This window comes from Pyrus communis, chromosome 9 (assembly GCF_041283825.1).
Source record: "Pyrus communis isolate YQ-2024b chromosome 9, ASM4128382v1, whole genome shotgun sequence".
NCBI classification, from domain to species: domain Eukaryota; kingdom Viridiplantae; phylum Streptophyta; class Magnoliopsida; order Rosales; family Rosaceae; genus Pyrus; species Pyrus communis.
In genome coordinates this window covers 27007592-27243060 of record NC_142573.1, presented here as the reverse complement: position 1 = coordinate 27243060, position 235469 = coordinate 27007592, and the positions used below count along the sequence as shown (strand labels likewise).

The following is a 235469-nucleotide window of genomic DNA, read 5'->3' as shown; positions in this document are numbered from 1 at the left end:
TCAATGCCAAGATTTTGTAAACTTTACACTCTGAAGAAATATCCACCTAACAAGTACAGATCTGTTGAGTTTTGGTTTCAAATCTTATGTTGTATTTCACATTGTATCCTTTGCAAGAGTAAAAGGCAATTCTTATAGAGAGTCGAAAAGGAGACTACGAGAGGAAGAGTAACAGCCATACATCACTACCAAATCAGTCCTAACAAGTGGACAAGACAAATATTAATAACAAGTAAAGTGGTTCCTGGAAACAAGGAAGAAAGATTGACAAAGGACCTAAGTGGGTGACAAGGTATGGAAGACAAGAGTGGTTGAGAAAATCACTTTAATCCATGACATAGCTAGAGTGATGTTTACAACTATACTTGTGACATATACAAGCAACTAGTAATCAGTTTCAATAACATCAAACGGTGCTAACTTAAGGCAGCTGAGTAGGCCAACTCCTCAAGATTATCTCATTAATCAATCACCTAATTTGTCCAAACTTTGGGATTTAGACATTATCAAAATTTCATGATCAATTTACTATAAATTTTTGTCTCACTAACTGCTACTTTATTATTTCATAGTGAGAGAGATTCAAAGACGGAAGTGACAATGTGGATGGCTTTAGCTACCACCATTTTCACAACCATGGTAGCCGTCGCTTCATCGGCAGCGTCTACCGTGACCTTCGTCTTCGGTGACTCCTTGACAGAAGTAGGGAACAACAACTATCTGTCGTATTCTCTTGCAAGGTCAAATTATCCTTGGTATGGTGTCGATTATGACGGTGGTCGAGCTACTGGGAGGTTCACTAATGGAAGAACCATTGGCGACATAATATGTAGTGTCCTTACTTCTTATACTACTCATCCGACGTCGATATTTTTGTTTTCCTTTGCATCTTCAGGAACTTACTGAATTTTTTTTATCTTTTGTAGCCAAAAAGCTTGGGATTCCATCACCACCACCTTATCTATCCTTGGCACAGAATGATGATGCACTGCTTAAAGGGGTTAATTATGCATCTGGCGGAGCAGGAATACTCAATGACACTGGACTCTATTTTGTAATCACAATAATATTAATCCCTCTTATGTTTATGATCATGTCGTTGAACCTACGACTTCGGGCGCAGGAGTAAATGCTTTATAATCTTAGATTATTTTGTTATTTTTCTTCGTGACAGATTCAGAGAATGTCGTTTGATGATCAAATACAAAATTTCAACAAGACAAGGGAAGCCATCAAGGCTAAGATTGGGGCAGAGGCTGCAGCCAAGCCTTGCAGTGAAGCCATCTACTTCATTGGACTTGGTACTTTTTTTATTAGACAAATGAAATTTTATTTTAGATGAAAAAACTCATCATTTTTCGTAAACGTAGGTTAAGTCAATGACTAACTTCCTTGCGCCCATGTCTAAATTCTCATTTCCCGTAATTAAAGTAATTTAGACAATTGCTTGTATAAATATCCTATTTATTCATTTTCTTTGCACTTTTTCAGGCAGCAATGATTATGTCAACAATTACCTGCAACCCTTTTTAGCTGATAGTCAGCAGTACACTTATGATGAATTTGTGGAATTATTGATCGGTGCCTTAGAGGGACAACTTAAGGTTAGTAATTACTACTAGTTAAATGAAAAAAACGAAAACAATAATAGAGGATTCAATCTTAAAACCTCTCACGACTTTTCTAGTATTAAGAAGAGAAGTACCATTAAACTAATGGGAATTGAAGCTGGAACATGATCTTTCATTCCAAATAACTTGAATCTAAACTGGTTCGAGTAGACTCGTGAAAAAATACAAGCTTTACAACCCAAACATAACAATCTTCAAGTATGGCTTGTTTCTCATCAAGCCAAGGGTAGGTTTTGCTTGTTTCTTTCACGAACTTCATCGAGTCAAACACAATCCGAAACCGGTGCAAACTCAAGCTCTTTCTAGCCAATTTACGGCCATAAACCCTAGTTAATTAACAGTGCATGTTTGAATTGTTTGTGCTAGAGGCTCTACCAGCTGGGTGCCCGAAAGATGGTGTTCCATGGTCTCGGACCACTTGGCTGCATTCCTTCTCAGAGGGTGAAATCAAAGACAGGCCAGTGCTTGAAAAGAGTGAACGAGTGGGTGCTAGAATTCAACTCCAAAGTACAAAAGCTCATTGCCTCTCTTAACAGGCAGCTCCCACAGGCAAAGCTCTCATTTGCAGACACGTATGGAGACGTCTACGACTTAATCCAAAACCCTACCGCTTATGGTAACCAAACTCGATTATTCAACTGTAGATTCAAATTCGATTGAGACAGGTTTTATTTACAATGTATGTACCAATTTTTCAGGGTTCAAGGTTTCGAACACTTCGTGTTGCAATGTGGACACAGACATTGGAGGGCTATGCTTGCCTAATTCAAAGCTATGCCCCAACCGGAAAGACTACGTATTCTGGGATGCATTCCACCCATCCGACGCAGCCAATGCGGTTCTCGCCGACAAACTCTTCTCGAGGCTATTTTCCCCGATTCCTTCTAGTGCACCAACACCAGCACCTTCACCCTAGTTGGCATCTCTGGCCATGATAATTGAAGCATATATAGTAGAGAACCATTGAGGCAATAATGCAAGCAAGGTTCTATAAGACGTGAGCGGCAAGTACGAGCCTGGTGACTATGTATCCAAACGGGGCCTAGGTGTTTTTTTTTAATTTAAATTAAATTTATTACATAACATATAAATAAATATTTACTTATAATTAAAACAAATATATAAATTGTAAAATAAAATGACCTATAAATTATAAAGTAATATAACATATTAATGAGTGTTTATCCAAGTACACAACAAATTTTAGCATTTTTTTTTTCTTTGTTCGAGTCGAGACCTAAGCAGTCTAGGTGGCCACATAGGCATATGTATGCATTATTAATTATTTTTTAAATACCTAGGAATTAATCATGACGGTCCCAAAGGCCTAGCACCTAGGCGGGGCATTTTAGAACACTGAATGCAAGGGATTAGTAATCAAGATTCAAGATATTAAACCTTCATAGAATGACGACGGCTTCTGTCTGTAGAAACCAGATAAATGTATTTTTTCATCGCACCTTCTTACAAAGTATTTGCACTTCATCTTAATTTGTTAAATTGACAGCATCAAATTTGGATTGTAATCAAACGTAAACAGCGTTTTTAGTCTTGCTAAAGAACAAATTACCCGAGTTGAATATCTTATTATCAATTTCCTTTCAAATGAAAGAATTTGCAAACATATTTATACAACCTATGCAAATTCAATAAATTTTCCCGCCAACCAATTCATCAAAGATACGGATCCTCACTCACCATTAAATTTGATATAAGGATGAAGAATTCATTCTCCAACCCTTGATATCAAATTTAATGTGAGTGACATTGAGACATCCAAGGGACGAGACTCTCGAATTTAGATAATTAACAAATTACATAAAAATACAAATAATCGTTTTTCCATTGAAGTGGGATTTCGGATCGTGCAAACATAATTCAGATGCAGAAGCCTATGTCACAGTTTAATCATCATTCCCAATAATCAACCACCATATAAGATACGCAAAAAATATATGTAATCCTTGAGAATTTACGGAATCTTGAAATTCTCCGTGTACTCTCTGCTGTTTGGAAAGACTTATTTGTCCACGACCACCAAGGAAGTAGTAGCGGGCAAATACATGAAGTTGAGGCTCTCCCACATGTAAGGGTTCTGGGGCTCATCGATATGCCGGAGCTGATACATCTAGGAATGGAAAACTCCCAACCAGGGGTCACTGTTTTTCCAGACTTGGGAGCTCTATCCCTGAACCCTTGTGATAGATTAGAGAATCTAACTTCAGCTTTAATATCCTCCAGGAATCTAACCACTTTGGAGATATGGGGTTGTCACGAACTGCAATAGGCTGGTTTGGTATTGTTGTGCTTTGAAAAAAAACTATTTCTGCTGTGCTGTGAGAATAAGCAGCTGTGAAATAAAGCAGCAGAGTGTTTGGTAAACTTTTTTGTCAAAATGCTTTTGAAAAAAAAAAGCAGTATTAGAGTGTTTGGTAAACTTTTATGTAAAACAGATGTGAAAAAAAACCGGTTTTTCGAAGCTAGGTTTTGCAGCTTCTTGTTTTTGGCTTTTTTTCATCCAACACTGTGAAAAAAAGCTAAAGCTGAGTGTTTACCAAACACAAAAACAGCTCCCAGCTTTTTTTGATAGCAGCTTTTTTCAGAATCACCTCAGTACCAAACCAACCAGGTCTTAATACCCTATCCCGTGGCTAAGCATTTGCTGCAACTCAATAAGTTGGAAGTGAAGTCCTGTGAAAGAATGGTAGAAATAGTAGTCAGCAACAGAGATGATCCAGAAAATGAGATTACTTTCAGTTGCTTGCAACAGTTGAAGCTTTCTGGTCTACCAAGTCTGCAAGGATTTTGCACGGGAAATTTCATTTTCAAAGTCCCATCCTTAGAAACTTTGATTGTTGAAAATTTCATTTTCAAATCATACGGTTCATTATATTCAGCAATTTTAAACCAACATACGCATATAGCACATTCACAGATCACGCTGGTTCCTGCTCGAATGTGAAAAAAAAGAGAGGTATATATATATACCTTATAATCTCGGATCCGCAGGTCTTGATATCTCCGCTCTCAATTTTGACCGTTGGATCTATGATTTTCCTTCATTTTTCACGTTCTCTTCATTTACCAAACGAGGTTCCTACCACATGACACAAACATGCAAGAGAGATTATTATCGATTTTACTCTGATTCTAAGTCACAAGAAGAAATTGAGAGGAAATGGAGAAAAGGATGGCTGCATCCTACCTCCGTGGCGTCGGAATGGTACAGGAAATCTGCTGAGGAGATGAACGAAGATGAGAGAACAGGGGCTGGGGAGGAGTCGAGTTTAAGTTTGGGGGCTGTGGCTCGGATCTGAGAGTTTTAGAGATGAAGCTTTGGTTTTGAATCTGATTGCAGCAACCAAGGTTTTTATGAAAGGAAGCGCAATTTGGCGCTAGGCTCGAGGTGTAATGTTTGGAGAGGAAATGCGAGAGCCAAAAACGGCCGAGGGTGAGCAGCTTCTACTAGATGAGGTTTATATTGCGAATTTGTAGGTTACTTGACACGTGAAGGCAGCATGTGCGGCTCGGTTTGTGCGCGCAAAGAGCACCTCTTGTTCTTCCTAGTCCTGAGTTCGAACCCCCAGGCCCAGGTTATCTCTTTCCTTATTATTATTTTTTTTCTCAATTATTTTGTTTTTCTGTTAATTCTTTTTCTTTTAGTTATTTTCTCTTTAGTTTTCTTTTCATGTTTTTACGTAGTTTAGTTTATTTATCTTCGTTCAGGTTGTTTTTATCTTATAGTTTATGCTTTTGGTCGTTTCTTTATCTTTGATTTATTCTCCACACCTTGAGGACAATGTGTGATTTAAATTTGGGGATGGGAAATAAGAAATTTAAGATTTTTTTTTTTTTTTTTTTTGTTAGTTAAATTTTTTTGTTTTTAAGTTAATATTTATAGATTATTTTAAACGTTAGAACAAATAGACATAGTGAAGGTTAATCCCATATTAGAGTCTTTTCTATTTCTCGTTACTTAGACATTAATTCATGAGTTATACTTTGAAAATTTGCACATTCACACCAACATGGTTTGTGGGAAGTGAGATTGAAACACTCACTTTTGGTCCAAATTTTTTTTTTTTTATTTTTTGTTCTAAATAAAGTATAGTTTTTGTTATAAATAAAGTAATAATTGTTCCACCCGAGGCTTTACTTAGTAACCGGTCCACACTTGCCTAATTAGTAGTGATTCTCGTGTCAAACGGTAGAGTTTTGGCATGGGGTAGGGTGGTTAGTTGGTTTCGTAGTCTTTGCATTGAGTTAGTAAGTCCTTAGGGGTATTCTAGACCTAGTGCCCTAAAGCCTTAGTGGTTTGAGAGTCATTGACTTAAAGCTCGTTACATAGGTTGGATCAAAAGCTTAAGTGAACTGACATTGCACGACCACTACTATTACTTAAAAAAATATGAAAAAAGAAGGAAAAAAAAAGAGAAGAAGAAAAAAATCTAAACAAAAATAATAGTTACGTTTCAAGTTAGTATGTGTGAAGTATTGAATAAAAAGGACGAGAGGTAAGGGGTTTAGTAGAGTTTCCTTAACTATGTTCGATTCACTTTACACCCAAGGAAGTTCATGAATTCTTTTCTAATTGATTCTAAATGGCTAAGACTTTATAGTGGGATTGGCTGAAATTTTTGGAAATGTTTTAATTTTTAACGTTTCCTATGGATTGCAACTTGAAAGTTTTGTATTAGTTAGGTTTTGTTTTAAGTCTTTAGTTTGTTAGTTTTTGTTTTTGTTTTTGAGTTTTGTTTTGCTTGAGGACAAGCAAAAAACTAAGTTTGAGGGTATTTGATGAGTCGTTATAATACTATATATTTCTGTTGGCTCAGTTAGTCATATTATGTTTGTGTATGATTGCTTGGACCTTTTTGGCTTTGGGGTTAATGTGGAGGCTAGATCATGGGCGTTTTTCTTTCACAAATATTCATTGGAGACCCTAGTGGATGCAGGCCATCTCGGTGCAAAACCAAAATGTCATTTCCTATGGAACAAAACTTGTCCCTTTGCAAAAATGATGAAAGTTGCACTGATGATCCATCATCATATCGGAGACTTAGTTGGACAAGTATTGAAAATGTGTCCTGCAAATTCAATGTTTGAATCAAAATTTTTATAATCAACTTATAAGCTCATACAAGAAGATTTTTATTTGTCATTTCATTTGTGTTGTTCATGTATTAGGCTTGAGAATTTGTCACACGTAAGGGGGTGTGTTGAGAATGAATTTCACAATGATAGGAGGAAGAGGAATGCCTTGTACGGACTTATAAGTTAATAAATAAAAATCAGTGAACAAATGTTTGAATCAAGTGCAAGAAAGATCAAAACATGAATTTCAAAGTTTTAATCGCTTTAGCAACTCGGTGCAATTTCAAGACGTTTGAATCAAAATTCCTAGTTAAAGGAGAGTTGCAAAGAGAGATTAAACAAGAATTTAAAAATTGTCGGATTCTAAAAACTAGAACTCAAAAGTTATAAAGTTTGATGAGAGGTTTTATTTTTGCACGCCACCTTAATGCAGGTCCCTCTTACAAGCCACAACATTTCAAAATTTCAGCAAATGTCCTTCAAGAATATGACATTCCATAAAAATTTACTGAAACCAATGGGGTCAATGGCACCATATGAATTGAATTATTAACAACCGACACTAATTTACAAGGCTGTAGATAATAAAGGTGTGGTTCTCCGCTAATTGAGTTAGACAGCACAAGTGCACTTAACAGTCAACTTTCTTCTTCTACGCCATATTAGAGAAAAGCTTCTGTTAGTGGATCAAACACTCATATTAGCAGAGAAACCTCCAACACATCTTTAATTTCTATCGAAGAACCAGTGCATATATTTCCAGTCTGGATTTAGACAAATATTGGTTAAAACTAGCAACAATGGTCTTTGAATTGTACTCGAGTTTTATTTTCATTAGGGTATTGAGATTTTAGTATTGTGGAAAATTAGGATAATTTGAGCTCCTTTGACAAGGATTTCGTAGATTGACTTGTTTGGTTGCTGGGAAAATTTAGAAACTCATATTGGAAGAAAATATGACCTTAATCTCTAAGTCTGGACTACCTTGCTATGTTTTCTCTGCTAATTTCTTGGCTAAACTAGCGACTTTGATGCATTTATGTTCAACTTTGTATTTTCCAATGACGTGAAAGACTTGAGTAGCTTTTGATAAATAATTTTGGGTTAAAAGTGATTTGGGAAAGTTTGTTCAAAAAACCAAAAAAAAAAAGAAAAAAGTGAATTGGGGTGTATTTAGAATTTTGTTTTATTTTTAAAACCTATGAGGTCAAAATTGTCATTGCATTTTAAGGTATATAAGTAATTTAATATTAAATTTTAATGCGTAGAATATTCAACATTTTGTGGGTGTTGGATATAAAAGGCTACTGCAAAGAAAGATAACAGCTCCTCCTGCCTGCATGTGTTCATCTGATTTGTTTTCAACTGCATGTTATTCCAAGAACATGAAAGGTTACTTACGCCTTCATATGTCCTACTCTATAATTCTTTTCACACTTTCGTTTTTATGTTTTCTCTGATTTTAATTGAGCTTGTTAGAAGAAAATAAGAATTACGTAACGTCCTCTGTTCTTACTTGTTTAAGCTTAGTCCTATTCCAAGGAATTCGATTAGGTATGTCCTTCGGTTTCCTTCCTTGATTTCATTCTGTGTTTTACTTCTCAAACTGTTATTTCAAGGATTGATGCGTCTTTATATTTTCTGTATAATATTCATGGAAAATGTTCTATTAGTCACAAATCGAATCTAAGATCTCTCACTTACAAGTGAAGAAGAATATCATTAGACCGTAGTACTAAGTGATGGTAGTAAGATTTAAGAGAATGAGTTTCTCTCTAATCAATTTTATTTAATGTAAAATAAAACTTATATTCATATGTTAAATTACTATAAAGGAATTACTATACTCTTTAATATAATCTTAATTTCTTGTACACCCAAATTGAACACCAAGGTTTTTATACAAAGAAATGTGTTCATCAAGCACAACGTTGATTTCAACGTCACACACCCCTTTGTCCATCTTTCCAACGTTGATTTCAACTTTTAGTATTTAAAACCAATTGAAGCTAACTAAAATATAAAGAATTTAAACAATAGAAAGAGAGATGTTTATACATGTTGCGAGGTGGAAGCGAACTAGGTGCAAACAATTATAGCTAATCATTGTTGGGATTTAAATGAATGTCACAGATTTAGGGTCTACACAGAACAAGTAGGTTTCTGAAGGGCTATGCGCATCCATAAGCAAAAGTTAGATGTAAACAAAATTTTCCTTTTTTAAATTCTTCCTAAATTTTTGTTACGAGCTTATTTAGAGAGGTCATTTATGCTCTTTTGAAATGACGTCCTTGCACGTCTTTAAAAAAAAAGGAAAGAAACATTCACATTTCAAAAGTTTTTATACACTTTTCGTGACAGTGGACTAATTTTTCAGAACTCGCCTGTCAAATATTCGTAAAGGGGTGAGCTTCCGGCTCAGTAGGCAAAATCACAATGCATTTAATACAACGGAAGCAAATAATAAAGTTTGAATATAATGTTTCCTCTTCACTCTACTCTGTTAACCCAGTTAACAGATAACCTCATTTAATACGTCCTTCCATTTCGTATAATATTCACAGGAAGTGTTCTGTTGGTCACTTGGTAATTTTAATTAGAAATATTCCTTTGCTCTCCTTCTCATGCTGCTCTCTCCTCTGCGAAATCTGATCGAAAATTTCTGGAAATATTGCTCATCATTTTTTAAAAGATATAGCTGGATCTGTGCGATTGAAGGTTTGGTTGGCTCATTCATCTAACATTCTTGTATGGAAAAAGGAAAGCCCTACTCCGCCTGTATGAAAAAGGGACATAAGGGTGTGGATTTAGCCTCACAATATGTTATTAATAATGTGGTTTAAATTCTTCTTTGGCCAAAATCGAACCTAAGACCTCTCATTTCCAAATAAATATAAATACCACTAAACCGTAGTACTAAGTGACTTAACTCTAATATCGTTAGACTATTAATACTACTAGTATATCTACACACAAAGTGTGTGAAATTTTTTTATTTTTGTTTTTAAATTTGAAGGAGAGAAGAAGAGAATGAGAGTGAATGTGGAAGTGGGGAGGGAGGGAGAGAGGTTTATTTTTAATTTAGAAATGTTAAAATCACATGTAAGTGAGGCTTAAATTTAAAAAAAAAAAAAAAAAAAAAGCAAAAATTTTATTTTGTAAAATTACGAAAACTTCAAAACGCATACAAATTTCGTTTGAAAAAGATTCACTATGATTCCCATATTACACCATCAACTCATATTTTTCGTAATCCAATTTAAGGTTGCCAAAACCTATTCAACCAATTTAAGGTTGCCAATAGAAGGCTTTTGTCTTTTCAATACATTTCGTAATCCAATATAAGGTTGCCAAATCCTATTCAACCAATTTAAGGTTGTCAATAAAAGGTTTTCATCTTTTCAATTACTCTTTTCATGCGCGCTCAAAATGTATTTTTACATTGTGAAGTTTTTTTTTCTTTATTACATTTGGTCACGCATAAAGACATTCTTATAATTATTTTTAATTTGTGACCTACATTATGAAAGGTATCAAATTAATAAACCAAAAAATCAAGAATGTCTTTATGAGTGAAGTTAAACATTAACTGGAGATATTCATTATGTAAAACTCATATCATCTGTGTCCATTCTTGATTTGTTGAAATCCACTTTAATTTTTTTCGTATTCCTACATAAACCCAAAAAAGAAAAAGAACGTAATAATTTGTTTGACAAAAGAAAAGATAACATGAGGAAAAATTGTATGCAATAACAGTAACTTGCATATTAATATCAGTGCAGAGAAGAGCTATATAGTCTTCTCTACCATTCAGTGCAGAGAAGAGTTATTTAAAAGACAAAAATTCTCTAAACCCAAGTCATGGAGGCGAAGCATCCACATGAGAACCGAAAGACCATCATCAAATTATCAAAATCCAGTCAAACATAAATGAAAAAAGACATGAGTAAATAAAAAAAACAAACGAACTCCATCGTCAAAATTAAATCGTGCCCTTGCATCACCTCCTCATCCACATGAATAACACATAGAACCCTTGCCCTGGAATTTCCTGAAGGCATCCTCATCCACGGGAACAACACATAGAACTGTCGCACTGGAATTTCCAAAAGGCATATGAATTATTAAAGATGCCTTTGCATCGCTTCCTCATCCACGTGAACAGCACAGAACTGGAATTTCCAGAAGACATCCTCCATGAAAATTAACACGTCACATATAAAAATGTCGTAGAATCTCATCATGCAGATAAGACTCCATTTGAAGGAGTTGCTGAGTTTTTGGCCTGAAAAACAGAGAAAATCGAAGAACAAATGAGCCCAACTCTACAAATTCCATGCAATGCAGCACATGATAAGATCAAATCCTCTACCTATTCTCTTCACATGAACTACTCCCATTAGTCACAGCACCATCAATGGACTGAATGTTTTGATGCGGCTCTGGCGCTTTCTTTCTACCAACTTGGCATCCTAAAAATACAAATAATTTTATCAGTAGAGAAAACAGAAGCAAGCAAAACAAACAAAAGCAAACAGTACTCTATAACGCAAGGCAAAACCTAAAATTTAAAAGAAAAAAACCCAAAACCACTGCTCCCTTTTTATATTGAAAAATCATTTGCTCCTCTCTTGAAAGCTTCTAGTCGAGTTTATGAGGCCACGTCGTTGAAATTTTGTACCCATTTTTTGCTGGCGGTTTATTTCCTCTCTATAACCGTTTTGCTCTGTTTGCAAAGCCAAAGACGTAGAGGAAATACTGATGTGGGAGTGGGAAGTTATAGGGAAAAAGCAATGCTACGCGTGCGAAGGAAACGTGGAGGTTTGAATCACACGTTCAATTTTTTTATTATTTTTTTCTCTTTTATTTATTTTATTTTACTTTTTAGTTTGACAAAAATATCCATCATGAAATATTCATAAATTCTAGGTAGCTTTATATATGAGGTAGTTGTTTTTTTTTGTTTGAGGGGTTTTTTAGTCCAATTATTTTTGATGAAGCCTTGAAACATCAAATTTGACTTCTGACTTTCTAATATTAGATCAGATTAGATATTAGAGAATAGAGATTAGAGATTTATAGTACCCTTTTGACATGATAGTTTATATAATTTAATTACTATTTCTCTTAAAATCAATCAAAAGTTCATCTTTACTCAAAAACTATTACTAAAATTGCGATGGACTTGTAAATCGTACGTACATTGATGATCTCGAAATAATATAACATTCCTTTTGCTTCTGCTATGCAGTTGTCTCCAAAAGAAAACTTATTAGAAAGCTTAAAGAAAACGAAAAGAGTTGCAAACTTCTTGATCAGGAGCTACGGTAGGTACTTTATTTCGTTGTATAATTTCATTTGAAACTTTTTTTTTGCACTCCAAAAATCAAATTGTCCTAAAATTTCATTTTATTTGAAAAATTTTATTTTATCTGAGAATTGTTATTTCCACTTCAAGCTCTTGCTACAACCACCATGTCCACCAACACTGTCATTATCTTATACATTACAAAAATGCAAAATTGTATATGTCTTTTTCGTTTGCAAAACCGTTTTCAAAATATCGTTTATAAAAGGGTAATTCTCACTTTATTATTTTGAAGTACCATGATTTCAAACTTTTATCCGTTTTTTTAATTCTAGTTTCGTACCTAAAGTTTGAATTTTGTGACATTTTCGATAACAATTGAAATCTAGGGTTTGAGCTTGAAGAAATATGATCACAATTGAGAGAGAGAGAGGGAGAGAGAGAGAGAGAGAGAGAGAGAGAGAGAGAGAGAGAGAGAGAGAGAGAGAGATCGAAGAAAGAATTGCAATGTTTCTGTATTTTCTCATCTACCGCCTTATTACAACTTAGACTATTTATAGTTTTACAACCTTAGCTTATGAAGTAAGCTATTACATAACCAATACTTATCTAACAGATGGACCAATACAACAATGACACCTACACATTTATGCTATTACCCCCCTTCAATCTTAACCAGGGACACCAAGGTTAAAATTGTAACAATGATGCACAAAAACAGGACTGTGAAGTCCTTTGGTAAAGACATCAGCCACTTGATCAGTAGTAGGAACATACTGCACCAAGAGATCACCTTTTTGAACTTTTTCCGGCATAAAATGATAATGAATATCAAGATGTTTGATACGAGAATGGAAGACATGATTGGTGCTAAGAGAAAGAGCAAACAAATTATCACACTACAGCAAAGGAGGGTCAGAAAGAAACATATGTAGATCCTTTAAAATAGATCGCAACCAACACACATCCGCAACATAGTGAGCAAGTGCTTTATATTCAACTTCAGTAGAGCTGCGAGATACAGATGCTTGCCGCTTGGACAACCATGAGACTGGATTAACGCCCAAAAATACAACATACCCAGTAATGGCCAACCGTGTATTAATATCGGCTGGCTAATCGGAATCAGAATAAGCAGAGAATGTAGCAGACGAGGCAGCTTTGTAAGTAAGCCCACAGGTTAAGGTGCCTTTAATATAACGAAGAATTCATTTGACCAAGAAGAAATGAGCATCAGTAGGTTGATGCATAAATTGACAAACAACACCAACGGAATGAACAATATCGGGCTGCGTGAAAGTGAGATACTGTAGAGCACCGACGAGACTATGATAGAGGGTTGCATTAGGAAGTGGAGTACCTTCTGTGACAAGTAATTGAGAGTGAGGCTTGGAAGGAGTAAGAGTAGGTTTACAATTCTCCATCCCTGCCCTTTTTAGTAAGCCATAGCATACATGGTTTGATTTACAAACAAATCCCCATTATCTTGAGATTGAATGTGAAGACCAAGAAAGTATGTCAGTTCGCCCATGTCCTTCAATTCAAATAGTTCACCAAGAGTGTTGATCACAGATTGAACCTGTGTATCACTGGATCCTGTGATGATTATATCGTCCACGTATAATAATAAAATCACAATATGAGTGCCATCATGTTTGACAAATAAACTGGTGTCAGACTGAGAAACAACAAAACCCAATGCAGGTAAAACTCCAGTGAACTTAGAATGCCAAGCCCAAGGGGCTTGTTTGAGATCATACAAGGATTTGACTAATCTGCATACATGAGAATGATGTTAAGAATCCACAAAACCTGGGGGCTGTTGCATATAAACTTCATCCTACAAGTCACCATGTAAGAACGCATTCTTTATATCCAATTGGCGTATACGCCAACGATGAGTCGTAGCAAGAGCCAAAATAAGCCGAATGGTGGAATGCCATACAACGGGACTAAAAGTCTCGGAAAAATCAACACCTTGTTCTTGTGTAAAACCCTGAGCAACCAAACGAGCTTTATAGCGAGAAACATTGCCATCAGAGTTTCTTTTAATTTTATAAATCCATTTGCAACCCATGATAGACCTATCTGGAGGAGAAGGAACTAGAACCCATATGCCTTGTGATTGCAAGGCATCATATTCTTCTTACATAGCCTTCTGCCCCAAAGGATTGGTACAAGCACTTCAAAAAGTTCTTGGTTCGTCCACATCAACAACATCAGCAAGAAAAGTAAAACCAGAGAAACTAAATCCAGCATCATTAATTTGCAGAGACATAGACTCGGTGGAAGTAGCCAAGTAAGCTGAATAATCTTGCCGAGAGATAACATCTGTCTTGAGTCTAGTCTTGATGGGGGAATGATGAACTGTAGTATCACTAGTGTCATTAGAGGCAATGGAAGAATGTAATACCTGTAATTGTGCAGGATGAAGGACAGGTAACAAGGTTGAAGTAAAGGAAGGAGTAGCATTAGAATGAGTTGTTGGTGTAAAAGTTTCAGATTCATGTTCAAACAATCCTGCACTAGAAGTACTTGAATTCGGTTGTTAAGAAACCATGGAAGGCAATGAAACTACCAAAGGATGAGACAATCGAGAGTCTGGTACCACACAATTAACAAGCTTAGATGAATACCTTTGTTTAGCAGGAAAGAAACTCTCATCATAAACCACATGTCGGGATAATAACAATTTCTGGTTCTGAAGATCACAACAAATAATACCTTTGTAACCAATTGCATAGCCCAGAAAGATACATAACACAGATTGAAATTGAAGTTTATGAGAATTATATGGCCTGATATAAGGATAAACAGCAAACCCAAAGACTTGTATATGTTGTAATTGAGGAGGTTTATGATACAACACCGAGAAAGAGGATTCCATATGTAAAGCTTTACAAGGCATATGATTAATAAGATATACAGAGTGTGCACATGCATGATACCAAAAATCCAAGGACAAGCCAGCAACAGATAACAAAGAAATAACAGTCTCGATGATATGTCTATTCCTTCTCTCCGCAAAACCATTCTATTGTGGAGTGTAAGGGCATGAGATCCTATGTAAAATTCCTTTAGAAACAAGAAAATTATCAAACTGCTTGCTAATATATTCACCATCTCCATCAGTTTGGAAAAACTTGATTGCAGAACCAAAATGCACAAAAACAAAGGTATAGAATCTCACAAATAATGGGAAAACATAAGATTTATTGCATAACGGAAAGATCCATACAAATCTGGTACAATCATCCACAAAGGTTACATAATACCTATATCCTTCAATGGATTTAATTGGAGAGGGACCCCAAATATCTGAATGAATTCTCTCAAAAGGTACTAGACATCTAGAAGAATCTTGAGGAAAATGTAATCTAGACATTTTTCCCTTAATACAATCTGAGCACAGTTTACAATTGTCATCTACTTGGTGACTTATTTGAGACTTATGTAACATAACAGAGAATACCTCATTAGTTGGATGACCCATCCGTTGATGCCAGAGAGTAGACTTGATAGCTTGGCCCAAAAACGCAGATGTATGTATTGGAAAATGCTAAGACTGTACATTCTTGAACATAGGAATCTTAGGAACATGAAGAACTTGTTTAAGTTGAAGAGATGAAGAAAGAGTTGTAAACATTGTAGATCCAACATGCTTGTTAGGCAAACCTTGACCATTGCCTATTTTGATCCTCTCAGAGCCTTCAAATGGTTGAACTTGAGTGAGATTGTTAACATCCGAAGTCATGTGATACGAGGCACCTGTATTCATGATCCAAGCATGTTCAGTGGGATAGGGTGCAATGGTATGAGCTGACATAGCATTCAGATTAGGAATGGATGAAGTGGATACTGAAAAGGTTGGTGAAGTGGGAGTCTGAAACTATGAAGCTGAATATGTAGGACCAAGCATTGACTGAAGAGAGGAAAAAGGACCAGAACCTTGATAAGCATAGTTACCCCTATGGTAACACTCCAAAGCGATGCGACCCATCTTGCCACAAATTTGGCACTTTTGGAAATTGTTTCCAGAATTAGAACTCCTATAAAAGCAGTTTGGTGCTGTATGGCCCATTCTTTGGCAGATTTGACATTCAGGTTGCATTGGAAATCTGGAATCAGTGTTGCCATTCCAGCCACCTTGCCGAGAACCAGAGCCATTACCTCGACCTCTGTTGTAATTGAATTTAAAACCTCCATTGTTTCGTTATGAATTACCCTGGTATGGTCTCTAATGAAATGAGGAAGATGGTGGAGGATGACGCAAAGACATCTGAGATTGTGAACCATTGCCAACTAAACCATATCCATAACCTGGTGGAAATTGAACAGATGGACCGCCATGAAATGGTTGTGATGTAGGAGGAACATAGGGACCTGGAGAAATAGTACCCACTTTGGCACAAGAAAGACCATCATGTTGAGTAGAGTTAGATGATGACCCTTGAGAAAAAGCCTGAGAAGAGGAAGAACCTTGCACATACATAGCAGACATAGAATGGGACAAACTAGTCTCCATTATGTTAATGTCCCTTTCAGTGTTTAAAAGTTGAGCTCGAAACTTCTTCAATGAAATTGTGGTCTCTCTAGCTAGAATCATTGTTCAAATGATAACATATTCTCTTGGAAGACCCGCAAGAGCTGCTATTATGAAATCATTTTCAGAAATGCATTCTCCTGCAACAATGAGTTGATCCCGAATAGATTTAAGTCTAGACAGATACTTATCAATACAATCAGTGCCTTTTTGCATTTTTGAAATTCAGTTTTAAGCATGTTAATTCTAGACTTGGACACTGTAGCATATCTATCTACAAGAATGAACCATGCTTCTGAAACAGTTCAACATCCAATCACATGCTCAATAGCATCATCTGACAATGTTGCAATTAACAAACTTAGAAGAGCCATATCAACTGTTTCCCATTCTTGAAAGGCAAACGAAATTTCCTTAGTAACACCAGTCTTAGAGCTAATAACAAACCTTGGTGGAGGAACAGCGGTCCCATCAAAGTGATCAAACAACTTATATCCCCGAAGCACAGACTGGAATTGAAAAACCCACTTAGAGTAATTTGTATCATTCAACTTAATTGTCAACATCCCCAAAACACTTTCAATTTTCACCGTAGAAGTAGTCATTATGAAAAAAAAACCAATTAACAAAAACAATCAATAGCTTTAGGCCTTGAGAATGAGATGTAATCAACACCGAGGACTTCACCGACTCAAATAGAAGCAAATCACAAATGGCTGAGCTTAACAAACAGTATATATGGCATCGGCCTTGAAGAAAGCATCCACAGTAACTACTAACAAGTATGGCATTTGGCCTTCAAGATATATGGCCTCAACCTTACTACTAACAAATATGGCATTGGCCTTCAAGATATCAATCACATCAACAACAAACTACGTAATAAGATGGCATCGGCCTTCATATCTCAATCAAAATCAAGCTATCAAATAGTAGAGGAAATGCAGATAACGAATCGAAGCAACTGAAAGAACAACAATGCAGTGAAGAATTGACGAACTCACAACACCGCCAAGAATCGCAACACCGCCATTAATCATATGACTGACTCAAACAATATGGAATTGCAGCTAAAAAACCGAAATAATGGAAAGCACACGAATTCTGTAGAATGAAAGAACTCACAGCACCGACTTCAATGTAGCACCGCCATTAATCACAGCGCCGACATCGATTGCGGCACCCCCCTCCCCAAAAAAAAAAAATAGTCTTCTAGAACCGCAAAGAACCGTGATTGCTTAGTGACCAGCAGATCCACAACGGAAGAACTTGCTCTAGATACCATGATAACAATTGAAATCTAGGGTTTGAGCTTGAAGAAATATGATCACAGTTTAGAGAGAGAGAGAGAGAGAGAGAGAGAGCTCGAAGAAAGAATTGCAATGTTTTTGTATTTTCTCATCTACCGCCTTATTAGAACTTAGACTATTTATAGGTTTACAACCTTAGCTTATGAAGTAAGCTATTACATAACCAATACTCATCTAACAGATTGACCAATACAACAATGACACCTACACATTTATGCTATTAACTTTCACACCTTCATTAGTCTGACCAAACCTTCTTTAAAACATAACGTGGTGCCCACATGGACGATGACTTTGCAGTGACTTGTCACTGTGGCCTACGTGGATGATGACTCTGCAGATTTTTTTTTTTTTGGCAAATTCAAAATAAAAATAAAAATTTAAAACATTGGGATATGGGATCGATAGAGCCTCAAAGTCTCATCCTTTTCCTTCGTCAGAAATTGGATTGTGAATTCTGATTTGAGACCAAAAGAGACTGAAATTTTAACACTTCTCTTTGATGAAAGTGTGATATAGAGGAGGCGAAATTTAAAACCAAAGTTTGTGGAATTTGGAGGGTTTGTTAGGATTTTGAGTCCAAATTGGATTATGGAAACTGAAAACCAGAAGGTTATTGGGGATTTGAAATGGAGTTTTTAGAGTTTTGATAGGCTTTGAGACTCTGTCAAGAGGGATAAAAGTGCTATTTTAACAGTTTATTTATACCATTTTTTGTATCATCTCTAATTAAAATGGAATCTCCATACATTAACAGTCCTATCTCTAAACTCTAATAGATGATAAATGTAACATTACTAAAAAAATAAAAAAAAAATAAAAAAAAAAAACAGAGAAATCAGCCAAAACTCAAAAGAAGACAAAAAGGTGGGATATTTTCTCAGATCTAGATATGAGCTTTCATTGAAAACATCCTATAAATTACAAAATCTTTGAAATTTCATGCTCTGGGGAGAAGATAGTGCGAAAAACTATACTAAAAACAAAGTAGAAAACTCTGTAAAACCAGATTAAACGATTGGATTTTTGAAATTCGTACATAGAATCTAGAAAAAGCTCAAAATTTCAGTCAGGAAATGTTTTCATGGGTTGTAATTGGTCTTCCTCACCTCCGTCACCTTCGACATAAACCTCTACAGCGGCACCGACAAGGCCGCCGACGTTTTATCGATCCCCGTTAACGACGATGATGACAACGCCCAACTCTCAGTGGAATAAGAGGCTGAGAGGCGGTGAGGATGATGGGGATTCGGGGCATCCCAGAGCTCACCTTCGAGCCAATCGTTCTTCATTTCAGCAACAGGAGGCGTGTCCTCATTGAACTTGGATTGTTCTTCAGCAACATGAGGAGATGTGGAAGACACAGGTGGTTTGTCATGCTCGAGCTTATGGCTGCCTTGATTTCGCGGGTGATGGCCTCAGATTTCTTTAGCTCGTCATGAGCCTTCGGAACTCGTCTAGCCTTAGCAGACTTAACTCGGTCAGCTCGCGAAAATCGAGGGTTGGCTCCATCGTACCATCCAGCTCAGTAATTCTGTGATACAGTGTTCAACGAGCCTTGGTGGTCTTCAACGAGCAAATCGTTCTACATTTCGTGAAATTCAAATATGGTGGGCGTCAAGTGTGAAGATATGGTGTTTGTTACAATAGTTGACTACACAATTAGATCACTTGGACGCCAAGGGCGTTATGTCATTTTCTACAAAAGCAACCTTAAAGATTTAAGGAGTACATTGAAGAATTTTGATGCTGTCAAAGTTAGGATGAAGCATACAGTTGAGGAAGTCGAAAGAAGAGTTAATCAAAGGGTGGAAGATGATGTCCGAAACTGGCAGACAGAAGCGGATGAGATTTCCCGAGAAGCAGAAACATTATTGGATGATGAAGGCCGTGCAAAGACAGTGTCTCTATATATGTCCTAACCTGATATCCTATCATCAGCTCAGCAGAAAATCAACTAAATTGGTGAGAAAGATTGAAGAACATGAAAATAAAAAAGAGTGTGCCAGTATTTATTACAATGTTGCCGTGGAAGACGTATCTGCTATAGCCTGCAACGAGTACATGGCCTTTGAATCAAGGACTTCAATGGTGAAGGATATCTTATGGAACTAAAAAAACCTGATATCAACAAGATTGGTGTGTATGGATTAGGGGGCGTTGGGAAGACAACTTTTGCCAAAGAGGTTTACAGAGAAGATATGGAAGAGAAGTTATTTGATGATGTGGTTATAATTCTTTTGTAAATTACGTGGCGTATCAAATTTGTGTTGTTTTGTTTTGTTTTATCGTGTTTACATGATCTCTTACTGTGATAAAGTTACATGGTCTTCAATTTAAAGTCTTGGATGTGAAATTGAAGTTGAATCCATTGAATCTGTAATACGGGATGAGATGAAACTATGTTTATTTCTGTTGTGAGCACTAATCATCGGTCATATTGAGGGGGCTGGAATAACATTAACACTTTCTTTGAGTGTTCTGCATACCACATTATATATCGACAGCAAAATCAAGAATTTTCATGAATGCAGTTTTTCTTACTCATAGGACAATGAAAACTCTTAAGTTAAGTAGCTTATTCCACTCATAACTTTTTCCTCTCTTTCTTTCTTGTTTTGCAAATCGTCTGTTACTGATTTTCTGTTTTCATTGTCCTTTTGTTCTTTGTTGTTTTGGAGCACTGTTGCGTATGAGTTCTTTTGTTCTGTTTTCATTGATTTTCTGTGTTGTTGTTCTCTAGTCAGTAGTCCGGTGTAGTTCTAGGTTGTAGTAAAAAACCGATGCATTAAAGTCATTTTATGCAAGAGGCTTGAAAGTCTTCTTTCAATTATGGTTAAATTCCACATGCCAATTTGACAAAACAAGCTCATTAATATTATGGCATTGAAATTCAAAGTTAGGATATTACTTTAGCAAGTATTAATATTAATCAAAGTTAGGACATTACTTTATTAATTAGTATTAATATTAGGGTACCAAGTTGACATGTTGAAGTTGAACTGAACTGCCCCAACTTGGGTTGAAATAAAATGGCATAATTACATATGGTCAGAGAGGCTTTCTTTAATGCTTGTGTTGTGTGTTGTAGATTCTGTGCATTCCATTCATTTAAGATAATGAGCATTTCGTATTTTATTTCAGTCAAGATATGAAGAATCTAGCTAGCATAGTGGGATTGGTCACTCTTCTATAGGGGACTTACCTGAGAAGCCGGCGGACGAGGCAAATGTTTGAAACTTGAACGATGCAAAGTAAGTTGAAAACCAAGACTTTATTAAATTCCATGAACCATTTATTTTTTTGGTTGTACTAATTCCATAATGCATTTTGACATTGAACTTTGTTTGAAACTTTGAAGTTTGAACTTTAGTTGTATTATGGCAAACTTAACTTTTCAATTGGGTTGTAGTAAAGTATTGTGATTGGTAATCAAGTTGAATTTTAGTAGATGTGATACGTAAGGATTTAAAGTTTAAACTCATTGATGCATTGGATGTTGTCTCAATTTTAGTAGTTATCATTTACTACAGTTTTGGTACATGTTAGCTGCTATTTTTTGCTGTAGTTTTGGTGCAGTTTTTGTTGCTGTTTTGCTGTGTTTTTTATGTAGTTTTGCTGCTTTTTTTTTGCAGTTTTGCTGCTATTCATTAATTAGTATACGGGGAAACTAAGACCATCTTATGCATAAATAGGTGTATATTTTAAATTGTAATTTTTTTTCTTAAAAACCAAACTGAAACCGTTTGAAACTGCACCTAACCGAACCAAACGATTTGGTTTCATTTCCGTTTTGGCTTGAAAATCGCACCAAACCGCACCGCAAAAAGTTTCGGTTTCGGTTGCGGTTTCATTCGAAACCGCACCGCGCCCACTCCTACTAACTACGAAAATGTTGACTTTCATTGACCTTCGTTTGTAGACATATTAGAAATTTTCTCATATTTTATCCTTGTAGCACTCGTTGATATGAACGCGTAGGCACGATTGGAATCAAATTCAAAGCTAAAATGAAGCTTCTACGATTTTTGAACAACAAGAGTATTTCGGTAATTTCACAAGTGGAATTATTTCTCCACTTTGGTCCTTTACATGGCTGACACGTGGCGTTCCTTATCCTCTTTTTTGTCTGATACCCTTTTACCCTCCCCCTTTTTCCTCCCCCTTCCGTTCACTCTCTCTCACTCTAGAATACTCCTCTCTCTCTCTCTCTCTCGTCTCTACTCTCTACTCTCCTCTCCGGCGAACTCACACACACCTACATACATCCACACGGACTACCACCATCACAACCACACCATTCTCACCACCTGGACTCTCCCCTTTCTCCCTCTCCACCCCGATTTCACTCTCTCTCCTTCTCGGAACTGTGCACAATCACTGTGCACATGATTTTCCTACGAGGTAAGTTGATCTCACCCCTAAATATTCCTAGATCGGGTTTAGTAGGGTGATTAGGTAGTTTTTGAGACGTTTGGGGTTGGTTTTGGACGCAGGAATAGTCTGAGGAAACCTTTCCTAGTTTTTCCGGCGAGTACAACGGGTTTGCAGAGGATTTCCGGCCAACGCCGATGATAGCTCGGCCCCATTTTGGTACGAACTCATTCCCCATGTTTCTAGCTTCATTTTGGCTTTTAAATCATTGTTTTTGGTTGAGTTCTGACCTCAAAACGGAGTCGGGAAAATTCTCGCCCGAATGCCAGCCTTCTTCTTCGCTGGGGTCCGGTGACCCGCGAGTTTAACGGGTCAGACCCGGCCCGAAACAGCCCAGACCAAATCAGATCCAACCCACTTAGCCCAGGCCCAACCCACTAAACTCTAAACCCAGCCCAAAACCTTGGGCCTTTATAACCAAGCCCAAAAACAGAACCAGATCCAAACCCATCCTAAAACCGGCCCAATCCTTTGGGCCTAAACCAAAGCCCAAAACCCAAATTGAGAACCAGCCCAACCCAGAAACCCAGTTCCACGGTCGGCGCGTTAACGACGCCGATGACAACGCCAGATTGTTCTTCAGCGGAACGAGAGGCCGAGAGGCGGCGAGGAGGATGGGGATTCGGGGCATCCCAGAGCTCACCTTCGAGCCAACCACCCCTTCAGGCATCCCCACTCGCCCTTCTCCTCTGCCCTGACCCATTTGAATAAAATGAAGATTTAATTAGAGAAGACATCACCCCTGACTTGTTTTAAATAATGGATAAATTCAAGCTAGTGAACGAAGTTGGGCCGTCCAGTTTTTAGAGTGCTTTATTTCTGACACACGCTCGACCTTTCAGAGCGAGGTTGTCTCTGTTCTTGACCTCACCTTTGCTCTAAAAGATAGTAGAATAATATTTGTAATCTCAACTTGATGGATGAGCGAGCCAATCATCATTAAATTTATAGTAGTACAAGAGGAATTCGTGTAGAATAATACACAAGCATGATTATCTATGATGCACGGATACTTTTGTTTGGTCCTGTATTCCGTATCTGATACTTGATCGGATACGATACTTGCCCGATACAAAGAGCTTCTCTCTAATCAAAACCGTGAATACGACTTTCACACTCCTTCTACTGTATAAAGAGGATTAAATTTCGAATTTTTCTTCTCTAACAACTCAAATGTACTTGAATTTGAATGATGAATTATGTTTTAAAATGTGTAGTTTTGTTGCTATATACATTTTTATTGTATCCATAGAGTATCATATCTTAGTTTTTAGAGATTTTTCGTATTGCTGTGTTGTATCGCTGGATCCGTATCCGTATCCGTATCCGTGCGCCATAGATGATTATAGTCAGAACAAGAATAGAACTGTCGAGAGGACTTGGACTTGGATTATGTTTCAGCAACGGGAGGCGTGTCCTCATTGAACTTGGATTATTCTTCAGCAACACGAGGAGACGTGGAAGACACAGGTGGTTTATCATGCTCGAGCTCATGGCTACCTTGATTTTGCGGTTGATGGCCTCAGATTTCTTTAGCTCGTCATGAGCCTTTGGAACTCGTCGAGCCTTGGCAGACTTAACTTGGTCAGCTTGCGAGAATCGGGTGTCAACTTCAACGAGCCTTGGTGGTCCTCAACGAGCAAATCGTTCTACATTTGGTTATCTGCCTCATGCACCGGCTTTAAGCGTGCAGATATATTGTTTATTAAAATGTCTCAGTGAAATTCAAAGCATATTATATATGTTTTCATTGTTTATAAGATTTGAAAACAGTTGCTTAAGTTCCATAGCAAGCAAGTTGTTTTAGTATAATAATTGTATATGAAAACTTGTCCATCATCTCGACTTCTTGCAAGTGTGGTATAACCTTCTTTGTGCTTTTACTATGCAGATTTGCGTACTGCTCTGTTTTTCTTCAAGCCTAGTCTTGATCATGAGTTAAGGTATGACCTTTTGCTTCATTTTTTAAATTTCATCTGCTTTGATAAAAAAATAAAAAAAATAAAAAAAAAAAATCCTTTCTTGCATCCTAAAATTTTGTTTGGATTCGTATATATTCAACAGATAGAAGAAGCAGACGAATTGGTAAGCTGAAGGTGCCATTGTGATGGAGATAATCGCTACAATTATTCCTAAAATAATGGACTACACAATTAGACCACTTGGACGCCAAGTGAGTTATGTCATTTTCTACAAAAGCAACCTTAAAGATCTAAGGAGTACATTGAAGAATTTTAATGCTGTCAAAGTTAGGATGAAGCATACAGTTGAGGAAGTTGAAAGAAGAGTTAATCAAAGGGTGGAAGAGGATGTCCGAAACTGGCAGACAGAAGCGGATAAGATCTCTCAAGCGGCAGAAGCATTATTGGATGAGGAAGGCCGCCGCCGTGCAAAGACAAAGTGTCTCTATATATGTCCTAACCTGATATCCTATCATCGGCTCAGCAGAAAATCAGCTAAATTGGTGAGAAAGATTGAAGAGCATGAAAATAAAAAAGAGTTTGCCAGTATTTCTTACAATGTTGCCGTGGAAGACATATCTGCCGTAGCCTGCAATGAGTACATGGCCTTTGAATCAAGGACTTCAATGGTGAAGGATATCATTACGGAACTGAAAAAACCTGATATCAACAAGATTGGTGTGTACGGATTAAGGGGCGTTGGGAAGACAACACTTGCCAAAGAGGTTTACAAAGAAGCTATGGAAGAGAAGTTATTTGATGATGTGGTTATAATTCTAAATGTAAAAGAAAAAAAAGACAACGAAACAATTCAAAAGGAAATTACCAAAAAGTTGAGGATGGACGTTGATGAATCTGTGGATATGGGAACAAGGGCGAATCTCCTACGGGCCAGGATAAAAGAGGGGAAGCCTCTTGTCATTTTAGACGATGTTTTGGAAAAAATTGACTTTGAGGCCGTGGGACTGGTCGGTGTGCCGAACTGTAAGTTATTGTTGACATCTAGAGAAAGACAAGTTTTATTCCATGATATGCGTACACAAAAAGATTTTCAACTTGGATTTTTAAAAGAAAACGAAAGTTGGAGTTTGTTTGAGAAGATGGCAGGTGATGTTGTTAAAGACAATCGTATACTGAAAGAAGCAACCCAACTAGCAAAGAAATGTGGAGGTTTGCCAGTTTTGGTTGTTGCAGTTGCAAGTGCTTTAAGGGATGGTACTTTGGGGGAATGGAAAGATGCGTTGAGAAGTTTCAAAAGATTTGACAAGAAAGAATTGAATGAAAAAGCATTCTTGGCTCTAAAGTGGAGTTACGAACAATTGGAGGATCAAGAGCTTAAGCAATTGTTCTTGCTTTGCGGGAGTTGTTGCAATTTTCTCAGTGACTTGTTAAAGTATAGTATGGGTATGGGTTTGATAAAAAATGTTGATACAGTGGAAGATGCACGGAATTCATTGAATAGAATGGTTAAAAAACTAAAAAATTCTTGCTTATTGCTGGACAGTTATGGTGATGAGACTGTTAGAATGCATGAGCTTGTACGAGATGTTGCTGTTCGGATTGCATCTGATGATCAAAAGGCTTTTTCTAGAGCAGATGGAGATGAGGTGAAAGAATGGCCAACTGAGGATTTCCTTAAAAAATGCACAATGATGTCCTTAAAACGTTGCAAGATCCCCAGGCTTCCTGAAGTACCTTGGGAATGCCCAGAATTAAAATTGTTGATCTTGGAGAATGATGATATTGGCGACTCCCAGGAAATCCCAAGCAAATGTTTTGAAGGGATGAAAGAACTCAAAGTGTTGGATGTCACCGGAATCCGTATTCCATCACTACCTCTGTCTCTTCTCTCCCTAAAGCATCTCCACACATTGTGTTTAGATTATTGCGAGTTGGCAGACATAACTCTTGTTGGACAGCTAACAAACTTGAAAATTCTTAGCCTCCTACAGTCCAAGATTAAAGAGTTGCCCAAAGAAATAGGGCAATTGACTAGCCTACAATTATTGGATTTGACCGGTTGCTCTGAACTTCTTGTGATCTCACCTGGTGTTATATCAAGCTTGACAAGACTAGAAGACTTGAGGGTGGGAATAGACAGCTTCAAGCAATGGGAGGGTGAAGGTTTGGTCGATGGCAGAAGAAGTAATGCTAGCGTTTCAGAGCTGAAGCACTTGTCTCAACTGTCTGCATTAGACATACATGTTCCAGATGCTAACCTTCTTCCAACTAACTTGTTCTCCGATACGTTAGAAAGATACACCATACTTATCGGTGATTGTTGGGAATGTCCTGACATCTATGGAACCTCCTCGAACATGCTAAAACTCAAGCTTACAAGGAGAAATCAATTCGACCGAGGTATAAAGTTGCTAGTAAAGAAATGTGAGCAGTTGTACTTGGATGGGATGGAGAGTGTGAATATTGTTTCCTATCTATTTGACAGTGAAGCTATTAAACAACTGAAGCATCTCCATGTCCAAAACAATGACGAAGTTAAATATGTCATTAACTTCGTCAATTGGAGTTATTCTGATAATGCCTTCTCCAACCTGGAATCTCTAGCTTTTGAAGATCTTGTGAGTTTGGAAAGTGTATGTTATGGGCAACTTATAGGCGAGCCTTTCCGAAAGTTAAAATCTTTGACACTCCGGAATCTACCAAAGCTTATTGGTTTCTCTTCTAAAGGCAAGCAATTAATGATTGCTACAGAAGCCGATGAAATCTTTACAGAGGATGAAGTTGGTGGACCACCAAGACTGTTCCATAATTGGGAGGTACTTTCTTAGTTATTTTTCTAGCAAAATGGTTGCATGATTCCTTCTCCAAATAGGTTTCTTCTTCGAATTTCGACATATAATTCTTCTTTTTTCTTTGAGTAAATTGTAGCTATGATCGCTTAACTTTAATTCAAGTGGAGTAATGATCCATCAACTAAAAATCCATCACAATTGGTCTTTCAATTTTAATTCAACTGGAGAAATAATCTCTTAACTTGAACCCAATTGTAGCAATGATTATCCCAACATAATTCGTTTTGACAAAAAATTTGATGTAGTTGACGAAAATAACCATAATTACACACTTTGATCAGTTGAGGGATCCTTATTATATAAATGGATATTCCAACATAACCTATTTTGACAAAATTTTGACGAAATTGATAAAAATGACTATAGCTACACATTTTGATAAATTGAGGGACTAATGGTAATAGATTTTTAGTTGAGAGACTATTGTTACAATTTACTCTTTTTCTTTCAATTAGAAAAAAGATACAAATGGTTAAGATTTATTCTTCTTTCAATAAGCAAAAACCATTTAAATGATATATTATGTTATTAGATTTTGATATTAAGATTTTTTTTTCCTATCAAGTTCAATCTTCTGCACCCATTTATGCATATGGTCGCTCTGTTTTAAAATTTTTGAGGCTTTTTAGCCAAAATGGTCATTGAGATTTGCTTAACATATCACTTTGGTCTCTGAGATTGAAAATCAATAGAAATGGTCCATAAGATTGTCCACCATCCATCATTTTGGTCATTCCGTTAAAAACTCTTCGGGCAATTTTTAAAGTTTCGTAATTCAATCATTTCTTAACCAAATTCAACCCATAATATATTAAAATGAAGATAGGAAAGTCTAGAATAAGATTATACCTATTTGGAAGCCCAATGGTTGCCGGAGGTGGCGGGAAAATAGTATCAAAGGTGATTGGTTCGCGGGAAAACTGGAAAACTCTTCGGAAACTAGTTAAACTTTAAACATTCATTATTCTTCAATACTCAATGAAATCATGTGATTTAAAAACAAAAATCATACTTCACGACGAGACGAAGAGAATGATACCCTTCTCGATGGCTAGCTTGCTATGGTTTGGCCGGAAAACGGCTCAAAAGTGACTGTCTTGGTCTCGAGTTAGCCACTTTTGAGCCGCTTTCCAGGCAAACTACCGCGAATTAGCCGTCGAGGAAGGTATCATTCTTTTCGTCTCATCGAGAAGTATGATTTTCGTTTTTGAATCACTCGATTTCGTTGAGTATTGAAGAAGTTATGAATGTTTAAAGTTTACTCAGTTTTCGACAAGTTTTCCAGTTTTCCCTTGGACCAGACACCGTTGAGGCTATTTTCCGGCCATCTTCGGCAACCATTGGGCTTCCAAATAGGTATAATCTTGTTCTACACTTTCCTATCTTCATTTAGATATATTATAGGTCGAATTTGGTTAAGAAACGATTGAATTACGAAGCTTTGAAAATTGCCCAAGGAGTTTTTAACAGAATGACCAAAATGATGGATGATGGACAATCTCAAGACCATTTCTATTGATTTTCAATCTCAGGGACCAAATTGATGTGTTATGCAAATCTCAGGGATCATTTTGACTAAAAAGCCAAATTTGATATCTGTCCATTCACTCATCCAAACATAACAGAGTTAACTACAAATAAAATAAAATAAAAACAAATACAAAAATCAGAGCGTAGCCCAGCTTAATGGGTACCTCTCTGGCTCTCCAATTCCCCTTCCTTAATAAGGAATCTTATTATTTTTGGTTTAACACATGGCAAGTAATGAATGACGGTGTAGTACCATTCAATTAATGAGTTCAAATCTTCTGCACCTATTTATGCATGTAGATGTTCTGTGACCTTTTTTGAATTTGAAAATCTGTCCATTCACTCAACAAAACCTAACGGCGTTAACGCCAAATAAAATAAAAATCAGATCGTAGCCCAGCGTAGTGGAGAGGCTTGTATTCACAAATCTGACAGCCCAAAAGGGATTTATTCTTCAACATTCCCAGATTTGGTCGTCCCCTATTGTTTGAAGGAGCAATTAAATTGAAGGGCGAGGCTTTCGGGTTTGATTAATGGATTTAAAGTGAGAAGGAGTGCAATTGATATTGCTGCTGTTTAGTTTGGGGAAGTGAGAGAGAGAGAGAGGAGGATGAGCGGCTTCTTTTTTCTTACTTTTGTTTTTATTTTTATTTAATTTTACTGGGAGGACAGGGTTATGTTAGGGCTTAGTTTGTCGACATGTGTCAACTAATGAAACATGTCATAGAGAAGTCCACTTATTTTGAGTGCAAAAAATTTGAACTTGATCACCATGATAATTCATTATTTATCATTAAAAATATTCACAATAATATTTTTTTGGTATCAATTTAAATAAAATAGTTTTTTATTTGATCGAAAATAAATAGTTTAAATTTGGAATAAAATTGACATAACTTTGGCCCTACAAAATTGACATAGTTTATTCACTCCAATCTGTTCTTTGCTAGTTAACGAAAGTACAAAGATATACAGCTGTCTAATAGCCTAGTAGGTTACATTTTTAATGTATGACCCTTAATTTATATTCACACATTTGGAACATATACGACTAACAACAATGTAAACTATAATTTCCTAAAATAAACATGAATTTTGCTCTGTGCTATGCAGGTTTTGATACCCAACTTAACAACCTTAACTGTGCATCAATGTGATAGTTTAAGATTCTTGTTTTCGAGTTCCATGGCTAAATGTTTTGGGCAACTCAAACATCTCAAGATATCCAAATGTCAAGCACTACAATTGGTATATGACACATCATCTACCACTCAGGTGAATGGTTTTGAGTGCCCAAATCTAAACTCAGTTGACATAGACTCGTGTGATAGTTTGAAAAATGTTTTTCCCGCCTTAGTGGCCAAAAATCTTAAGCAGCTAAGCATGTTGAAGATTAAGAATTGTGATTTACTAGAGGAAATTGTCGCGAAGAAAGAACGACCAGAAACGGCATATGAGGAGTTTGAGTTCCCTAAAGTAACATGTATGGAATTTCATAACCTGACCCAACTTGGGAGTTTCTATCCAGGACTGCATGTTTCTAATTGGCCATCACTCAACACCTTAAAGTTCACGAAATGTGGTGGTGTGGAGATTTTGCCTGCCGAATTTTCAACATATCAAGACAAGCTTGAGTTGGGTCACCCAAGGCCAACGAAACAACCTTTCTTTTTAATGGAAAAGGTATCCATACTTGTACACAATTCTTTTGATATTTAAAATTTTATGTGATTTTTACATACTAGTTAAACATACACCATCAAGTAAATACAGTTATTATGTTTTTAATATTAAAGTTATTATGTGGTGTCCAGTTTTTCCAAAATATTTTAAAGCATGCTCTTACCGTTGATTATATTCCAGGATAAGTCATTCCTCAACTTGGAATACTTGGTTTTGGACGAGAACACAGAGATTTTGTATGGTCCACTCCCGGCAGAGTTGTTGAGAAAACTAAAAGGAATTGGTTTTGCTACTTCACATCCCAAGTCGGATGATTTCTTTGAGAATTTACAGAAAATTGAAGAGCTCCGTGTGTTCTCTGCTCCTTGGAAAGAATTAATTGTCCACGACCACCAAGGAAGTAGTAGCGGGGAAATACATGAAGTTAAGACCCTCCCACGTGTAAAGGGTTTGTGGCTCGGCAATATGCCGGAGCTGATACATCTAGGAAAGGAGAACTCCCAACCAGGGGGCCCTGTTTTTCCAAACTTGGAATTTCTATGCCTAGAAAAATGTGGCAGATTAGAGAATCTAGCTTCAACTTTGATATCCTTTCGGAATCTAACCGCTTTGACCATATGGAGCTGTCACGGAATGCAATACTTAATACCTTATTCTGTGGCTAAGGATTTGCAGCAACTCCGGGAGTTGGATGTTCGGTATTGTGAAAGAATGGTAGAAATAGTGGCAAGCAACGAAAATGATTCAGAAAATGAGATTACTTTCAATTGCTTGAAAGATTTGCAACTTTCTGGTCTACCAAGTCTGCAAGGATTTTGCACGGGAAATTGCATTTTCAAAGTCCCATCCTTACCCACTTTGATTGTCGAGGACTGCCAGCTGATCAAGTTAAAGATTTCTCCTGATGGGTTACTCCAAAGTGATCCAAGACCAGAAAGACTACAAATAGCAGAGGAAACTGATGATGCACTAAAGCTAAGTGATTCAAAGAAGAATGATTGTGATCAAACCGTAAGTTCTTCATTCACTAATTAAGCATCTATTAATTTCACTCTCCAATTTTTCATCTTTTTCTGAACCTTGAACCGTTAAAATTAAAAGTCCGATTTATTCATCTTATTCATAGTTCTTCAGTCAGATTTCTTATTGAACAGTTTGCGTGTTTATTTGTAATCGTCAACTAAATATATATTTTTACAGGACCAGCTGATGATTGCAGATACAAATTTAGATGTTACAATTGTAACACCCTCTACCAAAGAAGAATCCTCATTTTTTGGCTGGCATGTTAAGTTTTTCCAGGTGTGTGTGATTGCTTGTTTGTGTGTTGTATTCTTCTTTCTTTTGTTTTTCCTTTTAAAGGAAGAAATATCATCCTGGGGAGCAGACTGGAAGGCTCTCTGATCTATTGGACCACACAGCACATTCCCCAGAAATCACATGGGTATGTCCAAATTTTTTGGATAGAGATAACTATGCTACTTGATGTCGTGCTATGACTGTTAGTCGTAGTTCCAAGAACAAGATGGGCACTACTCTTATCGTCAGTGACCGCCATATTGGATTTAAGCTGGCAAAGCTTCCTCCTCAAGGAAAAAGCCTTGGTTATGTGATTTCTGTGGGCTAGAGGCCAGTTCTAGCCTTGGTTATATGATTGCTTGGACCTTTTTGGCTTTGGCGTTACTGTGGTGGTTGAATCAGGGACATTGGAGATCCTGAAGATGCAGGCTATGTTGCCCTTGGCGTTATTGTGGTTGCTACTTTCAGTATACTTCTTTCTAATTTCTCTTGTTGCTGTGACTATTCTCTGTTCACCCCTCAACGGTCTGTGCCCAGCTTCGTATCCGAGGCCGATCTCATCTTGTTTGATATAAGCCTGCAAGCTACGGCATCAACTGAAAAGGTATCCCAGAAACTTGTGTGATTTGGGTAGGCACTGATACATATTCCAAGTCATGTTATGCTTGTGTTGACTTGTTAGTGTTTCGTGGTAAAAGTGTGATTTGTATTTGGAGCTTTGTTCACTACATTTTCGGTATTTGTTGTTTGGGAAATAATGCTAGTGTGATTTCTGTAAACATTGAAGCATTTGAAGTGGTGCTTGTATGCACTTGTCTACCGAAACTACTTTGTACTAGAGAGTGCTTATTCTTTACTAAAATCGGATCAATAGAATCGCATCTTTTAACTGGATGTGTGTACGTGTGTATATTTTTCTTTTTCGTTCGGAAAGAAAGCTAGATTTCATTGGTTGGAGTACAATTTTTTCAGAGAGCTCCTAAAATGATTTTTTTGTATAGTTTTAGCTAAAACTTCGCTACAAAATAGAGAGCACTGGTAAATATGCCCGCGCGTTGTTGCGGGACTTTAATGCACCAACCTTAACTACATTAGTACTATATAAATGAAAACACAATTGAAACCCATCAAACAAAACAATCCCACATTTTAAATGATTCAATCCTACTACAATTGAAATTCAGGGAAAGAATGAAAAACCAAAACAAAACTGCAGCACCTAAAAAGTTGTCATACAAAAAGACATGTCAAGAAATCTAGTTCGTTAATTTCCAACTGCTAAGTGGCATTATGTAACTCTAGTAGTATATAACTAATTAACTACTTATCTGGTGGGTTGCACTTTTATTCCAATGGTAAGGAAATGAAAACAAAAATCAACCCCTTGGTCTTAGTTGTGGCTGCAAAGTACTCCTTTCCCAAAACCTTTGAACTGTTCAGAGTCCATATTCCAGAAAACAAATGCTAATCAATAACCAATTAATACTGGGTAATCATTGAAATTAAAGTCCAGAATTCACTAATGTCAAATTTACAGCCAAATGAACAATCAATTGACTTAACTGTAAGGAAAAATGTGCACAGAAAAGTATCTAATTTCACAAAATAAATGAAACCATATCAAATGTCATGATATAAACTCAGAACTCGAAAGTTTAAGCAAAACCCACTCTCAACAATGTTGTAAAAAATAAAAAAATAAAAAATAAAAAAACGCCTTTTCATTCATAATTTGAAGTAATCCAAAATTGCAAGCAATAAAACGCTCCAATCAAAAAAGCTCTGCAAGGTCATGAAATTGCCCATGAATATCGCCACAAATTGTCACTGGCATTTTCACAGGCATGCAAATAAATAATAATAAGTGTCTACCCATACAATTTGAAAGATCTACACCAGCGTCACCAATTCAAAATGAAAGACAATAATGACGCTTTTTTCCCATACCAAATGCGATAACAGTGAAATATGTAATGTAACACATATAATAAGACACTAAAGAAACCAAAATTTTCACCTGAGCATTGCTTTCACCCATTAGAATTTCCTTTACTTTCTCGCATAACGTTCTCACCTACAATGAAGCAATGAAGAAACAATCATGTACAGATAGACGGTAAAAGTCCCAGATTATACTTTAGTTCAGATAGTTTTGTATGTGTATCAGATAATTCATTTTGAAAAAAACAACTGCCTTATCTTAGAGTGGCAATACAACCGCCTTATCTATAGTCAATGGCTAAAATATTTATAGGATCCAATCCATTTTTAAAATAAATGAGAAGCATGTTATAAGACAATTTGGTTCTTCACCTAATCAGCTCAAAGTTCCCTCACCAAAATAAATTCTTCGAATGAAGTAACCCCTCTTTTTATGCCATCTATAACTAATTTCATGTCATTCAGAGAACGACATATTTACCATTTCCCGAGAGAGAGAGAGAGAGAGAGAGAGAGAGAGAGAGAGAGAGAGAGAGAGAGAGGGAGGGAGGGAGAGTTGCACATTAAAATCTTGAAAACAACAGAAAAAAGCTACAAAACTAGATGCATAAATACATAAAGTAATTCAAAAAACCAAAAAGTCACAAATTAGTCAAATGTGAGAAACCCAGAAGGATCTTCTTGGCAGAAAATAAATAAAAAAAATAAATTGTAGTAAAGATTTTTCAACTTTAATCAAATTGGAGCAATGGTTTAAAAATCCATTACTATTGGTCCCTCAATTGATCAAAATGTATAGTCATGGTTCTTTTCTTCAACTTCGTTAGAATTTTGTCAAAATAAGTTATGTTGAAAATACCATAATTGGGGTCCATCAACTAATAAAAAGGTGTAGCTATGGTCTTTTTCGTCAACTTTATTAAAATTTGTCAAAATGAGTTATGTTGAAATGATCATTGCTACGATTGGGTTAAAGTTTGAGGGACCATTGCTCCAATTGAGTTAAAGTTGAGGGACCGTTTCTCCAGTTAGAACAAAGTTGAGGGACCATAGCTGCACGTTTTGATAAGTTCAGAAACCAAAGATAATGAATTTTTAGTTAAGAGATCATTGCTCCAATTAAGTGAAAGTTAAAGAACTATTATTATAATTTACTCTAAATAAAAATCGTGAGAAGAATGGGCAAACATGGATCCTAGAAGGTCGTGAAATTGCCCATGAATATTGGTTGGAAGAATATGCAAATAAATAATAATAGCTGTATGCCCATATAATTTGAAAGATCCACACTGCGTTACCAATTCAAATGAAGGACAGTAATAACGCTTTTTCCCCATACAAAATGAAATAACAGTGAAATATGTGCTGTAATACAAACATAATAAGAGACTAAAGAAACCAAAATCTTCACCTGAACATTTCTTTCTCCCATTAGAATTTCCTTTGCTTTCTCGCATAACATTCTCACCTACAGTAAAGCAATGACGAACTGATCATGTACAGATAGACGGTTCACTTGTGCATAACTGTTTTGTATTACAAGTATGCTTTTTATTCGAGCTCTCTATGACAATTTATTGTACTGCTAGCTTGATTCAGGAACTAATTAAGATTGCTTTCAGCTGGTTTGGAACTTTCATCTGCCAAGTCTGCAAGGCTTTTGGTCAAACCATCTTCAATAGTTGGGCTAAAAGTTAAATTTTTTAGCCCATAAAATTTAGTTTTTAGCCCAGAAATAGTTTTTCTGCTCCAACCGTTCTAGCCTAAAATTTTAGCCCGGGATTATTAAAGAATGAACTTAGGCTATTTTTTTTTGTTAAATTAAATTCTTTTAAAAAAATAAACATGGAGACTATCGTAAATTAATTTTATGAACATTTTAATCTAAAAAAATTTAAATTCTGATAAATATTGAGTGGAGTCCACTTTGATTTATGGACTAAATTTTGGGGGGAATTTGGCATTGGTTTAACATTTAGCCCAAAATTTCCCCTTGGGTTGAAGTGGGTTTGGGGGAGGAATTTTGAGGGGTAATTTAGCTTTTAGCCCACAATTAGAGTTGGTTTCAGTGGTTTATACGTTCCTATGAGATTGACTCATCAGTGGTTTATACGTTCCTATGTGATTGACTCAATGGAGAAATTTGAGAATCTTGTACCATACTATATTTTTTATGAAAAGCTGATTTATACCTTCCTTTATCTTTCTGTATGCTTTCATTTGCAACTAATGCGTCCCACTTCTATGAAATAAGGTTTGTTGACAAGTTCTTTAAAAAATATATATGCAGGTAGGATTTCCTAGCTTGGACAAATTTTTTATGCATCTATTACACGAACTCCATAGACGGAGGTTATGGACACGGGAGAAAGTCACCGTATCCCGTATCTGACACGTTGAGGATACGGATACAGGGAAGATACGCATGGATACGCGCCCGATACGTATCAGAGTGAAGGGATACGTTTAGGACTGATGAGATACGCGTATCGTATTGTCCAGATACGAGTATCCTACTTTTCGGATACGTTTGAAACTAAAATAGGAGGATAATCAGAAGAAAAAAAAAAAATAATAATAATCACAATAAATCCGCACAGAATCATGATTCATCGAACTTAGTTAACTGAAATCACTCTAAAATCGAAGGATAATCAAAAGTAAAAAAAAAAATTCGGATTTACATCTCGAACCTCATAAATCACTCTGCTTGGGAGACTTTCACGAATCACCATTGACCGTCATCTGCAACTGTTTCGTCGTCTCCGTCTGCAACTGCTCCGTTGTCTCCATCTTCTTCGTCTACAACTGCTCCATCATCTCCTTCGTCCTTGTCTGCAACTCCTGGTGAGTGATGAGCTTTCGTTTTCACTTTGTTAATAGTTTCAAATCCGATGTTTTCCTGATCTTACTCCTCTGATTCAATCCATTCGAAGCCTTAATCTGATTCCCCGAGGACAAGTCACAAAACACATCTTTGAAACTGAAACTAAAAGCTTAGGCCTGGTTTGGTACTGAGGTGATTTTGAAAAAAAACTAGTATAAAAAAAAGCTGGGAGCTGTTTTTGTGTTTGGTAAACATTCGGCTTCAGTTTTTTTTCACAGTTTTGAGTGAAAAAAAGCCAAAAACAAGAAGCTGCAAAACCCAGCTTTGAAAAACCGGTTTTTTCTCACATCTGTTTTACATAAAAGTTTACCAAACACTATAATACTGTTTTTTTTTCAAAAGCACTTTTACAAAAATTTTTACCAAAAACTCTGTTGCTTTATTTCACAGCTGTTTATTCTCACAACACAGCAGAAGCAGCTTTTTTTAAAAGTATAGCAATACTAAACCAGCCCTTAATCTGATTAAAAAGCCTTTTGCTTTTCTGAAAGTTGAAACTAATATTATTATATCCATACCACTACCCACAATAATATATTATAAGACCCATTCCACTACCCCCATAGTCCATTCGAATCTGATGAAGCCTTTTGCTTTTCTGTTTTTAACTTTTTGTATTATTATAATATTATTGTGTTTTGTAAATTATAATATATTATTGTGTAGTGGTATGGATATATTTATTTATTTTTATTGATACATATTTTTAATTGCCGTATCCTTGAAGTATCGTGTTCTCGTTTTTAGAAATTTGACGTATCTCCGCATCGTGTCTTGTCGTATCCCCGTATCCATGTCCATATCCATGCATCATTGTGATTTGCTAACATATACTTAGAAGACTAAGCAATAAAAAGCAATAAAACAAAGATTGACTTCAAAATTTTGAAAATGTTCCGTTAGAGCATATCTAATCCCGCTCTCTGTTTTTATGTCAATTTTAACTAAAAAAATCGTTTTAGAAGCTCTTTATAAAAATTGTACTTCAACCATGCTTCTGTTAAAATCCCACATCGGTGGTGGGAAAAAAAACCAAGGGGTTTAAATTGATTACCCCACTCTAACTAATACCGAAGTTTTTTGTGGTAAAGTCTCACACCTTACAAATTTGATATGTGGTAAAGTTGGAGACAATATCAATATCGTTAGAATGGGGCAGGCTCGGCAATCTAATAATCCAACAGCTTCTGATGTAGGGATTCATAATGATAAGGAGCCAATACGAATAGAACTTCTACACCAACCATGCCTTCTAGGAGCAAGATAGGTAGCACGGTTGGAGTTCGATTTTTCTCTTTTCCGCCAATTGTAATGAGCTGATCACCTAAGGAGTCCATTGGAGGTGCAGTATCTTTAAATAAGTGAGTGCTAATATTTCAGGGTTCATTTCACAAATTTGAAAACTTAAGATGAGAATGTCGGAGGAAACAGAGATCTGGGATGAAAAGTATGGTCCACTGCCGGCAGATTTATTTGGTTCTATCAGTTGTTTTCCTTCAGAAATTATAGTCTTGTAAAGGTCTATGTACTTTCTACTCCTTGGAAAGAAGTATTTGTCTACGAAGGAAACGAGGAACTACTTGTAAAGAGTAAGATAGATGTAAAAAGAGGTTATATGAGTTCAAATAAAATTTTCCTAAAATTAAACAGTAGCAATCCATCTAGCAAAATGTAGTGAATAAGCCGAATTTGAACTTCCCTAACTATCTTTGGATCATCGCCTATTGTCTTTTTCTTCCAATTTCATTGCCCATTGAGCCCCATGCCTTACAGCACGCCATTTACAAGTCCTTCCATTTACCGTTCACTAGTAAAAGGATTAACTAGTTTATAAAAAGCTAAATTGTAGTAAAGATCCTTGAATTATACTGAGTTTAGTTTTGGTCTCTAAACTCATAAAAAAAAAAAAAAGAATTTTTTAAATCTATGAAAAAGCATATAAACAATTTATAATAGTAGAGATAAAGTCTATATATGTCACAACCACTTAGTATTACGGTCTAGTAGTGTTCCTCTTCACTTGTAAGTGAGAGGTCTTAGGTTCAATTCTCGCCAAATGCGAGTTTGAACCACATTATTACTAGCCCATTGTGAGGCTAAGCACACCATCTCCCTTTTAATGTAGATAACATCGTTTTAAAAAAAAAGTCTATATATGTCATCATAATGGTTAATGAGAAAGGGATCCTCTATGGATCCATTCCTTCTAATTCACCAAGTCCGGAGGATCTGGACCATTGAAATTTGATCCGACGACTACAAACAGGGGCCCAAGAAACGGGACAATTTGAGGATGAAAGCAACAATAACTAGAGTTTAGAGATCAAAACTAAATGTATGGTATAGTTCAAAAAACTTTGTTACACTCAACTCTTATAAAAATAACAACTAGCATTCCCTTAATGACTGTCGAAATTTAAAATTTAATCGCTTGTGCTGTCAACTTTAAATAGAAAGATAAAGAAATGACGAATCTTCAAATTAATAAGTGGTTGTTCAATAGTAGTGGGTATTAGAAGAGATTATTTTTTAAAGAGAGATATTAAATCCACCCCATTGTTTAATTTTCTCACTACTTTAAATTAAATAGAATATTTTGTTGATAAATTTACCTCATATAAAATGACTTTAAAGGACCTAATCAAAATATTATTTTAACAAATGAAGACTTCTACATAAAATTGAAAATGAAACAAATGCTCGTCAACCCCACAGTCAACCGTGGCAGCCAACCCATCACCCAACTTCCAGGGACAAAGCTAGAATTTACTTTTAGTGGGAGCATCCAAAAAATCAACTAAGAAAACTTTATTAAAGTATGATTTATATTCAATATGATAATAGGAATGATTTTAAATGATGATGTATCGCAATTCTATGTTACAAAAATTTCTATATATAGTAGTGGAAAATGGAAAAGTGATGAGAAAAATATTAATATATGATGGGCGGAAGAGGAGTTCTTCAATTTGAATGACAAAATAAGAGTACTTTTGTTCATATAATATTTATATAGAGTATAAGTAGTATGTTAGATATTATATACATATATACTTTTTAAAGATAACGCGTGTATAGTATATAACTGTAGTCTGTAACTTAACAAACAAATTACTTGAATGGAAGCACCTGCCCCCAATGAGCCTTCATTGGCTCCGTTCATGCTCCCAGCCAACCCATCATTGGCTTGATGCCTTGGCTGAGGACGTCTGAGGCTAATTTAAGCATGGGACTGCCATGTTCTTGTGCTGGATATGATGGAGTTGGAGTTCTTTGTGCACTTCATGTTTCCTATCTCTCTCACACAATAGCTTGTTATATTGATTCGAATTCGACGACTAAAAATTATGTACAGAGAAGGCCTAGATGGGTGGAGGTAGGAGACTTGGAGAGTCGTGATGGTTAGACTTGGCATTTTAAACCTAGTCCATTAACTCGACCCAACCCACCTATTAAAATTATTATTTGGATGCTCAACCGGTCGGGTTTTTAACGGAGAAAACTCGATAATCACTAGTTAAATAACGGGGCATTTTGTGTCTACCGCAAGATCCGTTAACGCTGGTGTGCGTAAATTTAATAAAGCATAAGACAATCGAATACAAACACACAATCGAATACCCAACAATCAAAGGAGATTGCTTTTTGCAGAAGCAGCTTATTTCAAAAAGCAATAATGAAGCAGAAGAACAAGGAGATAGCCGATAAACCCTCCTCGAAAGCAATATCCACAGCGAGGCACTGGTGGTCCACCTGCTTTCTGGCTTCGGGTTGGCTATACCTTTCTGGGTGGCCCACAATGTCCATTCCATCCTTCTCATACTTCTCATACTCTCCGTTTGATCTTGTGGGTACCTTATTCATTTCTAAATTTTAAATTTTTGAATTTTTTTTTTTAAAAAAAAAGAGATAACCGGTGGTAAACCACGATTATCGATCCCTTCCGGAGGCCGAGAAGACTTGCAGAGGTATTTCAGCCTCTCCCTGACCACAAGTCTAGCTTCCACACCAACAGCGAGTTTCGAACCCTACACTAGCAACGAGTTTCGAACCTGAGACCTCTAATTTTTAATTTGAAGGAAGCCTCGAAATCTGTCATTTACCACCAACTCGTGGTTGTTTTTTCAATTCTTTATGATTATATTGTTTTTTTTCATATATTTGTTTTGGGTTTTTGTTTGGAAACTATTATTAGCATTCCAAAAATCTTATTCTACACTCCTCATAAGTGTATTTTTCATTTGAATTATAAAAAGTTTTGAATTGCAAATAAGATTTTTAGAGTGTTAATAACAATTCATTTTTGTTTTTCTCTTGAAGGTTTTTGAACGCCTATATGTGATTCCTCTTTACAGCTAGCATAGGAAGGACCATGAACGATGGTCAATAAGTTATGCTTTTATTAGGAAACGGATCCGAGGTATCCTCTCGGGATCCTCCTAACCAGTGTTAGTGGGCTATTGGATTTTTATCCAACGGCTACAAACAGGAGGCCCTCTAAAATTTATAATAATTGTAGCCATTGGATAAAAATCCAACGGCCTACTAACACTGGTCAGAAGGATCCCGAGGGGTTGCCTTGGAGAGGATCCATTTCCCTATTATTATTCTGTTTGGTAGTTGAAAAACGGATGTAAAATGTGGGCTAGTGTGGGAAAATGAGATTGTCATTTGCTTTTTTTTAGCAACCCAGTACAAAATACATGTAATTAGTATTAGAATGTAAAATAAAAAATTTGTTAACGAGTGAAATGGGTTAAAAGGATGAGTCATTAGCTTAGCGAGTTAGGTTTTGGTGACCTATTAACTTAACAGGTTAAATTTAAATGACTCATTAACTTAACAGATTGGGTTAAAACTAACCTGAACCCAATAAAACTGACCGTTTACAAGTCTAGTGGTGGTCCTCTAAGATTTGGGACTGGGGTTGGTTCTGTCTGCTGGTGGGAAGGCACAGCTATGTTGTTGGGGGTGGTTGCGTGGGTGGATTTGGGGAAATCGTTATGTGGCTGATTTCTGCACACTCCAACATGTGGTTAGGATGAAATGTCGATTTAGTTCTTGAATTATCATTTCAGTGAAATTTAGGTCTCTGAATTATTTTTTGGTAAAATAAATCTCTAGATTCATTAAAAATTGTTAATTTCATCCCTACTATTATATTCAAAGCTAGTTTATTCAATTTTTCATCAATTTAAGTCACTTGACACACTTTAGAGTGTAATACTGTCATTTTTTCGCCTATAAGCCCTTAACATTTCATATAGATTGCGAATCTAACGTAATTTACCCTTTAAAGTTAACTTCATACACTATTTCTTTATGAAAAATACCAATCTAGCTTCCAATGTGTATTACATGCAAGTAATGTGACTTAAATTGATGGAAAATTGATTATAGTAACTTCGAATATGATATTAAGAATGTAATTGGCAGATTTTTATAATTCAAAGACATATTTTTTTGAAAAAAAAAAAAGTTTAGGGACCTAATAATCACTTAGGTGATAATTCAGGGACTAAATTGGTAATTCACGCTTTAATATATAATCTTATTTTAGCAAGGTTCTAAAAGACGCTAGACGCTAGTTAGACGGCAGGCTGGGACCTAGCACCTAGGCGGCTAGGCGGCTAGGCGGGTGCCCGGGCTGACTAGGCGGATGTAAGTAGATCTATTATATTTTGAGTAAATAAATGTCTGTTTATATTTAAAATATATATAATTTCATCATAAACTACAAAATAGTATGACATATATATAGTATGAAGTATTGGAATAGAAGAAAAAATATGGGGAATAAGCATATAATGTGTGTTCATTTAAGTATTCAATAAGTCTCTTACAATTTATTGAAAAATTAAAATACAAAATAAAAGTTATCTATTTTATGTTTAAGTGAGTTGCAACCTAGAAGGGTCTGGGCAAACTAGGTGGACACCTAGGCGACCTATGAGGGTGCCTCAACAAGTCTAGGTGCCATTTCTTAATTTTCAAACGTCTGAGCATTAATCGGAGCGGGGGCCAACAACCTAGCACCTAGACCTGGCCTAGACGACGCTAGGTGGGGATTTTTAGAACAATGTATTTCAGGAACAATGGTGGGTGTAAAAATAGTATTCTATTTTTCTTGAGTAATACTACATACCATTTATTTGTACCATTTTTGTATTATCTCTCTAATAGAGGTAAGGCCGGCTAATCCAAGTAGGTTTTATCTCTATTAGAGAGATGATACAAATAGGTGGTAAAAATATGATTTCTTATTTTTCTTACTGTTAATGGTGAATGGCAAAAATATCATGTGTCTAGAATGGTGGGTGACAAAATAAGTGGGGTGAGGAAATAAGAAAGAGGAGTGGACATAGTAACACTTTGTTTTTTGTTTTGTTTTTTTTTTTTTTTTTGTAATTTGCACTTGAGTATTAAATTTTCAACAACTACAATTTTCAATTAATTTCCTATATAACGACATAAGAGTAGGGGTGGGCACGGGCTAGGCTGGGTCGGGGATAGTAGATTCTAATATAGAAACCGGATCTAACCTGACCCAGTTGAAATGGGTTAGGTCCACGGGTCCTTGGTTTTTTTTTTTTTTTTTTGTTATATATATATTAAAAAAAAAACTAACATTTGCACAAATATATCATGTTATTTAACACTTCTTTTTACCACCATAACGATACATACATATATAGTTCTATTTATAATTCAGTGCCATACTTTACCTGCGGATATTTCAAAAAATAGGAAGAGCACATGAAGGTTTTGTTCCCACTTTAATTTCAACACCCCATATTTCAAAAAATAGGAAGAGCACATGAAGGTTTTGTTCCCACTTTAATTTCAACACCCCATATTTCAAAAAATAGAGAGAGCACATGAAGGTTATGTTTCTATAAGGAATCAGGATTCCAATAAATGAATATGGAAAAATTAGTCTCTGTTGAAACTTGTCCACAATAAAAGGAAAAAAAAAAAGTTTCTTGGTTGCAAATTATTTAACAAACCAGTGAAGCTCTTTCCACTAATATTAAGTTCTACATCAAAACAAGACTATACTCCAATCAACAGAAAAAGAACAGAAAAAAAAAGACGAAAACATCTGTAACTCACAACCAGATGCTACAGAACACCAATCGAAACTAAATGACTTCTAGAGTTTTTGTGACATCCCACATCACCCAGGGGAGTGATCCTTATATGTATATTCCCATCTCTACCTAGCACGAGGCCTTTTGGGAGCTCACTGGCTTCGGGTTCAGTAGGAACTCCGAAGTTAAGCTAGAAGGGGGCTAGAGCAATCCCATGATGGGTGACCCACTGGGAAGTTACTCGTGAGTTCCCAAAAAACAAAACCGTGAGGGAATGGTAAGCCCAAAGCGGACAATATCGTGCTACGGTGGTGGAGTGGGCCCAGGAAGTGATCCGTCCCGGGCCGGGATGTGACAATTGGTATCAAAGCCTAACCCTGGCCGCGTGTGTGCCAATGAGGACGTTGGGCCCCTAAGGGGGGTGGATTGTGACATCCCACATCGCCCAGGGGAGTGATCCTTATATGTATATTCTCATCCCTACCTAGCACGAGACCTTTTGGGAGCTCACTGGCTTCGGGTTCCGTAGGAACTCCGATGTTAAGCGAGAAGAGGGCTAGAGCAATCCCATGATGGGTGACCCACTGGGAAGTTGCTCGTGAGTTCCCAAAAAACAAAACCGTGAAGGAATGGTAAGCCCAAAGCGGACAATATCGTACCATGGTGTTGGAGTGGGCTCGGGAAGTGATCCGCCCCGGGCCAGGATGTGACAACACAATATTGTCCGCTTTGGGCTTACCATTCCCTCACGGTTTTGTTTTTTGGGAACTCACGAGCAACTTCCCAGTGGGTCACCCATCATGGGATTGCTCTAGCCCCCTTCTCGCTTAACTTCGGAGTTCCTATGAAACCCGAAACCAGTGAGCTCCCAAAAGGTCTCGTGCTAGGTAGGGATGAGAATATACATATAAGGATCACTCCCCTGGGCGATGTGGGATGTCACAATTTTACTGTAGATAGACCACAAAGAATTGCATCACTCCTGCTCCATATTTTTTTAATATTTTACTCTAAAACTAATCTCATAAGAAATGGCAATGCTAATAACATTTAGGAGTTTGTCTTACATGCCTGGTATCACTCTAAAGCAAGTCCACCAAGGACTTTTCCGCTGAGAGAATAAGACGCTTGCAAGTAAGACTGTCTTTAACAAGAGAAGCCAATTCCTCAACCTGCATTTCGGTAGCATTCTAGTATGAAATATCGAGATTCAAACATGAACTCCCGCACTCAAAGCATATCATACGTATACAAATGACAAAGATTGGTCTAATCTGATGCTTTGACATTATTTTCTAAAATTCTCTCAGAGGTGTCAATGTGCAGATTTAGCAGAAGAAATGATTTATGCAACAGCTCTCTTAAAATTACATAACCTTATATGGGGTTTGATATAAAGCTTACTGTTCGGGGTTTGAACCCTCCCTAGTCCCTACTCCCTAGCCCCTGCTTCCTAGTTTAGAGTAGTAATTTGGCTTTGTAATCAAAAGGCTTAAAGCATTAACATTTTAAATAAATTGACAGATACATTGAACTTTAAAGCATTAACCAACACAAATCGCCTTAGGTTGTCTAGACCGGTTGCCAGGAGGATTTCGTAGCGTCCAAATCGGAACCAAAAACAAACAATATGACCTGATTTATTCATCAAACAAGGTTGTTGCAGTCAAACCCCAACATAATGCAGTCAGTACAATTTCGTCGATGAATCAAATGTGCTAAATAATTGGTGTAGATACCCACGCTAAAGTGCCAAATAATTGCCAGGAAAATGAAGTTATAATTTAAGATTGACGTCAACTAATACAGCTATTTCTTGCCTACCAAGGACCACTAAGTCCTCGCTTTTAGTCTTTTTCAATTGCATTTCTTTGTCGTACCACGTTATCTCTCTCATGCATTATTTATCTCATCTTCTTCTGCTAAGAGAGTCGTTCTTCCCATTGCCCTTCTCATTATCTGCTAAGAGAGTTGTTCTTCCCATTGCCCTTCTCTTGTCTGGTTTTGGTTTCTTTATCACAGCAACCTTCTTTTTCTTAATCTACTTTCCTTTACTTTTAAAAGTGAAAAGTCGAATCCGAAAACCAAAAGAAAAAAGAAAAATTACGTTCGGTCAATTTCGTTCTTTTCCGTGCCTCTTGATTTCATTTTTTGACAATTTCAATTTCCCATCACTCGGTTTTACTTAGAAAGGGAAAAAAAGGCATATATACGCAGTTGGCTTTATAAACAAACAATTTGTGCTCCAGTGTTCTATAGGCAAAGGAATCTGGAGAGACAAGGTACAAGGTGCGTCTTTTGATTTTTCCTTGTTTTTTGTTTCATTCCTCTGCTCTTTATGAGGTTTTTAGTTGTTTGTGCGAATTTGTTCGTTTTGTTTAACCCATATTATTGCTTTACCAGTCAACTTGAGATCAAGTGAAACAACAATCAAATCAGAATCGTATATGTTGGCTATGAGATGCTAGGATGCTATGGGGAACGCTGATAGATTGTTAGCCATTTGGTTAATGTGGCGCCCCCAGGGTCCTAAACCCTAAAATCTTTGATCTAAAGTCTACGAACTTCAAGTTTACATACGTAAGTTTCTGCAAGTCCCACACAGTACCAACAATAACATGTTAAAATACAAAACTGCATTCTAATCCTTCAAAAATATAACTTTTAAACTAAAACATTGTGTAAGATTAAAATCAAATTTAGTCCCTTGATGCATTTAGTAACCTCATAATTATATTATTTTTCTTTTTCCTCATTTAATTGTATTATGATATTTTTTTTTTTTTTGTTATCATTATTTAGGTAAACTATATTTAAGAATGGCAACGGTTCGGTTTGAGGACGAAAATACTATATTCATCCCCATAACCACGAAAATTAACCATATCCAGAACCGCAAATTAACTATCGGGGATTATCCATAACCATATCCACCGGATAACAGATTTTCAATCGGTTATAGGTTATATCCATCTTCGTCAAAAAACAAAAAAAAAAAAAAAAATATATATATATATATATATATATATATATTTATCTAATTGACGCATTATAAATTTTAGTAGATACTAATTCCGTCATTAATTAGCAACATCCAATTACAAAAAACTAACAATATATTTGAAGTTGTTTATGATAACATGCACCAATTTCTTGACAGTGAGACTCTTGAAGAGAGATGAATCTGATAAACTTGTAATATTTGATAATTGATATATAAAATGATTCGATGAATTAATTTGGTTGAGTATAACAATAAGAGTATTGAATTGATGAGGTTGTTGGTATGCCCCATGCATGATGTTTGGTGCATAATAAAGATAGTATAGGGAGGGTTCGGTAAATTGAATAAAATTATATATATATATATATATATATATATATTCAGGTTGGATTCGGGGACGGATACGGATTGGGGACCCCTATAACCATATCCAAAACCATAACCAAATAAAGTTCACGATTTTTCCCCAAATCCATACCATACCCGAATTTTCATATACAAATCCAATCCATTCAGGCAGTTATCCACGGTTATCGGGTTTAGCGGTTAAAATTGTCATCCCTAACTATATTTCAATACACTTTCTATTCTTCATTTATGTCACATCCCAGACAGGTTGATCCATAACACAATATTGTCCGCTTTGGACCACGCCTTCATAGTTTTGTTTTTGGATTTCAGCACGAGAACTTCCCAGGGGGGTCACCCATCCTAGGATTGCTCTCACCCAAACTCGCTTACCTTCAAAGTTCTTATGGGATCCAAAGCTAGTGAGTTCCCAAAAGGCCTCGTGCTACAGGGAGGGGAGCATGTACATATAAGGCACATCACCCCCTCTCCGTTGATCGATGTGGGATCTTACAATCCACCCCATTTAAGGGGAACCCGACGCCCTCACCGGAACATCCGTACCGAATGGCAGAGTGGCTCTGATGGCAGAGTGGCTCTGATACCATTATGCCACATCCCAAACCAGCTTCGTCATAGCACGATATTGTCTGGTTTGGGCCACACCTTCACGATTTTGTCTTTGGGTTTCGGCACGAGAACGTCTTTGGGGGGACACCCATCCTAGGATTGCTCTCGCCCGAACTCACTTAACTTCGGAGTTCTGATGGAATCCGAAGCCAGTGAGTTCCCAAAAAGCCTCGTACTATAGGGAGATGAACATGTACATATAAGGCACATCATCTCGTCTCCGTTGGTCGATGTGAGATCTTACAATTTATGTAGATTAATTCATTTAATATATTTTAGTATAGTCATTTCGGTACAGATATTTAGGTATATTAATTTAATATAATACATTTCGGTACAGACATTTAGTACATCTTATATTTCAATACATACATTTGGGTACATCAATTCATTTTAATATATTTTTGGTATTCGACGTTTCCTAACTGGATCCTATCAAATATTTCACATTTTCTATGATCATCTTTATTTTAGGTATTTGAATGTAGGAGGAGGTGGATGCCCTTATTGGAGCCTGGCCCTGCAGCTCAACCTGGGAAGTGCGGGAATCAAGGTAGATTAATTCATTTAATATATTTTAGTATGGTCATTTCAATACTGATATTTAAGTACGTTAATTTAATATAATACATTTCAGTATAGACATTTAGGTATGTCATAAACATTTAAATACATCAATTCCTTTTAATATATTTCGGTACACTTATATATTTACATGTTTCTTATTTGTCATTATTTTTATTTTTTGAATATTTTCTCATTTAGGTACATTTATAAGGATATAATTGGAGGAAGTTAAACAAAATTAATAAATTAAAATGTGTAAATTAACAAATTCAAATATTTAATGGGAGACATTAATTGAATATTATACACATTAAACACTAAAACAAAAACAGAATATGAATTAAAGTACATATCTAAGAACTAAATAAATATGTAACCTAACACCAGCTTTTAATTAAATATTAATTTTTCGATTTATTAAAGTTCAGAAACCTCTATTAAAATTTATGACAATCCAACGATTGTATTGCCATGTTAAAAAAATGGAACCACGGTCAATTACGATTTTTTCAACCAAACATTTGAATCTGGAAAAACAATCGTAGAAATAAGTTCATAAGATAGAGGGCCACTCATTGATACTGGAACATGCTACAATTATTAGTCCACGCCTTGCGACTTGCAGTGGTTTGACGATCGGGGCGAATCTCTGCCATTTTAAAATTAGGATTGTTTGAGTTTTCACGGAATGTTGAACCCCCTTTCCCAAGTCCCAAATTCTAGCTCTCGTTCCCATATCTGTGCTTCATAAGGTTTTTATTTTGGGATAGCATGCTTCACTTTGGCGGTGGTGACGCTAGTCGGCTTCGCCGAGAAAAGGCAGGTTGATGGCTAAGCTCGCGGGTTAAAGACAAAAGATAGAGATTTGGATTCAATCTCTTGAAGCACTACTTTTTTTTTTGGGAATCATCCTTGAGGAAGGGCTTGACCTTCTCCTTGAATGGCACCTCGAAAACTCCTTCCTAATGTGGATGGAACGAATCTGGTGACGATATTTCCTTCCATAATCTAATCTCGAACAAAATGACAATCAATCTCAATGTGTCTAGTTCGTTGGCAGCAATATGGAGGGCTGCTTGGTTATCACAAAATAGGGTAGCTGGCCCTTGATTTTTAATCCTCAAATCATGAAACAAGTATTGCAGCCATGCTAGTTCACAACACGCTGCTGCCATAGAACGCTACTCTGCTTCCGCTGACGACAGAGACACCGTTTTCTAACTTTTGCTCTTCCATGAGATAAGGCAATTTCTTATTTGCCCCTACGCGCTCGTGGGTTCAAACCCTACATAAACAACTAAAGAGTTGATAGGAAGGGTTGAGGAAATTCGACATGACCAAAAACACTTTCTTGAAACCTGAGAAGTTAACAAAATAATTCCAATTAAATCTCCAAAATACTTCTAAAAATGAAATAAAATACTAAAATTCAAGACGGGATATCACAAGCCTAGTGGCCAGGAAGGCTCAATCACTATCGTTGTTGTCACGCCCTGATCCCGACATACTTCCAGGATCGACACGTGACGTCACCAAGTACCCTTATATCTAACATACCCTGCCTCCAGGATATGGACAAAGCACTACTCAAGATTCGGATTGCGTAGTAAATTTTGTATACTTTATGGTTGCATCTAACCTCCTCGTTAAACTGCCTATGTACCCCAAATAGGGATCAAGCCATTCGTAGTTCACCTTTGTCAAACTCTGAACTTTTCATAAAACATAAAGTACCACACTACACATCAACCATAATCCAAACAACAATTGTCATATTGCCACACACACAGGTATGCCATTCACCCATATATGTTTTCCAACACCATTCCACAGTCACATCAATCAATAACACATATAATGCATCAAAATCCAACACTATCAAGTTCTAGACCACTCAACGAAACCAAAATACCAAGCAACTTCTTGTAATCTTTTCAGACCTACCACCTGTACAATCAGTGCCTACACCATGAGAATGGTGCACCAGGCAAACAAGAACCCAGATAAGCTGCGAAACTCGTGTGAGTGACAATAATACAACCTATGTGATAATCAATAAAAAAAAAAAAAAAACCATCGATGATAGTTTATAAACCTCAAATATAAATTTATACTTATGAAATCATAGTCAAGTCATTAAAAACTACGAATGAGTCACCCAAACATCCAACGGCTTTTCTAATTCAAACCACAAAGATTCTCAAAAGTTATCGTTCATAAATACATTAAAAACTAGGGTTAGAGGGATGCAGTTCGACCGAAGCCTACATAAGTAGCCAAATAGGAAGTGGCCCCCCATAGCAGATTAACTGAGCGGAGCCACCCCTGAGAAGGTAACCAAGTAGGTAGTGACCCCCATCATGGATTAACCAAGCAGAGTCACACCTACGGAACCATTAGGCAGTGATCACCCATTGCTAATTAACCAAGCATGATCACCCTTAAGTATGTATGGCCATAAGGATCGCCCATCACGGATTAACCAAGCATAATTGTATGGTTCCCTATCACAGATTAACCAAGCATGACCACCTTTGAGAAGATAACCAAGTAGGTAGTGACCCCCATCATGGATTAACGAAGTAGAGTCATAACTACGAAATTGTTAAGCAGTGATCACCCATTACGAATTAATCAAGCATGATCACCCCTAAGTACGTATAACCATAAGGATCGTCCATCACGGATTAACCAAGCACAATTGTACGGTCCCCTATCACAGATTAACCAAGCATGACCACCTTTGAGAAGATGACCTAGTAGGTAGTGACCCTCCATCTCAGATTAAGCAAACATAGTCACACCTATAAAACTGTTAGGCAGTAATCACCCATCGCAGATTAACCAAACATGATCACCCCTAAGTATGTATGGCCATAAGGATCGCCCATCGCATATTAACTAAGCATGATCCATAAATAGTATGGTCCCGTATCGCGGATTAACCAAGCAAAACCATCCATGTACCACTGCTACATGGTATGGACTCGGTGTCACCTAACCCCTTGACACTAAGGTAATGGTCCTCTACTAGCCCTCATGTTTAACAAACATTTCAAATAGGCAAGTCACATAACATTTCATAAAGTAGATCGATGGCAAACTTTATAAAAATAATTATTTAACATAAAACATAATTTAAAAATCCATGTTGTATCCACAAAGTATACTAGCATGAGAGGTTTTCAGGGTAATAAATATATCACATATATATTAAAGTCACTCACTGAGATAAGCCCACAAAGCCTCACTAAGTCTCTAGTAATATAATTTTAGTGTTTCAAACGGTTCAAGACATGTTGACCAAAAGTCAACTCTCAATCAGCGGTGGGGTCTACAACCCTACGTAATTCGATCCGGAATATCCACCCATGAATCATCGATCCATAACTTCCAAGAGTCTCATTAATCTTTTAGAACAATATCCTAAATTTTCAGAACGATCCAACGGTCGGATCTTTGCCAATCACTAAAATTAGGTGGCGTCACTAATTAGTTTTACAAATTTAGAAGTTCAATTCCAGAAAATCCGTACGTCATATGCCCGATCCGTAAGTTCCAACAGTCCTCAAATATTACGTACTATAACACATTAAAGTTTGGTGACAATCCAACGATCGGATCATCGATTCATATAATGATCAAGTGGTGTACCATAATGAAAATGGGTTCAAACAATCAAATCACATCAAGGGGATATCAAATATGAAATCAGGACATCTAATTTAGCTTAAAAAAATCATCGGTCCATGGGCCATGCGCCACCGCAGGTGGCGGTTTCCAGCAAACGGAAACCCAATTTTCCGACTAACTCTAAAAGTTACCAAATTTTACAGAAATGTAGAACTCATCAAGGGGAAGAACTTTCATACTTGGGCCAAATTCCAATTCGGTCCGGAAACACCTGAAATCGCCTCGATCCGCCGGAAACCCTTGAAATGTGTACACTTTGATTCATCTTCTTCGGTGCTCCACCGCCCCCAAACTTGTTTGGGGTTTGTTCCTAGGCCTAAGAGGAGTTGATTGTTGGTGGTTTTCTATGGTGATTCATGTAGGAAAAGTAGATCGCCGTCGTGCACCCACAGAGCTAGTCGGCGTGTTCTAGAGGAAACCGAGGCCCAATTCTTTCAATTTCTAGGTGAAAATGGAAGCGAAGAGATCAATGATGCATTCTCAAGTGTTGCCCCGTCACAATTCACCTGAAAATGATATGAGAAGGCATCGGATTGCATGTCGGAAGTTGGGTCGGGTCGCCGGTCGGATAGAGGGGTCGAGGTTCCATTCTTCTCTCTTCCTTCCTTTCCCTCATTTTTTCTCATCCTGATTGCCCTGTTTCCCTCTCATTTCTCTCCTTTCTCTGATTTTCTTCCCATCATCGCCACACATATGACACCAAAAATTAGTGCAACAAATATGGAGCCTTCCAAATTTATGATCAAATGACCATTTTGCCCTTAACTTTGTTCGTTTATAACTCTTTTGTTATAACTCCAAATTACATTTCGTTTGCGCCCACGCGTTCGTATCAACGAGTATTATCCAAATATGAATAAATTGACAAAACATATAGGAATTAAATACGTCCTCAAAAAATCCATTTAATTCATTAAGGGCGTTTTCATCCTTTTACTTATTAAAAAAAATTATACGCCACAAATATAAAGGCGTCAAAACTAAGAATACAAAATACGTAATTTTAAATAGTGAAATTCGAGGCCGGGATTTCACAGTTGATGTCATTATCACTACTACCACCATTGCCACCACAACCTCTACCATCTTTGTCATCATCACCATCGCAACCTCTCAATCAATGTTGTTGATACTGTTCCTCTCTAGCATTGTTACCACAACAACCTTCTGCCGCGACTACCATCACCATCATTCCTACTACCAGTCTACCATTACCCTTTTCCCACTCAACTATTGTCACCATCCAATGAGTGTGTCCCCATCACTACTACAACCAACCTAACCACCATTGCTTCTAGCACAACTTTTGCCATAACCACCATCTCACCAACACTGCCATTATTCTTATACATTACAAAGATATTACCATCAAACACAAAATTATTGGCTTTTGACATTATCTATAGCGTAATGCTTGGGAGACCAAATTTAAAAAAAAAAAAATTGTAAACCAAATGATGTGGATGTGATAATTGGAATATAACTCAAGCGTTGATTAACGTGCTAATTTTCTATTTGTGACACATCATTCGATTTGCAAATTTGATCTCCCTAACATTACCCTTATCTATATGTATCTGAATACTATACACGTTTCAATATTTTTTTTCAAAAAAAGATCATTATAAAATTCAACTAACATATACATTATCTAAACATAAAAATGCAAAAGGGAATTGTTATTAGTACTCCAAAAATCTCATTCTACACCCCAAATTTTCTATATTGGGAAAAAAAATATACTTGTGAGGAATGTAGAATAAGATTTTTAGAGTGCCAATAACACTTCCTGTATTACAAAAATTCTTTTAAACACACAAACTTAGACGCCAATAACTCCTCTTTTCTTCCTCCTCGCAACTTTTTCACCTTGTTTTTCCTCCATCTTCCTTCGTCTAGGACCAATCATCATGGCTGCCATTATCATACTTTTAAGTAAAAAAATTGAATTCTCTTCAAGATGAACAAACTCAAACGCTTGGCAGCCTCCTTGCTCTGCTCGACCTTTCCATCTCTGATCCTGATTTCGCGGTTGATGGCCTCAGATTTATTTCGTAAACTAGAGGTCGTCATGAGCCTCTGGAACTTGTCGAGCCTTAGCAGAGTTGACTCAGTCAGCTCGCGAGAATCGGGGGTCAACTTCATCGTACCATCTAGCTCAGTAGCTATGTGGTACAGTGTTCAACGAGCCTTGGTGGTCTTCAACGAGCCTTAGCAGAGTGCATTGACTCAGTCAGCTCGCGAGAATCGGGGGTCAACTCCATCGTACCATCTAGCTCAGTAGCTATGTGGTACAGTGTTCAACGAGCCTTAGCAGAGTGCTCATGCACCGGCTTTAAGCGTGCAGATATGTTGTTTGTTAAAATGTCTCAGTGAAATTCAAAGCAAATTATATATGTTCTCTTTGTTTTTAAGATTTGAAAACAGTTGCTTAAGTTCCGTACCAAGCAAGTTTATTTTAGTATAATAATTGTATATGAAAACTTGTCCATCATCTCGACTTCTTGCAAGTGTGGTGTAACCTTCTTTTTGCTTTTATTTTTGTTTCATTTGTATACTGCTATGTTTTTCTTCGATCACGAGCTAAGGTATGACCCATTGTTTGATTTGTTTCATTTTTTTAATTTCATCTGCTTTGAAAGAAAAAAAATGATTCCTTTCTCGTATCCTTAAATTTTTGTTTGGATTCATATATATTCAACAGATAGAAGAAGCAGACGAATTGGTAAGCTGAAGGTGCCATGGCGATAAAGATAATCGCCGCAATTATTCCTACAATAATTAACTACACAATTAGACCACTTGGACGCCAAGTGAGTTATGTCATTTTCTACAAAAGCAACCTTAAAGATCTAAGGAGTACATTGAAGAATTTTGATGCTGTCAAACAAAGGATGAACCATGCGGTTGAAGAAGTCGAAGGAAAAGTTAATCAAAAAGTGGAAGCTGATGTCCGGAACTGGCAGACAGAAGCGGATGTGATCTCTCGAGAGGCAGAAGCATTATTGGATGATGAAGGTTGTGCAAAGACAAAGTGTCTCTATGTATGTCCTAACCTGATATCCTATCATCAGCTCAGCAGAAAATCAACTAAATTGGTCAGAAAGATTGAAGAACATGAAAATAAAAAAGAGTTTGCCAGTATCTCTTACAATGCTGATGTGGAAGACATATCTGCCATAGCCTCCGACGAGTACATGGCCTTTGAATCAAGGACTTCAATGGTGAAGGATATCATTACGCAATTGAAAAAACCTGATATCAACAAGATTGGTGTGTACGGATTAGGGGGCGTTGGGAAGACAACACTTGCCAAAGAGGTTTACAGAGAAGCTATGGAAGAGAAGTTATTTGATGATGTGGTTATAATTCTAAACGTAAAAGAAAAAAAAAGACAATGAAACAATTCAAAAAGCAATTACCAAAAAGTTGAGGATGGATGTTGATGAATCTGTGGATATGGGAACAAGGGCGAATCTCCTACGGGCCAGGATAAAAGAGGGGAAGGCTCTTGTCATTTTAGACGATGTTTTGGAAAGAATTGACTTTGAGGCCGTGGGACTCGTCGGTGTGCCGAACTGTAAGTTATTGTTGACATCTAGAGATAGACAAGTTTTATTCCATGATATGCGTACACAAAAAAATTTTGAAATTGGATTTTTAAAAGAAAACGAAAGTTGGAGTTTGTTTGAGAAGATGGCGGGTAATGTCGTTAAAGACAACCGTATACTGAAAGAAGCAACCCAGCTAGCAAAGAAATGTGGAGGTTTGCCGGTTTTGGTTGTTGCAGTTGCAAGTGCTTTAAGGGAAAGTAGTTTGGAGGAATGGAAAGATGCGTTGAGAAGTTTCAAAAGATTTGACAGGAAAGAAATGAATGAAAAAGCATTCTTGACTCTAAAGTGGAGTTACGAACAATTGGAGGATCAAGAGCTTAAGCAGTTGTTCTTGCTTTGCGGGAGTTGCAGCAATTATCTCAGTGACTTGCTAAAGTATAGTAAGGGTTTGGGTTTGATAAAAAATGTTGAGACAGTGGAAGAGGCACGGAATTCATTGAATAGAATGGTTAAAAAACTAAAAAATTATTGCCTATTGCTGGACAGTTATGACGATGACTCTGTTAGAATGCATGAGCTTGTACGAGATGTTGCTGTCCGGATTGCATCTGATGATCAAAAGGCCTTTTCAAGAGCATGTGGAGATGAGGTGAAAGAATGGCCAGCTGAGGATTTCCTTAAAAAATGCACATGGATGTCCTTAGATGGTTGCAAGATCCCCAGGCTTCCTGAAGTACCTTGGGAATGCCCAGAATTAAAATTGTTGGTCTTTGTGAACGATGATATTGGCAACTCCCAGGAAATCCCAAGCAAATTTTTTGAAGGGATGAAAGAACTCAAAGGGTTGGATGTAACTGCATTCAATATTGAGTCATTACCTCCATCTCTTCAATCCCTAAAGCATCTCCACACATTGTGTTTAGATCAATGCGAGTTGGAAGACATAACTCTTGTTGGACGGCTAACAAACTTGAAAATTCTTAGCCTGATATACTCCAAGGTTAAAGAGTTGCCCAAAGAAATAGGGCAATTGACTAAGCTACAATTATTGGATTTGACATGTTGCTCTGAACTTGTTCTGATCTCACCTGATGTTATATCACGCTTGACAAGACTAGAAGAATTGAGGATGGGAATAAAAAGCTTTAAGCAATGGGAGGGTGATGGTCCCACTAGTGGAGGAAGTAATGCTACTGTTTCAGAGCTGAAGCACTTGGTTGAACTAACCGCATTAGAGATACATGTTCCAGATGCTAACCTTCTTCCAGCCAACTTGTTCTCCGACAAGTTAGAAAGATACAGCATACTTATCGGTGATTGTTGGGCATATCCTGACATCCATCCAACCTCCTCGAACATGCTAAAACTCAAGATTACAAGGAGAAATCAGTTCGACCGAGGTATGCAGTTGTTGGTAAAGAAATGTGAGCAATTGTACTTGGATGGGATGGAGATTGTGAATATTATTTCCTATCTATTTGACAGTGAAGCTGTTAATCAACTGAAGCATTTCCATGTCCAAAACAACAACAAAGTTAAATATGTCATTAACTTCGTCAGCTGGAGTTATTCTCATAATGCCTTCTCCAACCTGGAATCTCTAGCTCTTGAAGACCTTGTGAGTTTGGAAAGTGTATGTTATGGGCAACTCATAGGCGAGCCTTTCCCAAAGTTAAAATCTTTGAGACTCCGGAATCTACCAAAGCTTATTGGTTTCTCTTCCAAAGGCAAGCAATTAACGATTGCTACAGAAGCCGACGAAATCGTTACGGTGGATGAAGTTGGTGGACCATCGAGACTGTTCAATAATGGGGAGGTACTTTCTTAGTTATTTTTTCTAGCAAAATGGTTGCATGATTCTTTCTCCAAATAGCTTTCCTCTTCGAATTTCGACATATAATTCTTTTTTTTTTCTTTCAATAAGATAAAAGATATAAATGCTTTTTTTCCAATAAGCAAAAACCATTTAAATGATATATTATGTTATTAGGTTATGATAGTAAAAAAAATTCCAAAATTGGTCGTCCCCTATTGTTTGAAGGACCAATTAAATTGAAGGGCGAGGCTTTTGGGTTTGATTTATGGATTTAAAGTGTGAAGGAGATGCAATTGATATTGCTGCTGTTGTGTTTGGGGAAGAGAGAGAGAGAGAGGAGGAGGATGAGCGGCTTCTTTTTCTTACTTGAGTTTGTGGATGGGTGTTAAGTAATGAGACGTGCTATAAAAAGGTCATACTTATTTTGTGTGCATAAAATTTGAACTTGCTTTCACAACAATATGTTTTGGTATCAATTAAAATAATTTAAATTTTGATTAAATTGACATAATTTTGGCCCTATATTTCTTCTTGTTCTTTGCTAGTTAATGAAATGACAAAGACATACAGCTGTCTAGTAGCCTAGTAGCTTACTTTTTTAATATATGACCTTTAATTTCTATCTAAATATTTTGAGCATGTATGGCTAACAGCAATGTAAACTGTAATTTCCTAAAATAACATAAATTTTGTTCTGTACTATGCAGGCTACGATGCCCAACTTAACAACCCTGATTGTGCATCAATGTGATACAGTGATAGTTTAAGATTCTTGTTTTCGAGTTCCATGGCTAAATCTCTCAGGCAACTAAAACATCTCGAGATATCCAAATGTCAGGCACTACAAGCAGTATATGACACATCATCTACCACTCAATTGAATGGTTTTGAGTGCCCAAATCTACATTCAGTTGAGATAGACTTGTGTGACAGTTTGAAAAATGTCTTTCCCTCTTCAATGGCCAAAGAGCTTAAGCAGCTACGCAAGTTGAAAGTTGAGAATTGTGGTTTAATGGAGGAAATTGTCGCGAATGACGAAGGACCACAAGCGATGTACAAGGAGTTTAGGTTCCCTCAAGTAACCTATATGATGTTTAATAATCTACCCCAACTTCGGAGTTTTTATCCAGCATTACATGTTTCTAATTGGCCAGCACTCAACGTATTAAATTTCAAGAAATGTGGTGGTGTGGAAATTTTTGCTGCCAAATTTTCAACATATCAAGACAAACTTGAGTTGGGCCACTCGACACCAATGAAACAGCCTTTCTTTTTAATTGAGAAGGTAACCATACTTGTACACAATTCTTTTGATATTCAAAATTTTATGTGATTTTACGTACTAGTTAAAGTGTTAAACATACACCATCAACTAAATACATTTATTAACTTTTTAATATTAAAATTATTATGTGGTGTCCAGTTTTTCAAAATATTTTAAAGCATGCCGTTACCGTTGGTAATATTTCAGGGCAAGTCATTTCTCGACTTGGAATACTTGACGTTGGACGCGAACACGGAGATTTGGTATGAACTGTATGGTCCACTCCTGGGGGAGTGGTTGAGGAAACTCAAATCAATTGAGTTTGCTACGTCACATCCCAAGTCAGATGTTTTCTTTGAAAATTTACAGAACATTGGAGAACTTCGTGTGCTCTCTGCTCCTTGGAAAGAATTAATTGTCCACGACCACCAAGGAAGTAGTAGAGGGGAAATACATGAAGTTGAGACCCTCCCATATGTAAAGCTTTTGTGGCTCATCGATATGCCAGAGTTGGTACATCTAGGAAAGGAAAACTTCCAACCAGGGGACCCTGTTTTTCCAAACTTGGAAGTTCTATGCGTGCACAAATGTGGCAGATTAGAGAATCTAGCTTCAACTTTGATATCCTTTCAGAATCTAACCATTTTGAATATATGGAGTTGTCACGGACTGCGATACTTAATACCTTATTCTGTCGCTAAGAATTTGCAGCAACTCAAGAAGTTGGAAGTTGAGTCCTGCCAAAGAATGGTAGAAATAGTAGCGAGCAACGGAGATGATCCAGAAAATGAGATTACTTTCAGTTGCTTGCAACATCTTGAACTTTCTGATCTACCAAGTCTGCAAGGCTTTTGCACGGGAAATTGCATTTTCAAAGTCCCACATTTAGAAACTTTTATTGTCAAGGACTGCCACCTGACCAAGTTAACGATTTCTCCTGATGGGTTACTCCAAAGTGATCCAAGACTAGAAATAGCAAAAGAAACTGATGATGAGGAGAATGATCGTGATCAAACCGTAAGTTCTTCATTCACTAATTAAGCATCTGTTAATTTCACTCTCCAATTTTCAGCTTTTTCTGAACCTTGAACCGTCAAATTTAATAGTCTGATTTATTCATCTTATTCATAGTTGTTCAGTCAGATTTCATATTGAACAGTTTGTGTTTATATGTAATCGTCAATGAAATACATATTTCTACAGGAGCAGCGGATGATTGTGGATTCAAATGTAGATGTTACATTTACATGACTCTCTGCCAAAAAGGAATCCTCATTTTTTTCGTGGTGTGTTAAGGTTTTCCAATTGTGTGCGATAGCGTGTTTGTGTGTTATTTTCCTCTTCCTTTTAAAGGAAGAAATTTCAGCTTGGAGAGCAGACTGGAAGGCACTCTGATCTGTTGGACCACACTACGCATTCCCCACAAATCACATTGGTGTGTTCATATTTTTAGATGGAGACCACTATTTGTCATATTCCAAGAACAGGATGAGCACCACTCTAATCATCAGCGACCGCTTATCGGATTTAAGCTTTCAAGCTTCCGCCTTGTGTGATTTCTGTTGGCCATATTATGTTTGTGTATGATTGCTTGGACCCTTTTGGCTTTGGGGTTATTGAGGATGCACGCTATCTTGGCTTCGGCGTTATTGTGGTTGCTACTTTCAGTATACTTATTTCCAATATTTCTTGTTTACTTGCTCTAACTATTCTCTATTCGCCCCTCAATGGTCTGTGCCCAGCCTTGCTTCCGTGGCCGATCGCATCTTGTTTGATATAAGCCCGCAAGCTGCGGCCTTAATGGAGAGCTATCCTTGAAACTTGTGCAATTTGGGAAGTCATGTATGCCTGTATTGACTTGTGTGTTCCGTCATAAGGGTGTGTTTTGTATTTGGAGCTTTGTTCGCTACATTTTCGGTTTTGGTGTTTGGGAAATAATGCTTGTGTGATTTCTGAATTGGTTTTTGGGATGCACCTCAATTTCCATATTTTCTTCACACTCTCTACTAAACTTAATGAAATACTCATTTTATTTCTTCCCATGTTTTGCCTCTTTTTTTTCTTTTTTTCTTTCTTGTATTTTGCTTCTCTGATACGCAAAAAATATCATTTCCAACCATCTTCTTAAGAGCATCTCATATACATTGAGCTTCTAACTAGAATTTAAAGAGGACTAGTAGTTACTGTGGCTTTAGCCTGTGCATTGCCGCAAGAATGTCAAATGAATTCTAGATATTGTTTGTGTTAAAATAATGGACTAAACCAGAAATGTGCATAAAAGCTCACTGAATATTCAATTCGATGCAAATAGATTCATTTCAAATAAGAACCGACCCAAAAATGCACTTAAAAGCTCATTTAATTACCAAATTTGAATAATTTGGGCAATTAGAAAAATCAATTATTTTGGTTATAAATATTCAATTTTATTCATTTTAAATAAGAACCAAACCAAAAATGCTACAAAAAAAGTCACTAAATAACAAAATTTTAACAATTTGAGCAATTGGTTGGATCCTCAAAATAAATCAAAGAGCAATAATTCAGAGAAAGACTAAATGTGGAGGAAAATACCATCAGCAGCCATGCCAAAAACAGAGAGATTTCTTCGGCTCTACGATAACAATCAACATCAATAATCAAACCTCATCGTAGACCATTTTAAATGAAACGAGGAGAGTTGTCTTACACAGTTACATGCATGGAGCCCATGCCAAATCTATATCTATGAATTCTGCAAAACATCACACAACCATCCTCTCAGAAGACAACAAACAAAACAATACGGAGACAGACTTGAACCAAGAACATAAAGATGAGACCTTTTAAAGTCTACCAAGGACAAATACACATTTGTGGCTAAATCCCTTAAGATTTGGTGCAACATATTGACCTCGCTCAAAATTCCCTTTAAGGGAAAATTCCATCGAAATAGGCGAACTCAGGAAGCTTCATTACCTGGATCTTGGTGAGAATTCCTTAAACTCTTCAATCGCTTTTGAGCTTGGTTTTGTAACCATCACCGGAGTTGTGCAGCAGATTCGATTTGCAAGTTTCAATGTGAACAATAACAATCTAACAGGGTATTTGCCAAAGTGCTTGAGGAATTGTTCGGCATTGTCTAGAGTCCGGTTTGATGGGAACCAATTTACTGGGAACATTATAAATGCATTTGCTGTTCATCCCAGTCTTGAATTCATTGCTTTTAATGACAACCGGTTTGTTGGTACACTCTCACCACAGTGGGAAAATGCATAAGCATTATATATATATGTGTATGGGTTGAATAAAATTTCGGGTCCAATCCCACCTGAGCTCGGACAAATGACAGAACAGTAGCTTCTAAACTTGAGCCAGAACCACTTGACTGGAGAAATACCGGCACACATTGGTAACTTACTCCTGGGTTACAACTTGGACCTTAGCAGCAATTCTCTCTCCAGAGTGATACCTTCAGACTTGGAACAGCTCACAATTTTATAGGTTCTCAATGTCTCACACAACCATCTCTCAGGGGAAATCCCTACAACAGTTATAAAAATGGTGAGTATATCCACCTATGACTTTTCTTATAACAACTTGACATGTCCAATCCCAAATTGTGTCATTTTCCTAGAGAATATTCCAATTGCTCACAATCTTAAATCCAACTACATTTCTCAACGCCCAAATGTCCACATATGAGAAACCAAAACAGAGCCTTAAAGGGGGGGAGAAGAAAGAAAAAAAATGGAAGAAAGGTACTGTTCGACTCCTACAGTGTCAGTAATGGTTTACCCTTTGTTTTGGCAAAAGTTTCCCATTTTGTTGGAGCACTGGTGGCCGTAGAAAACAAAAGAATATGTCATTGGCAGTCAGACGTTTATGCTAAGAATACAATAGCAACTCTTAAATCGGTTACAGAAAAAATAAAAATATAAAAAAATAAAAAAAACAGCATCATCAACGGCCTTTTTGCATACACTAACATTTTAGTCAACCAATTTACATGATAGGAACCGTAAATTGGCAGCACAACAAAAGGGGATCAACAAAAACCTCGACAGTTACCTGAAACTACCATTCCACTTGTTTTCAATTGTGAAGCACTATACATGTATTCACTAGCAAATGCTCATATACATGATCTAACCTATCAAAAAACATTGTTTGAGAATCATAAACTAAGAGGAATGACGTACATGCTTCTATCCTGGCAGTTTAGTTTCAGGAAGCGAACAACTGCACAATGGGACCATCTATGTCTTCAGTTGAATGTGAGTTGAAAAGACTATTCGCAATAGCTTAAACCAACTCGGTCCCTTTCGTTTGACATTCCTTCACTAATTCCTCCCTAAATACCATAAAAATAAAAAACAAAAAATAAAAAAAATCAGAATTTCCCCTACTGAACAAAAACCCATCAGCATAGCGTGAAAAATTCACTATTTCACTTAAAGACTGCCATTTCACTGATGGGATTAATCCAAATAAAATCCCAATTTCCAAAAGTAAATTTTCAATTAATCTCTCAAAAGCAATCATTTCAAAAAGCCCAGAAGTACACAAAAATATTACCAAAAAATAGAGATATATTGAATAAGTAAATAAAAAATCATTTCACGGTCGGATTATCAAATCATGCTGTGACAGGACCGACATACACGCAAATAAAAAATTCATCAATTTGTTTTTTCTGAATCCATAATTCAGATTCGAGTTCGAATCCAACGGAAAAAAAAAAAAAAAAAAAACATAAATCCATTAAAATTTTTGCCCAGATGAAAAAAGAAATAAAGGATGAGTTAGAAGCTTTTAGCGGAGAGTTCACCTCAACAGGGAAAAATTTAAATGGAAATTGAAACTTTACTTGCTTAACGGCAGCAGAACTTGAACGATCTAGAGGTTTTTCGGTTTTGGTATTCCGGGGATTTCACGACCGACTTCACTGGAATCCAAATTTCATCACTGACTTCACATAAAATCCCTAAAATCCCAAATTCCAATCCCTAAAACAAACCATAATTTCAACAACCACAAACACGCAAAATCCAAATTAAATCTGCATGTCATTTCAGATTTTAACGATAACCCACCAACCCAATACACACAAAAGAGTAAATTACCTGAAATCACGGCTGCTCTAGAAGTTTCGAACGAGATGCAGATTGTGCGACGGTGCGAAGGCAAACGGCGACGGAGAGAGAGAGAAGTGGGTTCCGCTGTTTGAGGATTAATGACGAACAGGTGGTGAGCGCTCTGACGCCGGCAGATTGGGAGGCGTGGAGGTCCCTCAGAGCTCGCAGCGAGTTGAGGGAATTGAGTTTGAACATGATCTTCTTTGCTCTAAGGCGGACTTTTGTGAGATGAAGCAGTAGTGGAGTCCTGACAATGGAAGGAATGGATGAGATTTTGTAGAATCACATCACCGCGTGGACAGCATGGGCAATTTCGTAATTTCAACGTACCGGGTACGAATTAGAAGGGTTGATTACACTTATTGAGTTATTTCCTGATGTTTATTAAGTTTTCACAAAATTTATCACATTTGAGACATTATACTAATATCTCTTCAGATTTTAATTTTCTTTCATACAACCCCTCAGTCGGAATTTTGTTTATAAATTTACTAATTGACTCTTATTAATTAGAACTGATAAAAAAATATTTTATAATTATATAAAAAAGTTATAAGCATTAACACTATATTTAGATGAGGAAAATAAACTTTAAATTGGGATAAAAGTCAGAATTTATAAATTGACATGCACCAATTCCTTTGTTTGGATTCATATGCATAGAAATTTAGAATTTTTGGTGAAAAAAAAAAAACTTGGAATTTGGGACCTCAAATTCCCAAGTTTAAATTTCATGTAAATAAGTGTCATTTTCCAATTTCTATGATTGAGAGTCTAAAAATAATAAATTCCGTATTTAATTTCATTGTTCTTTTAAGTTAACCAAACAAGAAAATTCACAAATTCTAGAAAATAAAATCTCGTCATTTCAGTTTTCGTCATTTTAAAATTTCTTAGTAATCTTAAATTTTTTCATCCAAATATAGTGTAACTACTTAAAAAACAAAACCATGTGGACAAGTCGCCCCCAACCCCTCTCAATCCCCAAAATCTCCCCTCCCATTTCCAATCCCCCTCAAAAGTCATCCAGTCCCTCAACTTCACTCGCTTCCACAAATCCATCTCCACCGTTTCTACAAATCCGTCTCCGCCATTTCTATGATTTGTTCTTGAATCAAATAGTAGGGATTTGATCTTGATTACCAAATTATTATTTTATTAGACAATGATCGTTTTTTGGTTTGTTGAAAGTTTGAATTGGTGGTGGTGATGGAGGAAGAATGAGGACATGAAGATGGAGGTGGTTGCTCGATCAAGTGAGAGGGAATGAAGAAGATGAACAACCTCTTTTTTTTAATAAAATATTATTTTCAAAGTAATAATTAATTTTGTTCTCTTAATTTGTTTTGTCCACATGGTCTTCTTCTTGTTTTTTAAGTGTTTAATGTTGTATAATTTATTTTATATAATTATAAAGTTGTTTTATTAGTTTCAAGTAATTAATAAGGGTAAATTAGTAGATTCATAAGTCAAATTTTGACTCGAGGGATTATATGAAAGAGCATTAAAACGTGAGGAGGTGTTTGTGTAATGTCTCAAACAAGAGAAGGTTTTGTGAAAATTCGATAAACCTCAGGAAATGTTTGTGTAATTAATCTGGAAAAAAAAAATAAAAAAGAAAAAAAAAAGAAATGGAGAGCAACTTAGGGGCCTTTTTGTCCATTCTGTGTCTTTTAACTCAGTTTTTCGTCTTTTTACTGTTGGTGAATGGTGTTTTTGAACTCGGTTTTAGTATAGGTATAATTTCCAAAAAAATACACCACTCATGTTTCAATTTTGATAGCCACTTTCTTGCCTCCTCATCAAATCCTCGTCATCCATACCTTAATGAGTTTGTTTGACCGTACAATCTCTATCACCTCCCTCAAAAAAAATTATTTCAGAAAAGAACCAAAATTCACAGGCACAACTTCTCTTGTTTAGTCTTGACCATCACCATCTTTCTACAATGGAGGGGAGGAGTAATTTTGAGAGCTTGACAAAGGTTTCTTATGCAAGTTATCTCACATTGGACTCGGGGTGCAGAAATGAGATGAATATTGAGCATCACGAGTTACATTCTCACTTCTCCTTTGCTGTTCGTCTCACTCTCACGAGCTAAGGTATGTCTTTTGTTTCATTATTCAATTTCAATCACATTTTATTCTTGTCTTTCCATTTTTCATTTTATTTTGTTGCATAAATTTCTGGATCTTTTCCATGTTTTTGGCTTCGCTTATGTTCAACAAATATATTACTAACTGAAAGTGGCATCGAGATTCTTACCTTCAATTATTCCCAAGGTCATCGGAAAATAATTGAGTACACAGTTGTTCCAGTTGGACATCAAGTGGGATACCTAATTCACTACAAAAGCAACCTTCAAACCTAAGGAGTCACGTGAAGAACTCATGCTTCATTTGTCCTCTACTTTGATGCCAAACAAGTTTTCAAACAAGCTGCACGAGATAAGTTATATGATGATGTGGTTGTAATACTGAATGTCAAGGAAAAAGAAGACCTGGAAAAAATTCAGAAACAAATTGCCGAAAAGTTCGGTATGCACATTGATGAATCTCAGAGTATGGCCGTAAGGGCAAATTGTTTAAGGGACAGGATAAAAGACAAGAACACTTGTTATTTTAGATGATGCTTTGGGAAGAATTCATTTGGAACTTGTGGGACTTTGCCGGGCACCGACTTGTAATTTACTTTTGACATCTAGAGAGCAAAAAGTTTTACGCTCTGAGATGCATACCCAAAAAGATTTTCAGCTTGACTTTGCAAAGAAGAATCGCGGAGAGATGAAAGAGCTCAAAGAGTTGCATGATGAAACAGGGCAACTGACTCGTCTACGGTTAGATTTGAGTGGTTGCTCTGAGATTGTACTGATTCCACCTAATGTTTCATCAAGCTTGAGAAGACTAGAAGACTTGAGATTGGGAATAAACAGCATTGACCAATGGGAGGGTGGAAGGTCTGATAGAGGGAAGAAATAATGATCCTGATGTTGAAGCACTTGTCTCAGCTAACTGCATTAAACATACATGTTCCAGATGTTAACCTTCTTCCGAACAACTTGTTCTCGGATAAGTTGGAAAGATACACCATCTATGTTGGTGATTGTTGGCTATATCTTTCCAAATTTGGAGTCACTGTCTCTTTATAACCTTGTTAGTTTTGAAAATTACGATGTCTGACGTTGTGGAATCTACCAAAGTTTATTGGTTTCTCCTCCAACAGCAACACCTCTGTTGTAACTGCAAGGACTCAAAAGCAACTAACAACATATACAAAAGCCGAAGAAATCGTTATGGAGAATGAAACTGGGGGGCTTACGAAACTTTTCATGAAGGGGGTATGTTTGTTCTATTCATGGAAACGAATTTCTTCCAACAAAATGGACTTCTTCTAAAACATTGATGTTTTTGATTCGATACACAGAAATATTGGGATCATTTTTTTTTTTTTTTTCCAGACAGTTTTTCTCTGTTAACCAAAGAACGAAAAACATACTAGCAATGGGTTACTAGTTGTTTCATATTACACCTTTACTTTATGTCTACTTATCTTTTTTTGTCTATATATTTGGAATATATACAATTAATTAATAACCATGAAAATTGTCATTCTTCCTATTTACACATACATGGTGCATTATATACAGGTTCTGATGCCCAACTTAACAACCTTGATGGTTTTAGATTCTTGTTCCATGGCTAGATGTCTTGACAACTCAAACATCTTGAGGTATCCAAATGTCAGAAAATGGAAGAGATTGTAGCAAACAAAGAAGATGGTGACGTAAATACGGATAATAGGTTTTGCAAGCTAAAACATCTACAACTGCAATATCTCCTGCTAGATTCTGCTCAGGAAGTTATATTTATTGAACTTCCGTCTTTGAAGCTGTTGCATCTAGAAGATTGTCTTAAACTGAGGGCATTCATATTTGATGGTAAGAGTGAAAGTATTACAATACACAAGGAAACCGAAGAGAAGGGGTGGAAGGAGAATCTTGAGACTGCTGTAAAGTATTAGGAAAACTAATGAAAAGAGCTTGAAAACTTTGAGTTTTAACGATAAGGACAAAATAAAGGGTAAAGTGAATAATGCCAGGATTGACTTTTTAGTGTAAAAATGTGGTTTTTCGTTAAAGTGAACAGTACTGCGGGCTTTTCGTTAAAACTCCCTAAAGTATTTTCTTTTCAATGAAAAGGTATTCATGCATTTCTTTTTCTTTACGGGAAGATTGAATAATCTACGACACCATGGAGATATGGAAATGCCAGTCACCACTATCTCCCACCACCCACGCCACCATCACCACTATCTCTATCGCCGTCACCCTGCTATCATAGCCACCACAAGCTCCACCTCCTGCGCTAGCATCACCATCGTCACCTACCATTATTTTCCCCTCACCACCCTACTCTTGCCGCCACCCAATGTGCAGATCTCACCAATAATGGTACTAACAACCCTCTACCACCACCTCAACCACCTTGCTACCAACACCATTCTAGCCGCAAACACCATATTACTATCTTAAAATTTATATTACAAAACTTTACTACCAAACACAAATTTACTACTTTTTTACATTTTAGATATGGGCACTAGACACGTTTTCAATGAGCCTTGGCAGTCTTCAACAAGCGAATTGTTCTTTATTTCGTTTTCTTCAGGGCTCAAAGTGTGCAGATAAGGTGTTTGTTAAAATGTCTCAGTGAAATTCAAAGCGAATTATACATGTTTGCATGTTTCTAAGCTCAATACCAAGCAAGTTTTTTTATTATAAAAATTGTTTTCCAAAAGTCATTCATCATCTATTTAGTTTTTGTTGTTTGATGATCAAAAACATCTGTTTCGTAGAAGGACAGCCAATGTGAGCCTCACACCTAATCCCCATTTTTTTCAAAAAATGGGGATTGCTTTGCATAAAAGGTCTGTCTATATATAGGATAGGATCAAGAAACAAATATTTTGACAAATACTTTTACACTCTTTTTAAGCCTTTAGATTATATGACATCCAAGAGTCCTTATTTATTCATTAAATGACATGGATGCTTATGTAGATTTTAACTAATATTAAAAATAAAATAAAACTAAAAAAACATAAAATCTATAAGGAAATTTATAAATATAAAATTTAAAGGGAAGAAACCCTATAAGCGTGAACTCCATTAAATCGTAGCCTCCATCTTCCTCTTTGCCGATGAGGTATGCAACTCCATGCCTTGGATTGATACGGAATTCTAATGCCCTTTACAACAAATCAAGTTATTACTTATTAGTCTCTTAAATCTTCATTAGGTAAGCAAAATAAAATCCTATATAGTAATATGCAGGATGATTAAATTTAGTTCTTCAAAACCTTGTTAGTTTTTCCTTGGGAGAGCAACTAGTGTTCCAGAAACATCCCCCCACCAGTCGGGATTCTTCACGTACCAGTCCAATGTCTTTTTCAATCCATCCTCCCGACGTCTGTTGGGACCATCCCAAGGCTTTCAGCTTCTCGTAATCTATGAAATATCTCTTATCATGTAAAGCCTATCTTGCACAAACTTAATATGTGCATCTGGGTTCAAAGAGAAGTGTTGGCAATTTTCCTAGCCACATCAATCAATCTCCTCTCTTTGTTCGTCCCGATGTTGTAGACCTAGCCTACCTCACCCCTATGGAGAATGATCTGCTTTTATATTGGAATTTTGTATCGATCAATTGAACGATACTAACTTTGACAGCGTGAGTGATAGGAATTCGAGGTGTTGGGGTTGGACGAAGCAATTCGGATGGTCGTGCGTCTGCATTTTCATCCAAGACAGCCATTTTCGCTTCTTCCTTATGTTTACAGGATTATTTTTATTCTTTTCTTAGTTTTAACTTTTATTAATTTCTTAATTATAAATTTATACCTCATTTAATGTTTAAAATTCTCTACATAACTCTTAATCAAGACCGTTGAATGTTACAAGGTCTAAAGGTTGTAAAGAAGTGTAAAAATATTTGTCAAAATCTTTATCCCTTATATATAGGAAAAATTAGGTTCTCATCCATCTTTTTTCAACTTCATTGATTGAAACCTTATTTCTTTTCAATTTTTAATCAAGGTCCCTTGGTTTTAATAAACATCATTAATTATTTCAATAATAAAATATTTTACATATCAAGGTAATTAAATTTTATTTCTAAATTACTCATTTAGTGTTTGTGACATCCCACATCGCCCAGGGGAGTGATCATTAAATGTATATTCTCATCCTTACCTAGCACGAGGCCTTTTGGGAGCTCACTGGCTTCGGGTTCCGTAGGAACTCCGAAGTTAAGCGAGAAGGGGGCTAGAGCAATCCCATAATGGGTGACCCACTGGAAAGTTGCTCGTGAGTTCCCAAAAACAAAACCGTGAGGGAATGGTAAGCCCAAAGCGGACAATATTGTGCTACGGTGGTGGAGCTGGCCCGGGAAGTAGTCCCGCCCGGGCCGGGATGTGACACTTTGGTATCAGAGCCTAACCCTGGTCGTGGTGTGCCGACGAGGACGTCGACCCCTAAGGGGGGTGGATTGTGACATCCCATATCGCCCAGGGGAGTGATCCTTAAATGTATATTCTCATCCTTACCTAGCACGAGGTCTTTTGGGAGCTCACTGGCTTCGGGTTCCGTAGGAACTCCGAAGTTAAGCGAGAAGGGGGCTAGAGCAATCCCATGATGGGTGACCCACTGGGAAGTTGCTCGTGAGTTCCCAAAAACAAAACCGTGAGGGAATGGTAAGCCCAAAGCGGACAATATCGTGCTACGGTGGTGGAGCGGGCTCGGGAAGTGATCCGCCCCGGGCCGGGATGTGACAGTGTTAGAAACATTACATTTGATATATTTATATTTATGGCTAAATTTTGTATCATATATTTTTATTTTTAGTTTGTACCCATTTAAATTTGCAACCCTTTTTTTTAAATTGTGCCAATTTTTTTATTCAATTTTAGTTTGTACCCATATATTAATTTCTTTTTGTGTCCATATTTTTCAAACTTTCATTTTCACTCATATTTTTTTGACCTTTTATTTGTACCCATAATTTATTAACCCATTTGTCTTTAAAAATGTACCACTTTGTTATATGTAAAATGTACCTTTTTTTGTTTTTTTTTGTTTTTTTTTGTTTTTTGTAAGTACCATCTCTTTTGTGTAAAACGTACGCATTGTTATTTTTTTATATGAAATGTACCCATTATATAAAATGTATCACTTTTTTTTGTATAAAACGTACCAAGTTTTTCTATGTAAAATGTATCATATAAAAATTACCAATTTTTTGTATGTAAAATGTCATTAATATAAGTAATGACAAATCATGTGTTTTATTTAAGTATATTTTTTTTTAATATTTTCAACAAATTATGGATTTTATTTAAAATCTCATTAATATATATAACTACAAATATCAAATTTTAATTTAATAATTATAATAACCTGCATAGAAATGCATTATTTGCATTAATTTCAGGGACTTCAATAAAAAATCGAAAACCAACAAGATTTCAATCAAATAACGTTAATAAATAGGAACAGCATCCAAAGTTTATATATATATATATATATATATATATATATATATATGTGCGCGCGCGTGTGTATGAACCGCTGCTTCCAAGCGGCATCCCTTCGCTGCTCGACCCATGTCAAAAAGGCACTGTCCAACAGGCAGAAGATGTTTACACAGAGGAGTTGGTACCTCACATAAACATATCGGAAATTCGTAATCTGAACAATTGGCCACACACCACCCTCCAACGCAAAGGCTGCTAGGATATCTCTCTTCAAATCTTCCTTCACTCTGAACAAAATTCTTGCCCATGGAAAATCCCAGGTAAGTGAAAAACTTGAACAAAATTCATAGCCATTGAATCATTCCATTATCTACACTCTATAGGCCATAGTATCCTTATTTTGGATGATAAATAATACAATCGAAAATTGTCGAAAGTATCAAGTTCTACAAGGCATCGAAACAGACCCACAATCAATGTTGTACAAATTCTGAAGAACAGATTCATGAGTTCAAACAAACAAGGAATCTACTTCAGGGGAAGATAAAAAAAAAAAAGGAAACTTCACTTCCATGGAAGCTAAAACGAGTAAATAACAATTAAACAAAGGAATGCAAATTATCCAACTTTTTCGAAAAACCCAATTCACAAGGAGAAACTTACAGCTACCCAGTTTCCGAAAACAAGAAATTGAATCGAAGAAAGGAAATTACAGGTTCCGGATACGAAATTAGAAAAACCCAACTCGCAGAAAGTTGAAGGCACTTTCTTGCGTTGGAGTGAAGGACAAAGATGAGGGGTAAATCCAGGATGGATGAGGATGAAGAAGGTTGAAATTGAAGAGGACACTGAGATATGTTCTGAATATGAGGAAGGTATAGAGGAAGTTGAAGGGGTTGGCAGGTTCTATTTCTATGGTTGGCGTGAACACGAATTAGAGGGGAAAGGTTAGATTGTTTATGACATTTGGTATTTATACCACTCATTCTTAAATCCTTCAAAATCCCTCGTACAGTAAAATCCTAGTAAATCCTTAACATTCTCACTACATTTAGATTTGGATGTATTTTTTAAAATCATATTGGATTACCCGTGAATTTGGATGTGTTTTCTAAAATCCTATTAAATCCTAATTTGACTACAACATGATTTCAAAATCTTTTAAAATTCTAAATGACTACACCATGATTTCAAAATCTATTAAAATCCTATCAAATCCTCATTTGACTACACCCCCTTAGATTCTTCAGTATTTGGTATTATGTCAGGATTTTAAGATTTTTTTTTTTTTTTTAAATTCTTAAAGATATGGATATATTTAATTAAGATTTTAAAGAAGTTTATAGCTATCAAGGTGTATGAAATTAGGTATTGATTTTAAAGAGTTTTAAAAGATTGAGGAATTCAAAGGGATTTGAGACATTTCGTAGTGTATGTTTTTAAAAATAAGTTTATAGTATTCAAACTGTGTCTGGGCATGTGTTTGGGCATATCTTCCGAACCTCACTAGATTCAGCTTAGGAAGTAACATTGAATTTATGTGGCTAAGAATCATCATTTTGGTCCCTCAGATTTGCATAACTCATCATTTTGGTCCCTGAGATTTCAAATCAATAGAAGTGGTCCCTGAGATTGTCCACCATCCATCATTTTGGTTCTTCCGTTAAAAACTCCGTTAAGTGTTTCGGAGCTCTTGGCCGGAAGTTTGGGCAATTTTCAAAGCTTCGTAACTCAATCGTTTCTTAACCAAATTCGACCCATAATATATCAAAATGAAGATAGGAAAGTGTAGAATAAGATTATACATATTTGGAAGCCCAATGGTTGCCGGAGATGGCCGGAAAATAGCCTCAAATTTGACTGGTCCGAGGGAAAACTGGAAAACTCGCTGGAAATTGGATAAAGTTTAAACGTTCATAACTTCTTCAATACTCAACGAAATCAAGTGATTCAAAAACAAAAATCATACTTCTCGTCGAGAAGAAGAGAATGGTACCTTTTTAGATGGCTAACCCACCTTGGTTTGGCCGAAAACCATCTCGAAAGTGGCTGTCTTGGTCCCGAGTTAGCCACTTTCGAGCCATTTTTCGGCCAAACCACGGCGATTTATCCATTGAAAAATATACCGTTCTCTTCGTTTCATTGACAAGTATGATTTTAGTTTTCAAATCACTTGATTTCATTGAGTATTGAAGAAGTTATAAATGTTTAAAGTTTACACAGTCTCGGCGAGTTTTCCAGTTTTCCCTCGGACCAGTCAACTTTGAGGCTCTTTTCCGGCCATCTCTGGAAACCATCGGGCTTCCAAATAGATATAATCTTATTCTACACTTTTCTATCTTCATTTTGATATATTATGGGTCGAATTTGGTTAAGAAACGATTGAGTTATGAAGCTTTGAAAATTGCCCAAACTTCCGGCCAAAAGCTCCAGGACATTAACGGAAGGACCAAAATGATGGATGGTGGACAATCTCAAGGACCACTTCTATTGATTTGAAATCTCAAGGACCAAAATGATGAGTTATGCAAATTTCAGGGACCATTTTCGCTATTTAGCCTTAAACAAGTAATTGTGAAGCTAAGTAGCCTTTTTGCCATCATTACTACTTAAAACACAAACTTAATTAAATTCCATTAACAGCCAAATGTTAGTTATTTTGTTTACATTTTAATTTTTTTATAGATGAAGTTTGGATTTTAATATTGTTGATCCCTTGTCAAAGCATAATGGAGTTTTACTTCATTGGTCAGTGGGAATTTTGATATCAGTTCATTAATGACCAACGCAAGTTGGGGGGGGGGGGGGGTGGTACACGTGCCCAGCGCAAGTGGTGTTTTTTATATTTTATTTATTTATTTATTATTTTGTCCTTATTATTAAATAAAGTTAGTATATAGTTTTTTATTAAAATGTAAATATTTGAAGTCATTTTCATTAGTTTTCCACATAATATTAGGATGTAATTAGCAAATTTTAATTAGTTTAAGGACTAATTTTTCTAAAAACATAGTTTAAGGACCTAATATTTACTTTGATAATAATTCAGTTACTAAATCAGTACATTCCTCTATTCGTATCAAATTCCAAAAATAGTCTTTGTCTTTTACAAAATTGAACGCGCGTTGCGCCACTAGTATTTTCCTTCAATTATTCAGAGCATTGCTTTCTAATTTGCTTGACTTAAACAAATGGACTATTTAGACCATTGCTTGACTTGACATTTCCAAGCCAAGCTTGAAGCTACCGCAAAGAAAGATAACAGCTCCTTCTGCCTGCATGTGTTTGTCTGATGTTTTCAACTGTTATTCCAAGACCATGAAAGGTTACTTACGCCTTCAGATTTCCTGTATTCCTGCTCCATAATTCTTTTCACACTTGCGTTTTTATGTTCTCTGATTTTAATTGCAGCTTGTTAGAAGAAAATAAAGAGTTACGCACCCGCCTCCGTTCTTACTTGTTTACTTGCAGCATGTTCTTACTTGCTCAAGCTAAACAAAAAAATAAGGTATGTCCTTCCGTTTCCGTCTTTGATTTCATTCTATGTTAACTGTTAATTCAAGGGTTGGTGCGTCATTAGATTTTCCATATAATATTCATGGGAAGTGTTCTATTGGTCACTTGATAATTTTAATTAGAAATATTCCTTTGCTCTCCTTCTCATGCTGCTCTCTCCTCTCTGCAAAATCTGAATGAAAATTTCTGGAAATATTCCTCCTCACTTTTTGAAAGATATTGCTGGATTTGTGCGATTGAAGATTTGGTTGGCTCAATCATCTAATATTCCGGTATTGAAAAATGAAATCCCTACTCCTGTATGAAAAAGGCAATCAGTTTCTTTGCAATTTGGGTTTTTTTTTTTCCTTCTTTGGTTCCAATCTCTTTTCTTCTTTTTTTTTATTTTTTTTTATTTTTTATTTTTTATTTTATTGTTTTGGCCTGTTCTGTACAGAAAGTGTAGCTGGAAGAAGAGTACGATAATTGGAGCTCCAGATGTACATAATTATTATGTGGAACTGTGAAAGGAGAAATAACACTTCAAACAGAGCAGAAATTTTTATTGTGATCGGAACACGAGTAGTACATCACGTGTTTTTATATAAGTGATGGGAAATTATATTTTTTAAGTTATTAATTAGCACATATATCCCATAATTTGTATAGTAACACGTGGTGTACCATTCTATATACTGGTTACACTAAAAAATCTCTCTGAAAGAAAGAAGAAAAATAATTTCCACGTCTAATTATTTCGGATAGGATTTTTAATCGGTCTCGTTGTACCACGTATCATTAAATAAGAAATTACAACCCAAAGTATTTAAAAAAATATAAAATTATGGTGTAAGTTGGAAGATAATGATAACATATTTATAGAAAAAATTAAATCATTTTTTTTAAATTTAATTTCTTTTCGGATTTTTTATTCAAATTATTTCCAGTGTTAGTCGATTCCCACATCTCTCTAGCTCTCTCTCTACCGACGCAACCCTTCCCCCTCATTTTTGAAACCTCTCTCTCTCTCTAATCTCTCAACACTCTCATTCTCTTTCTACAGCTCCGAGAGCTCTCATCCTTCCTCTTCTTCGAAACCGAAGCAAATTAAACTAACAAACTCTGAAATCTCAATCCCGTGGATAAGAGGAACTTGAATATATCTTTGCATGCATCATCAGAGAACCATTTGGGTGATCCACCATTGAAGCCGAGAGCTTCAAGTTTCCATTGCTCAAACCCAGGTGAGGTTATTGCCCTACTTCAATTGCTTAAGTTATTCTCTGGTTTTTTTATGTGTTTTGAGTTGAAACCCTTAGGTTTAGTCTCTGCCATTTGTATGTGGGTGTATCATCAGCCTCGGCGACGAACTTCGACGAGAGCCGTTGAGTTCGAAGCTTGCTGGGTTTTACATTTTTTTTTAATTTTTTTACAATTTTTAATTAATTTTTTACATTTTTTATTAATATTTTATATTGTGGCTAACGTCGCCCTGACGTCAACCTAGCGTCACCTGGCCCTCGGGCTCTCGAGCCACCGATTCGAGCTGGACCTCTCACTCGGGCCCCCCCTCATCCACACGGCCTCATGGCCTGGATCTTGTAGCTCTGGCTATGAGGTTGCAAAAGTCGCCGGTCCATCGAACTAGAAGTCCCGATGGAGTTGCTCTAAAGGAATGAGGATTGAGGGATCGGTGTTTAGCTTTAGGGTTTCAAACTGAAGAACATCATCGACCAATACGAATACAAACCTTCAGAACGACATGCCGTTTCTAGTATTACATATAAAACGACGTCATTTTTTACAACATTTCGGTTCGATTCGATTTTTTTGTTTGGTTCGATTTTTTCAATTTCGGTTCGGTTTGGTTCTCGATTTTTTTCGATTTTTTGAACCCATCCGTATTAATCATACCCTTTTCACGTGGCGCTCCATATAATTTAATTATTATTTCTCTTAAAATCAATCAAAAGTTCATCTGCACTGTTAGGAAAATTGCGATGGACTTGTAAATCGTACTTACATTGATGATCTTGAAATAATTTGACATTCCTTTTGCTTTTTCTATGCAGTCTCCAAAAGAAAGCTTATTAGAAAGCATAAACAAAACGAAAAGAGTTGCAGTCGATCCGGAGCTCCGGTATGTACTTTATTTCCTTGTATAATTTCATTTAGAAAATTATCATTTGCACTCTAAAAATTAAATTGTCCAAAATTTTAATTTCATTTGGGAAATGTTATTTTCTTTTGAAAATTTTGTTTGCACTTCAAACTCTTGTTGCAACCACCATGTCCACTGATACCGCCGCTATCTTATACATTACAAAAACATTACTACCAAAGACAAAATCATTACTTTTCATTATATATGTCTCTACGCTGCATATTAATATAATTTTATTTGTCAACCAAAAATTAATAAAATTACTAATATACCCTAGTGTACATAATTGATATTAGATTAGAAAAAATATATATAGGCATTAAAGTAATTCACACAAACAAGTTTTTTTTTTTCTTCACCACAAATAATCATAGTTTTTTCTTTTTTTGTCAAACGATAGATTTTGTTAGATTAGCCACCAACGAAATTTGAACTCACGCCATCATGCAAGGACTCAACAGTCAATGCCTTTCCACCACTGTGGTAAAGAGCCACTTGCAAATAACCATAGTTTTACTCCTACACTTTTTCTCTTCCATTCCCTACTTTTCCCCTTTTCAATTTTAATTTCAATTCGTTTTTCTTATCAAAATTCCAATTCTTTTTTAAACTGTACTTTTATCTAGTATATATGAATACTAGACACACTTTCAATATTTTATTAAAAATTTACTAGTATATGGGCACACACAAAGTGTGTGAGAATTTTTTTTTAATTTTGTTTTTGAAATAGAAGGAGAGAGGAAGAGAGTGCTAGAGAATGTGGGAGTGAGAGTTTTTTTTTTTTTTTTTTGATTCGAGATATGTTAGGATTACATGTAGGTGAAGCTTTGAAAAAAAAGGGCAAAATTTGGTTGTGTCCAATTCTTGCTGCATCATTTTCTTCTCCTTAACTCACCCACTAATAGCCATTTAGGGATGACAATAAGTGAGAGGAAATGATAAAACAATTGTAACTCATTGGGTAGCCTTTATGCCAATTACTCCCTCTTAATCCTCATCTTTGATTCCATTTCCTCTGATATTTGAATAGGTGTCAGCTGGTTTGTTTTTGGCTGCATCAGTTTTGGCTGCTAGATTTATTGGATTTATTACCTTCTATGCTTTCTTGTTAGTTACAAACTGCTCAGCCTTTTGGGAACCTTTTAGTGTTAAAACAACCATAACTTCTTCTAGAAAAATGATATTAGCAATCCGTGAAATGCTCCAGAAAATAGACATCCGTAGCTTTCCAAGCATATAAGGCTCATTCTCCAATTGATTCTAAGCTGTTCGCAACTTGCTTCCAAAGTCAGCTGATCTGCACAGGCAGTTCTGACGAATTTGTTACTTAAAATCCCACTTGTGCTATTTTTCTTTTCTTTGCTTAATTGACAAATCCTACAAAACACAAAAACAAAATAAATAGCTCAAAAATATAAGTAACTAACTAAGAAAAACAAGTGAATTTGATGTAAAATATATATAAATATGAGCTTATCAGGACTATGTGAAGTTCGAAAAGAATAATGTTGATCAATTGACCAAAGGTCTATCTAGGAATGGAGTCCTAGATTTGTTGAGGGGAATGGGCTTAAACCCATAAGGAAGTCACCTAGGGAAGAAACCAACCTTTATGATTGGAGATCCCATGAAGAAGGTTCAATGGGTAGAAACAATCCTATTGTGTGACCAATATTCCAGCACTCTAAAATAGGAGATTTGAAATAAAATCCCCTGCTTATCCCTATGACATTTGTGCTGATGATATGTGATGTTAAGGAAGGACATTGTCCTGAATGAGTTCCAAGGCAGGCAATCTCCCTCTGAGTACATGTCACATGTACTCTTGGAGGACTCACCTAAGTGAAAGTAGTCGTGAGGCCGCGACTGTGAGAATTGGGTTGTTCTGTAAAAATACTCATGAGAATCAAGATTAACCGCATGGCCATAAATAGCGCTAACCCACGCCAAGTCTTTGATCAATACTATGTGTGTCAAATGTTGTAATCTGAAGTAGAGGAATCTAGTTCAAGACTTAGTTCACTACGATTCCTTCAGATGACAACTATGAACACTAAGTGTAGGTTCAAGTCCAAAAGACACCTACACCCATTGCATGGTATACAAAATTGCCGAAACTTCCGTTTCTTCAATTGTGCCTATTTTATTCTTCATAGAGTTTTTAATCTTGTGGGGGATTGTTGGTTATTTTAATTATATTTTATTTTTAAGATTCAAAACTTATTATTATTTTATTTTATTTATTTCTAATATTTAAGAGTTGTGTTTTATTTGAAGAGTCATAATCCTTTTCTAAAAGGGTATGAGAAGTTCTTTAAAAAAGAAACCGTAGACAGAAAACATAATATGCCAAAAACTTTTCTGTCTCCCTCAATTCTCACATTTCTGTCAATCAATTGACATTCCTACTTTTTAATTCTTGGGCAATTGATCACTACTTGGCAATCTCGTTTGCCGTTGGCGTGCATATCAAATCAGACTTCCTGTGAGGCTTTGGGTTGTATCTTGGAGTTGTAGGCATCGCCATAACCTGGACGTAGGGAGGTTTCTACGGCTTTAAGGCAGTGACATCGCGCCTCTCTTTGGTTCACAGGCCAGATATTCTTATTCATTTTTCCTAATTTAATTTTCATAAGTTTGATAGTGATTATACATTTGATTTGTTATATTTGATCATATAAATAGTTGGTATATTTCTGCAATATATTTCACATCCACATGTAAAGACTTTGTGGCTCTGTGAAATGCCGGAGCTGATGCATCTAGGGAATGAGAACTCCCCTCTAGCTGATGATCCAGTTTTTCCGTACTTGAATGAGTTAAGCGTGTACTATTGTGGCCAATTAAAGAATCTAAGTCCATCGACAATATCCTTTTAAGAGTCTAATTTGTTTGAGCCTATGTCGGACATCATTTTTCTTTTTGGTAAACAATTTTATAGGACGGTAATAAGGCCAACAATGTTTTATGGCATGGAATGTTGGGCAATGAAGCATCAACATGTACATAAAATGGATGTAACCGATATGAGAATGCTTTGTACAATGTGTGGGCACACAAGAAATGATAAGATTAGGAATGAGGATATCTGAGGTAAAATAGGAGTAGCCAAAATTGAAGGAAAGACGAGAGAAAATCGGTGACGGTGGTTTGGACATGTGTAATGAAAGCCTATTGACGCTCCATTTAGAAGGTGCGATTACAGGACAGAAGTTTAGGGCCAAAGGGTTAGAGGAAGACTTTGAAAGAGACTCTAAGAAAAGACTTAAGAGTATTTGGATCTAACGGAAGACGTGTTACATAACCAAGCAGAATGACGTTTTAGGATTCATACAGCCGACCCTACTTAATGGGAAACTGCTAACCAAGCGGAATGACGTTTTAGGATTCATACAGCTGACTCTACTTAATGGGAAACTGCTTTGTTGTTGTTATTGGTAAACAATTTTTGGAGATATAGTAAAACTGAGGTGCTAAATTTTAGTACTGCAAAGTTGGGAAAAAGAACCATTTAGGAAGCTTCGGTCTTATTGTGAGGTTTTCTTCATGAAGAACACTCACCTTGTGTTAAGGTACCATATCGTTAGGGAAACTATCTATTAAAATCATATTTTATAAACTATATTATATGATTGTTGATGATTGAATTATTACCTAAGTATTGATTAACGTAACTTATACCTTATTACTTCAGTTTGTGAAGTTGAAGTCCGTAGACTTTAGGTCAAGGAGAATGCTAACCGGACTTGCCCCAAATGGGAGTCCAGCCGGACTTGCCCAGCACGTGTATCTGACCGTAATTGATAGTGCTCCTTGAGTCCCACTGTTAATATAAATTAAGAAGATAGTAATTTAAAATTATATTTCTCTCCACTTGCTGTTCTTCACCCTTCCATATTCCCGATGAAACCAGAAGCATTGTAAAAGCCTCACTCTCTTCTCTTCAAAATTTTCAGCTCTCCTCTCTCACACTAAGAATTGGTAACCGTGGTTGTCGATTTTCAAATATCCATCGAACTATACTGGGCAAACCCAGGATTTGAATCTTTAAACCAAAGAAACAACCCAAGATCTGAATTTTGAAACTGAAAAAAGTCCGAGGTAAATCTACAATTTGAATTTGTCTCTCTCTCTTTTCCAAAATTATTAATTTTTCTGTGGGTTTCTCCCTACACCTTTTTTTTCCTCAAAAATTTTCCATCGGAAATTTGTGAATAATTGTATATTTTGTGGATTATGAGTTAGTGAGTTTGGTTCATGAGTTTTTACTGGAGTTTTTGTAACTTAGGAGCCATGACCCTTTCATGATTTGAGAGATGGAATCAGAATTTTTATACAGATTTCCGGGTTTCATGGTTTGAAAATTCCCTCCCCACGTTGGGCGTCTCTATGATACCACGTTCTCTCTCACATTTCTCAATACGCCTACTAATACAGCCATTTTCTTACCTAGGAAGTAGGAAATGCCTGCCAGAATAAGTCCTCATTTAGTCTTTTTCAATTGCATACTACATTGGGCTTCTCTATCGTACCACGTTCTTTGTCACATTTCTCAATACGTCAACTAATACAGCCATTTTCTTACCTTACTCTTTTTTAATTGCATACAAACGTTGGGCTTCTCCATCCTACCACGTTCTCTCTCATGCATTCATTATCTCATCTTCTTCTGCTACGAGCGCTTTTCTTCCCATCCCTTTTTCTTTATTTGCTTCATCTTCTAATTACACACACCTGTCTCGTTTTAATTTCTTCATCACAGCAACCTTCTTTAGCTTAATCTACTTTGCTTTACTTCTAAAAGTGAAAAGTCCATTTCGTTGCTTTCCTGTGTTTCCTGATTTCATTTTCTGCCAATTTCAACTTCTTGTCGCTCGGTTTTACTTGAAAAGAAAAAAAAAAAAGGTATACATATTATGTTCAGCTTCATTTACCAGCCGATTGTGCTTCGGGGTTATGTAAGCAACGGAATATAGAGAGATAAGGTATATGGTACGTCTTTTGATTTTTCCTCATTTTTATTCCATTCCTCTGCTCTTTATGGGTTTTTTAGCTGTCTGTGCGGATTTGCCCGTTTTGTTTAACCCAAACTGTTGCTTTGCCAGTCATGTTGAGATTCCTTTACCAAAAAAAAAAAAAATGTCAGGTTGAGATTCAAGTCGAACAACTGTCAAGTCTAAGTCGTATACATTGGATATGATATTGATAGGGTGCTACGATGAACGCTGATGGGAAAGTCAACCCCTTGGAACCCTAAAATCTTTCAGCTAAAGCCGACGAACTTCAGGTTCACAAATGTAAGTTTATGCAAGTCACACAAAGCACCAACAATAACATATTTAAAACAGAATACTGCGTTATAGTTCTTGAAAAATTTGACTTTTAAACTAAATTCTAGCTTAAGATTAAAATCTAATTTAGTCCCTTAATACATTTAATAACCTCATAATTACATTTTCATGTTTTGTTTTCCTAATGTTAATATTAACTACATTTAATTATATTCTTTTTTTAATAGAATACGATAGCTTTTATTCATAAACTCAAGGGAGTAACATATCTTGGTTGAGAACTTCCCAAACAACATATGGGGGTTCCTCAAACCAAACTACATCAGAACAATTACGTAAACTTAACTTGGCAAGGCCGAGTGCCACTCCATTATAAGAACAAGGAATAATATCCCAATAACATCTTGGGGTTCCACAAATAATATTATGATATTTTATTTTGTTACAGACATAGGTAAACTAATTTCATTTATATAATATCCCAATACACTTCATGCTATTCATTTAGGTATATTAATACATTTTGGTATGTGCATTTCGATGGAGGCATTTAAGTACATTAATTCAATATAATATCATTTAGCACAAACATTTTCGTACAAACATTTAGGTACATTAATTCATTATAATATATTTCGGTACATACATTTTGGTCAGGGGCGAAACTAGATTTCTTCTAGTGGGGGCAACTTGAAAAACAACTAAGAAGACCTTATTATAGTATGACTTATACCAAATATGATATTGGAGATGATTTCATATGACGATGTATCACAATTGCAATGTTATAAAAAATTTAGTACTAGTTGAAAGTGGCAAATTGATGAGAAAAATATTAATACATGACAGGCGGATGAGGGGTTTTTTGGTTTGAATGACAGAACAAGAGCACTTTTGCTCATATTATATTTGATATAGAGTAGAAATAGTATGGTATGCTTGATATTAGGCACATATATTTTCTTCAAAAATAACATATGGATATATATAATTGCAGTATGCAGCTTAACCAACGAATTACTTGAGTACGAGCATCTACCCCTAGTGAGCCTTCATTGGCTCCATCCATGATTTAGGTACATCAATTCATTAATTTTAAAAATATTTTTGGTACACTTATGTATTTACATGTTTCTTATGTCCTTTTTTTTTTTTTAATGTTTTCTCATTTGGGTAGGTTATAAGGATATAATTGGAGCAAGTTAAACAAAATTAATAAATTCAAATATGTATATTAATAAATTCAAATATTTGATAGGAGACAATGAATATTATACACATTGAATATTAAAACAAAACAAAATATGAATTGGAAATTGAATTAAGGGAGACTTGGATCCAATTCCTAGACACTGACACTCTTTGTCTAAAACCTTATTTGTATTCAAATTTTTATCAAAGTCCCTTAACTTGGTACGCCTCATGAAATTACTATTAATCTGTAATATTTCTATATGTTTGACATTAATTATTTGACACTTTATGATATTTATAATCGCATAATTCATGTGTATGTATGTGTGAGTGTATATATATATATGGCATATAAATCTCAGATTTAAAATCCTTCATTTATTACTATTACAAACGGCTGCAATACAAAAATTTCAATAAAATTGATTGAATAAATGGATAAAAACAATGTAAAAATACAAAATAACAAATGGCAAAAGAATGTATCCATAGTGTTAAAACTTGGTACATTTTAAATATAAAATTTCACAAAAAAATTTGGCACATTTTACATATAACAAAGTGGTAAGTTTATAAAGAAGAATGGGTACATTATACATAAATTATGGGTACAAATATAAGATTAAAAAAAAATGAGTACAAATGAAGTTTTAAAAAATATGGGCACAAAAATAAATTAATATATGGGTCCAATTAAAACTAAAAAGAAAATTATTAAAAAAAAAAAGAGTTGCAAATTAAAATTGGGCACAAATTAAAAATATAAATATTTGATATAAAGTTTAGCCATGAATATAAATTTATCGAATGCAACGTTTTTAACACTAAATGAATATATTTTAGAAATAAAATTTAATTATGCTAATATGTAAACATTTTATTATTGAAATAATGACGTTTAGAAACCAAGCGGTAGTCTCAACCCACCTTTCAGCAGGAAGATTACCTTGACTCTGCATAACTCGAAAAGTTTTCTCTACATGCTCAAGCCAACGCTCGGACCCTTCATGTACTTCATCACCCCTAAAAGTAGGTAATTTCAAGTTGTACACTGACTCTAAAGGAGTTTTCGGAGGAGGGCGAAGTAAAGCTTGAATGGCATCGGCTATCGCTTCCCCTAATTGAGAGATATCGGAAAAACCAGGCTCAGAAGAATTTCGTGGATTTCTACGAGGCGGCATAGTTCTGACAGAAAACACCAGAAAGAATTAGGGAATTTCACAAAATATGCAGGACTGCAACCTAGAGCTCTGATACCAAACTGACACACCCCGACCGAAGTCAAGGCATGCTGGCCGTCACGTGAGCGTGACGTAGCCATGTGCGCTGTGCGGAAGCGATATTTTATAAGAAAAGTACGACTAATTAAAACCAAATACGATAGGTTCTAAAGAAAGTTTAAGTGTGATTACACAACCAGAGCACAAAGTCTAAGTGCAGTCAAACATAAGATGTACATATTTAACAACACTCGACGATGATCCTACATGAGTGGTGGTTTGTCAGAACTTTCAGCTGGACACCTCGAGACTCACCGATATACGCTACCTAGAACCTGGAGGGGCGCAAAACAAAGTTGAGTGGGTCAGCAAAACGAACGTATTCAAAACCTTCTTTTCTCTTTTGAATATACTAACCCCTCGCCGTAAAACAAGTATAGTTTTCCAGAAGTAAAGTATATAATCATATACGTAATATATATCAAATCATGCTGAACAATATGAATGTATGTCATGCCAAATATCATAACTGAATGCTCAACATTCCTATGTGAATCTGAGGGAATAACATATAATCAATTCAACGCTCGGCTATAAACATAATTCATACTCTATCATCATAATCAACTCAGCCCTTGGCTGCATATATAGCTCATAATCATCTCATCTCAATCAACTCAGTCATCGACTGCATATATAGCTCATAATTAACTCATCATAATCAACTCAGTCATCGACTGCATATATAGCTCATAATCAACTCATCATAATCAACTCAGCCCTCGGCTGCATATATAGCTCATAATCATCTCATCACATCATGTATATATATGTATAACCTGCACACAATCAATACCACCTCGCGTGGTCTACAATTCATCATCGTATATAACATAGTATGCTCTAGTGCTACAATCACGTGAAGCTGTGCGATAAATCGCGGGTCACCTACAAGTCGAACCCACATAAGTGGTCTATACGACAGGCTGTGCACCTAACTTGGATCCAAGGCGAGCATGCGGTGCGGGAGGTGAACATACACGTGAAGGCTGTGCCTCTATCTCTAGGCGGGAGCACTAATATACGTGTGCAAATAAATGAGCTTTCAATCACATCTCTATCATATCATTCTTCATATCTCAATCATATCTCATGATCGTTATCAGTATAATATCTCAATCGTATCTCAATTATATCTCAATCATATCACAAACATATCTCGATCATGTCACAATCGCATCTCAATTATATCTCAATCATATTTCAATCATAACACAATCGTATAATTCATCATATTTCAATCATAACTCAATCATATTCCAATCATATCTCAATCATATTTCATTTGTATTTCCATAGTATTTCAATCGTATTCCAAACGTATTTCATACGTATATCAAATGTATTTCGTACGTATATCAAATGTATTTCAAATGTATTTCATACGTATATCAAATGTATTTCATACGTATATCAAATGTATTTCAAAGGTATTTCATACGTATATCAAAGGTATTTCATACGTATATCAAATGTATTTCAATAGTATTTCGTACGTATTTCAAATGTATGTCGTACATATATCAAATGTAGCTTACCTGGGCCTCCTCAGCACCATGCAACAGTATGCATAATTATGGTAATGCACATATTAAAATATGATGCACATATGATAAGTTACTTAAATCGTATTTCTTTTAAAATACGTTTTCTGGGAAATACGTCAAGTATACGTATATATATACTGAAAAATAACTGCCCACTCACTGATAAGTAGCCGGTTCGTAACCTCCTCGCCTAGATTGGTTACGTTCTTCGTCTGTATAATTTTCACCACGGTGATCTACACGACGTCACGAACACGTGACAATTTTCAGAACTCAATTTGGAGCTCTCACGCGCCCCCACGCTCCCTGTTCACGCGCTGCCCACGCGCGCGTCTTCTTCCTCGCGTCGCCGGACTGGTTTCGCCGGAGGTGGGTGTTTTGCCGGAATTTCTGGGTAAACTTCAAAGTGTCATAACTTCTTCATTTCTTAACCATTTTCGACGTACTATATATCAAAATGAAGGTATTGACGAGACGAACACATCCATACCTGCCTCGACCCGTAACTCGCCGTGGATTCACCAGAAAAAGCCCCGAAAGCTCCGGCCAAACTTTGAACTTGTCGTTCTCCGTGTTCTTTCGTCCAAACACTTCCAACGAACTACTCTAAGCCTCCTTAGGACCTCAAGAAGCTTCCTATAAGTTTGAAAAGTCCTAAAAATCAACCAATAAAAAGTTGATGAATAGTACCTAAACCGGAGTTCGTATTTTCGACGTGAAAACGTTATAGTTCTTACCTGAAATTGGTATGGTTGGACTCGTATTGTCGAAACGAAGAAGATGGTGATTTTATTTTCGTCGATCCGTGAAGTTTTGAAGAATTGGTGTTGTTGCCGTGTGTTTGAGAGTGAGGGAGAGAGAGAGAGCTTGACGGGAGAGATGCGAGTTGAGTGAGTTTGAGGGAGCTGAGGGAAAAAGAGAGAGTGAGGGACAGATGAGAGGAAATCACGGAAAAGAAAAAAAGGAAAAGGTAAGGTTTCCTGTGCAATCCGTGTGTGCACAGTGAAACTTAATCATTCTTAATCATCATAAACGGCCGAAAACGTCTCTTCCATCCAACTTTAATAAGGATTTAGGGTAATTAAACACACTTCACACATATGAAAATGTTATTTCGGGACGGGTCGTCACAATAAGAATAAAGTGGGGTGGACTTAGGTAAGTCTGGAAAGGGATGCATTTGGGGATCTTTGAGGAGTTGGGTTTCTGTGGATGCAGTCGGCTCCGTCTGGGGAAGGGAATGCAGCTCCAGAGAATGAACAAAATGCAGCTCCATTTGATTAGATTTATAACTTAAGCACATTTATCATCATTTGATCTATGTGACGTCAAGATTTAATGTTGCATAAGTGACACACTCCGACCTCAATAACACAAGTTACGAGGTTGTAATGTGCTGGCCGACACTAAATTGACCGTATGGCCCCATCCGAAGATGACGTTCCAAGCCAACTCAATGATGAAGCCATAGCAAGATATTTATGATGTACAAGAATTTGAACCAAAGATGTTTATTTAATATAATCCAAAGCTGCTACAAGAAAATACTTATCATCTTGTGTTTTATACAATTTGCACCTTGCATTCAAAATTCACATCCAGCCATCCACAACAAAATAATTCTATAGAGCTTGCATTGATGCATTCTACTAATGTCATCAATGGGTTTTGGATCATAAACTTACACATCACAATTAATAAAATGCAATCTCCAAAATACGAAATGCTCGTTATCAGCAATCAACAACATTATAAAGTTGAAATGATCAATTGCCAAAACAGATGAATCAGATGAATTTTGAGAGAGAGAGAGAGAGAGAGAGAGAGATTGATGAGTGATAAGAATTGAAACCGAGAGGCGAGAGCTGCCTCTGAGCAGACTGTCGAAGACTAAAGAAAGATGATATTCTAGTGTGGTTGAGTCCATACTAAATGTATGGACTTTACCAAACAACCAATTAAAAATGACATTTAATTTGAAGTGTGGTCTGAGCTTCGGTGCGGTTTTCAAAAGTCAAAACCAAAACCAAAACGTTTTCCTACATTGCGGTGCAATTTCAAAAATGCAATCGTTTCAAAACTGTTTGGTGTGGTCCGATTTAGTTCATGTTTCGGTTTTGATTTTTGGTTCCAACGTCCACCCCTACCTTTATAAGAGAATCTCCACCAGTGGTGGGATTGTCCTGTGAATTGGGTGAAACTGCCTATGGGTTTTGAAATCAATTCCAGCGGTTTGAAAATCATGGGGCAATTAGCAGAAAAGTAGCTGCCCCGCCAATTATTGCAGGGGCTTGGGCCAGGAAATGTAGTAGACAAAGGGGGGCCAACGGAGCCGAACGACTCGAATTTGAGGCAACAACAGCCGTTGGATTCGGGCTGCACCACGTGGCGCTTTGTTGCGCGTCAAATTTTAAAAATTGAAAATTTCAAAGGCTAGTACTAATCCAACCCTAAAAAATAGAAAAAAAATTACCAACTAGAAAAATTATTAGAAAATTTAAAAAACTTACAAAGTTAACACTACAAAAATCTTACAAAGTTCATAACACTTGCAAATTAAACAAAAATCTACGGCGATAATGACATATGGGAATAAGATGAACAAACATTAAAATATATATATTTGTGAATAGTAACGCCCTTGTTCTTGCTCTTCCTTCTTCCAAATAGGTGGACTTGCACAAAGGAAATTACTTTTTAGAGTTAATAATTAATTGCACTTGCCCTCCACATTGATGAAATATGATTAAGCTTAATTTTACGCAAATAATCTCTAAGATCATGTTGATAATCATTTCAATTTTACTTCAATTTTCACATTTTGTGTTTGAAATATGAACATATATGGGGCAATGGAGAGATTAGCATGCGTTAGGTGTTTGGTAAAATGTATTTGTAAAAGCGATTTTAGCATAAAGCAAGTGTCAACCTTATAACCTTGCAAGTTACAGATGATACTAATGGTGCCCCTAAAAGTGTCATGTTTTTACCTTTTCTTTCAATTAATCGACCATTGTCATCATGAACATGTAAGCTCAGGACGTCCAACAATATCGAGACTGAGTCCTCAATAATTGCCATGAAAATTAAGTTATAATTTAATTGACGTCAACTAATATAGCCAGTTCTAACCTACCAAATACCAGAATAAGTCCTCAAGTTTAGTCTTTTTTAATTGCATTTCTCTATCACACCACGTTATCTCTCTCATGCATTATTTGTCTCATCTTCTTCTGCTAAGAAAGTTGTTGCCATTGCCCATCTCATTATTTGCTCCATCTTCTAATTACAGACACTTGTCTGGTTTTGGTTTCTTCATCACATCAACCTTCTTTTGCTTAATTTACTTTTCTTTACCTATAAAATTGAAAAGTTGAATCCGAAAATCAAAAGCCCAAAAAAAAAAAAAAAAAATTACGTTCTATCAATTTCGTTGTTTCCTGTGCCTCTTGATTTTATTTTCTGACAATTTCAATTTCCCATGACTCGGTGTTACTTAGAAAGGGGAAAAAGGCATACATATTCAATTCAGCTTTATAAACAAACAGCTTGTGCTCCAGTGTTCTGTAGGCAAAGGAATCTGGAGAGACAAGATATAAGGAGGTACGTCTTTTGATTTTTCCCTGTCTTTTGTTTCACTCCTTTGCTCTTTATGAGTTTTTTTTAGTTGTTTGTGCGAATTTGTTTGTTTTGTTTAACCTATATTATTGCTTTACCAGTCAAGTTGAGATCAAGTCGAACAACTGTCAAATCTGAATTGTATATGTTGGCTATGACATGCTAGGATGCTATGGGGAAAGCTGATAGATAGTCAACCCTTTGGTTAAAGCGGTATCCCTAGGGTCCACAACCTTACTATCTTTGATCAAAGTCTACGAACTTCAGGTTCACATACATAAGTTTCTGCAAGTCACATATAGTATCAACAATAACATATTTAAAATACAAAATTGCATTCTAATCCTTAAAAAATATAACTTTTAAACTAAAATCTTGTGTAAAATTAAAATCAAATTTAGTCCGTTGATACATTTAGTAATCTCATAATTATATTCTTTTTCTTTTTCTTCTACATTTAATTATATTCTGATATTTTATTTTGTTATAGTTATTTAGTAAACTATATTTCAATACCCTTTTAGTTCTGCATTTATGTAGATTAATTCATTTAATATATTTTAGTATAGTCATTTCGGTATAGACATTCAGGTACATTAATTTATTATAATACATTTCGATACAAATATTTAGGTACATCTTATATTTCAATATAGACATTTAGATACATCAATTCATTTTAATATATCTTCAGTATTCTACGTTTCCAAAATGGATCCCATCAAATATTCCACATTTTATATGATCATCTTTATTTTATGTATTTGAATGTAGGAGGAGGTGGAGGCACTTTATTGGAGCCTGGCCTGCAGCTTAACCTAGACAGTGCGATAACCAAGGTAGATTAATTCATTTAATATATCTTAGTATAGTCATTTCGGTACAGACATTTAAGTACCTTAATTTAATATAATACATTTCAGTACAGACATTTAGGTACATCTTATATTTCTGTACAGACATTTAGGTACATCAATTCCTTTTAGTATATTGTCAGTACACTTATATATTTACAAGTTTCTTATGTGTCATTATTATATTTTTTCAATGTTTTCTCATTTAGGTACATTTATAAGGATATAATTGGAGGATGTTAAACAAAATTAATAAATTCAAATATGCATTTGTTAAAATGTATTTGTAAAAGTGATTTTAGCATAAAGCATGTGTCAACCTTATATATAAGTTAGGTGTTTGGTAAAATGTATTTGTAAAAGCGATTTTAGCATAAAGTGTCAACCTTATAACCTTGCAAGTTGCACATGGTACTAATGGTGCCCCTAAAAGTGTCAAGTTCTTACCTTTTCTTTCAATTAGTTGACCACTATCATCCATGAACATGTAAGCTCATGACATCCAACAATATCGAGACTGAGTGCCACTTCGACTGAATGATATTAGTGTATAATGTGCTCACTTATGTTAAGTATGTGAGAAGGTATTTTGTAGTATGGTAGCCTTTGAGTTTTTAATTCAAGAGTTATTTGTTGACTCAGTTATGATCCTAAACATACATTACTAGTATTAAATCATCTGACTCGATTAAATAAACGAATCTAGTAAGGATTTCATAACATTCCACAAAAACAAATTGATGACACAACTAAATCACTCCTAGTAATCATATGGCTTGGTAGATGCACAAGCGTACATAAACATCCAAGTTTTGATATAAACACAATTGTTACAACTTAATTAAAAGCATAACTGAAAAACTAAACCAATAAACTACAGCATTAGGCTGATTATTCACCAGTACCAAGAATCAAACTCAGGACGTGCTGTGTGGATTACAAATGTGGAATTCGTCTCGAATTATTGAGTCACCCTGTGGTCATTAAATTTATAATTAATTATGTATACACCAACTTTTTTCTCTAAACACCCTTCAGTTTTCAAGGGGGGAATATTGTTATGAACCCAAAATGTAATTGAGGTTTATGCTTTAATTGAATTGTTAAGAATTGATGCCAGCTAGCGTTTTAAGAAGTAGAGTCTGTATAAAAGGAACCCAGCTCCCTCAAATGGGTAGATCAGAATTTACAAACAGAAATACATAACCAAAAAACATCTCAAGAGCTCTGCTCTCTCTCTCTCTCTTTTCCCTCTCCATCTCTATCCTCTGTGACTTGCAGGTTGATTAAGGGGTTAGAGATTTGGATCTTATCATAGATCCCTAATAACCTTCTGGTTTTCAGTTCCCCCAATCCAATTTGGACTCAAAATCTCAACCTAAACCTCCAAATTCCACAAACTTTGGTTTTATGTATCGCCTCCTCTATTTCACACTTTCATCAAAGAAAAGTGTTAAAATTTCGGAGTAGGATTCTCTCCCCTCTTATTATCATCCTCTTTCATCCCTTCTTCTCATACTTTTCTTTTTGTCTTATTCTTTATATAAAAACTTCAAAACAAGATGTAAACGTGACATAATCGCAACCGTTTAAATAGGAGGTGATAGAAGGGAAGAGAGATTAGGAGGGAAGAAAATCCTACTCCAAAAATTTCAGTCTCTTTTGGTCTTAAATCAGACTCCACAATCCGATTTCTGAAGAGGGAAAAGGATGAGACTTTGAGGCTCCGTCGATCCCATATCCCAACGTTTTAATTTTTAATTTTTATTTTGAATTTGCCAAAAAAAAAAAAATTATGCACATTCATCATCCACGTAGGCCACAACAACAAGTCACTGCACAGTCATCGATCATGTAGGCACCGCATTGTTGTTGACCTTAAAAACTACTTAGCCTATGTAGCACGCATGCCGAATAGCGAATAAGTTAACAACGTCATTCGGTTGAATGCATGGCGTACCAACTTGTTGACTGAGCTCAACCGGGGAGTAAATGAATGTTGTTGTGGCATTAGGGGCGATGATGACTTCTTAATCTTGCGACTACGGCCAAGGAAAGAACACGTTTCAACCTTTGGGTTTTAGAACCTGAAGGTTGCTAGTTACTATGAAGTTCAAGATAGATTCAGATTTCAATGTGCTGAATATTAAGCAATCTGGTAACACTTTACTTGCCGAAAACCTAATGAAGTGACTAGTTCCAACAAGGATTCAAAGATTCCTTATTGACCGAGACTTGGATAGATAACCAATCTGTATCGAAGCAGTGTTATTTATCCAAACTAAAGGTGCTTCTCAATTGCCTAATTCTACAACTCTAATGATGTTTATCCAAACTGAAGATATCGCCGGTTGTCTTCACGGTACTGTTTTTCCAAACTGAAGATTTGTTGGTGGGAAAAACAAATGTTTGAGAGGTTTCACATAAGTGAGAGTTTGCGCAAGACATATTTGTGTGTTGATTTGAAGAATTTTGAATGTTGCACTTGTTCTTTGTTGGAATTGTGAAAGTCCTCCCAGTTAGCTGTTGTCCTCTAAGCAACAAGAAGTTGAATTTGTAGAAGGCACTCATTGGCATATTCCTTCCAAGCCTTCTTCGAGTCAAGCTCCTGAACTTCCTTAATCAACTTAAGGCATGAATTCCAATAGATAAGGAGAAGATTGATGAATTCTCTTTTTGAAAAACTAGCATCTTCACTATACAAACAGAGAGACCTACAAGCTGCCAACCTTATAGATAGGTCTTTGTCCTATAGCAATTCGATCAAAGCACAATAAACTGGCATTTTTGTGTCTTTTTTAATATCAGAAACCCATTGTCCCAATATCAGTGCAACTTCCCAAGGGGTGATACGCATATTTGGATGATCAATACGAACCAACAATTCTAAGCATGGTAGTGAACCAACCAAAACAGATGACTGCAAAGGTGTAATATTATCATTATTTTCAGCAACAAGATTAGCATTGTTTTGTAACAGAACTCCCACTGCATCTTGGTGACCATGACCAATATCCCAAATTAAGGGACTTCCAGCGTCTCTTGGTGAATTAACATAAGCGCCCTGAGGTTCAAACACCTCAGTCCTTTTGTCAACCAACTCTGCCAATTCTATGTTCCTATAAAACCTACATGTAAACAGCAGAGATCCCTATATAACCACATCAAGTTGAGTAGGCATATCTCTGATGAAATTTTTAGCCACATTTAACAGATTAGCACGGTTAAGAAGATCCAGAATGCATCCATAATGTTCAATACGATGATTGAGCTTATGATTTTCAAGATCCATGCTATGTATCCATTTATCAATGAATCGGAGCAACCATGACAAACCTTGAAGAAATGATTCAGTAATGCATTCCCTCTGTAACAAGCTATGAATGTGTCCTGCATAAAGCGCACCTGAAATAGCTCCATGTAGTAATAATCGAACCGATTGTGCTTGAGAAATTTGAGCCGTTGCTTTTATCGCCTCTGTCTCCCTTAATTGTTTTTTTGAAAGCATGTCAACAAAACTTTGACAGCAAGATTTTAACCATATTTTTCTGACCTCATCACCAGTATTGCATAGCAATCTTATGCAGAGGACCATTCCGGCAAAAGAATCATTGTCAATTGGATGTGGAATAATTGGAGATTGTCCTAATTGCAACATAGAAACAACAATCAACAGTGCTTGCGAAAATGCTTTATTCATTTCAACTTTTGACGGTTGGACCCCTTCCAATCTCAGGGCAAGCTTGGTCATAGGGTATGCAACAACTGTCCCAAGGAAAAAGTCACCAGTGAAAAGCAGGGATCTCAAGTTCCTAGATGCCACAGATCCTTGAAAAAAGGGTAGGAGGAGAGAAAGCAATTCCAGATGCCGTATGATGTGTGGCATAAGTTCCATCAGCAAGAATAGTAGGTCTTTTAAAAGACACGGTCATGGAGTTTACTTGCTGAACCTTTTGTAAAGAATCATTAGTTTGTTCTTCTGAAACCGAGAGAAAAGGCAATTTGCTTAGGCACTGTTTAATTGATGCAGTTCCACCCTTAAATTCAGGAAGTGATGTGCAACATGTTGCAAAAATCCAAGGGCCGGAAGAACAAACCCATGATCCTTGGATTTGGTAGAAAGTGTCTACTAGCTTTGTTATTATAGATACCTTTACTCTAGGGTTGGTTTCTATTATTTCTCGGATAAAAACAATCATATCAACAACAGAAGCAACATTGTTGCCTCCTTAGAAATCCATCAACAGATGTACCACTATGCTCCCTACTTCTGGGAACTTTATTGCACAAGAGTGAATAGCCCGAATAAGCATCTGCCTATTCACCATTCTTTTCTAGCTCTCCAGCATGAGTCTTGACAACTTCCCTTTCCAAAATAAGAACAAGCTCATTGATGTTTGTGCAAGTAACCAAGCTAAGAACAATGTCTAGGGTCTTCCTCCTGATGTTAAGATTCAGCACGTCTATGAACATATCAGCTACAACTTCTCTATGAGAAGACTTTAGCTCAGTCAGCCAATCAAGAACAATAAGCTTCACATTGTTGTCAATTTGAAAAAGAAGCAGATGACAATAGGTGTTGGCAGCAGCTCTCCTCTACTCTCCACGGTTTGTTCAACATAATTTTCGCAATAACAAAATGGTTTGTGGGATTGAATGGTTGTTGGAAAGATCAGATGGGAAGTATTTATTGGAAAACCTTTCCTTCATCAACTCAATTATTGCCATATTGTTTTCTCTCCATCTCTTAGGCAATTCATCAAACAAATGCAATGCAAACAAATTCTTCTTCACAAATTTACCCACAAGATACCAATTTATCCAACCATATTTATCATTCCGAAATGCACTATAGTTATCAGTCAAAAAAGAAGGAAATATAGCTTTTGAAGTTGTTATAATGAAATGCAAATAGAGAACTACCTCAGCTCCAGTTTTCGTAGTATCAAATAAGAAGTGCTTGCGGAGTAGCTGCGTAGCAGAGGTCATCGTTGAAGCATGAATCACTCTCTTCGATTTCGACAGAGAAACTAAGGTTGCAGCATAATTGTTCGACTGTGGCTTGACGACCGAAGTTGCCAGTGTGCGCAACATCAATGAAGATGAGAGCAATGGCGAAATGGAATGGTCGTGGATTGTCTACGAAATTCATAGTGGGTTGCCGTCTCCGTTGTGAGGTTTTTGGTGACCGACCTCGATCAATTTAGCTTCCTAGGAACACATCGAGGCTGGATCAGAATCTCCCTCGACGCCGAGAACCGAGTTACGGCGTAACTGAGCAAGGTCATTGCGGATTTCTACGAGTATATGATTCACAGCCTTGTGAATGTCGGTGAGAGTAGAATCCATAGCTTCGCGGATTGCATCACGGATCGCAGCATGTATCGAAGCTTTAAATGAGTCGATTGCAGTAGAGAGGCGTGCATCCATGACAGGAAGACGGGCCGGGTGGGCGTACACATAAGGGAAACCAGGATTCGAGAAGGATGATACCAATGATAAGATCCAAATCTCTAACCCCTTAATCAACCTACAAGTCACAAAGGATAGAGAGGGAGAGGGAAGGGAGAGAGAGATAGCAAAGCTCTTGGGTTGTTTTTTGGTTTTGTATTTCTGTTTGTAAATTCTGATCTACCCATTTGAGGGAGTTGGGCTCCTTTTATACAGACTCTACTTCTTAAAACGCTAGCTGGCATATTTAACAATTCTTAACAATTCAATTAAAGCACAAACCTCAATTACATTTTGGATTCATAACAATATAAAATGGAGTTTACAGAGCTTTTAGCCTCTTGAGACTGTCAAGAGTCAAAAAATAAAATAAAATAAAATAAAAATAAATAAAAATAAAAATAAAAAGACGGAGAAATCTGCAGAAATGTAAAAGAAAAAGGTGGGATATTTTCTCAGATCTAGACATGAGCTTTCATTGAAAACATCCCAAAAATTATAAAATCTTTGAACTTTCATGCTCTGTAGAGAAGAGAAAGCGAAAAACGACACTAAAAACAAAGCATAAAACCCAGTAAAACCAAATTAAACGATTGGATTTTTGAAATTCTTACACAGAATCTAGAAAAAGTTCAAATTTTCTGCTGGGAAATGTTTTCATGGGCTGCAATTGGTCCCTCACCTCCGTCACCTTCGACAGACCTCTACCGCGGCACCGACAGGGCGCCTACGTTTTGTCGATCCCCGTTAACGACGACGATGACAACGCCCAACTCTCAGTGGAACGAGAGGCCGAGAGGCGGCCAGGAGGATAGGGATTCGGGGCATCCTAGAGCTCACCTTCGAGCCAATCGTTGTACATTTCAGCAACAGGAGGCGTGTCCTCATGGGACTTGGATTGTTCTTCAGGAACATGAGGAGACGTGGAAAACACAAGTGGTTTACCATGCTCGAGCTCATGGCTGCCAGGATTTCGCAGTTGATGGCCTCAGATTTCTTTCGTAAACTAGAGCTCGTCATAAGCCTTTGGAACTCGTCGAGCCTTGGCAGAGTTAACTCGGTCAGCTTGCGAGAATCGGGGGTCAACTCCATCGTACCATCCAGCTCAGTAACTCTGTGGTACAATGTTCAACGAGCAAATCGTTTGCACCAGCTTAAAGTGTGCAGATATGGTGTTTGTTAAAATGTCTCAGTGACAGTCATAGCAGATTATACATGATTTCATAGTTTTTAAATTTGAAAACAGTTGCTTAAGTTCTGTACCAAGCAAGTTTTATTAGTATAATAATTGTATATGAAAACTTGTTCATAATCTCGACTTCTACTTTGCAAGTGTGGTATAACCTTCTTTTTGCGTTTACTATGCAGATTTCTCTAAAAGCAAAAGAAAACAAAAAGATTTGCATACTGCACTGTTTTTCTTCATGCGTAGTCTTGATCATGAGTTAAGGTTTGACCTATTGTTGAATTTTTTTTTTTTTTTTTAATTTCATCTGCTTTGAAAAAAAAAAAAAAAAAAAAAAAGGGATTCCTTTCTCGTATCCTAAATTTTTTGTTTGGATTCATATATATTTAACAGATAGAAGAAGCAGACGAATTGGTAAGCTGAAGGTGCCATGGCGATGGAGATAATCACTGCCATTATTCCTACAATAATTGACTACACAGTTAGACCACTTGGACGGCAAGTGAGTTATGTCATTTTCTACAAAAGCAACCTTAAAGATCTAAGGAGTAGATTGAAGAATTTTGATGCTGCCAAACAAAGGATGAACCATGCGGTTGAAGAAGTCAAAAGAAAAGTTAATCAAAAAGTGGAAGCTGATGTCTGGAACTGGCAGACAGAAGCGGATCAGATCTCTCGAGAGGCAGAAGCATTATTGGATGATGAAGGCCGTGCAGAGACAAGGTGTCTCTATATATGTCCTAACCTGATATCCTATCATCAGCTCAGCAGAAAATCAACTAAATTGGTGAGAAAGATTGAAGAACATGAAAATAAAAAAGAGTTTGCCAGTATTTCTTACAATGCTGCCGTGGAAGACATATCTGCCATAGCCTCTGACGAGTACATGGCCTTTGAATCAAGGACTTCAATGGTGAAGGATATCATTACGGAACTGGAAAAACCTGATATCAACAAGATTGGTGTGTACGGATTAGGGGGCGTTGGGAAGACAACACTTGCCAAAGAGGTTTACAGAAAAGCTGTGGAAGAGAATTTATTTGATGATGTGGTTATAATTCTAAATGTAAAAGAAAAAAAAGACGATGAAACAATTCAAAAGGAAATTACCAAAAAGTTGAGGATGGACGTTGATGAATCTGAGGATATGGGAACAAGGGCGAATCTCCTACGGGCCAGGATAAAAGATGGGAAGACTCTTGTCATTTTAGATGATGTATTGAAAAGAACTGACTTTGAGGTTGTGGGACTTGTCGGTGTATCGAACTTGAAGTTATTGTTGACATCTAGAGAAAGAAAAGTTTTATTCTCTGATATGCGTACGCAAAAAGAATTTCGACTTGGGTTTTTAACAGAAAAAGAAAGTTGGATTTTGTTTGAGAAGATGGCAGGTAATGTCGTTAAAGACAACCGTATACTGAAAGAAGCAACCCAACTAGCAAAGAAATGTGGAGGTTTGCCGGTTTTGGTTGTTGCAGTTGCAAGTGCTTTAAGGGATAGTAGTTTGGAGGAATGGAAAGATGCATTGAGAAGTTTCAAAAGATTTGACAAGAAGGAATTGAATGAAAAAGCATTCTTGGCTCTAGAGTGGAGTTACAAACAATTGGAGGATCAAGAGCTTCAACAGTTGTTCTTGATTTGCGGAATTCTTGCCGGGCGTCGGATGTCTACAAGTCGTTGCAGTGACTTGTTGAAGTATAGTGTGGGTTTGGGCTTGATAAAAAATGTTGAGACAGTGGAACACTCACGGGTTTCATTGAATTTAATGATTAAAAAACTAAAAAATTCTTGCCTATTGCTGGACAGTTATGAAGATGGGACTGTTAGGATGCACGAGCTTGTTCGAGATGCTGCTATCTGGATTGCATCTGATGATCAAAAGGCGTTTTTAAAAGTATATGGAGATGAGGTCAAAGAATGGCCCACTGAGGATTTATGTAAGAAGTACACCGCCATCTCCTTGAGGTTTTGCAAAATCCCCAGATTTCCTGAAGTACCTTGGGTATGCCCAGAATTAAAATTGTTGGTCTTGGAGAATGATAATATTGGCGACTCCCAGGAAATCCCAAGCAAATTTTTTGAAGGGATGAAAGAACTCAAAGTGTTGGATGTAACCAGATTCCATATTCAGTCGCTACCTCATTCTCTTCAATCCCTAAAGCATCTCCACACATTGGGTTTATATTACTGCGACTTGGTAGATATAACTCTTGTTGGACAGCTAACAAACTTGAGAATCCTTAGCGTGATAAAGTCCAGGATTAAAGAGTTGCCTGAAAAAATAGGACAATTGACTCGTCTACAATTATTGGATTTGACCGGTTGCTCTGAACTTGTTCTGATCTCACCTGGTGTTATATCAAGCTTGACAAGATTAGAAGACTTAAGGATGGGAATAAGAAGCTTCAAGCTGTGGGAAGGTGAAGGTTTGGTCGATGGCAGAAAAATTAATGCTAGCGTTTCAGAGGTGAAGCACTTATCTCATCTATCTGCATTGGACATACACATTCCAGATGCTAACCTTCTTCCAACCAACTTGTTCTCCGATAAGTTAGAAAGATACACCATACTTGTCGGTGATTGTTGGGAATATCCTATCATCTATGAAACCTCCTCTAACATGCTAAAACTCAAGCTCACCAGGAGTAATCAATTCGATCGGGGTATAAAGTTGCTGGTAAAGAAATGTGAGCAGTTATACTTGGATGGAATGGAGAGTGTGAATATTATTTCCTATCTATTTGACAGTGAAGCTGTTAATCAACTGAAGCATCTCCACGTCCAAAACAACGACGAAGTCACATATGTCATTAACTTTGTTAGTTGGAGTTATTCTCATAATGCCTTCTCTTGCTTGGAATTTCTATCTCTTGAAAACCTTCCGAGTTTGGAAAGTGTATGTTATGGGCAACTCATAAGTGACCATTTCCAAAAGTTAAAATCTTTGACACTACGAAATTTACCAAAGCTTATTGGTTTCTCTTCCAATGGCAAGCAATTAACGAATGATACAAATGCAGACAAAATCGTGTTGGAGGATGAAGTTGGTGGACCACCGAAACTGTTCAGTAATGGGAAGGTACTTTCTCTATCATTTTTATAGCAAAATGGTTGCATGATTCTTTCTCACTATACTTTTCTTCTTCGAATTTCGATCATATAATTCTTTCATGTTTTAAATTAGAAGAATATTAAAGTGGTATATTAAATCAGGTTTCTTTCGTGTTTTAATTTTCATATGTTTTCCTCAGACAAAACCATTTAAATGGTATATTAAATCAGGTTTTGATCAATAGCAGAGCCAGAAATTATTTGGTGGGTGAGCTAAACTAAAATTATTACTAGGAAATCAAATGGTTAAATTTTTTTGTTACTTACGTAAAATTACATAATGACAAACCTGAAAGCAATAATTTAAAGTAAGAAATTTAACTATAAATAAAGTCAGTTTCAACTAGATTTAACAAAGAAAACATTTGAAGTTGCAACTTATAATAGAAAGAAACATACATCATCAATCTTGTCATAACAACTTAACAAATAAAAGAAAAAGTACCTATTCAAGTTGTGTCCTTCGATCCTTAATGGAATTGAAATTTTTTGTTATTTCTTCTAAATCAATCTTTTCAGCAATCTCTTTTTCAATGTACACAACCATTGAATAAACAAATAAACAAATAAAATCATCAATACATAAGAATAAAGTAATAAACAAATAAACAAATAAAATCATCAATCTTTCCTGGATCAATCTTTTGTTGTTTCTCTCATAAAATTAAAGCAATAAACAAATAAAATAATCAAGATAAGAATAAAGTGGTTAAAAACTTACCTATTGATGAGAAAAATCAACAAGTTTTCTCACTTGTATTGTATGCTTGGTTTCTGTGAACTGCAGTGCAGAGACAAGAGGTCGAGACGGGACAAAGGTTTTTTTGAAAGTCAGAAAATGAAAGAGGGTCATTGTCTTGTACACCAAAAGTCGAAATAAAATAATAAACTAGTCTACTCCTAGGAAACCTAAATTAATAAAATATTAAATTTATTTTTTAAAACCGGATAAGATGACTACTCTACTTAATAAAATATTGAACTAATCACTATACTACTCCTTAGAAACTAATCAAATAAAAAGACTTAATAAGACGTGACTGTCAGTGTGTGTGTACGATTTAAAATATAATAATAATAAATTTTGACATTGATTAAAGTAAATAATTTATTTAATATTTATTAGCTCTTAATTTTTCTAAAAGTAATTCTATTGTTCAGAACTTTTACTTATTAGGTGAGCTATAACAATTAAAATTAATAAAATAATCTAAATTATCAGTATTGTTAATCTTAAACAACTAAAACTCTTCCTATATTATAGCTCACACTAACCTTGTTACTAGCTCCGCCGTTGGTTTTGATAACCCACAATATTCAATTATTGATATTGAGATTTATTTTCCCATGTTGTATGTCATTTCATGTCCATTCACTCGGCCAAAAAAAATAAAAAAACAAAAATCAGAGCGTAGCCCAACAAATTGTGCACCTCTCTCAGGAAAGGGATCCTCGGATCCCTTCCTTTTAATCTACAAAATTAGAGAATTCGTATAGTTAAAATTTGATCCAACGATTGAAGTTATTTTAATTTTTAAAAAGAATTCCTGTTTGTAACCGTTTAATTAAATTTCAATGGTAAGGATTTCTAATTTGGTGGATTAGAAGAAAGAGTTCCGGAGAAATTTCCTTTACCCTCTCCCATTCTCCTTACTTCCCAACGCCACCAGTCACCGCCCCCTCCCTCACGGACCACCACCTCTTCAAGCACAGCAGCAGCAGCATCTCCCTTGATGACGTCATTGAGATCTCCAAGGTTATGAGGAACAGATCCATGGCCGAAGGCGCTCGCGGGAACGGTGATGTAGATTCTCGAAATCTGCGTCTCGGCAAGGACCCCAAGGATTTGCAATAGGAGATCGTCGTGGTGACGTCGAGATCCCTCTCGATCGACAAGGGTGTAAATTCAACGAATTTTGCACGTAAAAGAAATTTCGGGGGAGACACTCATTATTCACAAATCTGACAGCCCAAAAGGGATTTATTCTTCAATCTTTCCAAATTTGGTGGACCCCTATTCTTTGCAGGAGCAATTAAATTGACGGGCGAGGCTTTTGGGTTTGATTTATGGATTTAAAGTGTGAAGGAGATGCAATTGATATTGCTGCTGTTGTGTTTGGGGAAGTGAGTGGGAGAGAGAGAGAGAGAGAGAGAGAGAGAGAGAGAGGAGGATGAGCGGCCCTGTAAAATTGACATAGGTTTTTTTAGAGGTGAAAAAATATTCCGAAAATCTCGAACCGAATCAAACAAAATCCCAATTCCAAACCAAAAATTTCCCAAATCGAAATTTCGGTACGAGATTCGGGATTGACTTTTCAATATTTCGGAAATTCCATACGAACCGAAAATATATATTATTAATTATTATATATATTTATACATATATATTATATATATTATTCTTTTATAATTGATCCTAGTAGTTTCTAATTCATACTCTGCAACTGGAATGCCTTATACCTTACATATTTTTCATGTTCTGTTTAATATTCATTTGGATTTTACTATTGCTGCTGTCATAGCTGATGATTTCAGAAGGCTTGACTCTTTTGTCTCTCAATAGATTGTCGAAATTTGGGATTCCTGAAATTTTGGTTTGGAATTGGTCTTCAAATTCCCGTCTCGAAAAATTTTAGTTTGGGATTTGAGATACTATTTTCGATTTGGAATCCCATACCGAACCATCCGTAGTTTTTTTTTTACTCCAATTCGTTCCTTGCTAGTTAATGAAAGTAGAAAGATATACGGCTGTTTAGTGGCCTAATAGCTTACTTTTTTAATATATGACCTTTACTTTATATCTATACATTTGGAACATATATGGTTAACAACAATGTAAAATATAATTTTCTAAAATAAACATGAATTTTGTTATGTGCTATGCAGGTTTTGATATCCAATTTAACAACCTTGACGGTGCATCAATGTGATAGTTTAAGATTCATCTTTTCGAGCTCCATGGTTAAATGTCTCGGGCAACTCAAACATCTCACGATATCCGAATGTCAAGCACTACAAATGATATATGACACATCATCTACCACTCAGGTGAATGGTTTTCAGTGCCCAAATCTAAACTCAGTTGACATAGACTCATGTGATAGTTTGAAAAATGTTTTTCCTGCCTCAGTGGCCAAAAATCTTAAGCAGCTAAGCAAGTTGAAGGTTAGTAATTGTGATTTACTGGAGGAAATTGTCGCGAAGAAAGAAGGACCAGAAACAGCATACGAGGAGTTCGGGTTCCCTAAAGTAACGTCTATGGAATTTAGTAATCTACCCCAACTTCAGAGTTTCTATCCAGGACTACATATTTCTAATTGGCCATCACTCAACATATTAAAGTTCACGAAATGTGGTCGTGTGGAGATTTTTGTTGCTGAATTTTCAACATATCAAGACAAGTTTGAGTTGGGCCGGCCAAGACCAGCGAAACAACCCTTTTTTTTAATTGAGAAGGTAACCATATTTTACACAGCTCTTTTGATATTCAAAATTTGATGTGAATTTTACATATTAGTTAAACATACAATATCCAGTAAATACATTTATTATGTGTTGTCCAGTTTTTCAAAATATTTTAAAGCATGTTCTTATCGTTGATTATATTTCAGGGTAAGTCATTCCTCAACTTGGAATACTTAGTGTTGGATAAGAATATAGAGATTTGGTATGAACCGTATGGTCCACTCCCGGCAGAGTTGTTGAGCAAAGTAAAATCAATTTATTTTGCTACTTCACATCCCAAGTCGGATGTTTTCCTTGAGAATTTACAGAATATTGAAAGGCTCCGTGTGCTCTCTGCTCCTTGGAAAGAATTATTTGTCCACGACCACCGAGGAAGTAGTAGAGAGGAAAGACATGAAGTTGAGACCCTCCCACGTGTAAAGGTTTTGTGGCTCATCGATATGCCGGAGCTAATACATCTCGGAATGGAAAACTCCCAACCAGGGGGCCCTGTTTTTCCAAACTTGAAAACTCTAAGCGTTCACAAATGTGGCAGATTAGAGAATCTAGCTTCAACTTTAATATCCTTTCGGAATCTAACCGTTTTCACCATAGGGGATTGTCACGGACTGCAATACTTACTTCATCATTCTGTGGCTAAGAATTTGCAGCAACTCAAGGAGTTGGAGGTTATGTCCTGTGAAAGAATGGTAGAAATAGTAGCGAGCAACATAGATGATCCAGAAAATGAGATTACTTTCAGTTGCTTGCAAAGTTTATATCTTTCTGATCTACCAAGACTGCAAGGATTTTGCACGGGAAATTGCATTTTCAAAGTCCCATCCTTACTGCCCAGGGATTTGATTGTCAACAAGTGCCAGCTGATCATGTTAAAGATTTCTCCTGATGGATTACTGCTAAGTGATTCAAGGGAGAATGATCGTGATCAAACTGTAAGTACTTCATTCACTAATTAAGCATCTATTAATTTCACTCTCCAATTTTTCACTTTCTGAAGCTTGATCTGTCAAATTAAAAAGCCTGATTTATTCATCTTATTCACAGTTGTTCAGTCAGACTTCATATTGAACGGTTTGTGTGTTTATTTGTAATTGTTAACTAAATGTATATTTATACAGGATCAGTTGATGATTGCGGATTCAAATGTAGCTGTTACAATTGCAAGACTTTTTGCCAAAAAGGAATCCTCCTTTTTTGTTTGGCGTGTTAAGGTTTTCCAATTGTGTGCGATTGTTTGTTTGTGTATTATTTTCCTCATCCTTTTGTTTTTTTCCTTTTAAAGGAAGAAATATCAACCTCGAGAGTAGACTGGAAGGCACTCTGATCCGTTGGACCACACTACACATTCCACGGAAATCACATTGGTGTGTTCAAGTTTTTAGATGGAGAAAAACTATGCTACTTGGAGTCGATGGAAGTACGCATTGGAGATCCTAGAAACATGTTTCCCTGTTCTCCCCTCAATGGTCTGTGCCCAGCTTTGATTCCCTGGCCGATCTCATCTTGTTTGATATAAGCCTGCAAGCTACAGCCTCAATGGAAAGCTATCCCAGAAACTTGTGCAATTTGGGAAGGCACTAAGGCATATTCCATGTCATGTTATGCTTGCATTGACTTGTGTGTTTCGTCGTAAAAGTGTGATTTGTAGTTGGAGCTTTGTTAGGTGATTTGTATTTTGGAGCTTTGTTCGTTTTTGTGTTTGGGAAATAATGCTTGTGCGATTTCTGTAAACATTGATGCATTTGAAACTGCTTGCGTGCATATGTCAACTGAAACTTCTTTATACTAGAGTGTGCTGCCTATTTGAGCTTCTTTTAACTGGATTGTTAATTTTCTTGATGTGTGTTTGTTTCATTCATAAATTGCAGGTTTAAATATTCGTGAGTTGGTTCAATGAAATACTCATTTTATTTCTTCCCTATTTTCTTCCCACTCTACTAAACTTAATGAAATACTCATTTTATTTCTTCCCATGTTTTGCCTCCTTTTTTGCTTTCTTTCTTGTATCTCCACTTAAGCTCCTAACTATAATTTAGAGAGGACTAGTAGTTTTAGCATGCGCATTACCGCAGGAATGTCAAATGGATTATAAATATTGTATGTGTTAAAATAATGGACTAAACTAGAAATGTGCATAAAAGCTCACTGAATATTCAATTTGATTCGATTCATTTCAAATAAGAACCAAGCTAGAATGCACATAAAAGCACACTAAATTACCAAATTTGAACAATTTGGGCAATTAGAAAAATCAATTATTTTGGTTACAAATATTCCATTCAATTTGTTTCAAATAAGAACCAAACCAAAAATGAACACAAAAGGTCACTGAATTACAAAATTTGAACAATTTGAGCAATTGATTATCCTCAAAACAATTCAAAGAGCAATAATTCAGCATGAAAGCCGCAGATAAACAAAAGAAAGACAGAGAATATGTGCAGAAAAATACCCTCAGCAGCCCTGGCAAAAACAGAGAGATTTCTTCAACCCTACGACAACAAGCAACCTAAATAATGGATGTCGTTGTAGACCGTTTTAAATGAAACGACAGTTACACGCATGGCAGCCCATACCAAATCTATTATCTATGAATCCTGCAAAACATCACACAAACAATAAAAAACCATCCTCACAGATGAGAACAAACGAAACAATAAGGAGACAGACTTGAACCAAACGTACAAACAGGACAGATTAAAGGGAATGTAACCAAGAACAAAAAGATGAGACTTTTCAAAGTCTACCAAGGACAAATACACATCAGTGGCCGAACCCCTTAAGATATTGGTTTAATGTGTGGACTGCAAAAATATTGACCTATCTCAAAATTCCCTTAAAGGGAAAATTCCATCGAAAAAGGCGACCTCAGGTCCTCAGGAAGCTTCATTACCTTGACCTTGGTGAGAATTCCTTAAACCCTTCAATCGCTTTGAACTTGGTTTTTGTAACTGTCACCAGAGTTGTGGATCGGATTCACTTTGCAAGTTTTAAAGTGAACAATAACAATCTAACAGGGTATTTGCCCGAGTGCTTGAGGAATTGTTCGACATTGTCTAAAGTCCGATTTGATGGGAACTGATTTACCGGGAACATTATAAATGCATTTGGTGTTTCCACTCTTGAATTCATTGCTTTTAATGAGAACCAGTTTGTTGGTACACTCTCACCACAGTGGGGAAAATGCATAAGCTTCACACTTGCGCGTATGGGTTGAAATAAAATTTCAGGTCCAATCCCACGTGAGCTCAGTCAAATGACAAAACAGCTGCTTCTAAACTTGAGCCAGAACCACTTGACTAGGGAAATACCGGCACATATTGGTGACTTACTCCTGAGTTACAACTTGGACCTTAGGAGCAATTCTCTCTCCAGAGTGATACCTTCAGACTAGGAACAACTTTCAAATTTATAGGTTCTCTGTTCCTGGATTTCACTGTTATAATATAATTATTGGTATTATTAAGATTTTATATTATTTTTGTAAAATTATATTAATTTATTTGAATTTAGATTTTAATTAAACTAGTTACTAAGAGTGAAGTTTGGAAATTGGTTATTTAAAATCCGTATGCCTTTTGAGGTCACAATTTATATTTTTGAATAGAACTCGATCTCACGAACGCATAGGTGCAAACCGTTAGTGAAACAAAGCTATAACGAAGGAATTATTAACATTTAAAGTTAAAGATATTTTGGTAAGTTTCTTCAATTTCGAAAGCTCTAGATTTCTGGAGCAAAGATCTATGAAGCCACGTGTGTGGCTGGGATGGAAGGAAAGAAAAGAAAGAGTAAAAAATGAGAGAGGGGATGGGAGAAGGATCGACAAGAAAGGAAAGAAGGAGGAAAAAGTAGAAAAGCTCAACTTCACAGGGAATCCTCCTCCTCGTCAAGGTGCTTTCTTTGTCCATTTGATTATTCAATTCATGAATCCCTCACTTACCCGTCTTTGATTCAAAATTTTCCGAACTTTTTTTCAGAAATATTTCTTGTTACTCTATCGATTTGGGTAATTGGGTGTTTGCGGAGGTGGTGAGTTTAGTTTAATTCTGGTGAATAAATGGTGGTTGCACGCCAGCTAGTGGATCTCTTAGTTTGTACTCTATGCCCTCTAGTGATAGTTTGCAATTTGAATGTTTGACACATTTTGACTTCGAATTAGTTTAATGGGTGTTTATTGAAGTCTTAGTTTGGTTTTGTACTGGCATTGGTCACCAGGATTAATCTGCATTTCAAGTTCGTAGTATACTTCGGTTAGATTTGGCAGATTGTGTTTATTTAGGATTGAAAGGCTGGTACTGTGTGTGCACAGGCTTACGGTATTCTGCTATACGCGTGCATAATGCTTGTTGGATCTCTTAACATGTGGTACAATGTAGCTAGACGATATTAGTTCTATTGATTAGCCTTAAGGTTATTGCTTTAGCGCAATGGTTATTTTCTCCCTGGTATGAACACACATATGGGCAGTGAATTGTTTACAATGTGTTTACATACATATGGGAAAAAGAATGGCAACCAAATGTGTCTGATTGTCTACATTGGCATTTGTTTCTTTTATTGATAGCATAAAGGGGGTTGTAAAATGTTATTCCGCATATCTCAGCTGTTAGTTGAACTCTTTCATACGCATCCTTCATATAAAAAATTCTCAAGGTGCAGAGAGGGGAGAGAGAGAGAAGGTATGAGATTGAATCGTTACAGGAACAAGTTATAGCAGAGCTCCTCCGTTTCTTTTCTTTTTTCCTGTTAATCTCCCTCTATGACTTCGAGTAATAGAGAGAGGAAATCCGCTTCATGCCTCCTTGTCTGCAACTGGATTAGAAGAAAGGGATTGAGGTTGATCCAAACCATCGGGCAAACGTGTGATTTCATTTGCCAAACCTATGGCATGCCAATTATCGGTAAAGATTCTCATATTTTCTTTAGTCTTTCCATAGCTACTCTATATTACGTTTGTAGAACTCATCAGGTCCTCTTCTGGTGGTTTATATACATAGTATATCCGCAAGGATGCATGACTTTTAGACTTTAAATTGGAGATCAGTTTGACTGCACATGTGATAAGAGTGAAGCTCTACGACTGTTTATACTAAATATTGCTTATGATCTTTGATAGAGCTTTCTATAGTTGTGCACTCGAGCAGGTTGTTAACATATATTTTGTTTCTTGCTACTTTTATGCAGTATTAGATTATATGCCCTGGACAAACCAATGCTCTCCCAACTTTACAGATGCCTATTTTAACATTGAAACAATATGACCTTTAGGGTATGAATGTTGAAAATGCATATATGGTAATTGTCCTGTGTATGAAATATCTATTTAAGGCCTCCATTTGTTTAACATTATCAGACCCGTTGCACGTCTGAAGTTGGAACGAATATGTATGTATAAAACCTGGAACGGATGGAATTGCTTCTTATTAAGGATACTGTATGCATATTTATTTATTTTCTTTTGAACTTACTTGTATCACCGGAATTCATATCATGCATTGCCATAACAGAAGGCATGATTCGACGAACTACGAATGGCTTGATCCCTATTTAGGGTACGTAAGTAATCTAACGAGGAGGTCAGATGCAGCCATAAAGTGTACGAAAAATTACCATGCAATTCAATTCTCGAGTTGTGATTTGCCATATTCTGGAGGCGGGGTATATTTTAGATACAAGTATTTGGCAACGTCACGTGTCAATCCTAGACGTATGTCGGGATCGGGGCGTGACATTCTCAATGTCTCACGCAACCATCTCTTGGGGGAAATCCCTACAACAATTCTATAAATGGTGAGTGTGGATACCTATGGCTTATCTTATCACAACTTGACAAGTCCAATGCCAAATCGTGTCATTTTCCTAAAGGATTTTCTAATGTCTCAAAATCTTAAATCCAACTACATTTCTCAACGACCAAATGGCCACATATGAGAAACCAAAACAGAGCCTTAAAGGGGGGAAGAAGAAAGAAAAAAGAAACACAAGAAAGGTACTGTTCGACTCCTACAGTAATGATTTACCTTTCGTTTTGGCAAAAGTTTCCCATTTTGTTGGAGGTTTAGGCACAGGCAGCTGTAGAAAACAAAAGAAAATGTCATTGGCAGTCAGACGTTTATGCTAAGAATACAATAGCAACTCTTAAATCGGTTATAGAATAAAACCAGCAGCATCAACAACCCTTTTGCATACACTAACATTTTAGTCAACCAATTTACATGATAGGAACCGTAAATTGGCAGCACAACAAAAGGGATCAACAAAAATCTTGACAATTAACCTGAAACTACCATTCCACTGCTTTTCAATTGTGAAGCATTATACATGCATTCACTATCAAATGCTCATATACATGATCAAACCTATCAAAAAACATCGTTGGAGAATCATAAACTAAGAGGAATGACTTACATTCTTCTATGTCAGCAGTTTAGCTTCGGGAAGCGACAACCGCACAATGGGACCGTCTATGTCTTCAGTTGAATGTAAGTTGAAAAGACTATTCGTAATAGCTTAAACCAACTCGGTCCCTTTTTCGTTATACATTCCTTCACTAATTCCTCCCTAAATACCATGAAAAAACAAAATCAGAATTTGACCCACTGAACAAAAACCTATCAGCATAGTGTGAAAAATTCACTATTTCGCTTAAATTCAGCAACTTTACTTCTGGGATTAATGCAAATAAAATCCCAATTTCCAAATTAAATTTTAATTAATTTCTCAAAAGCAATAATTTTAAAAAACTCAGAAGTACACAAAAATATTACCAAAAATAGAGATTTATTGAATAAGTAAAGAAAAATAACTTGGAGCAGGGGATAGTGGGGAAGCTGTGATGAGGCTCGAAGGCCATGAGATTACCCAGATCGACTTGAATATGCTACTGCCGGGTCTCCATTGCTGCTTTTCTGCAGTTGCTTTTCATCCTCTCCTTTCAACGGTCCAGGTCTGCAACCCTAAAAGCATACAGAAACGATTAGCTTCTGGGCCACGTTATCAAATCATGCGGTGACAGGACCAACATACACGCAAATTAAAAAAAATCATCAATTTGTTTCTTCTGAATCCGTAATTCAGATTCAAGTTTGAATTCAAAGGAAAAAAATACATAAATCCATCAAAAAAATTGCCCAGATGAAAAAAGAAATAAAGGATGAATTAGAAGCGTTTAGCAGAGAGCTTACCTCAACATGGCAAAATTTAAATGGAAACTGAAGCTTTAACTGCATAACGGCAGCAAAACTTGAACGATCTCGAGGTTTTTCGGCTTTGGTATTCCAGGGATTTCACGACCGACTTCACTGGAATCCAAATTTGATCACTGACTTCACATAAAGTCTCTAAAATCCCAAATTCCAATCCCAAAAACAAACCATAATTTCAAAAACCACAAACAAGCAAAATCCAAATCAAATCTGCAAGTTATTTAAGATTTTACCGATAACACACCAACCCATTACACACAAAAGAGTAAATTACCCGAGGTTGCGGCTGCTCTGGTAGTTTCGAAAGACATATATGTTGTGCGAAGGTGTGAAGGCAGACGGCGACGGAGAGGGAAAGAGAAGTGGGTTTGACTGTTTGAGGAGTAAAGACTAACAGGTTGTGAGTGTTTTGACGCTGGCGGATTGGAAGGGGTGGAGGTGCCTCAGAGCTCGCAGCGAGTTGAGGGAACAGGATCTTCTTCGCTCTTAGGCGGACTTCTGTGAGGAAGGGAAAAATATGAAAAAATAACCAAAATTTAATCAGCGTATAGAATTATAGCAACCTTTAATTTATAATAATTATAACTAAAAGTAAATATAAATGTATGAATATATTTTTAAAAGTGAAATGTCGATTTAGTTTCTATATTATCACTTCATTCCAGTAAAAATTAGATCTTGAATTATTTTTTCGATAAAATAAGTCTCTAAAATTATTAAAAATTGCTAATTTCATCTCTACTACTATATTTAAAGTTATTTTATCTAATTTTTTTTATTGAGATTGGGGAGAAAATCTCGTTGTAGTCAACTCATTCTCTCTACGTAAAGCCTTTTGCCACCGGTCTTGCTTTGTATTTGTCAACTTTGCCCTCTGAATCTCTCTTTGTCTTGAAGACCCACTTGCGTCCTACAAGTTTATGAATCCCTGTTGGTTTTGGCACTAAGCTCCACACTTTATTCTTCTCTATAGACATGGCTTCGTTCCATAACTTTGACCTTGCACTTGAAATTGCTTGGTGGTAGGATATAGGATCGTCATCATCACCCACGTTGTATTCTGCCTCATTAAGATACACGAAGTCTGGTAACGTAACTGCCTTGCGAACTCGCTGTGATTATCTAACAGGTGCCTCAATTGGTGTAGCAGCAGGGATAACTATGGAATCAATCACATTGTCATGTGCCATGTCTGCAGTGTCAAGAACTTGTGCTCCTTCATGGAGAGTTTGGTGTTCATTCACCACTCCTACTTGCTACTCATGAAGGTTATCATGTGGGAGATATGTTTGCAACTTGAAAGGAATACTCACTGTAGTTTCTCGCCGCTCAAGAAATTCACTTTGAGGTGGTAATTCTTCAAAATCTGATGATATGCTATGTGGGGAGCAATCATCATTCTCACCCAAATTTTTGAGGAATTTAGCATTGTGTGTCTCCATGATTCTCGAATGGCTATTAAGGCAATAAAACTTAAACCCTTTTTATTTTTCTAAGTATCCAATAAACCTACAACTTGTAGTTCTTGGATCAAGCTTCTTCTCGGTTGGATTGTAGAATCTTGCCTTGGCTTTGCATCCCCAAACATGGAAGTGGTTAAAGCTCGGTTTTCTTCCAATCCATGTTTCGAATGGTACCAAATTAACAAACTTACTTGGCACTCATTTCAAGATATATGTTGCTGTTTTTAACGCCTATCCCCAAAGGAAAATAGGAAGTTGTGAGTGTGCAAACATAGACCTTATCATATCTTTGAGGGTGTGATTTCTTCTTTTGGCCACCCCGTTCTGTTGAGGGGTCTCAAGGGTGGTATATTGTGCTATGATGCTGTTTTGTTCAAGATAAGTTGCAAAAGGCCCTTTGTGTTGTCCAACCTCAATGTACCTGCCAAAATACTCACCACCTCTATCCACCTCTATCGGATCTCACAATTTTAATTTGTCTTTTTGTTGTTTTTCAACTTCTAAATGAAAAGATTTAAAACAGTCCAAAGCTTCAAATTTTTCCAAGATGAGATAAACATATGCATAACGTGAAAAATCATCGATAAAAGATATGAAATAAGATTTTCCACAAATGGTTTTGTTTGGAAAAGGTCCACATATATCAGTGTGTATGATTTCTAGCAGGGATTGACTACGGTTTGAACCTAATATTCTAGTGTTGGTGAGTTTTCCTTTGAAACAATCAACACATTCTTTGAAGTCACTAAAATCAAGTTGTGGCAACATATTTTGTTTTGTCAAGGTGATGATTCTTTCTTTAGATATATGTCCCAACCTTTTATGCCAAAGCATGGAGGATTTTTCAGAAGTGGACATTGTTTTTAGACCAACCGTTTGAACATTAAAGCATTCATTTTTGTATGAACAATCTAGTTGCCACATATCAATTTCAAGATAAGCATTGCCAAGCAATTTATTAATATCATTTGAATGGTAAAACTTTACATAATGATTGTCACCAATAAAGGTAAAGCCCGACTTAACTAACTTAGATGCAGAAATCAAATTCCTTCTTATGGAAGGTACATAAAGTATTGGACTCAATTCTAAAACAAAACCAGATGATAAAACTAATTTGACACTTCTTATGGACTTAACAGCTACTTTGCTCCCATTTCCTACATATACATTGTAGACTTCATTGTTTATCTCCCTTGTTTTTTAGAATCCTGCAAGGAATTAGTTATATGAATGGAACACCCAGTGTCAAACCACCAACTTTGAAGAGGAATAAAAACTAAATTTGACTCAACACACACAAAAACATTTATTATATTACCTTTTGTAACAAGCCAATTTTTGAATCCACTGCAATTCTTTCTTAAATGACTTGTCTCTTTACAAAAGTAACACTTTTTTTTCTTTCTCAATCTCAGCATTAACAGGTTTAATTTTATGAAATCCCTTAGAGGTATTAGCATTTTTAAATGAAGAAAAAATTTATTTCTTCTTCTTCTTCTTACCAGCAGACGCGGTTGAACCAAAAGTAGAGTCATTTTTGCGTTTTTCAGCTTGCACAAAACTCACATCCACAACCTTGTCCTTTTTTAGCCAATCCTCCTCTTGAGCACATATTGAAATCAGTTCATCGATACCCCATTTCTCCTTTTGAGTGTTGTATGAGACTTTGAGCTGCCCATATTTAGCATGTAAAGAATTCAAAGCCATGTGGACTAAAAATTGATCAGTCATAGGTACCTCAAGATCCTTGTTTCTGGGCAAGACCAACCATCTTCAAGATGTGCTCTCTAACACTTCCCACACATTGTACTTCATTGCTGTGATTTGTGTAAGGAAGGTCCTAGTTTCTGCCTTTTCTGACTCCTTAAATTTCTCTCCTACTGCAGCCAAGATATCCTTTGCATTGTCATTCTTAGGAATGCCCCCTTTAACCAACTAAACCATTGCCTTCTTCATGATCATCATGGACATTCAATTTGCCCTTTCCCATTTTTCAAACTTCAACTTTTGGTCTGCAGTACTCTCAACAGTGATGGCTGTAGGTTTTTCCTCCCTTGATGCCAAACTAAGATCCATAAGTCCAAGCACAATCTCAATGTCCTCCTTCCACTTCTTAAAGTTGGAGCCAATCAAGGTCTCTATATTAGTGAAGTTAAGATACGTCATGTGGGGTGCTGGATGCAAGACATGAAAACAATATTATTCAATAGTTAGTTAATCAAACAAGGAAAACTATTGTTTCAATATTTTCCCAATCATAATCATATAAACATGGTATCATCTTCGGACAGAAACCATTTATACTAGGTTTGCATACCTAATTCATTAAGAAAAAGGGCAATTTGCACCACTCCAACACTTTCGAGCAGATGAAGGGTGCAATCTTGTCAATTTAATGACTCATTATACATTGATTTACTTGTTTGACTTGAATAAATAAACACTTTTGAGCAGATTATTATTCACTTAATACAAATAAACCACATATCCAATCAGTTGAACAAGAAGCCAAAAACAACAATCCAAACACTTTTGAGTAGATTAGATGTTGTAATTCTTGTTTATAATTCACACTATGTTTGTCAGTTCAGTATTGACAAGCATATTATTAACCCAAAAGGTCTTCTGATATCGCTAGTTGTTCCAGCGTTGTCGTCATCTCCATTAAAATAGATTACTTGCAAAATATAGTAAACATAGCTCGAGGAATACCAGGTAGCCTATTACCATGTTTTGATTGATGTAAGTAGCAGATTGATAAGGTAAGAACATACAACAGAAGCAATATTTTGTCTAGGATTGTATATGGCTTTGTATTTGTCAAAACTCTATCAGTCTTCAATAAAAGTGATCCCTAATACCACATGTTGGAATTAACATTTATTGATGAGCCAACAATAGATCAACGTAGTAATAGGATTACAACCATAAGCAACTTGATATATCAATCTCAAAACACAACACCATGTAGTCTGCATAAATGACTTACTTGGTGAAGCTGCCATTGAATGATCAAGAAAATCCATCTTCTACTTCCAGCACACATTGATTATCTCTACTAGTGAATAAGGTTTAGTTCTTGAGAGTCTTGTTGTGTGGAAGTGTGTGTGTGTGTGTGTATACATATATTATCATCTTAGAGTTTCAGTCATACCAGCCTATTATCAGTAGTAGTGATAAACTCTATTTCCTTAATAAGTTTAAGTCCCATCGTGACTCTCATATTTTAGTATATACTTGATAAGAGCCTCAGTTAATTGGCTACACAATTATTAAACTCCACGACTCCTATTATATAAGGGATCTCAAATTCCTTTAACCACACAACTCGTACAATGAGTTACGTGTACTTCAAGAAACCTAGTTGTTATCACATTGTCATTCAAATGTAGTCTAACATATAGTTCTAGTTGGAGAGCTAAGAAACTTGAAAATTCTTAGCCTTGCACACTCCCAAGTTAAAGACTTGCCCGATGAAATAGGGGAATTGACTCGCCTACAGTTGTTAGATTTGAGTGGTTGCTCTGAACTTATACTGATTTCACCTAATGTTTCATCAATCTTGAAAAGACTAGAAGACTTGAGAATGGGAATAAACAGCTTTGAACAATGGAAGACATAATATTAGTGTTTCAGAACGGAAGCACTTGTCTCAGCTAACTGCATTAGACATATATGTTTCGGATGCTAGCCTTATCCTGAATAACTTGTTCTTGGATAAGTTGGAATGTTGGTGTATGCTTTAGGTATCTCAGAGCTGAGCCTTTTGAAAATTATGATGTTTGACGTTGTGGAATGTACCGATGCTTATTGGTTTCTCCTCCAACCGCAACTCCTTTGTTGTAACTGCAAAGACTCAAAAGCAAGTAACGACATATATAGAAGCCGAAGAAATCATTATGGAGAATGAAATTGGTGAGCCTACGAAACCTTTCATGAAAGGGGAGGTATGTTCTGTTCCTTTCATGAATATGGATTTATTCTAACAAAATTGTAGATCTGTTTGGAGAGAATTAATCTACTTAAAAAGATGCATGTTTCTTGCTCACTACATTTTTCTTCATTATGTATAAGGAGATATGGCAAGTCAGTCACTACAATTGGTAATTCAACTGATCTTTTGAGAAAACATCTATCAATTAGTTGAAAACTTTTGAGTCTCCAAATCTAGATTTTGTATAGATCGATTCGTGTGAGAGTTTGAAAAATATCTTTCCAGCCTCGGTGGGCAAAGGTCTACAGCTACTGACAAAGTTGAGTGTTGAGAATTGTGGGTTGGAGGAAGTGGTTGCCAAGGAGGATAGACTTGAAACAATAGTAACTAAGTTTGTATTCCCTAAAGTAACTGGATTGAATGTCCGAAAAGTGCCTCAACTGAGAAGTTTCTATTTAGGGCTCCATGTTTCCAAGTGGTTGTTACTCAACGAATTGAATTCCACTACATATGGTAATGTGGAGATTTTTTGCTTCCGAAGTTTCAAGATTCCAAGAAAAACTCGAGTTGGGACACAATACACCAATCAAACAATGTTTCTTTTTAACTGAGAAGGTAGTAACTTATACTCAATTGTTATTAAATGAGCATCTTTGGCCTCCATTTATTTTTTGTTTTCAAATTTTCAAGGCATCTCCTGTTAGTAATATATGAACTTGCAAAATATATTTATTACTCAAGCTAGGATTATATACAGCGGAATACCTCAAGCCAAACAACCGCCTTGAGCAAAGAACCATGAGCACACACTAGTTGGCTACATTGAATTGCTTCTAAGAGTTGCCCCTCGTGTCTCCACCTCCACCTTGGCTACTAGATTCATAAATGAATAATGAATAATCTTTGGAGCACGCACTAGATGGCTCATTTTAGCCCTCTGGTCCTCCAAGATATTAATATTTTAATGGACAGTACGGGCCATATTTGCCTCCGTCTCCAACCGAGGGTCAAAGGGCCATAGGGCTCGTTTTAGCCCTGTCACAAAAAATCATCTCCAACCGAGGGCCAAAGGGTCATAGGGCCAAACATAATTTATTATTTCAAAACTACAACTTAAATTCAAATCCAATGGCTAAGTGACGTCAGCTAGCCGTTGGTAGCTGACATCATGCCGACGTCAATTAGCCATTGGATTTGAATTTTTTTCTTTTTTGCTATAAATAAGGTGGATATTAGGCTATAATTCACACAACTTTGAATTCAATCTATTTCAATTCAATTTTTTCAATTCAAGTTTGCAATGAATTCCAACTTTGGATCTTCTTCGGATTCCAACTGGGGGTCCTTATTCAATTCCAAATTGGAAGCAAAATGGGTGCAAATGAGACGAGAAGATGAGGAGTCTGATGATCAAGAAAAAGTAAGGTGCAACAAACAAAACAGAGCAGCAGCCATGGTGTGACAGCCAACTGAGGAACAACCTCAATAGGGTGGCTCTATTGCTGGTTGCTCTTACAAACCACGAAACAGAGCGATGACGCATGCTAATCTGATGAACATCTACTTCAACCACAACTCGGAGTACATAGAAGGGGATTTCAAACGTCGCTTCCGGATGAGGTGTCATGTCTTCGAGCGTTTACTTCGTGATTTCCAACAGGTAATCCATACTTTTGACAGAAGTAGGACAGAGCAGGCCATCTTGGTTTCTCACCTCATCAGAAGGTTACTGTTGCACTTCGAATGATGGCCATAGCTCCCCAGCTGATTCGATGGATGAAACCTATGGTATGTTTGAGTCTACATGCCTTCATACTCTTGAACAATTATGTGACATAATTGTTCAGGTTTACAAAGACGCATACCTCTGCGAGCCAAATCAAAAAGATCTGAATCGGCTCTTTCACAAAGCTAAAGATCGTGGGTTTCCGAGCATGATAGGGTCATTAGACTACATGCATTGGGATTGGAAGAAATGTCCCACCGGATTGCAATGAGGCTTTAGCGGAAGGTCGAGAAAGCCAACTGTTGTGTTAGAGGCGGTTGCCTCATATGACACATGGATTTGGCATGCTTTCTTTGGAGTCCTTGGATCCCAAAATGACATTACAGTTCTTGGGCGTTCACCCCTCTTCAATAACTTGACGGAAGGTAAAGCACCTCAACTTGACTACTACATTAACAACCATCAATACAATATGGGGTATTACTTGGCAGATGACATCTACCCAAAGTGGGTGACACTTCTCCAAGCAATTCCAAACCCTAGGAATGACGTAGAAAAGTTGTTTACCTTACACCAAGAGGCATACCAGAAAGATGTTGAGAGAGCTTTCGGTATTCTACAAGCACGGTGGAAGATCATTAGTGAACCGGCAAGAGGATGGAGTCGAGAAAATTTGGACTCCATCATGATGTCTTGCATCATATTACACAATATGATAGTGGAGGATGAGCGAGATAGGTATATTGATGGAGAGCCTGATGACAACCAAGAAGATCCAAATAGGTCAAGAGGGGCTCATGAAAAAATATGTGATGGGCCTAATTTTCCTTTCAATCTAAGAACTGGTAGTATCTCTGTAAATGAGTACATGAGGCGCTATAAAATGATACGTTCTCGTGCCACAAATAAGTACTTACAACAGGATCTTGTTGCACATCTTTGGGCCAGAAGAAGCATGGAGTAGGCGTATAAGTTTTATGTTGGTAAATGTTTTTAAAAATGTTGTTTAAGTTTCATGTTGTTAAATGTTTTTTTTATGTTGTATAATTTGTATGTTGGTTAATGTTATTTAATGTTGGTACATAATATTTAATTTAATGTTGTATAATGGCTTAATTTAATTTAATTTAATTTCATGCACCATAAATTGATTTTGCTTCACCCTATCTTGATCAAGAGTGTGTGAGGCTTTTGACATTTGTTGTTGCCCTTCACTTGTTGAAGCTTTTGTTGGCACCATAAGTTGGTTTTGCTTCACACTATCTTGATCAAGAGTGTGAGGCTTTTGACATTTGTTGTTTTTTGTTTTTTTTTTTTTTTTTGTGAGAATGGGGGGAACAAAAAATTTGAAGTTTGAAATTCCCTAGCTTGTGGAAGTTTGAAGACTTTCCATGTGGGACTTTCTCATGGTTTGAATTTGAATTTTGAATTTGTTTGGTCTTGTTGAACTTATATAAGAATGATAAGTCTTCACTCTTGAACTTGCCTTCATTTGCTTATTTTGTAGTAATTTTGGAAGATAGAGTGTTTTCTAGTTGAGAGGGATTCTGACATTGCTTTGCATCATCGTCAGGTTGGTAACCTTTTCCACTCGATCGCATGCTTTCATTCTAGTTGAATTGTTTAAGTGTTCATGTATTTGTTTAAGAACATGATGAACTGGTTGAGCTTTTTCTTCATGCCCTAGGAACTTCCTTATGTTTTGATCTTTCATGTAGTGATAGAGTTTGTTTCTGTTTGTTGTAGATGTCAGAGTCTGGAAGTCCTAGTGATGAGGGCTCCCCTAGCTCTAGCTCTAGGTTTGAGCTTGCAATGTTGGAGTCTTCAGGGCCTTTGTTGGAGTCTTGTACCAAAGAAACGTTGGATGATTTTCGCAATTGTCAAACTTTAGCCAATATTGCTTCTTCCTCAATGTCAGTGGGTGAGGGGGTTGTTCTTGACGCCATACCCATATTTCGCTCTGAGTTCATAGCGGACCTTTTAGAGAAAAACTTGTTAAATAGCGAAAAGCAGCTTGAAGCTCTAAGACAGTCATGTAGTAGCCCCCGCAGTGTAGGAATGCGTTTGGTACATCATGAAGAATTGCCCTCTGAACTGCCCAAGGGTCATGTCATGTTCTATACTCAAATATTATTGACCTTAGGGATGAAGTTGCCTTTGCACCCTTAGTTGCAACGGATGTTATCAGTGGCGCTACTGCTATAAGATGCGCCCAATGAAAGCATGCCCAGGATATGCCGAGTGTGCATGTCGGAATGAGAGAGAGCGTATTGTCTTTGGTAAGAAAAAGACGTGCTGCACTTGGAAAAATCGTTGGTCCTTTCTTTATGATGATTGAAAGTATGTTAAAGGTGTCACGCCTGAGCGACGTGTTCTTACTCACTTCTAGACTGTAGGTTGTAATGTATCCATTGTTCGCATTGTTTGCTATTTGTTGTAGTATCTTCTTGCGTCTAACATTTTCCTTCATGCAGTAACTTGAGGCAACATCAAATTATCTGGACGGGAATTGGCTGATGTAAAGAAGGTGTTAAGGGTGCCTAAGGAGGATAGACATTTGGGCAAGCTACGACCTTTGTTTCGAAAGTACGGTTTCCAACCCCTAGTGTCAGAGTGCCAGAGACGAGCAAGTAAGTTGTATCCTCCGTTTCGCCCTCTCCTTCTTTTACAAAGTTGCATTATTTACTTTGATTTTTCTTGTTCAGTGGAGAAAGTGAGCAAGAAAGGGGGGATTAGCACCAAGAAAGGGAAAACACCCATGTTAGTTCCCGTAGATGACATTTTGTTTTAAGAGGGAGCTCATAAACACTGGGTGAGGCTAGCCCCTAGACCTAAGTCGCAAGAGGAGGTCCTTAAGATCACTGCTTTAAAAAGAGCTGAAGCTGAGGCTATCGGGTGTGCTGCTGCCATAGTTGCAAAGGAGGAGAGACGACTGTTGCCTCCTCTTCCTACCATCGAGCCCATCTTTCCTCCAACCATGAAGTCCATTGACCAAGAAGGTGACCCTAGCTCCAGCTGTAAGAGGAAGTATAAGGAAGAGGTTGGCAGCATCCATTGGAAAGATTTGAAGGTTGCCATGCAACCAAGTAGTTTATGGTACGTCAATAATTGCTTGGCAGGACGTCGATCCACTGTTGACGAGCTTGGCGAGCCGCTAGATGAGAATGAATCAGATCATGACCGGATGATGAGGATATCTTCTTATGTAAGTGTTATTCTGTCATTTCTTTATTTTCTTCCCTCTTTTTCTTGGTAGTGACGATCATCTTGTCATGTAGGTCATGACTGAGTATGACGACAGATTACGAAAGGTCGAGCGGTACAAGGCAAAGTTTAAAGAGAATAACCAGCTTGTGAATGATGCTAGAAAAACGAGCAAAGTTTGGCTGAGGCCATCCGCCTCAAAGATCAACACTTTGAGAGTTTGAAGAGGCGAAATGGTGAGAACGTGAGGCTCAAGAAACAACTGGAGGGGACTAAGAAACAGTTGGAGACTAATATCCTTGAAGTTTCCAAGGTGAAAGGGGAGTTAGATAGTGCCTTGGTTGAAGTTTCTAAGCTAAAGAGGAGTATCCCAACTGAGAGGGACGCTACCGTGCAGGAGTTCTTAGGTTCCCATGCCTTTCAAGATGCTTTTAGACCTCACTGCATTCGGGCGGCTAATTTTGAGAAAAGGAAATAGATGGCCGTCCTTGAGCGTTACGATAATGGAAGCATTATCCAAAAGTACCGTGATGAGATGGATGAGTATCGACAAAGAGGTGAAGCCTTCGTCCTCGCAGTGGATCCTAGTAGTGAGGATGACTCTGATAATGAGGCTAGTGTCGGTGAGCAGTCTTAGGAGAGTAAGGATGGTTCTGGAGATACTGAGGATGATGGCGATGGTGATGCTGTTGAAATGCAGAGTTATATTGTCAGGGGTTCGGCCTCAGATGAGGATGACTCATAGTGCCTTTTTTTTTTTTTTTAATGTAATAGTTTGTTGTTTGTGTGGCATGTGCCATGTACTCTGGATGTACTAATTTATTGTTTGTCTGGTATGTGCCATGTTATAAGGCTGAAGGTTTTTTGTTTGTGTATGTTTGTAACCTTGTACTGTGCGCTTTCATGTTATTTGCCAAGTATTTGTACTATCATTGATGAATGTTTGGTTATGTTTGAATAGATCCTTGTTTGGATATAAGTCATGTTGACATATATATGGACTTTATTTCATGTTGTAAGTATTCGTGTTGAAGCTTCAAACCTAAGCGTTTCAGTGGTAGGGATGTAAGGGAGTTAAGACCAAGTTGCCTAAATCACCTCTTTATTGAATTGATGCCAAATGGCCTTCATTAAATAGGATGTCGAATGGCCGTAGCTCAACGCTTGTACAGTGTGAGTCTACTTGTAATAATACTTCAAGTGAGCAGCGTTCCATGGATGGCCAATGGTCTTGCCATCGGAGCTCCTCAACTTGTAGGAATTAGGGCGACTGATGCCAATAACTTCAAACGGGTCCATCCTAATTTGGGCTAAGCGTGCCTTCACTCGGGACTCTGTTGCAGAGTAGTCTTTTCTTCAATACCCAGTCCCTTACTTTGAAAGAGCGAGGTTTGACTCTTAAGTCATAGTAGTTGGAGATGCGCTACTTGTAGGCGACATTCCTCAAGTGAGCATGGTTTCTGTGTTCCTCGACTAGATCCAAGTTGAGGGTGAGTTGTTTGTCATTTTCACTTTGCATGTAGTTCTGTACTCGGGACGTTGCTTGCTCAAGCCCAACTGGGACAACAACCATTATACCAAAGGCAAGTGAGAATGAAGTTTCTCTTGTTGAAGTCCGATATGAAGTGCGGTATGACCAAAGAACTTGAGGTACAAATTCTGGCCAACAACCTTTAGCCTTGTCCAAGTTGGTTTTCAAAGTGCGCTTGATTATTTTGTTGATGGCCTCAACTTGTTCGTTAGACTGGGGATGAGCTAGGGAGGCAAGACATAAGTTGATGTTGAACTTAAAACAGAACATCCTGAACTTCTTGTTGTTGAACTGTCACCCATTGTCCGTGATTATCGCATTAGGAATGCCAAATCTGCAAAGGATGTTCTTCCATTTGAAGTCTTCTATTTTTGCCTCAGCAATGGTTGCCAAGGGTTATACTTCGGCCCACTTTGTGAAGTAGTCAACTGCAATGATTGCATAGCGGACCTTACCCTTTCCTGCAGGCATTGGGCCAATCAAATCAAGTCCCTATTAGGCGAAGGGCCAAGGGCTGATCATAGGAGTAAGAGGCTCGGGAGGGGAGTGATGAATAGTTACGTAGCGTTGACGCTTATCATATGAGCGGGATATTCTGATGGCATCTTCGTGGAGTGTTGGCCAATAATATCCTTGGTGAAAAGCCTTGTGTGCTAGGGATCGAGATCCAGCATGATCTCCGCAGACTCCTTCATGTATTTCTCGAAGGACAATTTCTGCTTCTGCAGGTGTGAGGCACCGTAAATATGATAGGTTGAAACCTCGCTTGTAGAGTTGGTCATTAATGATCAGGTAGCGGGTAGACTTGTATCAAATCTGTTTAGCTTGGACTTTATCATTTGGGAGAGTGCCATGAACAAGGAATTTGTAAATTAGGGTGATCCAGCTATCCCCCTGTTGCAAGTTGCACATTTTTGTGACCATGGTGCTTGGTGTTGCCAACAATTCGACATGAATTTTTCTCCCAATCTTGTCTTCCACTGCTGAGGCGAGGCGAGCCAAAGCGTTTGCATAACTGTTTGCCGTTCGAGGGACTTGGGTGATCTGGTAGTGGAAGTGCTTGAGCAAAAGCTGCGTTTGCGCAAGATACGCTGCCATGGAGTTATCCTTAGCATCAAAGTTGTTTGTGACTTGGTTAACCACTAATTGGGAGTCACTGAAGATATTAATTTGTTTAACTCCAAGGTGTTTGGCCAAATGTAAGCCTGCTAAAAGGGCCTCATACTCGGCTTCATTGTTTGACGCCTTGAATTTGAAGCGGAGAGGATACTCCATTGCCACTTTGTCGGGGGTAGTCAGGACTAGTCCTGCTCCATAACCCTGTTGGTTGGATGAGCCATCAACATATAGAGTCCATACTGGGAGTGTTGGTTCTACCTTCCGGGTTTCCAAGGGTGATGAAGTCGCTGCCTCAGGTGTAGGAGAAATGTTAACGGGATAAGTGAATTCGGCAATGAAATCTGCAACTGCTTGGCCCTTTTCAGCTAGCTTTGGGTGGCAGGAGATGTCAAACTCTCCCAGTGCTATGGCCCATTTGATCATTTGCCCCGAAGTGTCAGGACTCTGAAGTATTTGTAGAAGAGGGTGATTGGTAAGCACGATGATGGAGTGTGCTTGGAAGTAGGGGCGAAGTTTCCGAGTAGACATAACTAATGCTAGAGCTAATTTCTCAATGTTGAAGTATCGTGTCTCCGCATCTTGTAGAGCTTTGCTAGCGTAGTAGACAGTTCGTTTGATACTACCATCCCTACGAATGAGGACTGAACTAACTGCTAAAGCTGAGACAGATGGATAGACAATTAGGGTGTCGCCAACTTCAGGTTTGGAAAGCAGAAGGGCTTTACTCATGTACTCCTTGAGGTTCTTAAATGTTTTGGCACATTCATCAGTCCACGTAATGTACTTCTTACTTCCCTTAAGTGCTTTGAAAAAAGGAGCGCATTTGTCTGTGGCCTTAGAGATGAACCTGGTCAAGGCTGCCACCTTGCCAGTAATGCTCTGGATGTCTTTTGAGGTTATTGGTTCTTTCATGTCCATGATTGTTTTGATCTTCTCGGGGTTAGCTTCAATGCCTCGTTGGCTAATCATGAAGCCCAAGAATTTTCCAGAGCCCACACCGAAAGCGCATTTATTGGGGTTCAACCTCATTCAATACTTCTTCAGGGTGGAGAAGGTTTCAGACAAGTTGGCAATGTGTTGGTCAGCATGTTTGCTTTTGACTAACATATCATCAACATAAACTTCCATGCTTTTTCCAATCTATTCAGCGAACATTGAATTGACTCATCTTTGATAAGTCGCCCCTGCATTCTTTAGGCCGAATGGCATGACTTTATAGCAATATAATCCTCTATCAGTAGTGAAGGTCGTGTGTTCTTGGTCCGAAGGGTTCATGAGGATTTGATTGTACCCTGAGTAAGCATCCATGAAGCTTAATAGTTCACACCCTGCTGTAGAGTCTACAAGTCTATCAATGAGAGGAAGGGAAAAGCTATCATTCGGGCATCCTTTGTTTAAGTCGGTGTAGTCGACACACATTCTCCACAAGATCTTTTGAAGCAAGAAACTTTCCTTGGTCGGATTTTTCTTAACAAGGACCACATTTGCTACCCACGTTGGATAATTGACTTCAAGGATGAAGCCTATGCTTTTAAGTTTTTCAACTTCTGCCTTCATTGCTTCATATCGTTCAACATCATAAGATCTTCGCTTCTGTCTCACCGGCTTGGTCTTGGGATCAATACTCAAGCGATGACAGATGATATCGGGAGAGATGCCTTGCATGTCCTCGTATGACCAGGCGAAGACTTCAGTGTTCTCTTGCAAAAAAGAGATCAATGCCAACCGAATAGGTGGTGACAAAGTGGTGCCAATCTTTACTATGCGATCTAGATAATCTTTTGAAATAGAGACCTTCTCCAACTCTTCAACAAATTGTGCTTGCTGGGTGAAAGAGTCATCTCGAGGATCGTTGGGTTGATTGTTACCACCGTTAATATTCAAGTTAGCTTTGTCCGAGCTGGTCTTGATGACTTGGTCATGTATAGAAAGTGTTTCTTTGGGTACATGCAAGTGTTGTTGCTTGACTGAAGTGTTGTAACATGATCGTGGACTAAGTTGATCTCCTCTGATGTAACCATTGCCATAGGGGGTTGGAAATTTCATCAACAACATATGCGTGGATACCATGGCCTTGAGATCATTAATGCCTGTGCGCCCAAAGATGACATCGTATGCCGTTGGGCAGTCGACCACCAAGAAGTTAGTGGTGATGGTGGCTGTGTATGAGCTTGTACCGATGGTGAAGGGTAAATGTACGCTCCCTAAAGGTTGCATGACATCACCAGAGAAGCTTATCAGAGGAGAAACTGAGTGATTAAGCAAGTGTTGAGCTACATTAAGTGTTTTGAAAGCTTCAGCAAACATGATATTGACCGACGCCCCCGTGTCTACCAGGATTCGTCGTACATCAAAGTTGGCTATGTGAGCCTCCACAATCAGTGGGTCATTGTGAAGATAGATGATACCTCTTTCTTCTTCAGGGTAGAAACATATTGGATCCCAGTTAGGCTTTTGATACTTGCCTCCTCTGATGTCTTCCACGTGAAACACTTGGTGACTAGGCTTCAACATTCGTTCATTGTTTTTCATGCCTCTGTTGGAAGATTCAGATATGGGTGTGCCACCGCTAATGGAATATATCACATTCACTTGGCGTTGGTTGCGGTTATCCCTTGGAGGGTGAATGAGGAACTGGTCAATTTTTCCTTCACGTGCCAAAGCTTCAATATGATCACGGAGAGTGATATATTTCTCGCCATCATGGCCATTATACTCGTGGTAATCACAAAACATGCATGTGTTCTTCGTGGACTTGAAATCTGGCTCCCTCGACCTTGGCTTTGGTATCAAGTGAGCTATACTGGGGTAAATGGTCGTGCATGTGGCGTTCAAAGGTGTGTATGTCTCATACCTCGGGGTATGACCATTCTTGACAAGTGTTTAGCCCATCGCATTGACTGCCTGGGGGCGGGTATTATCATGGTGATACCTTTGGTTATCGCGATAATGCCCCTTACTCTTTTTATTAAAGTGAGACTGGTGAGGATGGAAGTCTTTCCTCTTGCCCTGAGAATGATACGCCTGTTGACTTGGCAAGGTATTAAGTAGGGCAGGGGGAAGCGTCGCTGCTGTTTGGAAGGTTGAGGTCTTCTCATTCGATTGGATTTGGCTTCCACTCCCCATTTGTTGATAAGGGATGGCTGTAGGGGGTTTCCCTTGATATGTCTTTACCTCGGCGGAGGCATGGTTATAAGCATGTGCCATTACCTCATAGTAAGTCTTCCAAGTGTTAGCATTGATCATGTACTTGAAGAAACAGTCGCGTAGGCCTACCGTGAAGGCTTTAAGGGCAGTCTTGTCATCTGCCTCAATGCAGCGAGAATGCTCATGGCTGAAGCAGCCGGCATGCTTTCATAGTGACTCATCCGGCTTCTGGCGAATAGTGTACAAGTCATCTGCGGAATACAATCGATCTGTCTGGAAGATGTGCTGAGAGACAAATAATTTCCTCAGTTCCTCAAATGAGTCTACTGTCTTAGGTGGAAGACGACAATACCAATTCAGAGCTCCGCCAGAGAGGGTAGAGGGGAAGAGAAGACATCGTTCTTCGTCAGTGTGCATCTGGTATGCCATGGTGGACTCAAAGAGGTTAAGGTGCTCAATTGGGTCCTCCATTCCAGTGTAAAGTTGTAAGCCAAGCTTCTACTTTGTCTTTGCCTAGAGGGGGGTGTCGAGGATCCTCCTTCTAAGAGGGCCAGGCCTAGGTTGGTTCCAGTCAAGTATTTCAGCCTGACGTTCGGCCTTCAACTTGTTTACTTCCTCAAGGAATTGTAAGACAAGGGGTTCCTGAGTAGAGTCAGGTACTGCTGGATCCTTCTTCCGTAAGTCTCTATCTCCTATTGGAAGTAGGAAAGCTTGGTCAAGGGCATGAGATTTTTCTTTGGACTCATCGTAGTGACTTCCAGGGCGAGCCTGTCGAAACGCCCCCAAGTCCCCCGTACCTTCATATTCCTCTAGGACATGTCGCTCATTCCCTAGATTGGCAATTGGCTTGGGGCATGGAAGAGGACCGAACCTTTCAGAAACCCTTGGATCATTGACCTTCAAGCTTATGTGCATAGGGTTCTCTCGATGTTGCCTTAGGAAGTCCCGACAGTCGCGATAAACGACTTTTGATCCTTCTACTCCTTCTGCAAGAAAGTGCCTTCCTCCACTTCTCCTGCTTCTGGTTGAAGCAACTGGGTCGAGAGAAGTCTCATGTTGATAAACACCTTGATGAGTAACTCGTTCCATATTATGGATTTCCATGTTGAAGGCAGGTGATCCCCCGTGTTGGGGGGCACTCAGGTGGTGGTTGACTTCCCCGAGGACGATGAGTTCGTGTGTTTGAGTATGCCTAGCTTCATGGAGCATTTCGAAGAGCTTCTCATACTGCTCCTGGAGGATCTCATTCTTTATCACTATCTTGTTGTTCTGAGCCTCTAGCTCATCAACTTTAGCCTGAAGAGCAAACCTTTTTCGTTCCTTCTTTCGTTGCTTTGCACTAAGTGCAATGGGGGTGTCGTTCTGTGTGCTGTGGCTCCCTTCACTCCCCATGTTGGAGAGGGGTGCCTGGTTGAAGGAAAGTGTGCGAATGGTGGAAACCAGCTTGACAAAGCTGGAGAGGGTAGGAATAAGTGCGATTCCCACAGACCGCGCCAAAAGTTGATGCACAAAATCGGCGAGGACTTTGGTACAATAGAAAGTGTCAAGTTTGTGACCTTTGTTAGGTTACTCTGGTCATTAGTGTGGATAAGTATGTAAATGAATAGAGACAGGGAAGCAAACAACACAAGATGTACGTGGTTCACCCAGATTGGCTACGTCCACGGAGTAGAGGAGTTCTCATTAGTTGTGAAGGGTTTACACAAATACATAGGTTCAAGCTCTCTTTTAGTGAGTTCTAGTGAATAGTTTAGTACAAATGACATTAGGGATTATTGTGGGAGAATGATCCCCTTTTATAGAAGAGAGTTTCTAGCTTTGTTTTGACATTGACACGTGTCGTGTTATAATTGGCCTCTGATATCGACACGTGTCACGCTATGATTGGCCTCTGATACCGACATGTGTCGTGTTGTGATTGGCCTCCTGGTTGGAGGAAAAGTCTCTTGGATCCTTGACGGTATGCTGTTGACCGGTGCTTAATAGTTTCGGGATTGGTCAAGTATGGTATAAACAAACACAATGACCAAAAATTGGCCAATTTAAAAATACATGAACTCAATTGACTATACCATAAATTTGAAGTCTTTTAAAATCCTAGTTAACCACACCTGATTTAAGAGTCTATTAAAATCCTTTCAAATGCGAATTTGACACCTCTCAACAAAAAGTTGAGGAATAAACGGTGAATTCAATTTAGAGGATAAAGCTAAGGACAAAGGTTACTTTTCTTAAGAAGCAATGCACATCAGGTACTTTACTTGGGAGGGTTTCCAATACATCTAAAGTTCGAACTCCATAGCAGCAATCCAGGCAAAGAATCCCTCAAGCCCACCGCAGATTCTTTCCCCGATGAGTTAATACTTAACAGTTAGATAATGGCTAACATGGATTAAGTTTCTCATGTATGCGTTCATATATAATTTATCATACTGATAATATTTGTCTTTGCTCAGCAATCTAAATTCTAATTAGCCAAACCAACAACAGCTACATACTTTCTTTGATTGTCTTCGCATACTTCCAGCTCTTTTCATTTGATTCTTCATTGCACCACCACTTTCACTTTCTTCATTGCACCTCCTTCTTTTGCTCTAATTTTCTTGCCTGTACTAAAATCAGGAAAGTCGATTAAAAAAATTAGATACTTTCACTCTCTTCATTGCACCACCTTGTTTTGGTTTAACTTTCTGGTTTTAGTTCTCCATCGATTTCCTTGTGCCATCTTCGCCTTGGTATTGCCTTTACTTGGCAAAGAAACACAAAAATTAGATACTTTGGCCTCTGGTCAGCTTTGCTTCATTAACAGATGGCCGATTATCCTTTTTGCAGTGTTCAGTGTCGTATTCTGTAAGCAAAGAACTAGCCTACTCATTCATAAGTGCGCATAAGGTATAAGGTACGTCTTTTAATTTCCTCTACTTTTTTCAATTTGTCCGATCACACATGATTCATCTGGCTATATGTGCTTATAGGTTATAACTCTTTATATAATCTAAAACATAAAAATCTCAATTTCATATGCTCCAAGAGTTTCACCGATGTTCTCCTTCTCCCTTTTGAATTGCCTTCTCTTTCCTTCTACTTTCCCATGCAACTTAACCATCATTTGCATGCATGCCGTCTCTAGCTATTACTGGATCTCTCATCTATATAGTTTTCCTCTTTTTTGTTGTACCTAATATGCACTACAAAGGTTCCTATTTATACTAGGAGAAGACGGCAGCATACTAGAATATCATTGGGTGGTGTGGGCGGCAAACAAGATAATAAAGGATTGCATATGCAATACACCTCCTGCTTCTAAGTTGGTAAGTCTTTCATGTAGCTTTAGTTTGTCAGCAGCCATAGAGTGATGATAAAGCACCTAGGATCATCATACAATGCCACCTTAACCTAAAACTAGATAGGAACCTATGAAGATATCTAATAACATAAAACTATGTTTGATCCTAGAAGACAGAATATTTCCACGTCATCACCTCCGCCGCCATGGCCACCGTAATGTTTACCATCTTCGCCATCATCACCTCTCAATCAATGTCGCCGATAACACCCCTCCCCAGCATTTTTACCACAACAACACCTTTTGCCACTTCCCCACTCCACTATTGTTAGCACCCGATGGGCATGTCCTATCACTCCTACCACCAACATATATAACCACTATTGCTTCCAGCACAACTCTTGCCATAACCACCATCTCCACCAATACTGCCATTATCTTTTACGTTACAAAGATATTATTTACTATCAAACAGAACGTTATTAGTTTTTGACATCATATATAAATCTGAATACAAGACATGTTATTAATATTTTCTTTATTAAAAAAATCATTCTTGAACCAAACTAATATATACATTATCTAATTTTAAAAATGTAAAATTGTATACGCCTGGTATTCTAAGAATTCTTTTAAACACACGACCAAACACCTTTTAAACACACAACAAAACACCTCATTTGTTCCTCCCTGCAACTTTTCACTCTTTTTCCTTCATGTTCCTTCGCCTACACCAATCACCATGACTGCCATTCATCATATTTGCTATAAAAAATAAAAAAATAAATAAAATATAAATAAAATAAAATAACTGAATTCTTTTAAAGATGAACAAAATCAGACCCATCTAGAGATGGGAGTCGCCATCTTTGTTGTCCTTTGCACCTTTGGTTAGTGTTTCTGATCTATGTGTGGTAATAGAGGTATTAGAGCAAATTATTCAAGCAGAAGATCAATGAGATGATGATCTCTGCTCGAAAAGCATGAAGGAATGGTGATGCTAGAAACTCGGATGGATTCGATTTAGGTGTAACTGAATTGATGCTTACATAAATGAAAAATGGAGGTGAGTTATAGTTGTTGGAGGCGCACTCACTCATCCAACTCACACTGCTCACGTGCACAACACATGCTCACCTATAAGTGAGTTGTTATGACATGGGGTAGACATCTAGCCTATTAGCTTTGTTTTACTCTCGACCCTATATTACAAACTAAGAACAAACACATTGAAATGACACATAAAACTTGGATCAAATATAGTTGCAGAAGCTTAAGCACCAATACTTCCTTCTAAGCTGGCAGCTGATTTGACTCCCAACATTTCTCTGAAGTAGTTGAACTTCTCCTTTGGAAATTCCTTGGTCAAGATATCAGCCATTTGTTCTTCGGATTTGCAGTAAACAAGCTCAATTTCCTTTTCTTGGATTGCCTCCGTGATGAAGTGAAAGTTCATACTGATGTGCCTTGTTTTCTAGTGAAACATTGGATTCCTGGCCATTGCTATTACTGAAGTATTGTCAAACATTGGATTCCTGGCCATTGCTATTACTGAAGTATTGTCACACATTAGAAATGTAAGCTTAACTTGTTCTTCCCCAAAGTCTTCTAGAACAAATCTCAGCCACTTGGCTTGTGAAGTTGCTTCAGCTACACTCACATATTCAACCTCTGTAGTGGAATGCCACTGTGTTTTGCTTGATTGAAGCCCAAGAAAACACTATTGAACCTAGATTGAAAGTATACCTTGATGTGCTTCTTATGTCATCCTCACTGCAGCCCAACCACAATCATAATATCCGATTAGAAAAGCTGATTTTCCCTGCACATACTCAATGCCAAAATCCAAAGTACCTTGAATGTATCTCAATACCCTTTTTGTAGTTCCCATGTGTTTCTTATTGGATCATGCATGAATTTTACCAAGAGACTAACACCAAACATAATGTCTGATCTAGTGGCAGTATAGTACAACAAACTTCCAACCAACTTCCTGTATTCAGACTCATCTGCAGCCTTACTTCCATCGTTTCTACATAGCCTGTTGTTTGCTGCAAGTGGTGTTCCCACAGATTTACAGTCCTTTAGGCCAAGTTTCTCCAACAACTTCATTGCATACTTTTTTTGATGAATAAAGATGCTCTTCTTTGTTTGTATAACTCACATACCAAGAAAATGGTGTAGCAACCCCAAATCTGTCATCTCATAATGTTGCATCATGTCGTTTTTGAACTCCTCAAGCATTATGACACTATTTCCAGTGTACACAATATCATCAACATGCATATAGAGAGACAATGAGAATTCTTGAGTTTTCAATCTTGGTGTATAAGTTGGCTTCACTTGGACTTTTTTTTGAAAACTAGCCTTTGTAATGTAGGAATAAATTTCATCATACCAAGCTCTTGGAGCTTGCTTAAGATGATATATTGCCTTATTCAGCTTGTACACTTTATCCTCTTTGCCTTGAATGATAAATCACTGAGGTTGTTCAACATAAATACCATTAAGAAAAGTAGACTTTACATCCAACTGAAATAGTTTTCATTCCTTTTGAGCTACAATAGTTATCGTGTTCTTATGGTTTCTAGCCTACCAACTGGTGCAAAGGTTTCATAAAGTCAATATCTGGCTTCCGCGAATAACCTATTGCAACCAATTTGGCTTCGTTCTTTTGTATTGTCCCATCTAGGTTCAACTTAGTCTTGTACACTAATTTCACACCTATGACAGGTTTGCTAGAAGGCCTATCAATCAGCTTCCATGTATGGTTCTTTTCAATCATATCTAGCTCAGCATGCATAGCCTTCTTCTAAGAATCATCCTAAGCTGCCTCTTCATAATTCTCAAGTTCTATAATGCATACATTGCACTAAGCCAAAACTTCATCCAGTGCTCTCAGCTTATTTGGAGTGAAGTCATAGCTCCATGATAAACTTAAGACCTTCTGTGAAATTGGACAATCAATATTTAAACTTACGTCTTCCTGTGGAATAGCAGGAGGAATCTCATAACTTAAGTCTTCTTGTTCTTCTGGAGTTTAAACTGGTTCAATTTATGCAATATCAGTAGTGGTTGGCACACTGAAATACATCTCAAAGTTTGCTTCCCAATTCCGGCTACCATTCTCATCAAATACCAGATCTCTGGATAAGATAATCTTCTTAGTGATATGATTAAATACCCTATATCCTTTTTCATTGGTGCCATATCCTGCTAAAATGCACTTATGACAATCACACTCAAACTTGTGTCTCAAATTTAATGGAATATAAGCGTAGCATATTAAACCAAAGACCTTCAAGTGTGCAATTCCTGGTTTTTTTTTTTTTTTTTTTTTTTCCACTGTAGGCTTCAAAGAAAGTCATCTTATCTAGATGACTTAGTAGAACACCTGTTAAGTAGGTACATTGCAGAAATCACTGAATTCAGTACACATGACCTCACCGCCTCTATCACTTCTTAGATACTTTATTTTGTGCCCACACTGCAATTCTGCCATTGCTTTGAACCTTTAGAAGTACTCAAATGCCTCATACTTGTATCTCAGAAAGTAGACCCATGTCATTCTAGTGCAGTCATTTGTGAATAGAATGAAGTATATGTTTCTAGCATTTGAAGCTATTTCCATGGGACCATAGATATCTGTGTGTACCAGTTCTAGGGGGAATTTAGCTATCCAAGTTGATTCTCTTGGAAATTCATCTCTATGCTACTTCTTAAGCATGCACCCTTCACAGACATTCTCATAATCTTCCAAGAATGGTAGTTCATGGACCACTTCTTGCTTTCTAAGCAACTTCATGCTCCTTGTGTTTAGGTGACCTAGCCTTTTGTGCCAAGTCTGAGTGCAATGAGATAAGTTAGCTTCAATGCCAATGATGTAGATGGCATCATAGTCAGTGGAAAACACATGTTGCTTGTCATTGGAACCTTAGCTACCAAGCCATTCAAATTCCAGCTATCATAAATACAAATCACCACCACCAAATAACAAATAGTAGCCATCTTTCAACATTTATCCTACACTTAGGAGATCTTCCTCTAAACCAGGTACCAACATCATCTCATGTATGTGTTTTCTACCTAGCTTGGATTCAATGACAAGTGTGCCTTTTCCTGCTACACTTACAATTTCTATAGTTCTCATTTTTACCCTTGCATTCAGATTTATGTTCATATTCACAAGCAAATTCTTATTCCCTGCCATGTGGTTAGTGCAACCACTATCAATATACCAAGTATTATCAACCTTTACCTGAGTTATGGAGTTGCAAGCATAGAATAACGTTCCCATTTAATCAACCTGATTAACATAATTAGCTTTCTGCACCATTTTGTTTCCATTGTAGCTTTTGGCTTCATGACCAAACCTACTGCAATTTATGCATTTAGGTTTTCCCTCAACCTGGCACTTCCTATAATGTAGTTTATCACAATTTTTTATTACCAGAGAACCTGCTAGGCTTTGGAAAATTTGAACCAACATTTTGACTAGCAAATGCCTTCTTAGCTGAACTTTCAGCATACATAACTAGTCTTTGTTCATAGCCCTTCATAGAAGCTACAACTCCTTGGATTTCAAGAGTTTTAATATCTTTTGAATGCTCAAGCACAACACAAATTGAATCATAACTTCTAGGCAAACTTATAAGCAATTTCTGAACAACGCTCTCCTTAGATAATTCTTCATCGATGATCTAGCCATATTGGACTCCAAGGTTCTAAAAGACGCTAGGCGCTAGTCGGGTGGCGGACTAGAGTCTAGAGCCTAGGCATCTAGGCGGACTAGAAGGATTTAAATAAATTTATTATATATTATATAACTTAATTAAATAATTTTAAAAATAATATATATATTTATTGTTAGAGTTTTAAATACATGAAAATACAATATAGTGTAGTCTTAAAAAGGAAAAGAATAATAAGACAATATAAAAATTAGATAAAAATATGAAAAGTTATGGTTGATTAAGAGACAAAAGATATAAGGGAATATAAAAATTAGTAAAAGAAAAGATAGTGGCTCCCTTAAAAGAAACCGTGCAAAAGCTAAAATAAAGGTCGTGGGACCACCTTAAGAGGACTAAAGAAGTCATCCGATTAAAAATTAAAATGAAAAAGAAGTTGGTGGGACCATGTCTGTCCATCTTCTTCCTTGCGCAAGCGCGACTCCTTTGCAACAAAAAAGTTTCCAGATTCCGGGGTCTTTATGCACACCCACCCAGCCTCCGCCCAACCACGCCCAGTCCCACCTAATCCCGCCTAATACAGCCCAGAGTTTGCCTAATCTGTTTTTCGATTTCGTGATCGATCATGAGTAAATCGCGGCGGCCAGTTACCGCCCAACGCCTAGGCGGCCGCTAGGCCCATTTTTCAAACACTAAGACTCGGATCTTCGATCTTCACAAGTTTTCAAAGCACGATTCTACAACGATGAAGCTCGATAAAAGTGATTCACAGAAGAACACAAATCACAGGTTCACGCCCAAATTAAAGTGATGAATCTGGCTCTGAGGCTATATTAGTATTTATCATCTGTGTGTGGTAATAGAGGTATCAGAGTAAATTATTCAAGCAGAAAATCAATGAGATGATGATCTCTGCTTGAACAGTATGAAGGAATGTTAATGCTAGAAACTCAGAACCGTGTCTCCTTGGATTCGATTTAGGTGTAATTCAATAGATGCTACAGATATGAAAAATGGAGGTTAGTTATAACTGTTGGAGGCGCATTCACTCATCCAACTCACACTGCTCACGTGTATAACACATGCTTACACATAAGTGAGTTGTTATGACATGTGCCACACATCTAGCATATTAGCTTACTTGTAAACTTAGCCCTACATTACAAACTAAGAACAAACACTCGAAAATTGAAAGGAAACATGAAACTCTGTCCTGGATCAAATGCAACTGCAGAAGTTTAAGATCCAACACCTTCGGCAAACGTCCTCGCCCACCACCACCAGCCACTGTCCTTTATATCTTTCCTAACCGATGATTATTGTGTCTTGTGAAAATATATGGTTTGACTAATGATTAATCGAATTCATGGCACCTATAAAAATTGTTTTGGTCGGTGTACTGGTTTGGTCGAATTTGCTGAAGAAGGGCGATAGTTTGGTCAGATTTGCAGAGGAATGGCGATAGTCTGGTCGGATTTGCAGAGAACGGGTGATGACGGAGGAGAGATGTTGGAGGTGACGGGGATGGGATTGACGGAGCGGCTGACATAGAGAAAGGGAGGAAGAAAATGGGAGTTCCGTTATCAAAATTGTGAGTATTTGGATGTGAATTTTAAAGACAGGTGTTAAATAATTATTGGGGTCACTTAAGAAGCCAGTGTATAACCTTTTCGAAAAGGTAACAGAGATTAAATTTGTCGATAAAATTTTAGAAATTAAGGGCATAGAAATTATTGATTAGTTTATTACTTAAGTGTTGTTAAACGTGTTCAATCATATTAGTGATACATAGTTTGGTTTTCAAATTTAGTTCCCAAATTTATTTTCCTTGGCATTTTGAAATATTGTTTGTGGAATTTTACGAGGCAGACCCTTTGTTTTTTGAGTGTTTTTTCTTCTCACACCTGGCAGCCTCCTTGCTTTGCTGGACCTTACAGAGCGAGGTTTTCTTTGTACCTGACCTCGCGTTGCTCGAGGTCATGACTGCATGGATTTTACGATTGATGGCCTCAAAGTTCTTTTCTAAGCTAGAGCTCGTTGAGCCTTCGCAGAGTTAACTACGTCTGCTCGTCAGTGTCGGGGGTCGACCAACCCCATCGTACCATCTAGCTCAGTAGCTCTGTGGTACAGTGTTCAACAAGCCTTGATGGTCTCCAACGAGCAAATCGTTCTACATTTCATTCTCTGCCTCATGCACCGGCTTACAGTGCGCATATATGGTGTTTGTTAGTGTAACATCCCACATCGCCCAGGGGAGTGATCTTTATATGTATATTCCCATCCCTACCTAGCACGAGGCCTTTTGGGAGCTCACTGGCTTCGGGTTTCGTAGGAACTCCGAAGTTAAGTGAGAAGTGCTCGAGAGCAATCCCAGGATGGGTGACCCATCGGGAAGTTCTCGTGTGAGTTCCCAGAAACAAAACCGTGAGGGCGTAGTCGGGGCCCAAAGCGGACAATATCGTGCTACGGTGGTGGAGCGGGCCCGGGAAATGGTTTCCCCCGGGCGGGGATGTGACAATTTGGTATCAGAGCCTAACCTTGGTCGCGTGTGTGCCGACGAGGACGTCGGGCCCCTAAGAGGGGTGGATTGTGACATCCCACATCGCCCAGGGGAATGATTCTTAAATGTATATTCCCATCCCTACCTAGCACGAGGCCTTTTAGGAGCTCACTGGCTTCGGGTTCCGTAGGAACTCCGAAGTTAAGTGAGAAGGGGGCTAGAGCACTCCCAGGATGGGTGACCCACTGGGAAGTTGCTCGTGAGTTCCCAAAAACAAAACCATGAGGGAATGGTAAGCCCAAAGCGGACAATATCGTGCTATGGTGGTGGAGTGGGCCAGGGAAGTGATCTTCCCCGGGCCGGGATGTGACAATTTGGTATCAGAGCCTAACCCTGGCCGTGGTGTGTCGACGAGGACGTCGGACCCCTAAGGGGGGTGGATTGCAACATCCCACATCGCCCAGGGGAGTGATCCTTATATGTATATTCCCATCCCTACCTAGCACGAGGCCTTTTGGGAGCTCACTGGCTTCGGGTTTCATAGGAACTCCGAAGTTAAGTGAGAAGTGCTCGAGAGCAATCCTAGGATGGATGACCCATCGGGAAGTTCTCGTGTGAGTTCCCAGAAACAAAATCGTGAGGGCGTAGTCGGGGCCCAAAGCGGACAATATCGTGCTACGGTGGTGGAGTGGGCCCAGGAAGTGGTTTCCCCCGGGCGGGGATGTGACAATTTCCTTCTCGCTTAACTTCGGAGTTCCTACGAAACCCGAAGCCAGTGAGCTCCCAAAAGGCCTCGTGCTAGGTAGGGATGGGAATATACATATAAGGATCACTCCCCTGGGCGATGTGGGATGTTACAATCCACCCCCCTTAGGGGTCCGACGTCCTCGTCGGCACACCACGGCCAGGGTTAGGCTCTGATACCAAATTGTCACATCCCGGCCCGGGGAAGATCACTTCCCTGGCCCACTCCACCACCGTAGCACGATATTGTCCGCTTTGGGCTTACCATTCCCTCACGGTTTTGTTTTTGGGAACTCACGAGCAACTTCCCAGTGGGTCACCCATCCTGGGAGTGCTCTAGCCCCCTTCTCACTTAACTTCGGAGTTCCTACGGAACCCGAAGCCAGTGAGCTCCCAAAAGGCCTCATGCTAGGTAGGGATGAGAATATACATTTAAGGATCACTCCCCTGGGCGATGTGGGATGTCACAGTTAGAATGTCTCAGTGAATCAAAGCAGATTATATATGTTTTCATAGTTGTTTAATATTTAAAAGCAGTTGCCTAAGTTCCCCACCAAGCAATTATTTTGGTGTAAAAATTTTATATGAAATATTTTCATCATCTCGACTTCTACTTTGCAAGTGTGATATAACCTTCTTTTTGCTTTTACTATGCAGTTTTCTCCAAAAGAAGCAAAAGAAAACGGAAAAATTTGCCTGCTGCTCTGTTTTTCTTCAAGTGTAATCTCGATCACGGGCTAAGGTATGACCTATTGTTTCTTTTCTCTTTTTTTTTTTTAATTTCATCTGCTTTAAAAATAAAGGATTCCTTTCTCGTATCTTGAATTTTATTTTTTGGATTCATATATATTCATTAGATCGAAAAAGCAAACGAATTGGTAAGCTGAAGGTGCCATGGCGATGGATATACTCACTGCAATTATTCCTACAATAATTGACTACACAATTACACTAGTTGCACGCCAAGTGGGTTACATCATTTTCTACAAAAGCAACCTTGAAGACCTAAGGAATAAATTGGAGAATTTTGATCCTGTCAAACAAAGGATGAAGCATGAAGTTGATGAAGTCGGAAGAAAAGTTAATCAAAAAGTGGAAGCTGATGCCCAGAAATGGCAGTCAGATGCGGAGAAGACCACTCGGGAGGCAGAAGCACTCTTGCATGATGAAGGCCGTGCAAAGACAAAGTGTCTCATTATATGTCCTAATCTGATATACTATCATCAGCATAGCAGGAAGTCAACAAAACTGATGGAAAAGATTGAAGCACATGAAAAAAAAAAAAAAAGAGTTTTCCAGTGTTTCTTACAAAGTTCCTGTAGAAGACGTGTCTGCCCTAGCCTCGGACGAGTACATGGCCTTTGAATCAAGGATTTCAATGGTGAAGGATATCATTACGGAACTGAAAAAACCTGATATCAACAGGATTGGGGTGTACGGATTAGGGGGCGTTGGGAAGACAACACTTGCCAAAGAGGTTTACAGAGAAGCTGTGAAAGAGAAGTTATTTGATGATGTGGTTATAATACTAAAAATAGACAACGAAAAAATTCAAAAAGAAATTACGAAAAAGTTGGGGATGGTCGTTGATGAATCTGAGGATATGGGAACAAGGGCGAATCTCCTATGGGCCAGGATTAAAGAGGGGATGATTCTTGTCATTTTAGACGATGTTTTGGAAAGAATTGACTTTGAGGCTGTGGGACTCGTCGGTGTGCCGAACTGTAAGTTATTGTTGACTTCTAGAGAAAGAAAAGTTTTATTCTCTGATATGCATACGCAAAAAGAATTTCCACTTGGATTTTTAACAGAAAAAGAAAGTTGGAGTTCGTTTGAGAAGGTGGCAGGTAATGTCGTTAAAGACACTCGTATACTGAAAGAAACAACCCAACTAGCAAAGAAATGTGGAGGTTTGCCGGTTTTGGTTGTTGCAGTTGCGAGTGCATTAAGGGATAGTACATTGGAGGAATGGAAATATACATTGAGAAATTTCAAAAGATTTGAAAAGAAGGAAATGAATGAAAAAGCATTCTTGGCTCTAGAGTGGAGTTACAGACGATTGGAAGATCAAGAGCTTAAGCAATTGTTCTTGCTGTGCGGAATTCTTGCCGGACGTTTGAGTTGTATAATTTTTCTCAATGACTTGTTGGTTTATAGTGTGGGTTTGGGTTTGATGAAAAATGTTGATACAGTGGAAGATGCAAGGAATTCATTGCATGCACTGGCTGCAAAACTAAAAAATTCTTGCCTATTGCTGGACAGTTATAACGATGGGACTCTTAGAATGCATGAGCTTGTTCGAGCTATCTGGATTGCATCTGATGATCAAAAGGCGTTTTTAAAAGTATATGGAGATGAGGTGAAAGAATGGCCCACTGAGGATTTATTTAAGAAGTACACCGCCATCTCCTTGAGGTACTGCAAAATCCCCAGATTTCCTGAAGTACCTTGGGAATGCCCAGAATTAAAATTGTTGATCTTCGAGAATGATAATATTGGCGACTCCCAGGAAATCCCAAGCAAATTTTTTGAAGGGATGAAAGAACTCAAGGTGTTGGATGTAACCAGATTCCGTATTCAGTCACTACCTCCATCTATTCAAATCCTAAAGCATCTCCATACATTGGGCTTATATAACTGCGACTTAGTAGATCTAACTCTTGTTGGACAGCTAACAAACTTGAAAATGCTTATCTTCCTAGAGTCCAAGATTAAAGAGTTGCCCAAAGAAATAGGGCAATTGACTCGTCTGCAATTATTGGATTTGACCGGTTGCTCTGAACTTGTTGTGATCTCACTTGGTGTTATATCAAGCTTGACAAGACTAGAAGATTTGAGGATGGGAATAAAAAGCTTCAAGGCAATGGGAGGGTGAAGGTTTGGTCGATGGCAGAGGAAGTAATGCTAGAGTTTCAGAGCTGAAGCACTTATCTAATCTGTCCGCATTAGACATACATATTCCAGATGCTAACCTTCTTCCAACCAACTTGTTTTCCGATAAGTTAGAAAGATACACCACACTTATCGGTGATTGTTGGGAGTATCTTGACTTCGATGAAACCTGCTCTAACATGCTAAAACTCAAACTCACCAGGAGAAATCAATTCGACCGAGGTATAAAGTTGCTGGTAAAGAGATGCGAGCATTTGTACTTGGATGGGATGGAGAGTGTGAATATTATTTCCTATCTATTTGACAGTGGAGCTGTTGAACAACTGAAGAATCTCCATGTCCAAAACAACGACAAAGTTACATATGTCATTAACTCCATCAGTTGGAGTTATTCTCATAATGCCTTCCCCAAGCTGGAATCTCTCTCTCTTGAAAACCTTGTGAGGTTGGAAAGTGTATGTTATGGGCAACTCATAGGTGAGCCTTTCGAAAAGTTAATATTTTTGACACTGCGGAATCTACCAAAACTTCTTGGTTTCTATTCCAAAGGCAAGCAATCAGTGATTGATACAGAAGCCGACGTAATGGGTTTGGAGAATGAATTTGGTGCACTCCCGAAACTGTTTAGTAATGAGAAGGTACCTTCTCTGTTATTCTTCTAACAAAATGGTTGCATGATTCTTTGTCACTATTGTTTTCTTCTTTGAATTTCGACCATATAGTTCCTCTTTTTTTCAATAAAAAAAATATGCATATGTTTTCCTAAGGCAACCATTAAATGGTATGCTAAGTTATCAAATGGCCTTAATTTATATTAATAATGAATGTACAAAAGGATTATCACATGGCTGATTTCGAAGTGGATTATTTTGTACTTGCTAGTATCTAATTTTGTTTTCCACCAATGATCATAAAAGTTTTACTATGTTAATTTACACTAAGAGGAGAAGGAAGGGTTTGAACAGTACTATCCACCACTTGGCACCAGAGATCTTTCACAATAATGTGTTTTTGTTATCAATTTAATTAAAATAGTTTAAATTTGTAATTATATTGACATAAATTTTGGCCCTATATTTCTTTTTCAGATAGTTTTTTATACCAATTTGTTCTCTGCTAATTAATGAACGTAAAAAGACAGCAGCTGTCTAGTAGCCTAGTAGCTTACTGTTTTAATATATTTCCTTTACTTTATATCTAAATATTTGGAACATATATGGCTAACAACAATGTAAATTGTAGTTTCCTGAAATAGACATGATTATTGTTCTGCTATGCAGGTTTTGATGCCCAACTTAACAACCTTGAATGTGCATCAATGTGATAGTTTAAGATTTTTGTTTTCGAGTTCCATGGCTAAATGTCTCAGACAACTCAAAAATCTCAAGATATACAATTGTCAAATCATGGAAGAGATAGTGAGAAATGAGGAGAATATAGATGACATGTTTGATAAGCTAAACCGTTTAGAGCTACATCTTCTTCCAAACCTTGCTAGATTCAGCTCTGGAAGTTACATTAAATTTCCGTCCTTGGCGTATTTGGTTCTAGTCGGTTGTACTAAACTGGAGACATTCATCTTTGGTGCTAAGAGTGGAAATATTACAACCAACAAAGAAGAAAGTGATATTGAGGTAGGATGTTATTTCCAGCTTATGCATGCGTCCCACTCTTGTGAAAATAAGGTTTGTTCACAAGTTCTAAAATTAATATGTGACAGGTAGGATTTCCTAGCTTGGAGATGTTGTACATATGGGACTTACCTATGTTGAAGACAATATTCCACAACCAACTTCATTCAGATTCTTTTGGCAGGCTCAGAATTATGGATGTTCGTAGATGCTACAGTGTAATTAATATCTTTGGGCCAAGTATCATGGGAAGATTGAATGCTTTAGAGTCCTTAGAAATAGAGCAGTGTCAGTCACTACAAGTGGTATATGACATATCATCTACTACTCAGTTGAATGGTTTTGAGTGCCCAAATTTAAACTCAATTGAGATAGACTCATGTGATAGTTTGAAAAATGTCTTTCCCGCCTCAGTGGCCAAAGATCTTAAGCAGCTAAGCAAGTTGAAGGTTAAGAATTGTGGTTTAATGGAGGAAATTGTCACAAAGGTAAAAGGACGAGAAAGGACACATGAGTTCGGCTTCCCTAAAGTAGAAACTGTGATATTTGAAAATCTGCCCCAACTTCAGAGTTTCTATCCAGGGCTGCATGTTTCTAATTGGCCATTACTCAACGAATTAAATTTCGAAAAATGTGGTAGTGTGGAGATTTTTGCTTTCGAATTTTCAACATATCATGAAAAATTTGAGTTGGGTCATCCAACACCAACGAGACAACCTTTCTTTTTGATTGAGAAGGTAAGCATGCAGGTACACAATTTTTTTTATAATCGAAATTTTATGTGCTTTTGACGCACTAGTTTTTATTATTTTTGGTCGAAAATAAAATAGTTTAAACTTGGAATTAAATTTACATAATTTTGGCCCTATGTTTCTTTTTTCAGATAATTTTCTACACCTCTGTTAATTAATGAACGTAAAAAGACAACAGCTGTCTAGTAGCGTAGTAGCTTACTGTTTTAATGTATTACCTTGACTTCATATCTACATATTTGGCTAACGACAATGTAAATTGTAATTTACTGAAACAAACATGATTATTGTTCTGCTATGCAGGTTTTGATGCCCAACTTAACAACCTTGAATGTGCATCAATGTGATAGTTTAAGATTCTTGTTTTCGAGTTCCATGGCTAAATGTCTCGGACAACTCAAAACACTCAAGATATCCAATTGTCAAATCTTGGAAGAGATAGTGAGAAATGAGGAGAATATAGATGACATGTTTGATAAGCTAAACCGTTTAGAACTACTACATCTTCCAAACCTCGCTAGATTCAACTTTGGAAGTTACATTAAATTTCCGTCCTTGGCGTATTTGGTTCTAGACGGTTGTGCTAAACTGGAGACATTCATCTTTGGTGCTAAGAGTGGAAATATTACAACCAACAAAGAAGAAAGAGATATTGAGCTCTTTGACAAAAAGGTGAATTATACCTTCACTTCTTTTCTTTATCCCTTTATTTCCAACTTATGCATGCGTCCCAAGAAGTTTGTTCACAAGTTCTAAATTGAATATGTGACAGGTAGGATTTCCTAGCTTGGAGATGTTGTCCATATGGGGCTTACCTAAGTTGAAGACAATATTCCACAACCAACTTCATTCAGATTCTTTTGGCAGGCTCAGAATTATGGATGTTCGTAGATGCCACAGCGTAATTAATATCTTTGGGCCAAGTATCATGGGAAGATTGAATGCTTTAGAGTCCTTAGAAATATAGCAGTGTCAGTCACTACAAGTGGTATATGACACATTATCTACTACTCAATTGAATGGTTTTGAGTGCCCAAATCTAAACTCAGTTGAGATACACTCATGTGATAGTTTGAAAAATGTCTTTCCTGTCTCAGTGGCCAAAGATCTTAAGCAGCTAAGCAAGTTGAAGGTTAAGAATTGTGGTTTAATGGAGGAAATTGTCACCAAGGTAAAAAGACCAGAAAGGACACATGAGTTCGGTTTCCCTAAAGTAGAAACTGTGATATTTGAAAATCTGCCCCAACTTCGGAGTTTCTATCCAGGGCTGCATGTTTCTAATTGGCCATTACTCGACGAATTAAATTTCGAAAAATGTGGTAGTGTGGAGATTTTTGCTTCCGAATTTTCAACATATCACGAAAAAATTGAGTTGGGTCACCCAACACCAACGAGACAACCTTTCTTTTTGATTGAGAAGGTAAGCATGCTGGTACACATATTTTTTTTTTATAATCAAAATTTTATGTGCTTTTGACGCACTAGTTTTTATTATTTTTGGTCGAAAATAAAATAATTTAAACTTGGAATTAAATTTACATAAGTTTGGGCCTATGTTTCTTTTTTCAGATAGTTTTCTACACCAATTTGTTCTCTGTTAATTAATGAATGTAAAAAGACAGCAGCTGTCTAGTAGCCTGGTAGCTTACTGTTTTAATGTATTACCTTTACTTCATATCTACATATTTGGAACATATATGGCTAACGACAATGTAAATTGTAATTTCCTGAAACAAACATGATTATTGTTCTGCTATGCAGGTTTTGATGCCTAACTTAACAACCTTGAATGTGCATCAATGTGATAATTTAAGATTCTTGTTTTCGAGTTCCATGGCTAAATGTCTTGGACAACTCAAAAATCTCAAGATATCCAATTGTCAAATCATGGAAGAGATGGTTAGAAATGAAGAGAATACAGATGACATGTTTGATAAGCTAAACCGTTTAGAGCTACAACATCTTCCAAACCTCGCTAGATTCAGCTCTGGAAGTTACATTAAATTGCCGTCTTTGACGTATTTGGATCTAGACGATTGTACTAAACTGGAGACATTCATCTTTGGTGCTAAGAGTGGAAATATTACAACCAACAAAGAAGAAAGAGATATTGAGCTCTTTGACGAAAAGGTGAATTATACCTTCACTTCTTTTCTTTATGCTCTTATTTCCAACTTATGCATGCGTCCCACTTTTGTGAAAAAAAGGTTGTTTACAAGTTCTAAAATGAATATGTGACAGGTAGGATTTCCTAGCTTGGAGACGTTGTACATATGGGACTTACCTAAGTTGAAGACAATATTCCACAACCAACTTCATTCAGATTCTTTTGGCAGGCTCATAATTATGGATGTTTGTAGATGCCACAGTGTAATTAATATCTTTGGGCCAAGTATCATGGGAAGATTGAATGCTCTAGAGTCCTTAGTAATAGAGCAGTGCCAGTCACTACAAGTGGTATATGACACATCATCTACTACTCAGTTGAATGGTTTTGAGTGCCCAAATCTAAACTCGGTTGAGATAGACTCATGTGATAGTTTGAAAAATGTCTTTCCCGCCTCAGTGGCCAAAGATCTGAAGCAGCTAAGTGAGTTGAAGGTTAAGAATTGTGGTTTAATGGAGGAAATTGTTGTGAAGGAAAAAGGACCACAAACGACATACGAGGAGTTCGGTTCCCTAAAGTAACATCTATGGAATTTGATAATCTGCCCCAACTTCGAAGTTTCTATCCAGGGCTAAATGTTTCTAATTGGCCATCACTCAACATATTAAAGTTCACGAAATATGGTGGTGTGGTGGTGTGGAGATTTTTGCTTCTGAATTTTCAAAGTATCAAGACAAGTTTGAGTTGGGCCACCCAAGACCAACGGAACAACCTTTCTTTTTAATTGAGAAGGTAACCATACTTGTACACAACTCTTTTGATATTCAAAATTTATGTGATTTTTAGATACTAGTTAAACATACACCATCGAGTTAATACATTTATTATGTTTTTAATATTGAAGTTATTATGTGTTATCCAGTTTTTCAAAATATTTTAAAGCATGCTCTTATTGTTGATTATATTACAGGGTAAGTCATTCCTCAACTTAGAATATTTAATATTGGACAAGAACACGGAGATTTGGTATGAACCTTATGGTCCCCTCCCAACTGTGTTGAGCAAACTAAAAGTGATCCAACACCAGTAAGACTTCAAATAGCAGAGTTATTGGGGAAAGAGGAAGAAGAAGAATAAGAAGACGACGACGATGCATGATTAAGATGGCAATGATGATGAAACGGTAAGTTTCCATATATGCTAAATATCAAGTAAATATAAACTTTATAATCGTAATTTCTGTGACTACTTGTTAATGTTCACTTACCGACACAATTTGCAATAGTCCGTACATATATAGTGAGTACCATCAAATAAATAGTACTGGTTTCTAATTTCTCTTGTTACTTGCTCTGACTATTCTCTGTTCTCCCCTAAACAGTCTGCCCAGCCTTGCTTCCGTGGCCGACCTCATCATGTTTGATATAAGCCTGCAAGCTGCGGTCTCAATGGAAAAGCTATCCTAGAAACTTATGTGATTTGTAATTGGGGCTTTGTTCACTACATTTCGATTTTGGGTGTTTGGAAAATAATGCATTTGAAGTGGTGCTTGTGTGCACGTCTACTGAAACTGCTTTGTACTAGAGTGTGCTTATTTGAGCTCTCTACTAAAATCGAATCGATCGAATCCGCATCTTTTAATTGGATTGTTAATTTTCTTGATGTGTGTATATTTTTCTTTTTCGTTTGGAAGGAAAGCTAGATTCAATTCATAAAATACAAGTTGAAATTGAATTGGTTTAAATGATTTTGGGCCTCTTTATCTGTGAATTGATTTTGGGATGAACCTCAACTTCCATAAGTTTCTTCAAACTATAATATTTCTTCCCATGTTGTTTTGCCTCTTTTCATTCTTGTATTTTGCTTCCTGTGATACATGAAAAATATCATTTTCCAATAGTCATTTTAGTAGCATCTCCAATAGATTCCCTAAATGAGCTCCTAATTATAATTTAGAGAGGATTTCTAAGATATATATATACATACATATATATATATATATATATATTTATATATATATGTAGACACACAAACACTCATGTTTCAATTTTGTATGCCAATTTCTTGCATCCTCATATAAAAAATAAATAAATAAATACAGCACTCATGTTTCAACTTTGAAAGCCAATTTCTTGCATCCTCATATCAAATACTGGTCATCCATACCTTAAATCAATTCGTTAGATCGATCTCCATTACCTCCTAAAAAAAATTCGAATGATAACCAAAAACAACTGCCGCAAATTCTCCTTGCCAAATCTCGACCATGGCCATCTTTTTGCAATGGAGGGAGGGAGTAATTTTGAGAGCTTGAAGAAAAAGATTGGTATGCAAGTTACCAAAGTGTGAAAGGAATGTAGTTCTCGAATAAAAAAAAGTGTGATAGGAATTTCGATGGAACTTAAGTAAATAAGTAAATAAACAAATACAATGTGAGAAAGGAATTTCACACGTGTAAAAAAAATTTGGCAAGTGACCTTACTATAGTGATGGAAAGATGTTGAATCCTTACATGATGAAGTGGATTCAAATTTTTTCGGTGACTAATCTAACAAAATCTATCGTTTGACATTAAAAAAAAAAAAAAAAAAATTGATGTTTGGAATATACATGTTAAACCTTATCATACTAATGGTGGTGGATTGAGAATTTTGTCTATGTGTGTTAACACATGATCCTTTCCTACCCCATTAAAATAATAAAGAACCTCGCCCATTAGCAGGGGAGGGGCCTTCCAAGAAGTATGCAAGGGCCCAAAAGAGGTAATGGGGTAATGACAAATATCAGTACACAGATTAGAGGAACGCTCGCGATAGCAATCTTTCGATCCGTCACCCAATGAAGTAGAGGACCCAAGAAGAGGCCTATATATTATTTGTAGGCTAGTAATAACTGTTACGGGCCCCCATGCCCTCTCCATCGGATACTCTATAATCCATTACATATATAATAGCTTCTCAGTGGACGTAGCTTTTTTTTTTTTTTTTTTTTTTTATTATTTGGATAAAGCACTTAATCTTCTAGTGTTAAATGTGCCATTTACAGCCACTCACGGTCACCATACTTGGCGCTAGAATCTTTTGTTAACCATACCAGTTTTTAGTGTTAACAATGTGGGGGGTGGGGGGCATGAAAAAATTGTACCTCTATATGATTTACCCTGAGTGTGTAACTTGCTAATCTAGAAGACGTTGAAGATTTCACCCCTTCATCATCTCAAAGGCTTGTCAGATGAGGCAACCAGAATGAAGGGGAACATACAAAGTCCCAATGTTGCTCAATTTGTTTGCTACGTTGAACAATTAGTTCAATATAGGGATGAGAACATGGCAGAATATATAAGAAGAAAGTTGAGATTCGTTTTGAAGCAAATGGAACTAGAGGAGCGACAAAAGATTGAAGCTGAAACAATTGTTGGACATCTTTTTTGTTTTTGGTAAACAATTTTTGGACATGTAGTATAAGTTAAAACTGAGGTGCTAAATTTTAGTACTAGAGTTGGGAAAATAACTGTTTAGGAGGCTAAATATTGTACTTAGTGTCACAAAATCTAGTTTAGCACCTTCATAGTCTATTGTGAGGTTTTCTTCCTGCAGAACATTCACCCTATTAATGTTATCATACGAGAAGGGTTGTTTTGTTGACACCGACAATTTGTTGACTACGGGTACTTAAATTTTTAATATTAATAGACTTTTTGTCCTAATGAAATGGCTTTAGACCTTGAATTATTTTTAGATTAAGTTTCATTTTCTAAACACACCACAAGTCCAGTGTTTACACAGTTAAAAAAGAATCTGATATGTTGAAATAGTTGTGATATTCAACAATATACGTGAACTAGTATGTAGAACATTCATATACTTAGAAACTATTTTACTATCTATTTTTTTTTACAAACCTTAGAATTATCCTCTCTTGCTTTTTAGTTCTCTGATTGTTCAAAATTCACAAAAATCTAAAACCCATAATTTACAAAACCTAGATGTGCATATATAAGAGAATAAACAAATAAAAGTTTTCTGAACATTTTCTTTTTAGAATTATTTTTTTCACATTCGGCACAAAATTGTACTTGAAAGTCTAACGTATATCATAAGACATAAATCCAAGCAGTCTCTTCTGCAGCACGTGAATTCTTCGGTGCTAATAAACTCACCCTTTGCCGTAGCCTCGGCCTTCAGCTGATCATTCTTAATCTTCCTTATACGGAATTCTTCGGTGCACCTTGATGGATGCACATGATCCACACGCACGCACATGAATCATCTTCCTGATGATTCTGTTTCCGACCTGCTTGTTGATCTCGACACCGACCGTACGCTTGGTGACGTTCCAGACGCGACCGGTACGGCCGTGGTAGAACTTGTGGGGCATACCCTTGTGGACGGCGCCGTTAACCTTGATGTCGACATGGTCGCCGATCTTGTAGGTCTCGAGGTAGGTCGAGAGCCGGATGTACCCCTTCTTCCCGAAGGCCATTGAGAACAGATCATGAGTCCGTGAACGGAATGTTGATGTATAAGTGTATTTGCACAATTAGATTAATGGTTGTGAGTTGGTTTTCATCTCAGATTCACTTGTAATGGGTAATAGCTCTTGCCAGTTGTAATCATCTCATAGGATAGATTACTTGGATGGTTAGATTTTGTGCTGATGTATGAGAGAGACTGCTCTCTCCCACTATGTTGCAACGGTAATATTCCCTCACATGTAGTGTCTGAGCTGAATGAATGAATCAGAATCACCATCGTTTTTGCTTCTCTGATTGTTCCTCTCTGAAAGTTCTTCCATTCCCAGAAATCCAAAACCTCTAGATTCACTCTCTCACTGAATCAACTCACCCAAAACTCAACCACTAACATGGAGACCGTGTCCAGCCGGCATTTTTCAGAGGCTTCTGTGGCTCTCTAGCGTTTGGGTGGTTTCTTCTCCGAGAGTGGCTGCCACGCCAAAGTGCTAACTAATTGCCATGAAAATTAAGTTATAATTTAAAATTGCCGTCAACTAATACAGCCATTTTCTTACCTAGCTAATGCAGCCAGTACAATTCGGTTTAGGAATCAAATGCCAGAATAAGTCCTCACATTATTCTTTTTCACAATTGCGTGGAGGAATCAAATGCCAGAATAAGTCCTCACTTTAGTCTTTTGGCTAAATTCGATTAATGGTCCTGTGATAGGATAATTGGAAGATAGCCCATGTGGTGAAAAAATTCAGACTTAGACCTTCATGGTGAAGTCTGTTAGGATTCGAGCCCAAAATTAACATTTCCGTCAACTCTTCATTAACCAATTATGCCTTCATAACTAAAAGAGAGAAAATGAAACCCATTCAGTCAAGGATATGAATTCTTTACTCCATGCTTCGATTTCATTCAAAACTCTTTTGTTCGTCAGCAACTAGATTTTTTTAAAGCAGCACTAGCCAATCCAAATAAAATTGAAAGCTTTAGTTATCCTTTCTTATGTGGGAACTTTAATTGAATTGCTTGTTTGTTAATTTTATAGGAATCTGGATTACATCAAGTAACAAAACACGGTATGCTCATAGGAATCTTGACAGTGCTGCATAGCTACCGGATGTGGAAGGTACTGCTTAAAAGTGCCTCAAACATCTAACAAATGACAGTAATTTATCATCCAAAACAGGACCAACCAAAACCCAGTAATCCTTTTCATTGGAATCACCCATGTCAAGTTGTTCCGGCTCAGGCTCAGAACCTGGAGTTGTTTCAACTTTCAACTGCCCAATCTCAGGAGGGATTTGACCAGAAATCTTTTTGCCGCTCATTCTCATATGAAGATTTGTTCATCAACAATGGCATGAACAACAAAGGGAAGCTGAAGAGCTAGAGAGAGAGGAGGCAGGTCGAAAGTCTGGAGAGACAATGAAAGAGAAAAAGAGAGCTGGGATGCAGAGAAGCAGGTAAAGGCAAAACCCAAGTGGGTGATGAGCTATTTGGAAAAAAGACGGGGGAATGTTAACGAAGAGTTGACAGAAATGTTAAGTTTGGGTTGAATCCTAACAGACTTTACCACAAGGTTTAAATCTGAATCTTTTTACCACGGGACTATCTTCTAATTATCCTATCACCCCGAAGAATAATCCAATTTAGTCTATTCTTTTCAACAATTGCGTTGAGGAACCAAATGCCAGAATAAGTCCTCTCTTTAATCTTTTTTACAATTGCATCGAGGAACCATATGCCAGAATAAGTCCTCACATTAGTCTTTTTCACAATTCCACCGATGAACCAAATGCTAGAATAAGTCCTCACTTCAGTCTTTTTTAATTGCATACTACGTTGGGCATTCTCTATCGTACTACATTGTCTCTCTCATGCATTCATTATCTCATCTTCTTCTGCTAACGGAGTTCTTCTTCCCATAGCCCTTTTCATTGTTTGCTCCATCTTCTAGTAAACACAGTTGTGTGGTTTAGTTTCTTTATTGCAGCAACCTCTTTTGCTTTACTTCTAAAAGTGAAAAATCAAATTCGAAAACCAAAAGAACAAAAAAATATTACGTCGTGTCAATTTCTTTGTTTTCCTGTGTCTCTTGATTTCATTTTCTGCCAATTTCAACTCCCTATAAATCCGTTTTGCTTGCAAAGGAAAAAATAAATCCCAATAAAAAAAAAAAAAAAAAGCCATTACATACTCTATGTTCAACTTCATTTACTAGACCGATTGTGCTCCGATGCTCTGTAGGCAAAGGAATCTGGAAAGATAAGGTAAAAGGTACGTGTTTCGATTTTTTCTTGTTTTTATTACATTCCTCTACTCTTTATGGGTTTTTAGTTGTTTGAGCAGATTTGTCAGTTTTGTTTAATCCGAATTATTGCTTTACTAGTTAAGTTGAGATTCAAGTCCAACAACTGTCAAATCTGAGTTGTACACATTGTCTATGAAATATTAGGATGGTATAGGGAACGCTAATAAAAAAAGTCAATCCTCGGTCAAAGTGCCGCCCCTACAGTTCTAAACCCTAAAATCTTTAATCTAAAGTCTACGAACTTCAGGTTCACAAACGTAAGTTTCTACAAGTTACATATAACATCAACAATAATCTTTTATATATAAAGATAATGGAAAAGGTGAATAGTATTTTGGTGTCACCAAGCTTCAACAAAAAGAATTTGGACAAAAATGCCCCCAAGACAAAAAACTACAAAGGCATCCCAAAATAATACATCAAATAAGGCAGGGGCATTTTCATCATTTTAATAGTATTTTTTTAATAATTATATTTTTTTTGTGCCTTTTTTTTTTAAATTAGTGCCTCATAATAGGCTAGTAATAATGTGTTTCAATTTCTCTATTTTTAAACACGTTCAAAACATTTTAAGATGCGTGTAATGCTGGTTATAAAAAAAAAGGTCTTTCATGAATAATATAATGTGATTAAATTAGTTGTCAAATGATTTTTTTTAACAAACAATATTATGTACACTAAAGAGGAGGGGTTGGCCTTAGCCTCATAATGGGCTAGCAATAATATGATTCAATCAGTTGTTTATTAAATATTATTTTCTCTATTTTAAACACGTTCAAAACACCTTAGAGAGGCGTGTAATGATGGTTATAAAAAGGGTCTTTCGCATGTGGATAATAATATGATTAAATTAGTTGTCAAATGCTTGTTTTTTTTTTTTTTTAACAAACAATATTATCTAATCTAAGGGAGAAGGGGGTGAGCTTAGCCTCACAATGGGTTAGCAATAATGTGATTCAATCAATTGTTTATTAAATATTATTTTCTCTATTCTTAATGTAAATTATATAGAGATTGATTTTATTATGTGAATTATGCTGCTTTCATTGGTTTATGAGAGCTTTCTTTTAACATAATCTAAGATTATTCATTTACTTCAAATATTTGACTTTCTTTTTGTCAATTTACCCTAAATACATTTAAAACGTGTAAGTCGCGCGTAACACGCCGTGATTCAATTTACGCTAAATACATTTAATTGGTTTATGAGGGCTTTCTTTTAACATAATATAAGATTATTCATTTACTTCAAATATTTGACTTTCTTTTTGTCAATTTACGCTAAATTTATTTAAAACGTGTAAGTCGCGCGTAATACGCTGTGATTCAAAAAATGTCTTATGCACGAACGTGAACGCGTGCATGAAGGCTAGTATATTTAAAATTTATGACAATCCAATGATCGGATTGGCACCTTTCACAAAATGGAACGACGGTCAATATCCAAGTGGACACCAATAGAGACCAAACAGAGAATCCAAGGTGTGCTTTGTGATCGTGGTAGGGAGGGGGTTCATTTCCAAGTGGTGACCGCGGCCGAAACTGTCGGAAAATGCCAGAAATGGCGTTGGAAAATTCTCCAGGAAACCTGGTCAATTCGCCCTGCAGACCAGGTAAATGGGTCAACTCATGCAACCGGTTTCGAAATGGGGAAAGGGCTCCAGCTTTCTAGGGTCTTCCCCAAATAGAACCTGTCAAAAGCTAAAAATTCCCCCAACTTTGTTTATTAATTTTTTCTTCGTTATAACTCTGATTCGCAAACGGTTTTTGCCTACGCACTCGTGGGATCAAACTCTATCATAAAATCCTAGAAGTGACCCCAAAAGGTCTTGAATTTTGACTGACTAATTACGAAAAATCAAACTTTGTAACTAGTCAACTAAAATTAAAAAATTAGCAAAAAAAATTTACAAGTTTTCAAATATGGAACTTGAATAGTGAAATTCGGGGGCATGACTTACCAGTGCCATTGGTACGCAAATAAACGTGAACAGAAAAAATATCTTAGAGTGGTAAATTACCACATGACTATAACGTTTCGTGAAATCTTCATTTTAACTCCATATTCCGTTCAGCTTACGTTTACACATTCGTATTGATACTTTACAAATATGGCAAGAAATGAGACAAAATATGAAACGAGCTCAAATTTCCATGTAGAAATTCCACTAAGCACTTCTAGGGGCATTTTCATAATTTTACAACTTCAGAGAAATAAAATACAATAAAATGAGCGAATCCTTGCCGTTTCAAATCAGAGTTCTTTGAGTTCTCACAAATTGCCGAACTCCCCTCTCCTGAATCCTTGCTCAAGTTCCCACATCATTGCTTCATAAGGTTTTTTCTTTTGGGGTAGCATGCTTTACATTGGTGGTAGTCATGCTTGTCGGATTCGCCAATAAAAGGCAGGTTGATGGCCAAGCTCGCAAGTTAACCTTAAAGAGAAGAGATAGAGATTTGGATTCAATCTCTTGAAGCACTACTTTTGTTTTGATAAAATGTATCACCCTTGAGGAAGGGCCTTTATCTTCTCCTTGAATGGCACCTTGAAAACTCCTTCCCTTGATCTCCTTTGGATGGTTGAACAAGTTCTTCATATGTTACAAAAATATAGGTTTGAGCTAATTCACTTGATGTGAAGAGTAGGATTATCTTACAAGTGATTTGGTTGCTAGCTAATTAAGTTGTAAGTCCGGCCATGGTAGTAAGATTTAAGAGAATGAGGTTCTCTCTAATCAATTTTATTTAATGTACAATAAAACTTACACTCATATGTTAAATTACTATACAGGAATTACTATACTCGTTAATATAATCTTAATTTCTTGTACACCCAAATTGAACACCAAGGTTTTTATACAAAGAAATGTGTTCGTCAAGCACAACGTTGATTTCAACGTCATTCACCCCTTTATCTCTCCAACGCTGATTGCAACTTTTAGTATTTAAAACCAATTGAAGCTAAATAAAATATAAAGAATTAAAACAATAGAAAGAGAGATGTTTATACATGTTGCGAGGTGGAAGCGAACTAGGTGAAAACAATTATAGCTAATCATTGTTGGGATTTAAATTTCATGAATGTCACAGATTTAGGGTCTACACAGAAACAAGTAGGTTTCTGAAGAGATATGCATGTCCATATACAAAAGTTAAATGAAAACAAATTTTCCTTTTTAAAATTCTTCTTAAATTTTAGTTAGGAGATTATTTAGAGAGCTCATTTGCGCTCTTTTGAGATGCTTTAGCAACACACTTGACAATCTCTCCTCCTCTATAACCGGCTAAGAGACTCTTTTGGACTTCATGGATTTAAGTTGTCTCACAACTTCAATTCATGGAGAGATTTTTCAGTGTGACCGTCACACGAGGTGTTACACCATGTGTCCTTATATAAATGGTGGGTTATGTGTGTTAAAAGGCTAATAACTTAAAATTAAAATTTTCCACCATCTGCATAGAAACACGTGGTGTATCATCCGCATTTCCGTCACAACTAAAAATTTCTCTAATCCATGGGCTCCATTAGGGTCTGGGCCCAATGAACCTTGAAATCCGTGACTAATTTCAAACCCAAATGAATTTTCAATGTCCATAACATTATTAAATGTGGTGCTTTAAAATAAAAAATAAAAAAAGCTTATTAAAAAAGATGGAATATTAAATGTGTTTGATTAAACAAAAAAAAAGTGCTTTTTAAAAATAAATACTGTCAATAAAAGTAGAAAAGCATTGAAAAGCAGAAGCAGAGTCTACCATGTTTCTAAAAAAAGTGTTTTTTTTTCTTTTTCAAAACATAATAATTAATGCTCATTTAATGAACTTTTCAAATGGCAAATATATCCCACATGTTTTACAAAATTACCTGTAGTTGTCATGAAATAACTTGTCTTGAAAGAAGTATTAGGCCATAATCATTATTGGCACTACAAAGTTACATCTCTGTGGTTTATGGCACCACGTTCTAATGCCTTCTCATTCAAATGATGCCAAGTGGTGCATCCTTTTAACAACCTCGAACACCATCTGGTGATAGAGGAAATACATTAAAAACCTCCAAGCCATCATGCCCATTTGTTTACACTGCCTTTATCATGATCATCAACCTTGACAAATGCAAGCACCATGTTCTTCTCAAATACTCCTGCACAAACTCTAAGTATTTATGTGAATGCAATGCTCATGCTTATCTAAAACATGTTGCATATGCAAATGGAGAACCACATATGGTTTCGGTCCACTACCAAACCTCACCAATCATACCTGATTGTGTTGGTTAAAAGCATCGAATGCCTTTTCATGAAATTGTGTTCCGTAAAAGTTAAACACCAAACTCGCATCCGTAGGCAAATCCTATCAAATAAGCGCCTTAAAGGCAAACCTACCCAGAAAGGGGACATGCATACTTATATGTGTAGTGCCCACAAGCATACTTATCTGTTCCTTTCTGTAATTTCTTCACATATCAAAGACCAAACTTGCCTTATCCTTTCTGTATATTTATAATTCAAGTAAACATGAAGATGGAAGCAGCCACATATTTTCAAAGAAATACATATATCTCAAAATCACACTTCAATAGTCTAGATTCATGCAAGATATAATCCAAGTGCATACTTAGATCAATCAAACAAGATTTGGATTTGCCACCACAAATGGAGAAATCCATTTAGACGGTACCCACATTTGGTTTTAGCCTATATATACATGTATCTGCTTATACTTACACAATCAAATTTAAAATCGTGGTGGTGCCAGATCGAAACAGTATACCCTTTCATTGTCAAACACAGACATCAGCAGGGTTAATAAGTTAGCCAAGGTAAAGTCAAGAACCACTAAACAATTTCCATGGACATTCTCCTCATGCATTATATATTATCACTTCTATCAAAACATACAAGTACTTTCGTCTACAAGTATATATCTCATTATAGAATAGAATGCTTTGAACGTGTGTTTTTATTCTTCTCATTCAGAGATATATATAATCATATACAATCCTACTGTAAACAAGAAAGAATAATTACAAGACAATATCTCCTAAACTAGGAAACCCATGATTAAAGGGATCCCGGAATAATAGGAAATCTATACAAAGTCAACACTCCCCCTCAAGTTGATGCATATATGTCATACATGCCCAACTTGTCCAAAAACTTTGAGAATTTCTCACTAGAGCTTAGTGAGTATGTCTGCCACTTGGTCCTCGGTCCTGATTGGAGGAACTTCAATTACTTTACCTTCTAGCTTTTCTTTAATGAAGAATCAGTCAACTTCCACATGCTTAGTCCTATCATGTTGTACCAGATTATGAGCAATATCTCGTGCAGCTTTGTTGTCACAGAATAGCTTCATTGGCTGATTATGTCTAACCCCTAAATCTTGTAATAGGAACTTAAGCCACAAAAGTTCACAAATGCCAAGAGCCATACTTCTATATTCAGCCTTTGCACTAGACCGTGCTACAACATTTTGTTTCTTACTTCTCCACGTCACTAGATTACCACCCACAAAGGTAAAATATCCAGATGTTAAACGTCGATCATCTATTGAACCTACCCAATCAGCATCAGTATATCCTGCAATTCTAAAATGCGCGTTCTTTCTAAACAAAAGTCCCTTTGTTGGACTTCCTTTAAAGTAGCACAATATCCTCATAACCGCTTGCATATGTTGTTCACCGGGATCATGCATAAACTGACTAACCACGCTCAAAGTATGGGCAATATCCGGTCTTGTATGGGCCAAGTACATTAATCTTCCCACCAACCTCTGATATCTTCCTTTGTCTACCGGTACTTGATTCGGATCTAAACTCAACTTCATCCCTTCAGCCAACGGAGTAGTGACCGGCTTGCATGCTGACATCCCGATCTCTTTCAACAAATCAATAATATATTTTCTTTGGGACAAACATATCCCAGACTTGCTTCTCGATACCTCAATCCCGAGGAAATATTTCAGAGACCCAAGGTCCTTCATTTTGAACTCTGTGACAAATACTTCCTTAGTTCCGATTGCTCAACCAGATGATTTCTAGTAACCATCATGTCGTCCACATATACAATGAGTGTCGTAATCTTCTCATTCTTGCGCTTTAAGATTAAAGTATGATCCCAATTGCTTTGTCTATACCCAAACACCTTCATTGATTTAGTGAACCTACTGAACCACGCCCTTGGTGACTGCTTCAACCCATATAATGATTTTTTAAGCCTACATACCTTTCCCTTTCACATGTCTGTTTCGGTACATCTTGGTGGAAGGTCCATATAAAATTCTTTGGTTAGGTCTCCATGTAAGAACCCATTTTTTACATCAAACTGTTGCAGCGGTCAATCTAGGTTTGATGCCAGAGATAATAGAAATCGAACGGTATTGATCTTAGCTACTGGCGCGAAGGTGTTCGTGTAGTCTATGCCATATTTATGAGTGTATCCCTTTGCCACTAATCTCGCTTTAAACCAATCAACTGTTCCCTCTGCCTTGTACTTCACTGTATATACCCATTTACATCCCACAAGTTTCTTGCCTTTTGGCAAGTCCGACAGTTCCCATGTAGTATCCTTCTTCAGCGACCTTAGTTCCTCATTCATTACTTCTTTCCATCTAGGATCCGCTAGGGCATCCTGCACACTGTTAGGAATATATACAGTAAACAATTGATTCACAAATGACTTATTTGATTCAGACAGGTAATAGGTAGACACATAGTTGTTTAATGGGTACCTCACTCTCGGGTTCTGGGTTGATTCATTCACTGAATATTTAGTTTTACACTTAAGGTTTGCCTCGTAAGTGGGTTTAGGAATACCTTGGTTACTCCGTTCCAGGAGACTATAGAGTCATGGTCCATCTAGCGTAGCAGACAATTGGTTATGAGAATCACTGAGAGGTGAGTCTGCATGTATTATTTCGTCCAAAATCGTGGGTTCCAACTGCCATTGATTACCATCATCAATCACCTCGGACTGTGCTCCGATTTTCTCTAAGGGAAGACTGTGCTCCGATTTGCTCTAAGGGAATCGTGTCTTCCTCCCTCTCAGGCTCGGTAGTAAGTTATCGCACCGTGGCCTGCAACTCGTTGACAGGCGGCTGTGCAGTGGCCTGCTGTTCGACAATGGGCTGCTGTGCAGTTGTCTCTTCCTCGACAATGAGCTACTATGCAATAGCTTGCTGCTCAGCAGTGGGTTTTTGTGTAGTGGCTTCTTCCTCGGTTCCATAATTAAACGTCCGAACTTCATCGCCTTGAAACTACCCTTGAAGTAAGGACTTAGAGGAACCAAAATACATCTCATTCTCATGGAAAGTGACATCGGAAGTGATAAACAATTTCTTGGTTGGAGGGTGATAGCAACAATAACCCTTTTGAGTAGTAGCATACCCCATAAAAATACAATGAAGAGCTTGAGGTCTTAGTTTGTTTTGCCGTTGGGAAGAGTGCACGTGGACAAAGGCCACGCATCCAAGGACTCGTAGGGGAAGGTTAGGAACTGAGGGACAATTTGTCAGAGACAGAAGGGTTTGAAACGATGTCTGAAAGTTCAGGGTACGGAAACCTAAGATTAAAGGGATCCCGGAATAATAGGAAATCTATATAAAGTCAACAGTTATAAGGCAGAGTAAAATCAGAGAACTCACAGAGATGAAAATAAGAAAATGACAACATAGTTTTCTCCAGAGTTGCAACCATGATTGTGCATATGAAACAAAAGTATTAAACAGACATGCCATTTTTGTTTGTCTCTCAGTTTTCCTTTACCAGAAGGTACTGACTTGTTGCTTAATAATTGCCAAACTTTATATATCATACTATGCAAAAGGCACAAATCAAGTAAAGACTAATGCTTACCTTACCTTTTGCTTCCCGTAAACTGCATATACATCTTGCAGCCACATTTTCACATTTTCTAATAATTCTATAGATAAACTTCTGTCTTTAGATTGTTGGAGCAATATTAGAAAATATGAAAAAATAACAATATAATTCCAATGATAATAATCAAATTCCCAACATCAATTATACATGAGATTAACTTAAACAACTAGAGAGAAAGTTTGAAAAACTGATAAACTTGGAGATTGAGGCTTGCATAAATGCAATGTCCTAAAGATAGAATTCCCGCCCTTACTCTTGTGCTTGTAGTTCAGTAGGCGTTCATTTCCCAGTATTCAACAATCTATAATCCGAAGTCGAAGCACTTCAATCTTCGAACTCTAGCGAACTTTATATATTTCATATTCTCAAGACACGACTCGGAAGACAAACAAAGAATGAGAGAAACAAAGTGGGGAAACCCTATTTCTCTAGAGTAAAAATTAACTCTAATTTTCTATTGTGCAATACCAATGGTTCCATGGGTTTATATAAAATCCAATTTCTATTTATTAAAGTGATGTAACTTTTCATCTATAAGTATACATCACTTATCAAGGGAATGCACCTAAACAACATAGCATGTCTAAGAAATATGATTAACACTATTTTTCATTCAATTATTAAAATTATATATTAAAATTTCATATTATAATATATAATTCCCAACAATGTTTTCAACTTTTATTCCAACAACATGAAAGGTTACTGACACCTTCAGATTTTCTGTATTCCTACTCTATAATTCTTTTCACACCTTCGTTTTTATGTTTTCTCTGATTTTAATTGCAGCTTGTTAGAAGAAAATAAAGAGTTACGCATGCCTCCTCCGTTCTTAATTGTATAATTGCAGCCTGTTCTTACTTGTTTGAGCTTAAGAAGAAAATAAGGTATGTCCTTCCGTTTCCTTCTTTGACTTCATTCTGTGTATTACTTCTCAAACTGTTAATTCAAGGGTTGGCGCGTCTTTAGATTTTCTGTATAATATTCATGGGAAGTGTTCTGTTGGATACTTGGTAATTTGATTAGAAATATTCCTCTGCTCTCCTTCCTTCTCATGCTGCTCTCTTCTCTCTGCGAAATCTGATTGAAAGTTCTTGAAAATATTCATCATCATTTTCTAAAAGATATTGCTGGGTCTGTGCAATATTCCTGTAAGGAAAAAGGAAAACCCTACTCCTGTATGAAGAAGGCAATCAATTTTTTTGCAATTTGGCTTTTTTTCTTTCCCTTCTTCGGTCCCTCTACCCTTTTTCCATTCTCTTTTCTTCTATTTTTCTTTTCCTGTGTTCTGTTGTTCGGTATAGCTGAAAGAAGAGTACAACAATATGTGCTCCAGATGTACACCACTCGTCCGTGTAGTGTCAACAAATTACAGAATCAAACTCCTATATATATATATATATATATTTTTTTTTTTAACAAACGATATTATCTATAATGGAGGGCGCGAGCTAGTCTTTTAATAGGCCAGCAATAATGGAGTTCAAATTTGTCTTCGAGAATTAAACCACCTCTCACTTCCAAGTGAAGAAGAATATCAATAGATCGTAGTACTAAGGGCTAGTTTAGTATTGTTGTGCTTTTTAAAAAGAAAAAACTGATTTTGATGTGCTGTGAGAATGAACCATTATAAAATAAAGTTGTTGAGTGTTTAATAAATTTTTTTTTTTTGTAAAAGTGCTTTTAACAAAAAATTAGTGTTTGAGTGTTTGGTAAACTTTTATATAAATTACTGTGAATATGTTAAATGACTACAATGGATATGGGATTTAACGTAATATAATAATTGTCACATAGAATAACTAGGGCAATGATTGTAATTTTGTAAAATATGTAGGGATATACATGCCATTTGAAAATTTCATCAAATGAGCATCTATGATTTGAAAAAAAAAAAACACTTGTTTTTTAAAAGCATGGTAGACCCTGCTTGTATTTTTCTATGTTTTTCTACTGCCATTGACAACATTTTTTAAAAACTTTTTTTTTTTTTTTTTAATTTAACGGAACACATTTGATGTTCCAGATTTTTTAGTAAGCTACTTTTTTTTTAAAGTACCACAATCCTAAACCAGCCCTAAGTGGCCAAACTCTAATATCATTAGACTAAATAATCTTGTGAAATTACGTTACTACCCTTATCTTTTTTCTTGTGATAGATGATTAAATAATCTTTTCACCCTCTTTTGGTTGACAAAGAGGGTTCTATTTATTTGTAGTTTAGATGTGATAATGTCAAAGAAGAAATAGCACTTCAAAGGGAGGAAGAGAAATAGATTTCACGTTGAACTGTTTGTCCAGAAGAATGAATTCTCCTTTTATAGACATTTATTGTACCCTTTTCACATGACTCTCTATATAATTTAATTAATATTTCTCTGCACTCCAAGAACTATTTGGAAAGGGGGTGTGTGGCTTTTCACACACCATTTGTTAATTTATGTCCGTTGATCTTCTTCAATTTATCCGATCTCACGGTCAAAAATTAGAAAAATATGTGAGAAGTAAAATGAGGTGTGTGAATATCACACCCCTTGGAAAATTGCGATGGACTTGTAAATCGTACGTACATTGATGATCTCGAAATAATATAACATTCCTTTTGCTTTTGCTATGGAGTTGCCTCGAAAAGAAAGCATAAACAAAACGAAAAGAGTTATAAACTTTTCGATTAGGAGCTCTGGTATGTACTTTTTTTCGTTGTATAATATTGTTTGAAAATTATTATTTGTATTCTAAAAATTAAATTGTTCAAAAATTTAATTTCATTTGGAAAATGTTATTTTGATTTAAGAATTGTTATTTGCACTTCAAATTCTTGCTACAACCACCATGTCCACCAACACTGCCGCTATCTTATACATTGCAAAATCATTACTACCAAACACAAAATCATTACTTTTCATTATATATGTCTCTAAACTGCATATTAATATAACCTTGTTTGTCAACCAAAAATTAATAAAATTACTATTATACCCTTTTATACATAATTGAGATTAGATTAGAAAAAAAATATAGGCATTAAAGTAATTCACACAAACAAGTTTTTTTTCCCTCACTACAAGTCACCATAGTTTTACTCCTACACTTCTTCTCTCCCACTCCCTACTTTTCCCCTTTTTAATTCCAATTCTTTTTTAAATTGTACTTTGATCACATATACAATGTATTTTTAATTTGAAAACAAGATCTACATAATTCATCTAGAAAGCAAGATACTTACCTCAAATAAACTAGTATTGCTTCATAATTTTGTAATTTATCCATCACCAAGGTATTACAAAAGACAATCTCACAATCAACACATTTAATAAAATGTGTAGAGTTTTCCTACTAAAATAAAACTATAAGTTCACTTAATTTAAAATTTCACAAACTAGCTAGAAACTATAAGTTCACTTAATTTAAAATTTCACAAACTAGCTAGTCTAGTGTTTTATCTATTGGGTTGATGACACACCCCGACCGAGATCAGGACATGCTGGCCGTCACGAGGAAGTGACGTAACCATGTGCACAGTGCGGAAGCTACTAAATAATAATAAAAGTACGAATAAATAAAAACCAGCTATACACAAGGTAAGAACATACATGTGCAAGCGTAAGTGTGGAAACAAAGTTCAGAGCACGAAGACCTAATGCAGTCCAGGAGAAACGATACTATATACACACACCCAAAGGTGGTCCTACACTGGTGATAATCTGTCAGATATGCCGGGAAAACCCTTTGGGGAGCCACCAAAAGTGCTAGCCAACTAGAACCTGGAGGGGCGCAAAACAGAAAGTGTGAGTGGGCAAAAACAAAGCTTTTCAAAAACCATTTCATAAACAAGGTTCTAACCCCTCGCCGTAAAACCTGTATACTTCCCAGAAAGTATAATAAATATATACATATAAGTCATGCTCAGAAATATGTCATGCCAAATGTCTCGAGATAAAATGCAAGTACTCAGGTAACGCCAAAACAATGTCATGTAATCTGGCAGTCGGAGTCACCTAACGTGACCTGTACGGCTGAATATAGAGCTAAAATCTCCATCTCACTAACTATACCTGCACACGAGTCGGAACCACCTAAAGTGGTCTGTACGACAGGACTGGGTGTATAATGAGTACGCTCAAGTGCACGATCACGTGAAGGCTGGGCGAATAATCGCGGGTCACCTACGAGTCGGAACCACCTAAAGTGGTCTGTACGACAGGACTGTGCACCTAACTTGGATCCAAGATGAGCGTGCGGTGCGAGAGGTGAACATCACGTGAAGGACTGTGCCCAACTCTGGGCGGGAACACTAACACCGGGGGTGCAGGTTATGAGCTCTCTATGCATCTCAAATCACTACTAAACATGAATATAACCATAACTTACCTAGCACTTACCTGTGCGTCCGCAGCACTAACATACAATAGATATATGTATACTAATAATGCATAAACAAACGGCAACAATATGCATGGCATATAAACGTATAAACGTTTCAATTCATTTTCTGGGAAAAACATAAGTATATAGGTATATACGGAAAACCAAAAGCCCACTCACTGGTATGTAGAAGGGTCGTAACCCCCTTGCCTCGAGTGACTGCGCTCGTCCTCGGGATAGGTCTCACCTACATGCGAAACAACTATAAAAACGTTAATTTTAAAGCACATAACCAACCTCACGAAATAACTTCTCATACAATGCTCAAATGGGGTGTATGAATACACCAACGTGATCTACTCAACCTCAGGAACATCCCCATATTTTTAGAAAATTTTTCTGACGTCGCACGCGCCGGCCCACGCGCAGGCACGTGCCTGGCACACTGACGGCGTCAGTTAACGCCGTCAGGAATATTCCGTTAAATCTAACTGATGTCGTTAACGCCATTAGGAATATTCTGTCCAAACTGACGGAATATTCTGTCATCTTCTCCGGCCAAACTCCGGCGCCGGAAAACTGGGAAAATTTTAAAACCTTGTATCTTCTTCGTTTTTCAACCAAATTTCACAAAATTGGTACCAAAATGAAGCTTACAACAAGAGGAACAAATCCATACCACTTTCAAGCACTAAAACCCACGGAATCTCACCAGGAAAACACCACCAACTCCGGCCAAACTTGTAACTCACGATCCCGATGTCCAAAACCTTCAAACGAACCACCCCGAGCCTCCTAAGGACCTCACCAAGCTTCTTACAAGCTTGAAATTCCCAAAAACACAAGAATTAACGTGTGCATGAACAATGACCAAATTGGGGTATCCCGAGTTCGACGTGAAAACGAAGGTATCCTTACCTGAAATGGGTGTGGTTGAACTTCTAAGGACCTCACGAGCACGAATATGTAATTTGTTTCCTCGATCTGTGAAGGTTTCAAAGGTTTTTGGGTGTGTCCGTACAAGAAGAATAGGAATAGGAGAGAGAGAGGGCTCGGGACAGGGCAAGGAGAGAGGGTGAGTGAGTGTGGTGTGTGTGTGGTCCAAAACCAGCCAAGCAACACCCAAAAACAACCACATAACGAAACAACCATAATAGGGGCAAAACCGTCATTTCACCCCAACGGTATGAAAAATTCGGGACGGGCTGTCACAGTTGAAGTCATCAACATACTCAACCCACTCTATTCTCGATGCATCAATTTCCTGTTGAGTGTATGTAGCTTTTTCTTTGAACTACAACAAATCACAATCAAAGAGAATGTGTGACGACAAAAAAAAAATACAAATTTCAATCATACATAATTCAATATTAATTTTCAAAGTTTATATTTGCTAATGATGACTTTATTGCAGAAGCAGGTATCCTTTATCAGCATCCCCAATTGCTGGTAGTGCATGTCCAAGTTCTTGAACTCATTGAAATATAACCCCTACCATTTTATACACATATATTAATTGAAAATAATTAGCGATTAAGACAATATTCTGAAAACGTAGTTTTCAATAATGTTAGGAACATAAACCATGTTGTATAAATTATCAACATTGACCCATAAAAATGTCAAAGTCGAAAAAAACTTATAGTTGAATGATATATAGAGTTAAATACAATCAAATAGGCTACTCATTAGGTCAGAAAGAAGTTGGAACAAAAAAGGATGCTCAGTCAAAAGTATAGTTATTTAAGAAGAATGTTTAATCCACAATTAAATGGAACAAAGAAGCTATGACATAAATTACTTACCACGGTCATAGTTATTTGCTTGGTACCCAAATTGTCTTCAAGGTCCTTTCAAAGCGATCAGCGTAACATGTTCTCTGTCCATTGGCTGGTCCGATCATTAACTCTTTTATAAATTAATTTCTACTAAACACTCGTTAACTCTCTCTCTCTCTCCACTTCACACTATACTGCCCTCTCCCCCACACACTATACTGCCCCAACCCGCATCTTTTTTTTACCACCTTTTCTTTCTCTACTAGTCTTTTATATGAGGATCATTAACTAACTTTTAGCTACTCAGGACATCTAAATCGATAAGAACATTTCGGGGATTGCATTGGGTGGAAAATTAATTAGTAAATAAGGGTTAACCGGGCTGAGCCGGTAAACTAAGACCAATTTTTACCTGATTTCTGGCCGAGGCAGTTCATAATCATGTCAAGAAAAAAGAATCTATTAGTGTCCCTCTGTGCAGCCAAATTGCAACCCTGTTTCAAAAATCTTTTAAATATATTTGACAAATGTGTAAACGAAATGAAATCAAAACTGAAATTTACAATCTAACTAAAGTTAATATAGCACACAAATAGCACATTAAAATAAACAAAGTTGAAATTTACATTTGACAAATTTTAAAAGACGCACAAATCAAATCAAATAAAAAAATTTCAAAGAAATATAAAAAATATGAAAGAAATATAACAACCTACAGAAGTGGAGATACCAATAAATGCAAATTCCAAGCACTGCAGCAAAACCTATCTAATAATAATCTAATAATCCAACCACAAAAATGCATATACGTTGATATATATATATATATATATATATATATATATATATATCTGTGTGTGTGTACACATAGGGTTTGCAAAAGTTCAAGCGCATACCTTTAAAGGGCGAAAACTGCTGGCAGATAAACGCAAAGTAAAAAAATCAAATAAACTATAAAAAAATAAAAATAAAAAAAAAAGAATTGATGGTTGTTGGTTTGACAATAATGGGATGGAATAATTTCACAATATGCTAATTTAGTTTTTTATCATTTCACGAAGATTGTCAAATTGATGAATAGGATTGAAAGGAAGACAAGATACTGGGTGAAAATGAGATTTGAAAAAAGTAGAAGAGCACTGAGCTTTTAGGGTTTGAGGGAGTGAAAAAGAGATTTGAAAGAACAACCAAACCGGGTAGTTGGGGGAGATCATTGAGAAAGTGGGGAATTCACATTGGGTGAAAACGATAAACATCACGTTTGTTTTTTCACTCACGTCTTTTTTTCTTTTTTCTTTTTTTTTAAATTGCGTCATGTTATTATTTTAATAACATTTTTAATAAAAGAATGTCATTAAAAACTTTATCAAGTGTCATGAAAGCCCTATTTTGTAGTAGTGGAAGCACTAAGGATTAGGCTACCTCATAACTCTAGGGAAAAAAGAAAAATTAATTTCGAAACACAACTGAAGTTGTCACTAAATGCTTAATAAAATGAAGAAAACCAAGTTGAGAAAAGCTTGAGCATTTCTTGCTCTTCCGCACCTCTGTTCGTCGAACTTGTCGTCTCCTGAATAATGATCAGTTGTCCTCTTCTTTTCCTTCTTATGTTTTCATTTTCTTCTCCCTAACCGACAATTGCTTAAAGTTCATTTCTTGACAACATTTGAAGAGAAAAACATAAAAACTTTTCGATTATCTGCGCGCCACTTTATACATTAAAGACACCTCGATTAATTTTTTCATTTGGCAATGTCTTCTCTTGTACCTTTGGTCTACTTGAGGCTGATTACTGCAATGTTCCCTTCTTTAATTATCCGCTGCTCTCATTCTGGGACAATAGTTGGGTACTAAATAGTCAGTATCCAAAATATTAACAACATGAAGTGGCCCAATGAGAACAAAACATCTGTTACAATTTTTAATTTATAAACGTGTAACCAAACACAATATTAACATCACATCCAAACATCTCCTTTCTTCCTCAACGCCTCCCTCTTCCAGCCTCACTCCTCGCTTTCTGCCATGGTTTCAGCGCCAGAAACCTTGTCCTCTCCAACGCTTCCGGTAACCTCGTCTCCTCCATCGGTGCCACCCACTTCTCCTCCAACCTTTCTCTGTTGACGACCCTGCCCCAAAATCCTCATATTCTTTATCGTGGAAGCCATGGCAGCACTCCGTCGTCGTCGTCGGACTTCTCCGTCATGGAATTCACGGCAATATAGAAGCCCAAATTTCCCCAAATAATTTCAACCTCCTTCGTGATTTTTCTTCTGGGTGAAATTTCCTTCGTAAGTCTCTGGAACTTTTAAACACCCTTTCTTCCTCCCTGCAACTTTTTCACCCTTTTTCCTCCATCTCCCTTCGTCTAGGATCAATCACCATGGCTGCCATTATCAGACACTCGGCAGCATCCTAGCTCTGCTCGACCTTTCAGAGCGAGGTTGTCTCTGTTCTTAACCTCGCGTTGCTCGAGCTCATGACTGCCTGGATTTCGCAGTTGATGGCCTCAGATTTCTTTCGTAAACTAGAGCTCGTCATGAGCCTCTGGAACTCGTGGAGCCTTGGCAGAGTTAACTCGCTCAGCTCCTGAGAATCGGGGGTCAACTCCATCGTACCATCTAGATCAGTAGCTCTGTGGTACAAACTTCAATTGGTGGTCTTCAACGAGCAACTCGTTCTACATTTCGTTCTCTGCCTCATGCACCGGCTTTAAGCGTGCAGATATGGTGTTTGTTAAAATGCCTCAGTGAAATTCAAAGCAGATTATATATGTTTTTCATAGTTTTTAAAAATTTGAAAACAGTTACCTAAATTCCGTACCAAGCAAGTTTTTTTAGTATAATAATTGTATGTGAAAACTTGTTCATGGTCTCGACTTCTACTTTGCAAGTGTGGTATAATCTTCTTTTTGCTTTTACTATGCAGATTTCTCCAAAAGCAAAAGAAAACCAAAAGATTTGCATACTGCTCTGTTTTTCTTCAAGCGTAGCCTTGATCATGAGCTAAGGTATGACCTATTGTTTGATTTTTTTTTTTTTTTTTAATTTCATCTGCTTTGAAAATAAAGGATTCCTTTCTCGTATCTTGAATTTTTTATTTATTTTGGATTCGTATATATTCAACAGATCGGAGAAGCAGACGAATTGGTAAGTTGAAGGTGCCATGGCGATGAAGATACTCACTGCAATTATTCCTACAATAATTGACTACACAGTTAGACCACTTGGACGGCAAGTGAGTTATGTCATTTTCTACAAAAGCAACCTTGAAGATCTAAAGAGTAAATTGGAGAATTTTGATCTTGTCAAACAAAGGATGAAGCATGAAGTTGATGAAGTCGGAAGAAAAGTTGATCAAAAAGTGCACGATGATGTCCTGAAATGGCAGACAGATGCGGACAATATCACTCGGAAGGCAGAAGCATTATTGGATGATGAAGGCCGTGCAAAGACAAAGTGTCTCTATATATGTCCTAACCTGATATCCTATCATCAGCTCAGCAGAAAATCAACTAAATTGGTGAGAAAGATTGAAGAACATGAAAATAAAAACAAGTTTCCCACTATTTTTTACAATGCTGCCTTAGAAGACATATCTGCCATAGCCTCCGACGAGTACGTGGCCTTTGAATCAAGGACTTCAATGGTGAAGGATATCATTACGGAACTGAAAAAACCTGATATCAACAAGATTGGTGTGTACGGATTAGGGGGCGTTGGGAAGACAACACTTGCCAAAGAGGTTTACAGAGAAGCTGTGAAAGAGAAGTTATTTGATGATGTGGTTATAATACTAAATGTCAAAGAAAAAAAAGACAACGAAGAAATTCAAAAAGAAATTGCTGAAAAGTTTGATAGGGACGTTGATGAATCTCTGAAAATGGGAACAAGGGCGAATCTCCTATGGGCCACGATAAAAGATAGGAAGACTCTTATAATTTTAGATGATGTTTTGGGAATAATTGACTTGGAGGCTGTGGGACTTGTTGGCGTGCCGACTTGTAATTTATTGTTAACCTCTAGAGATCAAACAGTTCTCTCTGGGATGGGCATGCAAAAGTGTTTCCAACTTGGCCTTTTAAGTGAAGAAGAAACTTGGAGGTTGTTTGAGAAGATGGCAGGTGACGTGGTTAAAGACGACCGTATACGGAAAGTAGCAACCCAACTAGCAAGAAGATGTGGAGGTTTGCCGGTTTCAGTTGTTACAGTTGCAAGGGCTTCAAGAGAAGATAGTCGTTTAGAGGTATGGAAAGATGCCTTGAGGCGCTTCAAAAGCTTTGACAAGGACGGACCAGCAGAAAAAGCAAAATTTGCTATAGAGTGGAGTTACAATCGGTTGAAGGGTGATGAGCTTAGGCCATTATTCTTGCTATGTGGAGTTATTGCAGGGGGGAGCTGTAGTATTTCTCTCAGTGACTTGTTCAAGTATAGTATGGGTTTGGGTTTGATAAAAAATGTTGATACAGTGGAAGATGCACGGAATTCATTGCATGCACTGGCTGCAAAACTAAAAAATTCTTGCCTATTGCTGGATAGTTACTACCATAGTACTGTTAGAATGCATGAGCTTGTACGAGATGTTGCTGTCTGGATTGCATCTGATGATCAAAAGGCCTTTTCAATAGCATATCGAGAGGAGGTGAAAGAATGGCCAACTGAGGATTTCCTTAAAAAATGCACAAGGATGTCCTTAAAATGTTGCAAGATCCCCAGACTTCCTGAAGTACCTTGGGAATGCCCAGAATTAAAATTGTTGGTCTTGGAGAATGATATTGGTGACTCCAAGGAAATCCCAAGCAAATTTTTCGAAGGGATGAAAGAACTCAAAGTGTTGGATGTAACCGAATTCCATATTCCGTCACTACCTCCATCTCTTCAATCCCTAAAGCATCTCCACACATTGTGTTTAGATCGGTGTGAGTTGGTAGACATAACTCTTGTTGGACAGCTAACACACTTGAAAATTCTTAGCCTCCTAAAGTCCAAGATTAAAGAGTTGCCCAAAGAAATAAGGCAATTGACTCGGCTACAATTATTGGATTTGACCGGTTGCTCTGAACTTGTTCTGATCTCACCTGGTGTTATATCAAGCTTGACAAGACTAGAAGACTTGAGGATGGGTATAAAAAGCTTCAAGCAATGGGAGGGTGAAGGTTTGGTCGATGGCAGAAGAAGTAATGCTAGCGTTTCAGAGCTGAAGCACTTATCTCATCTATCCGCATTGGACGTACACATTCCAGATGCTAACCTTCTTCCAACCAACTTGTTCTCTGATAAGTTAGAAAGATACACTATACTTATCGGTGATTGTTGGGAATGTCCTGACATCTATGGAACCTCCTCGAACATGCTAAAACTCAAGCTTACAAGTGGAAATCAGTTCGACCGAGGTATAAAGTCGTTGGTAAAGAAATGTGAGCAATTGTACTTGGATGGGATGGAGATTGAGAATATCATTTCCTATCTATTTGACAGTGAAGCTATTAATCAGCTGAAGCAGCTCCATGTCCAAAACAACGACGAAGTTAAGTATGTGTTTAACTACGTCAAATTGAGTTATTCTCATAATGCCTTCTCCAACCTGGAATCTCTAGCTCTTGAAGACCTTGTGAGTTTGGAAAGTGTATGTTATGGGCAACTCATAGGCGAGCCTTTCCCAAAGTTAAAATCTTTGACACTTCGGAATCTACCAAAGCTTATTGGTTTCTCTTCCAAAAACAAGCAACTAACGATTGCTACAGAAGCCGACGAAATCGTTACGGAGGATGAAATTGGTGGACCACCGAGACTCTTCAATAATGGGGAGGTACTTTCTTAGTTACTTTTCTAGCAAAATGGTTGCATGATTCTTTCTCCAAATTGCCTTCTTCTTCGAATTTCGACATATAATTCTTTTTTTTTTTCTTTCAATAAGAAAAAAGATACAAATGCTTAACATTTTTTTTTTTCCATAAGCAAAAACCATTTAAATAATATATTATGTTATTAGGTTTTGATATTAAGATTTTTTTTTTTAGGTATTTTCTGACAAGTTCAAAACTTCTGCACCCATTTATGCATATGGCCGCTCTGTGATTTTTTTAAAATTTTGATATCTGTCCATTCACTCATCCAAACTTAAGGGAGTAAACTCCAAATAAAGTAAAGAAAAAAATACAAAAAATCAGAGCGTAGCCCAGCGTAGTGGGTACCTCTCTCATTCACTCATCCAAACTCTCCGGCTCTCCCGTTCCCCTTCCTTAATGAGAGTCTTTTATTATTTTGGTTTAACACATGGCAAGTAAGGAATGCCGGTGTAATATCATTCAGCATGGTCAAATCAAGCTTTACACAAGTTTTTCTCTAGGTTTTGATATTAAGATGTTTTATTCCCAGAGCATTCAACTAATGAGTTCAAATATTCTGCACTTATTTATGTATGTAGACGCTCTGTGACCTTTTTAAAATTTGAAAATCTGTCCATTCACTCAACAAACCTAACGGCGATAACTCCAAATAAAATAAAAACATAACAATCAGATCGTAGCCCAGCCAGCGTAGTGGGTACCTCTCCCATTCCCCTTCATTCCTAACGCCACCAATCACCGCACCCTCCTTCCTCACGGACCCCCACCTCTTCAAGCACAGCGGCAGCATCTCCCTTGATGACATCATCGAGATAGCCAAGGTTATGAGGAACAGATCCATGGCCGAAGGAGCTCGCGGGAACGGTGAAGTAGATTCTCGGAACCTGATTCTCGGTGGGCTGCACGGTGAACGGCAAGGACCCAAGGATTTGCAATAGGAGATGGTCGATGGTGCGTCAGGGGAGACGCTTATATTCACAAATCTGACAGCCAATATTCCCAGATTTGGTCGTCCCCTATTGTTTGTAGGAGCAATTAAATTGAAGTGCGAGGCTTTTGGGTTTGATTTATGGATTTAAAGTGTGAAGGAGAGGCAATTGATATTGCTGCTGTTTAGTTTGGGGAAGTGAGACAGAGAGGAGGATGGGCGGCTTCTTTTTTCTTACTTTTGTTTTTATTTTTATTTAATTTTACTGGGAGGACAGGGTTATTTTAGGGTTTAGATTATGGACCGGTGTCAACTAATGAAACATGTCAAAGATGAGTCGCACTTATTTTGAGTGCAAAAAATTTGAACTCGATCATCGGAATAATTCATCATTTACCATTAAAAATATTCACAATAATATGTTTTTGGCATCAATTTAAATAAAATAGTTTTTTATTTGATCAAAAAATAACTAGTTTAAATTTGGAATAAAATTGACATAACTTTGGCCCTATAAAATTGATATAGTTTTTTTGCTAGTTAATGAATGTACAAAGATATACAGCTGTCTAATAGCCTGGTAGGTTACATTTTTTATATATGACCTTTTACTTTATATTCACACATTTGGAACATATATGACTAACAACAATGTAAACTACAATTTCCTATAATAAACATGAATTTTGCTCTGTGCTATGCAGGTTTTGATACCCAACTTAACAGACTTAGCTGTGCATCAATGTGATAGTTTAAGATTTTTGTTTTCGAGTTCCATGGCTAAATGTCTCGAACAACTCAAACATCTCACAATATCCAAATGTCAGGCACTACAAATGGTATATGACACATCATCTACCACTCGGGTGAATGGTTTTGAGTGCCCAAATCTACACTTCGTTGACATAGACTCATGTGATAGTTTGAAAAATGTTTTTCCCGCCTCGGTGGCCAAAGATCTTAAGCAGCTAAAGATGTTGAAGGTTAAGAATTGTGATTTACTGGAGGAAATTGTCGCGAGGAAAGAAGGACCAGAAACGACACATGAGGAGTTCGAGTTCCCTAAAGTAACATTTATGGAATTTCATAACCTGCCCCAACTTGGGAGTTTCTATCCAGGACTGCATGTTTCTAATTGGCCATCACTCAACATCTTAAAGTTCACGAAATGTGGTGGTGTGGAGAATTTGTTTGCCGAATTTTCAACATATCAAGACAAACTTGAGTTGGGCCACCCAAGGCCAACGAAACAACCTTTCTTTTTAATGGAGAAGGTATCCATACTTGTACACAATTCTCTTGCTATTTAAAATTTTATGTGATTTTTACATACTAGTTAAACATACACCATCAAGTAAATACAGTTATTATGTTTTTAATATTAAAGTTATTATGTGGTGTCCAGTTTTTCCAAAATATTTTAAAGCATGCTCTTACCGTTGATTATATTCCAGGATAAGTCATTCCTCAACTTGGAACACTTGGTTTTGGACGAGAACACAAAGATTTTGTATGGTCGACTCCCGGCAGAGTTGTTGAGAAAACTAAAAGGAATTGGTTTTGCTACTTCACATCCCAAGTCGGATGATTTCTTTGAGAATTTACAGAATATTGAAGACCTCCATGTGTTCTCTGCTCCTTGGAAAGAATTAATTGTCCACAACCACCAAGGAAGTAGTAGCGGGGAAATACATGAAGTTAAGACCCTCCCACGTGTAAAGGGTTTGTGGCTCGGCAATATGCCGGAGCTGATACATCTAGGAAAGGAGAACTCCCAACCAGGGGGCCCTGTTTTTCCAAACGTGGAATTTCTATGCCTAGAAAAATGTGGCAGATTAGAGAATCTAGCTTCAACTTTGATATCCTTTCGGAATCTAACCACTTTGACCATATTTGATTGTCACGGACTACAATACTTAATACCTTATTCTGTGGCTAAGAATCTGCAGCACCTCAAGAATTTGGTAGTTAAGTCCTGTGAAAGAATGGTAGAAATAGTGGCGAGCAACGAAAATGATTCAGAAAATGAGATTACTTTCAATTGCTTGATATATTTGCAACTTTCTGGTCTACCAAGTCTGCAAGGATTTTGCACGGGAAATTGCATTTTCAAAGTCCCATCCTTACCCACTTTGATTGTCGAGGACTGCCAGCTGATCAAGTTAAAGATTTCTCCTGATGGGTTACTCCAAAGTGATCCAAGACCAGAAAGACAACAAATAGCAGAGGAAACTGATGATGTACTGAAGCTAAGTGATTCAAAGGAGAATGATCGTGATCAAACCGTAAGTTCTTCATTCACTAATTAAGCATCTATTAATTTCACTCTCCAATTTTTCTTCTTTTTCTGAACCTTGAACCGTTAAAATTAAAAGTCAGATTTATTCATCTTATTCGTAGTTCTTCAGTCAGATTTCTTATTGAACAGTTTGTGTGGTTGTTTGTAATCGTCAACTAAATATATATTTTTACAGGACCAGCTGATGATTGCAGATACAAATTGAGATGTTACAATTGCAACACTCTCTACCAAAGAGGAATCCTCATTTTTTGGCTGGCATGTTAAGTTTTTCCGGGTGTGTGTGATTGCTTGTTTGTGTGTTATATTCTTCTTTCTTTTGTTTTTCCTTTTAAAGGAAGAAATATCATCCTGGGGAGCAGACTAGAAGGCTCTCTGATCTATTGGACCACACAACACATTCCCCAGAAATCACATTGGTATGTCCAAATTTTTTGGATAGAGACAACTATGCTACTTGATGTCGTGCTATGACTGTTAGTCATAATTCCAAGAACAAGATGGGCACCACTCTTATTGTCAGTGACCGCCATATTGGATTTAAGCTGGCAAAGCTTCCTCCTCAAGGAAGAAGCCTTGGTTATGTGATTTCTGTGGGCTAGAGGCCAGTTCTAGCCTTGGTTATATGATTGCTTGGACCTTTTTGGCTTTGGCGTTACTGTGGTGGTTGAATCAGGGGCATTGGAGATCCTGAAGATGCAGGCTATATTGGCTTTAGCGTTATTGTGGTTGCTAGTTGGGTGTTACTTGCTGTGACTATTCTCTGTTCACCCCTCAACGGTCTGTGCCCAGCTTCGTATCCGAGGCCGATTTCATCTTGTTTGATATAAGCCTGCAAGCTATGGCATCAACGGAAAAACTATCCCAGAAACTTGTGTGATTTGGGTAGGCACTGATACATATTCCGAGTCATGTTACACTTGTGTTGACTTGTTAATGTTTCGTGGTAAAAGTGTGATTTATATTTGGAGCTCTGTTCACTACATTTTCGGTATTGGTGTTTGGGAAATAATGCTAGTGTGATTTCTGTAAACATTAATGCATTTGAACTGGTGCTTTTATGCACTTGTCTACTGAAACTGCTTTGTACTAGAGAGTGCTTCTTATTCTTTACTAAAATTGAATCAATCGAATCGCATCTTCTGACTGGATGTGTGTCATGTGTATATTTTTCTTTTTCATTTGGAAAGAAGGCTAGATTCCATTGGTTGGAGTACAATTTTTTAAGAGAACTCCTAAAATGATTTTTTTTTTTTTTTTAAATAGTTTTAGCTAAAACTTTGCTATAAAATAGAGAGCATGAGATAATAAGTGTTTGTTGTGGTTGTGTTGATTAATCCAAGTTTCTCTGTGATCCCACAAAAATACACCCCACTCATGTTTCAATGTTGATAGCCGCTTTCTTGCCTGCTCATCCTTGTCATCCATACCTTGATCAATTTGTCTGACCGTACAATCTCCATTACCTCCTTCAAAAAAAAAAAAAAAAAAAAAAGAGAGGAAAAAAAAAAAAATCTGTTTCGATAAAGAACCAAAATTCACAGGTGCAACTTCTCCTTGTCAAAACTCGACCACGTCCATCTTTCTACAATGGAGGGGAGTAATTTTGAGAGCTTGAAGAAAAAGATTCTTATGCAAGTTATCTCACATTGGACTTGGGGTACAGAAATGAGGTGGATATTGAGCATAAAAAAACAATAAGATCATTGAGCAGACAAGAACACTTGTTACCGTAGGTGATGTTTTGGGAAGAAATGATTTGGACCTTGTGGGACTTCTCCAGGCACCGACTTGTAATTTACTTTGAGCAGACAAGAACACTTGTTACCGTAGGTGCTGCTTTATATTTCTTCCTCGAAGAGGTCAATTGGAAGCTTGCTGGCCCAAAACAATGAAGGAAGGAAGGAAAAAGCCATATACTACCTCAGTAGAATCCTTACTAAGCCCGAAGACTTGCGCCATATCTAGGATAGTCGGGGACATGGGGCCCATCCTGAAGTCAAAAGTGTTGGTGCCCAAGTTCCAGAAAAGGAGAGCGGTGGTCAATAATTCGGGCTTAGCAACCACGGTGGTCTTTGAAAGCATTATCATTTCATAGATACCATTGTTCATCCATTTCCTTTTAAAGATAGGCTCGAGCTCGTTTATCCACTTAACCTAGAATTTATCGTTCATTAGAAGGAAGCCGCGATGGTGGTTTAACCACTTGGATTAAGAAATACCTGACTCAGCCAGGAATGGGTTTGGAGTGAACCAATTGGCCATGGGCATGTTGGCCTCTACTGAGATTGGGACCTGAGAAATCCATGCGGGTCCCAATAAGTGCACCCCACCTTCTTCAAAGAAAAGTTCAAAATGTAGGCCTGCCCGAGGACGATGAAGGGCATTGAGCAAACGGCGTAAAGTGGCAATACCCTAACCAAATTCATAAGAAGATCGGGTTTGAGTAGCTTTTGGGGCCATTGATTAAACTTGGAGGGAAATGAGAAGATTTAAAAAGGGAGCCGAGAACAAGAAAGGTCTTTGAGGACTCTGGGAATTCTGGGAAGTTATGAGGATTTCAGGGTTTAAAGCTGCTTAAGGGATTAAGAAAATTATGTAAGGAGTGGTTGATTAAGGACAGAGATCGTGGGTTAGTGTAAAAGACTCTAATAAGCACCAACTGCATTAAATGGCGCACGTACTGAGTAAAGACGTGCGGCAGTTGTTCAATCATTATTAGCGCTTCGGTTTGCAGGCTTAACAACTATTGAAGGGGGCACTGTTTGGGTTAATATTTAACTTTGGGCTTCAAAGGAAGGAAGCCCAAAAGAGCTCAATAGAGGAGATTTTGCCCGAGGCCCAGAGTCAAGCCCGGATACCTGTCTCAAAACAATACGACGACTCGGCTCCCCATTAAATGCAAAGGTTAGGTGCTTACAAGAGAAGTGGCAACCAATGGAAATCCACCTACTCTTGGCCCAAAAGCACTTTTCCAAATGGCAGAACATGTAAAAATGCTGATGACTCACTACCCTCTAGTTGTTTTCGGGCAAGAGCAGATGCACCATAGTCGGGCTAATTCGCCTATAAATAGGGGAAGAGGGCCCAGAGACAAGGAAACTCAACCAATCAAACAAACAAACATACAACTTGCCTCTCAGTCAAGCAAATACCCAGAAAGCTACGCTTTGTCCAGATTCTGCACCCTTTAGCCTTAGACTCCCCTTAGAAAGACATTTTTCATCTATGTAAAAGCTTTGCTAACTTTTTCAAATGTTGTAGTATCAATTCTCTTATGTAAACTTGTTTGTCATTCATCCTTCTTCAGTACTCAACCTTTTGTAATTGCAAAAAGAAGAGATCGCAAGATATTTAACCTCGACCGATAAGGTGAAATCTTGTCCAACTCTCTTTGTATCGTCTTTCAATTCATAGATCTAGTGTTGTAATGTATTCCCTAGTATATATTCAAGTCATTTCCAGTCTCTTAATGATTCAAAGCTCCATCAGTTCTCAGATCTGGTTTCCTTAGTGGTTTTTACTGTCATCAGAAGATTAAAAGTGAACTAAACTGATGACTTAATCAGCTCTAGACTTCCACCCTCTAAGCATACAAGGTAAATGAAAGTTCTTGATCTCAAGGCATAGAAAAGAACTTAATGTTGACTTAACCCATCTACGACAATCCTTTAATAATAAGAAGTTAGAATAACTTAGGGTGCAAGTAATCAACTTAAACACACTTGTTTTATATCTGCCATATTGAGATGGCAGTGGCACGCCTTTGCACCAGTTAGTTTTGATTGTGAGCCTCAAGGCCTACACCTAAGGCCCCACAAAGGCACCTTTCAGAACTAACTGTGTCCTCCTCTTGCAGCATCCCGACAAGCAGGAGCCCGACAATCAGGAGCCCGACAACTAACCAAAGTGCCAACTCCTCGGGGAGCTGTGTGCTTGAGCCAGGAACGCCCACCATCGAGATTTCCTGCCCGAACAAACTTGTTAGTGTTTTGTGGTAAAATTGTGACTTGTATTTGGAGCTTTGTTCACTACATTTTCGGTATTGGTGTTTTGGAAATAATGCTAGTATGATTTCTGTAAACATTGATGCATTTGAACTGGTGCTTGTATGCACATGTCTACTAAAACTGCTTTGTACTAGAGAGTGCTTCTTATTATCTATTCTAAAATTGAGGAGCAATTGACTGTTCATTCCGCTATAGTCAATTGTTTGCCTCTTGATTTCATCTTATTTACAATAAAACCATGAGATTTGGGCTGGGTTTGAAGGGTATTTATTTGAACTCAGAAGGGTAATTTTGTCCGGAGGGTTTAGGACGAATTACCCCTTCATTTCACCTTATTTGCAAGAAACCCATTACATGTGGACTAGGTTGGAAGGGCAATTTTGTCCTCTCGGTTTTGAGTGAATTCAGGGGTTGGCGTGTAGAGTTTCATTTGCTGTCCTTCAATGAGGGTTTTGGGGGATGGAAACTCTGACAGAGAGCGGAAGAAATAGAGAGAGAGAGAGAGAGAGAGAGAGAGAGAGAGAGAGAGATGCCGATGGGAAGAGAGCGCAGGGGAGAGGTATGGGTGATGGATTTCAAAAGTGGGAAAGTGGGTTTTGTCTTCTCGGTTTTCACTGAATTCAGGGGTTGGCATGTACAGTTTCATTTGCTGTCCTTCAATGAGGGTTTCGAGGGGAAGAAAGAACAATTGTGGGTTAAAGTCTTTATATTTGAAAGTTGAATCTCAGCCTTTGAAAGGCTTTGTGAACATGTCCTCGCGTGTGCAACAGCACTCTGCAGCTAGAACTTTTTTTTATTTTTCATTCGAATCGATTCGATTTTTTACCCAGAAAAGTTAGCGGTTACTGGTGAGTTTTTCCGCCTTTCTTAGCGTGGGTGTTTTAATTTTTTTTTTTTTTTTTTTTTTGGTGGTTTAGGATTTACAGATGGGTTTTGTGTTTAAGTTTGCTTTTTGTGATTTTGTTTGTAGGCTCGGATCCTCCTCTTCTTCTTCATCCAAACTTGTAGCCCCACCTTTGATTATTATCGACGGAAACACGACGGATTAAGGCGCAGCACCAATACTGTAACACTTAGGAGAAAAGAGGCCCAAACCCGCAAAGGTATTCTTTGTGTTTTTTTTTTTTTTTTTTTATTTTATTGGTTCTGGGCTTTGAACTGTTTAGATGTTGAGAATAAGTTTTTCATTTTTTTTTCCGTTACTTTGTTTCTGGGTTCGCTCCAATTAAGACAATTAGGGAATGGGTGAATTTAAATTCTGGGATATCCCTTCAGGAAAATATAAGAATTTTTTATTTTTGTGAATATATTTGTATTGAATCACTGACCTCTTTTTTATTTAGCAGGGAAAAAGGGAATGATGTGATTGAATAAGGCAATATGGATGAATTTCTTTAGTTCTTGCTATGATAATCTATTATTTTACTCTTTCACTTTATTTTACAGATTCGTTCGAACACTTGTAGGAAGAAATAACGAGGCGGTTGAAGTGTAGTACGAAGGTTTACTTTGAAGCCAAGGTTAAGAAAAAAGAGTGGTTTGTACAGTAGCTAAGTAGATATAAGTGTATATCTCTGTCTATGTATTTGTATCATTTGTTTTGATTGTGATTCTTGGTTTTGCGATTAGGATTTTTGGAAGGAGGCTTCGATTCAATTATTGGAATAGATCATATTTATTGAAACTTCAATGGGTCAATAGAAGCTGGCTGCTTGCAAATGCAAGAACATCAGTATATATGCATTGGAATTTGTTGCGCTGTAAGTAGCTTTATAGGCATTCTATGCCATTGCCAATACATCAGTTTATATAGCAGCAAAATGATTATGAACATTGGAAAATCTAAAGTAACTTTAACTATTGTGCTTGGTTCTAAACTTTTCTAATCTTTGTCTATAAAAGTTAACAATTAGGCAGTGATTTCGATCAGGCATAAGTTATTTGCACCCCTTTTCCATCCTTACATAATTGAAGTGCTTTTAACTCTCTGTGGTTATGAGTTACAAGATCAAATTGTTGAATTTTTTCTTCCATCTGTGTTTCCTTTTTCAAAAACTGAAATTGTTCAACTATTTTATTTGTTGTAGGCGTGTGAAATTAGATAGATAAAGAATGGGAACTTACTACTCGAGAAATTACCAAGTGTTACATCCCGATAAAAATATAGCATTTGAACGTGTTGACTTTTTGAATCCCACTTTGAGCTTTTGGTTTATGCAGTCAAATATGTATAAGAACTCAACTCAATGATGCATTGGCCAATCTCTTGCTGGGTTATAAAGGATTAATATATGAGTTTTCTCATAAAATCCTATAGTCCACTTTGTATCTTTGCTTGATGAAATTGTTTCTTATTAACTACTTTTTTTGTCCTTTTTTTTTTTTGCCAAGGCTTTGTATCATGTGGACTTCAATTGGTGAGTATCACTTCGATGTTGATATAGTTTATTTTGTTGCCGAGGATATGAAGAAGTGGAAATGTACCTGATGGAATGAGAGTTTTGCTGCTTAAGACAAAGAATGGTAACTTAGTTATTTCATTTGCTTTTTAGCTATTTCATTGCTCTGTTCAATGCGTTTTAGTTTTTTCAACTCATAGATAGTTTAACCCATGATATGTCTTCACATCGTTCTTGGATATCATTAACTACTCCTTGCAAAAGGTGAAGCTGAATATATACAACAATTTTCTATTTGTGCATCAATAGATTAATTTGACTAATTTAAAGAAATTGTTGCAATTTGGTATCAATTGTGTTCAGTTGTTTGGAAGCATGACTATTTCTGGATTTATCAAACACTTTGTAGATATTCCATGCATTTTTGCAGCTGGAATCTTTTGGTAAATACTTAACCTTTTAACCAAAGCCTATATATGCCAATTGGTTTTGTAAGTAGCATCAAATAATTAATTGCTTTTTTCTTGGTAAGTGCCTAAATGTTTACACTTTCAGTTTAACAGAAAATGATAAATTGAGACAAAGTTGGGACCTAATAAATCAATATTAGCAAACGCATAAACTTATTTCGTGATTATCACGATATTGTTTCAATATTCTACTTTTGCTTGCAATTCTGTTCTCTCTAGGACATTAAGGTGCATTTTTGGTTTTTAAGTTTCATAGCCAGATAACAACTATTTGATTGTGATCTCTCTGTGGGATTGGATATATAATTTAAAAATTCTGTTAATGTTAATTGTGATTCAATTGTTTTTTCAATCATGTTTTTTCAATCATGTAAGGAGATTCAATTGATCAAAAAATAGAAACTGCACTTCTGTATTATGAGAGAAAATAGAGAGCAATCTGTCTCAGTTTTGGAATGTACTGGAATAAAAAAAGCTTAACTCAAGGTGCTAACTTTGAATTTCCCCGAAATATCTTTTTTTTTTTATTAATTATTTAGACGTAGAAATTCTCCATGTTATTTTTATTAATTATTTATTTGGGAGTGAAGTGAAAATTTGTAAATGTGGATTTGTGTTTGTTTGCCCAGCTGCTATTTCAAAGCTGGAGGAGCCATTGTTGATTAATCCTAGGAAATATGAGGCTCTGTGGTGCTGGGAAATGCTTAAACTGCTTGCACATTATGCACTCCGGACCAGAATGAGGCAAAGGTTCCAAAAAGTGTTGTACTGCTTCCAGAAGGCTTTCAATGAGGTACTTCCACTTACAAATTTGTTATTCTTGGAATTTGTAACCCGCAGCAACGCGCGGGCATTACTAGCTAGTTCTTTACTAAAATTGAATCAATTGAATCGAATCTTCTAACTGAATGTGTGTACATGTGTATATTTTTCTTTTTCGTTTGGAAAGAAAACTAGATTCCATTGGTTGGAGTACAATTTTTTCAAAGAGCTCCTAAAATGATTTTTTATTTTTTATTTATTTTTTATAATTTTAGCTAAAACTTTGCTATAAAATAGAGAGCATGAGACAATCAGTGTTTGTTGTGGTTGTGCTGATTAATTCAAGTTTCTTCGTGATCCCACAAATTCTAAAAATACACACCACTCATGTTTCGATTTTGATAGCCACTTTCTTGCCTACTCATATCAAATCCTTGTCATCCATACCTTAATAAATTTTTTTGACCGTACAATCTCCATTACCTCCTTAAAAAAACAAAAAACAAAAAAGAAAACTGTTTCGATAAAGAACCAAAATTCACAGGTGCAATTTCTCCTTTTCAAAACTCGACCACGTCCATCTTTCTACAATGCAGGGGAGTAATTTTGAGAACTTGAAGAAAAAGATTCTTATGCAGGTTATCTCACATTGGACTTGGGGTACAGAAATGAGGTGGATATTGAGCATAAAAAAACAATAATATCATTGAGCAGACAAAAACACTTGTTACTGTAGGTGATGTTTTGGGAAGAAATGATTTGGACCTTGTGGGACTTCTCCGGGCATCGACTTGTAATTTACTTTGAGAAGATGTGTACCCAAAAAGATTTTACACCCTGAGATGCGAACCCAAAAATATTTTTCAGCTTGACCTTGCGAAGAAGAATCGTGGAATTTGTTTGAGAAGATGGCAGGTGAAAGTAGCAACCCAACTAGCAGAACAATGTGGGGGTTTGCCCATTTTAGTTGTTGCAGTTGCAAGCACTTTAAGAGGGAGTGCTTCAAAAGTTTAGACAAAAAAGGATTAAAGGAGACAGCATACTTGGGCCTAGAGTGGAGTTACAATCAATTGGATGATGAGGAGCTGTTTCATGCTCTGTGGAATGGTGGCACAAAGTGACTCTAATTTTTTTGTTAGACTTGTTGAAATATATTATAGGTTTAGAGTCGGTTAAAAATTTCGATACTGTGTAAGAGGCACCGAATGCATTTCATTCATTGATTCAAAGATGGTTATGATGATCAATGCTAGAATGCACGAGCTTGTACGGGATGTTGCTGTCCAGATTGTTAACATATGCGGAGTTGAAAGAATGGTCAGCTATGGATTTGTTTAAAGAGTCCTCTAATGATATTGGTCTCTCTCCGTTACCGTACTGTCCATACCCACGCTTCCCCAAGTACCTTGGGAATGCTCAGAACTGAAAATATTTTATTTAGGAGTAGTGATGGCTTGCTAGAAATCCTTTGCAATTTATTTGAAGAGATGAAAGAGCTCAAAGTGCTGGATTTAACTGTGCTTCATTTTCCATCATTACCTCCTTCTCTTAAATACCTAACAATTCCTCAAACATTGTGCTTAGATCAGTGCGTGTTGGGGGATATAGCTCTAGTTGGAGAGCTAAGAAACTTGGAAAATTCTTAGCTATGCACACTCCCAGGTTAAAGAGTTGCCCAATGAAATAGGGGAACTGACTCGTATACGATTGTTAGATTTGAGTGGTTGCTGGGAACTTGTACTGATTTCACCTAACGTTTCATCAAGGTTGAAAAGACTAGCAGACTTGAGAATGGGAATAAACAGCTTTGAGCAATGGGAAGGTGAAATGTTAGCGTTCAGAGCTGAAGCATTTGTCTCAGCGCACTGCATTAGATGTATATGTTCTGGATGCTAACCTTCTTCCGAACAACTTGTTCTCAGATAGTTTGGAAAGGTACACCATCTTTGTTGGTGATTGGTAGTTATATTCTGATGTCTACGGAACCTCCTCTAACATGCTAAAACTCAAGCTAAATACGAAGAATCAATTCGATCAAGGTATAAAATTGCTGCTAAAGAGATCCGAGCATTTGCACTTGGATGGGAAGGGGGGTGTAAATACTATTTCCCAATTATCACATTTGTCATGAATATTCATCTTTTCTGCATTTGATATTCGTGGGAGAAAACAACATTCATGACAGAAACCTAGTTGTGTCTTCCTTTGCTTCTTCTTTGATGTGGGGTGTATGTAAGGTATGTGTAGAAAGTGTGGGGTGTGAGGAAACATGGGATGGTATGTAGGGTGTACTATGATAAATTGTAATTAAAAAAATGTATGTGAGGGGTGTATTTAATATATGAGGTATGTGGGATGTAAATAAAACAACCGTATATTTAATTTTTATTTATTTTTTATTGCGGTCTGGTACTATACTACTAAAATGCTCAATATATCAAATCGATTCCCATACCGAATTTATTGGTATCGGTTCGGTTTTTGGTACCAATTTTTTCAATATATTCTGTTCAATCTATGTTTAGTATTTTTTTTTTTTTTGTTCAATTTCGATCGGTTTAGGTTTCTTTTCTTTTTTTTTAATTTATTTATTTTTTTTTTTACCCCTACTCCCTATCCACCTCCTAAAATAGGAGTTTACCTAAGAGCTACTAAATATAGGGAGGGAGAAAGGAGCTCTCTCCATCATTAATGCTAATAATTATTTTAAATAAACCATTAATTCCTATTGGTTATTATTGATTCATTGATGTAGTAGAGATTAACACACAAATTAAACCCTATAATTGTAGTATGTGTAAGTAGGAACTGTTCTAGGCCAGGGATTAGGAGGGATGCTAATCTACTCAAATTAGACTCAATTACACTTAACTAGACTTTAAAACAGAAAACTAGATTCTAATGACTCAAACCAAACTAGAATGACTCAAAACAGCACAAAACAAGCAAATTGACTCAAAACAGAAACGAAAGATTACTTTGGACGAATTCTAATTTAACTTTGACTCAAAACACTAAAAGAAACAAATTAAAACAGGTTCTAACTAAGTAAACATGAAATATTAAAGGGGGAATTGGTTTTGACGAAATTAAAGTAAAAACAAACAGATTTAAAGACTCTAAACAATTTGGACGAAATTGGGTGTTTAAATGGGTGAATGGCTAGCTAGAGGGTTCATCTCCACACATGACACATATGCATACAAATCGATTTCCAATTATTATTCCAATACACCATGAATGACAATGCCCCAAGTTAACCGTGAACTGCACAAATTAACTTTCAGATTTTCCTAATTTCATTGAATTGGATGGATAACGCATCGGCAACCAAATTATTCTTCAATAGTTCCCTACATAAACAGCATAATAGAGACACATATCAAAGATCATTAAACTTTGTGAAAATCATAAGTATTGACAAGGCATTCGTAACTATGAACTGCATAATACTCCTGCCATGGATTTACTTGACACGATTGTGACTAGCAACCTCCACTACTTATAAATATAAGTTCATAACGATTAAGTGAAATTCCCTTATATTTTAGCATCAAATTCATGCATGCAAACTAAGTATGCATCCTTAATCAACACACAAGAATAAGTTATCAATCAAACAGATAAGTAAATCGCATTCATGTTTTACGAAACAATAACTGGAGGAAATCAATTCATATCACATATATGTTCATGGCTTTGAATCCACCTCTAGCTAAAACGAGTTTAGTTCCTCATGTTCGCACTTAAACAAAGATAACTTATATTAAACATTGAAAGCAAAAGATAGAATACACCTAAGAACGTTCCAGCACTCCAAGCTTGAATGTGAAGGCACGGCTCCAAGGGTCTCCTCTCCTTTCTCCTTGCAATGTTACGACACAATGAGAGACTTTTGTTTATGATGGACGCGTGTTGTGAATTATGGTGAGAGATGGGTGGTGAATGATAGGTGCGGCACTACGTATTTATAGGGAGAAGGGAAGGCACAAGTTCTGAAGGGAAAAGGATTGCACGACATAATTTGTAGAGGAGAAGGATAACACAATCCTAGGAGGAAAGGGAATAGGTTGTTTAGTGTGAAAATGAGTGACACACCTCGATCCCGATATTCCCCGAATACCAGGATAGGCACGTGCTGGCCGACACCCGAAGGTGACGAAAGCCATTTATTGAGTGCAAATGCTGAAAACAAGGGATATATAAGGCTTATAAATATAAAAGAATAATGAATATGCAATTAAGGAACGTGTTCAGAGCATACAACTAACTAAAACACTAAAAGAAATAATATAAAATTGAATGAAACAAAGGATGGATCCTACACCGAGAGGTCTCGAAGATGTCGATGCGGAAGTGCCTGGATGTCGGGATTGTATGCCTCGATTCTAAGTCCTGAAGAAGACGCAAAACAAACATGAGTGGACCAAGTTGATATATATATATATATATATATATATATATAATAAAACAGTTATCAATGTACTAACCCCCAGGTTTTATGAAAACACATATATATCATGATAAACATAGGTTTTCCGAAACCTAGCATGCCGTGCAATGTCTCAAATCATAACTTGCATATATAATAATCACTAGTGAATGTCCGATAACCCCCAGGCCCCATGCTGGCTCCCCGTTTCTGAGCAGACAATTAGAGGAAAATACATTTCAGGCCTCATGCCGGCTTCCCATCCCTGTGCTAAATAGCCAGAGGAAACACACTCCAGACCCTATGCCAACACCAAACCATTGCTCGAGACGGACCAGAATCTATCCCTACGTCCCGTAGCGGAAATGACCACTAGGTAAGTACAAAACCAATGTACATACATATATTGAAAAGCAACTTCATAGTATAAAGTCATCCATCGTCTATACTATAAAGAGATGTTCGAAACATGTTCTAAATATCATATCTTCATCCATCGGATATTCTATAAGAACATAGGTTATAAGAAAAATAGTAATAATTCAAACTAGCCTCAATAAGCATGTTATCTCAAAGCGTTTCATAAAACATAATTATGAAATCATGCTTTTCCATGTATGCATTTCTACCATTAAAACATGCATTTTTAGAAGGGGTCCACTCATAGTACTTAGCTGTCGAAGCGCCACGCAACTAGCGAAGACGGAAACGCCATAATTAATTGCCCCTAAGCACATAAAGGGTACATTTAGTCAAACTTTACTCAAACGATTGAATTTGGGAAAACAGACATCAAAAATGGGTTCAGAACGTCGAAATTAGCTTAAGAGAGGTTACGCACGAAAACCCAAAAAGTCAACCCAAAAAATCAACGTTGACTTTTGACAATTCAAAGTCAAAGTCAACCGATCCGGGTCGGTCAACGGGTCAGGTCAACTTGGGTCAAAGGTCAACTGGGTTTGGACTTAGGGTTGGACCGGGTTGGGTTAAAGGGTTTGGGTCCAATAGGGTTTAGGGTTTAAAAGGTATTGAGCTTGAAAGCCCGGTCCAATTAAAAGGGTTTTAGGTTTGAATAAAAAGGGTTTTGGGTTGGGCTTCACGAGACTTGGGCCTCTGGACATTTGAGCTATGGGTTTGGGTCAAGTGGGCTGGGTAACCCGGCCCAAAGGCCTGGGTTGAGGGTGGTTTTCAAGCCACCCTTTGGCCGGTTTCTGGGTTGCCTTCAAACGCCCTTAACTTCTTTGTTACACAACCAAATCAAGTGATTCAAAAAGGAAAGGTGTAGTACTCAGCGAGATGAAGAGATTGATAACTTGCACGCTGGCCAAATCGCCGTGGTTTGGCTGGAAATTGCCTCGAAAGGGGCAGTGCTTGCCAGAAAATTTGGAAAAGCTACTTCGAGCTATTTTATGCGATTCAAACGTATACACAACTTAAAACAAGCTTCAATCTAACGCTAAAACACATCCCAAGGGTTTCTAGAAGCTTACCAATGTTGGAAAAACACGAAACACGTTGGAGAAGATGATGAACAGTACCGACCTAAACGAAGAGAAGGGTTTGTGGTGTTCTTTCTTCGTTTTTTAGAACACAAGGGTGATGGTGATGATGTTTTTTTGTTGTTTGTGGTGATTGATGATGAGGGAGTTGAGGGTGTGCTGGGAAGGGAGAACACGGGTGAGAGGGAGAAAGAGTGAGAGGGAGTCATAAGGGAGAGTGAGGGAGAAGAGAGAACTGAGAGAAAAGGGAGAGAGAGAGAGACTTTTCAAAAAAAATAAAAGAAAAGGGAAGGGAACCGGGGGACAAATCAGGGGTGGGCCCCTCTTGGGCACACCATTTAAGACCCAACAACCATTTTTAAAAGGAAAATATCCCCAAACTTAGTGAAAATACAAAAATACCCTTTTTGTTCCATAAATCCCGGGACGGGTTGTTACAATGAGTCCCCTTACAGCTGGAATTAAGGTAGCAAAAGATTAGGATAAGATAAGATAAGATAAGGTTGGATAAGGTTTGGATAAGATAAGGTTGTTTGGATAATGTTTCATTCTTTATAACTGATTCCTTATCTTCCAAGTCTTGAATTAATTCTTCCAAATGTTAATCACATTCCTAGCCTCTTTTGATCTTCAATTTCATCCATCCACCTTGCTCCATGCATGTGATATCCATTCCAAGCCCAAAACTGCTCTAAAATGCTCCAAATTGCACTTTCTTGCCAACTTTGTCATTTGAACTTGAAAACACACGAAATTAGTCTAAAACACTCTAATAAGTAGAAATTAGCTATGTAAATGCAAGAAAACAAGCTAACTAAGTCGCATAAATATACTCCTATCACCCATAGTCATTACGACTTTCTAAAGTAGAGAGTGGGGAGTATCGTTGGAGTACAACTTTTTTTAGAGAGTTTTTTAAAGTGACTATTTGGTAGTTGTAGCTAATACGTAACAACCCCAACAACTAAGCCCAAATCTGTTACTAGCAATAGACATATGTACAATCAAGATGATGTCATCTGACATCATAACAATACCCCCTCCGTGAAATGAGCCTTGTGTTCAAGGCTTGAAATTTGGGAATCACTGCTTCAAATCTTGAGAACTTTCCCAAGTTGCAACATCTGCAGACTGATCAACAGCAGTGGAATAGACGCACAACAGTATCTGCCAAATCTTATCGGAAAGTAATGCTGCCACTTGATTAGCACAATAGCAGCTACATTAGTTCTCTTTACCAATCCTCTGCAAGTTGAGCTTGAGACGAACCCAAAAGATCTCTGACTGATTAGTTCCTCGAAATGCATATTAGGAACAGGCCATGTGTTCAACATGATGGAAAGAAATGTAAAACAGCAGCACTACAATTCATCATTTTACTTTTCATGCTGAGTTCTTCCATAAAATTGATCCCAAAATACTTGACCATTGAGAACCCAATGGGCCAATGCCATAATACACCCTCCCATTATTAGAGACCTTGTCATCAAGGTTTTAAGTCCAGTAGCATCTTCCTTAAATAAATGTTGACAACAAACCCGAACTATCATAGTGGTGCAATAATAGCTTCTACAACATGCATCAAAGTAATACTAGCTCCCCAGATCAAATTACTACTCTAGAGCTTTAACAATAATGAATGTAAAACACTAGACCATCCTCCAGTTTTGGTATGTGCTTTGCAACCATGAAGGCAGCATCCAACTTCCTTTGCTCAACATATTCGCTACTAAGATGGTAAAGAATACCAGGGTCTATCATTGTCATTTGTCACCATTCTTCTACCAATGGGTACCGATTAAGTACCCATCGTGTGTCAGGGATGTCGTTGTGGTGGTGGTAGTGGTGATGATGATGGTTATGGTGATAGTGGTGTGTGCCCGCGTGTCTGGAAAATGCTTGTGTTCACTTGTGCATAACTGTTTTGTATTACAAGAATGCTTTTTATTCGAGCTCTCTATGACAATTTATTGTACTGCTACCTTGATTCAGGAACTAATTAAGATTGCTTTCAGCTGGTTTGGAACTTTCATCTGCCAAGTCTGCAAGGCTTTTGGTCAGTGGTTTATACGTTCCTATGAGATTGACTCGATGGAGAAATTTGAGATTCTTGTACCATACTATATTTTTGATGAAAAGCTGATTTATACCTTCCTTTATCTTTCTGTATGCTTTCATTTGTAACTAATGCGTCCCACTTCTGTATGCTTTCATTTGCAGTATACTCAAAATCATCACTAAAGATATTTTCAAACAAACCACAATCCATTACACAAAGTGGATCCAACTCCAAGGCAAGACTAAGCAAACACAAACTGTATAAAAACCCAATAAAAGTAGAAGTGTAACAATATTGCTATGCATCTAGATTTATTCTCACCGATAACGAATATAAGAATTTCATGATCTTGTTACTCAAGCTCCAAGGAAAAATGAAATAAAATTCAATGGTTAAAATTAATCCTTATGTAAATGTATTCCCCACATCTATATCATTCAAGTACAACGAAATTCAGTGTTTCAACAAAAAAAAAAAAAAAAACCCCGATTGAGTTGAGTTCAGGACATTCAAGTACAACGTAATTGAAATCTGTGCAAAACATACCATGAAAACATAACATACAAACAAAACTTAATTGAAAGTAGAAAGAAAAACTTGGACATGAGAACCAATTTGTAAGGGGTATAGTTTACTCCCATTATCATACTTTCCTTCTCTCAATGTCACAATCCCACCCACCGAATCGAAAATCCGCACGAATGGGTGACATCCTCACTCACAATTTTTCTCTTCTCTCCCTATTGTATAAACACATTGTACCATAAAATGGCTCTACATGAGAAAGAGAGAGCGCACAGAGTCATAAATCTTGAAACATCCCAACATTACAAAAGCAGTAGTACAAAGTGAGCACCAATGACACCGCACCAGTACAAAGAGTACATCACTCACTAGCTATTCTAGCTTGAAATGGTAGGGAAGGAACCTTTACTGAGATCTTCAATCCACTTAGACAACCCAAATGAATAGAGAAAAACACAATTAATAAACACGAGGACAAAGAACCTGAGAAGCAGAAACAAACTTCTATGCACAAAAATTTTGTGCAAGTAAACAAACATCCAGTTGTACTAAGACTTGAATGATCCATGTTTTCTAATATAACTTAAACCTAACCATGAATTTACAAAAAAAATAGATAGAATTATTAACATAACTCAGAAAAAACGACTCAACTTCGCAATTAAATTTTCTTACATAACTTAAACCCAACAAATTTAACTAATAACTTTCATCCACAAAATAGATTTTAACATGACCTCATAGAGTTTCTTCTAACCAAGTAAACCATTACTCAACAAAAAACATGTAGACAAAGCTCTTATCAAAATCACAATATTGTAATGAACGGGAACTTCAAAATAATCTTAGCTACGCACTTTTCCAAAACGAAGGAAAAATCTACTTTGTAACTTAACTTAATATAAGAAACCACCAATTAGTCACCTAAAATTCATAACCAACACAGAAGACAACTCCAAATCCTCAGGTTTACACATGTATGAGCCAAAGGTCAAGTTTTTACAAAACACTCATCCCACAATATGAAAAAGCAGATCGAAAAATTTAATTTTTGTATAGAAATAAGCCAAGGGTTAAATTTTTACAGACACGGTAATTTTATACACAATAAGCATACATAAAAACATAAAACTTGACAAATTTTCATTAACTTCTCAACCGATACAAAGAACTCAGTGGGTGCTGATGAATGAAAAATAATTCAGAATTGCTTTTACATTTTTATTATTTTCTAAGTTTTTAACGGAGCCAAATTAAACCGACTTGCTTAAAAAAAAATGATACTTGTAAGGCTGGAGATTGCTTTCAAGGCCTTTTCTTTTCTCTGTCGTTATGTAAATTCAATTTCACTACCACCTTCTGCAGAAAGAAAACAATTTTCAATTAATAAATTGTTTTGGGAGACAAAATGAAAATTCATTAATACAATACCAATAACAATTTATGGGATTTTAGGGTTTTTTGTTACCCTTGCAACTGAAAGCCTAAAAATCCCAAAAAAATGCCAAGAAACTTAAGCAGAAAAAATCATATTTTCAACAACCAAAACCCAACATCGATTTTAACATAAACGAAACAAGAAATTAAAATCTAAACACAGAGTCACAAATTAACGAATTGAAAACCCACAAAAATAAACATAAAATAAAAATAAAGATAGACAACTGACGTTAAAACAAAGAATAAATACATAGAACCAAAGAAAGAATACCCAAAATGAGAGAAAATGAAACAAATATATAGAGAGACAACCATCCCCCAAAACCTGACCTAACAGGACTAAAATATTTGAAAATAATCCGTAGCCTTTTAATCACTACATGTAGGGGACAATATTGAAATCCAATACAAAACTATGGATTTTCATATGCCACAATATTTAACAACTACCATACATGGTTCTTTAAAAATGAGTATAAACTAACCTGTAATCACAATAGCAAACAACAACAAAAATCAGAGAACGCAATATTCTGTCATATTTTCTAATCAATTTTAAACCCAGAAATGGTTACATCTAGACCTTTTATTTACACCACACCTGTTGCTCTACCCTTGCATCTATTAATCCAAATTCATTCAAGGAACAATGCAGAGGAGAAAATCCAAAAATAAGAATTGTCCCCTAGATTCTTTTTTTTTTTCATTTATTTCTCACAAATCAATCATATATTTAAAATCCAAGCATGAAAGCTTTACAAAGATAAATAAAAAATGTACATAACTAATTAGGCTTTGAACATGCAATCAGGGCGCATAATTATATACCTAAAAATGGCAAAGAACCAGCTTCTTCCTCCCACGACCAGAATTTCTGAAATTTCCAAAGAAATAAATCCCTTAGCAATTCAGAGAAATTCGAGGACCAAATCTGATTAAATTTTAGACAAATGACCAAAGATACACCAAATAAATGAGATTAAAAACATTTTGAATCTAAGAAATAGAAGAATGATCATATTAAGACTCCTAATATGACTATATTCAAACATTTTACAGACGAAAGGGTGGGGGAAGGCAGATTATAGCATTGCGAACAAAGAGATAAAGTGAGATTATAAGTTTGACATATATCAAAGTTCAAACGAACCACAGATTATGCATGTATTTAGTAAACAAAAGAAAACAGTGCTGATATTTGTATATCGAAGATATAAAACTGTGTAGTTACCCTCTATTCGATAAAGGCACTCAAAATCGAAAGACAATGGTGAATTGGTGATGCAGATGCTAAGATTAGCAATTGGATTAGCTTTTGTTCTACAATTGGGGATGCAAATGCTAAGATGGCTTTGGAAAACAAAGTAATTGGAGTCGCACCTTTTCAAATCAAGAGAAGTTTTGAGTCGTACGTTTTCAAATCAAGAGAAGCAAACTGGCAAAATTTATCATAAATTAGAGGCATACCTTTAATCAAAGCCTGCAGAAAACTGGTAGTACCCTGAAATTAACAATAAATTTAACAAATTGGATGATGAAAATCAAAACAAAGAAGCCCTAAGAAGCAATTAAGAGGGGCTTTTGGAGTTGGGGGAGAAGAACCAAAGAAATGAAAATGAAGGGGGCTTTTGGAGGAATGGGGAGAAGAAGAGAAGTAGCAGAGACAAAGAAGCGTGGACAGAATAACATGATAAAACTTTATTTTGGTCTGGAACATGAAAAACTATCTAGCAACACAATTTGTCAAGAGATGTAAGTTCTCTAAACACACACACACACACACACACACACATATATATATATATATATCAACTTGTCATATTTCATAAAACTAAAAGCATGGCAATTTAGCGAACCTTGGTTTCCATTTGTCATATCCGGCAGTTGCTTCAGCCACCCCCACTGGAATCCAGGGTTGAGTGCATTTCATTCAAAAATCCATCACTCTGAAAAACGAAAACAAAAAATCAATTCAAACCTAACATATCCAACAACCCAAATATTATAATAATCGAATCAGACAATAAACAATTAGAGACGAAGCTCTATTACCATAAAGAAATCAGGGGTTGTCTGGTATAAGCTAGCTGAAGCTTCATCAAATATATAGAGAATGATCAAACAATCAAAGACTAATCTCAATTACCAGAAAGTATTTGTGCCTTGTTTGGTAGAACTAATTGAAGCTTCATCCACTATATAAAGGATGACCAAAGAACTAAAAAAAGTGGTAATATGTTGCTATAATTGAATCATAATTCAAGTCTTACTCCAAGATGGACGGCGTGGCAAGTTTAATTCATGAAATTAGGAATATATAGAGTCAAATAAAATTGGATAAACCAGAATTCTTGATAGATCAACTATGAGGGCTATATATAGTCATGTCACAGTTTGGATTATATGTAGAGAAGAGAACCAAAATTTATGAAGACACAAAGACTTCAGATACGAAGACACAGACTTTAGATACAAAGAGAATAAGAAAACAAAACAACTTGACACTATTTCTTTCTTGTATTGTGAAGCAGTGGATTGCCACATGCTAAAACGTTAAATCTGCTTGGATATGGAATGTGCAAACACAAAAACATGGACTCCATACTTGGCCTACCAAAAACTCTTTGTGGATGCTTACCCCAGAATTGTCTGCATGAATTTTTTCCTTCTTTCAAGCCATGCTTTATCGATAGCCTGTCATATTTCGTATTCTAAATGTGTCTTTAGATTGTGAAACATACCCATCTTATTAAGCTATAATTCTTATTTCACTTTAGTAATACATCAAACTTTCAAAAGCTGCTTTAGCTTCCTCACTCATTTTTCAATGGATTTTCTTCGGGCCTCCCTGGCCTATAAAATACAGAATAGGAATGTGAAAGATAAAAGTTACAAACACTGAAAAAACAGAGTATACTTTTAAACAATATGTTCAAACACCCAAATATAATTAATATCTTCCAAAAAAAAGATATCACCTCTCGATTAGATTTCTTTCGTTCACGAACTTTCCCCTTGACAAACTTCTAAGATATAACCAAAAAGGAAAATCAGGACTCACAACTGGAGCAAGGAGTGGGGAAGGAGGCAGAGAGAAGTGGGAATTATACCTGGAAATAACCAAAAAAACCAGCAAGTACGACAATCTGTGAACAAGCTTGGTAAAGGTAGAAATTTCATTTAATATTCATATGAACATGATAAGATCCATATGCAAAATAAAAACAAAATACAGTATACTACAGTTCATAAAAACTTGCACTCAACTCCCAGTTCATAAAAACATAGAAAGAAAGTGTATTGGTATGGTATAACCGAATAACCATGCACAATAAGGAGCTCATACTCATATGGAGAGATGTTCAAACATGATTGTACAAATCATATATAAGAAGAAATACTCTACGCATATACTTTGAGTAACAGAAATTATACTAAAAAATTGAAATTATTATTGATTAAGCCCTCCAAAGTTTCTCAATCACTTCAAATGTCAACTCATTGTTTGCAAAAGATATACAAAATAGTATATTAGTTGGGTTACGAAGAGTAATGCACTCTTACAGTGACTCTCACATGTTGAAAGACCGACAATCAGACTGTTGCACGTGCAAAAAACATGATTATACGAATCATATATAAGAGAAAGTACTATATAGGTATACTTCAAGGTAACAAACTTTATACGAAAACTCAAAATTATTATAGAGTAAGGACAACTATATTATACAATCAACTTTGTATTGTTATCCATTGGTAAATTTTCAGTATTAATTCTATTGGATTATCCATAAGAAATTAAGAATCCAATACTGCATCAATTCTTAGTTCAAAGTTCAAACCAACAGCCACTGTGCTTATGTGGTCTAGACCCAAAACATACAGTACAAAATTGAACACTCCATAAAAATGATCCCTCACTTTTATTCAGAGAAACTATCCCATTTGAGCTTCCGATCTACCACATCTATATCTGGAGCTGGCCCGCAAAGAAGCCAGTGCTCTGCCGACGTAGTATGTGCACGAATTCTTCATCTATTCATTCATTAGAAAAAAAGATTAAAACCCAAACCCACCCCCCATTTGAAATTAATCAAAATTAGGTTAACCAAGAAACGTATGTATCATCGAAACTGTTTCAAATCATCCTCATAATCACTGAGGTTTTATTTGATATCATCCAACCTGTTTCATTCATTAGAAAAATAAAAAATAAAAAATAAAAAAAGATTAAAACCCAAATTCCCCCCTCACCCCTTGCCCTCGCCCACTCCTCCACCCCCCACCCCCCCCCCCCCCCCAAAAGGGGGTGGGATTTGACACTCCTCTGACCCTGATCTCAGCTCAACCATAGTCTCTAATTCAGCCAACCCAATTTAAGAACAATAATACATACAGTTCCCACAGTAATCAAATGAGCTGTGTCAAATCCGCCTATATGTCAAAACCCTATACATAAGTTTCATAAAGAAAAAAAAGGAGAAATTAGGTTTACATCCTTCTTTTTGTTATTCTATTGAATAAAATACTATTCATTTTCAATTTTTGATCATGGTTCTTGGGTATTAATAACATCATTAATTATCTGAATAATAAAATATTTTTATTTTTAAAATATATTCCTTTAGTGTTAAAAATGTTACAATTAGTATATTTATATTTATGACTAAATTTTTTATCATATATTTTTATTTTTAGTTTGTACCTATTTTTAATTTGCAAATATTTTTTAATTTGTACCAATTTTCTTTTCATTTTTAATTTGTACCCATATATTAGTTTCTTTTTGTGCCCATATTTTTTAAAGTTTTATTTGTGTTTCTACCCATGTGTATACCGTCTCGTGACATTGTATATTCAATTAATGATAGAAAAATTACATATGGTATATTTATGTTTTATGCCTAAACTTTGTATCATATATTTATATTTTTAGTTTGTACCCACTATTAATTTGCAACCTTTTTTTTTTATTATTTGTAGCATTTTCTTTTGTTTTATTTTGTACCCATGTATTAATTTCTTTTAGCGCCTATATTTTTTAAAAATTCATTTGTACTCATAATTTTTTAATCTTTTATCTATTCCCTAATTTATTTATAATGTACCCATTCTTCTTTATTAATGTACCACTTTGTTATATGTGAAATGTACCAATTTTTTTAACACTATGGATACATTCTTTTGCCATTTATTATTTCTTATTTTTGCATAGTTTTTATCCATTTATTCAATCAAAATGTTGGTTTATTGTAACCGTTTCTAATACTATTATAATGAGGGATTTTAAATTTATAGGATTATAAATCTCATAAAATATCAAACAATTAATGTCAAAACTATAAAAATATCAATATTAATAGTAATATAATGAGGTGTACAAAGTCAAGGGACTTTGATCAAACTTTGAATACATTTAAGGTTTTAATCAAAGAATGTTAAAGATTAGGGACCGCATCCAAAGTATCTCAAAAAATAAATCCAAATAGAAAATCATGACAAAAAATTGGATTAATTGACACTAATCCAAGTCAATGAAATAGCCAGGGTCAAGAATCCATACCCGAATACACTTGTTACCCACAGTTCCTGCACCCAATCAAAAATCAATAAATCGTACTAATACCAAATTTGGACGGATGTATTTGCATCTTGCAAAATTAAATTAAATTAAACTAAGCAAACCCAAATTAAGTAAATCAAAGACTTCCAGACATAATGTGAAATATAAAATAGAATTTCCCCTTACCAGAAACCAAGAACCCTAATCTGATCAATGCCCGATTAAAAAGAACCAATCAATCAAAACTTCCAGACCGACACACATAACATAATATAATATATGTAATTGCTACTTTCGTCTTCGGTTCAAAAAATTATATGGTACTTCAAAATATTTTATATTACGTAATTTTTAATTGTTCGATCTTAAATGCTGTACAAACACAATGGGGAAATAATTGTCATTTTACCATAGTAAAAAATTAATACGCATTTCTGATCAAGTGATCATGCGACCTCTTAAAGCTTCATGATCAAGTGATCATGCGACCTCCTGAGGCTTACTGATCAACTTAAAAAGCTTACTGGTCAAGTGCTTACTTGAATCAGATTCAAACCCCAACATAATAGAATAAAATAAAATTATTTTCATAGCTAATACAGTTAGTACAATTTCGTCGATGAATCAAATGTGCTAAATAATTGGTGTAGATTCCCACGCTAAAGTGCTAAATAATTGCCAGGAAAATTAAGTTATAATTTAAGATTGACGTCAACTAATACAGCCATTTCTTGCCTACCAAGCACCACTAAGTCTTCACTTTTAGTCTTTTTCAATTGCATTTCTTTGTCGTACCACGTTATCTCTCTCATGCATTATTTATCTCATCTTCTTCTGCTAAGAGAGTCGTTCTTCCCATTGCCCTTCTCTTGTCTGGTTTTGGTTTCTTTATCACAGCAACCTTCTTTTGCTTAATCTACTTTCCTTTACTTATAAAAGTGAAAAGTCGAATCCGAAAACCAAAAGAAAAAAGAAAAATTACGTTCGGTCAATTTCGTTGTTTTCCGTGCCTCTTGATTTCATTTTTTGACAATTTCAATTTCCCATCACTCGGTTTTACTTAGAAAGGGAAAAAAAGGCATATATACGCAGTTGGCTTTATAAACATACAACTTGTGCTCCAGTGTTCTATAGGCAAAGGAATCTGGAGAGACAAGGTACAAGGTGCGTCTTTTGATTTTTCCTTGTTTTTTGTTTCATTCCTCTGCTCTTTATGAGGTTTTTAGTTGTTTGTGCGAATTTGTTCGTTTTGTTTAACCCATATTATTGCTTTACCAGTCAACTTGAGATCAAGTCAAATCTGAATCGTATATGTTGGCTATGAGATGCTAGGATGCTATGGGAAACGCTGATAGATAGTTAGCCATTTGGTTAAAGTGGCGCCCCCAGGGTCTTAAACCCTAAAATCTTTGATCTAAAGTCTACGAACCTCAGGTTTACATACGTAAGTTTCTGCAAGTCACACACGGTACCAACAATAACATATTAAAATACAAAACTGCATTCTAATCTTTCAAAAATATAACTTTTAAACTAAAATATTGTGTAAGATTAAAATCAAATTTAGTCCCTTGATGCATTTAGTAGCCTCATAATTATATTATTTTTCTTTTTCTTCATTTAATTGTATTATGATTTTTTTTTTTTTGTTATCATTATTTAGGTAAACTATATTTAGGGATGGTAACGGTTTGGTTTGGGAACGGAAATGCTATATCCATCTCCATAACCACGAAAATTAACCATATCCATAACCGCAAATTAACCATCGGGGATTATCCATAACCATATCCACCGGGTAACAGATTTTCAATCGGTTATCTGTTATATCCATCTTCGTCAAAAAACAAAAAAAAATTATATTTATCTAATTGACGCATTATAAATTTTAGTAGATACTAATTCCGTCATTAAATAGCAACATCCAATTACAAAAAACTAACAATATATTTGAAGTTGTTTATGATAACATGCATCAATTTCTTGACAGTGAGACTCTTGAAGAGAGATGAATCTGATAAACTTGTAATATTTGATAATTGATATATAAAATGATTCAATGAATTAATTTGGTTGAGTATAACAATAAGAGTATTGAATTGATGAGGTTGTTGGTATGCCCCATGCATGATGTTTGGTGCATAATAAAGATAGTATAGGGTTTGATGCATGCATAATGAATTAGTATAGGGAGGGTTCGGTAAATTGAATAAAATTATATTATATATCAAATATATATATATATATATATATATTCAGGTCGGATTCGGGAATGGATACGGATTGCGGACCCCTTTAACCATATCTAAAACCATAACCGAATAAAGTTCACGGTTTTTCCCCATATCCATACCATACCCGAATTTTCATATCCAAATCCAATCCATTCAGGCAGTTATCCACGGTTATCGGGTTTAACGGTTAAAATTGCCATCCCTAACTATATTTCAATACACTTTGTGTTCTGCATTTATGTCACATCCTAGACAGGCTTCCCTGTAACACAATATTGTCTGTTTTGGATCACGCCCTCACGGTTTTGCTTTTGGGTTTCGGCACAAGAACTTCCTAGGGGAGTCACCCATCCTAGGATTGCTTTCGCCCGAACTCACTTACCTTTGGAGTTCTTATGGGATCCAAAGCCAGTGAGTTCCCAAAAGGCATTGTGCTATAGGGAGGGGAGCATGTACATATAAGGCACATCACCCCCTCTCCGTTGATTGATGTGGGATCTTACAATCCACCCCACTTAAGGGGAACCCGACTTCCTCACCGGAACATTCGTACCAAACGACAGAGTGGCTCTGATACCATTTTGTCACATCCCAGACTGGCTTCACCGTAGCACGATATTGTCTGCTTTGAGCCACGCCTTCACGATTTTGTTTTTGGGTTTCAGCACGAGAACTTCCTAGGGGGTCACCCATCCTAGGATTGCTCTCGCCCGAACTCGCTTAACATCGGAGTTCCGATGCAATCCGAAACCAGTGAGTTCCCAAAAGGCCTCGTACTATAGGGAGGGGAACATGTACATATAAGGCACATCACCCCCTCTCCGTTGATCGATGTGGGATCTTACAATTTATGTAGATTAATTCATTTAATATATTTTAGTATAGTCATTTCGGTACAGACATTTAGGTACATTAATTTAATATAATACATTTCGATACAGACATTTAGTACATCTTATATTTCAATATATACATTTGGGTATATCAATTCATTTTAATATATTTTTGGTATTCGACGTTTCCTAAATGGATCCTATCAAATATTTCACATTTTCTATGATCATCTTTATTTTAGGTATTTGAATGTAAGAGGAGGTGGAGGCCCTTATTGGAGCCTGGCCCTGCAGCTCAACTTGGGAAGTGCGGTAATCAAGGTAGATTAATTCATTTAATATATTTTAGTATGGTCATTTCGATACTGATATTTAAGTACGTTAATTTAATATAATACATTTCGGTATAGACATTTAGGTATGTCATAAACATTTAGATACATCAATTCCTTTTAATATATTTCAGTACACTTATATATTTACATGTTTCTTACTTGTCATTATTTTGATTTTTTGAATATTTTCTGATTTAGGTACATTTATAAGGATATAATTGGAGGAAGTTAAAAAAAATTAATAAATTAAAATGTGTAAATTAACAAATTCAAATATTTAATGGGAGACATTAATTGAATAATATACACATTAAACACTAAAACAAAACAGAATATGAATTGGAATTTGAATTAAAGTACATATCTAAGAACTAAATAAATATGTAACCTAACACCAGCTTTTAATTAAATATTAATTTTTAGATTTATTAAAGTTCAGAAACCTCTATTAAAATTTATGACAATCCAACGATTGTATTGCCATGTTAAAAAAATGGAACCACGGTCAATTACGATTTTTTCAACCAAACATTTGAATCTGGAAAAACAATGCTAGAAATAAGTTCATAAGATAGAGGGCCACTCATTGACACTGGAACATGCTACAATTATTAGTCCACGCCTTGCGACTTGCAGTGGTTTGACGATCGGGGCGAATCTCTGCCATTTTTAAATTAGGATTGTTTGAGTTTTCATGGAATGTTGAACCCCCTCTCCCAAGTCCCAAATTCTAGCTCTCGTTCCCATATCCGTGCTTCATAAGGTTTTTATTTTGGGATAGCATGCTTCACTTTGGCGGTGGTGACGCTAGTCGGCTTCGCCGAGAAAAGGCAGGTTGATGGCGAAGCTCGCGGGTTAAAGACAAAAGATAGAGATTTGGATTCAATCTCTTGAAGCACTACTTTTTTTTTTTGGAATCACCCTTGAGGAAGGGCTTGACCTTCTCCTTGAATGGCACCTCGAAAACTCCTTCCTAATGTGGATGGAACGAATCTGGTGACGATATTTCCTTCCATAATCTAATGTCGAACAAAATGACAATCAATCTCAATGTGTCTAGTTCGTTGGCAGCAATATGGAGGGCTGCTTGATTATCACAAAATAGGGTAGCTGGCCCTTGATTTTTAATCCTCAAATCATGAAACAAGTATTGCAGCCATGCTAGTTCACAACACGCTGCTGCCATAGAACGCTACTCTGCTTCCGCTGACGACAAAGACACCGTTTTCTAACTTTTGCACTTCCATGAGATAAGGCAATTTCTGATAAACACACAATAGCCTATCGTGGATCGTCGAGTAGTAGGACAACATGCCTAATCTGAATCACAATACGCCTTCAACTTTAAATCATTTTGAGAAGTAAACATTATACCTTGGCCGGGGGTGCTCTTGAGGTATTTCAAAGTACGCAAAGCAGCATCATAATGTGGAATCCGAGGAGTTTGCATAAACGATAGATTGACTAACACTTAGAGTTTATTTATACTTTCATTGAGTATAATATAAGATTTTGTGGTATCCACTTGTGTAAATATTTTAAATTGAAGATCGAATTCATTCATTGTACTCATATAGGGTCAATGAGTGTAGTTGTAAAAAATCATCAAAATTAGAGTTAAAATAACCGTTAAATCGTGATTTTTCATTTATAACCGTCGAAAAGCTTTGTCCTATTACTTGATCTCTGAATGTTTGTTTTTTGTGATTTTTTGCTGATGTGATCTCGAAGCATATACAAACAAGTTTGACGGTTGGGATCGTTGAAATGAGTTTCAGATAATTTGTATCCCATCAAAACGATAGATTGACGAACACTTAAAGTTTATTTATATTCATTAAGTATAATATAAGATTTTGTGGTATCCACTTGTGTAAATATTTTAAATTGAAGATCGAATTCATTCATTGTATTCATATAGGGTCAAGGAGTGTAGCTGTAAAAAATCATCAAAATCGGAGTTAAAATAACCGTTAAATCGTGATTTTTCGTTTATAACCGTCGAAAAGCTTTGTCCTATCACTTGATCTCTGAATGTTTGTTTTTTGTGATTTTTTGCTGATGTGATCTCAAAGCATATACAAACAAGTTTGACGGTTGGGATCATTGAAATTAGTTTCGGAGAATTCGTATCCCATCAAGTTCAATGGTGTGTGTGTATGTGTGTGTGTGTGTGTGTGTGTGTGTGTGTGTGTGTACATATTTATTTATTAAGTAGATTTAAATCTATTTATTTTGTACGTATAATTGATTCGTATACGGAGTAGTACATCACGCGAGTCATTATAAAAATAGTGAGATATGTTATATGTGTGATAAAAAGTTAATAACTTAAAAAAAAAAAAAAAAAAAAAAAAATTCTCACCACTTCTATTAATTTTCATTTTTCCCTCTCTTTTTTGTTTCCTTTTCAACTTTTCTTATAATTTTCACTTTTCCCTCTGACAGCTTATGGTGCCTACCCATCTTTCCCTAATTCCCTCTCTTTTTTGTTTCCTTTTCAACTTTTCTTATCATTTTCATTTTCCCTCCCTTTTTCTTCAAAAAGGGCGGCACTGCAGGGAATGGAATGGAATTATCAATTATAGAATCAAATCAATGGATGCATATTAATTAATAATTATTATAGTTTTTTTAAAATTTAATTCAAAATTTAATATATATATATATATATATATAATTATTATAGATAGTTAATATTTTGGGGGTATAATTATTATAGTTAATTTAATATATATATATATATATATATATTTATTATAGTTTTTAGGGGTATAAAATTGTTAAATTAATATATATAATTATTACAGTATTTTTTAGGGTTATAAAATTATAAAAATAATATTCTGCTTATCGTGTATCGTGTTACCCACGTGTATACCCGAATCAACCCGTTATCTTAACAGGTGCTTATCGGGTTACCCGATAACGACCCGATTCGTTATCGTGTCGACCCGAACACCTGTTAATTTCGTATCGTGTCGTGTCGGGTTATCAGGTCGTGTCAGGAATTGCCAGGCCTACATTGCACCACTTCTCATTTTCTTCACTCTCAATGGCTTCCTCAAAATTGGATGGAATCTCATCAGTGATACTACGAAGAGCAAAAGCAACATAATCACTATACTGAGTTGGCTTGGTAATATTTCTCATTCCCTTGTTCTTGGCAATAAACTCTTGAGGTGAAACCTACTCTTCATCTTGAAAAGAGTCTTCAACTTCAATATCTTCAACATCCTCTTGGTCTCCCACTTCTTCATTTGTAGTGGCTTCAACATCAGCGAAAATAGGATGTGAAGTACTAAAGGCAACTTTCTCAAGCTCCAACTATTTGACATCTTTCACATTCTTCTCAGTCTTTAAACATACTTTCTTCGTCAAATGTATTTCTGCTGATTACAAGTTTCTTCATCTTTAGGCACCACAACCCGTAACCTTTGGCACCACAGCTAAAACCAAGAAATACGAATATAATCATAATTTCTAGTCCATACCTGCATTGGTGTTTTACCCTGAACAACAACTAAGGGTAACCGGTTGATGATTTGACAAGCATAAGTAACTACATTTGCCTAAAACGACTTGCTCAAACCCAGCTGAGACAATATACATCTAACTTTCTGCAACTCCATTTTGCTGTGGAGTTCTCCTGACATTGAAATGCCGCATAATCCCTTCCTCTTTGCAAACTTTAAGGAAAGGGTCAGATGTGTATTCTCCACCATTATCCGATCTCAAAAAAATCTTAATATTCCTCCCAATCTGGTTCTCAACCATTTTCTTTAGGTCGAGACTGTAATTTTTTCCTACTAGAGAAGGATTTCCTCTTCGATGATCTACCTCTAACAAACAAAGCCTCAAAGGTACTATTATGATTTTTATCTCTATACCTCATTTATAATTCATCAAGACATTTGACACATCTTCAAATTTTACCATTTCTTTACCATGCATAATACTGGGTAACAGAAGGCTCATAAGAGTCCGACAAAGAATTCAACAATATTAAGGCCTTATTTTCATCCTTAATATCCTCATCTAAATTCATCAAATCGGCAATCAACTTATTAAAAGCATTAAGATGTCTAATCATTTTTGTACCTTCTTTATATTGGAAGTGATAGAGCATTTTCTTCAAGGGTTGTTAGTTTTCTGCACTCTTCATCATGTACTTGTTTTCTAGTTTTTGCCACAACATATTTTTCAATGTCTTCCGCATCACAAAATACTTCTGAGTTTTTGCAAGGCACAACCAAATTGTAGAGCAAGCTCGCAAATTTAATTTCTCCCAATCTGACTTCGACATAGTTTTCTACTTATCTCCCAAAGTGGCAAGTAGATCTTGTTGAGCCAACACATTCTTGACCTCACATTGCCACATCTCGAAGTTGTTTATACCATCAAACTTTTCCACTTAAATCTTTGCATTTTGCACCGTAATTCTTGCAAACTCGGAGTTACTTCCAAAATGATTCTCATCTTGCCTGTCTAACATTTTTAGAAACTAGACGGTACCCAAGAGCAACTAGTGCTCTGATACCAATTATCGTGCTTGGATAGCACCAAACCAATTAGAAACCACTCAAACTAACCCACAAGAAATATATCAAATGAAATGCAAGAACAAAAATAGAAAAGACAACAAGAGTTAACGAGGTTTCTCAACAGTCAATATAACTAGAGTCCGTTCTCGGAACTGTAGAAGCTTACCAATAATCCACTATCAACTACTCCAGTAGCTCTCACACACCAGAAAAACAAAACAAAGCTATTACAACAATAACTTTAAAACCCTAGCCACCGTCCAAAAAAAAAAAAAAAAAAAGAGAAATCTGCAGAAATCTTAAATCCCCGAGTCAAATCTCAAATCCGAGCCAGTCTCCTCCAAATCTCAAATGGTTCTCGTGGCTACAGAGTATTAGGAAGATCGCGTTCCACCAACTCAAATCTCAAATCTCAAATCCGAGTCGGTCTCCTCCAAGTGTCCATCTATCTAATTTCTCTCATTTTGTCAAATTTCTCACAACTATTTCTGAATTTAATGGATACTCGGTGAAATGGGTGTCAGACCCGATAACCCAGAAATGGTATTTGGGGATTTCCAGCTGGTTTCTCCAGAATCCCAGAGAGATGGGTTTTCGTTGGAGTTTTCTGATTGGTTTTTAGAGAGAGGAGAGAGAGAAGGAAAGGTACACTTCTGTGAAATAATTCTAGATAGAGAGAGCAGAGGAGGAGAGAGAAGCAAAATTTGCAGTCTTTGAGAAGTTTAGTGAGGAGAGAGACAAGATGTTGGAGGCCGAAGAAGTCTTTGCATCTCTCACAATTCTATTAATGAAGCTTGTAGATCTCAAGAACGGCGGAGATGGCGGTGGAGGGCTGCTTCTCCACCATCATCATCCAAACAGACACCAATTCTCTGAATTTCCAAACAAGTCAATTGTAATTTCTAAAAAAATTATGAATAATACCCACTTGGTCGGATTCGGATCGTTAGATTCGAACTGCAACTGGGATTCATTATTTGTCTGAAAATGTTGGTGGAGATACAGATTAGAGAGAGAACAGAGACGAAGAGAGAACATGAAGAAAAAAATGCGTGGATTGGACAAAAATAAATATTTATCCCTTGATTTAACGGACAATGGATGTAAAGTTACTTTTTGGGCAAATTTGTTAACCGATTTTATTACAAGAGTTTAAATTTTAGTTTTTTTATAGTAGGTTTTATCTTTCGAATATCTTATTAGTACGAAGACCATTAATTCGATTTAACCTTCTAAATAAGGGAGAAATTCAAGCTAGTAAACGAAGTTGGGGCGTCCAATTTTTAGAGTGCTCTATTTCTGACACACTAGGCAGCCTCCTTGCTTTGCTATGCTCGGAATGAGTATACTCTCGGGATCCTCTTTATAAGGATTCCAGAAATTTTCTAATTTTGTTCGTTTATCGAATATCTTACAGTTAATTTTTGTCATATATTATTTATATTTAATTTTAAATTAAAAAAATTACAATAATCTTTTACCACACGATATATGATGAACGGATACGATTAGAAGATCCTTGAGATTCTCACAAAGAGGATCTGGAGAGGATCCTCCTTCCTCTGCTCGACCTTTAGAGGAATGAGGATCCTCTCTAGATCCTTTGTGTGAGGTTCCCAGTGGATCCTAACATCATGTTCGTTCATCGTACAACGTGCGGTTAGTTTTCGTTAGATATTGTTCATGTTTAATTTTAAATAAAAGTATTTAAAATGATTTCTGACCTCACGATGTACGATGAATTGACATGATTTAAGAATCTCCAGGATCCAAATCCTCACAAAGAGGTTCCTGGGAGGATTTGTCTCTATTCCTTACCTTGCCTTCGCTCTAAAAGATGGTAGAACAATATTTGTAATCTCCACTCAATGGATGAGCGAGCCAATTATCATTAAAACACAAGCATGATTATCTATGATGCACAGATACTTCTGTTTTGTCCCATATACCGTATCTGATACTTAATTAGATACGATATTTACCCGATACAAAGAGCTTCTCTCTAATTAAAACTATGAATACAACTCTCACACTTCTTCTACTGTATAAAGAGGATTAGATTTCAAACTTTTTTTCTCAAACTCAAATGTGCTTGAATTTGAATGATGAATTATGTTTTAAAATGTATAGTTTTGTTACTATATACATTTTTATTTGCCATATCATAGCGGATCGTATGTTTAATTTCTAGATATTTTTTGTATCGCCGTATCCATGTCCGGGTTTCGTAGTCAGAACAAGAATAGAACTGTCGAGAGGACTTGGACTTGGATTGTGTTTCAGCAACAGGAGGCGTGTCCTTGTTGAACTTGGATTGTTCTTCAGCAACAAGAGGAGACGTGGAAGACACAGGTGGTTTATCATGCTCGAGCTCATGGCTGCCTTGATCTCTCGGTTGATGGCCTCAGATTTCTTTAGCTCGTCATGAGCCTTGGGAACTCGTCGAGCCTAGGCAGAGTTAACTCGGTCAGCTCGCGAGAATTGGGGGTCAACTCCATCGTACCATCCAGCTCAGTAACTCTGTGATACAGTGTTCAACGAGCCTTGGTGGTCTTCAACGAGCAAATCGTTCTACATTTCGTGAAATTCAGATATGGTGGGCTTAAACTGTGCATATATGATGTTTGTTAAAATGTCTCAGTGAAATTCCATAACAGATTATATATGTTTTCATAGTTTTTAAGTTTTTTTAGTATAATAATTGTATATGAAAACTTGTTCATGGTCTCGACTTCTACTTTGCAAGTGTGGTATAACCTTCTTTTGCTTTTACTATGCATATTTCTCCAAAAGCAAAAGAAAACCAAAAGATTTGCGTACTGCTCTGTTTTTCTTCAAGCCCAGTCTTGATCATGAGTTAAGGTATGACATATTGTTTCATTTTTTTTTAAATTTCATCTTCTTTGATAAAAAAAAAAACAAAAGATAACTTTCTCGCATCCTAAAATTTTTGTTTGGATTCGTATATATTCAACAGATAGAAAAAGAAGACGAATTGGTAAGCTGAAGGTGCCAAGGCGATGGAGATAATCACTGCAATTATTCCTACAATAATTGACTACACAGTTAGACCACTTGGACGCCAAGTGAGTTATGTCATTTTCTACAAAAGCAACCTTAAAGATCTAAGGAGTACATTGAAGCATTTTGATGCTGCCAAACAAAGGATGAACCATGCGGTTGAAGAAGTAAAAAAGAAAGTTAATCAAAAAGTGGAAGCTGATGTCCGGAACTGGCAGACAGAAGCAGATGAGATCTCTCGAGAGGCAGAAGCATTATTGGATGATGAAGGCCGTGCAAAGACAAAGTGTCTCTATATATGTCCTAACTTGATATCCTGTCATCGGCTCAGCAGAAAATCAACTAAATTGGTGAGAAAGATTGAAGAACATGAAAATAAAAAAGAGTTTGCCAATATTTATTACAATGATGCCGTGGAAGACATATCTGCCATAGCCTCCGACGAGTACATGGCCTTTGAAACAAGGACTTCAATGGTGAAGGATATCATTACAGAACTGAAAAAACCTGATATCAACAAGATTGGTGTGTACGGATTAGGGGGCGTTGGGAAGACAACACTTGCCAAAGAGGTTTACAGAGAAGCTATGGAAGAGAAGTTATTTGATGATGTGGTTATAATTCTAAATGTAAAAGAAAAAAAAGACAACGAAAAAATTCAAAAAGCAATTACCGAAAAGTTGGGGATGGACATTGATGAATCTGATGATATGGGAAAAAAGGCAAATCTCCTACGGGCCAGGATAAAAGAGGGGAAGACTCTTGTCATTTTAGACGATGTCTTGGAAAGAATTAACTTTGAGGCTGTGGGACTCGTCGGTGTGCCGCACTGTAAGTTATTGTTGACATCTAGAGAAAGAAATGTTTTATTCTATGATATGCATATTCAAAAGGATTTTCAACTTGGATTTTTAACAGAAAATGAAAGTTGGAGTTTGTTTGAGAAGATGGCAGGTAATGTCGTTAAAGACAATCGTATACTGAAAGAAGCAACCCAACTAGCAAAGAAATGTGGAGGTTTGCCGGTTTTGGTTGTTGCAGTTGCAAGTGCTTTAAGGGAAAGTAGTTTGGAGGAATGGAAAGATGCGTTGAGAAGTTTCAAAAGATTTGACAAGAAAGAAATGAATGAAAAAGCCTTCTTGGCTCTAAAGTGGAGTTACGAACACTTGGAGGATCAAGAGCTTAAGCAATTGTTCTTGCTTTGCGGGAGTTGCAGCAATTCACTCGGTGACTTGTTAAAGTATAGTATGGGTTTGGGTTTGATAAAAAATGTTGAGACAGTGGAAGAGGCACGGAATTCATTGAATAGAATGGTTAAAAAACTAAAAAATTCTTGCCTATTGCTGGACAGTTATGACGATGACTCTGTTAGAATGCATGAGCTTGTACGAGATGTTGCTGTCCGGATTGCATCTGATGATCATAAGGCCTTTTCAAAAGCATATGGAGATGAGGTGAAAGAATGGCCCGCTGAGGATTTATTTAAAAAGTACACTGCCATCTTCTTGAGTTATTGCAAAATCCCCAGATTTCCTGAAATACCTTGGGAATGCCCAGAATTAAAATTGTTGGTCTTGGAGAATTATTATTATATTGGCGACTCCCAGGAAATCCCAAGCAATTTTTTTGAAGGGATGAAAGAACTCAAAGTGTTGGATGTAACCAAATTCAGTATTCAGTCACTACCTGCATCTCTTCAATCCCTAAAGCATCTCCAGACATTGTGTTTAGATCAATGCGAGTTGGTAGACATAACTCTTGTTGGACAGCAAACAAGCTTGAAAATTCTTAGCCTGACACACTCCAAGGTTAAAGAATTGCCCAAAGAAATAGGGCAATTGACTCGACTACAATTACTGGATTTGACTAATTGCTCTGAACTTGTTCTGATCTCACCTGGTGTTATATCAAGCTTGACAAGACTAGAAGACTTGAGGATGGGAAGAAACAGCTTCAAGCAATGGGAGGTTGAAGGTTTGGTCGATGGCAGAAGAAGTAATGCTAGTGTTTCAGAGCTGAAGCACTTATCTCATCTATCCGCATTGGACATACATATTCCAGATGCTAACCTTCTTCCAACCAACTTGTTCTCCGATAAGTTAGAACGATACACCATACTTGTCGGTGATTGTTGGGAGTATCCTAACATCTTTGCAACCTCCTCTAACATGCTAAAACTCAAGCTTACAAGGAGAAATCAATTCGATCGAGGTATAAAGTTGCTGGTAAAGAAATGTGAGCAGTTGTACTTGGATGGGATGGAGAGTGTGAATATTATTTCGTATCTATTTGACAGTGAAGCTATTAAACAACTGAAGCATATCCATGTCCAAAACCACGACGAAGTTAAATATGTCATTAACTCCGTCAATTGGAGTTATTCTCATAATGCCTTCTCCAGCTTGGAATTTCTCTCTCTTGAAAGCCTTGTGAGTTTGGAAACTGTATGTTATGGGCAACTCATTGACGGGCCTTTTCAAAAGTTAAAATCTTTGACACTGCAAAATCTGCCAAAGCTTATTGGTTTCTGTTCCAAAGACAAGCAATTAATGGTTGATACAGAAGCCAACGAAATCGTTTTGGAGGATGAAGTTGGTGGACCACCGAGACTTTTCAGTAATGGGGAGGTACTTTCTCTGTTATTTTTATAGCAAAATGATTGCATGATTTTTTCTCCAAGTAGTTTTCTTCTTCGAATTTTGATTCCTTTTTAAGATTCATTTTGATAACCCACGTTTTTTTTTTCAAGATTCCTTTTTAAGATTTAAGATTTATTTTTTCAATAAACCAAAACCATTTAAATTATATATTTAAGTTATCAGGTTTTGATAACCCGCGATATTCAACTATTGATATTTTTTTTAACAAAAAATATTATTTACATTAAAAGAGTGGAAGAGTCGTTTAAGACTCACAATAAGTTAACAATAATATATTTCAAATTCGCTTTTGATAAGAATCGAAACTAGACATTTTTCTTAATATGCTAGCAATAATATAATTCAAATTCGTTTTTGACATGAATCGAAACTAGACGTTTCACTTATCAAGGAAGATGAATGTTACAAGAGTGTATCATTAAGTGAAAACTTATGGTATTCAACTAATAAGTTCAAATCTCATGCATCTATTTATGCATGTGACCTCTATGTGACTTTCGTACAATTTTGACATCTGTCCATTCACTCAACCAAACCTAACGGCGTTAAATCTAAATAAAATAAAAAATCAGAGCGCAGCCCAGCGTACCGGTCTCTCTCCCATTCCCCTCCTTCCTTCCCAACGCCACCATTGACCGCCCCTTCCTCACGGACCTCCACCTCCACCTCTACCTCTTCAAGCACAGCGGCAGCATCTCCCTTGATGACGTCATTGAGATCGGCAAGGTTATGAGAAACAGATCCATGGCCGAAGGAGCTCGCGGGAACGGTGAAGGAGATTCTCGGAACCTGCGTCTCCGTGGTCTGCACGGTCAACGGCAAGGACCCCAAGGATTTGCAATAGGAGATCGTCGATGGTGACGTCGAGATCCCTCTATTGTTTGAAGGAGCAATTAAATGGAAGGGCGAGGCTTTTGGGTTTGATTTATGGATTTAAAATGGTAAGGAGAAGGAGATGCAATTGATATTGCTGCTGTTGTGTTTGGGGAAGTGTGAGAGAGAGAGACGAGGAGGATGAGCGGCTTCTTTTTTCTTATTTTTATTTAATTTTCTTGGGAGTTGACAGGGTAATGTTAGGGTTAAATTTGTTGACGGATGTCAGGGAGACGTGTCATAAAGAGGTCACACTTATTTTAAGTGTAAAAAATGAAATCCGATTTTAACTACTAAGATAATTCATAACTTACCACTAAAATCTTTCACAATAATGTGTTTTTAGTATCAATTTAAATAAAATAGATTTTTTCTGTCGAAAATAAAATAATTTAAATTTGAAATTAAATTGACATAATTTTTGGCCCTATATTTCTTTTTTCAGATGTTTTTTACTCCGTTTGTTTAATTAATGATGGTACAAAGGACATACTTCTGTCTAGTAGCCTAATGGCTTACAATTTACTATATTACCTTTACTTTATATCTACATATTAGAATATATACAGCTAACAATGTAAATAGTAATTTCTAAAAATAAACATGATTATTGTTCTGTACTCTGCAGGTTTTGATGCCCAGCTTAACAACCTTGAATGTGCATCAATGTGATAGTTTAAGATTCTTGTTTTCGAGTTCCATGGGTAAATGTTTCGGGCAACTCAAAAATCTCAAGATATCCAATTGTCAAATCATGGAAGAGATGGTGAGAAATGAGGAGAATATAGATGACATGTTTGATAAGCTAAATCGTTTAGAGCTACAACATCTTCCAAACCTCACTAGATTCATCTCCGGAAGTTACATTAAATTTCCGTCTTTGGCGTATTTGGATATATACGATTGTCCTAAACTGGAGACATTCATCTTTGGTGCTAAGAGTGGAAATATTACAACCAACAAAGAAGAAAGAGATATTGAGCTCTTTGACGAAAAGGTGAATTATGCCTTCACTTCTTTTCTTTATGCTTTTATTTCCAACTTATGCATGCGTCTCACTCTTGTGAAAAAAGGTTTATTCACAAGTTCTAAAATGAATATGTGACAGGTAGGATTTCCTAGCTTGGAGACGTTGTACATAAGGGACTTACCTAAGTTGAAGACAATATTCCACAACCAACTTCATCCAGATTCTTTTGGCAAGCTCAGAAATATGGATGTTCGTAGATGCCACAGTCTGATCAATATCTTTGGGCCAAGTATCATGGGAAGATTGAATGTTCTAGAGTCCTTAGTAATAATGCAGTGCCAGTCATTACAAGTGGTATATGACACATCATCTACCACTCAGTTGAACTGTTTTGAATTCTCTAAAGTAACATATATGATGTTTGAAGATCTACCCCAACTACGGAGTTTCTATTCAAGGCTGCATGTTTCTAATTGGCCATCACTCAACAAATTAAATTTCACAAAATGTGATGGTGTGGAGATTTTTGCTGCCGAATTTTCAACATATCAAGACAAACTTGAGTTGGGCCACCCAAAACAAATGAAACATCCTTTCTTTTTAATTGAGAAGGTAACCATACTTGTACACAATTCTTTTGATATTAGAAATTTTATGTGATTGCATGCGTCCCACTCTTGTGAAAAAAGGTTTGTTCACAAGTTCTAAAATGAATATGTGACAGGTAGGATTTCCTAGCTTGGAGACGTTGTACATATGGGACATACCTGAGTTGAAGACAATATTTCACAACCAACTTCATTTAGATTCTTTTGGTAAGCTCAGAAATATGGATGTTCGTAGATGCCACAGTCTGATTAATATCTTTGGGCCAAGTATCATGGGAAGATTGAATGCTCTAGAGTCCTTATTAATAATGCAGTGCCAGTCATTACAAGTGGTATATGACACATCATCTACCACTCAGTTGAACTGTTTTGAATTCTCTAAAGTAACATATATGATGTTTGAAGATCTACCCCAACTACGGAGTTTCTATTCAAGGCTGCACGTTTCTAATTGGCCATCACTCAACAAATTAAATTTCACAAAATGTGGTGGTGTGGAGATTTTGGCTGCCGAATTTTCAACATATCAAGACAAACTTGAGTTGGGCCACCAAACACCAATGAAACAGCCTTTCTTTTTAATTGAGAAGGTAACCATACTTGTACACAATTCTTCTGATATTTGAAATTATATGTGATTTTACATGCTAGTTAAACATACACCATCAAGTAAATACATTTATTAAGTTTTCAATATTAAAATTATTATCTGGTGTCCAGTTTTTCAAAATATTTTTAAGCATCCCGTTACTGTTGATAATATTTCAGGGCAAGTCATTCCTCAACTTGGAATACTTGATGTTGGATGAGAACACGGAGATTTGGTATGAACCGTATGGTCCACTCCCGGCAGAGTTGTTGCGCAAACTCAAATCAATTAATTTTGCTACTTCACATCCCAAGTCAGATGTTTTCTTTGAGAATTTACAGAACATTGAAATGCTCTGTGTGCTCTCTGCTCCTTGGAAAGAATTATTTGTTCACGACCACCAAGGAAGTAGTGGAGGGGAAATACATGAAGTTGAGACCCTCCCACGCGGTCCTGTTTTTCCAAACTTGGAAGTTCCAAGCGTGCACAAATGTGGCAGATTAGAGAATCTAGCTTCAACTTTAATATCCTTTCGGAATCTAACCATTTTGAACATATGGAGTTGTAACGGACTGCAATACTTGATACCTTATTCTGTGGCTAAGAATTTGCAGCAACTCAAGAAGTTGGAAGTTAAGTACTGTCAAAGAATGGTAGAAATAGTGGTAGACAACGGAGAGGATTGTCGAGAAACTGAGATCACTTTCAGTTGCTTGCAACATCTTGAACTTTCTGATCTACCAAGTCTGCAAGGCTTTTGCATGGGAAATTGCATTTTCAAAGTCCCATCCTTAGAAACTTTGATTGTCAAGGACTGCCAGCTGATAGAGTTAAAGATTTCTCCTGATAGTTTACTCCAAAGTGATCCAACATCAGAAAGACTACAAATAGCAGAGACATTGGGGAAAGAAGAAGAAGAAGAATATGATGACGAAGACGATGCATGATTAAGATGGCAATGATGATGAAACGGTAAGTTTCCATATATGCTAAATATCATGTAAATATAAACTTTTATAAGTCGTAATTTCTGTTACTACTTGTTAATGTTCACTTACCGACACAAAATTTGCAATACTCCGTACATATATAGTGAGTAGCATCAAATAAATAGAACTGGTTTCTAATTTCTCTTGTTACTTGCTCTGACTATTCTCTGTTCTCCCCTAGTCTGCCCAGCCTTGCTTCCGTGGCCGATCTCATCTTGTTTGATATAAGCCTGCAAGCTGCGGTCTTAATGGAAAAGCTATCCTAGAAACTTGTGTGATTTGTATTTGGAGCTTTGTTCACTACACTTTCGGTTTTGGGTGTTTGGGAAATAATGCTTGTGTGATTTCTGTAAACATTGATGCATTTGAAGTGGTGCTTTTGTGCACGTCTATTGAAACTGCTTTGTACTAGAGTGTGTTTATTTGAGCTCTTTACTAAAATTGAATCAATCGAATCCGCATCTTTTAACTGGATTGTTAATTTTCTTGATGTGTGTATGTGTGTATATTTTTCTTTTTCGTTTGGAAGGAAAGCTAGATTCAATTCATAAAATGCAGGTTGAAATTGAATTGGTTTAAATGATTTGGGGCCTTTTATCCGTGAATTGGTTTTGGGATGAACCTCAACTTCCATAATTTTCTTCAAACTCTAATATTTCTTCCCATGTTGTTTTGCCTCTTTTTTCATTCTTGTATTTTGCTTCCTGTGAATCATGAAAAATATCATTTTCCAATCATCTTTTTAGGAGAATCTCCAATGGACTCCCTAAACCAGCTCCTAACTAGAATTTAGAGAGGACTAGAAAGTTCTACCCGCGCGTTGTTGTGGGATTAATAAAAATTGTAATAAAGCTTATGTTTCAAAGATGTAAAGTCTATGCCATAAAAGATTTATACTAATTACATATGAAAATCTATGCAACAGACACCAAAAATTGTAGAAGTTTTATTACTTTATCTAGAATGACAAAATACGATAAATGTTGTTTACTGCAACGCTCAAAGTTTTTCTCCAATACTGTTGATTGATAAGAAAGCACCCTAGGTAAGGAAAGAAAATATTGTAACACATGAAATAAATTTATATGACAATGGAATTATACCGTAAAGAAAATAAGAATAAGTATGGTTACCTTTTTTAGCAATTTTATAGCACCTCATCAACTTTTGTGCATTTGCCTCTGATTAGTTTTGTCTCACTACCTTAAACGTATAACAAAGATTGAAAATGACAAATGTATATTAGATAAAAGCTCGATGAAAAGTAGGAGAACACACTGTTTGGTAGGGTGTAAACAGAAGGTTATATACCCGTCGATCAATTGGAGGGGCAAAAGTTGTATAGCTGAAGTTGCAATGTAAGCATTCTATATCATTGCGAATGTGCATCATTCATTTCTTAGTTTCTTTTAGTTCAAACCTAAACCAAAGAAAACAAACAGAATATTAATTACAGTTTATCATATGTCTTTGCAATTTAACTTCTAACATGACTAAATATAATCTGAAGGCAATAAAGCTTGAGCCTAATTCTATCAGCCAAAATGGAGGAACACTAAATTTTACACACGAAGTCCCAAGGGGTTTAATAAAGAAATCCCAAAACAGAAACTATAATTTGAAAACTGTGCATAGATGGTCAATTGTGTTCAAATGTGTTGATGATGTACATCCACCAAATTGGAAATATCAAGTTGTGAAAAATGAAGCTACTTCCTTTATAATAACAAAATGTTGGTCAAAATACCACAATGTGAACAAATATATCATAAAGAACAAATAGAAAAACGATACTTACCAATATCGACATATGAATTTCTTCGAAAGAATGTTACATGTAGTGTTATTATCTCAATGGTTTGGTCTGCGATAAGAAGAGTAACTATTTAGAAAGCAGTATCATTGCTACTTGCTAGTCTTCCTACATGATTTAAGAATATAATTAATTAAATAGATATGGGATCACATTGACCATAAATTATTACATGCAACTCAAAAAAAAAATTGAGAATAGTCGTCGGAAAAATAGAAAACCCTTGCCGGAAAAAGTAACTGTTACGCAATTAGATCTCTTTTAATAATTGCACATTTAAATCTTTTTCTTGATCAGTAAGATATCATAAATTTAATGTTCCACAGTTCATTACATTCTCATTTCTAGCCATTAGAACCTGAAACACATAACTAATGAGTGTAATAGAAACTTACCACAACATTGTCAAAAGAGAATATAAGACCATAAACTTCATCCAGTTTGACTACATATCGTATTCGTTTAAGAAAATCTTATTGCAACTTGTCTTCCAAAAAATCCTACTCATAGTAAAAACTAACAGTAGCAAGTCATAGCATAATCAGTAAAGTAATTTCGACAAAGCGTATAAAACAATCACTACCATACATATAACTCCATATATTACACCACATCAACCTTGAGAGGTCCAACATGTCCAAAACTCTCAAAACCTTCTCGATATTCAACTCCAATCGCCTGAAAACAATGAAAAGTGGAGGAAAAAAACATAAATTCATCAAAATTTCCTACCCAAGGATAAGTTAAAAATGGAAAGTATTTTCACTGACAAATATATGCATAGTATTAGTTACTATGTTGAACTGTTGGTAACACGGAAAATACTATTCCATTATCTTACCCACGAAAAAAAGAAAGCACTATAAAACTCTGTTTTTGTAACACATTTAGTTTGTTGGGTTCAAATTTTGGAAAAATAATCATTTATACATGAAAAAAATGTCGGAAAAATTATGTTGAAAAGAAGATGAGTTGTTCATATTATTTGATTTGATATAGTTTGGTAATACTCACTGGTCCACTTTGATGCTAGAGAGTGGTTGGCCATATGGCTTCAACAGCAAAACATATGCACTTCTATGTAAATACAATACCTAAACAAAAAATGAACAAAAATTCTATGAAAATTAACATCTCTTATTCCATACAATATATACAGTATATATGAGTAAATTGCTTACGGGTCTGACTTCAATATAACCCCACTCCTCTTCATCCATCTAGAATCCCAGCAGCTGCTACTGTTGTAGTTCCTGCAGCTGCTACTGCTATATTGAAATTGACTACCTTAGATAGTTTATTTCACATTCTTACACACATGACAAACCAAAAAACATTCAAAACATATCAATAATCTAAAAAAAGGCCAATTTAATACCTTTTCTCAAACAGGTGGTAAGCACTGTTAACAGAAAAAACAGATGAACAACCACTGTGAAAAATACACCCAAAGAGTTAGTGAAATTAGATATAGAACATGCAATCATTCATAAAACATCATGAATAAATAAAGGAAAACTTAACAACTCACCCCCACCGAAATTAATCAAGCACTGTAAATCTGCAATTAACAAAACAAACAGTAAAAATTCATAAAATCAAACATGCAAAAAAAAAAAAAAAAAAACAAAAAAAATCAAACATGCAACAATATAAATCTATTAAACAGTTGTTAAGATAACATTAAATGAATTTGACCTACTATTTTACTATATTCGATTTTTGGAAATTTGAGTGAATGAATGGCAAAAGAACATATAACAAAATAACAGAACCGTACCCCATTGGAGGAAGCCTGCCCGGCCAACCGGCCACAGACATCAGCAAAGGTACAGAGCCCCGTTGCACTGAAGAATCAGAAGACCAAATCACTATATGTGCAACCCAAATGGGAGGTAGAGGGGAAATTCCAATATTATTAATTTATCCTAATTTATCCTTTAAAAAGGGAAAAATATGACGGAAAAAAAAATGAATTTGATGAAGCTCACCATCAGATCTATCTTTTTCTTCTCGGTGGTTTTCAACCTCTAGGATTGTTGAATTCCTGGAAGAAGAAAAAAACCCATGAACAGAAACCAAAATATGTAATGTACAACATAGTCATCTTTACACATGTATTATGGAACAAACCAAAACCAAATTAAGGAATTTTAATTTAAAATCAAAGCTAAAACATAAGGTATAAATTACACTAAAGTATGGACATTGCATCCAAAAAAAAGAATGGATCATTTACTGTCAAGTTAATATTGTAATCTCTTATTACATTATAATTAAGGTCTTCTTCGTACGGCAAAGATAATAAACAAAGTTTTTAAGTCCACTAATCTTGAGGCCAAATAAGAAATAATATCATAATTATAAAAAACTAAAATAGCTGACAAATAATTTGATCAAAGTGAACAGAAGATGATCTTACAATGCCATACCCTACGATCAATGATAATTTGATACAATGCCACGTGGAAATTCCTTAGCCCATCTACTGAAGACTAAATGTGTGAAAAAATAGGGTGCAAAAGAAGAGTTAACGAAGCATAAGTTGAAAAAGAATATTTGGTCACAAATGACCTGACTGTTAAAAAGTAAATTATGAGAACTTACCATGGGTATTGATAGAAGCAGAAGACTGTTCATAAAGATTATCTATTACCAAAGAATTAGTGAAACACATGACTAAAAACAAATTCCTATCTACCCAAGTCTTTATACAACTAAAAAAGTTGGGAACATTTAATCATAACCTGGAAGAAGAATTCATTTGGTGCTTTGATTCAAACCTGGCTGAAATCTTCGAGTCTTTTTACGATTTCAAACGTCTCCAAACCACCTGGTGTTTCAAAAAAAACATCAAGCCTAATAAATACTACTCACACAACAAAAATTAATAAATATAAAAATCGATTTTGTTCGAATCAACACAAAAGACCAAAAACTTATAGGAGCTTCCTTCTAAGAATCTCAAACTCTTAACCATTTCAAAAAAGTTCTTCGCATTTCTTCAAATACGTGCTAAACTCTCTCCTACTGCTCAAAATCCAAATGAGTACTTAAGATATACAGAACCACATTTAAGTTAAGACTATACTGCACTAAATGACATTCAAAACCACAAAACACCAAAACAAAGATGAATTCAACACCTTGAACGTGTAATATTCATATCCAAATCTAATTTGAAACATAATTTTCGCCCTTAAAATTTTTTCAACAAAAGAACAATCAATTTAGGAAAGCAACTACAATGCAACTGAAGAGCTGTTCGACTTAGCTCCATTTAGTATGGCCAAAAGCTTGAAAAACAGCTTAGAAGCACAATTCCAAATATTACCAAAAGCAAGCATCTTTGGGGTAAAGAGCCCACTTTCCCAAACAGAGCTTTAAGTTCATGCCACATGATTCGAATTAATTTATCACTAATATAAGTTCTAAAATGGTAAAAATGAGGAAATACACCTATTACCCTGTTCACTGTGATCTTTGAAATCCAAGTTCCACTCCGTGACCCTCTGCATAGCTGCGTAACTTCCAGTGACGAACACGGTTTCAGAATATATAAACTTCAGAACTTAACTCATTCTATAAAATAGAATAAAAAAAAGATGATTTACACTTGTAAGGCATGCTCCAATGTTGATATAAAATTGAGTCAGTTGATTTATGACCACCAACTGTAAACGAAAAATGTAAATGCTAAGTTAGTTTACATGTTTAAATCTTTTGGTAAATGCTAAGTTATGTTATTATGTATGATGGCATGCCAAAGACCAAATAAAAAAAAATACCAGTAAAGAGTTAAAACTCAAAGTTGAAATACCATCTTCAATGTACCATTATATGCCAGCATTTAAAGTTGAATTGTTAAAATTTAAATCCTAGATCAACTCACCTTTCTTAATCTTTTCTGGAGGAATAAACAGAACGTTTCTTGTACTCTTCTTTAACCACTGCACTAAAAAAAAACATTAATGTTTAAATATTAAAATTGAAGATCTTAAATTCATAAGTTATAAACTTAAAAGCTAGTTAAAATAAGCATCCATCACAACAATAGCACGGAAATTAAGTTGTTTTATCCTTGTCCTTAAAAAATGCACAAGGATGTCCTTAGATGGTTGCATGATCCGCAAGCTTTCTGAAGTACCTTGGGAAAGCCCAGAATTAAAATTGTTGGTCTTTGTGAATGATGATATTGGCAACTCCCGGGAAATCCCAAGCAAATTTTTTGAAGGGATGAAAGAACTCAAAGTGTTGGATGTAACTGCATTCAGTGTTGAGTCATTACCTCCATCTCTTCAATCCCTAAAGCATCTCCACACCTTGTGTTTAGATCGGAGCGAGTTGGTAGACATAACTCTTGTTGGACAACTAACAAACTTGAAAATTCTTAGCCTGCTAAAGTCCAAGATTAAAGAGTTGCCCAAAGAAATAGGGCAATTGACTAGCCTGCAATTATTGGATTTGACCGGTTGCTCTGAACTTCTTCTGATCTCACCTGGTGTTATATCAAGCTTGACAAGACTAGAAGACTTGAGGATGGGAATAAAAAGCTTTAAGCAATGGGAGGGTGAAGGTTTGGTCGATGGCAGAAGAAGTAATGCCAGCGTTTCAGAGCTGAATCATTTGTCTCATCTGTCCGCATTAGACATACATGTTCCAAAAGCTAACCTTCTTCCAACTAACTTGTTCTCCGATAAGTTAGAAAGATACACCATACTTATCGGTTATTGTTGGGAATATCCAGACTTCAATGGAACCTCCTCTAACCTGCTAAAACTCAAGCTCACCAGGAGTAATCAATTCGATCGAGGTATAAAGTTGCTGGTAAAGAAATGTGAGCAGTTATACTTGGATGGAATGGAGAGTGTGAATATTATTTCCTATCTATTTGACAGTGAAGCTGTTAATCAACTGAAGCATCTCCACGTCCAAAACAACGATGAAGTTACATATGTCATTAGCTTCGTTAGTTGGAGCTATTCTCATAATGCCTTCTCCTGCCTGGAATTTCTATCTCTTGAAGGCCTTGTGAGTTTGGAAAGTGTATGTTATGGGCAACTCATAGGCGAGTCTTTCCAAAAGTTAAAATCTTTTACACTACGGAATCTACCAAAGCTTATTGGTTTCTCTTCCAAAGGCAAGCAATTAACGGATGATACAAATGTCGACAAAATCGTTTCGGAGCATGAAGCTGGTGGACCACCGAAACTGTTCAGTAATGGGAAGGTACTTTCCCTGTTATTTTAAAAGCAAAATGGTTGCACGATTCTTTCTCACTATACTTTTCTTCGAATTTTGACCATATAATTCTTTCATCTTTTAAATTAGAAAAATATTTAAATGGTATATCAAATCAGGTTTCTTTCGCGTTTTAATTTTCATATGTTTTCCTCAGACAAAACCATTTAATTGGTATATTAAGATTTATTTTCCTATGTTGTATGTCATTTCATGTCCATTCGCTCGAACAAAACCATTTAATTGGTATATTAACGATGTACGATAAACAGATGTGATTTAAGAATCCTCAGAACTCTCACAAAGAGGATCCTCATTAGCCTAGTACCTTACTTTTTTAATATATGACCTATACATGTAAACTGTAATTTTCTAAAATAAATATGAATTTTGTTCTGTACTATGCAGGTTTTGATGCCCAACTTAACAACCTTGACTGTGCATCAATGTGATAGTTTAAGATTCTTGCTTTCAAGTTCCGTGGCTAAATGTGTCAGACAACTCAAACATCTCACGATATCCAAATGTCAAGCACTGCAAATGGTATATGACACATCATCTACCACTCAGTGGAATGGTTTTGAGTGCCCAAATCTGAACTCAGTTGAGATAGACTCGTGTGATATTTTGAAAAATGTCTTTCCCGCCTCAGTGGCCAAAGATCTTAAGCAGCTAAGCAAGTTGAAGGTGAAGAATTGTGGTTTAATGGAGGAAATTGTTGCGAAGGAAGAAGGACCACAAACGACATATGAGGAGTTCAGGTTCCCTAAAGTAACATTTATGGAATTTGATAACCTGCCCCAACTTGGGAGTTTCTATCCAAGATTGCATGTTTCTAATTGGCCATCACTCAACTTAATAAAGTTCATGAAATGTGGTGGTGTGGAGATTTTTCCTGCCGAATTTTCACCATATCAAGACAAGCTTGAGTTGGGCCACCCAAGACCAAAGAAACAACCCTTCTTTTTAATTGAGAAGGTAACTATACTTGTACACAATTCTTTTGATATTCGAAACTTTATGTGTTTTTTACACACTAGTTAAACTTACACCATCAAGTGAATACATTTATTATGTTTTTAATATTAAAGTTATTATGTGGTGTCCAGTTTTTCAAAATATTTTAAAGCATGTCATTATCGTTGATTATATTTCAGGGTAAGTCATTCCTCAACTTGGAATACTTGAGGTTGGATAAGAACATGGAGATTTGGTATGAACCGTACGGTCCACTCCCGGCAGAGTTGTTGAGCAAACTCAAATCATTTTATTTTGCTACTTCACATCCCAAGTCAGTTGTTTTCTTTGAGAATTTACAGAATCTTGAAGAGCTCAGTGTACTCTCTGCTCCTTGGAAAGAATTATTTGCCCACGACCACCAAGCAAGTAGTAGAGGGGAAATACATAAAGTTGAGACCCTCCCACGTGTAAAGGTTTTGTGGCTCTCTGATATGCCGGAGCTGATACATCTAGGTATGGAAAACTCCCAACCAGGGGGCCCTGTTTTTCCAAACTTGGAATTTCTTTTCCTAGAAAATTGTGGCAGATTAGAGAATCTAACTTCATCGTTGATATCCTTTCGGAATTTAACCAATTTGTACATACAGAGTTGTCACAGACTGCAATACTTAATACCTTATTATGTGGCTAAGAATTTGCAGCAACTCAAGGTGTTGGACGTTGGGTACTGTGAAAGAATGGTAGAAATAGTGGCAAGCAACGGAGATGATTCAGAAAATGCGATTACTTTCAGTTGCTTGCAAGATTTGAAACTTTCTAATCTACCAAGTCTGCAAGGATTTTGCACGGGAAATTGTGTTTTCAAAGTCGCATCCTTACTGTTGAAGAATTTGATTGTCGAGGACTGCCACCTGATGTTAAAGATTTCTCCTGATGGGTTACTCCAAAGTGATCCAAGACCAGAAAGACTGCAAATAGCAAAGGAAACTGATGATGTACCGATGCTAAGTGATTCAGAGGAGAGTGATCCTGATCAAACTGTAAGTACTTCATTCACTAATTAAGCATCTATTAATTTCACTCTGGAATTTTTCAGCTTTTTCTGAAATCGACAATTAAATATATATTACTACAGGAGCAGCTGATAATTGCGGATTCAAACGTAAATGTTACAATTTCATGACTATCTACCAAAAAGGAATCCTCATCTTTTGGCTGGCGTGTTAAGTTTTTCTAGGTGTGTGTGATTGCGTGTTTGTGTGTTATTTTCCTCTTCCTATTGTTTTTTCCCTTTAAAGAAAGAAATATCAGCCTGGAGAGCAGACTGGAAGGCACTCTGATCTGTTGGACCACACTACACATTCCACGGAAATCGCACTGCTTTGTTCAAATTTTTAGATGGAGAAAACTATGCTACTTGGAGTAAAAGGAAATACGCATTGGAAATCCTAGAGGATGCACGCTATCTTGGCTTTGGCGTTATTGTGGTTGCTTGCTCTAACTATTCTCTGTTCTCCCCTCAATGGTCTGTGCCCAGACTTGCTTCCCTGGCCGATCTCATCTTGTTTGACATAAGCCTGCAAGCTGCGGCCTCAATGCAATTTGGGAAGGCACTGATGCATATTCCATGTCATTTGTATTTGGAGCTTCGTTCGGTGATTTGTATTTAGAGCTTTGTTCGCTACATTTTTCGTTTTGGTGTTTTGGAAATAATGCTTGTGCGATTTCTGTAGATATTGATGCATTTGAAGTGGTGATTGTGTGCATATGTCTACTGAAACTGCTCTATACTAGAGTGTGCTTATTTGAGCTTCTTTTAACTGGATTGTTAATTTTTTTCATGTGTTCATTGAATTAAAAAATTTGAACAATTTGAGCAATTGGTTATCGTCTAAATAATTCAAAGAGCAATAATTCAACATGAAAGCTGCAGATAAACAAAAGAAAGACAAAAAATATGTGGAGAAAAATACCCTCAGCAGCCCTGGCAAAAACAGAGAGATTTCTTCGGCTCTACAACGACAATCAACACTAATAATCGATGTCCTTGTAGACCATTTTAAATGAAACGAAGAGAGTTGTCTTACACAGTTACACGCATGGCAGCCCATACCAAATCTATTATCTATGAATCCTGCAAAACATCACGCAAACAATAAAAAACCATCCTTACAGATGACAACAAACGAAGCAGTAAGGAGACAGACTGGAACAAAATGTACAACAGGACAACTACAAATCAAGGGGAAAATAACCCAGAACAAACAGATGAGACTTTTCAAAGTCTACCAAGGACAAATACACATTAGTGGCCAAATCCCTTAAGATATTGGTTTAATGTCTGGACTGCATGCAACTAATTGACCCATCTCAAAATTCCCTTGAAGGGAAAATTTCATCGAAGTAGGCCAACTCAGGAAGCTTCATTACCTTGACCCTTGTGAGAATTCCTTAAACTCTTCAATCGCTTTTGAGCTTGATTTTTTTGTAATTGTCACCGGAGTAGTGTAGCGGATTTGCTTTGCAAGTTTCAAAGTGAACAATAACAATTTAATAGGGTATTTGCCCGAGTGCTTGAGGAATTGTTGGGCATTGTCTAGAAACCGTTTTGATGGGAACCAACTTACCAGGAACATTATAAATGCATTTGATATTCATCCCAGTCTTGACAGAAAAGGATTGACAGAGACAGCATACTTGAGTCTAGAGTGGAGTTGCAATCAATTGGATGAGGAGCTTAAGTTGAAATATATTATAGGTTTATAGTTGGTTACAAATGTCGATACTTTGGAAGAGGCACGAAATGCATTTCATTCCTTGGTTCAAAGACGGTTATGATGATCAAAGTGTTAGAATGCACGACCTTGGATTTGAGTGGTTTCTCTGGACTTAGACTGATTGAGGGAAGAAATAAAGTCAAAGTATACAGATGCCAGAGTAATGAATATCCTTGTGCCAAGTATGATGGGCGCATTGAATAATTTAGACACCTTGCTGATATGGCAATGATAGTCACTACAATATAATAAGCACCACTTGCTGAAAAAGCCAGCAACTTGTTTGAGGTTTTGCTTGCCTCTTTCTTATTATTACTACAATATTCCATACAATCGTCTTTAAATGGTCGTCTAGACCTACACTAATTCCTAAACTGTTGTGATACTTGCTACGCAACCCATGGAATTGGTTACACAAAAGTAAGGAGTTCTCTTGGACCTTTGCTTACAAAATTCCATACAACCGCGTACTTTTGATACGAAAGGTTAACGAATTTCATAACCCAAAAATCTTTAGTACATTGTGATGCAGGCCACACAGCTCAAAAGATTGAAGAAAGCCAAGGTTAACATCCAAGTGGTCATGCGGACTCGTCTGCTTCTGTAAGTAAGGCGTCCCGCTGCCGATCCTATGGCTAACAACTTTGCAAAAGTCCTACACCAACACACATGGCTGCATAGGCTATGCTGGCCTGTCTGCTTATAGAAAAGTAGAACACCTGCTGCTGGTCTAAAGGTCAAAGGTTGGGCGTGAACAAAAGAAGCGAAGATAAAGAAGAGCGAAGAAAGCAAATTTATTAAATTTTCTAGCAAAATTGATAAACAAGTAGCAAAGGCCGAAGGAGTTCAAGCAAAGCAAAAAGCAACAAGGAAAACAAAGATAATCCTAAAGGCTACCTAGAAGACTACTCTTCAGCAGCTTGGACATCCCATGAAAACATGATTATGTCTCATCATGATATCGCAATTCACAACACACATCATATTTAAGAGCCGACGAAACACAAAACCATTCTCTAGCCGCATTAATTAATTAATTTGATCAAAGTAATAACAATCATTCCCATATCTTCTAAATTCATACCTTATGAAATCATAATCGAATCATAGAAAATCCCGAAGGAGTCACTCAGATGTCCAACATCTTTTCTAACTCAATTCACAAGACTCTCAAAACCATTGACACAAATATATATATATATATATATATATATATATATATAACTAAGGTTGGAACGAAACACAAAACCATTCTCTAGCCGCATTAATTAATTAATTTGATCAAAGTAATAACAATCATTCCCATATCTTCTAAATTCATACCTTATGAAATCATAATCGAATCATAGAAAATCCTGAAGGAGTCACTCAGACGTCCAACATCTTTTCTAACTCAATTCACAAGACTCTCAAAACCATTGACACAAATATATATATATATATATATATATATAACTAAGGTTGGAGTGACACAGTTAGGCCAAGCCTACTTCTCCAAATGATGGGATTTTAGGCCGCTCCATGAAATTCAACAACCTCGGGTTCCGGACCACTCAACGGAACCAAACCAAATATGATCACCTAAACATGTATCATGTACAACTAGTCATCATCAGCTCTAGAATGCGTATGGTCCCCGATCGCGGATATACCAAGCAGGACCATAGGCATAAACTCATTGTGTAGGTAGTGATCACCTATCGCAGATATACCAAGCATGATCACCCCTGAATACATATGGTCCTCCCATCGCGGATATACCAAGCAGGACCATCCATGTACCACAACTACTTGGTGCAATCTCATCATGACACATTAAACATAATTATACACATACATGCTATCAATTCCACATATAAACCAGCATCAAGTCAGATGGAGCACAACACAAGGAATTCCCTTAATTACTATTTCTACTAAAAATCTAATAAAGTACCTAACTCATCTCCTGACTTCCATCTCCATCTCATGCTAGGTAATAGTGCCAAGTTCAAATAGGTATCCAGTTGGCAAGCATATCCAAATAATTATCAAACAATAATTAGCTCCCATAATTGTCATAACATTCATCATAATTATTATTCATATTATTAAAAATTTAATCAAACACATATATATCACAAACATCATCAATACACAAACCAAATCATAGTTAATTAGCATAGGTCGATGGCTAAATATATAAAATTCACATTTTAATAGAAATCATAATTATAAGACCAATTCATATTCACAAATGATACTAATATAAGAAATTAAGATAATAATCATATTTCATATATTCAAGTCGCTATCAAACCAATATAAGCCCACTAGATTTTCACTAGTAATACCCTAAGGTCCGTAAACCATATCTACAATAGCATACTAAAATTTGGTGTCAATTCAATGGTAAGATCGTCAATTGTTAGAACATTCAAGTGGTGGACCTTATCGAAAATATACTCAGCCAACAACATTTCATAAATCGAATGTTACATATCGGAAAATTTGACTTTTTCCAAAAATTCTCAAATTTCAAAAGAATAAAGATCTCAACAAGTAGAGTAAACTTTATACTTACAGCCAAGGCTAATTTGGCCGGAAAACACCACAAACTGGCCATGAACCGCCGGAACCCTAAGGTGGGTGTTCTTCAATTCGACTTCCTTGGTGTTCCTACGCCCTAACCACCAGTTGGGTCTTGTTCCTGGGTCCAAGGGAAGTTGATTAAGGGTGATGGTGCATGGTGATACTCACCGGAATGACGAATCGCCATCGAGAAGGTTCTCCGGTGGAGTTCTACCCGAATTAGACATTAAAAACCCTTGATTTTTGGTGGAGATGGAAGGAAGAAGATAGCTGAGTAGTTTGCAGGTGATGAATGGGTGCAAAACGCCTGAAAAATGAAGGATTTTAGCTTGAAATTGGGCGGGTCGAAACCGTTTTTTGTGGGTGCACATGTTGACAAATGAGGGGGGAGAACTTCAGCTTCTCTGTCCTCTCCTCATTCGTTCTTTTCTAATCCTCCTAGTCGGTTCCCTTAACCCAATTATATATTTGGGCCTTTTACCCTCTAGTGGAAATTAAATAATTTTCACAACCTAAAGTTTCACAACTTCAAACGTCTGCAACTATACCGTTATAATCCGGACTCACAAACGGTTTTCGCCTATGCGCTCGTGGCTTTGAGACCTATTCGAAAACGTTGCTTGTGACCTCGAAAGGTCAATGAGTAAATAATAATTTTCCAAACTTCACTCTTCATAACTAGTTTAATTGAAATCTAATTTCAAATAAATTAATATAAATTCTTGAAAAATAATATAAAATCTCAATAATACAAATACCTAGATTATAACAGTGAAATCCGGAAACGGGATTTCACACAATCACTTAGTAATACGGTTTAGTGGTATTCTTCTTCATTTGTAAGTAAGAGATCTTATCTTCGATTCTCGCAAAAGTTGAGTTTGAAAACATTATTACTAGTTTATTGTGAGACTAAGCCATCCAATCTCCTTATTGTAGATAACATCATTTGTTCAAAAAAAAAATGTCAATATATGTCACCATAATAGTTAATGAAGTTAATAAAAATGATCACAAGTGAAATATGGGACAATTCGAGGACGAAAGCAACAATTAATAGAGTTTAGAGATCAAAACTAAATTTATGGTATAGTTTAAAGAACTTTGTTACACTCAACTCTTATAAAAATAACAACTAGCATTCACTTAATGACTTTCGGAATTTAAAACTTTAACCGCTTGTGCTGTCAACTATAAATAGAAAGATAAAAAAAATGACGAATCTTCAAATTAATAAGTGGTGGTTCAATTGTAGTGGGTATTGGTAGAGATTATTGTTTTAAGAGTGATATTAAATTCACCCCATTATTCTATTTTCTCACTACTTTAAATTAAATAGAATATTTTGTTGATAAATTTGCCTCACATTAAATGACTTTAAAGGACCTAATCAAAAAATTATTTTAATAAAGGAAGCTTCTAAATAAAATTAAAAATGAAACAAATGCTCGTCAACCCCATAATCAACCTTGGCAGCCAACCCATCACCCAACTTCTCCCTCCCAGCCAACCCATCACTGGCTTGATGCCTTGGCTGAGGAAGTCTGAGGCTAATTTAAGTATGGGACTGCCATGTTCTTGTGCTGGATATGATGTAGATGAAGTTCTTTGTGCACTTCATGTTTCCCATCTCTCACACACAATAGCTTGTCATATTCATTCGAATTCGATGACTAAAAATTATGTACAGAGAAGGCCTAGATGGGTGGAGGTAGGAGACTTGGGAGTCGTGACGGTTAGACCTAGCATTTTAGACTTAATCCGTAAACTCGACCCAACCCGCCTGTTAAAATTATTATTTGAGTGGATGTTTAACCAATCGGGTCATTAACGAGAAAACCCGATAGTCACCCGTTAAATAACGGGGTCATTTTGTGTCTGCTGCATGACCTGTTAACGCTTGTAAATTGAGAGTGTTTGCGTAATTTCAATAAGGAATAAGATTCGGAGACAACCGTCGTCCTGACCTCCACTCTCCTATTCTTCTTCTACATCAAATCTCTCATATTCTCCAATTACAAATACACAATTGAATAGCCAACAATCAAAGGAGATTGCTTTTTGCAGAAGTAGCTTATTTCAAAAAGCAACAATGAAGAAGAAGAACAAAGAGTAGCCGCTAAACCCTCCTCCCTCCTCGAAAGCAATATCCACGGCGGAGGCACTGGTGGTCCACCTGCTTTCTGGCTTCGGGTTGGCTATACCTTTCTGGGTGGTCCACAATGTCCATTCCATCCTTCTCATACTTCTCATACTCTCCGTTTGATCTGGTGGGTACCTTCTTCATTTCTAAAATTTGAATTTTTTTGAATTTTTTTTATTGTTTTTTTTCAATTCTTTATGATTATATTATTTTTTTTTTTTTTATATATTTGTTTTGGGTTTTTGTTTTGAAATTGTTATTAGTATTTTAAAAATCTCATTATGTACTCCTCATAAGTACATTTTTCATTCTAATTATAAAAAATTTGAAGCGCAAATGAGATTTTTAGAGTGTTAATAACAATTTTTTTCTTTTTCTTTTGAAGGTTTTTGAATGCCCAGATGTGATTCTTCTTTACAGCCGGCATAGGAAGGACAATGAACGATGGTCAATAAGTTATGCTTTTATTATTATGTTTGGTAGCTGAAAAACGGATGTAAAATGTGGGTTAGTGTGGGAAAATGAGATTGTATTTCGTTTTCTTAGCAACCCAATACAAAATACATGTAATTAGTATTGGAATGTAAAATTAAAAAAAAAAAAAATTGTTAATGGGTGAAATGGGTTAAACAGGTGACTCATTAGCTTAACGAGTTAGGTTTTGGTGACCCGTTAATTTAACGGGTTAAATTCGAATGACCCATTATCTTAACATGTCAGGTTAAAACTGATCTGAACCCAATAAAACCGACCAATTTACAAGTCTAGTGGTGGTTCTACAAGATTTGGGATTGGGGTTGGCTCTGGGTGTTGGTGGGAAGGCGCATCGCTGTGTTGGTGGTGGTTGTGCGGGTGTATTTTGGGGAAATCATTGTGTGGCTTATTTTTGCACACTCCAACATGTGGTTGAGAGTTTTTTTAATATAAGATGAAATGTCGATTTAGTCACTGAATTATCATCTCAATGAAATTTAGGCATCTGAAACATTTTTTTGATAAAATAAATCCCTAAATTCATCAAAAAATTGCTAATTTTATCCCTAATATTATAATCAAAGCTATTTTTATCCAATTATTCGTCAACTTAAGTCATTTGACACAATTTAGATTGTAATACCGTCCTTTTTTTTGCCTATAAGCCCTTATCATTTCTTATAAATTGCGAATCTAACGTAATTTACCCTCCAAAGTTAACTCCATACACTATTTCTATATGAAAAATATTCATCTATTTTCCAATATGTATCTGTTTGGGCCCAAAATATTATTGTTGGGCCGAGCAGCAGGATGTGCTTGGCCCAAGTTGATGACAAATACTATAGGCCGAATAATAAATCCCGGGCCAGTTGGCAGGGTGGCCAAATCCTATCCTAAGTAGTCCGGATATATAGAAAAGGTCGAGGAAGTCCTGGTGCGACCAGGATTCCCGACCGGCGAAGAGGAAAGCCTTGAAAAGAAGGAAAATTCAGAATCCCAGTGGGAGTAGGTTTGTTCGAGTTAAAGTCGAAATGGGACAAGGACTCCCAATCCAAATCAGAATTGGTCTCAAGGAATGGGGTGCTATAAATACAAGAAATCATGCAACAGAAAAACCCCTTCAAATCAGCATACAATTGCCCTGCGCAAAACCTCTCAAACACCTTGAGATTTTTCCTTTTCTTTTCCTGTCGACACACCTTCAGTTTGGATAAACAGCACTGTGGAAGCACCCGGCGAGCATCTTCAGTTTGGATAAACAGCACTGCGTCGAGGTCGACCGGTTATCTATCTAAGTCTCAGCCGAGAAGGGTTTCCGAACCTTTGTTGGCAGAGGTCACCTTGCTAGCCTTCTCGGCATAGTCAGGTGTTACGAATTGCATTGCTCGGCGTACTGGACGCCGAGTAATTTTATGATTGGATACACGCAAGTAAGTTTCAGGGTTTGGCATTCCGACGGCCGAACTACGTTTACCATCAAGACATACATCACGTTTGAGTACCTGTGCCCATATAGTTTGGTCTCGATTCGACATGCTTATACTCTTACGAATATAATCACAGTGACCGAATCGGGCTCCGATGATTTGTGAACTCCGCAGAATTAGTAGCCTTGTCTTGAGGTTGTAGAACCCAGAGACCGAGAGTGTTCCTTCCTCGGTCGCAATCGCAAGATAGAGAAGTCAATGACGCGCTCAACGCGACATCAACAAATTTTACTCCTCGGCCAAGCTCGGCCGACGAGTTGGCACGCCCCACATTCAACCGAAGGACGTAGTTAGCTTATTAGTTACTCGGCCTGCGCGCCACGTAGGTTTTGTAATTTTTAGAGTCAACATTTTGGCACGCCCAGTGGGACATTTGTGCTAAACCTTCGGAGTTCATGATCGTTGAAACACGGTCTACAAAGAAGAAAACAACCATGGGAAAGTCAACAACTGACTTACCAGTGCAAGGGCTTGGGCAGGATTTGCACCCTACAAAAAATCCGATCATTGTTGCGCCACCCGAGGCCACAAGTGTGACACGCCGAGAAAATGAAATCTGTCTCGGCGGACAACCTCACAACTCAGCGGTCCCGAATCAAACAGCGGGTATGTTTGTGGAAGGGATAGTGGAAGATTGCGACGACGATGGTGGGGAAGGTTCCGATCCACCAACTAGGACGTTTCTTCGGAGACGACTTGATGAACAATATCGTTAGGTCGAGCAGTCGATTGGTCAAAAGATGAATGATTTACTAGAAGCAATACGAAGTAACAACGATACACAGACCAGAATGCTTGAACTATTGGTTAGTAAAGCCTTCGAAGATGGCCAGGTCGGCCAACCTCGGCAGCTTTCGACGAATGTGCCAATACCAGCCGAGAGAGGGTCCGCCCGGCCGCAACCAATCACCTTAGAAAATAGAGGTGGACCGGGAAATAGATCCGAGGGACCAAGCCAGGGAGAAGAGGGTCCGCCCGGCCGCAACCAATCACCTTAGAAAATAGAGGTGGACCGCGAAATAGATCCGAGGGACCAAGCCAGGGAGAAGAGGCCACTTCCGTAAACATGACTGAAGTTCAGAGAATGATTGACTCGGCCCTGAAGAAGGGGCCGAAGTTTCCAAAATTCATCCATCCATACCCGGCTTATGTAGAAAGGTTTGAATACCCACGAGGTTTTAAGATCCCTGATTTCAGCCTCTTCGCCGGGGAATCGTCTTTATCCTCATTAGAACATGTGGCTCGGTTCACAGCGCAGTGTGGAGACGTCAATAGCGACTTCTATAAATTACGGCTGTTTAACTTTTCACTGACAGGCTCAGCCTTCGCCTGGTACATTAATCTCCCGCCCAACTCCATGCAGAGTTGGGAAGAGTTAGTCGAAAAGTTCCATGAACAATTCTATCGGCCAGGGATGGAGATGTCCGTATCATCGTTGGCCAGGATGGCTCAAGCGTTCGACTAATCTCCAATGGAATAATTAACAAGGTTTAAGTCGGCCAGGAATTGGTGCCGAGTACCGCTCCCTGAAGTGGAATTCGTCAGGATCGCCCTCAACGGATTAGACGTGGAGTACAAAAAGAAGTTTCTGGGGGCAAATATTCGAGATATGTACGAACTTGCTCAACACGTTGAGCAGTATGATTATCTGCTCCGAGAAG

At 36.7% G+C, this 235469-nt stretch overlaps 6 protein-coding genes, 7 long non-coding RNA genes and 6 pseudogenes across 24 annotated transcripts; 11 read left to right on the top strand and 8 right to left on the bottom strand.

Annotated features, from left to right (window-relative positions):
- Positions 1–548: 548 nt before the first annotated feature.
- LOC137741173 (GDSL esterase/lipase At5g37690) lies at positions 549–3148 on the top strand. The gene is made up of 6 exons (XM_068480982.2): positions 549–829; positions 927–1054; positions 1175–1301; positions 1492–1604; positions 1998–2247; positions 2330–3148. The coding sequence occupies exons 1-6, from the start codon at positions 601–603 to the stop codon at positions 2545–2547; spliced, it is 1065 nt and encodes a 354-aa protein (XP_068337083.2). The 5' UTR covers positions 549–600; the 3' UTR covers positions 2548–3148.
- Positions 3149–3452: 304 nt separating this feature from the next.
- Positions 3453–5084, bottom strand: LOC137738638 (uncharacterized). The gene is made up of 4 exons (XR_015966239.1): positions 4837–5084; positions 4620–4728; positions 4187–4322; positions 3453–3981 (listed from the first exon to the last, which is right to left on the bottom strand). It is a non-coding gene; the product is annotated as an uncharacterized LOC137738638 (long non-coding RNA).
- A 16979-nt stretch (positions 5085–22063) lies between these two features.
- Positions 22064–32503, top strand: LOC137740386 (disease resistance protein At4g27190). Its single transcript, XM_068480263.2, has 7 exons — positions 22064–22293; positions 22386–22482; positions 24215–24266; positions 24388–27061; positions 29741–30310; positions 30491–31321; positions 31511–32503. Exons 4-7 carry the CDS (start codon positions 24431–24433, stop codon positions 31712–31714), a joined length of 4236 nt encoding a protein of 1411 aa, XP_068336364.2. The 5' UTR covers positions 22064–22293; positions 22386–22482; positions 24215–24266; positions 24388–24430; the 3' UTR covers positions 31715–32503.
- Positions 32504–45422: 12919 nt separating this feature from the next.
- LOC137740102 (disease resistance protein At4g27190-like) lies at positions 45423–60444 on the top strand (annotated as a pseudogene). The gene is made up of 8 exons (XR_015967045.1): positions 45423–45817; positions 45932–46108; positions 47985–48063; positions 54475–57140; positions 57794–57804; positions 57897–58425; positions 58612–59421; positions 59608–60444. The product of XR_015967045.1 is annotated as a disease resistance protein At4g27190-like (transcript).
- A 563-nt stretch (positions 60445–61007) lies between these two features.
- On the bottom strand, positions 61008–63787 carry LOC137741022 (uncharacterized). 3 transcript variants are annotated; one of them, XR_015966235.1, is made up of 4 exons: positions 63510–63787; positions 63254–63392; positions 62182–62737; positions 61008–61927 (listed from the first exon to the last, which is right to left on the bottom strand). It is a non-coding gene; the product is annotated as an uncharacterized LOC137741022 (long non-coding RNA). The 3 variants fall into 3 exon arrangements; XR_015966236.1 differs by lacking the exon at positions 63254–63392 and having other exon boundaries at positions 62182–62219; positions 62586–62737; positions 63510–63785; XR_015966234.1 differs by lacking the exon at positions 63254–63392 and having other exon boundaries at positions 63510–63786.
- A 20753-nt stretch (positions 63788–84540) lies between these two features.
- On the bottom strand, positions 84541–86887 carry LOC148694526 (uncharacterized). Its single transcript, XR_015966406.1, has 2 exons — positions 86186–86887; positions 84541–84753 (listed from the first exon to the last, which is right to left on the bottom strand). It is a non-coding gene; the product is annotated as an uncharacterized LOC148694526 (long non-coding RNA).
- A 6438-nt stretch (positions 86888–93325) lies between these two features.
- Positions 93326–95486, bottom strand: LOC148694525 (coatomer subunit beta-1 pseudogene; annotated as a pseudogene).
- Positions 95487–97314: 1828 nt separating this feature from the next.
- Positions 97315–105363, top strand: LOC148694524 (disease resistance protein At4g27190-like). The gene is made up of 5 exons (XM_088699538.1): positions 97315–97398; positions 97528–100213; positions 103132–103701; positions 103857–104642; positions 104829–105363. Exons 2-5 carry the CDS (start codon positions 97565–97567, stop codon positions 104988–104990), a joined length of 4167 nt encoding a protein of 1388 aa, XP_088555664.1. The 5' UTR covers positions 97315–97398; positions 97528–97564; the 3' UTR covers positions 104991–105363.
- A 586-nt stretch (positions 105364–105949) lies between these two features.
- On the bottom strand, positions 105950–111426 carry LOC148694522 (uncharacterized). Of its 2 annotated transcripts, XR_015966238.1 has the most exons (6): positions 111193–111426; positions 110898–111053; positions 110575–110669; positions 110122–110274; positions 109734–109785; positions 105950–106307 (listed from the first exon to the last, which is right to left on the bottom strand). It is a non-coding gene; the product is annotated as an uncharacterized LOC148694522 (long non-coding RNA). The 2 variants fall into 2 exon arrangements; XR_015966237.1 differs by lacking the exon at positions 105950–106307 and having other exon boundaries at positions 109309–109785.
- LOC148694523 (uncharacterized) lies at positions 107495–109176 on the top strand. Of its 2 annotated transcripts, none has more exons than XR_015966241.1 (2): positions 107495–107604; positions 108898–109176. It is a non-coding gene; the product is annotated as an uncharacterized LOC148694523 (long non-coding RNA). The 2 variants fall into 2 exon arrangements; XR_015966240.1 differs by lacking the exon at positions 107495–107604 and adding an exon at positions 107636–108614.
- A 9899-nt stretch (positions 111427–121325) lies between the features above and the next one.
- LOC148694521 (uncharacterized) lies at positions 121326–121993 on the top strand (annotated as a pseudogene).
- A 3069-nt stretch (positions 121994–125062) lies between these two features.
- On the bottom strand, positions 125063–128437 carry LOC148694520 (uncharacterized; annotated as a pseudogene).
- A 10708-nt stretch (positions 128438–139145) lies between these two features.
- On the top strand, positions 139146–146229 carry LOC148694519 (uncharacterized; annotated as a pseudogene). Its single transcript, XR_015967044.1, has 8 exons — positions 139146–141796; positions 142439–142843; positions 142879–143526; positions 143845–144213; positions 144314–144428; positions 144639–144712; positions 145303–145671; positions 145783–146229. The product of XR_015967044.1 is annotated as an uncharacterized LOC148694519 (transcript).
- Positions 146230–151895: 5666 nt separating this feature from the next.
- On the top strand, positions 151896–176670 carry LOC137740387 (disease resistance protein At4g27190-like). The gene is made up of 7 exons (XM_088699536.1): positions 151896–152390; positions 161096–161193; positions 169378–169459; positions 169578–172257; positions 173930–174499; positions 174680–175510; positions 175700–176670. Exons 4-7 carry the CDS (start codon positions 169615–169617, stop codon positions 175727–175729), a joined length of 4074 nt encoding a protein of 1357 aa, XP_088555662.1. The 5' UTR covers positions 151896–152390; positions 161096–161193; positions 169378–169459; positions 169578–169614; the 3' UTR covers positions 175730–176670.
- Positions 157693–158409, bottom strand: LOC148694518 (secreted RxLR effector protein 161 pseudogene; annotated as a pseudogene).
- A 3251-nt stretch (positions 176671–179921) lies between the features above and the next one.
- On the top strand, positions 179922–183263 carry LOC148694517 (uncharacterized). 6 transcript variants are annotated; one of them, XR_015966324.1, is made up of 5 exons: positions 179923–180382; positions 180505–180637; positions 181001–181071; positions 181164–182057; positions 183033–183263. It is a non-coding gene; the product is annotated as an uncharacterized LOC148694517 (long non-coding RNA). The 6 variants fall into 6 exon arrangements; XR_015966323.1 differs by having other exon boundaries at positions 181001–181054; positions 183033–183262; XR_015966321.1 differs by having other exon boundaries at positions 180981–181054; positions 183033–183261.
- Positions 183264–199551: 16288 nt separating this feature from the next.
- On the top strand, positions 199552–216808 carry LOC137738851 (disease resistance protein At4g27190). The gene is made up of 9 exons (XM_088699535.1): positions 199552–199847; positions 199962–200117; positions 208913–209491; positions 209607–212277; positions 213812–214180; positions 214292–214765; positions 214878–215351; positions 215530–216322; positions 216521–216808. Exons 4-8 carry the CDS (start codon positions 209650–209652, stop codon positions 216295–216297), a joined length of 4713 nt encoding a protein of 1570 aa, XP_088555661.1. The 5' UTR covers positions 199552–199847; positions 199962–200117; positions 208913–209491; positions 209607–209649; the 3' UTR covers positions 216298–216322; positions 216521–216808.
- Positions 216809–217668: 860 nt separating this feature from the next.
- Positions 217669–218828, bottom strand: LOC148694516 (uncharacterized). Its single transcript, XR_015966264.1, has 3 exons — positions 218771–218828; positions 218138–218203; positions 217669–217759 (listed from the first exon to the last, which is right to left on the bottom strand). It is a non-coding gene; the product is annotated as an uncharacterized LOC148694516 (long non-coding RNA).
- A 3560-nt stretch (positions 218829–222388) lies between these two features.
- LOC137740761 (uncharacterized) lies at positions 222389–225044 on the top strand. The gene is made up of 5 exons (XM_088700721.1): positions 222389–223144; positions 223226–223381; positions 223802–224371; positions 224551–224866; positions 225001–225044. Exons 1-5 carry the CDS (start codon positions 222389–222391, stop codon positions 225042–225044), a joined length of 1842 nt encoding a protein of 613 aa, XP_088556847.1.
- Positions 225045–235469: the final 10425 nt, after the last annotated feature.

Coding starts and splice junctions, on each gene's coding strand:
- LOC137740761 (XM_088700721.1), top strand. CDS start 222,389: ATGAAAGAACTCAAAGTGTTGGATGTAACTGCATTCAGTGTTGAGTCA. Junction 223,382..223,801: donor AACTGTTCAGTAATGGGAAG/GTACTTTCCCTG, acceptor TGTACTATGCAG/GTTTTGATGCCCAACTTAAC. Junction 224,372..224,550: donor CCTTCTTTTTAATTGAGAAG/GTAACTATACTT, acceptor ATTATATTTCAG/GGTAAGTCATTCCTCAACTT.
- LOC137741173 (XM_068480982.2), top strand. CDS start 601: ATGTGGATGGCTTTAGCTACCACCATTTTCACAACCATGGTAGCCGTC. Junction 830..926: donor AACCATTGGCGACATAATAT/GTAGTGTCCTTA, acceptor TATCTTTTGTAG/CCAAAAAGCTTGGGATTCCA. Junction 2,248..2,329: donor CCAAAACCCTACCGCTTATG/GTAACCAAACTC, acceptor CCAATTTTTCAG/GGTTCAAGGTTTCGAACACT.
- LOC148694524 (XM_088699538.1), top strand. CDS start 97,565: ATGGCGATGGAGATAATCACTGCCATTATTCCTACAATAATTGACTAC. Junction 100,214..103,131: donor AACTGTTCAGTAATGGGAAG/GTACTTTCTCTA, acceptor TGTGCTATGCAG/GTTTTGATATCCAATTTAAC. Junction 103,702..103,856: donor CCTTTTTTTTAATTGAGAAG/GTAACCATATTT, acceptor ATTATATTTCAG/GGTAAGTCATTCCTCAACTT.
- LOC137740386 (XM_068480263.2), top strand. CDS start 24,431: ATGGAGATAATCGCTACAATTATTCCTAAAATAATGGACTACACAATT. Junction 27,062..29,740: donor GACTGTTCCATAATTGGGAG/GTACTTTCTTAG, acceptor TGTGCTATGCAG/GTTTTGATACCCAACTTAAC. Junction 31,322..31,510: donor AGAATGATTGTGATCAAACC/GTAAGTTCTTCA, acceptor ATATTTTTACAG/GACCAGCTGATGATTGCAGA.
- LOC137738851 (XM_088699535.1), top strand. CDS start 209,650: ATGGAGATAATCACTGCAATTATTCCTACAATAATTGACTACACAGTT. Junction 214,181..214,291: donor TTGAGCTCTTTGACGAAAAG/GTGAATTATGCC, acceptor AATATGTGACAG/GTAGGATTTCCTAGCTTGGA. Junction 215,352..215,529: donor CTTTCTTTTTAATTGAGAAG/GTAACCATACTT, acceptor ATAATATTTCAG/GGCAAGTCATTCCTCAACTT.
- LOC137740387 (XM_088699536.1), top strand. CDS start 169,615: ATGGCGATGAAGATACTCACTGCAATTATTCCTACAATAATTGACTAC. Junction 172,258..173,929: donor GACTCTTCAATAATGGGGAG/GTACTTTCTTAG, acceptor TGTGCTATGCAG/GTTTTGATACCCAACTTAAC. Junction 174,500..174,679: donor CTTTCTTTTTAATGGAGAAG/GTATCCATACTT, acceptor ATTATATTCCAG/GATAAGTCATTCCTCAACTT.